The following is a 288,358-nucleotide window of genomic DNA, read 5'->3' as shown; positions in this document are numbered from 1 at the left end:
TTATTATATATTATTATCATTCTCAAATAAGATCACACTTTTTCATTGACATGTTTATTTACATACTGCCATGACAACGTCAAATTATTTGAACATAGGTAAAGAGTCTTGAAAAGGAGTCCGCAACATAAATGTCAAATAACATTGAGTTTTTCTTTATTGATTTAAATGCCATTTAAATTATGGGCCACCTTACGGGGCTTACGGTCACGTGATCGCCTTACGCTGTCTCGAGTTTTATCATTTTTTCCCAACCTCAAAAAGTGCCCAGCGCTGCTAAAGAAGTTTTCACTTCAAAAAGATGAAATATACCTACAGTTTAGCTCCTTTATGCTATTTGTTTGCCCCTTATTACCATCTGGGTCATTTCAATCAAAGCGATCCCTACAAATTCTATTCAACTTTACAAATAAAATTTACATCCTTGTACAAAATTAAATTTCAAAGTCATAACCTGTCACGACAACACGTCGCCCCTGACAAATAAATTAGAATGTAAAAATAAACGTTTTAAGACCTTAACGGTTCAACATAAGCGTCAATTTTGTTTACCAATAAAACCAAAAATCGAAATATTAGACCCCCTTCCTTAGACATTTAATTAAATGTAAATCAGGCGAAATTGAGAGTCTGTCTACAATGCTGTTTCTTGCCGGCAGCACAGCAATGATTCCCAAACTTTTATGCCTTATTTTTTTTATTAACTTCCTACATTTTAATAGATATGCTAATGCGTTTGCAATTTTGAAAAATAAATAAATAATATAATTAGGGGGCATATTACACAGATCAACCTAGCCCCAAACTAAGCAAAGCTTGTATTATGGGTGCTAGGCGACGATATCCTCTAGCCGCCCAGGGACCTATAAAAAGGTCTCCTATAATCCTGTTCCATTCTAATTTGAACTTTGTGTTGACAAAATAAAATTTCGTTTTGCTTGGCAAGGTTTGACGTATGGGCGGCTAGAGGTTAAAGGTACATACTTATAAAGATAAATACATACTTATATACATAGAAAACACCTATGACTCAGGAACAAATATCTGTGCTCATCACACAAATAAATGCCCTTATTCAAACCCAGGACCATCGGCTTCATATCACAGATATTTGTTTGAAAATGTTGGTGCAGGTACACGCCTAAAAAGGTGATATTTGGATGATGACTGCCGCAGTAGTATTGTTGCAGCGTTGCTGGTGCAGCAGCGGGAAATGTGCGATGTCACCTTCAATTTCCTAGATAAATTCAGCGACTGTTGAATGTTCTAACAGCCACAGCAATGACAGCAACTAAAGCAGCAACAACATCAACTTCAACGCAGCAGTACCTTTGCAATAAAATAATGTTAGTAGTGGTGTATGTAGTGGTGGTAATTGTTATAACTGTTCCAAATTTTAGCTATCTACGTCAAACGGTCTGTGAGAAAAACAAATTTAACCGATTTGCAAGACCGAAGTGATCCCATAAGTGTTTCGTGAAAAAAGTTTTGTACGGAACACTAAAAAGGGCTCTAAGATCAATTTGGATAAGACCGACGTATAAAGCTGATTGGTGGGAAGACCGTCATTGGGCAAGGACTTTGATAATTGTATACGTACGTATGTCACTCAGACACGTGAGAAAGGAAGAGCATCACTCCTTCTGTTCTATAGACCTTCTGTAAGTGGTGGATGTGTACAAACGAAAGAGTTAAAAGCGATGAAAACGCTTGTAGAAGGTTTTCCCAAAGACGGTCTTCGCCACATTGACCTTAATAAAAAAAGAATAACACTCAAAATATGGACAGACAACTCTGTAAAATAAATACAGTCGCTCATTCGAAGCTTTAATTAAATTTAAATGACGTTTAGCAATGCACCCTCTGAGTAAACAGCGTATGCAGTCGCCCTCGAACAATGGGTAATCAATGGCTAAATTAAACAACTGCCTGCGTTCACCTTTACACGGATTTTGGATAGTACTGGAAGAGACTAAACTACGCTAGTCTCGGTGTAGTCAATAGTATTAAAGTGTGTTATTATAAGCTTTTATTTATCTTGCAATGTTTGAATATTATCTTCTGGTCAAATCTTGCAAGCTAAATTAGACTCGCTTGCACTCCACTTCCCATCACTACCTTAGTGCGACGTGGGATGACGATACGTGGCGTAGGTGACATCATTACGATGTAATGGCTAGTATGGAATTGGGCAGCACATGTTGCCAGGTAGAGTAAAAAAAAAATCTACGGAATTGTGTCCAAGTCTTAATCTTAATCTATGCGTCCAAAATTAAATCGGCCGTTTTTGTTTTGAGTTTATACTTAGATCGACGTAATTTAATACAATATTCAGTACGTTGCGGCCCCCTTTTTTAAATATCTTTCGTTAAATTTAAATATTCACGATTATTTAGCAGTGGCGCTAGTGTGCACGTTGATGGGCTTTTAAGGCCGTATCTTGCAGTTATAAGCACAGCACCCCTGTTTGCGTAGCGTGAAGACGCCGCGAGTGATCGGCTTATTTGGCTGTGGATAATTAACGCAAAGTGCAAGCGCATGCGCATGCGCACATGTGCAAAGTGATAGTCTGTGTCTAACGTGCCTAATGGATAGTATAAGCCAGTGTGACAGATATGAAAGGAAATGGAACTCATCAAAATGAAGACTAATAATAATATAATTTAAATTTCTGAGAATAAAAAGATAAGATGTAATACTAACACTTCGGCAGTTTCTAATGGGTCTGCTGGACCCAGTGGCCTTCATAATGAATTCTAACTTGCTCGTTAGGTATTTCTTCTTCTCTCGTGTCGAGGTTCCCTAAAACTCCTAAACTATGGATGCCCAGAAAGCAGCGGTGCTGACAGCCCTGACCGTCGCGTCCCTCAGGTCAGATTCCGAGCAGGAGTACGGGCACGCGGTATTGCACGACGATGCTGTTCTTCCTACCTTCACGTGAAACGAGCTCTCAGAGAAACTCAGCTTCCCATAGTCCGACAAAATCGAATCTCATCGAGGAATTGTCATTTGCGGCCTCTATAATTAGGTAATGTCATCTTCTCAGTCGGATACTCTTGTGCATCGCATTGAGGGTCTTGTGCCATCCACTCTGCCCTGAACAACAAGTCTCTCCATGGCGTCGTCTTCCCTGTGCGTAACGTGACCGAACAAACGAACGGATACAAATTAGGTAATGTGCTGTTATGAATACCTGTAGTGCCTTTGTATCAAATATTATTTAACTTTATCAGAAATATTTCAAAAGAGCCTGACGCACCCAACACATTCGGTGAAATATTCCATTGCTTATACTTGTACTAATTTGAAATCATTATTTATAATATGAGATGAAATGATGTTATGTGTTTCGTTTGTCAAATGCTCAAAACGTAGCTATGTTAATAAGCATAATATCATTCACCCACTCCTCCCGAATTTCGTAATTCGACCCGTGAAAACAAAATGTTCCACGTGATTTTACCCGGAACCCGGACGGAATTAAGGACTGAAATAGATTAATTAACGGAAACAGCACCTTTGTAGCACACGTCATGGGCCTCTGTTCTCAAAACCCGAGCGCTTGCCTCATCACAACCAATACAAGTGTGATCTTTCCCTTCGAATACTATTTAGGAATCTGATACCACTTATGCTGGTTTACATAACACGTTACGATGGTAAGTGACGAGAATTGTGGTCATGATGACGGGATTCCGTCGAATTCTTTCCCCACAAATAAACACCCTAACGGCCGAATACCTGGTACAGGGTCGTAGTACCCAAAATGCATGGTGGTGTAAGTTGTGAGCGAATGATAATCTTCAAGCTTCATCATTAGACCAGCGCTGTGCGAGGATACCATACGTTGTAATTAATTAATTATCCTAGAAACAAACTGGCTCTGTAGGTATATCATATAATCCTGAGTTAAATAGATTTTCTGTTTTATTTATTTAAACACCTAAAACCGTTTATTTAGCAAAATCATTAAATAATGATTTTTTTCAGTCGAGGAAGGTTTACCAACGCACACATTACTTTGACTTGCGTAAGAAGCTCTTGCATAAAATTGCTTGTCTGTACACAGAGGTTGAAGCATCTTTTTAATTTAAAGTTCCCCTTCCTCCTTTAGTCTATGATATAAAGGCGTAAGTGATAATACTTGTATAGTTAGATACGTCGTTTAGTTTCAAAGTAGTATTTTCTAAGAGCAATCAGCCTAAGCTCCCCGCTGGCTCCTAGTCCTTCGGACCACGCCATAAGAGGGATATTAGAATGGCGGCAACAGAATAATTTCACGGTCCGTTGAGATGCCGCCGGCTCAATATAATGAGTGCAATGTTTACACGGAGATGTTATTGCTTTGCTTGGGATGTTTAAAAAACGAATGCAGAAATCCGGGTTTTCGGGTTGGAATTTTGGTCACGGGTAAACACGGAATCCGGAAGTAATTAGACCAACATTCCGGGGGCAGTGTTTTTGATTAATTTGGAAATGGACTGTTTGGTTACCATCGGAAATACAGCCCGCTGACGGACAGATGGACAAACAGCAAACGAAGAAGGATGATGATGATGGTTCGTACGAGTATTACCGCAATCCAGTTTGAATGTAATTTTAATACATTCCCAACTAAACAAACAAATTATAACCAGCATTTCAACTCAAAAAGTTCCTTTGAACTTAAACCTCCAGTGCATTTGCCGGGCAGTTACATTTTACAGTAACTGCATTACGAGTGCTGCTGTGGCTGTATTATATTGTGCTGTACGAGTATAAGCCGCGGCCGACACACATTCTCGCAACCCTTTGCTCTCAGAAAGATCGAGATAAGCCACTACGTGAAAGAGATTGAGGGACGGCATAAAAGACATTCTAGAGATCGAAAAAACGTCAAAGCTTTTCAGTGGTGCTTAGTTTTTTACAGTAAGTATTCTTAGGCATCTATGTTATTTTATTGAAAGTGAAATACATGATGTAACGGTTTTTTCCCGTTATGGTCTATATATTCGTATTTCCCTTCAATGGCCACTGAAAAAACATCCTGTATGTCATACATAAAAGCGGCCGTATATCGTACAGCTTTACTTACCTACCTTTTGCCGTGGAACGTCACATATCGTTACTATTTCATATCTAGTGAATGTCTAATTCATTTCCCGAATCGCGCCGCAAGTCCATCGGTCAGTTTACCTTAGTGTATTTCAGTTAATAATTTATATAATAAATAAATATTTCATAAAACAATTTGATTTGTTCTTTAGTTGAATGTAACTTTAGTACAAAATAAATTATATGTTTGCAACCATGGTACAGAAGCATATAAAGGAGTGATCTGTTCTGTACCCACTCGGGAACCCGTACAAACAGCAACTCTTAACTGTCCTACAATAGACCTTATGCCTTTGTAATAAGGTTTACGAACTGTCGGTTAACAGTGTGGGCGATGGTACAGTGAAATAAAATGCGTATGGGATTGCCCTGAATAAGTTATAAACAATGATTTATAAGCTATCAGGGCAAAAGTATATTGAATATAAGATAAGATAACATATACAGGCTGCTTCCTGTAACAGGAGCAAAAAATTAAACTGTAGGCTGTACTCCTCAAACTGACCAACATTTGTTCAGCAACTTTTGAAAATAGCTCATGGTTTGTTTTTTATTACACTTTAAAGTTTATTCTAAGACGCAATGTATTGCAAATTTTGTTATATTTAAAGCGTGACATTCAAACACACTGATGTCAGCGTACATTGAAGGCAATATTTATTTTGTATGAAAAAGAGGAAGTCTAAAGGATTCATATAAGTACTTAATAAATACTTAAGTGGGTAAGTCATCTTCCTCGCGTTGTCCCGGCATTTTGCCACGGTTCATGGGAGCCTGGGATCCGCTTGTCAACTAATCCCAGTAATTGGCGTGGGCACTAGTTTTTACGAAAGCGACTGCCATCTGACCTTCCAACCCCGAGGGTAAACTAGGCCCGTATTGGGATTAGTCCGGTTTCCTCACGATGTTTTCCTTCACCGAAAAGCGACTGGTAAATATCAAATGATATTTCGTAAGTACATAAGTTCCGAAAAAAATATTGGTACGAGCCAGGGTTCGAACCTGCGACCTCCGGATTGCAAGTCGCACGCGCTTACCGCTAGGCCACCAGCGCTTCTACTTAAGTGGATAAGTATTTACAGTATATTATTAAAACTACAGACAAACCCTCTTGTAGAATAAAGTAGTGATTATTATATTATTACCTTAGTAGTGTTTCAGAGCTAGTGAAAAGACCTTCTTATTCCAGCGGCGGTAGCACGGTCGCATTTTTATCGCTTGTCACCATGCCTGACACGTTCTATCAAGTTTTTAAGTGCGAAAGTGACGGGCATAGTGACAGGCGATAAAAATGGAACTATGCTGCGCCCGCGGTACTACAAATAAACTATTAGTATTTTTATCTACACACAATCTATCATAAACCTTCTATGATGCGTTCAAAAACCGCAAATTACGGCCAGCATGTATATAAACTTTTATGTTATAACAAATGTATCGTCATATACGTGAAAATGTTATTATTGCGTAATAATAACGTCGATATTGGTTTAATAATTACATTCATATTTTGAACATCTCTGGAAAACAAAGGAATTTGATTTTATCTCATTTCTAGTATTTATTTATTTTAATGGGTGTATTTAATGTGTGATCAAACGCCGCAATGGCGGTCGTTACATGCGGTCCCTGAACACATCACAGAGAACATAATAATATGTGCGTAGGTAAAGGAGTGTATGTAACTGTGCATAATTAGGCATTAAAACCCTCGTGCGTGTTTAAACACACGCTCGTATTTTAATGCTTATCATTATGTAGGTAGCAGTAATTGAAGTGTAAGGCCTTAGTGGACGCTAGAGTTGGGCGTGCAGCGGGGCGGGGCGTGCGGGGTGCATGTTAAACAAACGCAAGCGTATATATAGGAGCGGCCTTAGTGCACGCTGCTCAAATTACTTGTGAGCCCGACGCCACGCTGCACGCCCCGCCGAAAGCTCCGCTGCGAACGTCCACTCAGGCCTTACACTTAAGGTCAATTCTATAAGCCAATATAACGAGAGTAAACGACACAATATTGGCATCAGATTACTTTGCCACACATGTGGATAAAATGCAAATTTCTCATCCGTTTTTGAAGTATAAACAGAGCCGTAATGTAGTTAGAAAATATTTTGTGTTGATAAATATTTTATTACTACTTACACAAAAGTTAGTGATAAATTATCACATGAAGCAGGTAACTAAGTAAATATTTTGTTAGCCACGCCATCTACCAACAGCTCAAAAATATCAACACTGATCACCTTCGATCAACACGGGCTTCCGACACGGAAGGGATAGGCCCAAGCGATATCTTGACATTCAAATCATTCTGCTATTTTTCGCGGGGGGGAACGTGCACACAGTCGCACTTCTCACACACTTACATACAAAATCTAATCTGTAATGACGACACAAATACATAGAAAATGACACCCTACACAGACAAATCTTGCACACCTCGATCTGTTTTTGTGTACGGACGAGTCACAAGTGTCACAACACGCACACTAACACATTTTCGTCAAAGAATTTTATCGTTTTCTGAGAGATGAGAAGTCGGATTTGTCGCTCGACCGATCCGCAATTTGTACTGGGCGAGAAAAATCGATAAATCCAGCAATTACATGAGACTAAAATATAATAATTGTGTTTAAATGTAATTAAACGTATGACATGTAAAAAAAATATTACATGTGAAATGTAACCCCTTCTTTTTGTAAGTTTGATGTCCCCGACCTCTTTTTACAACAAAAAACCAGGCATTTAAAATTAGGCATTTTTTCTGCTGCTGTGTTCACTCGCGCGTCTGGACTCGGTCTAGTTTAATTTAAAATCCGAGCGCAACTAGTTTTATTACCCGCGCTAGATCAGTTGATCTTGTACCTAGGCAGAGGGGAAATAGTGCGAATGCCGCATCCCTTCCGTGTTGATCGAAGCTGATCACCCATCTCAAGCTTTAAACAATTCACCATCAATCAAAAAACCGGTGTCATTATAATGCATTTAATAGCTCGAATGCACACTACGTCAACGGCGACACAAATGACTAATGACAGCTATCGTTTATCTTCCTAACTGTCAACTGAGCGAATCACCGTTCTGAAAAAACAAACACTCCAAAATAACAAAAAACACTCTTAAAACCTATGTGATAAAGACTAGACGAACAGCAAGTTAAAATCGGTCCTTTAAAACCTAACGGCCATTTTCAAATGAACTGTAAAAGTTGGTTAATGCTTAAGACAAGCGTACTGAAGACGGGGGTCGGGTAATAATGGCTGGTTAGTTGAAAAGGTCCGTTGCTATGGCAACCAATCTTTGAGGTCAACCTATCGCTAATCATGCAATCAATCAAGCATTCCAAATAGGAATCGGGCGTTTTATACTGAATGAAATATTTTTATTGCGTTTTTTAAGTGGTCACACTATTCTGTGTAGCTTTATTTGACGTTCATAAGCGCATTGTAATATGCCTACTTAAATAAACTATCATTTATCTTTATCTTATCTTCGGCCTTCGACACTGTTTCTATGCCAGATGATATATTCTAATAATTGATTATAAATATTATAATATTTCAGTTTATAATAATTATATTCTTGCATGCAAGGTGCATTGCAAGTAAGATTAAATAAAGTCTTATAAATTTCCAATTTAAAAGCAGATATTTTAAGTTCAAATCCAACTTTCTCCCAGACAGTTCTTTTTACACAAATCGTTGTAGTGTTTTTTTTCTCGTAGCATTTTCCCGCGATTACAGACACAGAGTAATCAGCAGAGTGGATAGCATTCACGAGATATTAAACAGCGCAAGTCGCGCTTAAGATTTTTAACGTCTTTCTTGAACGTGTTAAAGGGAAGGGGATTCAATAGTGTATTTTGAATTCAAATACAATCAAATACCATAAAAATGGTATATTTTCTAATTGCTTAGCGCACCCTGTTTTGACACCATCGTGGTTAAAAAAAAATTGGGACAGAACTCTGTTATTCCCAAAGTACCAATTTTTTTGCACAGCATGGCCTAATGCAACTACGATATTTTTCACATAGCTTGGGTAACAGCTACAGCATACAATGTATAACTTTTTAACGCATAATTGTATTGATATAACAGCTGTCACAGTATTCAAGCTGTGAACATAACTACTATACATATAATATAACCACTTAATATATCTGACACATTGTAACCCAACGAAATGTCAAATATTACGGGTTGAACTCTCTGAAGTTTTTTAACGTCCTTCATAAAGGCATTAACAGACGATCTCATTGCAATGGGTGATAAAATGGAATTCTCGAATATGTTTCAGTCGCGTATTTCTCGCTATAAAGTCTGCAGAACAGCATCTTTGGGACTGCTACATGGTTCACGGAAGAAATTTCTGTGCAAATTTTGATGTGGTAAGCAAAAGTTAGCAATAAAAACTTTATTTTCCAAAAAAAATATTGGTTACAGCAGATAATAGAATTTTACACATGCGAACTTATCCCTATGAGGGTATTTTCCACATAAATGGGTCAATCAACTATTTCTTGATGTTATCTGTCCATCAGCGAGGAGACAATATTATAGCATAGATTGTTAGAAGAACTGCTGTACCATGTTCTACTAACATGCTCAGTAGATGTCAATGTTATTTGTCATTTATGTTGCGGACTCCTTTTCAAGACTCTTTACCTATGTTAAAATAATTTGACGATGTCATGGCAGTATGTAAATAAACATGTCAATGAAAAAGTGTGCTCTTATTTGAGAATGATAATAATATATAATAAATAAATAGAATACCTCCGCTAAACGTATGTATCGTGTTACCGGGCGTCGGTAACATAGTGAGGTGAGTTATCACTTCTATCGGCACTCCCGGAGTGCAATCGTTGTTGCTTGTTTTTATACCATATCCACAGTTTCCTAGATCTCTCATCGATGTCTGTCTGTTGCTCAGAGACCATTATTCCCGTATTAAATGGCCCATCCGCCCGACTCTGCGACACCGTTAAACAAAATTTTATTTCCACAATAATAAAAGTTTTACAAGCCTCGCCGAATTACTTACAAATGGCTTTACGTAATTGTAATTTACGGGGTGACATAGAATTTGGATTTTCATATTACATACTTTCTATTAAAGATATGAATCTTCGATTTGGACCAGCCATCGCTTTAAAAAATAAAGGCCTACACTTAATATTGAATCGTCAATACCTAAGAAATCCTTTAAGAAGCAACTAGATGCACTTTAATAGCGTTACCTATTCATAAACGCTTGTCAAGTCTTACAAGCCCTTGATAATCGTTTGTCCTTATTCGCCACTGTAACCTTCGTGTTTGATAGAAAGGGAGGTTTTAAGTAAGTAAATATTCTTTATTACACCAATAATAGGGATGATGACACATGTTGAATTTTATAACAAAATCTAGTAAAATAGATAGCAAACGAGCAATTTATCACAATAATGTGGATATTAAAATAAAATATTGAAAAATTACAAAATTACAGGACCTGAAAGTTTCAAAATTTAAGTTTTTTTAACTTCCAAAAACGATAAAATTCCTTACATTTCATCCAAAAAATATTGTATAGCAACTATATACATAAACGCAATATTTCACAGACAAAAACGCAATTTTCTTGTTTTGTCCATACTACAAGATGGGCGATCACGTCACGGCCTCTGGCCGTTTTGTATAGGGCGTTTCGCGAGTGAAGTGCGACTGTCGGACTTTGACTACAATTTCTGACTTTTGTGTTACTTTAATGCAATGGGTCCCATATAGACATTTGATCCTAAAAACAAACCCGATCGATTGATACCATAAAAAAAAATTAGTCATGTAGCCTATTATACATTTTACATACCTACATGTAAACCTACAAAGAAATTTTTACGGAAAATAGAACCAGGTAACAACAGGCGGTCTTATCGCTAAAAAGCGATCTCCTCCAGACAACCTTTAGGTAGCAGGAAATGTAGAACTCATACAAAAGTCAACAGGTAGTGCATGGAGCCAAATATAGAGACTATTAAACACAAACACACATATTACTTACGTACTACTACTAACTTATAAGACATGGCTTAAATTATTTATAAATTTGATACTATATTAAACTGTTGCAATATTTGGAGATTTAAAGTGTAAAAGGTCTCAGTGGCCTCACGTACGGCAGAGCACAGAGCGCACATCGCGACTGAATACCAAACGATACGAGTCGCATCTCGAGTTCCGTCTACTACTTTGTAGAAGATCGATCGGTCGGCGTCCCGACTGGTGACGTGTCTGGAAATGGGAATATTTGTCGCATATCACTATGATTGAAGAAGTAAAAAGTGAGTACAAAAATATGAAGCTTTAAATTCAAAACTTTAGTTCCTTGTTCCATTTATATAAACTACAGCCAACCACAAACACACACGTGTCGAGTATTGCTCTTTTGGTGGTGGTTTGTTATATTTATTTGCGTATTTATTTTTGCGGTGGGAGGGTGGGAACATTAATTGCGTGTAAAAAATACGCAAGTAAGTATAACGAATTAGCACTGATTTACTAACACGTTATCATTTCGCGGATTAGCAAAGTAGCATATTTTGGTTTTAATTCACAGCTAACCACTAACATTAGAATAATGTTATTGAACGAATCTGTGCAAAAAATGTTTCACTAAGCGAAGTAGACCGGAAATCGAATCCACTCAGGATTTCCTACGAGTATAAATCGAATGGAATTGAATGTGTCAAAAAAGTCATTACTGAAAAGATTGAACGATGCAATATGACCTTGTGATTTTGGCAGTTCCTTTTGTACCTGTTTGAATAGCTTTTAGAATTCCACATACGAATGATGCAAAAGAACCGAGACGAGACCACTTACGTTATAACTTTACTTTTTTTAGGGTTCCGTACCCAAAGGGTAAAAACGGGACCCTATTACTAAGACTCCGCTGTCCGTCCGTCCGTCCGTCCGTCTGTCACCAGGCTGTATCTCACGAACCGTGATAGCTAGACAGTTGAAATTTTCACAGATGATGTATTTCTGTTGCCGCTATAACAACAAATACTAAAAACAGAATAAAATAAAGATTTAAGTGGGGCTCCCATACAACAAACGTGATTTTTGACCGAAGTTAAGCAACGTCGGGCGGGGTCAGTACTTGGATGGGCGACCGTTTTTTTGCTTGTTTTGCTCTATTTTTTGTTGATGGTGCGGAACCCTCCGTGCGCGTGTCCGACTCGCACTTGGCCGGTTTTTTATTTCATCGTATGGCATTCATAATACAGATACAGAAAAATCATAAATCTAACTCCAGAGAATTAATCCACTTGATAACTTTACTTTTAAAGGCACGTACTTAGGTTATATTTTGATATTGCATGAAATTTAATTATTGTAAATATACAATGACATAACTACCATTAGGTAATCGCACTTTATGGACATGTTTAAATTTTTAGTTTAGTATTTACTTTATTTTCGAAATGGCAATGTATTCTTATTGAGTATGTTTCTTGACATTTCCTTCTATTTTATTGACTCCTGTTAATTAATTTCTTGTGCATGTTTGAGATAAAACGTAGATATTGACGATGCAAAAGCAATCCAACAGATCCTACTCGAATAAATTGATTTGCATCTTTTTCTTTAGGTAATTAAAACTTTATTATTTATTAAATTGAGTCATAACTGCTCTTTAGACTAAATAAAAAAACAAAAAGGTTTACTCACAAATCTTGTTTACAACTAATTACATATAGTCTTCTGCCAAACCACAGAGACCACAGAGTGGTGGTGGTGGTGCGCAAATGAAACATGAATCTAGTATTTTAACTGGATAAGGCATGATGGGTGGGTGAAATGAGCGAACGGGATAGTCTTATGTACATATCTTTCAGTAGGAGTAGCAGCGAAAGCGCTATTATTGTTTGTCCTTGTCACAGTCTCACATTTTTTTATTTCTCACCATAAATTGTATGGGTTATGGTGGGCAACAAATAAATTCGACCAATCATAGTGTCGCATTGCCTATGTTTTGTCCCTCACGGAGGCACGTGTATACCACTTCTATAGGATCCTACCTTCTATGAAATGAAATACTTAATACATTTTATCTATACCTATTGAATCCTTAACGAAGTAAAGTACCGCTAGTAAGTTTACTGTTATAATTTCACCTCGTTTTGATAACTTCGTTTATTCAGCAGTTTATTTTCGAGATAAGTAACCATGATTTTATCAAGTAAACTTCAAAACTAACACCACTGACAAATTTATCTTCAAATCCTTAACCGATAATTTTACTTCAACTTAAGATTACAATATATGCAAATACCATTTTAAGTTTAAGGGGGACCACACATTTGTTGTGCCTCGGACCTTGGTGACCAGACTGTATTATTTAAGACAGGACTGTCCCTCGAGCGTGGTTTGCCCGAACGCATTGCGACATACGGAGCTGTCCACACTAAAGGTGTTAAAATACTTATTATGGGTACAATTTGGGCTAATACCTACGGTAAAATAGGAAAGAAAATTACCTAATTGTAAATCTTTTTCCTTTATTCAGACCGAGAATACTCGAGAAATGAAAGTTTCTAAGAAAAACCATAATATTTTGATCAACTTTTCTTCTACGAGCCCTTGTAATTTTTGCGTTTAGGTACTTAGGTATACCTAAAGGCTGTTCCAAGAACAAATTTAGCTTCGTGTTATAAATTATATTTTATCCACTCCCCCTTTGGATAAAACATCGTTTAAAAACTTGGCCAATTTATTTAATTATTTTTTCTTATGCTTTTGTAAAAGATAGGCTATGAAAAGTTTTTGGTGTTATATTGCCAATTCGGATTCTCGGCTTCTATAAAATAAACTGAAGGCCAATTCGAACAAACTTTTAGATATAAAAATGATTGAAAGTACATGATGTCATTTAGTTATCATTCGGGCGTGCATTTCACTCGTACTTGTTCGATACCTGTATTGGCGCGAGCGAGACGAATAAGAATAAAATAACGTTATTTGGATATACCTAATTTTGATGTCAAAATGTAAGTTTGAAGTGGCTTCCGGGGAAAACGTTGGGATGAAGATTATTATAGCTGGTCAAGCAGATCTTGTCAGTAAGGCGGCAAATTTGAAAAATGTAGGTGCGGAGGGATATCACCCATAGAAAATTTGAATTTCGCGCCTTTTTTACTGACAAGATCTGCTCAAGCAGCAGCTCCAGCTATAGTTAGCTCAGCTAGTAAATTATATACAGCTATATTTTTTATTACCATTATACTTAGGAACAACTATAGCTTTTATTATCTTTAGGTAACAACGTTGCAACATAAACATAATTTAATTTGACTATAAAAAAGCAAAAATATTATTAACCCAATATTTAAATTATATTATCAGTTAAATGTCAAAATGTCACGAGAAATTAAAATGTTATAAAAACAGCAAAAAATTGGGGCACAAAACACTGAAACAGCGACCTATCGGACGGGATTGTGAACTCTGTAATATATCTTCTAATGTGTGACAGCTTCGATTAAACTTTTTATCACCGTATATCACGCTTGACTTTATAAAAAGATTTTAAATGTATGGGACCATGAGGCCAATTCAACCATATATTGTGGAATCAAAATGATATTTAAATTACGTTAGTTGCCCGTGCGTCTCGCTTGCACCAACACATGTACGGACAAGTACGAGCACAGAACATATTAAAGAGGTTAGAATGGCTATCGCGCGCAGTTAGTATCGGAACCGGTGTCGCCGCTCGTTCCCTCCACATTTTTTTTTTTTTTTTTATGTTAAACTGATCGGCGATTGGCTCTAGACACACCTGATGGAAAGTGAAGACAGAGCCTAAGATGGAGCTCACCGGTTCAGTAATAGCCTATTCACTCTAGCTTTAAAGAGACCGAGGTCATATTTCTCAGGGAATACGGATGACGGGAGCGCATTCCATTCCTTAGCCGTCCTTACCAAAAAAGACGAGGCAAATCGTTTTGTGCGGACAAATGGGATGTTAACCACGAACGGGTGCATTCGCTCCCCGCGCCTGGACGTCCGATGATGAAAAGGGGAAGGTGGAATCAGGTCATGCAGCTCTTGTGCGCATTCTCCAGAATGTATCCGATAGAACACCGATAGACATGCGACTCGTCGGCGATGATCGAGGCTCTGTAACCTTGATTTGACAGCTGGGTCATCGCCTAAAAGTCTATGAGCCCGGCGCTCTATTGAGTCCAGGGCCGCCAGCTGATACTTGGCGGAACCGTCCCAAAGGTGGCAGCAGTATTCCATGCACGAGCGGACCTGTGCTTGGTATAGGGAGAGAAGCTGATTCGGCGTGAAGTACCGCCTCACCTTAAATAGGACACCAAGTTTCTTGGCAGCAGTTTTAGCCCTGGACTCAATAGTCGACCCGAAGTTTAGGTTGGGTTTTAGACTTAGACCAAGAAGCTCAAGATGGTTGGTCACGGGAAGGGACACATTCTGGAAAGTGGGAGCCAAGGTGAACTGGCTCCGTTTTGCGGTGAATAGGCACGCCTGTGTTTTTGTGGCGTTGAATCTAACCAAGTTGGCCGCGCCCCATTCGGACACGGTATCTAAGGACAAATTCATCCGTTCCACCATGGTTACTAACACTCGCGCAACGGTAGTAAAAACTTGTGTGCCTGGTGAATGGATACGCCTCCTTTAGACAGATTTGGTGTCTGGCTTCTTAATCTGAAGGTTATTGTGGCGCATAAAGGCATGTTTACTTCGTTTTCGGTCAGCGCGGGCGAGTAGCATGCGAGCGTTTGCTCAAAATCGGCGGAGACACGTACCCTGCTCGCATCGCCATTCTAACTTGTTCTGTGAGTACGAGCCTAATGCACGCACGACTGACATCATTTAGATATCAATTTGATTTCACAAGCGTAGTTAGCATTTATTTTTAATGTCTTTACCTCATGTTGGCTGATAGAATTACCTTTTCACTGATGATTTTGAATGATAAACATTTTGACTTATCACATTAAGTTGATAGGAGAGCAAAACATTTTTTCGTGATTTAAACAAATCACACACACTACAAGTGTTGGAAAATATCCCATTTTGTTATTTTTTTCTTTACTTATGAAAGCATTAAATATGTAAAAAGACTGATATAAACTCTGACACGTTTATTATTGCGGTAAAACAAAACGAAGGTAATTATATGCAATAATTACATGTTACAGCGCCCTTAAGGGCAATAAAGGGGTAAGTTCACCAACACGGTACCGGTCAAAAGGGCAGGTGGCTGGTTCCATCGTAAAGTTGTAAGTGTGCTATAAATTTTAAGCTTAAATAACGTAGACGTATATGATAACGTTAATAGAGGTAAATTCAGTCTTACACGAATAAAACATATGATTTAATACAGTGTTAGTTATAACTTTAATTTGAAGTTTTTGAATAGTTTCAAAATATATGGAGAATATTGTCTGAAATAAATGCATTCTATTTTTACTTATTCATTTTAAGGAGATTCAGTTTATTCTTTAGCAATGAAAGTAAACTTGAAAAATAGTTCATTTAATTTTTAATTTTGATTTAGTCTAGGCAACCTTTTTCCTCATTCAAAACGGTGTTTCCGTTAGCATTACAAGACCAATAATACTGGTGCATAACCTTAAGGTTTGTTCACTTTAAGTGCAAAACAAGCTTAAAAACCGCTTCCTCAAAACAAAGTGTCAAAACTCACAAGTTAAGTCCCCAATTTGCGTCACTTCCGATATTCTGGACGGCGCCTTGCCTTCGTTTAGGCGTCCTGAATATTTCAATACATTACACTCGCCGCCTAAAGTGGTCGCGTCAATTATTCAAAAATTAAACCAGCCTGTTTACACACGTATTTGGTCAACTGGGGACCGATAGTGGAGTTTTTTTATAAGTTCAAAGTGAAATTTGATGCGGATAGAATTTTAAGATATGACACGCTTAAATGAGAGTAGGCCGCTAGACTTAAATGGGACTGGGCTGGACACATTCTGCCGTAAAGTGTCACTCTATGGAACTTGCTAACTATGTAAACAAACCGCCATAAGTTAGCAAGTTCTATAGAATGACACTTAACCTAATTACTTATGCCAAACGGCTTGTGGGCCAAGAAAACTATCGATAGGAGAATACCGTGAAGGTTTTTAAAAGTTCCAACTTTTTATTCGATTTTCTTCGATATTGAAGTAAACTCAAAGCACATAGCTCGATGAATCGTTTATTTGCGTTGAGCTTTCTTAAGATACTCATTCTGAGCGACCGTTTCTTTGTAAAGATTCTAACAGAAGTGATAATTTACATGAAATCATAATTGCCATTCTTATATGGAATAATAGAAATATCTCCTAAAATTAACGCTCCTCTGCCTCTGCTTGTTTAAAATTAAGCTTGTTTAAAAACTCCTAAAATATACATTTCTTGAAACTTTTTGTACATGGGCACAAACATTTATATATTCGAATATTTAGAATTCTCGAGTTTTGCGAGGATGTTTTTGTTTCTTCACTATCACTACATACTTAGTATAAAACAAAGTCGCTTCCCGCTGTCTGTCTGTTTGTCCCTATGTATGCTTAGATCTTGAAAACTACGCAACAGATTTTGATGCGGATTTTTTAAATAGATAGAGTGATTCAAGAGGAAGGCTTATGTATAATTTGTTAACCCCGTGCGAAGCCGGGGCGGGTCGCTAGTAATTAATAAATTAAGAGACATGAGTAATTGATTTATTTTGATTGAAGTCAAAATGAATAAATTGCTGGTGTAAGTCAAAGTGTCATTAAATATGTAGGTACCTATTGTTACCTTAGGTAATGAATTAACGCATTCTCTGCTAGCGCGAGCTACGCGCTACGAGCGTAGCCGATAACATGAAAAAAACCGTATGTAGCGAAAGGTGCCTGCGAACAGAGAACCCTCCTGGTGTTTGTGTAAATTGGGCATTCTATAAAAATGAAATTCATATGAAAAACAAAAGAATTTAATTTGACCTCATTTCTAGTTATCAGACAAAGTTTTGTTGAGTGTGTGACAAGTGTGTAATCAAATTCCGCATTGGCGGTTCCTGTACACATCTCAGACAGCTTATAATATGTGTGTAGATAAAGCAGTGTGTTGATAGGAAACAGGGGGGTCAGTACCTGCGCCATAAAGACGTCCTCAAGCGTCACCTAACCACTTGCGGTATACCAAGTGATTCCTGGGAGGAAGTTGCGATGCGTAGAACGGAATGGCGTGCAGCTGTTCATAAATGCGACGAAGACGGTTTTAAAAAGGTGGAGAAGAGAAGGAAACCAGCTCGTCAGAATCAGTGCGGTACCGCACAGACCGGACCCAACCATTTGCTGCGTCCTGCAACACCCGCGACGCTGCTGTATGTGTCCCGTCTACACTACCTTACGAAGGTCGATCATATCGTAAAGTATGTGAAAGAAAAAACCGGATTCATCCTGAAGGTCGCGAAGTTGGAATCTCGGCACAATGCGAATTTTAATTCGTTTGTGGTGACCGTTCCGACTGAACATCTAGCGACCTTCACCAAGGAGGAGTTTTGGCCGAAGGGTGTCAAGTTTCGGCGGTTCCGCGGCCGGTTCCCTGACACTGCGGGGATGCGTAATGCATCGCAATCATAATGTGTTTTTTAGTGTTTAGTTATATTTTTATAATATGTATGCTAGTTTTAAGGTATTTATGTATGGGCCACTAGTTGCCTGAAATAAACGATTTCATTCATTCATTCATTCATTCATAAAAGAGTAGACCAATACGAGCAGCGGCGTTTAGAAGACCTGATGGATGCTAAGCGCCATCTCCGTAAGACGCGACCGAAGCCCTCGTATACCTACACCTACAACTGAGCCGGCCAGCTCCATTGCGCACCGTGTAATCGGATTTTCAAAACCAAGTTTGGCTTCGCAAGTCATGTCAGAAGCATTCCATGCTCCTGATTATCATTGGAGGAGTCGCCGTCGTCGGACACGGCGAGGAGGAATATACAGGGTGCTTCCTATAACAGGAGCAATAAATTAAACTGTAGGCTGTACTCCTCAAACTGACCAACATTTGTTCAGCAACTTTTAAAAATTATGAATCCTTTAGACTTCCTCTTTTTCATACAAAATAAATATTGCCTTCAATGTACGCTGACATCAGTGTGTTTGACGTTGCTTGTCACGCTTTAAACATAACAAAATTTGCAATACATTGCGTCTTAGAATAAACTTTAAAGTGTAATAAAAATCAAAACCTGAGTTATTTTCAAAAGTTGCTGAACAAATGTTGGTCAGTTTGAGGAGTACAGCCTACAGTTTAATTTATTGCTCCTGTTACAGGAAGCACTCTGTATATGATACTCATTTTCAGCTGCCCCGTATCATACAGGGTGATTGTAATACGTGCTCAACCCAACGTCAACACGTAACAACCTTCTTTTTTATGTCACATAAAACTACTAACGCGATTACATTATCGGCGGAAAAACAAAGGGCGTCTCATGCATTTTATTTCGCAGCCTACGTGGTTATTAAGGTATTTTTTTCGGGGAACAGAAACAATAAGCTTGTTACAAGGAAGGCACGTCCGTCGGCGTACGTGTGTCTCGCGAACGTAATGCTTTCAACGTTTCTTACCTAACACCAGAGACGAGTAATAATCAAGACTTGCGTATACCTTTTTTTTTTGACGGAGTGGGAATGCATTTACGCACAGTGAGTGGGATTCGCCCCTCCTTTCCCCACTCCTGGCGAGATGGGAGGGGGGGGGGGGGCGATTTGGCCGTACCCACTACATTCTATACATTTTTTTAAAAGCGCCTCACTCCTATTATAATAACTATTGAAATAAAATCAAACATAGGGAGAAAGTAGTAAAGGGTACTAAATATACAATAAAATGTGTGTTTTTATTTTCATAACGTCAATAGCCAGGGAGGAAAATGGGGACTACGTTTGTATAGAGAAGCGACCGTCCACTATCCCCTTAGCCAAAACAGCAAAATACATATTTAGATTAAGATGGTGAATTTGTTGGAGATTGACAGTCTCATAATTTACTTATCTCTGCCACGACAAAAATATCTGCGCGTTGAAATATTTACCCAAACTACGTTGTCGTTAGATGAAAAGTAGCCTTTTTGAAATGGCGCACTGCTTCTTAAGTTTTTCTTGCAGTTCCATTTGAAAATTTACAATGAAATAAATTTCTTTCATAAAAAAAAAATCATTTCGGCAACTTGTCATGAATAGCAACGTTGAACCCCTGATTTTAAACTATAAATAAATAAAATATAAATATTATAGGACATTCTTACACAGATTGACTAACTCCCACAGTAAACTCAAGAATGCTTGTGTTGTGGGTATAGGTACTCAGACACGCTATATATAATATACAAATACATAAATACATAGAAAACAACCAAAACTCAGGAACAAATATCTGTGCTCATCACACAAATAAATGCCCTAACTGGGATTCGAACCCAGGACCGCGGCTTCACAGGCAGGGTCACTAGGCCACTACCCACTTGACTAGGCCAGACCAGTATGGTCAAACCAAATTTGTCAGTAAATAAGAAGAAAAAAAACTATACTCAGCCTTTTCTTTTAGGTGCTAGTACTACTAGTGTAAGACAAAGATAGTATGATTCTCTCTATCTATGTTTGAAATGAGACAGTCATTAGACAAACTATAATGACATTGTTGCCGGAAATGTCATTGTCGATGTTGCTGTCCGGACTTTTGACATTTGCGGTAGCAATGTCGCGATGCAATACTATGGGCCCGATTCGGATTTTGTAATAGACATCTATTAGATATCTTTTAGACATCGCCAAGATACTATAACGATATGTTTAAGATCTAACCTGTCAAATTTGACATTTCCGCGATTCTGGAGATACTCTTGAACGATTTCCACAAGATATTACTTAGAGATCGAATTCACATCTAATAAATATCTAACACGATCTATCGTAAAAGTGACATTGGTTGCCCGAATTGCGCTGCAAAAGAGAACTAGTTGAAATCTAAACTATAACGTATCTAGAATGGATCTAGTACGTGTCGTCTCTTGTGAATATCTTGAAGTTCGAATACGGCAGTATATTGCCATAATTATGTATTGTAAAACATTGTACGTTACACGTGTGAACGGTAATTCGCAGCTCGTGTAGATTTAAAACACTCCCTTCAGTTGTGATTAAATTTTGAAAATTGTTTATGGTTGTCATGTATAGAAATTTCCCGCGGACGCATTTGCCCACATTCAACTTTGCGTAATTATTACAATTAAGGACTTATTTATAAGAAAACCTAATAACACTTGAATGAAAAACTTATAAATAAAAAAATTGGCCTAAGGCGTAGTCGCTCGGTAGGGTGTCCAGAAGGCTGGCGGAAGCGTATATAAAGGGGCCCACTGATTAACAGTCCGCCGAACGATATCGGCCTGTCAGTTAGAACAAAAAGTTGACAGCTCCGAACAACTGACAGGCCAATATCGTCCGGCGGACTGGTAATCAGTGGGTCCCTTAAAGCGCTTTGACAGCTCCTCATAGATGCTACGCACCCTAGGTCCCCACTTAATGTATATTCTTCTTTTTAAACTCAATGTAAATTCAATTTAAAGTTAAAACGCCCCCATTTACGACAAACTGGTTGCAAACAGAAGAGCAGATAAGTGATTTATAATGTGACTTGTTATACTTACTCGACTTCTGAAACTTTGTGCACGCCAGTGTATTTGTTGTGGCCAATTCGAACGTGCATCTGACAGCAAACCGATATTTGAATAATATTGGAGTAATATCAGTTATATTTGTGAGAGCGAGACGCCCGCGCGAATGATAGCTAACTGATATAGTTCCAATATGATTCAAATATCGGTTTGATGTCAGATGAACGTTAGAATTGGCCTGTGTATTTCTTGTGGTCTCGAGTGGCATTCGAACTTCAAAAATCAGGAGCCCGTTTCAGATTTATAACAAGTAGTTACTGGTTTGAGTGGGTTTTGATACGAACTTGACGATTAGCGGGCATCTCACGCCTCATTTCGATTTTCACTTCATTTCGCATGCACCAATCGTGAGCGATCTCCAATTTATTTATTTGTTTGTTATTATTTAATTTGCAAGTGCGAGCGGGCTCATTATATAAATTAATAATATGGCAAATCGACATCAAATTTCTAAATTCAAATCGGTTTTAGCATTTTCTAATGATGATGGGGTTGAAAATGAGTTGGTAAAAAAATGTTAAATGCCGATTACTTCGTATGAGTTAGATGAGTGCCATATTGAAAAGCATGTAGGAGGGTTGAAAAAAAAGTTCAGCTGGAAAATCATGCTGATCATAAACACTGCATTCGATAAATATTTCTGAGGTAGGTACTTAATCAGTGTAGACGTTATATCGACACAATTTAATTTCTTTCTTCATAAAGAATAGCGTTATTGAAAATGTGCCAGTTGCACCTTTACTGCACGATGCAATTAATCATCTCCTAATAGACAGCGGTGTCAAGTTGTTGGAATGAAGTTCAACTTTGGGAAACAAATATAGATGGCAGACATAGTTTTGGAGAATGCGTTAGCCCTGATTTAAACTTTCACGATTTTTACACATTTTTAAATTGTACAACGCGTATTACATACACTTAGGCCCACTTGCAGCATTCCACTAACCCGGGATTATGCGGTTAAACTGTTAACCCAGTGTCAAATTATACTGGTAACAATGATAACTCAAGGTTTACCCGGTTAACCCCGAGTTAGTGGAGTAAACGCGCGTACGCGATTAAGTCCCGTTGTCAATTTTATACGTTAGCCCTCTCTTAAAAATATTGCCTTATATTGAAACATATAACTTAGCTTAAGAACACAACTTACCTAACCTCATTAATTCATAACATGTGATAAGGCGAAGTTTGACCTACTTCATCGTAACTATAATGCAACATTCACTTTGCACTCTAGCGCGGAAAATCCCAGTTTCCTAGTTGGAAGTTTATGTGACACTTATGCTAAAAAGGTACCACGTGTGAGTTTTGCATAAAACGCAGATTCTAAGAGAATTCAAGATTGCATCTCACGTTTTCTAGAATATTCGCGTATTTATAGAGGTTATAAGTTAGCTAGTTTATGGGTTGCTAGCGCCTTCCCGTGACATCGTCTGCGTGGACTTTAGAATTAAACTTTTTGGTCGGAATTAAATTAGGTATCCGACGTGTTTTACTCAGGTTATAACAAGATAATATAAAGTTATATGGTGTCCTAAATTTACTTGAGTACCCACTATTTTTAATTTTTAACGCTTTTTTTTATTAAATTTTACGGAGATTGGTATTATCTTATTTGCCGCATGCTATCCAGTCTCAACGTCCACCATGTGTAAAGAAAAACACGGCTTTGAGGTGTTTTCACATTTCAAAACTATACATATCAGGTAGTACCTACTTAGGTACCAATTTCGTACCAAACTAGAATTCGAAAATAGACCCACAAATATTTTTATTCGTCAAGACAAACAAATGAGACAATTTACATTATTATAAGAAAAACGTAGGTACAAAGAAGAACATGCTACGAAATGGCCTCATCAAAGTAGATGACTTACTTATACCAAGGGAAAAAATTGCTAATACCTGAGGTGGCCTAGGCATAACTAAAACAAGCGTATTACAATTTTGCCTCTGAGTTTGTAGCCATTAATCCAAATAAACGACCAAGGAGATAAGTCTTCTTTAGATTAGGTACATATACTTCTCCTCTCCTGGTAGGTAACAGTACATACCTCAGTTTCGAGACATTCATTATTGAATTTGCGACGAAACCTGTAATCAGCACGGCTAGCACATGATTACCCGCGGGATAGCTCGCGCCGCGAGAGACGGCAGTCGCCCGTCACAAATTTCTATCTCTATCTGTCAATTCCTCGATTTTGGCAGCATGAGTTCGCACATCGAGAAAAGAGTTCCACGAGAGAGAGCCATCCCGCGCGCGACTTAGCCAATGTGGCCATTTATACATGGAACAAACTTTTCATTCGTGGCAACACTGAATCGGTAAAATAATAATCGGATAAGTAATGAATAGTCAGCCTTAGAAACGGAGCGTCCCTAGTCACGATTACTTTGTCTCTTTCTCGCAGTATGAAGAATAAGAAATAGCAAATATTATTTTTAAGTCGAAAATGTCAGTGTCAATACTGTCAATCAAAATTTGATTCGCTTTGTCGTTACAAGTTGGAATATATTATTATAATTATCTAAAGATTACCTACCTAATCATTAAAATACAACTCCTTACGAATAATTGGCGTTTTTTGTTAAAAGTTTTGGCTAACAAAATACCATCTTTACGAAGAAGTCAAGTTGTAAGTACTTACGTACACAATTCAATCTTCATAAAGCTCTTTTCCGTTGTCTTTTGCAAAAAAATTACATTCCTTTTAAATCTTATTTACAGACTAAATATCTTATGCTAATCCCCGACATATCTCCCTTATGGCTGGCTAGCCGCTGCATTGCTGGCTTCGAAGATAGATTGAATGACAATCATGCAAAAGCCTATCATCAAACACGGAGGTATTCTCTACACCTAAGCATGCTGCTGCTAACCGCAGCCCTCCTGCCATCACGGAGGACATAGAAGGGCTCAAGTTGGGAACCTACTCCGTGCAAGGACAGTCGAGTGTTGATAACACTTCTTAAATAAATACTACCAAAAACTTTAAATGATTTTATTTACTTTGACCTTTTTGAGATAGGTACTCAGATTTAAGTACGATTCGTCGGAGTCGGAGCGCATTTCACATTTGTATGCCCAAAGCCGGTCGGCTGCTTGCGGATCGGATGGCTCCGAACGGATTCTATCACTTCTGCCACACATTATGTAAATAGGTACACTGAAAAAGCATTCCGGCGCGGCCCAACTCCAGCCGGTCGGTGGGAATCGTAACTTAAGGATTAGGCTAGTACCAACTCGTACACTACAAAGTAAGTATTACGGCTGTGGTCTTCTGTGAGGTGGAGTTTGAGTTGAGCTGCCAGATTCATTATTTGCATTCTTTGTGGAATGTTGTTTCACAAAATTTCGTCTAAATCGGTTCGGCGGATTAAGCGTCAAGAGGTAACATATAGTCAGCAGCAATAGTTGCTAAGCGGGCGAGGTGTTCAAAATTACCTTGACGCGCTCTTATTCTCTTAACAATAAAGTCGCGTCAAGATCATTTTGAACACCTCGCCCGCTTAGCAACTATTGCTGCTGACTATACATAGGTACAGATTTACTTTTGCATTTACTTATTATAAGTGAGGTTGATCGCAATATTCAGGTCGGGATTGTGTTGTTTATATCCCACAATGAATGGAAACACCTAAGGAGCGACATAATATAGGTTGTCAACAATAATTGCATGTAAAAATACGCGTGTAAATATAACGGGTTAGCACTGATTGATAGCACGTAATTGTTTCCCGGATTAGCAATGTAATATTTTTGTATCAATTATTTATGTTTCTATTAATTATCCCCCAGTCAATTCGCCACCAAAGGTTTGCTTTGTTGATGTGGTCGTGATCGTACAATCTTAGGCTTAGATTTTTTTCTGTCGGATTTTCGTTTAACTTAAGAGAACAAACAAGTCATTGTGAAAAAATATAACAATTTTGATATTAATGGCATGATCATGAAACTCAAGATTCAAATTATACTTAAACAAAAAAGTGTTGTAGTATGAAATAAATATAAAATATGGAAAATTATCTTTCTTTTAGAACAAAAGTCAACAAAACTTCGACCAAATGCGCTTGTCGCCAAACTCAGTACCGGGAGCAAACCCTAGTCGCGACCCTCTAGCCTCGAAGACAATTTCTCTCATTTTGACGTTCAAACGCGGGACATTTTGTCTCCCATAGTACACTCGTGCTACGATTTTCGAGAGTATCCCGCGTGGAACTGTCAAACGACAAAATTATGTCGCTTTGACATTTGTCCGCGAGACAGCGGGTTGTCGCGCGGCTCTTATGCTACCGATTCGCGAGAGAGCTCTATGTCGCGGCATTTTCTCGCCTGTCGACTGTCGCGCCCATCATGTGCTAGCCGTGCAGATAAGATTCAAAGCACGCTTAAATTAGTTCAACCTTTGGTAGATATAATTATTATAACCTGCACGGCTAGCACATGATGGGCGCGACAGTCGACAGGCGAGAAAATGCCGCGACATAGAGCTCTCTCGCGAATCGGTAGCATAAGAGCCGCGCGACAACCCGCTGTCTCGCGGACAAATGTCAAAGCGACATAATTTTGTCGTTTGACAGTTCCACGCGGGATACTCTCGAAAATCGTAGCACGAGTGTACTATGGGAGACAAAATGTCCCGCGTTTGAACGTCAAAATGAGAGAAATTGTCTTCGAGGCTAGAGGGTCGCGACTAGGGTTTGCTCCCGGTACTGAGTTTGGCGACAAGCGCATTTGGTCGAAGTTTTGTTGACTTTTGTTCTAAAAGAAAGATAATTTTCCATATTTTATATTTATTTCATACTACAACACTTTTTTGTTTAAGTATAATTTGAATCTTGAGTTTCATGATCATGCCATTAATATCAAAATTATTATATTTTTTCACAATGACTTGTTTGTTCTCTTAAGTTAAACGAAAATCCGACAGAAAAAAATCTAAGCCTAAGATTGTACGATCACGACCACATCAACAAAGCAAACCTTTGGTGGCGAATTGACTGGGGGATAATTAATAGAAACATAAATAATTGATACAAAAATATTACATTGCTAATCCGGGAAACAATTACGTGCTATCAATCAGTGCTAACCCGTTATATTTACACGCGTATTTTTACATGCAATTATTGTTGACAACCTATATTATGTCGCTCCTTAGGTGTTTCCATTCATTGTGGGATATAAACAACACAATCCCGACCTGAATATTGCGATCAACCTCACTTATAATAAGTAAATGCAAAAGTAAATCTGTACCTATGTACAGTCAGCAGCAATAGTTGCTAAGCGGGCGAGGTGTTCAAAATGATCTTGACGCGACTTTATTGTTAAGAGAATAAGAGCGCGTCAAGGTAATTTTGAACACCACGCCCGCTTAGCAACTATTGCTGCTGACTATATGTTACCTCTTGACGCTTAATCCGCCGAACCGATTTAGACGAAATTTTGTGAAACAACATTCCACAAAGAATGCAAATAATGAATCTGGCAGCTCAACTCAAACTCCACCTCACAGAAGACCACAGCCGTAATACTTACTTTGTAGTGTACGAGTTGGTACTAGCCTAATCCTTAAGTTACGATTCCCACCGACCGGCTGGAGTTGGGCCGCGCCGGAATGCTTTTTCAGTGTACCTATTTACATAATGTGTGGCAGAAGCGATAGAATCCGTCCGGAGCCATCCGATCCGCAAGCAGCCGACCGGCTTTGGGCATACAAATATGAAATGCGCTCCGACTCCGACGAATCGTACTTAAATCTGAGTACCTATCTCAAAAAGGTCAAAGTAAATAAAATCATTTAAAGTTTTTGGTAGTATTTATTTAAAAGTCACATTATTTGAGAAGTGTTATCAACACTCGACTGTCCTTGCACGGAGTAGGTTCCCAACTTGAGCCCTTCTATGTCCTCCGTGATGGCAGGAGGGCTGCGGTTAGCAGCAGCATGCTTAGGTGTAGAGAATACCTCCGTGTTTGATGATAGGCTTGTGCATGATTGTCATTCAATGTATCTTCGAAGCCAGCAATGCAGCGGCTAGCCAGCCATAAGGGAGATATGTCGGGGATTAGCATAAGATATTTAGTCTGTAAATAAGATTTAAAAGGAATGTAATTTTTTTGCAAAAGACAACGGAAAAGAGCTTTATGAAGATTGAATTGTGTACGTAAGTAATTACAACTTGACTTCTTCGTAAAGATGGTATTTTGTTAGCCAAAACTTTTAACAAAACGCCAATTATTCGTAAGGAGTTGTATTTTAATGATTAGGTAGGTAATCTTTAGATAATTATAATAATATATTCCAACTTGTAACGACAAAGCGAATCAAATTTTGATTGACAGTATTGACACTGACATTTTCGACTTAAAAATAATATTTGCTATTTCTTATTCTTCATACTGCGAGAAAGAGACAAAGTTATCGTGACTAGGGACGCTCCGTTTCTAAGGCTGACTATTCATTACTTATCCGATTATTATTTTACCGATTCAGTGTTGCCACGAATGAAAAGTTTGTTCCATGTATAAATGGCCACATTGGCTAAGTCGCGCGCGGGATGGCTCTCTCTCGTGGAACTCTTTTCTCGATGTGCGAACTCATGCTGCCAAAATCGAGGAATTGACAGATAGAGATAGAAATTTGTGACGGGCGACTGCCGTCTCTCGCGGCGCGAGCTATCCCGCGGGTAATCATGTGCTAGCCGTGCTGAGAGTAATCACAGTAAATCCCTATTAACGAACCAGCTTGTTATATTAATTCGAATATAAATGATCACCCGAAGGACTCATGCAATTTGCCGGCTTTTGTTCGAAGCTGCGGTGTAACGCGAGATCCGCAGATATTCACCAGTTTCAGCCTGACTGGTAAGTTATAACGTATGACTTGACCCATATACGTATCGTTTTATATTTTGACACGTAAATCAGCTTTGTTTTTAACATTAATTTTAATTCTAATTTTGATCTAGATTTTAATTTTTGATCACAATTTTAATTTTAAACGTAATTCAACTTTTATTTCGACATAAGAATAAGTTTTTGTTTTGCCAACTGTTCATTTGCCAGTTTCAGTTCTCCCGGGTTATAGACTCATATTCTGTAATTAACCAACAACACAGGTAGGCTGCGTGGTGTGAAAATGCTGTAAAAATATAATTTTCCAAATGAGAAACAACGAAAATCCCACAAAGGCGTATAAAAAAACAGACAATGCCACTAATCCAGCGGAATTCTATTCCTTTGTCATTGTGAAAATTCTTTGTACCCTCAAAAAGTTCGCAATTTAGAAAAACAGGTTAGGAGGTATCCATTTGTACGTAGCTTCAAGTAACATAGGAATACAAAAACTTACTTAATTTTTACGCATAAATGTGGCGAATAAATTTATGGGATTTATGTGATTTTTTTAATTTCTTATAAGTAGTCAAGTTTGTTATTTATAACAAAATATATATTTTGATTAGAATTTTTATACAACTGTTGATTATTATTAATATAAATTGGTTCGGTTATAATATATTTAGTTTCAATCATAATAGTATTTCGCTTGAAACGAAGTCTACTTAGCCTGTTACACCTACAACTTACCCGTAAAATTAACATTCAGATAACGAGTTCGTTACCCCACTGCTGCGATAGCATAATTATGTTATTATTATCAAGGAATTGATACAGTTATGTATACCATTAAGATCCACGAGTATATATTTATCATAAACAGGTATAAAATTAGTCCTGCCGAGCTTTTTGCGCCAGTATCGTCTCAGGGCTGGTGGTGTACCTGGTGTTAGAACCAGTGGAAGTTTTAAGGGTTCCGTAGGTAAGGGTCAAAACAGGACCCTATTACTAAGACTTCGCTGTCCGTCTGTCCGTCCGTCCGTCTGTCTATCTGTCTGTCACCACGCTGTATCTCATGAACCATCATTTGACTGACTGTTGCCGCTGTAACAAAAAATACTGAACACAGGATAAAACAAATATTTAACTGGGGTTCTTATACAACAAATGTGATTTTTTTGCCGTTATTTGCGTACGGAAACCTTTGTGCGCGAGTTCGCCTCGCACTTGGCCGGTTTTTTAATATTCATAAGTACATAATAATATACCAAAATTAACGAATAAAGACTTTCAAACTCTTTTTCACAGTTAATCTTATGTAACTAATTGAAGATTAATCTAAATAATTAAATACAATATATATTTGAATAAGTGCAAACTTTTTACTTCAAGTATTTAACTCCCAGAATGCACCCCCGGTTCTCTACATTGTGCTCTAATTTTAATTTCAACCCCAAAATGCACGAGCCATCTCGGGCTAATTGCTCTTTCTAATTTCGCAGCTTTAAAAGGGTCCAAGTAATTTATTTGACAATATACGCGGTGTCGAGAGCATGATTGTTTTACAAATGTGCCAATTGTGAGGGTTACTTTCGGGAATCTAAATTTGAATAATTATGTTTTTATGGAGGATTACCCGTTTAAGCTCTGAATTTTATTGTTATATAATTTTGTGTGTAAAGTGTCATAATACAATTGAAATTACAGTTTGATGTGTCCAAATATACTTTTTTTGCGTCATAAGTGGCCGTATCTTTTTTACGTTAACTTAGAACTTCGATTTTTACATAGCGTCAAGATAAAGATAAAGATAAAGATAAAGATATTTTATTTGCAAGAATACTTAATTCTAAAATACATAGATGTTGTTTTGTTAAGTGGTGTACAGTATTCAGTCGCACAAAACGACATGCAAATTTTACATAAAACGCTATCTACTGTAAGGGTAAAAACACCAGAGCACCATTTTAAACAATATTTATTAGGGAATCACAATAATAATCAGAGTTTTGGACTTAGGTAATACGCGACGCTGATCACGCGCAAAAACCGATCTCTAGATGACAGATGAGTTCACGGTTCTCGTAGTGATGTCAAGACCGCTGTTTGACGATGCCGCCTTTTAGCTCGGCCATCGCCTGACCCGACCAGCGCCCCGCAGGTCACTGTCATCAGTGCAGCCACTGAAGTCTGCCACAGCCAACGCAGTCGCAGCAAGCTGGGTCTTCACCAGGTGGATGTAGCCTCCACCAGTTCAATATTCTGCGAATTGAACAAGCACCTTTTACGCTCAGCCGATATACAAGCCTTGGTCCTTTTGAGTAATTCGACTCGAGTTCCGTTGAAACGGTCTATTTCGTTATTGTCAACTTACACCAAGATATTTAGTTCTATTTTAGTCGAATTGGAGTAAGGGCTTAAGCTGACTGAACCAAATGTAAGATTGCATGACCAGGCCAGGTACCAAATAATCCGTGGTACGGGAGGTGTTAGGATATGCAAGACTGCTCAGCACTTGCTTGAAATACACAAAAGGCTTAATTCACGTCCATATGACACCAAGAGGATATAAATACCAATTAATTAATTATGCAAGTAATAAAATATTGCGATGAGCGTGAAATCTAGCGGCAGGTAGATAAACCACCCCCCTTTTTTTTTGTAACACCATCTGACATAAATTATTTTCTTGTGAATAACATCATATAACTTGGAAGGATTTATTAGATATTTATAAATCTCTAGCATGTATACCCATGCAGCTAACCCAAACCTTCCATGAGCGGTGCATTTCATACTGACCGCTTAACGTAACAATGACTATTTGTGTCGTTTTAAAAGCAAAGACTTGGAACAAACTCACAATTGGCTTCTCCGTTGTAGGATGTAAGACTATCGCATGCACGCACAAAAATGCGTACAACTCGTGAGACTCATGCATGTGCGTAGCTGCCTAGGCTAGGACACCACTGCCCTTGTAGACGCAACGTCCGTAGAAGTCAGCCCTTCACGATAAGGTTGTCACGGAGCCCGCTGCACGCACTCGCTTCAACTGGGTATTTCGAACAGGCACTCCCTCCAACTCAACTGGATCCGGTACTTCGCCAGCGATCCCTAGAAGGTATAAGTGCAAGCAACCCTTTCAAGGTAACCTTGAAATCATCAGTCTTAAGGTCATTAAAATATCCTTTTGTAAACAAGGTCTCAAGCCAACCTCTCAAGGTCAACAACAAATAGTACGATACGATATAGATAAAACATTTATCGGTAGTAGAAATAATGGTCCCTTTTAAGGATAATCTCATATCACATGCAATGGTCCGCCTCTTAAGGCCTACACTGCAAATACCAGTAACAACCATCCTCTTAAAGATAGTCTTATATGACATGCAATGGTCCGCCTCTTAAAGCCTACACTGCAAATACCAGTAAACAACCACCCTCTCAAGGATAGTCTTATATCACATGCAATGGTCCGCCTCTTAAGGCCTACACTGCAAACACCAGTAACAACCACCCTCTCAAGGATAGTCTTATATCACATGCAATGGTCCGCCTCTTAAGGCCTACACTGCAAATACCAGTAACAACCATCTTCTTAAGGATAGTCTTATATCACATGCAATGGTCCGCCTTTTAAGGCCTGCACTGCAGATACCAATAACAACCATCCTCTTAATGATAGTCTTATATCACATGCAATGGTCCACCTCTTAAGGCCTACACTGCAGATACCAGTAACAACCATCCTCCCAAGGATAGTCTTATATCACATGCAATGGTCCGCTTCTTAAAGCCTACACTGCAAATACAAGTAACAACCATCCTCTTAAGGATAGTCTTATATCACATGCAATGGTCCACCTCTTAAGGCCTACACTGCAAATACAAGTAACAACCATCCTCTTAAGGATAGTCTTATATCACATGCAATGGTCCGCCTCTTAAGGCCTACACTGCAAATACCAGTAACAACCATCCTCTGAAGGATAGTCTTATATCACATGCAATGGTCCGCCTCTTAAGGCCTACAATGCAAATACCAGTAACAACCATCCTCTGAAGGATAGTCTTATATCACATGCAATGGTCCGCCTCTTAAGGCCTACAATGCAAATACCAGTAACAACCATCCTCTGAAGGATAGTCTTATATCACATGCAATGGTCCGCCTCTTAAGGCCTACACTGCAAATACCAGTAACAACCATCCTCTGAAGGATAGTCTTATATCACATGCAATGGTCCGCCTCTTAAGGCCTACACTGCAAATATCAGCAACAACCACCCTTTCAAGGATAGTGACAAGCAACAGGCCGCTCCTTAAAGCCTCTGTTGCGATTACCGGCGCCAGGAAGTAGCCTATTAAGGACAGCATCCCTTGCCAAGACTAAAGTAACAGCCCTTCTTAAAGAGCACATAATAATTAAAGCTCTATAGCAGACATTGAAGAGAGAAAGTAATATAAATATAAATAAAATAATCACTCAGTTCTCAATCCGAGTGTCTAATAAAATTAATCAAGCACAATGTGTTTATTTTAGTCGGCAAACCCGTTAACAAAACACAAGTATGACAACAGTAACCCAGTTCTAAATCTGGGATGAAACAAAATCACAACTCGATTCCAAACTCGAGAGTAAGTAATATAAATAAAATAACACTCAGTTCTCAATCCGAGTGTCTAATAAAATTAATCAAGCACAATGTGTTTATTTTAGTCGGCAAACCTGTTAACAAAACACATAAGTATGACAACAGTAACCCAGTTCTAAATCTGGGATAAAACAAAATCACAACTCGATTCCGAACTCGATAGTAAGTAATATAAATAAAATAATCACTCAGTTCTCAATCCGAGTGTCTCATAAAATTATATCTCAGTTCCTAATCTGAGAATATACTCGTAGTCAGTTCTTAATCTGAAAACGGTACCTGAAATAACAGCATTTGCCCTTAACATGGGAAATATAAAATAATAAGCAGTTGCTACTATGCAACCAATTGTAAATGATCATGTGCAACTTGGCTTGCCTCTTCCGTGCCCCTAAATAAAGGCAACACTCTTACTATTGGTATGTTGGTACATTGAACTACAGTAGAGCCTGAACAGAAGTTCATGTTATCGAGGTTCCTCTCTTACCCAGGTTCGCCTTATCGAGGTTTCACAAATTGTATTTTTCAACCATCATGAAGTGTATATTGATAATGACCAATCAGTCAAATCATGGCACATATGCTTAAACCATAAAGCTTCCAATCCCAAGACACACATGGTTGATTTTCTCCAGCTGTGCATGTGCATTTTATGTGTAGATAACTCAACACATCATCATCCAGGTTAACTTATACCTGCACAAAACTAAATAATTTTGTTAAATGCCATGCAAGCACACATTGTAAGATAAATGAGTTCATAACATAATAAACCACAATTTATGCATTTTTCAAAACAATGAAATACATACTTAGTGAACCCACAAAATTTGTGAAACATATTATTATTTATAACTTCTGATTTATGAAACCCAGAAGTAATAAAAGTGTACTGTTTATTAATGCAAACGGTACCATAACACACTACAAGTTCAGACGAAAACCGTCAATAACTTCAAACAGTAGCTCATGACATGATATTCTTCGGTCAATGTTCATTAGCAGTGAATGGGTTAAAATAGTTATTTGGAAAGCTTTAACCAAGCTATTTACCTTCGTTTAATATTCATCCATTTAACACTTAACTGACCGGTACGTTTAGAGTCCAGTAGCACTTGTATGTAAAGACATGTATATCATATAGACCGTCAATATTCATATTGACTCCTGAAAGTATTCACCTCGCTTACCATTAGCAACAACCTGCTTTACCAGTGTCATACTCAGCTCAGTAAGTATCTAGTTCAATATGTCCATCTCTTTGACAAGATTAAACCTTGGAAACACCTATAATCATACTTCATCGGTGCAAGTATTATAAAATTATGGTCAAAACTTCACCAGCAATAAAGTTTTGTTATAAGGAAATGCATCTGAAACATACTGTTAGAACACAAATGATTATCATTGTCAATAACTCAAACACTTGACAATGTCATGCCAATAACTTTCATTAGTTTGGTAAGTCTGTTTAAATATATGTCTTTGGTTCATTTTATAACATGACATTTTGTGAAAAATATTTGCAATGCAAACTTAAACCAACATCCCAATGAACAAAACAACAACCACAACATACTATAAGCTGTATGCAATTAATTTGTATAAACATTCATAAGATTTTTCATACATAGAACCAATCAATAATATATACAGACAGAAATTTTCTCAGCATCTCAAATGATTTACTGCCTTATTTATCAGTATGTCTGCAGCTTAATGTTAATTGCAAAGATGCAGGAGGTTAAATGTGATATGAACTGTCTTTTAAAATATTCAGTCCGAGGAGGCTCCGGAAACATGGAGTGACTACATTTGTCACAGACACTACTAACCAGCTTGAAATAAATGTCACCTTTCGCTTATTCACAAAGCGCATTTTACTAACCACACACAGTCAATGTAACACATACTGACCGTTAGTATACATGTACAACATGAACAAACATTTTATTTCTAAATAAATACCTCATTTTCCATGACATCGGAGAATAGCCACTTATCAACATATTTTCTCCATATATGAATTATGAGCACTAGGACATAATATACCTGGCATCCATAACCAATTAACTTTGAAATATTACCCATGTCCATTTGGGTTCATTATAGAGGCCTGACCCGAAAGCCACTCTAGTGTCTTCAACGACAGTATGGTCGTTCAATTCAAGAATCATTGCTGTCAAATTTCTGGAAATTACACAAACCAAAAACACACCAACAAAGCATTATTTCAGTTGCAATAAGCATGTGTAATATCACACACACACACATATGAAACAACAAGTAATTTCTCCTTATTGTTGTTGTAACCAATATTCCAGTGTTTTTGAAAACTTGTAATCTATTTTAATTTGACTGAAAGGATAAAGTATTAAAAGCACTCATTGTTAGTCATGAAAGCATAATACCACCATACATATAGCATCAATCAAGGCTAAATTTACATTACCAAACTTGTTTTATAATATGCTTTTTACTTGAATGTAAATTTCACCACAACACAAACTTTAGAAAATGTTCATATCATTTTGTTAATATGTCATGTAGACATACTTAATCACATTATGTTATGTATCTGAAAGCACATGAATTACCAAAATAACACAACATATAAGTGAGGCAGTGAATATTTAACACTATGGCCCCGGAGCATTGTTAGGTGTTGGATCAACACAGACTTCTTACCTGAGTTAACTTTTACCTGAGTTACTCTGTAATCCCAAGGATTTATTTCATTCATACCAATATCAAAATTCAAGAGTACCTAATGGTATCTGTCAGCTTATGTCTTGTGATCTTCTGCTGTGAATATTGTAATACATACATGCCAGCAGCTTTATTACACAGTCAATATGTATTATTTTTGACAGTCATGATCACGGAGGTACATAAACTGAAATAGGTATCTGAAATCAAACACAAAACAAGGGCAAAGGCACGATAGGTACGCCAGCAGCCAATAGCCGGCACAGGTTAGTTTTTAGGTTATTCTTGTAGGTATGATTTTGACACCAATCTTAGACTTTGTATATTTAAGTCCCTAACTGATGAGTGGTGTTGGTGCATTTACTCATTACAATCAGATTAACGATCAGAACAATGAAACAAGGAAGGACTTCGTGCGGTAAATTTCGTAATGTCAATTTCGACAAATTATATCGTAGTAGGCGGGAATCCACTATCGCACTTCTGAAGCTGTAAGGGTAAAAACACCAGAGCACCATTTTAAACAATATTTATTAGGGAATCACAATAATAATCAGAGTTTTGGACTTAGGTAATACGCGACGCTGATCACGCGCAAAAACCGATCTCTAGATGACAGACGTCATAGTGTTGCTCTATCCCCGGTTCTCGTAGTGATGTCAAGACCGCTGTTTGACGATGCCGCCTTTTACTACTAATTATTGTAATAAATTAAAATTGAAACATTAAAATTCATAATAAGTAATTAATTAATCAATAATAAAAATAGTTTAAATTAAATACATGTTAATACACACTAAAAATTATACTCCAGATATTCCTTCACGCTATAGAAACAGTGTTCTAACAGAAAACTGGTTACTTTTTTCTTGTATTCCATAGCATTTAATAGTTTTATACTGTTGGGCAAGTTGTTGTATAGAACTATGCACATATTGTACGCATTCTTCTTATATATATCTGAGTTGCACCGAGGTTGGTGTAGAAGATTTTGGTACTGAGTTCTCTGACTTGAGTAGAATTCAGATCTCATTTTAAACAAATCGGGACGGTTTTTTACCAGTAAACATGCTTTTTTAATATACATGCATGGCAGCGGTAATATATTTAATTTCTGAAATAGTGGTTTGCAGCTATCAGTCACCCAGGCTCTCATTATTGCACGGACACATTTTTTCTGTAATAGAAATGCTCTTTCGACGTCTACCGAATTTCCCCATAGTAATAGCCCATAGTTTAGCACAGACGATACCACGCCGTGATAGGCTGTGACAGCTGCCTCAAAGTTAACAGTATATCTTAATTTTCTTAATGCAAACACGAACCTATCTAATCTACTACACACTGCATTTACATGTTCCTTCCAATTTAGATGCTGGTCAATGAATAATCCTAAAAATTTAATATTTTCACATTTTGATATAGATAAATTATTGTAATTGATATTTAAATTAATTGGAATGCTATTATATGAGTGAAATTGAATAAAAAATGTCTTTGCCATATTGATATTTAAATTATTTTTACATGTCCAATTGTTAATGTCGACCAATGCATTATTTACGATAGTCTCGTATGTATCAATTTTCTCACCCCTTATTAATAAAGTTGTGTCATCCGCAAATAGTATACACTTATGCGAGATAGCCCGAGGTAGATCGTTGATGTATACCAAAAATAATAGGGGACCTAAGTTGCTCCCTTGAGGGACACCTAGTTGTACCTCACGAAAATCTGAACGATATTTGGCTTTAACAAAACTCTTACCTACTTTTTCTATTTTCACTACTTCGGTACATTGTTTCCTTTGTGACAAGTAGCTTTTTATCCAATCAAGTGCAACTCCTCTAATCCCATAGCATTCAAGCTTTGCAAGTAGTTTGTCATGTTCAACACAGTCAAACGCCTTACTTAAGTCTAAAAATATTGATAATACTGGTATTTTGCTATTCAGGCTTTCAGATACATATTTAATTAAATCAAAGCAAGCCAATTCAGTTGAATGTCCTCTTCGAAAACCATACTGCTCTGCCTGGAATAGACCGTTTTTCTCTAAAAATCCCGTTAACCTTTCACACATTGCTTTCTCAATTATTTTGGAAATAACTGGAACAATTGTTATGGGCCTATAGTTATTGGGATCTTTACGGTCTCCTTTTTTAAATAAGGGCTTTACCACGGACAGCTTCAACTGCTCGGGAAACACCGCTTGATCAAATGAAAGGTTTATAATATGAGCAATAGGGTGACATATCCATGGGGCAATCAACTTAAGAATATATGTCGTAATATCATCATACCCAGAGCTCCTACTATTTTTAAGTGACATTATGATTTTAAAAACTTCTTTGGCATCAGCAGGTCTTAAGAATATTGAAGATAAATAATTATTTATAGTATTTGTTACATTTTTTACATTGCTATTTACATTAGATTTCGAAAGGGTGATATCAATAAAATAATCATTCATTACATTACAAATATCTTTTGCATTATTAAATGTCGTATTATTAAAATTCAAAGAATCAATCTTATTATAACTATTTGCACTTGATAAATTAGCAGATATTATGTCCCATGTCGCCTTACATTTATTTTTATTACTTGATATATAATTGATGTTATTGATTTTTTGTGATTTAATAATACATTTTTTTAGTAAATTGTTATAATGTTTGAATTTAGTCCTATTGTATGATTTGTTTGTTTTTAATAATCTATATCTTAAGTACAAATTTCGCTTTGTGTAACAGGACTTACGTATTCCTTTTGTTAACCATTTTGATTTTTTATATCGATTATTCATCTTGACCTTTATGACCGGGAAGCATAAGTCATGAAATAAGCACACTAATTCATAAAACAATGTAAATGCTTCCGTAAGATCGCTTGAGAACAGTACCTCAGAGAACGATAGCGCTGAGATGCACTGTATGAATTTGGCAATATTACCTTTATTAAAATCTCTTTTGTTATCAAACCAAGTCAGACATTTATTTTTCCGTTTGACACTAAAAGTAATTGTCTGAGCCATGTCATGATCAGATAAGCATAGCTGATGTGTATATGCTTTAACTTTGTCTACGTTACTGGCTATCTGATCAATGCATGTATTTATCCTGGTGGGGGTACTTATGTGCATTGTAATATTATAATTTTGCAGTGTACTTTTTAAATCTTTTGCAAACTGACTATCTTTTATAACATCAATGTTCCAATCTCCGCAGATGACAATTTTCTTTTTCTTATATTTAGATGTTAATCGGAATAGCAATATATCGAGCTTGTGGATAAAGATCCCGACATGAGATTTCGTTTGTACTGGAATTCTATAGATAACAATTATTACCACATCCAATCCAATAATTTCGATTCCACAACACTCAAAATAATAATCTGTGGCTAATTTCGACTCAAGCTCTATTTGTTTGATCTGTAAATTTTTATTTACAAGAATAGCTGTGCCACCCCTACCGGCGTTTCTACTATAAAATGCTCCATGTTTGAAATTTTCAATTTTGACATTTTGTTCTGAACCTTTTTTTAGGAAAGTTTCACTGAGACAGATTATATCGATCTCCTGGCTTTTTGAGTGGAAATCGTGTAATGCAATTTGTATATGGTCGAGCTTGTTTATTAGTCCTCCTATATTTTGGTGCATTATTGTCAGCTCATTGTAACTATATGCGTCATTACATGTTTTAGTAGTAGTCACGAAAAAACTCTGAGTCTTGTGTGCTGCTGCGATATGATTGCTCAATTAAAATATTATTGTGAATGTCTATCTGAACTGATTCAATTAATATCTTTAAATCTCTAAAAATTACATTTAATCCATATTTATTAATACGACCAGAGTTCACGTGAAACATCTCATGATCATATGCCAGGTTTCTATTACTGTCCAATAAATAAACATATTCATATTTTGAATTATCTACGTGCAATAGGTGATTAAAGAATTCAACCCTCCAGTTAAACATATTATTAAAGTAGCCAATATTATAGGTTGGAGAACACACAATAATATTTGTATGTGATAATGTGGATGTCATATGTCTTATGTATAATACTAAATTGTCATAACATTGTGATTTTTTGAAGTCCTCTTCGCCTATAAAAATAATACAAAAGTCATCTTTAGTGTAATTCAACAATTTGCTTTCTAAGTTGCCAAAAAGAGTTCGAACCCCAACTCCTGGATAGAGATAGTGACAGATATTGTAAGATTCACCCAAATTATAATTTGCAATTTTTAAAATTTTATTAAACTGCTCAGAGCTTATCATACATATTTTATTGGCCTTTTTTCTACTTCTAACGTCCTCTTTACGCACGCCATCTGTTGCCAATTTTTCAACCTGCAACCTTTTCAACCTTTTCAGTGTCCTTTTTTTCTAATTCTTCTGTAGCTGCATCTGATGGTACGACGCCAGTATTTTGTGTTTGTACAGCGAGGTCTGATTGTACAGTAACACCAGATGTTTGCACACCAATACCTTGATTTTGAGTTAATGGCGCTTTTACCCCGTGTTCTAAATCCTGTACTATTTCTGTAACTGTTCGGGATTTTTCATCAGTGATCAGGTCTTTAAAACTGTCATTATGTTTAGTAGCGTTGGCATTCGGTGTGAAAACGGTGGACTTGTTAGGGCTCTTATTACGTTTCTTCGTGCTAGATTTGCAGATTTGTTCCAAATTAGTGACCTTCGATTTTAACTTTTCTATTGTACTTTTCAATGTCTTATTTTCGGCGAGGAGATTTTCAATTTCATTATCTGCGCTGGAAAGCTTATCCTGTAATTCGTCAACTTTTGTTTGTAGTGCTTCTATTTTGTCCCTAAGTCCTTCACCTATCTCTGGACAGCTTCTATTTATCTTGCTGCACTCTTCATCGGAAATAGATGATGATGATGAATTTAGGTCATCTTCATCAGGCAAAGAATCGAAAGAATTTTTTGTAGATACTTTGACGTCATATTTTATGTCTTTATTTTCGCTTCTACTTTCAGGGACTGGGGACGGGGACTGTATTGTACGTGCTATACTTTTTTTAGTGATTTCTAGATTTTCCTTAAGTTTGTGACAATGAATACACATCCAGTTATCTTTGATTTGCTTAGGCATATTTCGAAATTGTGTTTCATTAACATTAGTACAGGTAACATCGTAAGTGTTTTTACATGAGGAGCATTTTAAAAACTGCCTCGTCTTTATGGTGTTTCTGCAGTGTGCGCAATTCATAATAATTTTTTTTGGTGGCATTTTACTTGTATGTTCCAAGTTTTAATTATTTGGGATTGTTTGAGGTATGTTTGAAATCGCTCAGTTGACTGTGCGGTGTAGCAACACTGAGTTGCCAATTGTTAGGTTGGCACCACGAAACATATGTCAGCTGTCAGTGCTGCACCCAATGGTGTTGAGTGTTCATCTACAGTACCGTTATCTTTCTTGAAAATAAACAGTTATTTTCCCGTTTCGTATTCAAAATATATGTTTATGTGAAGTTCAACGATAAAATAACTTCTCACCTTGGTGATTATGGCTCTGTGTGTTCATCAAAATTTGTTTCTGGGATGTTGTAACTGCATGTAAGTTTCTTGGTTATGTTTCCTAGTACACTTTCACTAAATTAAGTCGTGTTTTCTAATATTTCGCGATTAAAAAGAAACGGTGGTCTCTCAGTACGTGTTTACATGGCTAGGGTTGCCATATCCTATAGGCTGTAAGAGGCTGTAAACCTGAGTAATTGAATGAATATGAATGAATATTTATTTATTTCGTGTAACACATGGGCACATTTTTATTAGTAGAGCTTACAAGCTAGGGGGTTAGTAGGTATAAAACAAAACAAAAAAAAAAAAACAAAAAAAATAGTATATGGTTTTAAGTTTTAATAAGAACATAGGTTCGTAGATAAAGAACATACTTTATTTAAAATAATTGTATTATTTTTGTTCGTAGCTAGTCCACTCCAGTTCGTAGCTAGGCTAGTAGTTCGTAGCTACAGCTACGTGTTTATAAGTGCTACGCGCTACGATTCATTCCAAGCCAGCGCACATTCTAGAGCTCTAGACCGGGAGCACAATTCAGATTTTACAACTTGTGACGGTTTTGATCTTATTGTGATACAACGTTGAAGATCACTCACGCTGATATTCAATTTGATGTTTATAGATGAAATATATGTGCCTGTCTTTAAATTATTCGATGATTTGCTTTCTAAACGGCCCGTCGGTGTGCTTTCGTTTTCTATCGTGAACAACTCACTAGCCCACATGTCGGTTGTTCCAAATATCTATGTCAGTCAGCCAGACGGTCTATGCTGACATAGACGTGGTGACCTGAGTCACCACGTAAGTTAGAAGCCCCGACTCTTACCTATCTATAGCAATCTATAATAGGTACCTTTCGTTATAACCTAGTCTATTCATGCAGTTTACCAATCTGGCCAGCATCGAAGCTTATGTACTACATATTATATAATATCAGTAACAATCGCCGGCATCAAAGATCATAGATAAAACTAGATGTATCACTCAATATTGTGTCAACCTGTCTATGGGGATTGAACACCAGCGTAATATTAACAACCGTATTCTAAATTCCGTATCTATATTATGCTAACCTTGAGGGGCCCACTGATTAAGAGGCAAACATACTCGACTGTTTCCTCCGTGGGTTTTGAAGCTAGAGTAATGATTTTTTCAACACAGATTAATATTGTCAATATCTGTGTCGGACCGTTTTGCTTTTTTGATATTTTTGTTTTTTAAGGCGCTAGAGCCCTTCAAAAATGGCCAAAATGGCCTAATTGACCATGCCGCAATGAGAGGCGTAGTATTCAAAACATTTATCAATTAGCCAAAAATCAAAACGGTCCGACACAGATAATTTCATAATAAATTAGGGTTCCAAATTTGGTTACGATTGGTTAAGTTTTGGATGAGGAAACAGTCGAGTACGAAGCCTCGATTTTGGAGATTTTTACGCAAGATTTTTCGCCTTGTCCTTATCGCACTAGTTTAAGGAGCCGCTTCCGTTAGCGAGACGGGTATATTTACCTAAAATATTTAAATCTCAGCTCCTGTATCGTCGTCTTAACAATCCGCCGGACGATATCGGCCTGTCAGTTAGAACAAAAAGTGGACCGTTCCGAACAACATTTCCATAGTATAAGAAGAAAGTCAACACACAACAAAAACATCACAACAACACACTGTCAAGTCAACAACAACAACAACAACAAACAACACAACAACAACGCAAGTCATTCTAATAGGTCAGAATCGACCTTCTGATATGTTCCATTCCGTTCCAATGTTCCATTTGCTGTCTAGTATAAATATGGTCTGTGGCCGTCACCAATAAGCCATTGGTTCATTACAGCGTATACAGTTCGTTTACTAGAATAGAACATACCATTTGGATGACATGAACGCTACGTGTATAATAATTATGTATAATGGTAATTGTTCGAAAGACATCTATGTAACGTGCGATATCTTGGAACTGGGTAATTGTGTAGTTACACAGTTAACTAGTTAGTTAATACACAATTGTAAACCTTTTATAAATTGAAATAGATGTCATATCGTAAATAAAAACAACTAAGCACTCCAGTGGTGGGGGCCGGATTCGAACCGGCACCTTCAGCTATCGCGGCTAACGCCCTGGACCTCTACTGTAGACCTAGGCTACCCATCACAGGTCCAAGCCATAGATACGGGGTTTTTTACACAAACAAATAGTGCCCCGTAAACATTGAGTATTTATAAATGAATAAATCCAATAATGACACTACGCCTACGTCTATTAATAAAAAATCGGCCAAGTGCGAGCCGGACTCTCGCATGGAGGGTTCCGCACCATCAACAAAAAATAGAGCAAAACAAGAAAAAAAAACAAGCAAAAAAACGGTCACCCATCCAAGTACTGACCCCGCCCAACGTTGCTTAACTTCGGTCAAAAATCACGTTTGTTGTATGGGAGCCCCACTTAAATCTTTATTTTATTCTGTTTTTAGTATTTGTTGTTATAGCGGCAACAGAAATACATCATCTGTGCAAATTTCAACTGTCTAGCTATCACGGTTCATGAGATACAGCCTGGTGACAGACGGACGGACGGACGGACGGACGGACGGACGGACGGACGGACGGACGGATGGACGGACAGCGGAGTCTTAGTAATAGGGTCCCGTTTTTACCCTTTGGGTACGGAACCCTAAAAATCACACCATCGCAATCCCTATGTCATTCTCTACCATCATCACAATTTTAAGAGCCTGGCTCTTGTCGGTGCATTCTGTTCTTCTGTCTGCCACTGACTGTTTTGAGCTCCTGATACGTCACTACGTTGATTTTCTCTTTAGCTTGGTCCAAAAACGCACGTCATTCTCTAATCTTCACGAAAACCATAAACATGAACCCAACATAAACGCAATCATCTTTAAACCCACACAAAAATCACATTAACTTAACATGCCATCATATCAATCAATCACCTAGTTACATAATGGTATTGTAACCCAAAAGCCTAATAAAAGTCCTTACGAGATTAAATTATGCCGCTTTCCTACTTGTAGGGAAAAACTTGTCCGAAGGGCGTGGAGGTGACCGGGAAATTAATTGGGTACCCGAGTACCCGGGTACCCGTGTACCCGGACCCTTGTACTTGCAATCCTTTCCCTAAATGTTCGGGTAATTTTGCTGAATTGATGTCGATAATTTCTTGAGATTCTGCAAAAAATGGTCCGCGCCGCGGGATATTTCAATAGTATTTTTTAGTTATTTATTTGTGCAAAAAATGTATAAAAGCACAAATGCCCACTTAAAGTTATTAAATTTTGTTGTGGACTTTTTACTGTATATTTTATACACAATGAAATATAGATGATTTCAAGAAAGCTGACACAAATGAATCGAATGAGTGATGAATGATAATAATTTATCTGTGTGTGCATGGAAAAAAGGTTCCATTGAATTGTTACAAAGGCCCACTTGCACCATTCCACTAAACTGGGGTTAGCCGGTTAAACATGGAATTACCATGGTTACCAGTCTAATTCGACACTAGGTTAACGGTTTATCTGCTTAACCCCGGGTTAGTGGCATGATGCAAGTGGGCCTTATTGTATCAACCTTATTCAACCAATCCACCAAAACCACAAGACAAGACAACCCACCTCAAAAAAGCAATTTACACTTAGAGGATGAGGATGGGTTAGCAACATGTGGCATCCGTAAGGATTCAAATGGCCCAGGCAGTGTACTTCTTGATCGCGTACGTGTTTTTTTTGTATTTGTAGTAACATTATAAATAGCAATTTCGTCTAAGTATGAAGTGCCTAATCTTAGCAATTTTGCAAAATTACTTGAAGGCAAGCTCGCTTTAAAATTGCGGGCTCTCGCTGTTTGCCGCAAGCTTAAGGCTCTGAGGCATATTGTCTTCAACATTGTTGACTGTAATCACCCAGTAAACATAATAAATTCATGAAGAATAATATAATTCGTTGGTATACAATACCTTAGTAAAAAAAAATGATGGTATACTAACCCACTTAGAACCAAGGCCATAGACACCGAGATTACTTCTTATTTGAGAGTGGAAAAATAATATAATTATATTCATATTTATTTAATAATAATATAGTCTCTATAAATACTTACTAGGGCTTTGTCACTTTTTCTTTAGTATAGTAGTGTGACTACTTATAACAAAACAAATAAAAAATATTTAGTAAAATAATTTAATTTGATCCCAAAAAGTCATTAGGTCAATCATGTGCCCATAGTTCTGTGCTCTATCTTCCATCTCCACCAGCATAATTGTATGCTTTAAGTCCGGCCGTGTTTGGCCGCTCGTCTGCCAGATTGATATATGATGGAGGCTCTAGGGCTGCTTCAAACGAGTTGGCTTGGCTCATAATTTTAATACTACGTTGGTAAAACACGGCCCGTTAACAGGGGGCCAGCCAGGAAATTAGACAGGGACAAAATACATGACGCACCGCATTAAACCTGCGACGGAAGAAATGGCCATTAGTTTTCATCTTTTATCCCGATTAATCAGAAAATAATTATACTCCTGTAAAAAATTTGCTTGTCAGATCCCTCGCAATATTTTTCTATTGAGCCTACTTTAACCTTTTCAGGTTATGGTTAAATTATGCCCTCTCAAATGTAGATAAATAGTCTAAAATATTCTAGTTTCCTAGTTAATTTTTTCATGGCATGTGCCCTTGATTAAAACGTGTAAAAATTTAATATGAAAATGATAATTTTGCGTCAGCCCCTCTTAATACTATGCGGATGTATTTACCAACATGAATGCTGAAATTTTTTTTTTGTTAAAAATAAAAGATTTTGAGGATTGAAAATTTAGTAACACTAGACCCGTCTATAAATGTGAGTTAATATGTGTTTAAAATGCGAAAGTTTTAATAATTAGGTACCTATATTGTATAAAATTGTTCAAGACAGGAAGACGTGGATGGATCTTGTGGAGGCCCTATGAACCTCCGGGGTGTCCTAGGACAGACAACAACAACAATAGCAACATAATTATTACAAAAAGCTACTCTGTTGCCAACCCTAATCAAGTGCCTTCCTCCCTGCATCGATGACGGACGGTCCCTGGGCAATTTCATAAATCAATCGCAACACTGTCTTCGGTGAATGCCTTTCATCGCCGGCCTGCGCTAATGTATAGAAGATGTGGTCATAGTAGTGATGGGACATGTTAAGTAAATAATAATATTGATAAATATTTATTTAGTAAAATCGCAACAATGTCTTCGGTGAATGCGCTTTCATAGCCGGCCTGCGCTAATGTATAGAAGATGTGGTCATAGTAGTGATGGGACATGTTAAGTAAATAATAATATCGATAAATATTTATTTGGTAAAATCGCAACAATGTCTTCGGTGAATGCCTTTCATCGCCGGCCTGCGCTAATGTATAGAAGATGTGGTCATAGTAGTGATGGGACATGTTAAGTAAATAATAATATCGATAAATATTTATTTAGGAAAATCGCAACAATGTCTTCGGTGAATGCGCTTTTATAGCCGGCCTGCGCTAATGTATAGAAGATGTGGTCATAGTAGTGATGGGACATGTTGAGTAAATAATAATATCGATAAGTATTTATTTTGGGTGTGTAATGCTTAATATAATTATAAAAAAACTATCATACATTTGTTATAACGCCATTTGATATATTATTATACGTTATAATGTAATTTTTATTATACGTTTCCTTTGTTATATTGTGATTTCATCTAAACTGTCATTGATATAATGCCTATTGTAATATAATTTTTAATTAGTGTAAATACATGTTTTATAATGACATTTGTTATAATATATTTTTGTATTTATAACGTAATTCTTCATACAATTTTATCAAATATAAATACATATATTGTATAATTTTTTTTGTCATATTTCATTTAATGATAACGTAAAGTTTTACAAACTTTTTAAGTTTTTATTCTAGGGAGGTCGCAGTTCTAACCTAACCTAACCAATTTTTTCACGGTTTTTAGTTCTGCGAGGGCCGCAGTTCAAATTTAACCTAAACCAGCGGTTCTCAATGTTTTTTTTTGACGGAACCCTTTTGGAAAGCGAAATACTTGATGGAACCCTACAATAAAACAATAGTTTTTAGAAGTGTATTTTTTTATTAATAAGCATAATAATTATATTTTTTTTATTATTCTAAATTCTTGCGGAACCCCTGCAGGGGTGTCGCGGAACCCTAGGGTTCCGCGGAACACACTTTGAGAATGGCTGACCTAAACCATTTTTTGCTAGGTATTTTATTCTACGGAGGGTCAAAGTTCTAACCTAACCTAACCCTCCTTTGCTAGTTAGTTATTCGTTTGTGCGGAGTCGCAGTTCTAACCTAACCTAACCCATTTATGTCATGCAACTATTATGCCACACAAATAATTATGTGATATCACTTGTTATAACAAATAATATACTTTAGAGTATGTAATAATTATGGCAATGTATATTAGACAAAGTGTAAATATGCCTTATGACCATTATACCAATAATAACATTATGTGTACCGTTAATTAGGTATTACGGTAGTATGCCATTTATTACGTTATTCAAAATAACGATATATCAAACTATAATACATGAAAAGTAATTATAAAAAATGTAATGCACCCATTTATTTTGTAAAATCACAACAATGTCTTCGGTGAATGCGCTTGCATAGCCGGCCTGCGCTCATGTATAGAAAATGTGATCATAGTAGTGATGGGAAATGTTGAGTAAATAATAATATCGATAAGTATTTTTTTTGGAAATTTATTGCAACAATGTCTTCGGTGAATGCGCTTTCATAATGTATAGAATATGGGGTCATAGTAGTGATGGGGCATGTTGAGAAAATGATAGATAATATTGATGTATTTGCTGTGTTAATCAATCGCAACATTGTCTTCTCTGAATGTCCTTTTATCGCCGGCTTGCGCTAATGAAAAAAAAATTTGACAATTATAGTGATCACTATAATTGTTCAAATTTTTTTTTTCATTAGCGCAAGCCACGTTGTGAATATCATTGAAAATCATTGTCCATGTCCTTGTTAAACGATATTTCTTTCTGGAAATGTTGTAAATGGAAATAGCCTTTACCTACGTATTGCCTTTATGTCTTCCTGTCATGTGAAGTACAGGGAAAATAGCCAATGCTTCAACTACCAACCTACCAACAAAAAACCGATATTTTATTCCGTAAAATGTGCCTACTTTTCTCCGAAACCCGAAATATAAATTAAATTTTGAAATAATTATATTGTAATAGGTACCTAATATATAAAACCTGTTGAAGTACAATTACCTCACAATAAAGTAAAGTACATTTACAGTACATAAATGGTGCTACTTTCACGAACTAGTGCGTGCTAGTGCCATATGTACTGTAAAACGTTGTACGATACACGTGCGAATAGGTAATTAAAACACCCTTCCTTCCCCCTTCTCCATCCCGTGTGTTTTAATTTATCGCCACTCGTTTCGAATTTCCTATTTTCCACACTTGTATAGTAAATAACTATTTGCGGTACTATAATGTATCGATAAGAGACTGCCCAGCCCTATTGTAGGCGGCCGACCGTCAGAGCCTTGATGCACAAACACTGCACAAAGCACTAACAATTGCAACTATGTTCTAAATACTAATTAAATGCACTAACGTTCACAATTGCCGTTTCCTTGCTTCATTGTTAAAGGCATTGCGGGTTTCTCATTAGGTACAGTCATTACATACAAAGGAATATATAAATGATTCTAATAAATTATATAGGGGTCTTATCTCGTCGCAAAATAATTGAGTGTCCTAATCTAATGTTACGCATACAACTTTTTTCGCATATATTTTCTCCAGCTGAACAGAAAGTATTATCAAAATATTTTGCATAGGTTGTGTAGAACAGGGTAGGTTAGGTTAGGTTTCTGTTATAATTTTTCAGAAATGTTATAGTTTCAGCACAATAACAATTATGCGAAATGAGTTTTATTTGTAACATTACATTAGGACAATCAAATATTATGCGACCCAATATGGACCCAATTATATAATATTAAATACAAAGCATTTTTACGTTATAAGGAAATATCAAAATTTAGTACATACCTATAGTCTTTAGCCACTCAAAGGCCTATAAAAAGGCCGTTGATTCCATTGTTCTTCTAAGAACAAAATTGCATTTTTTGGCATAAGTATTTAAATTCGTGGGCGCGGGGTGGCCAGATGACTGAAAAATATGGAAAAAAAATATAACCATTTTGTTTTTTGTAATTTGTTTGTCATTGTATTAAACCTTTAAAAGGCACAATCTATATAATAAAATACCAAAATTCATTGTATGTAATGATCATCATTCGATATATTTTTTCTTATGCTGAATTTTAATGACACTGAATTGGCAATTAGGCTTGAATTGTAACTTGTGTTTATTTAAACTCCATTCATAGGTTTGTCAAGATTTTGAAATACACTAAGTAATTTTTTTACAATTGTACCTAAGCAGCAAATAGTACCTACTATTCGTGATTTATTATGTATTAAGTTTATAATTACCTCAATCAGGAGGAAATGAAATAATTCCTAAAGTGTCATTCTATGGAACTTGCTAACTATCTAAACAAAAGCTACTAGTAAATTGACATTCAGAGACAATTTTAATATGGTGGTTTATTTACATAGTTAGCAAGTTCCATAGAATGACACTTTATGTAATGACAGTTAGGTAAAACCACAGACCTACCTAATATATTATGTAGTAACCGAGCTATTCTAGATTATCTAAAGAGATATAATATATCTCACGCTCGCTGGCTTCAGAAATCGTTAGCGAAATTATACAAGTAAGTATATACTAGTATATATAGTATATAGGTACAGTGTGAAACCACTAAAATGTGGGTATAAATTAACGCTCCGCACCGTTTCGAATATCGCGAAACCGTACAAGCCTGTACCGTCGAAGTTGCCAACTTGTCCAAAAACCTTTCGCTAGTTAATTTTATCCGACAACCTCCTACAATTATCCTCTGAGGGCCTACCGCGAACCACGTTCGACGTGTTGCCTCCCTGTCGCACTTGTAAATTCGTGCGTAAGTGTGACAGGGAGGCAACACGTCGAACGTGGTTCGCGGTAGGCCCTCTGATTTCGCGCCTCAAGCAAAGACACATCTAACCTTCGCACACTCTTATTCCCCCAACTAAAACATTCAAAAAGAGACTTTAACACATTCCTGTAAAACTCCAAATCGAGTAACGACAGATCTTTTTTGCGAGTTTGAGACGCCGAGCAGTTGGAAGGTGTTTTATTCCGCACCCGAAACTTCAACCGACCGAAATTATTCGATGAACTGGTAAAATGAACAAAAAGAAACATTCCCGATATCGATAGGAAAGAGCAAATGGCCTTTATTCTTGGTACCTTTTAAATTAATGAGTGGAATTCTGTACATAATCTAATAATCTGGCATAGGTACTTATTGCGAGACTGTATGTTGTAGTAGCAAAGAATAATAAAAGACGCATGGGAGAATGATAAAATAGACATCATTTAGATATCATTTTGATGTCAAAATGTAAGTTACGATTGGCCTCCTATTAAGCAGATACCTACCTCAAATTCTACATGTTTCAACACCGAAAAGCAAAACTTTAGGTAAGTATTCCTCTAATAAAATGTAAACAGCTAGACCTATGTAGTATTCAGAGATATCTGGCAAACCAGTTTTCTTTTATCCGTAGCAAAATACCTGGAAATTTTTAGGCACTAAAAACGACCGCTTGTCATTTTCCTTACACCCTAGGCATTATTTCTGTGTTTTTGTCCTTAATGTTACTAAACAAATTTACCTCGCATTATGAATATGTATACCTCATTTAAATAAAATAACGAGTAGGTATATCTTTAAGCTTTAGCTGAACAAATAACTTCTACAGCATTTTGAATGCGATCTAATTATGTTTATAAAAAACATTAAACAGTAGATAAAAATGGTCGCATAACAGTAATAAGTACAGTTTTTACATGTACACATACAAAAAATTAAAACTTGCATTCTATGTCTTAAGCTCCGCTTTCTGAACCTACGGCACCTTAACTGAGGGCCCGATTCCGATTTTGAACTAGATTCTAATAGATATAGATAATAGACATCACACAGATATGTCAGTGTCAAACAAGTGTCAAAAGTGACGTTTTTGTTTGAAGAAAACGAAGCGAGAGATTAAATATATTATACAGCACAAGTATACATATATATAATCTCTCGCTGATCAAAAAACATCTAAGGCATTTTAAATGTGCTATAAAAGTATTATTAAATAGTATTTCACGACGCGACGTGACGCGCTTTAGTCCCGTTGTTAAATTTAATAACGTGTAAAAATCGTGAAAGTTTAATAAGAATAAAGGATGACTCACGTTAGACCGGGCCGTGTCCGGGCCGGACCTTCATTTTCTATGGAAAGCATCACGTGATCACCGGTCATCTGTCATAGAAAAGTAAGCGCCGGAAGCTCCGGCCCGGACACGGCCCCGTCACAGCCTTTAGGCAGTATTTTAGAATAATAATAATATACATTTATCAAAGCTCGTTCTTACATAATTACCACCAAGTAGCTACCAATGGTAATTAGTTATTTATTCCTAGTTGCTACCACGAGCTTGGTAGCAGGTGGGAATATTCTCAGGGTTCAAATAGGTGGCTATTATTGCGCAAATTGACTGGAAAGTATCTAATTGCAAGATTGATTTGAATGAGGTAAAATTATGCTGAAATTGGTGCTAGAACAGATGTAGTGCATAATTATTTTTCATCGTATATTCACCGGAAACTTACGAACGTGTCTTGCTATTTCAGTCAGTCTCGGTACAAAAAGTACTGAGGTTTCAATCAACCAAATAGCATGACAAATACGAACTCTTTCGAGAAAATATGGTGGAAAACAATTAGTCAGTAGGAAAAAAAAAATTAGTCACTACATCTGCACGTAAATATTTTTTACATCTACGGCATAAAAAGTTTAACGATTTTCTGAGTGTTAGCGCTAAAAAACCTAATAACATTTTTCTGCAAATTATAAATTTGTCAATATCATCTCCTCATCGATTGCGAGCATTTTATCACAAGAAAACTAGTCACCATGAGTTTTACGCGGCCTTACCTTACGCCATGCATCTCGCTTGCACTAATGTCAGCTTGACGCATGCATTGTGAGTATTTCCATAGAGAAAAAAATACATAGATTGCTCACTCCATACATCAGTTTTAGTACCAAAAAGACTATTAGCATCTAGCATCGAGTAGCGGAACTATCAGTACTGCTACTTGACAATGGATGTAGCACCGACCGGAAAGTCTTATGCTGTTGAGATAAGACTTTCCGGTCGGTGCTACATCTATTGTCAAGTAGCAGTACTGATAGTTCCGCTACTCGATGCTAGATGTAGACACTGAAATTAATAGTCTAACTGATGTATGGAGTGAGCACTCTTGTCTTACTATATTTCTCTATGGTATTTGTGAGTTGATTTAAGCAGTCGCTAGCGAATATGTCAGTGTCAAACTCGTGGCAAGTGTTTTCAAAACACGACTTAGCAATTTTACACCAAATTAAATTTCTACAAAAACAATGTTTCAAAATGACAAACAGACCAAAATGTTAAGATGTACCTATTGAAAACAGTAAAGTATTTCGCCTTCAGGTATATTTATCAATGTTGAAAAATGAATAGGGTTAAATTCTCTGCTCATTTTCATTCGTTCAACGGAAACATATTTAATCTCCGTCGGTTTCTAGGGTTCCACCAGGAAAATGGATTAGTTTTTATTTTAATATATATAAAATAATGCCTTTCCGACTTGGGAACCAGTGAAATTATTTATGAAATATTTTTTGATGTGTGTGTTTTTTGTGTTTATTACTATTATTTATTTATTTGTTAGCCTACTGTATCCCACTGCTGGGCAAAGGCCTCCCTCTATTTCTACCACCTCTAAGGTGGACTTGGTCAGTTTTTCTTAAGTGTATTATTTTTTTTTTATTAAAATACCTTTAACGTATAGTAAGTACTGTCTTACCCTTTGACTACTTTATTTTTATCAAAATGTACATCAGAATATGAAAAAATGTGGCAAGTACCTACTTTAGAATAAAAATGGGTACGGAACTCCATTTCCACCGTTCCGCTCTGTCTTAACCCGCCTTTCGTTAAAGGACACTAATTCGACTTTAGAAAAGAAATTCCTTAATTATTGAATAAGGGAAACGTTTTTCATTAAGGGCCGTTTACACTCCGCCTGTTTCGGAGGAAATACGCATTTAGAATTTAAATTGGCAAAAATATTAAGTACGCAAGTTAATGTTGCTTAGGGAATTTGTAGTTAACGAAAAACACGTTTACACGTTTTCTAAAATGAGAATAACAGAATACAATCAAATTAATTTAATGTATATTCCTCACTTCAATAGTAGACCTATAGATCTACAGTGTATAAATCCAATACGGGCGATAAATAAAACCCGACATAGAATTTACCCGTCTACTCATTAATTATGACCCCATAATTATTATGTTTTTACATGTACCGAGCAGTAATGTACTGCAAACATCAAGAAACATTAAGATGACATGACATTAAGAGATACGAGATTTTTATTGTAACTGCCAAAAAGCGTTGATAGTTACTTTAAAAAGCTCGCATCCCGTAACTTGTGTGGTGTATTACATTGCGGGCCGAATTATTTTGTATGGTTATTTATTTATTTATTTATTAATATTTAGGACAACAACAGCCGTAAATAAAAGTTTTACATATGAATGCTTACATAACAGATGGCCAATAACAGTTATCCATAGATTACATTTTACTTAAAATAACGTAAGTAGTATCTAAGTATTGCTTAACATATTAAACATTTAAAAACTAAAAAAGACAGTGTGCTAGTCATACAAAATGCTCATCATTAATTTAATTATGAGTGGTTAAAGTTTTCATTACATTTCTAAGCAATTTCTATCTCAATATACTTCTTAGGTCCTATGCTAACCACCGTTTAAATATTCGCCCGTATTGAATGTACACACTGTATAGATATATGTTAAGTACTGGATATACGCACGGGAGGAGACGCGCGGGCGGCGGGCAGCACGCGACGTCATCGCGGCAAGCCGCGAGCGACGCGCGGCACACTCACTTGCCTTTACCTACTTCACCGGCAACGGACGAATACCGAATTTAATTTTATAATTGTTTGGCCGGGATTTCTTCTTGTAATTAAGGCGGAATAAACCAGCCTATTTTGATACAGTCCGCGATTTATTTCTACGTCCCAGTAGGACCCTAACATTGGTCCTTCGAGCCGGATCTAAATTAATCGAGAACAAATCAAGGTTAACTAATCTACAAAACATAACAGCGTATTTACTAAGATTTATTCATAATTGTAAAAATCAGAACAACAAATTAACTGGTCATCTTTCAGTCCAAGAACTTCAAGATTCGTTAAATTTAATAACTCAAAAGGCACAGTTGGAAATGTTCCCTGAGGAATATGCTGTTTTGAAAGCCGGTAAGGCACTACCTAACAAAAACCGTTTAATTTCATTAACGCCTTTCTTAGATACAAATGATATCATGCGAGTCGGTGGTAGGCTTGATAATTCTCCTTATTGCTACAACACTAAGCACCCAATTCTTCTATGTAGCAAACATCATTTAACGAAAATCCTATTTAGACATTTTCATATCAAACATTTACATGCGCCACCTCGACTCCTTCTAGGAACTATCAAACAAACTTATTGGCCATTAGGTGGCACAAATCTTGCAAAAAACACCGTAAACAAATGTGTACGTTGTTTACGCTTCAAACATGACACAGTTCAACCCATCATGGGCCAGTTACCTGCATCACGAACTGATTTAGAGTTCCCTTTTCTACATTGTTGTGTCGACTACGCGGGGCCAGTGTTGATAGCAGATCGAAAAGGTAGAGGATGCAAGCTTATAAAATCCTTCTTGGCAATCTTTATCTGCAACTCGACCAAAGCCTGTCACATCGAGCTCGTCACGGCTCTCTCTAGTGAGGCGTACATTGCCGCTTTAAAGCGTTTTGTCTCTCGTCGTGGGTTACCATTGACCATTACAAGTGACAATGGGACTAATTTCGTTGGCGCTTGTAATGAATTGGCACAGCTCCTTATGGAGTCAGATCTTGAAGGTCAGGTAGCGCAGGAGAGCATCGAATTTAAATTTGTACCGGCATATACTCCTCACTTCAACGGTCTGGCGGAAGCGGCCGTTCGCTCCACAAAGCATCATCTTAAGCGACTGCTACAAACTACTCACTTCACTTATGAGGAAATGGCGACTTGCCTCACTGAAATAGAAGCAGCGTTAAACAGTCGTCCCCTCACACCATTCTCCACTGATCCCTCCGATTTTTCAGCTCTAACTCCTTCTCACTTTTTAATTGGCCGCTCACTTATGTCTATACCTCAGCCACAAGTGTCTGATGTGAACATCAATCGTCTGGAACGATTCAAACGAATCCAGCACATCCGGCAGCACTTCTGGACCCGATTCTCGGTTGAGTACGTCGGCCTGCTGCAACAGAAGCTGAAGTGGCAATCCTCAAACAAAGAACTCAAGCTCGGATCGCTGGTCTTAATAAAAGATCGAGCACTTCCACCCTTAGTGTGGTCCTTAGGGCGCGTAATCCAGTTGTACCCAGGCAACGACGGAATCAGTAGGGTTGCGGAAATAAGGACGAGGAGAGGCACCATTAGGAGAGCGTTTAATAACATCTGTCCCCTTCCAGATTTTTGAAGTCTTCCTCCACATACTTCAACCCGGGCAGCATGTTAAGTACTGGATATACGCACGGGAGGAGACGCGCGGGCGGCGGGCAGCACGCGACGTCATCGCGGCAAGCCGCGAGCGACGCGCGGCACACTCACTTGCCTTTACCTACTTCACCGGCAACGGACGAATACCGAATTTAATTTTATAATTGTTTGGCCGGGATTTCTTCTTGTAATTAAGGCGGAATAAACCAGCCTATTTTGATACAGTCCGCGATTTATTTCTACGTCCCAGTAGGACCCTAACAATATATGTCATGATCCCTAATTACTCAAACAAGGCTTGTGGTCTTGAGTTTACGATGATTAGTATGGGCCGTATAGGGTAATCTCTAGTTGTAAAGGCTAGGTTCCTTTCATACGAGACCTCAAGCCTCGGGTCTGGTCCTTTTAAGCCATCCTTATCAATAACTTAGCTTAGGCCATTCCAATGTGCAAACTTCCGATAAGTAATTAACGTATATACCCCGCTATTTTGTACACAGAGTGTGCCTGTAAATTCAATTTATTTATTTTCTCTTTTCTATTTGTTGCTTACATGTAATCAATTAATTGGTCATATTATTATTCGAGGCACTCGAGTTAAACCTGTTGTGTTTTGTAAGATTAACATCAATACACATACATATTTATATAATAAGTTTTTGTCAAAAATTTCATTTCTAACACAAGCTTTTAGCCATATTTCTTCGAACAACGTTTCTTCAAACCAATACGTCACTTTTAACACTTGTTTGACACTGACATATACGATCCATATCGTTTCCTTTCCATATTTATTATTTGACGTATCTTAAAGTTCGAATATGGCTGTTAAACTGTAATTTTCTTTCAACATGCAACTTATACTCATCGAAATAATTCTAAAAAATCCAAACTCAATTAGGGTGATTCTTAAATTGTGTCCAAAAAATGTTTTTTTCATAAACGTTTTTATTTTTCATATATTATTACATATACTTGGTCAACCAGATCTTGACAGTAGAAAAAGGCGGCAAATTTGAAAAATGTAGGCGCGAAGGGATATCGTCCCATAGAATATTTGAATTTCGCGCCTTTTTTACTGACAAGATTTGGTTGACCAGCTATATATCAAAAGTACATACAAAAAGCAATTTTTTGATTCATATGGTCAAGCTTAATACCCTCAGGAAAGGTAAATAAAATGAGTACATAAACACGGTTGTGACAAAGTGTCCCTCAGTCGTGACATTTCGGCATTTTGGTGGCCAACTCGGCTATTTTGATTTATATAGTTATTTTAACATAGCCTAAGTCACTCTTATGACTACGACAAACCTAATGATAGCTCAGACGTTGAAATCTATCAAACTATAAAGGCTGTAGAGCGTGACAAATAATTCTATACAAATCATAGATACATACAAGCGATAAACATTTTTTTTGCTTTGGCAGTCGGGCAATAATAGTAAATGATCTGTAGCTAATAAAAATGCATTTCTGAAATGTGCACATGCCTCTAAATTAATCAAACGAATTAAGAATGACACGACCACGTGTCTATATGTCACGAACGTGGACTCAAAAGTCCGTGGCGGTGACAGATTTTTGAGGCCACGGCACGGTGGTTCGGCTTGTATGGAGAAAGTGTCAAAAATCGATATCTCCGAAAGTATCAAAGGTACCTTCAAAATAAAAATACCATCGTGTTTACTGTTTTAAGATCTAACAAAAAATAGTAATTAGAAGTTTTAATTTGTATATTATGTCATAAAAAAAAATCAAACTGAAAACAAAAAAAATATGCGGAATACACACAATTTTAAAGCCATATAAAAATACAATTTAAAAATATATTACAACGTATTCTTCAACAATATAATAATACCAATATTAATTATAATGTAAAAAATCTATATTTACAATTAGAACTTACATATTTACAGAGATACAAATATCGTACCAATTATGCAACACAAAATCTATCACTTCATGTCTCAGTCATCTTAAAAAACTAATTTAGACTAACTAATACTTAAAATTAACCTATAATAATATTTTAACCATCTAATTACCTAAGTACACATTGTGATAACGATTGTTTTTTCTTCTTAGGTACTTTCCTAAGGCCCATAATCATAGGGTCCGAATTTACTAGGAGACGGTTTAAGAGATCCGTATTCGTCTTGGTGCGTGACATCTTCCGAGTATTATTAAGCCTGAACTGCTTAATAATTTTATTTGTGGACTCGGCTTCTTCTGAAAGCTCTCCTATTGGTAACATCACGTGGTCAATCACTGTAGCTCCATGAATGAGGACTTTATGCACAGAAGCTGGCATATAGTACCATCCATATTCTTCTATAAGTTGGCGGGCCGTTTCTAACGCATAGTCATTATATTTCTCGGAATTTATTTTGTATCCGGAATTAATACACTTCAAAATTGTGCCACCTCTATCAACAAGCTCTTTTTAATGTCAGTTATCTCAGCTGAAACAGCAGAATTTTCAAAAAAACCTGCGTGCGTGCCGTATTTCCATCATTGGATGTTCCAATCGCCCTCCGCTGATCGTTTTTCGCTAGCAATATTTTAGCATATGATGGTAACACTGAATTATGTTTGCTATTAATAATCTTTTGTATCAATTCATATTGATGCTTTGTTAATTTTGCCTCCATTAATAAGATAAAATCTCATCTACATTCACCTCACTACGAATACTGTCGGTTGAAATATCAACTAAAGAGTTTACGGCAGATTTAACCATTTGTGAAAGTTCAGCTAATCTTCTACGTTTGGTTCGGTTACTGTACGAGTCATAATCTTTTTTTGGTCGCCCTAATTTCGAAGAATTATCACACTTATTATCTAACACTAAAACACTTGCTGTTGACGAGGTCGTACTTATAAGTCTACGGCTTCTACATTATTTAACCACTCATGATATTTAGCAATAACTTTAGAAGTTTATTAACATTTTGGAAGAAAGAGACTAGAAATAAGGATACTTAATTATTAAGGCGATTATGTAGACTGCTAACATTAATGTTTTCAGCCTCTTCAGGTACTGCTGCACAAGTACCTATTTGGAGAATATTGTGTGCCCTGTCCATATATTAACCATCGGTAGCGCACCACAATTCAAATACGTGCATCCTCAAAAACGTGCAATGAAAAAAAGTACCTGAAAAGAAACAAAAATCGTTAGAAAATATAGTTCAAGATTGGTAAAAACACGACTAAATTTCGTAGCGGGTGCTACGAAATTCGTAGAGGGCTTATAGCCTTCAAGGTCGCAGGGTTGCGCAAACAAAATACAATGATCCCATAACTACGCTTTATGGGCAATACGATGCATATAGTGTCATTGGTGACATGTGGCGGCACAATTTTGAAAGCTACCGTGAATACTCTTAGTATGAAATAACTTGGTAACATTAAGAGGTCACGTAGACCCCAAGCTAATCGATCGTATTAAATAAATACAACACCTTTGTTTACAACATCCATAATGATGCAATTGAAAAAAATAAAGAATTTCGAAATATGTGCCGTAAACAAACTTTAACTTGACCATGTCACTGGTAACGCTAATTACGCGTGGTCGATGTGCTCACTTTGAGGGTCCGAAAATTAATGATCTACTTAAATAATTTAGAAACTATATATAGTCTCAGATAGTATGGCTATTAGTTAATAATTTGCCATAGACAAACTTTATCCAAGTCACTATGGGTTTCCTAGACTTATGGCCTACTACGGAGCCACTGTGCACGGTCGTGATAATTTGGAACATGTTCGATATTACATAAATATTTCCTTTGATTTTGCAAATGTTAAATAATTAGCTTACTTAATCTGCAATGTATGAGGTTTATCTTATATACAAACAATAACGTGAAACTGCAACTTACTTATAAAACTCTAACACGGCGGTGACGCGTTAAGGTTGACCGTTTTTTTCAAATGAACACAAATAAATAATTTTCGACAAAACTTCTCTCTTCAGCCATTTGTAAACCTGACAACAACACAGTGTTGCTGTTCTAAAAAAACTTTAATAAGGCTGCCAGTAGTAAAGATAATTTTCTACCGAGTACTGCATGTTTATATTACCACGCGCGGTGGTGACGCGAAAACTAATCACAAAATGTATGTTGTTTAAAATTATATAAAATCGTTATAAATCCATACAATTTTTAAACAGTGTTGTAGAACAAGGATTAATGTTTTATATTTGATAAAAATTATTGCAAAATCACTTCATATTTAAAAAAAAATCAAATATCACAAAATCCGGGGAAGTTACACTACACGGTCCGTGACATTTCGCACTTGTAATATTTTTTTATATATTTCTAAACCTCTTAGGACAATACATTTAGGTTGACCTAAAACTAGAGGTAAATTGCTAAGTATATTGATATAGAGTTTAATTATTTTCACAAAAATACATGCTATTCTTACGTGTTACACAAAAAATGCATAAGAATAAGAATCACCCATTAGGTTGCGTTATTTTATAAAAGAGTTCGTTTGGCCACCTCCTGTGGCCATCATCCGATCACCTCGATGGTACCATAATATTATGTCATCCAACTTACATTTATGTAGGTAAGTATGTGAAGTGGGTCTAAATAAAATAATGGGAAGTGGGTCTATAGTTGTGCACAAATTTAAGTGGGTCTAATTTACCATTTAGGATTTGACCCGAACATACATGCAAATATTGCAAGTTAAATAAAAGCTAAAATACAGACGCAGCCATCACTACCTCATCCTGTAGCCTGCAGTCTCATGAAATATCCTGCGAATTATGTGACGGAGCGCACGCCCGCCTACCAATATTCTTTGGCCCGCCCATTTCAATTTCCGGTTCCAGCGTATTGGATACAGGAACGGTTAAAAACCGGTTTTCATTTGATCAAGATTGTTTTGACGTTCGATTGACATTTTGTTTGGCCGTTTGAACAAGTTAGGCTTCGGTCGGAAGTTTTGCCAATTGTTATTTTGGTGCGCTTGGATCTATGGAAAGTAACTTACGTAGAGTCTGTGCGGAAAGAGAAGAATCGTAAAATGTATGGGGCCCAATCCCATCCCGGATAAATATATATTTCAGTTTGACACTGCTAAACGGCAAAACACAAGCATTTCATTGACTTTGTAACCTCAACGCATATAAAAAAAAAAAATTGTAATTTTCGATACAAGTGCGAAAAAGAGGAAATTCGAAACGAGTGGCGATAAATTAAAACACGACCGAAGGGAGTGTTTTAAATCGACACGAGTTGCGAATTACCTATTCGCACGTGTATCGAACAACGTTTTACAGTACATATGGCACTTTAAAGTTTCGACATACCTACGCACAAAAAGTGCTATTTTACGCACTAGTGCGTTTTAGTTTTAACTTTTCTTTTTACTTTTTTTTTTGGTAATTTGTATTTTTACACTGTACTTAATTATTTGAAATGGATGTTTACCTGTAAATAAAGAACTATATTATTATTATTATTTGTCTGTCTTTCCATATCCCGGGACCATGGGGTCCAGGAACTTATTATTAAAATGACGCGTGGAATAAGAACCTAATTTTAAAGTCGGTTAATAGTCCTTTATCAACCTGTACCCACAATCTTGATCAACCGCGTAAACTTTGCATTTTATTCAGCATGTTGAAAATTAAATTCAACGCTTATTAAACTTTGAAGTTGGGTATTACAGTTCGCGTGCTGGCCGTGTACATTACTCTAGATTTTGTGAGTCGAACGGTCCGTGACCAAATTTAAACCGCGAAAACCGTAAATTCGCAAATTACGGGGATCCTTCGCTTTTACCCCAATGAAGGCGTAATAAGAGTCATAGAGAAAGATGCCTGCAATTTGAGAACTTCCATTTTCGCGGTTATAGTTATATTTAAAAGTTCACGTATTACACAAAAACACAAAAATATGTTGGACTCGACATGTTGTCGACTTGCAAAATCCAATAAAACGGTATCTATTGCGGGGCCAGGTATCTATAATAAACTACCCGACAACATTAAAAATATTGAAAATGACCTGACATTCTACTCTCAGTTAAAAAAATGGCTCACTAGAAATGCCTTTTATGACATGTCAGAATATAATAATATTAATAATAATGATTTAATTGTAATTTAATTTTTTAATTTATTTTATTTATTTGAATTATGTTGATTATTATAATAGTGTTTTATTTTACTGTAACTCATGAATATTATATTAATGAATTGAAATTGACTAATTATAAGTATACATTTTTGACATATAAAGTTTGTAATTTTATGAATAAAGAAATATGAAAATATGAAAAAATATAGCCCCAGGGCCAGTTGCCATCAGATATACCAGAGCAGCTGAGGTGTTTAAAAAATATCTCAACACGCACTCTGGCGCTCTGACAATAGAGGAGTGTTTAAACATTTGTGAGCGCCTCGGCCGCTCCGATATATCTGATGGCAACTGTACATAGGCTTCACTTCGAGTACCTAGGGACGTAAGCTGATAAAATACTTAGAATATAATAGAAATATTTTTATTCATAAACGCAAACAAGAAAATTTACATATAAGACTCAACTTAAATTACGACGCCTTATAGGTACGTCTTTTAGTTTTCTTTCTAAAAATGTTACCTATGCTGTACAGACCAAGTCCTTAAAGCTGTAACAGACGGGCGTACCAGACCGCGACCTTGGTTCGGTCCGAGGCTAATCGGATGGAATGGAAGGTCAGCCGTACGTCCGTTAAGAATGCAGCAGCTATAATTCAGAGTAAGAAAGAGATGCGGACCGGACCAAGGTCGCGGTCCGGTACGCCCGTCTGTTAGAGCTTTAATACTGGTTGAATTGATCGTTGGACTCGTCTTGGCCCGGAACGTGATTAAAGTTTAAACCTTCGAAGGTTCCGTGGCTGGTCTGAACCGCCCATTACGGGTAATGTGACACTTTAGACCCAGCCCCTTCATTTTGTAAGCACTTTCTAAGGCGTCGCGCTACTTACGTAATGTAAGACTTGCGAAGGATGTCGTGACGGTACAATACATTTGTAGGTGCCCTTTCGTCGTATTGTAGTAGAATTCGAATGGAAGAACGCAAATAGTAACCATATTTTGATCTATATACCTATCTAAGGAAGAAAACAGAGTTGTGTTCACATTCACATTCGTCCGCCATATTGTCACGTTTTGACAGGTTAGGCACTGAAGGCACAGACCTATCCCGCATTCAGCCACAGCAGGTTTTTATTGTTACGCGAATAAGGTCCGGGAGAAAATGCTTTTAGCCATCCGTCGCTTCGTTTACCGGTTGTACAAATGTACGGTTAAGTACATAAACATCTTTATAAGCCAACGTTCTACAAATATATTGACACGACCTTATTGTCAGAGTCTTAGAGGTGTGTTTATATATTTTTGGAATGTTGGCTTGTAGGTAAAAATAAATATGTTTGCGAACTCGACTCTACATATCAGTTACTTTGATTTTGTGGCCACGAATTATTAGAAATTATTGTCGCCGTAAAGTCTCTTTAAAAACGTTATTAAATTATTTTGCTAATAATATTTTGTTAAATAAAACTATAAAATATAGTAACTTTACTTATAACAATGTGTTCATACTATGTTCTAACATGGTAAAACATTATGAACAGTTCCATTTCAGATAGAAAACTATCCGACCAACTTTATAGCAACGTGTGCTGACGCAGATTACCTCCCGAAGACTACGCATTATACAAACACTCTCTCTTAGAACAACATTGAAGACTCGTAGCAGACATAAACGCTCTAAGAATCGCAGTTACGCCACGAACACTAATCAATTGCATGCCAAAACAACACAAATGGTTGCGTTTTTTTTTTTTCTGGAACGACACGAGTCTCTACAGACGACTTAATTCTGCAATGTGTTGAACAGAACTCAGGCCTCGATTTAATTACTGGAGGCTAAAAAAATGTTAAGTCATAAAGGTCAGGCCTCCAGTCTCATTTGCCAACACTACGTTTGTTGTCTTATTGAAATTGTGGTAACTTTTTGGCAACACTCTACTAGTCTAGACGGAAAATAAATTAATAACCTTAGGAGCAGAAGGATAACGCTTCATCTGCTCTGTGGGTAAGCAATCTGTGGTGCTGTGAAAAGTGGATCAAACTCCCCTGCATTTATAATATTAGTTTAGATAACATTGGAGTATTTTTATATAAACTTCGTTGTACAGCGATTTTTGCAGTGACCCAGTTAGGGAATATTTTGTACTAGATTTTACAAGCTTTTATTTAACAAAGAAATTTTTGCAAGCTTAATTAGACCCACTGCCCCTTATTCAATTGATCTGAAACATCACATACATACATGTACACACATATATAAATTTGTCACCCAACTTACATAAATTAAGTTGAACGTATAACGTGGCGAACGAAACTGTCGCACTAATATGGAAGAGTAACAGAGAGACAGAGCGATTCGATGGCGAAGCGCAAGCGATCGTCATCTTGGCTACGCCTGAACATCACACTTACGTACGAATTCACAAGTGCGACAGAGAGACAACACATTTGCTTCCTATTACGTCGAACGTGGTTTGCGGTAGGCCCTCTGATACCTAATTTTAGGTATAGACGCTTAGTTGAATGAATTTTAAGCGTGGCATTGGAGGACTGAAAGAGTACTTATTAAGATAAGATGAGATAAGATAAGATAGTTAATTATTGTACAACCGTGTTATGTAGGTATTACATGTGAGTGTATTTATTGTAGTGTGTAAAGGTCTTAAAATGTAATCAACGCAATGCGAGTTAGAATGTTAAATGGCTAAAACGGCTAACCACGTCGAGATTAGACAGCGACTCTAAACCTAAATATGATTCAAAGTTGGGACAGAACTGTAACCTCGTGTTGGTGAAGTATGTTGATTAAACTGTTGTCCGAAGTTTGCTGAATTCACGAACTGGAATAAGTTGTAGTTGTTGAGGAGCGGTGGATAAATTAGCAAAGAGTAGAGTGTTAAGAATGACATATAACATAAATAAGGCATATTTAAGCTTCTTAGCGCCACTTGCACCATCCCACTAACCCAGGGTCACACGGTTAAACCTGGAGTTGCCATGTTTACAATTTGACACTGGATTAACGGTTTAACCGGTTAACCCCGGGCTAGTGGGATGGTGCAAGTGGCGCTTAGGCATTAAATGTGATTCAAATTAATCTGGTACATTTAAGAAAGAGCGGAAATCTACTAATGTTTTCGAAAGGCATAATTGTGATACTTTTGTGGGGGCTGTAAATATCTTAGGCAGTATATCAAATTAGTCTCAATAATTTCAGGCCAAACATGAATAAATGTCTAGATTCTAGTTAGGACAAAATAATATGTGGCTTTCTAAAGGAAAAGGGTATTAATTATTCTTCTCAGAAAAAGGTCCTTATGAATATGGAGCAAAAAAACTCTGTCCTGATAGAATAAATAAATAAATAAATATTAATGGACATTTTTTACACAGATTGACTAGAATGCCACATACCTATATTTTAGACACATGCCATTGACCCCATCATAGAATGGTCATAGACAAGACAGACGGTAGGTCGAAGTATTTTACAGATGGCGCCGGCATAAGTTTTCCTTACAATCCCTGTGTCAAATTCTTCTTTTTTTTGGTGGAATTTTATGGCCTGGCCCTTTAAGCCAAATTTCGTAGAACAAAACTAGAGACAGAGAAAACCTATTCTAGACCATCTATGCAAACCTTTGACAGCCAACCGCATTTTTCTCAGTCATGAATTGTTTTACCTTTTCATCTTTTTATTTAAATTTTACTCAATTTTAAGCCATTTCTGTTTACATATTTTCTCGAACAGATGAAAACCGTAATGAGGCTGTATATTCAATTTCCCCGGCAACCAACACCGCGTTCTATTTATAAATAACGAAAAAAGTTCGGCACAATACCTAACCATAAATTGTAAACGCTGTATGAGTTTTAGGGTTTTTAATCGTGTTTGGGCAAATGAATTTACGACTTTGCGATACGCATCGATTCAACAAGTCAATTCACAACGCGTACTGTTCGCAGTGTTTCAGACAGACCAGTTAATGTCAGAACTCTCACCCTTCAGTTGTTAGAATGTTGGAGATCAAGTTAAACGAAAAGAGGTCTTAGCCGAATGCAAAACTTTTTGTGAACAGCGTGAATATCAATGTTTTGAGAGGTGGTAAAATACATTTTGTTTTTAATAAAAAGAGTATAGTAAACATTGAGGAACGTGTAAATAGACGTCTCCGAGGGTTTAGTGAGTGTGAATAAGTGAACCAGTTTTCTCTTGACTAATTAGTACAATAGGATGGTTCTCGGTTTGGATGGGCAAAATTCAGTCTCTAGCAAAAATAGTTATTTTCGATACAAGTGCGAAAAAGAGGAAATTCGAAACGAATGGCGATAAATTAAAACACGACCGAAGGGAGTGTTTTAAATCGACACGAGTTGCGAATTACCTATTCGCACGTGTATCGAACAACGTTTTACAGTAGGTACATATGGCACTTTAAAGTTTCGACATACAAGATACAAGTGCGAATAGGTAATTCGCAACTCGTGTCGATTTAAAACACTCACTTCGGTCGTGTTTTAATTTATCGCCACTCGTTTCGAATTTCCTCTTTTTCGCACTTGTATCGAAAATAACTATTATGATATTTACTAAGTTTGACAACAAGTACTTAGTTTGGTGCGTATTTTGGTTCCAACCTTCTTTAAGCTTAATAGTGTGAAGTATGAAACTAACACTAAACATTATTTTTTAACAGGGGGTTCTTTACGGCCACTTTACGGCGTAGATTTAAAAGTGCTTTATGACAGATGCAATGTAATCCTTTCAATTATGGGCACAAATATAACAATTCAATAAATAAATCTCTCTTCCCTCACACTTCATATATGTATGTATGTAGTACCTACCCCCAAAGACCTCATGTAATACACGATCGCTCGTACTAATTGTTGCATACAAAATGCTGTCAAGCTCATATCGTAACAACAACAAAATTGTAAATTCTGAATACCTGAGTTTGAACTTAGTTTGGTTTACTTTTGGTAAAACTTTATCAAATTAATTATTCAAGGAACTCATTTAGGTACACAATGTTTGTGACGGTTCTTATCAACTTTCTGCAGTCCTGCCAGCCTATTATGGATAGCTTTATCCATCTTTATCCACGTGATAAAATAACTGTCACTGTTTAACACCGTGGGAAAGAAAGTGACGGACACCGTTTTATCACGCTGTCACGTAGACAAGAACGACCATCATATCCGTACTGACCAGCTATCATGGTCGCATTTTTATCACCTGTCATGCTATGCGTCACTTTCGCACTTACATATTTGTTAGAACGTGACAGCCATGGTGACAAATGATAAAGTGCCGGCCATCTTAGGTAGCCGGGAAGCCAATTCGAACGTGCAAAATTATATCTAAATGATGTCATTTTGTCCTCAGTCCTCAGTCCAACTCGCTCTCGCTAGTATATTACGGACAAGTACGACCGAAATGCTTGGCTAAATGACAACTAAATGACATAATTTAGATAACATTTTGATGTCAAGGTTTTATGTTCGATGTTGGTCTCCTGGGAAAGCTGTCTTTTAAACGAGTTCTTGATTAATTTTATTTCGATAATGTTATTCTTATGAGCATACTGTACCTAATTTAATTACAATAGACTATAGAATCATTGAGTATACTTACGTCATATTTTATTCGGTTTACATTATTTAAGTCATAAAAGACCATCATTAAAATACGTATAATATGTTAAAATACATATGTAATTGCTGTATGTAGTACATAATAAGTAAAACGAAGCTTAAATTTTAAGCTTGATTAAAAAACAAAACCGGTGCGAGGCGGAATCGCGTTCCAAGGGTTCCGTACATTAAGTCCGACTCACGCTTGACTGCACATTTCTAATAGGTTTTCCTGTCATATATAGGTAAATAACTACTTTGTGTATTTAAAAAAAAATTCAGACCCAGTACTTTCGGAGATAAACGGGAGGGGGGATGGTCGGACAGACAGAAAGATGCACGAGTGATCCTATAAGGGTCCCGTTTTTTCCTTTTGAGGTACGGAACCCTAAAAAGTATGCAACAATAATTAATATTGATCCTTTTGCAATTAGATCCCCTAAAGGCCTAAACCCGGTAATACCTCGATAGTGTTAATGTGTCCAGCATCTGTCGCCCCCTCGCTTCTAGGGGCGTTACTTTCATCAATAAATAACGTCTATAAACCAGTATATTAAGATCCCCGGTCAAGTGTGATTGTTGAGGAACTCGGGGTCAAAGTTAGATTGGTTTTAAGTTGAAGTTGTTGGAATACAGGGAAAGCACATCGTGGAGATAATCACCGAGACTAATAAGTGCGCCATTCTTTGCTTTAAATTGTGTACTGTAAAGGGGAAGTTTAAAGTAGTCAATTCTGAGCTGAAATGACAGAAAACCACGATCCAGATGGTCGGACGACTTTAAAAAGATGGCGGAGCCAACCTGGCATATAGAACCCCCGCATTCAGAACAACATGTAAATCCATGAAAATTTTAGAGGCATATATATGTTCAGCAGTGGGCGGCATATGCTGAAAAGAAGAAGAATTCTGAGGCCAAATTTGACTTATATATTCATATGTCGAATATAAGAGTGGAAGTTTTGTTGTTTACTATTATGCTGGATCTAAGGAAATTATGTCGAATTACTTTCAGCTACTTTTAGAGACACAATACAAACATATATTTATCGACTACTTTCGATTTTTTTCTTAGAAACTATGCTTCTAAGTGAATCTTTGGATACTGCCACTTACTTAAATTAGATAAGCGTTATCGTTAACTTCCACGACCAATTTGAATCAACAAATGCGAAGTCTTATCTAATTTAATTTTTCTCAAGTAATATAACGTGGAAAAAAGTATTGAAAACATACAAACATACACTCCAGGATCCTCGTCTTTCTAAACTAACAGTCGAGTAAAATAAATCAAAATGTTATTTCGGAACTAAAAACAGAAGCATAAAAGCTTCCCCTTAATATTTACTGCGACAATATTCGTCGCACGTCGCCCAACAGCTTGAGAAATAGTGTCTTATAATGTTTCATAATGCTCGCTCCCTGCAACTATTTGTCACTGCGCTGGGGGAGAAATTAGTTCGACGCTAATTTTATAATATTGTTACCTTTGCGACGTCTAGAAAATACATTAGAAGACAACAGTATTACCTACTAGCTTTTGCCCGCTACTTCGTCTGCGTGGAGTTATCCAATCTACTTTTTATCGTTTTCCCGTAAAAACTTCCAACCCCCATTTTCACCCCCTTAAAGGATGCCTTCTGGGATAAAAACTACCGTATGTTCTTCCCCGGGACTCAAACTATCTTTAATACCAAATTTCAACTAAATCGGTTAAGCTGTTTAAGCGTGAAGAGGTAACAGACAGAGAGACAGACACACTTTCGCATTTATAATATTAGTATGGATTAGTTTATCGTTTTGGAAATAAATATTAATAACCTTGAAATTGAGAAACTTGGGATTTGAGGAATAACATCGAAAGTAATTTGAGATCATAGTGAAAAATTTAGTTAACAGCATTGTAGTTAGTTATAAACTACTTTCAGTCCCAACTCAATCGTACTATCAATGACATAATTGCATAGATCCAAAATAATGCATAGGTATAGTTGGTCAAACCAATTTGTCAGTCAGTAAGAACCAGGAAAACTATACTCATCCTTTTCTTTTGGGTGCTAGTACTAGTGTAAGACAAAGAAATGAGACAGTCCTTTGACAAACTATAGAAAGTAAGTTACGTTGTTTTACACTAGCGTTTATGTCAGGGCCAAACTGGTGGTATCTGTATTGGAAGATATGAACACACAGTAGATTTTAAGAAGGAAACAATTTGAAATTTAGTAATTTTGAAATTTAGGACATATAAAGACAATGGCATTACCTATGATAATAATATTTAGGTGCGATGAAACCAAAGCACTTTTTCTTTAGCTTACATCATCTCAGTGTATATATGACACTGACATTTCATAACGAAAATATCATTGAAACGTCTTCATACTCTTGCAGAAAAGATAGTTTTTTCTTCTTCAAGGCCTTTGCAATAGACAGCGAACATAATCAGTAGGTCGAATGCTGACCGGAGATTGCAAGGATACTGACAATTAGAATTCCAACGAATGGCCGAGAAGAAATACCTTTTCTTGGGAACTGCTTTGGAAAAGAAAGGCATTATTATCTGTAGTTACTAGACATGGAATTTATTCGTTAATTTTTTTGTAGAAAATAATGATGAAGAATATTTTCTTTTGAACACTGCGATCGCGAAATTACATTTAAATTCTAACAAGACTGCTGAAGATAGCTAGATACAGCTAAATAAGTGATAAATATTATTGTCAGAGAGCAAATGAGCGAATAAAAGAAAGGGAGCCCAGAAATCAGATCCATAACAGTTTCAGTACATGAAATTGAAGTCAGAATCGGCCTTCAGTAACCTAGCATAGTCGTGAATGTCGTGGTACCCAATTTCATTTAATTGTGTGATTTACCATACAATATATATATATATATATATATATATTTTGCTATAATAAAATTCAACTTTTCAAGTCCTCTATGATATTCTTCATTTTAAAATACTGGTTTAAAATAACTTGGGAAAAATGTCTAAATACCTATTAGTAACTTTTTGGTGATTGGTGCTCATCTCACGCACGACTTTCACTTCGTTTCGCATGCACCAATCATCGTGAGCGATCGTCAAGGTCGTATCAAAACGTTCAAATCCATGACAAATTGTTAAATCTAAATCCCACCAAAAACATTTTCATGTAAAATGTTGCCAAGACGAAACCATAAGGCTCGCACTGACAAAAAGTTATCAGATCTCTTGTAGAGCCAAGCTTCTAACTTCACAAACTTTCCACCTTAGTCAAAATATGTGGCTTGACCGCTGCCTTCTATCACATGGACGTAAGGTGAAAAATGTATTCACTACCTATTCATTATTTTTTATAATACAATACGATAGTAGTTCTTGGAGTAACGAAACGGCCAAGCTAATTTAAAGTGTTGCGCGTGTGATTTAAGTACCTACTATTAAAAATCCTGAAATACGTACCTGGGGGCATCTTTTATACAGTCTGCTTTTTACTGATTCCCCATACAAACTTCAACCCTCTTTTTCCCCTAACGCCCTTTTCCACCCCCTTTTCACCCTTACTGGTGATTTTGGGGTTGAAAACTATTCTATGCCATTCCCCATTACAAAAACTATCTACATACCAAATTTCAACTAAATCGGTTCAGCGGTTATTGATTTCCCATACAAAATTCCACCCCCCTTTTCCCACCCTTATGAGCAAACAATTTCAAGTTTTTGTATTTTTTTGTTGTTTGTGTACTAATACTATCTTACGTACCAAATTTCAGCTTCCTAGGACTTCAGGAAGTACCCTAGAGGTTTTGATGATCAACAGTGAGTGAGTGAGTCGGTGACGAAATCGGGGTTTTTTAGATAATTATGAATAAAATCTAAAGTATAAGAACTATGCAATTGAAATTTTTTATGTTTAATAAGTTCACTATTGACATCATATCCCGAGAATTTTGTTTAATCTGGTATAATCCAAACCCAAGTTATGAGGGTTAAAAAAAACGACGAAGCGCTTCGAGAAAAGGTAGGTAGTGCCCTTGCGCTTCGCTTTGCTCGTCTTGGCGGGGGCACTACCGTGCCCCCAGATAGGGTAGCGCCACAACTAATGATTGATATAAGCGAACAGAATACATTAGATTACAGAAACGTGATAACTAAACTCACGTTATGCCTACAGATTTATGTCCGTATTAGAATAGATTACTTTGAACAATAAACATTGGAAACCGCAAAAGCGAGGCTATAATATACGTATTAGATTTACACGTGTTACGGCTGAAGTTTCAACTCAATTATTACTTAGTAGGTATTAATGAGCACGTTTACCAGGATATGGGGTATATGCTAACAGAGCGTTTTGGTTTCATTGCACATTAATATCGTTTTACCCATTTACATAAATTCCTTTAACTCAAAACTGAATACCTACTACTTAGTATGTCAACATTACATTTTTTCCCAAAATACCACATTCCCAAAACGCCTAAACTTTAAATCTACGTGGTATCATAATACCTAAATCTCAAATTAGATACCTAGGGCCCGATTCGGATTTTGTAATAGATATCTATTAGATATCTTTTAGACATCGCCAAGATACGATAACGATTATGTTTAAGATCTAACCTGTCAAATTTGACATTTCCGCGATTCTGGAGATACTCTTGAACGATTTCCACAAGATATTACTTAGAGATCTAATTCTAATAGATATCTAACACTATCTATCGTAAAAGTGACAATTGGTTGCCCGAATTGCGCTGCAAAAGAGAACTAGTTGAAATCTAAACTATAACGTATCTAGAATGGATCTAGTACGTGTCGTTTCTTGTGAATATCTTGAAGTTCGAATACGGCAGCTACTTAATACATACTGTATTAACTCATAATTATCGTCTTTAGTTTCAGCAGACTGTTAGAAAATTATTATTATATTATTACGAAACAGGTTGTGAAATTTCAATTAAAACGTAGTTAAAGTTTTAATGCCTTTCATTCTAAAACAGTCACATAAACTAGGTACGAGTATATTGTGCGTTATATTAAAGGTAAATACTGTTTATTAAATGTATTGTCCGGTATAACCAATTGCACACCAGGAAATTAAGTAACATTGTTTTAATAATTTTTGCAAAAAACCATAACAGCAAAAAAGCGCTTAATTCTGAATGTAGTGGCAGTTTCTATTCCCACTATACAAAGTATACTCGCAATAGAAAATCCTAAGGGAAATTAAATTTTTTTTCTACGCTGCTTGGTGGTAAACGCAGCACAAATATAGAGTTTGAAGCAACGATAGTTCATGTTCTAATTAGTTATAAAATTAGTCCTGGGTTCGAATCCCAGTAAGGGCATTTATTTGTGTGATGAGCACAGATATTTGTTCCCGAGTCATGGTTGTTTTCTATGTATTTAAGTATTTGTATATTATATATATCGTTGTCTGAGTACCCGCAACACAAGCTTTCTTGAGCTTACCGTGGGGCTTAGTCAATTTGTGTAATAATGTCCTATAATATTTATTTATTTATTTATTTATTAGTTTGAATAGGATGGCTGGGATTTATCGAATATTATCTTTTCATTCATCACCCATGCACTTTGTTACTTGTAAGTAAACTGCATGAGTAGGCTGCAGCCAGTAAGGTTTTTAATTGGATATGTTGGCATGACATGAGTTTTAACGTCATGCTCTCTGGCAACCCCACATAGCCATTTGGCATTTTCGTATTTCCTGAGGAATTGGGGATATAATAATAAAAAAAGGATATAATAATACACAATTGATACTTAATATGTACTTACTTGAAAAACTAGTGTAAAACCTCTATAGTTTGTGAGTACAAGTCAAAAAGCCTGATCCTTTGGTCGCCCCTTCAATGCAAGGGACTAAAATACTAGTCTTGATTCATCATCCTTTATGAAGAATATTATACATTACCGATTGATACTTCACAATTATAATACCCACATTCTTAATAAAAAAATTATTTGCTTTGCTTAGTCCTAGAATATATTTTATGCTATTCGTGCACTCTGTAAATAATGTATATAATGTTTGTTTGTATTTCTCTATGTAAGTGAATGTAATATTCTTTTGGAGAAATAAATTCTTAAACCATAAACCATACATTATGCTCGACTTTTAATTAAGGCAAACGTACGCGGTACCAGTACATGTCATCTTGAAACTTAAGTCATTGTCAATAGAGGTGACAACAGGGTGTCATCTATTGGGCATTAGCATGTCGAGCACTACGCTTACCTTATATTCGAAAAGGACGCCATTAGTACCTATACTACCTCTAATATTTCCCTTAAATCATTATGCCTTTATTTTTTCTTCAAAGGTTTTGTACAAAGAAAGTAATTACTTATGTTTTCCTGTTCATATCAACTGATTTTAATTGCCCACGTCAAGTTTCCACCCAAGCAGTTACAAGCCATGTGCAAAACAATCGCGTTGACCAACCCAATGCACAGGCAGAAACAATTACAAATTGCAAGTCGCGTGACCCCATGCAGGCAGGGAATTTATATTTCTTGCTCTATTGTGGCCGAGTCGACTTCATAAGCAAACCAGGTTAATATAACCTCAATTTTTTTTAAAGTAGCCTCCGCCCGCAACTTCGTACACGTAGAATAAATATAACTAACCCCATCCACTCCCTCTGACTCCCCTTTAGTATCCACTTATATAATTTATATACTGAATTCAATGAAATTACTTTGTCTTTCAGGAATGTTGAAACCCCTAATATTAGTCCTAAGGTGATGGATACCATGATAAAAAGTAACTTGGGATTCCAAACATCCATAATGTATTCAAAATATAAAGTCATTATCTTCCTCGCGTTGTCCCGGCATTTTGCCACGGATCACGGGAGCCTGGGGTCCGCTTGGCAACTAATTCCTAAAATTGGCGTGGGTACTAGTTTTTACAAAAGCGACTGCCATCTGATCTTCCAATCCAGAAGGTAAACTAGGCCCGTATTGGGATTAGTCCGGTTTCCTCACAAAGTTCAATAAAAATATTAATTATCACATTTATTATAAAGTGAAATTGATATTATCAATATACTGAAGAAAAAGTGAGCATCCTCCAGTGGCCAAAGCTGGAACCAGCTTACCTGGCTAATGCCCTGTAACGGAGTACCTCTAGGCCACTCGGCCACGGCGGAACCTGTCTCAAATTCTCGAATCTTTGACAGGTTAGGCGTCTTTGACCAACTTTAAAGGGCGAGAAGTAGAAGTCGTGTAAGGTTTACGATTTGTCAGTTAACTGTGCAGACGGTTATTTTAGCTAGTAATTCATATACGGTGGGAATAACAGCTCTGCATGGGCCCAAATTCCTCGCATGTGCGGCCACACAGAAATATGTGAACTGCTATGTTAATTCTGTAGTACAAAAAGTACTGCAAGCCACTGTTATACATGGACAGTAAAACAAAATTCAACTGCCAGGACTAGTTTTTTAGTGAGCGCGGTTGTCGGGTTGCTCGGGTTTGAGCTTAGTTTGCTACATTATTCAAGTGGTATACGTACGTAAAATAGAACTATGGATTGATAGATGGATTCTTCTGCCGAGCTAGCACATGATTGGCGCGACAGTATCTCGCGGCGAGATAGACTACCCGTCCCTCTTTTATTAACATAGTTATAAAAAGACGGGTAGTCTATCTCGCCGGGAGATACTGTCGCGCCAATCATGTGCTAGGGGTGCTGTGCTCTACCATCGTCAAACGGTCAACTGATCAGTTTGACACTGACATGTGTGTGCCAGCGTGCGCGTGTGCGTAACTTACTTACTACTTTACTCGTACTCGCATATTAGTGCGATGGACGATACATGCTATATCGATGCGTCGAGTGACCTCAAGCTATGTATTGTTTCAAAATTCAGTCTCATTGGTTAGGATAATTATATACCTACTCGTAAGTCATTCAATTTTAGAGTCGGACCTAGCGATTTCTGCATATTTGCAATCACACAGTGACCATGTCATCATAAACGTGAAATTTATATCAAAATATGACGTTTATAATGACACTTTGATCTATTTATTAACGTGTATACGATATTTAAATTATCGTGTTTAACGAAGAAAATAATTATTACCTACCAAGGAAAATAAAAGAAGCAATTGCGACCCGTGACTGGGGTTGATTGTACTTCACATTTTTCTACATGATTTATTTCGGGCCGTGTAATTACTTAATCGATAGCAAATGGAAATAGCCACTGGTTCCAAGAAGGGAAACAAAAAAATATGATTGCATGTATATTACTACACATTCTACAGTTATATGAAAACGGCTCCACGAAGCTTAATGTTAAATGGACTTTGTAAATTTCCCTTTATTTTTATTTTATATTTTTGTCCTTTTTTGACTTTAATCATTGGTTAAGAAAACCGTATCAACCATCTTCAGAATTTAGGTACCTACATAACCCTAACTATTTTGTCGGAGGTCAAATTTAACCTTATTTAACCGCTGAACAGAGCAAGCGGCGCAAATATGCTGTCCTCGGCGAGGGCTACATATTTGCGCCGTTTGGCGTAGAGACTCTGGGACCGTGGGGGCCTAGCGCAAAAAGCTTTTTTAATGAAATGTCCCAGCGTCTCATTGACACCTCAGGTGATCGGAGGGCTGGCAGCTACCTCGGACAGAGGATAAGCCTGGCCATCCAAAAAGGTAACGCTGCCAGCCTTCTGGGCACCATATCGCATGATGAAGGTGACCTGGGGAGCATTTTTTACTTATAAGTTTTGTTTAAGATTTGTTTTATTTTAGTTTTAATTTTAACGTTTAGTTTTTTTTCTCCATTGTGTTTGTAATTAATATGTACCATAAATACAATTTAATAACTACATAACTATACTGACATGTAACACTATTATAATCTATGCATGCAAACTACACCTTATTTAATATGAAATATCCAACCGTCAAGCACTACATAATGTGCTTATAGACTATCTCCATCAGACTCCACATTTTGAAGTATTTTATACAAGGAGGTCACACACCTCGTGTGTGTATGTATGTATCGTGGCATCACCGAATGGGCCCTACGGGCATCGAGATGTCTCTCACTGATTTTCAACTTTCACAATTTTTACATATTATTAAATTGTACAACGGGACTTGATCGCGTATTTAACTTTTGAGAGTTTTAGATACGCGATTAAGTCCCGTTGTACAATTTAATAATACATGTCTCTGTTTGACCCAACGGTTGATTGGTAGATGCCTTTTAAGATAAGATAAAGATAATTTATTTCTATTAAACATTACCTGGTACGAGGTGATAATACTTATAGTGGTAGGTTTACATGTTTACCCTTATGGTATGCAAAAGAAAAGGGTAACTAAAAACTAAAGACTATGAAATACATTAAGTTCGCCACTTGTACATTTCTTTGTCTGTGCAATACATAAGATAAGATAAGATAAGAATAGAAAAGAAAAGAAAAAATTATTTAAGATATAATTTATTATATAACTGTGTATTAGGAACCAACAGTCTATCCATCACGGACGTACAAATTTTAATTAGATAAATACATAAAAAGGACTACCGTAATATTTGTTTCATCTGCTCCGTCTGAATAATGGTCTATGGTAGCGCTCCATACGTCCCACACAAATTCCCTCTCAATTTACCTGTAATATTGTCAAGTGATTGGATTTTGCCCTCCCGACATTGTTGCGGCATTGTGTCGTAGTACTCGTGGGTAACTAGATAATGTTCACACATCCCAGGGCTAACGATGCAAAGATATCTAAGTAAATAGACTTCCAATAGAGCTGGGTTCGTTAGCAACGAAGAGAGGGATATTATTAGGGTTCCGTACCTCAAAAAAACGGAACCCTTATAGGATCACTCGGGCGTCTGCCACCCCGGTCCTCTTTATCTCCGAAACTACTGGGGACACAAAATAGTTATTTTCCTACAGATGACAGGAAAACCTATTAGAAATGTGCAGTCAAGCGTGAGTCGGACTTAATTACTTAGTTTGTGATCCGACTCCAACGGGTTTTTAAAGACATTTCTTTCACGTTCCAAATAAAAAATACATTATTAAAAAATACATTATTAAATATTGGATAATGTACGGAACCCTTGAAATAGTATGAATTTTTGTGTCTATGAATGTAGTCATTTTCAAGTAGTCACAATAAAAGGTCTTGAACCGAGGAGTTATGTTTTGTTTGAAGATATTTTTGGATTTCGACGTGGAAAATAGGACGTTAATTAAACCATACCCTGCGAAGTGAATAATAAGGTCATACTAAATTACTTTTACTATCAAATGGGACTATACAGGGTGCTTCCTGTAACAGGAGCAATAAATTAAACTAAAGGCTGTACTCCTCAAACTGACCAACATTTGTTCAGCAACTTTTGAAAATAACTCATATTTTGATTTTTATTACACTTTTAAGTTTATTCTAAGACGCAATGTATTGCAAATTTTGTTATGTTTAAACTTTAAACCGTGACAAGCAACGTCAAACACACTGATGTCAGCGTACATTGAAGGCAATGTTTCTTTTGTATGAAAAAGAGGAAGTCTAAAGGATTCATAATTTTTAAAAGTTGCTGAACAAAGGTTGGTTAGTTTGAGGAGTACAGCCTTTAGTTTAATTTATTGCTCCTGTTACAGGAAGCACCCTGTATAACACCAAAAATGCTATACATTTCTGCTTTTCAATCAAATGTTCACTAGAACACAGTCATATAATTTGTCATAAAATCTTGTCTGCTGATTATTACCTCATTAATGCTCCACTTATGTCATGCATCACTCTTGTATTTAACCCTTTTATGACTATTATTACAGAACTTTAAACCGTGCACATTACTACCCCAAGAATTAACTTGCTCTCTTATCACTACTCCGCTTTGTATACAAATTTGAACTGTAACCCAAAGCCATAAAGTTGTATTTTAAAGTGATTCGTTAAGTTAGATACGAGTTTATGGAAAGTTTTTTTTAAATGGCAATTTAAACCCATGTCCATTAGCATAAGCCAGCCATGTCGGGCGATACCATAAAACGGCGATAAATCAAGATATATTTTATGACCGCTCAAGTTTTAAGTGTTAATGAATAAAACATTTAATTTTTGTGGTGATTGAGCCATGAACCAATTCATTATTGTTAACGGGATTTTCAGTTGCAATGAACTTGTTCCAGTAATTTTATAGTTACCGCAACCCAGAGGCCAGTTCACTGACATCAGAATGGTACATAACATGTTATTAAGTCGCTCGTACTTGTCTGTACATGTATTGACGTGGGTGATATGCACGATAGTATAAATAGCTTAATTCAGATATAATTCCAACGTAGACGCACGTTCGAATTGGCCTCATTTAGATTTAACAACTTGATTCAGTTTGAACTGGTTTTGATACATATATGACCTTAACGATCGTCTTTGTGATTTGCGCGCGACTTTCACTTCGTTTCGCATGCACCAAATAGCGTGAGCGATCTTCAAGGTCGTGTCAAAACAAGATCAAAACTTTACTTGTTACGGAACAAGTTAAATCTGAATCCGATAACGCGTTTTCCCGCTTTGTAGCGAAAAGTGCCCGCGACAACCTAGCCTAACGGGTCTGGCATTGAATGTGATAACTGATCGCTTCCTATTCTTGGAAATAGACGTGAATCTGGCAGCGGAAAACATATACATACTAGCGTATGACATGTATTGTGTAAACAAAAGTCACTAGTAAATTCATAATTCAGAGACAATTCCAGTATGGCGGTGTGTTTACATAGTTAGCAAGTTCCATAGAATGTCACTTTAGTACCAGGCGAGCTAGATTCTGAACATAAAATATTCCATCCAAAGCCTTAAATCATATAAAACATAAAAGCTATTTTAAACTTTACGCACTTCATGTTAGAGTAGGAAATCTAATGTAGATGTAAATGATGACTTAATGCATTTTAGCTGTAAGGGTGTATACGGTATGTATGAAAGCATCACGCACGCGGATACCAATGCGTATCAAGTGTGAAATACCCTTTAGGACGCATTTACACTGAAGTGAAAATAACCTTATGATTTTTTTTTTCGTAGCGTACGATAAAAGAAGGCCTGCCAGGGATCTACACAGGCACCTATTACATATTAGGAAGATGGAAAATCGTGCAGAATGGAGAAACGGTGCACACAAAAAAAGAGAAAAAAGGTTTTGAGAAACTCATAAATACTTACGTACCGCATACGGAGATCTTGATCAAATTATACCTATATATCCAGTAGTATATTATATTATCTTATACCTTTAAATGAGCAATTCTTGTATATTTATTTATTTATTTATTTATATGTATATTTAGGGGAACTCGGAAACGGCTGTAACGATTTCGATGACATTTGCTAAATGGGGGTTTTCGGGGGCGAAAAATCGATCTAGCTAGGTTTTATCTCTGAGAAAACGCGCATTTCTGAGTTTTTATATTTTGTTTTCCGAGCAAAGCTCGGTCTCCCAGATATTAGATCCATAATAAGCGGAATTTCACCGTATGTCCTATTAGGTACATACATTTTTGTTGGGATTTCGTATTCATTTCACCCAGAATAAGAAAGCTCTTTAAAAGTTTAAACCAGCCAAGTATCCAAATTTAACGAAAAAAAAAATTACAACAAAATAAAAATCTTATGTGTCAATAAAAATTATAAGCCGCCAGTGTGAAAATGCCCTAAGCTCGCAGCGGTGTGAAAGACGGCCCGCCAAAATCAGTAGCGCACCTACCTTCACGCACGTACGCGGAGAAAAATGCCCTAACCTTTTTCAAACATCGCCCGAATTCGGAACGAATACGGAAGCGAAAAAATATTTGTTGTGAATGTGAACTACTGCTTTAAGGATGATCATGCTAGACCGGGCCGGGGCCGGGCCGGAGCTTCCGGCACTTCGTTTTCTATGGAAAGCACCACGTGATCACCGATCAACCGTCATAGAAAATGACATGTTGGATGCCTCGGCCCGGGCACGGCCCGGTCTAGCGTGAGACATCCTTTACGTCTTTGTGTGACGATTGAAAAACCCGCGTGCGACCTGCGTGTAAACCAGCTGTATGTATTGACTTCGTTTCAAAATATCTTGTTTTATTATTCTGATATACAATTTCCTGACATAAAAATCGCGGGTCGTTAAAACGGTTTTCACCATACCAGCTCGGAAAGGCTTACTTTGCACTCAAAAACGGATAGCAAAGTGCAACTTTGCTATCAGTAATTTACATGTAATCAAATGCAAATATTGAGTTGTTTTCTTATGTTTGCTGGTAGAATTGACTTTTAAATGATGATTTTGGATGATAAATATTTAATAACATTCATTTGAATTTGATTTTGTTTGATATTTTACATTTAATATTTGCTTCGGGTTGGTGTGGTGAAAAATTTTGTGTTTCACTCGGGGGCAAATTTTGTTTAACCCTCGTGCTTTGAAACCCTCGCAACGCTCAAGATTCCAATTTTCGAACCACTCCCTACGCTCGTGGTTCAATTTTGGAGTCTATCGCTTGCTCGGGTATCAATATTAGCACGAGCGGTTAAACAATAACTTTGCCCCCTTGTAAAACAAATAACTATTTTAGAGCTTATATTGTAGAAGTTTACTCGATAGAACATTTACGATAGTACAATCAACAAAAAGAAAATTAGGGCACTTGGGTCGCTCACCGTACACTCGCCTGATATGTAGTAAGGATGATGTAGACTCTTGAGACTTGTAACTCCTCTGGTGTAGCCATTATTTAATAACCTATTAAATATCAGTACTTAATATTTGAATGAATTAATTTTATCTTTTTTTATAGGCATTTCAATCAAACTACAGAACTGAAACGGAACAAACTTAATGCCTTAGGTTGATGGTTCGAGAATATAATCAACACAGTTGCACAACAAACTACCAATAATAAACTAACTTCATTTTATTTTCTCACGACAATACTATTATACTTGGTCAACCAGATCTTGAAAGTAGAAAAAGGCGGCAAATTTGAAAAATGTAGGCGCGATGGGATCGCGTCCCATAGAAAATTTGAATTTCGCTCTTTTTTTTACTGACAAGATTTGGTTGACCAGCTATAATTACTAAGAAAATAAGACCACAGATAGCGTAAATAATCACTCTGACTTTAGCAAGTCTGGATTTGAAAATACTTTTTTTAAATCGGATATCATACTGGCAGGTAAAGTGTAATCCATATTTGCGATGCAGCACGGAAGTGGAACGCAAATAAATACAGGTTTCAATTTGCGAGAGATATCGATTTTTAAGTCATATTTCTGAAACTGGACATTGATACAAATATGAACCCGTTTTCTCTCCCCTACGAAGTTTACAGTTCAGTGGAAGGGATGATTGTAAAGTGAAATGTAAACTATTATTTTTGATTTCGTAGGACATGTGACAGAAAAGACGAACGATACGATACGAGAAGAGTATATCAGCTCTCTAGCATTATCCTAGCCGAAACTACGAGAGTTCGAAAATACGACGAAACGTGCCGAGAAAAGATATGCACTGCCTTTTGGCCTTTGTCTCATCTTGGCGGGGGCACGGCCGTGCCCCCAGATGTTTCATATAAATGCTATGAAAGTCAAGTAAAATTATTGATTATTTTATGCAACGGCAGATTGAAGAAAAAATAATAAATGGTATTTTTATACCAATCAACTTGTTCAAAAATAAAAAAGTACCTACTTATGTTATTTGGCAGAAAATTTGAAATTTTTTAGTGTGTCTATAAATATTTTTGAGATTCAAAAAAAATCCCAGGCCATCGCGGACGCCCAATAACGAAACAATAATTTATCGGTAACATAAACTTTGATCTTTTGTAAATAAACAGCCTTTCGGTTCATTGAAGGGTTATTTTGGTTTTACGTAGAATTAGGATAATAGTTACATTAGAGGCTACGGTAACAAAAATAGATGTAACGCGGTCAAAATAAACAACAACAAATTAACAATAAGCAGCAAATGTATTCTAGTTAATTTTAGGCGTAACGTAGCTGTTGGTAGCCCAAAGGTAAACTAATAAATAAATAATTCCGTACCTGAGAGGCATAACACTGTAAGTCCATTTTTTGTGATTTTCGGTTTTTTACAGTATCGTACATAATTTCTGATGCTCCATCGATCCATAAAACTATATTTATCGATAAATACTACCAATTCGAAGTTTTTCAAATGCATTTTACTGTAAGTGTATAACCCTCTGGGAAACATTATGATGCAAGTGAAATACAGTAAAATGATACTAGGTTCATTTTAAGGTATGTCCAGAGAGTTTACGGTTCTGAGTGCACATACACTATAATGTTAGGCATATTGTAAGGCATTTTACGTATGTCCTGACTAAAATTAAAATTTCCATATTATAATCAGTTTAAGTTGATTACAATGAACATTTGCATTTAAACGGACTTGTTATTGAAAATGATATTACAGTATTTTCAATCACGTTCAGGATCTTTAATATTACTGTAACTCCTCGAATTTGAAATAAGCTTAGAAGCATAATACTGTATATGGGGCAGTTTTTTAGTTTTATTGAAGAATATATCTTATAAGTACAAAATGATAACTCGAAAGCAACACATAATAATGTCAAATATATTTACTGTTGATTAATTTAAAAAACTGTGACACAAACCTCTTGTGTGTCATCTTATGTTGTTCGAAAATCCTTGTAACACAAATTTTGACACAAAATCGCTTCTCCTGTAAAATTACTAAAATGGCACTTACAGTGTTATGCCTCTCAGGTACGGAATTCAAGACTGTAATAAATAAATAATTCTGACTTTTTTAACTGTCGTACAGTCACCTGCAATATTATGTTACACAAGGAAGGCCGCAAAAACATCTGACACGATCTTATTTGTAGAGCCATTTGAGCGTGTCACATATTTTTGCGGCCTTCGAAAACTAAGATATTAATGCAGGTGACTGTACGTGTACATACACAGACCTTTTTTTTAATCGTCAATATCGATGTCCTCCTGTTTGTAATTTCTCACTGCTGGCCAAAGGCCTCCCCTCTTTTCCTCCACTCAACCCTATCGTCTGAACTTTCCCGTCAATCCGGATAAAATGCGTCAAGGTTGTCCCGCCATCTCCTTTTCGGTCTGCCTGAACCCCGGCCTGTACAATCGATGGTGGTGGTAATTTGTGATATCACCACATAGTATAAAACAAAGTCGCTTCCCGCTGTCTGTCTGTCCCTATGTATGCTTAGATCTTTGAAACTACGCTACGGATTTTAATGCGGTTTTTTTTTAATAGATAGAGTGATTCAAGAGAAAGGTTTATGTATAATTTGTTAACCCGTGCAAAGCCGGGGCGGGTCGCTAATAGTTATCTTATTAAAGATCAAGTTAAAATCATGACCCGGTCTACGCATGCGCAGACGGGTAAAAACGGGAAGACTCAGTAATTGAATTAGGAAACTCAGCAAGCTGAGCTGCCAGTAAATCGGTTCGTTTAAGCACGCTTAAAACTATAGTTTCGAATCACTCAAAGTTTTGATGCCTCGCTTAGGGATTGAGATTAACTGCGTTGAAGCGCTGGTCTATTAACTGCCTGAATATAGATTTCTTTTAGTTAATTCAATAAGGATTTTTCTATTGGATCAGCTGCATGCCTTTGATACATCCGCCTAAGTAACACGACTATAGTTGGACAACTTTGTCATATGGAAACTCCAACGACATAATATTGAAATAATAAACTTGAATTTTAAGAATTATGGATACTCTTTTATCTAAGAAATTTACGAGTATGACTAGAGATCATTAAAAATATAAATTTACGAAAACTAAAATTTAATTTTTAAAATACCTTATTTAAAGCAGGGATGTTGCGGATGCCGAGTTTTTGACATCCGCAGATGCGGATGCGGATTTTTAAAGGCTCACATCCGCGGATGAGGATGCGGATGTGGATGTCAAGATAGGTACATAAAAAACGTCAAATATTACATTTTAGTAATTTTTATTTCAAAAAACCGGCCAAGTGCGAGTCGGACTCGCGTTCCAAGGGTTCCGTACATTAAGTCCCACTCACGCTTGACTGCTAATTTCTGATAGGTTTTTTTTGGCTAATGACTAAATTACCTAGCAGTCTAGCACTTACGCCGATGCTAAGACCTCGTGTACCGACCTGTTCCACATTCGCATCCGCATTAAATCCGCATCGATTTTATGCGGATGCGGATGCAGATGCGGATGTTGAAAATAATGCGGAAGTTCCGCGGTTGCGGATGCGGATGCAGATATTCGCAACATCCCTGATTTAAAGTACCTACCTGAAGAGTTGTAGTTGTAGGAACGCCGATTCTTGAAGATATCTTCAAGAGAGTTGAAGGATAGAAGTTGAAATAGTGTTTTTCCTCTTTTTTAAGGCTACAAACTTGCACTATAAATTGGATCTTTTAACTACTTTATTACGATTTGACTCGAGTTTTTATAGAACCGTCTCTCTGCTATGAAAAGATTTCTTGAGCACCTTTATTCAAAATGAAGTTTCATTAGCGGAAAAATATGAAAGAGAATAATATTCATTTTGTTTTTTTTTGTTGTTGTTTCTCATTATTTCGTAAAAGAGTTGCTGAAGTTATTTAAAATTGCCTTAGCATTTCTTATTCTTGTGTCTTGTTCAAATAGCTTATAACATATTCTAAATATATTTACGTATTTGAAATAATATAATGTTAAAAAAAATCTTACTTATCTAGAAATGGTTTTAACCGAATAATACAAGACACAAACTCTTATTAGTTAGTATTTACATAGGGGATTATAGTTTTTTAGAAGCACATACTTAAATATCTTAAATTATTTAGATGGACGCCAATCAATACAATGGTTTATGTCAGATATTTATTATCCTACAATTTTCCACTTCAAACCCCAATCTAGACACAGAAAAGAAATTCAAATTAAACTTATCGTAAATGGATAATTTGAAGAAAAAAACCGGCCAAGTGCGAGTCGGACTCGCGCACGGAGGGTTGCGCAACATCAACAAAAAATAGAGCAAAAAAATCGTGTTTGTTGTATGGGGCCCCCCCTTAAATATTTGTTTTATTTTATTTTTAGTATTTGTTGTTATAGCGGCAACAGAGATGCATCATTTGTGAAAATTTCAACTGTCTAGGTATCGCGGTTCATGAGATACAGCCTGGTGACAGACGGACGGACGGACGGACGGACAGCGAAGTTTAGTAATAGGGTCCCGTTTTTTACCCTCTGGGTACGGAACCCTAAAAATTGGTCTTGTACCTATTAGGGGTAACTTGTAGGCTAATTTAATGATGATTGAAGTTTACGTTATTCATAAGCGTTTGTTAAATGTAACAAACCGTTGATATCGTTTGTCCTTCTCCGTCATTTTCATATTTTTGTTTCTTACACAGATAAATATTTAACAGAGATTTGTAGGCTCCTGCTAAGTTTCGAAAACAAGGGCGATAGAGTTTCCGATACATGTTTAATGTCGATAGTTAGGCATACCTTTCATCATCAAACCGCGACTAAATTCTCAATCCTAATTTCACAAAACGCCGCCACCGAAAATTGCCTCAAAATTCTAGTCGTGTCACTTCAAAAGCGTCTAGCCGGCGATTTTGTTTAATTATTTCCACAAAGATTTATGCGAGCGTCAACGTCAATACGGGCGGCGGCCCGGAAAATAACTTGCAATTTATTCCTTGCGACTATCTATTTTTGGGGACGTTCAAACTACGAGTGACGGGACGTTTTAAATGGGTATCCGGGACAGTGCGGGGTGTTTTGTGACTGGACGTTTTTTGCCATATCGGCGAAAGTATATCACTAGATTGTGAATGTACTGGAGTCGGAATATGGAAATGTGGGCTGCACAGTGCACAGTGTTGTTACAAAATACCGAGTTTGTAGAATTTACATTTTAGACAAAGATCAATTTGATCAATTTTTCTTCGGGAATACCGTTACAGGGCAAAGAACACTCGTATTTGTATACGTAATTTATTCGGACACGCTCAAAAAGCGGCCAAGTGCGAGTCGGACTCGCCCATGAAGGGTTCCGTATTTAGGCGATTTATGACGTATATAAAAAAACTACTTACTAGATCTCGTTCAAACCAATTTTCGGTGGAAGTTTACATGGTAATGTACATCATATATTTTTTTTAGTTTTATCATTCTCTTATTTTAGAAGTTACAGGGGGGGGGGACACATTTTACCACTTTGGAAGTGTCTCTCGCGCAAACTATTCAGTTTAGAAAAAAAATATATTAGAAACCTCAATATCATTTTTGAAGACCTATCCATAGACACCCCACACGTATGGGCCTGATGAAAAAAAAAATTTTTGAGTTTCAGTTCGAAGTATGGGGAACCCCAAAAATTTATTGTTTTTTTTCTATTTTTGTGTGCAAATCTTAATGCGGTTCACAGAATACATCTACTTACCAAGTTTCAACAGTATAGTTCTTATAGTTTCGGAGAAAAGTGGCTGTGACATACGGACGGACAGACAGACGGACAGACGGACAGACGGACAGACAGACAGACAGACATGACGAATCTATAAGGGTTCCGTTTTTTGCCATTTGGCTACGGAACCCTAAAAAGGTTAAGCTTCGCTTCTTCTATTCTACTGATCTTCTGTAAGTGGAGTATGTGTAGGAACAAGCGCAACAATAAGAAGTGGCGAAAGAGCTTATACCAGCCAGCCTATTATGGATAGCTTTATCCATCTTTATCCACGTGATAAAATAACTGTCACTGTTTAACACCGTGGGAAAGAAAGTGACGGACACCGTTTTATCACGCTGTCACGTAGACAAGAACGACCATCATATCCGTACTGGACGGTTTTCTCCAAATTAACCATACAGCAGGCAGATTAAGAACAGCTACTCCCATAGCTCCATCTTTGGAATTTGGCTATGAATCTGAATTTAAATATAGTTAACATAGGTACCGTTTATCAATTCATATAACCTTACTGTTGCCTGTTGCCAGAGACAAGCTGTTGCGTAACCTCACTGCTGCCTCAATTGATTAAGTTTTTAAAAATTTTATATCACTTTCACAGAGCCATTGATTAGGAATTTCGGCAGCAAGTAATTGTCAATACACAACTTCTGATGTACGCTACTATTAAATTGTAAAACGGGACATAATCGCGTATGTAAGTTTTAAGATTTACTTCCGACGTTTCTAGGACGGCGTCGTCCCATGTGGTCTCGGAGAAGACTGGCTAAAGTTGACATCAACATCATCCAGCCGCGCGAGTTTTTCGAACTACCCGCACTGGGTCTTGTTTATCAGCTTGACTCGTTTATGAGAAACTAATGTTTGTTTAAATAACGTGTAAAATCGTGAGAGTTTAAAGCAGTGTCATGTACTATTCGTAAACCTTATCGCTACGACATAAGGTCCTATGGACAGTGTGGCTAATATGTAGTATTGTAGGTGCAACTTGTATTCACAGCAGGAAGAGTAATGGCGCGGCGTCGGCAGTAATCCAGGTGCAAACAAATCGACGCAGTAAATAGTCGGATAAAAAACCATTTTTCATGCCTTCGACGTTCATTTAAATGGGTGTTAACAGAGATATGGAAACAGCAGGCGTACCTGGAACAGAATCGAAATGTCCCTCTGTGAGTGATATTTCAATATTCAAGACCTACCATTTAAGATTATATCCGGCCCGATTCGAACAATGCTTATAAGTGGTCGCAGCGGTAAAATACCGATCTGAAAGTGTTAAAAGTGACAATTCTTCAACCAATAAACCTCACTTTTGACACTGATAGATCGGTATCTAACCGATGTGTCTTCTTATAAGCATTGTTTGAAATGGACCGTGTGTGTATGTTCGTCCCGGAACTTTTTATTTTTAGCGAGAGACATCCTTTAATATCGAATTCGTTCTTGTTGGCCTTCTGTGCCTGAGTGTATTATGGTTGTTAACCGTTTTGACGTTTAACGTTTCCGATACGTACGTGCTCGCTTTGTTGCGGCAAGGTTCCATGTGTTAACAATGGAGCATTTAATTAATCATGCTGTTAGTACTTTGTCATTCTCACTTTTGGCTATTAGTCGCGGTTTAATTTAATTTCGGAATTATTGAGCGCTTTTGATTGTGGGTTGCTGATTGGGTTTTATATTGTTTACACGAGTTGAGCATAGGTACTATTCAAATGTGTATGACCCATTAGCTGACCCATGTGTATGACCCATGCTTCTGTTTACGATTCTCGAAACATGTTGAGCGATAATCGACTTAAATAACATATGTAGGTCTACTACATTTCTGTGCTACTTCCTTCTACGTACTTAATATATTCTGTAGATTCCATTATTTGAAATGTTTACCACCATACGAAAGCTAATATCATAATAATAATTACTAAGTTCCTCGTAAATGTTTATCCACGACCACGTAAGCGGAATTTAGATATAATCAACACACTGCGATCATCGCATTACGGCGTTTAATTAAATTTGGTAAATCATTATTTTGGTATCCGTATGATTAGGTGCTGGAGGCCGATTTTGTATCAACGATTTGGTAAGATTTCTGTTTTGATACGACCTCGAGTCCACGGACTGAACGCAAGCGGCGCCCGGGGCGGCGAATGGCAATAGGGAGTATTACTGCAATGTTTTGCCGCCAAAGTGCAACACTAGCGACGTAAGTATACCCTAGAGGGCCTAGAGTAACTTATACATACTGTACCTTAAACTGTTTTTTGACAAGTTTTTACAGACAGTCAAAATATGACATTGTTTGTATACAAAGGGGTCTACCGGGTAACGCGAAATCGAAACTTAGCTATCCGCGTCTTTATCGCTCGAATATGCAAGAGTGATAGAGAGGTTAGATAACAAAATTTCGACTCTCTCGTTTGCAGTGGAGTGGAGTTTGCACAATCTAAGGGTTGTGACACTTGTGACTTATTGAGGGAGTGGCGCCCCTTACGCAGACTTTCGCGTAATATTCCCGGATATTCAAGGCCATTCATGCATTGTAATATTTAAAACTTTCGCATTTTGAACACATATTAACTCATATTTATAGATGGGTTTATCGCGGTCTATCCCAATAGACCCGTCTATAAATGTGAGTTAATTAAGTATGCACTCATGCATTGCACTCTGCATTTTGGTACGGCTTCGATTTAACGCGAGTCAGTTCGTCCGATTAACAATCACATTTAGGCGAATCAGGTGATATTCGCTATCGCTTCGCCATCGAATCGCTTTGTGTCTCTCTATCACTCTTCCATATTAGTGCGACAGTGACAGTTACGTTTCGATCGCTACGGAGCGTAAGCTATAGATATGTTGGCTACGCGGCCAGAAGTGCGCAGCGCGAGCGAGGTGCCCAATGAGACGACTCTAGATATCATTTTGATGTCAGAATATAAGTTTGAATTGGCCTCTATGCTCGAAACGCAAGCCGAAACGCACTTGAATACGATGTCTAATCTAGTTTGGTGGATGGGAATTAACGCTACGCGATATGTTAGGTTATTAACAGTAATTATTGGAGTTATTAATAACTTGTGAGCTGCATTAATTAGAAAGGAGGAGAGGGGTTATTTTTAACGATGGTAGACTTCACTCTCACCTTAATATGCACCTACTACTTATTACCTATTCCATCTAAAAAAAATTGAACGAATAGTTTAAGTTCCAAATTTTTAGGGTTCCGTACCCAAAGGATAAAAACGGGACCCTATTACTAAGACTCCGCTGTCCGTCCGTCCGTCCGTCCGTCTGTCACCAGGCTGTATCTCACGAACCGTGATAGCTAGATAGTTGAAATTTTCACAGATGATGTATTTCTGTTGCCGCTATAACAACAAATACTAAAAACAGAATAAAATAAAGATTTAAGTGGGGCTCCCATACAATAAACGTGATTTTTGACCGAAGTTAAGCAACGTCGGGCGGGGTCAGTACTTGGATGAGTGACCGTTCTTTTGCTTGTTTTGCTCTATTTTTTGTTGATAGTGCGGAACCCTCCGTGCGCGAGTCCGACTCGCACTTGGCCGGTTTTTTTTTCGTTTCTCGTAAATGGTGATTGCGTTATTTATAAACGCTTGTCAAGCAGACCCTTGATAAATGTTTTTGTCCTTATCCTTCATCTTATGGGACAAAATTAAAAAAGTTTGGGAAGTTTTATGACTTGGGGGGTTAGTGTTTAGCTAGGCCCATTCTGTTTACCATTAACATGTATTACACCGGTATTAAATAACTACAATTACTTAGGTAATACTTTGTGGGAACGTGTGATGATTATTATAATTTCATGGCACTTCTCAAAGGCGAGTGGCCATTACTGAATGTCGCCGTACAATTCACGCGGCAGCCTAATAGTTTTCGTGTGCCTGGCGTGTCATTGTGACTGCTTACCGAGTACAGTAATACCTTCACCCTGATAACATTTTACTGAACATATATATTCAGTGCCAACAGGGTCTCTATTAACTCACATTTATAGACGGGTCTATCGCGAAATTTATATTTTTTAATTTATTTTACATGTGTTCAAAACCCGAATGTTTTAAATATTATAGGGTCGCTATTGTTACCCAAAAAGTATCAAGTCATAATTTATTTTGTTCAGAAACGCTCCACTTTTCAGGATTGCCAGGCTACGAAATCGCGGAGTGAGCCACTCCTGAGGGGTTACCGCGAAAACCGTTTTTCGCAAATTACGGGGATCTTTCTCTTTAACTCCAATGAACACATAATTAGAGTGACAGAGAAAAATGCCCGCAATTTCGATTTTCGCGGTTGTAGCCCTTGCTTTGGGTTATATTTCTAGAGATCAAGCTACTCTGGTTAGTAGTACGAGTACCTAACTCGCCCGCGCCAACTCAGTCAGTGTGACCACGGTCTTATCGTGTGCTTGCAAGTAATTTTCCTGCCGTTGCAAGCTAGGACCATTTAAATTATTACTAGAATGATGCGGTTTTGCACTGCAGCTGGCACGAAGGCGCAGATTGAAAAAGTATTTTAATTTTTGTCGTGTGTTTTGTTCTTTTGAGCTCTTTTTAGGCTGTAAAGGGGCCCACTGATTAACAGTCCGCCAGACGGTATTGGCCTGTCAGTTAGAACAAAAAGTTGACAGTTCCGAACAACTGACAGGCCGTTACCGTCCGGCGGACTGTTAATCAGTATGGGCCCCTTTAAAGGAGGAAAATCTTGATTTGTACAATTTTGAACAATTTGAATTTGTCGTTTAAGGTTATTAGGTAATTTAAAAAAAATGCTTATTAAGGATTACCAAAAATAATACAAAATATTTTTTGATGTATAGTCAAAATTATGCTAGACTTGAAAAAATTTTAGTTTATGTGACTGCTACATAATGAGAGGCATTAAAATACGAGTGTGGGTTTAAGAAACGAACGTTAGTGAGTTTCTTAATAGGATCACAGGATTGTTTTAATGTCTAATTATGTACAGTTACATACATTACTTTATCTAAACACATACTTAAAACGAATTAAAAGATAAACTATACGTCAAATGACGGTGAATGAAAACTTTTTTCACGCATGTCACGCATCCATCGTTTTTTTTTTAATTCCTAGACAAAAGAATGAAGTCCCTATTGTCATGTCACTCGAGATCAAATATCGTGCGGTTTATATTAAAAAACATACTAAATTGACGTTTCGTATCGATAACGTTCATTTAAATGTAAATTTAAAAAACACATTTTAACCTTACAAAAAATATAGTTATGGGTATACTCCTGTGCCATATATCCCTACTAGAACGAACGCCTGCTAAATAATTTATTTCACCTTGTAAGCCAGATAAACCACATTAATGACTGTTTAGGTACCGTAGTTTGTTATTTTAGTTTTTAATTGAATAATAATTATAGCCTTATTAAATTTACTTGCAACTTTTGCACTTATATAAAATTTGTACCTTAGCGTGTAGTTGCGTTCTCTCGGAAGGGTTTCCACGGAAGACCAGCGTCGAGATCCTTAGATGGTATCTTGACATTACGCTGAGTGGAGACCTTTTCAGTGACGCTTAATAATAAATTAGTTCTGTTGTCTCATGTAATTCCTAAATTTAAGCGTTTTCTGAATAAATTTCTTCTATTCTATTCTATTCTTCTATTCTATAACTGTTTTAATATCTGTGGATACTAGAATAGAGACCCAGTTGAGTTTTGACTGCTGTTCCAATTTTAAACTCATAACGATACAAAAATGGTCTAGCAGGCTAAGCTAACAAGATTGGCCCCCGCAAGGGATTTGGTTGTAATTTGAGGTGCAGTAGTGGCAGGTCCTAAGAACACTGTATGCAACTATGCATAATATCAGATATATGAAAAAATAAGTTTGAAAAAAAGAACATACGTTCGTAATTGTTGTTTTTTGTCATGACGCACCACGATTTTTCAAAATGTTTTAAAATGTATACGTAGTTGACAATTGCGACTTATCAAGTAATTTTTTTGATAGTTGTGTCTCCGCGAGAAGTGGCACAAAAGTGAAGCGAAAAAAAAAAAAACATTTTTTTCATCCAATTTCAAGGAAATGAATGTCTGTAAAAATATGCATTATAAACCCCATTTTATGCTCCTTCATTCTGAATTTATTTGGTTACTCTCGCTTGCTTGGTTTAGATGAAATAACCGTTTAAAAATTACCTTGATATTTTGACATTTTCATGGATAAGTCTGGAACAAAAGAAGATCGAAGGCTGATATTATGCATACAATGTTCTTAGGACCTGCCACTACTGCACCTCAAATTATAACCAAATCCCTTGCGGGGGCCAATCTTGTTAGCTTAGACTGCTAGACCCTTTATAAACGTTATAACTATACAGTACAGATTTTCCTACTACCACAGATAAGAAAGTTCTCATAGTAAAATTGGTTGTAATAAAGCAGGTCATTTCCTACGGTTTCTGAACGCATTATAGAGCACTAATGACGTGTGTAGATAAAGTAATTTTACCCATCATAAGTAATCGGTTCGCATCATATTTTTTTTTCAACCCACGCAAAAATAGCTGCGAAAAATCTTTTACTTTCGTCGAAATAAACTTTTTTAAGCTTGAAATTTGGCGCGTCATGAATTTTAATACTTATCCTTTCCATTATCTTTAACTATATATTATTAGTTATTAGCAATATCGTCGAAAGGCGCGCGGACAGGAGTTTTGAAGTTGATTAAAAATAGGTGTGCACGATGGTCATAAAATTATTAATTCATAGTTTGATTAGTTTGAAATAGTTGCAAACTCAAATAGGTGGTAGCCAAAATTATGCAAATATTGAAAAACTAACTAAAGTGTGAAGTTCTCCAATTAATTTACTACTATAGTTAAAGTAAGTAAATATTCTTTATTGCACCAATAACACACATTTACATACATGTAAAACTACAAAGAAATTTTAACGGAAAATAGAACCAGGTAACAACAGGCGATCTTATCGCTGAAAAGCGATCTCTTCCAGACAACCTTTAGGTAGCAGGAAATATAGTACTCATACAAAAGTCAACAGGTAGTGCAAGTAGCTAAATATAGAGACTATTAAACACAAACACACATATAATCGAAATCTTCAATTTTTTTACATTTTAACTAGAGTCACACTCAACACATCTGTTTCGCTATCTAGACATAATATATGGCACTCTAGTTAATAATGTAAAACATGGAAGGTATTTAGATTAGTGTAAATTACCCCGCAGTCTAAATGGCCCCCCTGCACCTTTTATTCAAAGTTGACAAAAAATATTCTAGTTTATACTAGAAATTCGGAGAGGCAAGAATTTAAATATCATTTCTACACCCTAGGGTATTATTAGTTGTATAACTCCGTCGGAACGGGCTCGGAGCAAAGTATACTTAGCGGAGTTTTTAGTTAGACATAGACAGGCATCGGTAGGCGACGGGGCAGAAAATGGCTTCTCGCAACATTGCACAGCGTATTTATGTTGCAGCATGGCCACTTGTACCAACTTCTGATTGGCTAGGACGATTTTTATTTTATTGTCGATTTTCGTCAGAATTCGATATACATAATTTAGAGAGTTTCTTATTCTGTACAACAGTTAGTGTTTTTTAATCTTTTTCATGACGTGACTTAGTATGTGTTACAAAATGTTTGGCTTATGTATTGCCGTATAACAATTTCACCGACTGTCTTCTTAAAAATCTTCCTCGAAGTTACGAAAAGATATTATGGTATTTACGTAACTCAACGTAATATTAAGTAACGTGAAGGGGGGCAATTTCAACTGCGGGATAATGTCAACTAGTCGAAATATCTTCCTTGCTTTACATACATACTGTCCCGCCAATAGGTTATAGGTGTAATAATAACTTATAGGTTTTGAGTCCTCTCGACTAAATGCCTAAAAATAACGACGTTTAAAACCCAAGTGAACTAGCTGCTCTTTCCACATCGCCAACACTGTATTATTAAAAAGGTGGGAGATTTTTGACATCCAATGAATAATGCGGTTATTCCGGGCGTTTACGGGCTGCCGACAGTTTTCAGTAATTGGGTTTGGTATGCTCATACAATTTTAAGCTGTTCCGTGCAAAATATGCTGTTACTTGTGAAAAACACTAGATGGAAAGTAATCGGTACATTGGCAATTAAGGTACCTATCGTTTGAAAAGACTACACTAGAATTACTGCAGCAGTATTGCAGTGCGACATTACTGCCGAGAGCATTAGAATCAGAATCAGAATCAGAATCAGCATCTGCCATATGCATATGCAGTCGGCAGTAATAGTGCAATACTGCTGCAGTAATGCTAGTCTGAATCTGAACTATACCTTTAAGGTTAGATTTGCACATTGATTAGTGTTAAGTGCGAGTTCGTATAATATTTGATATTTACGTTACTTAAGTAATTAATGTGTAAATCGGGCCTCACATTACTCCTTCGCAATCTAATTATTATAGAAATAGAGGTATATATAATAAGCATATTATGTCACTAACTCATACGAATCAAGTAGGTATAAATGTTTACAGCCATGTTCAAACTTTAAGATACGTCAAATATAAGATATTGAAATGATATGGAGTGTGTACCTAATGTGCTAAATAAACGTATCGAGTTTTTAAGGAAAATAAAACTAGAAAACGCAAAAAAAAATATTTTGTACATTTTATTTCAGACAGTGGAATATTTTATTACGAACTTTACTGTATTGGAATGATCTGTCTTCTAATAATTGACTTCTAGTTTGAAACGAAAACAATAGTATGTGATTTTTCATTCTGACTTGATCGCCACGTACCCAATGCAAGGGTTTTACTGCCCAAGTGCCCAGGTCATAGTTATTAATGAAACGTGCATGAATGGCGCAGTAAAATCAAAACAGCACAACAATGTAGCAGTCAAGATTAGCTTGAGTAAGGTGACCATTCGGCTGTACACAATTACAACATGTTTATTTTTATTTCCCAAATACACAGTTCTCACTTTCAACACATAACAATAAAATTCAAGTAAAATTTAAACTTATACTTACTAAAACAAAAAAAAAACCTAATAAAAAAAAATAAACACGTATTCGGCTGTATGTTGATGTAAACATTTTTAGTTCGTGAAACAGTCCCTACCAGGCGTAAAAAGCTGTTTACAACAAAAAATTATAATTTAATATTATTAATACACAAGAAATTAAAAACTTACACTAAAGAGATTCTTCTAAAGGAACACAAGATTGCAGTACACTACAGCTGACCAAAGTACAAATTTGCATATTACTAGTAGTTCGCTCTGAACAGACACCTCGCGATGCCGATGCCATACATGTATTTTTATCTTTCTAATTATTTTAACTCCAGACTGCTTCTTCTCATTATTGAAGTTAGAGAAACTGGGAGAAAATGGGGTCAGTACTACTGACTCACTGACTCAGAAGGAGCAAAACTGACATTCAAACCTCGATAATATTTTATTTTTACATATGCAAACTGAATGGACGTTTGTATTTTAGTTTTTATTTTATTTTGGGTAGTTCCATTTCATAACTTAGATTATAAACAGGAAATCCCACCTCACCCCGTAGTCCCTCGTAATTGGGGTGAGATGGAATTTCATACAAAGGTGATTTTGGAAGAATGTTGGATAGATTTTTTTTTATTATGAGTATTAAGTACTCTCCATTTTAAATTGGAATACATTATTTTTGTAGCAGTAGCCTTAAAATTCCATCTCACCCCCCTCTCATCCCTTCTCTCCCCATTTATAACCCAACTCTCACCGCGAACCCTACTCACCCCATTTTACGGTACATAAAATAAAAGTCAATGTATCTTATCTTGAAAAGTTCAACCCTACTTGACCTAGGATCAAGTACCTCTCTTAAACAGACAAAATGAATAACTTCTAAGGTATGAACCTTTTTTACTTATAGGTAGCCTAAAAATTTCATTGCACACAAAAACATATCACAAAATTTCAAAATCATGGCCACCCCAGCTCCAAGTTAAATGTAACGTCCAACAACACGGAGCGTGTTAAATTTGACTAATCCCATCAAATAGGCCAACTTAAAGGGCTTGGAACCCTTTACGACCTTTACGGACCCGCTAGGGTTAACATTTTAGGGTTCCATAAATTAGATCTCTGTATATTTCCTGTATAGGTCCTACAGTAGAAGTCAACATTTTAGAGCTTTTTTGCTTTAAATATTAATTTTACTAAGCTTTTTATTGGCTTCATCGTAACAAAATATGATTTTATTAGCATTTAACCTAAAAAAATATCTGGCAATACGTGCCTCATGCTTGTACAAACGTCAGTAAGTATTTTAAAGTAACAGCCATATTCGCACCTTATAATACGTCAAATATAAGATATTGAAACGATTGTATCGCATATGTCAGTGTTAAACAAGTGTCAAAAGTGACGTTTTTGTTCGAAGAAACGTTCTTTTGAACGCTGCTTTTGTAATATTTTAATTTACAGACAGAAATCGTATGTTATTATAAAATCAGAAAATCACATATATATTCGCACTATTTCCCGGTCATAGACTAGGAATCCTCTAGACGGAGTTTAGAGCAATTATTTCATGAAACCGATGCTGCCAAACATACGGGGCTGCGCTGCGGGGGGAGCGAATCCCGTGCTGTGATTGGTCCGGTAAAAGACATGGACCAATCACGGCACGGGATTGTGAGGGCCTACCGCGAACCACCTTCGACGTATTGCCTCTCTGTCGCACTTGTAAATTCATACGTAAGTGTGACATAGAGGCAACACGTCGAACGTGGTTCGCGGTAGGCCCTCTGACACTTTGACTCGAAGATGGAGTAAAACTACCGTATATAGTGGCAGAGGGGGTAGCGTTACTATGCTCAGTCTAGAGGATGTCTTGTCTGTGGTCCCGGTAGTCCCCAAAGGCCCGATCCGTGTACATACATCGTTTGTTTAGGCTGATCCTGTTTGCCGCGCGTATATCGCCATGCAAATTGATATCTGTCTCAGGTAAACAGGGGACTTTATAATTGAGTGGAGGTTTTTATAGGCCGCTACCTATAGGTAATGTGATTTTTTTAAATCATGTCAGTGATATATAAATTGAGAATTAAATATTACTTACAGGTAAGACAATTATACTCCACATAACGTCGCTGTGCGTGCAAAAGTCGCCATGTGTTTTTAACCTACTTTTCAGGAGACACAAAAAATATATTTTAAATCATGTCAGCTATATAGAAATTGAGAAATAAATATTATAGCTAAGAAAATTTTACTCTGATCGATCTAGTCCCACAGTAAGCTCAATAAGGTTTGTGTACTAGATGACGATATACCTATAGGTATATATAATATTATACATATTTATAGTTATATATATAGAAAAAATCTATAGCTCAGGCACAAATATTTATGACAAATATAGTAAATTAAGCTTAGAAACAAATTAAAAGTTGAAAATGTTACTGTCTTGGGTGGGACTTGAACCAACGACCGCCGAATCGCTAGCCCAGTGCTCTTCCATCTGAACTACCAAGACCTTACCCAATACAGTGAATATTTCCACCTTATATGAGCCTTGGGCCCAATATACACTTATTTTTTTACTTACGTAAGTAGGGACACAGCTATACTACAGAACGAGATTATGAATATCGTTATCTCATTCTAACAAATATCTTTGTCCCTACTTACGTAAGTAAAACTTACAAGTGTATCTCGGGCCTTAGGGCTATGTAAAATGTGCAGAACAGCCTGACTGGGGAAGTAACTAAGACTTTACAGAAGACGACATAACACTGCTACTTACTTTGTAAACTAGCAGGATAATGTACAGTTGCCATCAGATATATTGGAGCGGTCGAGGTGCTCACAAATATCTAACGCCTCCACAATAAAGGCGTGTTCAGATATTTGTGAGCACCTTGGCCACTGTAGGTACAGTGGGCCAAGAAAGTGGTCTATACTACCCTACGGTTGAGGTTCGTTTGAACGCCATGAGACAACAAAAGCCCGTACCATGAGTCACTGACAGTGTCAAAACTGACATTATTATACGCTATCGAGAACGTAATTTACTTTCTATACATCTCGTTTGCACTTATATGCGAGTAGGAGAGAGATGTATAGAAAGTAAATTACGTTCTCGATGGCATTTATGTCAGTGCCAAACTGATGGTAGCCGTAAAGGTCGATTTACTTTAAACTCCGTTAGAAAAGTCAACCTTAGCGATCGTTAGATCTCGTAGAAACTTTTGTCTAAACTGGTAGACCACTTTCTTGGCCCACTGTAATGTACTGTTAGGTATTCTAAATCTATGGTTAGGTAGTGAATCTTTGTATGCTTATAAAAAGTTGAAAATTATCTTGTGACCGCACACGCACACATTCATAAACTGCGACATGACGACTGCTAGCCATCAGACTGTGTACACATTTTCCACCGCCGTGGTTTAAAAAAGAAAAAATAGAGAAACCAGTATAGGTGAAATAGGAGCTGAAATAAGGCACGAAATGAAGTTCCACCTGAACACAAATAAATCAGGTGGCGTGCGCGGAATCACGTCCGATCTAACGCAGCTTGTTAACGCGGGTAAACTCGTTCGTCCAAACGGTAGTTACAGCCCGTTCGACTGGTAAGGGTGCGTCACAGCATCACTGATTAAGCTTAATAAATAAGTTGAGAATAGGTACTCGTCCGATCTAACGCAGCTTGTTAACGCGGGTAAACTCGTTCGTCCGAACGGTAGTTACAGCCTGTTCGATTCGTTAGGGTGCGTCACAGCATCACAAAGCTATAACCGCGAAAATCGTACTTCGTAAATATAGTTACCTAGATAATTTCTTTATTCATACCCACAACATACATGGCATTGACAAAATACATGTCACTAAAAAGTACAAGATAAGAAAATGCAAAAACAACTTAATTACTAAAAACTATTTACTACATATTACTTTATGAAGCCATGTGTCGTGGCACAGAAAAGGCGCTGGCTCAGCATTGTGATGCGGCAAGCCACATCGCTGGTATTCAGCCAGTAATAGTATAAATATCGAGCAACTAACTTTGTCATTCTAATTAAGTTTTAATTGGAGTAAAAGAGACAGATGCCCGAAATTTGCGAACTTTCGGATATTAAGCCAAATAAGTTGAGAATACATGAACGATCTAACGCAGTTACACGGAACTTGTTTGTCCGAGCGGTTGTTACAGTCCGTTCAAGTCGTTGGGATGCGTCACAGCATCACATCTTAAGCAGAATAAATAAGTTGAAAATAGACGTACGAGCTGACGCAGCTTGTTACGCGGAACTTGTTCGACCGAGCGATAGTTACAGCCCGTTCGACTCGTTAGGGTGCGTCACAGCATCACATGTTAAGCAGAATAAATAAGTTGAAAATATACGCACGATCTAACGTAGCTTGTTAACGCGGGTAAACTCGGGCGTAGTTTACAGCTGTTCGACTGGTTCATTTCGCTCAGATCTGTGCATTAGTGCGAGCGAGACGCCCACATGAATGATAGTTTACTGATATGATTCAATATCGGTTTGATGTCAGGTGCACGTTCAAATTGGCTTGTGTCTATGAAAAAGTTGTGGGAATTATTTCACGCACCCAAGTTTAGCGCACGCGTTATTTCCCGGGCCGTTATAATCGGAAGACGCTATTTATTCAGTGATTGCGTATTAAGATTAATAAATGTTTGAATTATCCATAAACGCTTATAATTTAGGTTTTAGGTTATTAAATGGAATACTTGAGCAAAATCGACCATTTTATTTAACATCAATAAGACTTTGAAATCCGGAAGTTGTAATGGGAAGTACATACTTATGAATAAATTTGACTGCTACCTACTATAGTCAAAAATAAACTGTACCTATTATGACTGTATGGTTGAACTTTGGAGTGCAATAAAATTAAAAAAAAAGAATACAATACGTATTATTGGTACAAGGAAGAATCACGGGCGACTGACATCATTCAGATATCATTTTAATGTCACAATGTAAGTCTGAATTGGCCTCCCATTAATTTTGTTAAGTAGTAGCCATGACGTAAAATTTTATTACATTGGCTAGTTGGCAACAACGCGGTTAAAATGTAAATTATCCACTTGTAATGTCACAATGCAGGGACAAAGGCACGATTTGTAAAGGAATAAAAAATCACGTTAACATAATTGCCCAAGAGCGAACTATTTATAATAATTAAGTTACGCTGGTAAGTTTTAGAACTGAAAAAGAAGTTCCAATTTATTATTTAGCGTAGACGTAGGTACTTGCAATTGAACCACAGGCCAATTCGAATATACACTAACATCAGAATGAAATTTGAATGATATCATTGAGTTATCGTGCATATTTCCACCTTGGGCGTTAACTTTTGAAGCCCTCACTGCGCCCGGGAGTTTATTTTCGAAACCTTCGCTTCGTTCAGGATTCAATGTGCGCCCTCGCCGTAAATATGTCATTTTGTTCCTTTGTTGATCTAATTTACTATTTAAATATTCATATATTATTTTATATGTTCGCGTGTTTTTTCAACTCAGTCAAACAACTGATTTTCAAATTCCCCGTAAAATATGAAGGCGTGTCGCTCCAAGTAATTAGACATTTTGATAAAGCACTCGACACAAAACATTAGAGCAAGTTTAAATGGTTTTTAGCACGATAGTGCTCACGTGTGGTCACGCCATGCGCAAGTGAGGCATCACCTTTATTTTTATTACGATCGTTTGTTAGCTAAATAACTTTTAAAACAAGTGAAGTTTAACGAGAATAAATATACGACCGCGCATATGGATTAAACTAAATATCTAACTAAGTTGAATAGCTTTTTATGCAATTCTAAAGAAATAATGTAGGACAAAAACCGAACACACTTGACAGATGTGACAGATATAGTGAAAAATTAACCTTATCGCTTTTGATGTAACACTTTGTAAATAGTGTCATCGCCAGCTAACTAATCAACCTCCTCATTTTCCTCTCTGGATATTGACATAACGGAAAATATTTTTGCATAATTTGATGTATATTAAGCAATGCTCCTACGTTTCACTATTTTTGATTTTTTGATTATTGTAAAAATTAGGAGCGAAAAACAGATTTCATAGAAATGTTTAAATGCTCTTAACTCTTATAATAATAATAAAAAAACAAATAAGGGCAATACTGCAATAGTAACGCTGGTGCAATCTGTACGTCGAAATCGAATGTATTTTCACACTTTTTACTCTTTGTAACAAGGCTAAAAATATGACATATCTTTGACGGAGACTGTAACAAACGGTAACGTTAATCAGGCTTGGAGTCACTAAGCACATGACCATTCTATTTTGATTATCTCTGCGATATCCGCGTTACTCACCGCCATGTTACGAATAATAATGCTGTATCCTGTTTAACCTAGTTAGTATAAGGCTCCTCCGCAATCCGGTTTTGATGAATTATTGCTAAAGTTAATTAAATCATTTCCTCAATTATTTAACAAAGATTTACTGACTGCGGTGATTTAAGCACACTATCGGCCTGATTCAAACTTTAAGATACGTCAAAAATTTGCTAAAGATACGACATGGAAGTATGTCAGTGTCAAAAGTGACGTTTCTTCAAGGAGACATTTTACTAAGAGTTCTTTGGTATTAAAGCAGGAATATCATTCCTTTAAACGAGCAAGTATTAAATGTGTACCTAATGTATTTATATATTTCGGGGATCTCAGAAAACGGCTCTAACGATTTCGATGAAATTTGCTATATGAGGGATTTCGGGGGCGAAAAATCGATCAAGGCCTGTCTTCCGAGCAAAGCTCGGTCTCCCAGGTATTTCATATTAAATCAGCCCTTGATCAACAAAATTGAGCTTTCCCTACTATCAGTAAGCCATTGTTTAACCAATGTTAGCAAAACAGCGGTTATAATACTCTATAAAGTTCACAATATCATGTAACATAAACTAGTTGGCACACAATCTGCTAAGGCATATTGTATTATATGTTTAACGGTTTGCGGTTACTGCTGGCGGTGATATACTGACGTTCACGTTAAATGCCGTATGTCGATACAAATGTTACACATAGTATACAACTAAGATATGTACAATGAAATAGAATAAGTTTTTGAATGTTAAAAACTTTTGTCTTATTTTTACCCGTGTCTTATAACCCCATCTGATCTGATCTGATTCATAAGGCACCTAGGGGCCTTATTTATTTTGACATAATATTCGTTTTGTTGTCGAATTTTGTTTTCGTCAGATTTGGTGGATAAAGATCGCGTTGTGCATATATCTTATAGGTACCTCTAACCGAGCAATTCTTGTACATAAATATTTAGGTATGTATTTCGGAGATCTCGGAAACGAAATTTCGATAAAATTTGCTATACGAGGAAAACGTGCATTTTTGAGTTTGTACATCATGTTTTCCGAGCAAATTTTGGTTTCCCAGATATATTATTATTCTATGAAGCAATATAAATATATTATTATTCTATGAACCGATAAAATTAACTGGATCTTATATTTCAGAGAAGCTTGCGTAGGTAGTGCATGAGCATTGATTTGATAAAGAATATTACACGACTATAAGTGGAAAAGCTAAGACATGTCAGTCTTTGGAACGTTAATTAAGATTGTATTTTGCCAATATTTTCTATTCCTTTTTAGGAATCTTCCCTGTTTCTTACTTTATTCTATTAAAGGTATGTCTTGGAAATATGGTGCAACTTTAGGAATTCAGCTAGATACTATACAGCGTCTGCCCCGAGTCAAGGCCGCATCAGTAATGCAGCAGTTGCCATCCGAATGTCACCTTTACGACACTGCTGCTGTTTTCAAAGCAGCAATGAAACTGATTCGAACGTACAAAAAATATAATTTAAAAATTTCGTACCGTTGTATGTGACAACTAGGAGTCCATTTTTCCAATATCCTGATCCTTCCGGCCGATTTTGGCCATGGCGACCACTTCGACTCCTAGTTTGCTCGGCGCTCGTGCGCCCGAAGATGAATAATGGTGCAAAACTAATGGCTTATCCTATAGCCCAGTATGTATTCCATCGCTTTCACTCAATAACCTAGTTCATTTTAGATTATCTGAACTCTCAATAGTCCTTTTACACGCTGGCGGGTGCTGCCTCTGCGTGCATCCCATGACACGGGTAAGGGCAGCATCCGCTCGTTGTTGCTCTGCTTGTTGGCTTCGGCTCCGCGTTCGCTTCCCGAATGTCCAGAACACCATTGTTCCGTTATGGGTAAAGACATACTTATATACGTTGGTCTAAATACCGCTCTCAGTATTAAAACATTCTGGTATGATTTTCTAAAAATTTAAATCAAGGTTACCGATTTATAACCGTACTAACTGTTATGCTTTTGGGAAATAAGACAAGTAAAAAAGCGTATTATTATACAAAACATCTTTTAATCTATTAGTCTCCAAACAAACATGCATATTGCTGAACTTCTTTTCTTAAAATTATATTGATATACGCTCATTAAAATAATCAATCTCCCTAGAAACTTGAGTCATATTTTTTATATTCACTGATCAATCTCGAAACCTTGTATTTTATGCTCCGTAAAATCTTTTATAAAGCAGTCTTCACAAGAATTTGTCAAAGTTCAGGAACAATGACAGTAACCTATCTACAAAATATTACCTTACCTTTTAAGAGGAAGCATACCTGCCTCCCAATCATACTGATCTTACTATACATATAGCGGATATATAGTGTATTGGCTATACTTATACCATTTTTTATTTACTTAAGTATAATAGTCCAAAAATTTATAGCGCATTGGCTAGCGCGTGTCGGCTCTAGAAATGACCAAAGATAGGTAATTTAATATAGAGGCGTAGCGCCATCTTTTCGAGCATTTTTTCTTGATTTTCGGAGGAGCGTTTTTTTCTTTGACTTTATTTATCTTATACCGGGGGATATAATATCTTTGGAATTAGCAAAGCGAGGCGAATAGAGGCTTCGGGTGACGAGAGGGCTTCCCAATATTTCGCTCAGCGGCCAGCCTTCTGGGGGGCTGCTAAAGTGTCATTCAATAGAACTTGCTAACTATGTAAACAAACCGCCATACTAAAATTGACACCGAATGTCAAATTACTAGTAACTTTTGTTTACATAGTTATCAAGTTCTATTGAATGACACTTTACGGTATCAGGCGATTATTGCCATTGATTTATAACATTTTACTTTAAGTGTTTTATAATACTGCTTAGATATCTAAGTAGTATCTAATAATATTATTTGAGCCCAGGTTTTGCATATGTAGGTACCTACTTCCATAAATCCTATAATTACGATTTATATTATTTATTACCTATAATTAATTTTGCAATGTATTCTCAAATCATGTTATGAAAATATTAGTATTATTTGTAAATAGTCACAATTAGTATTAAGATTATTGCCATGCCCTAACATGGTAAGTACCATGTACCGACTTTATAATGATTTAATACCATCCTGTGTAAAAAATATAATGGGAAAAATAAAGATAAGTATGTATAATTATGGATATGATTACTTTTGTTTCAAAGTAGACGACTCTGTTTAAACTTACTCTGAAATTTTCCATCGAAGATCACTTAGTATTCTACCCGGAGATTTGCTTACAAAACTTTGGAACTTCTTTTAATGACTCATAATTCAGAGTTGAGCACTTGCGGTGCTCTAGAAAGTAGAAAATCTAGCAATTAAGGTGTTTTAGAGGCAGAAGGTATTCAGATTCCAGTCAAATTAAAATATGATAATTTTTGTTTATACGGACAAATACTGCTTTTAGGTCTTTTTTTATTGTATCTTTATGTAAATGGATATACAATATTTACCTAACAAAAATGTAGCACAATTTTCTTAATCATTCTTTAGTTAAGAAAAAGCGGTGGCTCCAGACGCAGGCTGTGTATTGTATATTAAAGCTTAAAAGGAGGTGCTAATAATCACTTAGTTTCAGATAGTAGTAGTAGTTAATATCAAAATAGCGACTGTAGTGTATGCTACGCCTCACCCACACATCTGAAGTGTGTGAGTACCTACTACTATATACCTATATAAGGTCATACATGTATCATTTAACATTCATTATACCAATATCGTAGCAAACAGTTGTTTGTCTTAATCCCCACATCACATGGCGATCCTGCCAGTGTGGCCTTGTGATGCGGTATAGTACCGAAGATGGAGGCAGCATTTCCTTGCTGGATTGTTGGCCTGAATAATTTAAACATTACTTATTTAAAAATTGGGGTCAATGGTTGCTCAGTCACTCGAGCAGCCATAATCGGTTCAACGAGCAACGTGTCCTACAGACAATTGAGAATAAAAGATTGTACGCTTGGCATTTTTTTCGAAACAACCTTTTATATACCTACTTAAGTAAATTATTTAAGAGTCTTAAAACTTACTTCAACATCTTTTTCATAAAGTCGCATAAAGACCAGCGCTGTATTGTATTTTACAGTATGAAAACATAACAATAGAGTAACTCTATTGTTATGTTCCAGTAAACTGTTTACTGTGCCTCTGAAAATACCTTCTTGTATGTACCTACTTATCCAAAGTTCTTTCAAACTGATATTAAATATTCTGTTCAAGATTCAAGTCATGTAATACCTACCTATATTCAAGAGACTAATAAATTTGGTCACACTTCGTATTTTAATACAATCTTATTATCCTTGGCTCATACGTCCTTTTTATGACTTAATATTTATTATTTCTCTAATGTTACAGTCACGCTTAGGGTTTGCAATCCGGATCCGGAATGTATGAAATTATCCGGATCTGGATCCGGATCCGCGGATCTTCCCATACATTCCCATGATTACTAGTCAAATCAGTTTCTTTTTTCGAATTGTCAAAACGATTTTGCTACTATGGAATTTATATGAAACACTAGCATGTGACGTCACAATCAAATAACCTACTCTTTATAGTTTTATACGGGTTTTAAATAAAATAGAATATCTTATCTTTATCTTATCTTTATAAAAATATTTATAATAGTTATCGTTCGCGCTCGTTCTTAAGTTATTGTGCCAAGAACGGGTGAGCGCATGCAATCGATAGTGCTCCAATAATGTTGATACTTTAAATAGATTTAAGTACGAAAGTACCAAGCTCAACAACTCAACTATGCTATAATGCAGTCTGAATAAACTTTCAATCTACATAAAGCGACCACTTTTTAGTGGCGTCTGAATTTTCACAGGAACGCTGGATTTCGTACAGTCGGGCGAAACCACAATGAAGTGGCCGACCACTGCGCTGGTTCATTATGAACTTTACATTTTAACTTAAGTATCTGTGGTTAGTTTCGGCAAGATTTTTATTTGAAGAGATACTTTATTTTTTAAAATCAAATTTAGGTTGCTGGGCGGTAAAGATGACAGTCCATTTCCAACCGCAGCTGCACTACTGTTCATTTTACTATGGAAATTGACAGTAACAGCGACGCGTTCAGTACCAGTAGTGCAGCTGCGGTGAGAAATGGAATGGTACCCTAAGGCGTGAAAAAGAACTCTGGTAGATGATCGGTAAGGAATCCTATTTGTAAACCGCAGTAGTGTTTTCAAACCCAGGATTGTACCAAAATATTTCTTGAAACTTATTGACTTAAAAACAATATACTTAATAATTTTTCTTGGTGGCTCTTCGGTGAAAGATAAATACATCGTAAGGACACCAGATTAATCTAAACAAGGCCTATATTCCCCTCCAAGTTGAAAGGAAAAGCGTACTCGCTTAAAAAAAAACCACAATAGTGCTAGTATCTGTGTCACCCTGAATAACTTTTTCAAATAGAGATTGATCTGTATATAGATTAAATCTCTACAGATCGCATTCAAGTCCCAATCGCAAAGTAGGTATAATTATTATTATGTTACAGTACAATTGTTCTAAGTAGAGAGACATACTGCCGTATTCGAACTTCAAGATATTCACAAGAGACGACACGTACTAGATCCATTCTAAATACGTTATAGTTTAGATTTCAACTAGTTCTCTTTTGCAGCGCAATTCAGGCAACCAATGTCACTTTTAAGCTAGATCGTGTTAGATATCTATTAGATGTGAATTAGGTCTCTAAGTAATATCTTGTGGAAATCGTTCAAGAGTATCTCCAGGATCGCGGAAATGTCAAATTTGACAGGTTCGATCTTAAACATATCGTTATCTTATCTTGGCGATGTCTAAAAGATATCTAATAGATGTCTATTACAAAATCCGAATCGGGCCCATATACCTATGTATCTTTTTAATAAGCTGTTTGAGAATGGTATATACTAGTCTGTGCTTCAGCTGTCAAACTATCCTCCGAAATATGTATCCAATTTCAACAAAATTCTACTTAACACTGTGTAAACGAGGTCAATTTTCGCAACATCGTCGTCCAATATTCAAAATCCAATCTTCACACAATCACAAACTAACCGTTCGCATCGTTCTAATCGTTTCGATACTGGCTCGTTACAAAATTCATCAAACCAGCAACTTACAAACTCCACACGCTACATTATTCCACGTTCATAAACTACCTCAAGATCCTAAGTACGCTTACACAACGAAAATTTCTCGTAAATTTTATATACAACCAACATTTGAAAGTAGACTCTAAATTTTTTAAGTTAAAGTTGATATTTCTTTGTAGGTTTGGAACTGATCGATGCAGCATAGCATTGGTCTGAAGCACATCAATTTGGTTGATTTTCTTCAGGCCGGTCGGTCTTGGTTACTAAAACTTGGTTATTCGTGCTTATTAAATAGACGGAATTTCACGTTTGCGAATGGTCTTTCAACAAGGTGAATTTTATTGCAGTAGGTATAAAAGCCAGTTTTGATTGCACCTATTTATATTTGGAATTTACTGCATTTAAAGGATTCTGGGATATTAACTCAGGTTACGACTGCATAATTTTGATTGCTTTATATTTCTACAAAGATCTGGAATTAAGGGTTTGCTGGCTGAGAGTATCTAATACATAATATATAAGTCGCTTAATGACGTAAAGCTATTAGTGCAATTTAAATAAGTTATTGGCAAAAATTTCATTTTTGGTACGAGCTTTTATCGCTGACTGTACTTTTCTTACTAGAGACAACTAATACTCATCGAGACTTTTCTAAAAAGCCCTAACACAATTAGGTTGCGTTGTTTCATCACAGAGTTCATATGGCCACCTCCTGTCTCCATCATCAGATCAGCTCGATGGTACCATAATATTGCATTGTCACCCGACTTACATGTGTATGCAAATTTTCAGCTTCACTGGAAGTCGGGAAGTAAGTCAAATTTAACTTGCAAGATTTGATTACAGACCGACAGACAGACAACGGGACAGGTGAAACTAAAAGCTTGTAAAATATATGTATATGACACAGCCCGTGCTCAAAAGCCCACTGTGTAAAGAATGACTAGTCTCCGGGTTGTCAGGAGGCTCCAGGACGTGACCGGCCCGGGCCCGCACCGTGCCACTCCGGGCCCCGGTAATGACGTAATGCTTTCCATAGAAAACGGCACGGCCTGGTCTAGCGTGAGTCATCCTTAATCCTTAAGTCTCGCTAAGCCCGCTGTCACTATTTATTTAGTACATATCCTGAACTTAAGCTCCTACTATCTAGGCATAGGCATAGCCATCCCAGGAACAAAGCCCTATTATCTAGGCCACTTCGCATCCATCACACAGATTATCTCCTATTTAATTACCCAACCAGTAATCAGTTAGCGATACAGCGGCGGCCATAATAGAGACGTGAGACGAGGTTTATGTATGATTTGTGTGGCACAATAAGAGCTAAATACATATTTACCAACGTTACAATACATATAACCATACGTGTGGTGTTCTCAGTGAGATAAATATGCTCAGGTCAATATGCCCTTCGGCCGCGTACGGTACGCAACCGGGGCTTCGTAACCAGTTGCGATCAAAAACTTTTTCGGTATTGTACGAAACCGGTTGCGATAAAACCAGCAAGGACTTTTTTTATTATAATGTACTCGTTATACGGTACTGGTACACAGGTTACTGGTAACTATACGTATTCCTGGTAGAAGGTGAATGAGGAGCTAAAATGCAACAAACTTGACCCCCCTATGTCTGGCCAAAAACCGGTACGGTACGGTAACGTAAATGAAAGAAGTATATACACTTCTTTCATGGTAAAATATAGTAAAAACTATTTTAGATTTTCGATCTCGTTTTAATAACAAAGAGCGTATTAATTATAAGGAATTATAATAACAATGCGTGTCAATTTAAATGCAAGCGGGGCGCCACGCCGGCTTAGAAATAATATGGCGCGGTTCATTTCATAGTCAGTTTTACCTATTAGGGGCGGCGTACCGTGAATTTTCGGGTTATTTTTTTTTTTTTTTATATTTTTTTTTTTTAGAAACAAACAGTCTTATAAACATGTAGGTAAATAAGCTAAACAGCTAGAATTTTTTATAATGTAGACCTATAGTTTCCTATATGCAAAACATATTTTACAGTACAAATGGGGCTACCTTTCCGCACTAGTGCGTAAAATAGCACTTTTCGTGCGTATGTCGAAACTTTAAAGTGTAGGGTTTTTGGTATTTAGCATACCTATTTAATTCGTTTTTAAAGTTACGGGTAGTTTGAAATAAGACCTAGCATACCTACTTAATAAGTTTTTAAAGTTAAGGGTAGTTTGAAATTGAAGACTGTTATTGGTTGGGTATAAAAAGAAAGACACTTGGCGGACAGCTCTCTTTGGTTGTTGAGTCGTGCTAGCAGGCGGTTGTCAAGAGAAGAGATTATTGTGAATTGGAAGAAGACAAGAAAATAAATGGATAAATATCTTCAAGGTGTTGTTATTTTTACACTTCAGAAGTGTGCAGAACGTAAGTACACGCCTACTGCTATTACTTATTGATTTAGTGAGATAACTGATAACATGACCCTTATTCTGAGCTTGGAGATAATTAATTAACTATACGAAATTCTAATGGATTACGTAAGAAATATGGTACTGGTAACATTTTTATTTAATTTAAATGAGTACCTGCATCATTTATTAATGATATTATGATGATTATGATTATAGGCTATCTAATTGCATATCAGTTAAACTTAGGTTAGTTTGACCCATAAATGTAATTAAATGGACATAATATCAATGTGTAATCATAAGAATATATGCGTCAGTTGGTCGAGAATTCAAAGTATTTAACCACCATGCCACCGACAGCTAGGCATAATAATGTTCAGTTAACAAAATCAAGTACACGTGTTCTTCTTAATAAATAGATACGTGACTGTAGTTATTAACTTCTTTGTTACTTACTTACTACATGTGGGAATTAGGCAGAATATGTCAACACGTGGGTCTTGATATGTGTTGGTTGGAGTATTCAAGGGTGCCTTAATTTTCATTATTTCTTCACTACGGCGCATAGTTTCAGAGATAAATTGATATTTATGATTTATAACCAAGTCTCGCAATTTAATTGAAGATTTTGAGTTTTGATTTTGATCCTTAATGTTAAAATTTGTGGAATATAAGTAGATGGCTTACTATGCAAACGGGGCATTGAATTTTCAGTCATTTTTTTTGCTACGACGCATAGTTTTTGAGATAAATGAATGTTTATAATGTGAACTACCATTAAACATTATTTTGTCATATAATTCCTTTATAGTTTATAAGGTATTATGATATAGTATATAGGTATATGTAACACCGGATACTTTTACGTTTCATGCCGAGTTGTTGGAGAATATGGCTGACGATGACTCATGATGATCAACGGCGCTTGCGAACACCAGAAGCCTCGGTCTTCGCGAAAGGGAATGTAGCTGGAATAACAGCGGCAGTGAAAAAGGAATCCAGACCGAAGCAGAGTCCTGTTGTGAAAGTCAGGAGTAACCCCGCTTCGACAGCCTTAGCGAGAGGCACGCGCCACTGGACATCAGGTCATGTACACCTACTTTTACTATTATATTATGAATGATTTGATATGGTAATGTGTGTTAGATACCGTGAATTGCTTGACTTCATCTCGTTCATCGACATCTAGTACATATAACATAAGTATAAGATGAATATATTGCCAGAGGATAAGTTGAGAAAAATAAATTTGATGAACCGATAGAAACTATTACTTGTGTACCAATTATGAGAAATTTTTGCCTAAATATGTCAATGCGATATAATAACGCGTATATATCTTATCTTACGAAATAATAGATACGATCTATGAGTGGTTCTCAGCCGGTCAGGCCTTTGACCAACTTTTGTGATTTCTATTTGAACTGCAAGGAAGCTCCACATTTATAATGCCATCTGATTATAAACAAAATTGGACAATAATTAGCTCATTAACGGCACATTTTCTGTGAATTGATTGATTTGTTGCTTTGTTTATTTATTGGTCGAGTATCGAGTATCGAGTATCGAGTATCGAGTATCGAGTATCGAGTATCGAGTATCGAGTATCGAGTATCGAGTATCGAGTATCGAGTATCGAGTATCGAGTATCGAGTATCGAGTATCGAGTATCGTGTATCGAGTATCGAGTATCGAGTATCGAGTATCGAGTATCGAGTATCGAGTATCGAGTATCGAGTATCTAGTATCTAGTATTGATAGTCATTTGGTTTATTGAATTATGGAGTCATTTGGTTTATTGGATTATAGAGTCATTTGGTTTATTGGATTATAGTCATTTGGTTTATTGAATTATAGAGTCATTTGGTTTATTGAATTATAGAGTCATTTGGTTTATTGAATTATAGAGTCATTTGGTTTATTGAATTATAGTCATTTGGTTTATTGAATTATAGAGTCATTTGGTTTATTGAATTATAGAGTCATTTGGTTTATTGAATTATAGTCATTTGGTTTATTGAATTATAGAGTCATTTGGTTTATTGAATTATATAGTCATTTGGTTTATTGCATTATAGTCATTTGGTTTATTGCATTATAGTCATTTGGTTTATTACATTATAGAGTCATTTGGTTTATTGAATTATAGAGTCATTTGGTTTATTGAATTATAGAGTCATTTGGTTTATTGAATTATAGAGTCGTTTGGTTTATTGAATTATAGAGTCGTTTGGTTTATTGAATTATAGTCGTTTGGTTTATTGAATTATAGAGTCGTTTGGTTTATTGAATTATAGAGTCGTTTGGTTTATTGAATTATAGAGTCGTTTGGTTTATTGAATTATAGAGTCGTTTGGTTGATTGAATTGTAGAATCGTTGGTTGATTGAATTGTAGAATCGTTGGTTGATTGAATTGTAGAATCGTTGGTTGATTGAATTGTAGAATCGTTGGTTGATTGAATTGTAGAATCGTTGGTTGATTGAATTGTAGAATCGTTGGTTGATTGAATTGTAGAATCGTTGGTTGATTGAATTGTAGAATCGTTGGTTGATTCAATTGTAGAATCGTTGGTTGATTCAATTGTAGAATCGTTGGTTGATTCAATTGTAGAATCGTTGGTTGATTCAATTGTAGAATCGTTGAATTATTGAATTGTAGAATCGTTGAATTATTGAATTGTAGAATCGTTGAATTATTGAATTGTAGAATCGTTGAATTATTGAATTGTAGAATCGTTGAATTATTGAATTGTAGAATCGTTGAATTATTGAATTGTAGAATCGTTGAATTATTGAATTGTAGAATCGTTGAATTATTGAATTGTAGAATCGTTGAATTATTGAATTGTAGAATCGTTGAATTATTGAATTGTAGAATCGTTGAATTATTGAATTGTAGAATCGTTGAATTATTGAATTGTAGAATCGTTGAATTATTGAATTGTAGAATCGTTGAATTATTGAATTGTAGAATCGTTGAATTATTGAATTGTAGAATCGTTGAATTATTGAATTGTAGAATCGTTGAATTATTGAATTGTAGAATCGTTGAATTATTGAATTGTTGAATTATTGAATTATTGAATTGTTGAATTATTGAATTATTGAATCGTTGAATTATTGAATTATTGAATCATTGAATTATTGAATCATATTTTTAATTCATAGGTTACTGCAGTTAATGTTGCAGCATTACATTGAAATGATTTAAATATGATGATTTTAATATAAGCGATAATGAAGAGTGCATGGTTGAACCTGTAGAACTCACCACAATTAAACCGAGATCGATTAGGATTGATGGCCTCTTATTGGTTATATTATTATGTTTAAATATTATGTTTAAATTAAGACTTGATAAAAATAGATGTACAATAATAAACATTATCTCATTACTAGATAAGCTGATATATTAAATAATGCATGAACTATAAAAAACTCGTCAAATAATAGTAGATTACCATTGAGGCAGTTTTTAAAAGAGATAATTTAATAATAAGAGATATTAATTTCAACTGGGAGGTTATTAAAGACGCGTATTGCGGTAAAGAATTCACTTTTATACTTTTACTTATTGCCGAACTTGAAATTTGATAATTATATTTATACTAGTGCGCAAATCGTAATTAAAAGATTTATTCTTAATATTTTATGTTTACAAAAAGGCGAAGCTACAGTATGTAGATCTCAATTAACGCAAGTATTTCCTTGAAGAAATCTCTGAGTGGATATTGGTGATACATGTTGCGTGGGCAGTTTTCTTACAACCTAAACATAATTACAACGTCGTCGTAATCACCCCAGTAGTTAAATGATACCATATTTCAGTTACAAAATATGCGATTCCATGGTATACATTTTTGATTGTATTCTAGAACAAGTCGGAAGGTACGGATAGGTAAAACATCAGGGTTTTGCAGTTCTATCGTTTATGTCTGCCATGTAACATTTGAAACGTATAATTTATTTAATTCAACGTGTAGAGAAAATATTACTCGTCCTTTTTCTGCGGAAACACGTCTATTTAGGTGCTATGTTTATTCCCGAACTGCGGGATTTGGTATGCTGTAAAAACGTTTAGTGAATTAATATACTGTTCAAGTCTTTCATAAAACAATATGCATATTATAAAAGAAATCTAATAGTCTGAAAATCCCAACGCGTCTTGCAATTGATGGACTAAGTACTTTGTCAGCTTGGATAAATCCTAACAAGCTAGAATATACGACCTTCTCTGAAAACATTGGGAGGGGAGCTATTAGGTATAGGTTTTTAGTACCAGATGATTAATGCATTGATAATGGGAACATAATAGGTAAAGTTGTACACAATAATTACTTAATTATCGCTGTTATTCATCATAAGTAATATTTTATAAATTATAGTCAGGGTTAAAGTTACTGAAAGGTTCTCGGGAAATATTCCTGTTTCAAGAGTGAGGTTTATAATTGAAGATTTCTTGACATGATAATGGAAAATGATGTTGAAGCCACGAGAATTTGATTTGATTCGTGTGCTGACACAGCTGAGTACTACCATTTTAGAAAAGATTTGAACTGGTTCATATTATATATGGCAGGAAGATTGATAGTGCTTCAATCACGAGAATTGAATTGGTTCGTGTACTCTGTTGTTTCAGTCACGAGAATTGAATTGGTTCGTGTACTATCTACCTGCAGATAGAGATGATCATTACTCATGAAAATCGAATAATAAATGGCAATTAATGATCTGTTACCCTGAATTACTAGTCAAGGTGTACACTGTTGTGATTATTAACCCAATGTTGGATATTTTTAGCAAGTTGAGCGCCGCACCTCTACCGGCGTCCCCCGCCTCGCGCCGCCTGAGTCCGATGCGAGCCGTCTCCAGCAGGAGCCCGCCTCGCGCCGCCAGAGTCCGGTGCGAGCCGTCTCCAGCAGGAGCCCGCCTCGCGCCGCCAGAGTCCGGTGCGAGTCCGGTGCGAGCCGTCTCCAGCAGGAGCCCGCCTCGCGCCGCCAGAGTCCGGTGCGAGCCGTCTCCAGCAGGATGTCTCCGGCAGAAGAGTAACAATTTTAACCCTTCGTATGCTTTAGTCAAAATTTACCATTGAATTAATAACCTTGAAACTGTAAATTCTAGTCCAAATTGTGTGGCAGGCATACGAAAGGTTATTTAGATGATGTTTTTGAGATTTTGACTTGCTGATGCCTGATTGAAACTGTTTCGTATCCTATGCGATTAGTGTATCCACTGTTAAGTAGTATACGTAGTCTGTCGGCCAAGTGTAGGGTTTCCACCTGGCACGTGTATGAGGACATACACGGAGTCAGGATGGACGAGTGTAGGGTTTTTGGTATTTAGCATACCTATTTAATTCGTTTTTAAAGTTACGGGTAGTTTGAAATAAGACCTAGCATACCTACTTAATAAGTTTTTAAAGTTAAGGGTAGTTTGAAATTGAAGACTGTTATTGGTTGGGTATAAAAAGAAAGACACTTGGCGGACAGCTCTCTTTGGTTGTTGAGTCGTGCTAGCAGGCGGTTGTCAAGAGAAGAGATTATTGTGAATTGGAAGAAGACAAGAAAATAAATGGATAAATATCTTCAAGGTGTTGTTATTTTTACAAAAGTGCCATATGTACTGTAAAACGTTGTTCGATACACGTGCGAATAGGTAATTCGCAACTCGTGTCGATTTAAAACACTCCCTTCGGTCGTGTTTTAATTTATCGCCACTCGTTTCGAATTTCCTCTTTTTCGCACTTGTATCGAAAATAACTATTGTAACAAACTTAATACTATGAAATGCTATCTGAGTAGGTATAACAACTGTAAAAAGTAACAAATAATGAGATAGCTTAACCTAACTTTCACACGAATTTAATAAAGAATAGACCTTCTTTTTAAATAACCCTAACGAACTGCCAAATATATCCGCGTTCATACACTTTTCATTATACAACCTGCAAGCGCGTTTAATGTACGATTGCTGTGCATATTTAGTTCGACATATTCCAACACTGAACAGCATTTTGCTCCGACAACCACGTTCTGTTCTGCGAGGCACTCGAAAACCTATATTATGTAGAAGTTCAGGAGCATCCACAAGATTATTAATTATTTTAAATAAGAATACTAAATCATTACAGGAGCGCCTTAATGACAGAGGTTGAAGGTTGTGTCTAGATATTGAGGAGGCGTAATTTTCATAGTTACCCCTTATTCGGAATTCAAGAGCTTTAATAAATATTTTTTGTACCCTTTCTATTCTCTTTTTATGTACATCATAGCAAGGATTCCACACTACCGAAGCGAATTCCAGGCGGCTTCTGACGTAGCTATTATAAAGTATCTTGTAAGTTAACGGTCGACGAAAAGGTTTAGCAATGCGGAGAATAAACCCTAATTGTTTATAAGCCTTATTTAAAATGTTGTCGATATGAGGAATGAATGTTAGTTTAGTGTCAATTAATACACCCAAATCACGAATACTGTTCTGACGCGTTAGAGTACTGCCACATAATTTATAATTGTATAATATAGGATTTTTTTTACGTGCAAATGTAATTACGGTGCATTTACTATTATTTAAAAACAAACTACTTCCAGTGCAGTAATCCTCAAATCTATGTAAATCCTCTTGCAGCATAGAACAGTCAGCAGGGGTCTGAATGACTCGGAATATTTTGGTGTCATCGGCATAGAGAAGGGCTTTCGAGTTAGATAAACACTCTGTGATGTCATTAATGTATAATATAAATAACAGAGGGCCCAGATGGGATCCCTGTGGGACGCCTGACGTGGCTTGTTTAAAAGCTGATGTAAATCCTCCCAATACTACAGCTTGTGTTCTATTTTCTACGTAAGACTTAATCCACCGAAAAAGATCACCGTGTATACCTAAGTTCCATATTTTTAACAAAAGCGTATTATGAGAAATTTTATCGAATGCTTTTGCAAAGTCTGTATATACAGCATCAACTTGACATTTATTATCCATGGCATGACGTATTACCTCGGTAAAGGATAAGAGATTGCTTTCAACGCTGCGACCCTTGTAGAACCCATGCTGGTTTGGGTTGATATGACGGCGTACGGCATGGGAGAGCTGGTCGGTAACAATTTTTTCCAATATTTTGCCAAACTGGCACAATTTGGAAATAGGTCTGTATTTTTCTATATGTTGACTTATGTTACCTTTGGGGATAGGTGTGATCCACGCCCTTTTCCAGATTTGTGGAAAGCACCCCTCATTAATTGATTGCACGAAAATTCTTGTAAGGGGAATTACTAATGTATTAGCGCATTTGCGTATTAATAATGGGTGTATTTTATCGGGTCCAGCTCCCTTGTTTACATCGACTGATTTTAAATATTTTAAAACTAAGTCGTTTGATAAATTAATAGAATTGATGTTAAAGACTGGGTTTAGAGAAGGTTCCATGCAGTCCACGTCCAGAGGTGGTATATTAGGGATTTCGAATACTGATTGAAAATGATCATTAAACATGTTACAGATGCTTGGACCGTCAGAGACCGAGGCACCACTGCAATACATTGTTTGCGGTATACCTTTATTTGATGTAGTAGATTTAATAAAATTCCAGAAATACTTTGAGCGAGACCTAATTTGATCTTCGGAGAATTGTATGTAATTCTTGTAGCAGACTTTCTCAACCATATCAGCTCTTTTTCTTAACTTCTTGAAAGTTTCATAATCCAGTGGATTTCCATAACGTTTCCATAGTCTATGATACTTTCTTTTTTCCTTTAAGATTTTTTTCAAAGATCTGCTATGCCATAGTGGAGCTGTGCTCGAATTCTTAGAAGGAAAACGAGGTACGTATTTATCTAATAAGTTATGTAGTAGGATATAAAATTTATTTACACAGTCTTCGACATTTAATCCTCTAAAAAATGAGTCCCAATCTGTATTTGATATTTCACTATTAATATTATTAAAATTAGCCAAATGGAACTTATAAACAAGGGATTGCGCGGACTTAAGTGGGGCTGTGTAGTTTAGTTTTAGGTTTACATATAATGCTTTGTGGTGTACATCCTCTAAAATTAAGGGAGAATCACATTTACTAACGTTACAAAAGGTATTACTAAATATTAAGTCAAGAATGCGGTTGTTAACGTTAGCGATGTTATTAAATTGATTCAAGTTATTAAGCGACATAAAGTCGCACATAGACGTTACTAAAAAATTACTAGATGGATTTAATGATAATTCGCACGAGCCCAGATCCATCCATTCAGCCTGAGAGATATTAAAATCCCCGGTGATAAGAAATAAATCGTTTGGGTGATCGTATATAAGTTGGGAAGTTAAATCAAAAAATGAGACGACAGTGTCTTTATGGTTCGTGCCGGGCGGGATATATGTGCATCCTATATTTAAATATTTTTGCTGTGAGTACATATTATCATTACGAATGGGCAAAGATATCCAGAGACACTCGGAGTGCGCGGGGGAGGGGCAGGGCCAGGCCCGCTGCAGCGGCCCTAGCTCGCGCCTCACTGCTACGGCGACTCCCCCACCGCGCGCAGCCCCGCTGTCCTCCTCCGACCGGTCGCACCTATATACTATATATCGGTCATCAAAATATTCCCTGTCGTAAAAGTTTGAGGTTAACCAGCTTTCAGTTACACATATAAAATCGAAATCTGCAAGCGCCACTTGTGAGAGAAAAGTATGTGATTTTGTTCTAAGACCCCTGACATTTTGATAATAGCCTTTAAAGCACTTACTATTCATTGTCAAAAAACGTATTTATTTGTAATAACACATGCATATGTTTAATATTTTGAGGCAGTGTTGCGTTGTAGTTACATTTGTGGTTAATCGGAAAGTGAAGTAATGAAATAATCAAATATAAACAGATTTTATTCGTAAGCATTGTGTTTGTGATGCATAATAAGCTAGTGTTTTTATATAATGCACGGGTAGCAAAATAGCATTGATAACATTTAGACGCGCATGCACGCCGGCAAATGATGGTTATAAGCAGGTAGGTTTCAGTAAAATTGGCTAGGTGTGTATAAACAAAGGTTACGCAATTTATATGGGCAGTCGTCAGGGAAAGCAAAAAATAATACAGGCAATTTAAGTGTTGTAAGAAACTAACAGAGAATAAAAAACATAGTCACTTCAATTTCGATAAATCCGATTCATTATTTATCCCTATGATTTTGGATGTGTCGTTCTTGCGCATGAGGATCTTGCAATCGCGGGTCCATTTTATTAAGTAATTACTTGAAACACATTTTTAACATATGGGTTGATATATATTACAAACTTTTAACCTTAGGGAAAAGGGGCATAAAGAGTTGTAAACAATGTGTTCCATCCCCTCACGTTGTGCTTATACTAAAAAGTTTTTTTTAACTATCGGCTACCAACTTATGTTATAAATTGTTTGTCATTTTTTTTACCATTCCATCGGTTCCCAATACGATATCATACAGACGGACATGCTAACGATTAGTTTAAAAAAGAAAATACAAGGTTTCATACTGCATTCGAGCTTTAAGACTCTGTTATTGATAAGATCGCAGCTCATTTTTTTCACACAGATATAAATAAGTATACAAACAACTTTCATAAGAAAAATCGACATCAATTTGTACATAAAAATCGGCCTCTCGCCTTTACTATTTTAGGCATGAAGACCTAAAGAGCTATTTCTAGCTACAAAACTTTTCTTAATATTTTGTCGCAATCCCAAATGCCTTTCAGTATACGCCGCTTGTAACCCGACGACATATTTCAGAGTAATGAATTGCTTCCGTTGCTGAAAGGTGCCACCAAAAAAAATGCGTAGTCACTATACAGAATTATTCACAAAACTTTCAGCATAGTTTTCTAGTAGACCAGTGGGCTGGCCTAGATTACTGTATAACAGTTTTTAAAGATTCGCGGTTAGTTTCACTAGACTTATACCGACCGGAATATGAACCGTGATTCCCGTGAAGGTATTGTTTTCGAGCTCCCGATATTTCGACGCAGTTACATGCATCTTGTTCATGGGTAAAAGGTAATCACGGTCTAGACTAGATTATTACAGGTCAAAATGCGGTTACTAGGATTCCGCAGGACGCATCTGAAGGCACCATTTATCCCATTCGTTAAAGGTTCTTTATTATCTGTTAAGTTTTCACTTCGCTAAAATCTTTTTACTATGTATTAAGTAATATTTTATATAGGATTTATAGATATAAATCCACCAGATGGTCACTCTGTTCACTGCGGTGGATTGCGCTTTAAGTGTACCTAAGGATAGCCTGGACCTCTATACACTGAAAAAATAAACTTATTGAGTAATACACAGATACTCATATTGCACGTCTGTGCATATTGAGTGATCAGCACATTTAATGTAGTTCTTGCGCCTCCACTCGATAAGGGATTTCCTCTTCAAGACACGTAGTTTAATAATATATATAGTTGATCATTAGAATTACTGGGGAGATTGGTGGTGACTTGTATAGTGACAGGATATAAACTATAATACATCAACCCGAGTTTAGTGTCTACTCCCCTCCCGGTACTCTGCCTATTTCATGGCGACCGTGGACATGGATTCTGCGTGAGGATACTGCGAGTGTAAAATCATCATGGACGACGACAGTGAAGAGGACTTTGAGGACGAGTCGGCAGCGTCGAGCTTACCCAGTGATTTTTCTTATTAAGTGGTAATCAGCAGTACGAAAATGGGAGGACAGAAAGTGCAGAAACCGAAGAATGAGGTCGTAATAGTGACCGCGGCCAGTATCAACATCGCTTCATTGGCTTCGGCGGGTTTGGATTTGTCGGAGGTCCGAGATGGCGTCGTCTACGCGTCTGGGTACGCATTGCTGCCGGGTGCTGGGAGCGGAGCGTCGCGTCGCGTCGAGCGAGGTGGAAATTATTAAGGGTATTTTGAGTGTTTTTATTTTTATTTTTTATGTGTGTGAATAATGTTTCTACTTAGTTAACTTTAAGGATTTATTGTGTGTTTAAAAGTAGAAATAAGTTATTGGCAGGAGATAAGTTCATTTTATTAGTTAAAGATAATTGTAAAGAAGTTGCAGCTGTGGATTTTAAAAGTCGCGTTTAAAACGGTAGAAATATTTGAGTATTTACTCTTGGAGATTCAGGGTAATAGTATGGTCGGATAATTACCGATTTTTATTTAGAGACGCTTCTTTCTTTGCATTCTAAAAATGGTTGTAACGAATTTATTTCTGCACACTCAAACCATAATCGCATTGCGATTAGTGCGAGTCAGCAAGGTCGAGGACGGGTGTTTTCGCGAGTAGGCAGAAATCATGTAGTTTCTGTAGGTCAGACCGGATAGTGTAATGTCAATGTTATTCAGCACGTGATTTAGGTAGATGACATACGTATGTAATGAATTTGTTTTTTTTCGTGTCTAACGAAGATTAGGTAATTATTTGATCTTATAATACTAGTTATCACGTACATAGATATAACTTGTTTAGAAAGGAAGTTATCAAGTTTAGTTTTCTGTACGGATTGTAAATAAATAAATAATATATGTTAAAGGATTTAGGATTACTGGCTGAGGATTCTGACGGATTATACTTAAACAAATAAACTGGACATGACACTCTGATACTACGTCTTTGGAGCTTGACCAGCCTAGAGTAGTAGATATCATGAAAAGGAAACAGGAATATACGGGATTAATAGTTTGCTGAAGTAAATAATTTAGGACACTGACGAGATTGATGGGAGATCCGAAGCGAACCGGTAAAAATGATACTGATGATATTGATTATGTGAACTCTGCAATTTGCATGAACCAAGATTCTCTATTAACGAAGGCACGCTTAAGACGTATCGTTACGAGACTTGGGTATACTGTGCAGAAGTTTAAAAAAAAATGATACTGATAATGTTGTTGTGTGAACTCTACAATTTATATGAATCAAGATTCTCCATGAACGAAGGCACGCTTAGACGTATCGTTACGAGACTTGATTATGGTATGGGAAGGTCCCAAAGTAGACATTAGGATTACTTATGGCTCTTTGTGGAAAAGTTTAAATATAGTAGAGTTGTTATATATTGAAATGAGCTCAAGTAAAAAGTATGTTACAATGTTAACTAATTAATGTCTTTCGCGCGGGACATGATGAATTACCTAGGTTATGTAGGAACTATTTAGTTTTTACTTATAAACGGACTTACCGATCGGGAAATGATTTAAAGGATTATGACTGTTACTAATTAGTGGATATGCTGGTAGAACTAGAATGATTAACGGTATCCAGAAGAGGTACGAGTATTGTTGGGAAAACTGGATTATGTAAAACGATGTAAAGATTGTCAGGAGCAGAAGTTTAGCAGTAGTGATTATGGTTAATAATAACATAATTATGGTTATAATTTACGACTACTTATCACAGCTACAGCATCTTTTGAGGAGGAATTTTTAGATTAGTTGGACTTGGATAAAACACGATATAAAGTATGTTATAACTTTGAAATGTGAAATATTACTTGTGAAATGCAATGGTGTGTTAAAAATAATTTAATTATAAAAAGAAATTGTAAATAAAGCATTGTTAATCTTAAGATAGGAGATTTAGTGTTAATTAAGGACGAATGTACCTACACGAAAATAAAAAAAAAATTGTATAGAGTCATTTTCAGAGGGAGGGAACCCCTTACCTTTTCAGGGGAGGTGTGATAGGCAGATGCGCGTATCTACACGTAGGTCTCGTAGTATACATATGTACACGTAAACCACGTAGTGGATACTTAGCGAATTAATAAACAGATAAAACACCTCTCCATCCGATAAGGGATTTCCTCTTCAAGACACGTAGTTTAATAATATATATAGTTGATCATTAGAATTACTGGGGAGATTGGTGGTGACTTGTATAGTGACAGGATATAAACTATAATACATCAACCCGAGTTTAGTGTCTACTCCCCTCCCGGTACTCTGCCTATTTCAAAAAAAAAAACTTAATTTAATCGTCAGGTGACAAGCAATACTCACTTATTACTAAAAATATTTTAACAAAAATCAACCTTCTTTTAGTACTAATATGGTTCTCTATGGCTATGAACTTGTGGTGGTAATTAGTGAGTTTTGCTTGTCACCTGACGATATAATATTATGCTACAACCGATTTTGTAACAGATAACACAAAGTTCGCAAGTCCCATTTTATTGTAAGTACCTACCTAGTAACCAAAAGTTTTGTTACTGATTGGTATCAGTAGCGCATATAGTTATGCGAACATTTATTTAATAGAAAAATAGAAATAGAATTTGTATATTCGTGGAAAAAAACATATAAAAAAGGAACAAACAAAAACTTACACATAACATTACATAAAATAATAACATAACACATAAATTAGCCACGCAAAAATGGTCCTGACTCAGCATGGTGTATTTTAGTGTAGAATTGTAAATGGCCGGTATGTATAGTGTTAATTTGTCAAAGTCCAAGGCATACGCAGAAAGGGAATAAAAGGTTTAAAAGGTTTGACAGGTCAAGTTATACTAGAATCGCATATTTACGACGAATACTCGTTGTGAATTAAGAGTGCGGACAAGTTTCATACGGTGTCACGAGGCCAATCAACTGTACTGGTTTCACTCGGTAATATTATTTAAATTAAAATCATCCCTTTTAATATATCGTGTGGAACAGAACGAAGGACTGCTATGGTACGGGATACATTCGCAATATACCTAATATAAAATAAGTTAAGTTAATGTACAGTATATATGTTTTTAGTTTAAGGACAATCATATTGTGTGCCCTTACAGGGTGTCATGTACCTACCGCTTTATACTTGTAACACCTTACTGTATTATGAACATGACTACAATGAAATTAAAGAATAAAGACTTTTATGCAAACGGCGAATTGTTTAGGCTACGTACTGTATTTTTACACGACTGCCCCAAAAAAAGAGTGTATTGTTTTCAGGGTTCATGTTTGTATGTGGGTATGTAAGTTTCTTTATTACACCGTAACAGCTAAGTGCCTGAACCGATTTAGGTGTTTGAGATGTCATTGGAATCCTTACGTCATCCCGAGTAACATAGGCTATGTGACGTCATCACAAAACCAATATGGCGGATTATGCACTGCAAATTGTGCAACCGAAACAAAAATAAAACTTATAAACCTATCGAGTTGGGTATTAAAATAAAGGATTTTGAAAGACGATTCTAAAACTGTACACAAAATATGGTTTAAACTATTCATTTGGTAGGACAATATTTTACAAAATGTAAGTATAACGCAAAGATAAATGAATTGTCTAAATCTATTGAATGGGATATTAGAAGAAAGGATTTTTTAAGGCGATCATACGAATATATATAAGTTATATGTTTAATTGTATCGTTGGAGAGAAAATACTAAATGTTCTACATCGCGCTAATGACATTTCTTTTTACAGCTATATACGACAACGTCATACGTGGCGCTTACGTTATTTTCAATTGCGAAAGTGTCAAATACGAAAGCAACGGTTTGAACGATTGACTAGGTGAGCATTTCTCAGAAAAATTGTACAATTCGATCACATCTTAGATTTCTATAAAAATTGGTATGCTGGTATGGTAAAGTACATGAAGCTGAACAATTTCCACCATATTTCCCAAAATGTCCAAGAAAGTTTGTATGAAACATCCTTTTTTGTTACCAGATTTCCTTACACATTTGGTAACAAAAAGGAATGTTTCATACAAACTTTCTTGGACATTTTGGGAAATATGGTGGAAATTGTTCAGCTTCATGTACTTTACCAGCATACCAATTTTTATAGAATTAGAAGAATTAATCTAAGATGTGATCGAAATGTACAAATTATTTGAGAAAGGTGCACGCTTTCTGCAGCTTTTCCAAGTTTCTTAATTGCGAAGGCCGAAGGCCGACCTTCACGTAGGGCCGAAGGCCCAGAGCGTAAGAAAGGTGCACGCTTTCTGTAGCTTCCCCAAGAATCTCAATTGCGAAGGCCGAAGGCCGAGCTTCGCGTAGGGCCGAAGGCCCGGAGCTTAAGAAAGGTGCACGCTTTCTGCAGCTCGAAGTATCTTAATTGCGAAGGCCGAAGGCCGAGCTTCGCGCAGAGCCGAAGGCCCGGAGCGTAAGGAAGGTGCACGCTTTCTGCAGCTTTTCCAAGTTTCTTAATTGCGAAGGCCGAAGGCCGACCTTCGCGTAGGGCCGAAGGCGCAGAGCGTAAGAAAGGTGCGCGCTTTCTGTAGCTTCCCCAATATTCTTAATTGCAAAGGCCGAAGGCCGAGCTTCGCGTAGGGCCGAAGGCCCGGAACGTAAGATAGGTGCATGCTGCTTTCTGCAGCTTCCCTAAGTATCTTAATTGCGAAGGCCGAAAGCCAACTAATGGGAAATAATTATGTAGTTGCAGAGATATTAAGCCATAGCACTTTTCAATACGTCTGGTTTTTGAGTCTGGCCTATTTAGGTTTTTAAGCACGTTTTATGCTAACATATCAAATATCAACATGATGAAAGCTCCTTGAAGCAACTTAAGTGCCTTAAATCATATAAAAAATGTGATTGGTTTGTATGGTCACTAAAATGTATAAAATAAAATAAATTAATTAAAAATTAAAAAACACGACTGCAGTTTAAAAGCGAACTGAAAAGCTAAAAATAATTTTTAGTTATGTTAGTTACTCAACTTAATGAATGTAAAATATAATATATAAGTGTTCTGTCAGGGTCGTAAACAGCAAACGAAAAAGCTGAGGCTCATTTAGGATTGTGACTCTACCTGTATATTTTATTTCGATGCAGTCGGGGACCTGTGAATGGGAAAAATTCAATATATCAAGGTCCCCGACTGCATCGAAATAAAATATACAGGTACAGTCACGATCCTAAATGAGCCTAAGCTTTTCCGTTTGCTGTTTACGACCCTGACAGAACACTTATATATTATATTTTACATTCATTAAGTTGAGTAACTAACATAACTAAAAATTATTTTTAGCTTTTCAGTTCGCTTTTAAACTGCAGTCGTGTTTTTTAATTTTTAATTAATTTATTTTATTCACTTATTAATCAACCCATTACATTAATAATTTTAGAACTAGTGGTATGGGCACTACAACTACATGGTAGGTACTCATTTTGCCCTGCACCAAAAGCTGTAAAAAAACATTGCATCAACAATGTTCGCCTAGTTATTTTTTAAGCTGTAAAACACTTCTATTAGTTCCTTTCCCTACCTCGTATCTCACATCTACAAACACAGAAAAATGAATCTTAAAGTACAAAGTCAAGGTTGTTTTTGCTATAAAACGATTTTAAATAAGCAGGTGTTCATAAAGGTATCGGGTGAGCTGAACCTATTGAGCGCGCAACATCGTTTAAATGCGAACGTAAAATTAGGCCTCATTAAATACGTTTCCAGAGTTTTATGGGCATATTATTTTGCATCGTTCTGGGTCCTTACAATGTTGGTGGAAAGAAGGAAAAGAGAAAAGGGGGCTTAATGTACAGGCGGTGCTTCGATATTATAAAAACTCAGCTTGTGGCGCTATTTAATATCAGTGTGGCTACCACCAGTTTGGCAGTAACATAAACGCCATCGAGAACGCAATTTACTTTATATGCATCTCGGTCATACTCGCATATTAGTGCGAGCGAGATGTATAGATAGTAAAATACGTTCTCGATAGCGTATAATTATATATTATGTCAGTTTTGACACTGACAGTGTCTCATGGTACGGGCTCATGCCCCGTAGACAATGTGCCAATTGCTAACGCTACGTAGCGAATGAAATGCAACTGTCACTGTCACACTAATATTGAAGAGTGATAGAGAGACACAAAGCGATTCGATGGCGAAGCGCAAGCGATCGTCACCTTGGCTAGACCACCTGTAGGTCTAAATTAATTTTGTACTAAGCAAAAACGTCTGCAAACGATACCAAAAAGCTAAGAAATAAATGAAAAGTAGAAAATTTCACTATCTCGGGCGAAACTCGAACTCGCGACTCTGGATCACTAGCCCTTCTGCCAACCAAGCTACCGTGACTTCACTCGATTACAGCGAATATTTCCACTATATCACTCATATGCGTCTTAGGGCTATAAAGGGGTCTATTTGTGCCTTAGGGAGATGTGATTCGAGACTTCCACATTCCGTTTATAAGGCCACATAAATAACTGCTAACTTGCTAAGTTACCGATGCCCGTATTTGTTTGATTAGGTAGGTCAATTATGTCTTATTTATTAAAGAAATGTAGGATCAAAATAAATTACGTAAACCCTAGTCAATAAACGTACCGGCTAATGGGAGTTGCTTTCGTTGGTCGCTAATTAGCCCTCGTCCTGACTTCTTTACGTCGAAATAAAAAAATGCAAGGAAGATGCGTAATACTACCGCCTTAATTAATGCATGGCTTAATTCTAGTGTCCGACCGAAACATGTTTTTTTTGCCGAAACCGAAACCGAATGTTCGGCTTTGGCTCTAGTTTCGGCCGAAACCGAAACCGAAACTTTGGAAGACTTGTTAAAATAGTTGAAAAAATGTCATAAAACCGCTTTTAAACTCATATTAAGAGGCTGTCAACACCCAATGTCCTTGAAATTGATGTTACTTAAGGGGCTCCGCCACGCCAATGACCTTCGATCTGAATCCTTTAGTTTTCTTATGTTTTTTGTAGCTTATCATATTAACAGCAACGGGTTTAAGCAATATAGTATTCCATATTCATTGTTTTCAATATTTATTTTAGAAAACGCCCACCCCACCAATGAGTTTTTCGGAACTTATGTACGAAATATCATTTGATATTTACCATTGAGGAAGCCGGACTAGCCCGATAAAGCCTAGTTTACCCTCTGGATTGGAAGGTCAGTCTGATGGCAGTCGCTTTCGTAAAAACTAGTGCCGACGCCAATTCTTGGGATTAGTTGTCAAGTGGACCCCATGCTCCCATGAGCCGTGGCGAAAATGCTGGGATAACGCGAGGAAGATGATGAGTTTTCTTATTATTCCCTTGCCCAGGCCCAGTAACATGCGACAGTGCTATCTCATTTACTACGATACAATTAGACAGTGTGCGCGTTTTAGGTATCGACAGCCTCTTAAGACTGTTTGAATTGTGTTTAATAGTAAACCGATTAATTTCTGTATACCTACATAAATCAGTATATGTACCTATATTGTTGTCCTACTTGTTCCACAACTTTTGGTCTTTGTCACATAGTTTAGTTTCATAGAACGAAGTACCATTGCGTATGTTTCGGCCCGGCCGAAAGGTTCGGCCGTTTTTTGGCCGAAACCGAAACCACGGCCGAAACATGATTTTTTGGTCGAAACTGGCCGAAACCGAAACCAAAACCGAACCTTCGGTCGGATACTACTTAATTCATATTGCTGAGAATATGTATGTCCATTTTTAGGGTTAACTACCAAGAGCATGTCGGGGCCAAGCTCAGTGTAGGGTTCCGTAGTTTCCATTCCGTCACAATATGGTAAACTGGAGCTATAAGTATAGAAGATTGTTAACAAAGGGACGAAATGATGCTTTGTGCCTTTTACCCAAGTTATAAAATCTACTTTTCATATCGAATACGAGGAAACCAAAAAGACAAGGCAAATTTGCAGAACCAGTAATTAAAATCAGGGAATCATCAATTTCATCAATTTTAAAAATCCTTTTTACCCTGATTTTGCTCAGCATCTGTCAAAGTAATGCATGTGATTAATAACTAGTGACCACTACAATCAGTACAAAATCAAAACCCGAATTAATTCCCACATATTGGACTCTTAAATTCCAATTATGAATAAATGAGCCGGTCGGTGTGGTGAAATTTTATTGTCTACCGCAAGTGACGTTCCGATCGGGTGGAAACTCATTAAATTACGTGGCATTATGGAAAATCGCGGTTAATTACTTCATTAATAATAGCTTGCGATACTTATGAAAAATGGATTGATGTGAATTTAAAATCAAAATCTAGTATCGGTCTTGATTCAACGTAGGTACTTATTGTTTTTTTTAACCGACTTCAAAATTTTAAAAAGAGGTCGGTTTTAGTTTCTATTCCGTTGTTTTTTAGAGTTAGTAAGAACTGTGATAGATGTAAGCAAAATTAATTTTCTCAGTAAATTTATTATACAGATTTGGGACCGCGCTACAAATATTTGGGTGTTTAAACTAGATAACTAAAATCTATTTTTTAATTCGGTAGACTGAAATGACAGTTTATAGTATGAACATAAAATGTCATTTCATACTAATAAATGTCATTTTAGTCTACCGAATTAAAAAATAGACTTTAGGAGCCACTTGCAACATCCCACTATCTCGAGTTAACCGGTTAAACCTGGAGTTACGAGTAGGTACTATGGTTACCAGCGGGCTCAGCACGGTTCCATTTTTATCGACTATCACTAAGCCCGTCACTTTCGCACTTACATACTTGTTAGAACGTGACAGCCACAGGCATGGTGATAAATGATAAAAATGCGACCGTGCTACTAGGGCAGTACAATTTGACACTGGGTTAACGGTTTAACCGCGTGGCCCCTTTGATTCCTACTCTTAATCATATGGAATTTATCTTCTACTAAAAGGTTTGTTTACTTCCCCGTACTACTAAAAAGGTATCAAAATAATTATTAATTGTAATCACTATATAGTATAAAACAAAGTCGCTTCCCGCTGTCTGTCTGTCCCTATGTATGCTTAGATCTTTAAAACTACGCAATGGTTTTTGCTGTGGTTTTTTTTAATACATAGAGTGATTCAAGAGGAAGTTTATGTACAATTTGTTAAACAGTGCGAAGCCGGGGCGGGCCGCTAGTAATACTTTAAATCTAAAACTTAATATTATCTTATTCACGGCTTTAAGGATAACTACAATAATAAACAAAATCTCAGGATAAACCACACAGTCATAAACTATTCTTACGCGTCACAACAAAGCATTTTATTGTTTCCTTCCTTAGATACTTAGCACTATGAATGCCTCGACAACAAAGGTACAACTAAAACAATAAATGGGGTACATTTGCGCTCGTCAGTTATTATCCGTTGATTTTAATGTCTCGAGAACAATGGCAGCCTTTCAAAGCCCTTTCTTGAGTGACAAATGGAAGCAAGTATGCTTCCTTAATCCAATTGGAGTTTAGAGTGGGAGTTACTGAAATTGAGAGTGACAAGCAAATGTCTGCCGGGCTAGCACATGACTGGCGCGACAGTGTCTCTGACTACCCGTCCCTCTTTTATTAAAATAGAAAATAAACTTAAATAACTCAGTCAACTATATGAATTACAAGTATCTCTGTTTAGTTACTTGAATTTAGCGTAGAAATGGGACATATACTTGAATTTAGCGTAGAATACAGAGTCAAAAAAAGATACTTGGATTTAAAAAACATTAATATTTTGAAAACTACACATTATTTTACAATTATTTTTTTGGTGAAAGATGCGCCTGAAATTGTAGATTCCGAAAATCCAAAAATCCCGTTTTTGATTATTTTCTAGTTATCTGTTTTCTGCTTAGGGCAGCCGAGATGGGTAGGAGCATTTTCACTTAACTGTGCACCTTAAAGCGCAACTTAAGTCGTGTTTCAGTCGTTACTGAAACACGACTTAAGTCGCGCTTTAAGGTGCGGTAAGGCGCGGTAAGGTAAGGTAGACGTTTCTAACCGTTACATTCCGACAAAATTTATGGGGTCTGACGTTGACCGTCGTCAGTTTTGTAACGATTGCTAACCGGCCGTTATAGGTGCACAGTTAAGTGAAAATGCCCGTAGTCTATCTCGCCGCGAGATACTGTCGCGCCAATCATGTGCTAGGGGTGGTGGAATGAAGAAAGTCACTCTTCACTTCTTTTAAAATTAAATGGCTTCAGTCCAGGGGGACTATTTCGCCAGTGTCAAGGTATCTATTAAGAGCTTTAAATACGACTAAAATGGGAAAAAATATTGTAGAAATTTAAATATAAATACAAACTAAATATTAATTAAAAAATAACTACATACTAAAACCCTAAAGACTAAAATTGTACGGTTAATACAAGACAGTGTACGGTGATTTCATTAGCTCTTGTAAAGCGATAGCTGGATTTTACAAGTAGCACGTGGACTACCGGCCGTTGACTCCAAAATGGTGGTTAAACGCGTTTCAAGATTAATTCTCCATTCCCTGCACACTCCCACATTAGTTTACTGTATAATAAGCTATCGATGTTACATTTTAAACAATATGAATGAGCAAAAAACAAAGGAATTAATCACGAGGCGTGACTATCAAGATGGCGCTCGAACCGGAAGTCCGTGAGATTAGTCTATCATGTTAATGTACTAGAGTTGGACCAGGCTAAGTATGCATAGCATTTGCAATGATAAAATGTGACAATGTCATTCATAATTTCAAATTTCTATAAAAATATGACGTGTATCAATATGATGTGTGTTTTTACACTCCCTCACTTTGTTTATTTCTAAATTCGTCGACCCATTTAAGTGACCATTCGTTATAGGCTAATAAAATTAGATTTTTTCGAAGAATTAATTCCCAACAAGCTGGAAATCGTTTTAATACCTTCATTTGGTCCTAAATACGTGTAATCCGAGTTTGCTCCATCTCACGAGGTGTGCATAGATTTTGGCTCTTTTTCAGGTTTTTGCTCGTAGATCAAAAACGGTACGTCCGAGGATAAATTTGCTCTAATCATCATGGTAGCTTAATAAGTAGGTACTTAATTTTTCTTCGAACGTACCTACCGTTTTTGATCTGCGAGCAAAAAACTGAAAAAGATCAAAAATTTATGCTCACCTCCTGGGATGGAGCAAACTTTGGTGCAAATAAGGTACTTACATTAATAGGTACCTTATTTTACCTTCAACAATGCCTACATCGAATCTAATTAAAATGTTACATAAACACTAAATTAACTAATTAGCTATTTCGTAGAAAGTTTGCCGAAGCATGTTACCGTGTGGCACAGATGTAAGTTTCGCTGAATACATAAGTCCTGTATGAGCCTAAAAGGTTCTTGCGACCGCAAACTAACGCCTAGTGGTAAAATGGAGTATCTTATACGATAAATTGTGCTGTACAGTTGTTGTTTCATTAATTTGATTATGTTTAAATAGTGGTACAGTCGAAAGTTTTAATTTACCTTGTGACCCATTTCGTAATACCTTGTCACAGTGACAATTAGTATATAAAATATAAGGTCTCTCAGTGACTTTCATATTGATTATCAATGTGACAAGGTACGAAATGAGTCATAAATTAATACTTTCCACCGTACCATTAGGTACTTACATAAAATATACCGACACACGTATATTAGGTATTTCTAGTTCTTGTCCGATATCGGCCAATTCTGATTTACCGATTTATTATAGTTTTGATATTGTTATGATACGACTTTGGCATGACTCACAGTGAATCTCACGCGCACTAATAAGAAAGTGCTAGCAAGATGTCCAACTAAATAATTATAACGATAACTTTTTTGTGGATTAATTGGTGGCGTACCCCAAGGGCCAAATGACTCGATGGCACAAATTAGCAAATGACACATTTACCTACCTTTTTATCACCTGTCATGCTGTGCACCACTTTCGCACTTACATATTTGTTAGAATGTGACAGCCATGGTGACAAGTGATAAAGAGCCGGCCATCTTAGCCCTACAGGTACATTTTTAAAACTCTACAGGAAAAAAAACATACATTTTAAATAAGTACTTACTCATTTAACGCAAAAGCTGTATGATACATACATGAAACATGTTTATTTAAGCACAACATCGGTTTAATTATTCTCCGTATTCGCTGAGATTTACTTTCCCGGGCCTCCAACAAAGCCTCGTGATGTGCGGCAATAAAAGTAAAATAAAAGTTTTCAGACTCAAAAGAGGAGAGAATAAACAACTTTACTTCCTATTTGGTGAACAAATGGCGTCATTTTGCTATTTCACACTGAGATACCGCTACTTCTTCAAGCAATTCTGAACCCTATTATTCTGGATATACATTTGAGATTTGAGTAACGGTTGTGAGCACGTTTTATGTCGGATTCCGTTCGGTTTGGAGTTGTTATAATGCTAGTAGCAGTAGAGGGCAGCGTTTTGGTTTCTGTTTACATCTATGCTCTGTTTGTAAATGCTTTGAAAAATGTATGAGTGTTCCGTAACGTGTGCGGCGTGTGAAGGTAAAAGGACACCGAAGTTTATGAACACTTTCTATTCGTGAAGAAAGACGAAGAAATTATTTTTTAAATATTAGTTTTGTTTTAAATAGGTACTGTAAAATATGCCCACTTTGCTTCCCACTGGATAATTGAGATCGAATAGTTTTTATATACTTATAAGTACTTATATGCATAAGTACAGGGGTCTCGGCCCCGAGTATATTTTTATGCCATTTGGGGTTGAGACCCTTGGCCCGTGGGGTCCTAGTGCCCTACAACTTTTTAAAGAGCTGGCAAAAAGGTTGATCGACCTCACTGGTGACCGAAGAGCTGGCAGCTTTCTCGCGCAGCGTATTACAGCGGGGAAATGCTGCCAGCGTCTTCGGCACCATGCCAAAGGGGTCCAACTTTTTAGATTTATTTTAATTTTATTTAGTATTAGTTTTTAATTTTAATTTAGTTTTATTTAGTTAAGTTAGTTTATTTCTTTATTAATGTACAACGCTCAATTATATATTACTCTTCCTAGAAAATAAATAAATATACTTATAAGTACATATTAAAACTATATCACAACCTCGTATATGTTACAAGTTACAACATGATATAGTTGTGACGGTCTACCGACATTAAATCGTATCTTCTTAATTAAATTAAATCTTAGATTTTGAATTTTGGAGCAAAGTTTACGTTCTGTTTTAGGTAAATGATTGTAGTTTTAATTTTTAGGGTTCCGTAGCCAAATGGCAGAAAACGGTACCCTTATGGATTCGTCATGTCTGTCTGTCTGTCTGTCTGTCCGTCCGTATGTCACAGCCACTTTTTTCCGAAACTATAAGAACTACACTGTTGAAACTTGGTAAGTAGATGTATTTATGTGAACCGCATTAAGATTTTCACACAAAAATAGAAAAAAAAATTTGGAGGTTCCCCATACTTAGAACTGAAACTCAAAAAATTTTTTTCCATCAAACCCATACGTGTGGAGTATCTATGGATAGGTCTTTAAAAATGATAATTATTGAGGTTTCTAATATCATTTTTTTCTAAACTGAATAGTTTGCGCGAGAGATACTTCCAAAGTGGTAAAATGTGTGCCCCCCCCCTGTAACTTCTAAAATAAGAGAATTATAAAACTAAAAAAAATATGTGATGTACATTACCATACAAACTTCCACCGAAAATTGGTTTGAACGAGATCTAGTAAGTAGTTTTTTTTATACGTCATAAATCCCCTAAATACGGAACCCTTTATGGGCGAGTCCGACTCGCACTTGGCCGCTTTTTAATTTATATGAGACGTAAGAAAGAAATATTATTGTAAAAAAAATGTCTCCGTATTTTTTGGCCACATTGTAGAATTTAATTGAATTTACTTCAGTAAACAAAATATTTTACATGATTTTTGCGTAATCTGAAATGCACTTCACTCTATCGGGGATACTATCAATTGAATTTTGGGCGGCGGCCAAAAAGTAATATCACATACCCAGACCCGGCTGAAATGAAAATTCGGGAACGTTTTAAAGTTTAATTTCAAAATATTACATTCAGTTTCTTTTGATATTGGTAAATACGGGATAAATACAAAAACTGTCGATGAAATTTTGTTTATGTGGATATAGTTTTAAAATAATAATATTATGTGGCTCGTTTTTGGCGGGTTGTTGAAATATTGCCCTATGTTTTGCGTTCTTACAGTTCGTTTTTTTAGCATTAGAGAGAAATTAAGTACTATTTTGAAATGTCTTTTTATTAAAAAATATTAAAAACGCTTTAAAAATAGTTTATATTACTTATGGAAGTAGAAGAATGGAAAGGATAGTATATGATTTCTAATTCAAAAATATTTGTTGTGACTTATTTCTTAATGGTGATTTTTAATGAAAAGGCATGTCAAAATCGCTTAATTTATATTCTCTCTAATGCTAAAAAAACGAGCTATAAATATGACAACAATAAGTTCGCCGCAATAATACTAATAGCTTCACTAGCAGCGTGCATAGCCAAGATGTCAATAGTTCCCTTCGTGATAAACGATACGGTAGTCTAGTCTGTCTCTATCACTCTTCCATATTAGCGCGACAGTGACAGTTGCATTTCGTTCGCTACTCAAGCAAGTAAGCATGTCTTATGTCATACTTACTCATCCGATTTCAGAACGGGTAATTTGAAAACGCTCTAAGGTCCCCGTTTTATCCCACTTTCTCCTACTAGAAATAGTAAACTGTATTATATTGTACTAGCTGTGCCCGCGGCTCCGCCCGCGTGGAATTCGGTCTGTGTCAGTAAGCTAATTCATCCCTAATTTCTCTTTCTCTCCCCTGGAGGCGGAACTTGAAGTAAAGTTGACAGATGGATACGATTAGCGGACTGAAGTCCAGATAAAATATTTTACAATTAGGTAGGTACTTACCACTAAACAAAACTACACTCCAAAACCAATAGTTTTTTTCGCCCTTATTCCAATATTAGACGTGATTTAAACGACACAGAGTTATAGTAGGTGTATAACGGACCCCTGCGTGGGCGGGCGCGATGTGTAGCCAACGCGCCCAATGAGGTGAAGGGGTGATTTCCCCAAGAGTCGGGTCCGAGTCCGGACGGCCGCTGGCGAGGTTGCGGAAGAGTACTTCGGCGTTCCTGGGACCTCGCCTTATAGCAGCGAGGCGGCAACAGAGGGGTTTTAGTGGGTAAACCTGGGGTCTCATTAGCTCACAACAGGGAGTCCCACATAACCATCCCGGCCCGTCCCCGCGCCGGGTGGTATGCTTAAAGCATTTCCCCTCTTAAAAAAAAAAAAAAGGTGTATAACGGACAATACAGTACTACTTTTGTATTTTTACGTTCTTGAGTGTACCTATCCAAAACATGTCCATAGCAAATATCATCCAATTCTGTCCTCCAGTCAAATCATTCTGAGCATGAAAAATTAAGATTTATACACATAGAAATCCATACTTCCTAACAAACTTTCGAATTTAGGTCTAATATTATATTAGTTAGAAGTAAGATTACAGGAAAGGAGAATATTATAAATATCAAAAACTTGAGGCCGAGTATTTACACTTTATTTACAGTTATGTTTATGTATGCACAACTAAATATCTACATATATGTATGTACCGGGGATTACTTTTAACAGTGTAAAAAAATGTTTAATTATAAATTGGCCTAAGTCGTAGTCGCTTGGTAGGGTGCCCAGAATGCCATCTTTATTAAAGTAGGGCTTAACCCTTAAAATCGTATTAAAAACGCGAGCGCAGCGAGCGCGAATTTTTTTTGATAGAAAAAAAATTGAGAGATGGGAGTAATGTTGTCAGGGACACAGCCGCAATGGTTTACGTGAAACGTTGGTGTGGATATCTAATGCGAAAGCCGAAGGCCGAGCTCCATGTAGGGCCGAAGGCCCGAAGCGTCCAGGCTGTCAGTACTTAAGCACAGAACAATAGTATCAGTGTCTAAATGCGAAGGCCGAAGGCCGAGCTCCGCGTAGGGCCAAAGGCCCGAAGCGTCCAGGATGTAAGTGTTTAAGTCGTAGTAGTAGTCGCTCGATAGGGTGCCCAGAATGCCACCTTTATCAAATTAGGCTTAACCTTTAAAATCGTATTAAAAACGCGAGCGTAGCGAGCGCGAATTTTTTTTGATAGAAAAAAAATTAGAGAGGCTATGTCAGGGACATAGCCGCAGTGGTTTACGTGAAATTTTGGTGTGGATATCTAATGCGAAAGCCGAAGGCCGAGCTCCGCGTAGGGCCAAAGGCCCGAAGCGTCCAGGATGTCAGTGCTTAAGTCGTAGTAGTAGTCGCTCGGTAAGGTGCCCAGAATGCCATCTTTATCAGATTAGGCTTAACCTTTAAAATTGTATTAAAAACGCGAGCGTAGCGAGCGCGAATTTTTTTTGATAGAAAAAAAATTAGAGAGGCTATGTCAGGGACATAGTCGCAGTGGTTTACGTGAAATTTTGGTGTGGATATCTAATGCGAAAGCCGAAGGCCGAGCTCCATGTAGGGCCGAAGGCCCGAAGCGTCCAGGATGTCAGTGCTTAATCACAGAACAATGGTATCAGTGTCTAAATGCGAAAGCCGAAGGCCGAGCTCCGCTTAGAGCCGAAGGCCCGAAGTGTCCGTCGTAGTAGTAGTCGCTCGGTAGGGTGCCCAGAATGCCACCTTTATCAAAGTAGGCTTAACCTTAAAAGTTAAAAACGCGAGCGTAGCGAGCGCGAATTTTTTGAGAGAGGCTATGTCAGGGACACCGCCGCAATGGTTGAATTTTGGTGTGGATATCTAATGCGAAAGCCGAAGGCCAAGCTCCGCGTAGGGCCGAAGGCCCGAAGCGTCCTGGATGTCAGTGCTTAATCACAGAACAATAGTATAACTGTCTAAGTGCGAAGGCCGAAGGCCGAGCTCCGCGTAGGGAGGAAGGCCCGAAGCGTCCCGGCTGTCAGTGCTTAAACACAGAACAATAGTATTAATGTAGGTTAATGTTTGTGCTGGGCTCTCCAGTACCCGCTGATGCACCGCAGTACTTACCGTCGAGCGCGTCTGTCGTGCGAATCCGCTGAGCGGTCAACCGTTCTTCGCACTGCGTGAACGTCTCCGATTCTTCCTCAGATTCCTGAGACCGTGCTACCTTGTAACCTCAATACGTTGCGAGAATTTCGCGAAAAATTCGTTTTTTTCGGATAGGTATGGTGACGCGTTTAAAATGCAAGTCCCAAATTGTTCGACATTTACAATTACTTAATACCTATTTAAAAACTTTCGCGTTTCGAACACATATTAACTCACATTTATAGACGGGCCTATCTCGAAATTTATTTTATTACCTTTATTTACCGACGTTTCGACACAGGTTTCACTGGTCATGGTCGCGGCTAACTGATGTCCCAACAAAATGTCAAAACAGAGATTTGTGCAACTACCCGACGAAAAGTGTATGAAAAAGTTTGGGGTAGACATCATATTTTCAAACCACCCACTTCACATAATGTTAATTATTGTCAATAAACCCGCGATAGACCCGTCTATAAATGTGATTTAATATGTATTTGCAAAGACGTTTGACATTGACTAAGAAAAATGTTGTTTTTTTTACAAAGTACATTCACAAAAAAAAAGTGTGCACCACTTTCTTAAGTTAGCGCCATAAGATTCAGGTGCAAACATAACTTAATTGAGTGTAGTGGCCACCCCCCCTTTTAGGGGTTGAATTTTTCTAGCCTAAAATAGGGCCAGAGAGTTTCTTGACAGATTAGTAAAGTTTGCATCAAAATCCGTTCAGCCGTTTTCACGTGATGCGCGGTCAAATAAACAGACAAACAGATAAACAGATAAACAGATAAACAGATAAACAGACAAACAGACAAAAATTCTAAAAACTGTTGGAACGTGTTCTGTTATCGATTCTAAGTATCCCCAACCAACTTTTTTTCGAATATCTTCCATGTACAGACTTTCCACCCTCTTCAGCTTTATTATATGTATAGATAAATCTATAATTAGTAATAAATCATCGGAATCCAGTTAATACTAAATCAAAACAGACCCGATCGGCTTAGGTTTAAACAGATAATTAATTATGCAGTATTTCATCCAAATGGCTAAATTGATTATAGTTCCTGTACTAAACGGCAACATTGAATATTGTGTAAGCAAATATTTAATATGTTAGTCAAATTTCTATAAACTAATATAGAACTTTGGTATGCTGTCAAGCTTTGTGAAAAGCTCCATGATAAGATAAGAAAACCTAATTTTTGTTTGTTTTTTGTCTTTGCGATATCATAATTATTTCAAAATTTCATAATAAAAATGCCTTTAGCGATTTGGAAAGGTTACCGTAGCCTATGGACACCTGCAACTACAAAGGTGTTCATTGCCCATTAAAAACCTGTACACTCCTTTTTTGAAAAACCATTAAGGACCAAATAGAGTTTTCGCATTTGTAGTATTAATATGGACTGATAATATAACATAAGACTGAGGTGCTAAAAAGACAAAAACTTAATTGAAAAGAAATGAGTTTAAGTTTCTTTTCGACTTAACAAACTGCAAAATTTAAATTAAAAGAATTTAATCCTAAATTCCCTCAGCTTTTTTAATTAAAATAATCTCTCTGCTGCAACTACTATTTTAGCAGACGGCTTTAAAGTAACTAGGCGGTAGGAGTGGCTTTGCTTGGGCTAAAATCACTACATAGTATAAAACAAAGTCGCTTCCCTGTCTGTCTGTCTGTCTGTCTGTCTGTCTGTATGCTTAGATCTTTAAAACGCAACGGATTTTGATGCGGTTTTTTAAATACATAGAGTGATTCAAGAGGAAGGTTTATGTATAATTTGTTAACCCGTGCGAAGCCGGGGCGGGTCGCTAGTTCATAAAAAGGATAAATATTTAAATAATGTTTTCATTTAATATTTGTACCGTGCCTCAAGTTGCCTGTGTTCCGTACCTTAAAAGAAAACAACGGAACCCTTCCAAAGTAGCATTTCAAGCTGTATAAAAGCTGTATATAAGTTTATTTGTATACTATAAGCTGTACAAAGTCTGTATAAGCGCTTATACAGCCCTTATAAGTTAAAAAAGGGCCCAAATTATACAGCTTTTCGCGTATTGGAGCTGTAGAGTAGCTATATAAGCTGTATAAATTGTATAATAGCTGTATTATAGCTGTAATTTGGTGTAAAAGAAACCTTAACACTACAGATAATATCTTATAAGTATGATTTAAGAATATAAGTTGTAAATAAGTTTTTAAAAAGAAATACAAGAGAATAAAAATAATTTAAGAAACTAAAATGACTTCTTGATGTTCATTCGTAATATTTGTAATGGCGACTAATGTTATAAGTGGATGATAAGTAAGGGACTTTAAATATTAATAAAGGACCTTGGGATCGGATATTATATAGGTACCTAAGTGCCGATTAATATTTATTGTGAACCTGTGTATATTTACCGGCAAAATATTCACGCGCCTGCAAAATAATCAAGAGAAACACAAGAAAAATAAAAAAAAATGCTAAGTTAGTGTTTGTTTTTAAGGTTAGAATGTTTTTTTTTATTAAATATAATTTATTTCGCTATAGTCATTATAGTCAATTTATTTTAAGCTGGTAACCTTAAAACGGCTTTAGTTTTTGCTAAATATTTGCAAGTATTTCTTTAATTACATTTTTAAATACGTTTTTATTCATTGTAAAATGGCGACAATTTTTAAACAGCCTTCAAGATAGTTGGAGAGCATTATAATCTTAGTAGCTTTACTATGTAATTAGTGGAGTAACTTTTATAGCTTTTGGATTCAAATCAGCTTTAAAATAGAATATTTTTAATCGTTTGGCTGTATTTTGGTTCTCCTTACATAAGGTATAATCCTTCAGTTTTATAATACACTCAGTGAGAACTCGTAAAGCTATACTATACTTATACGAGTGTCAAATTACGCCACAAAGTTGCTTTAATCGGCTCTGTCAGTAATACAGAAAAAAGCTGTACTATAGCTATCATTTATTCTTTTAGTTTTATAATACCCTTATAGGCAGAAGTTATACAACTACTATACTTATAGGAGAGTAAAATTACGCCATAAGAAATAGTTTTAAAACGGAGTTGACGGATACTTTTGTACAGCTACAAGTGCCAAGTGATACTACAATACATCCAATATACAGCATTTACGCTAAAATTAGCTTGTAGTGTCTCACAACTCTTAAAGTTTTAAAACGGAGTTGACAGATACTTTTGTACAGCTACAAGTGCCAAGTGATACTACAATACAGCCTGTATACAGCTTTAAGGATAGAATTAGCTTGTAGTGTCACACAACACCTAAAGTTTTATAGTAGATTTTTTATATTCTGATAAAGCACCTCATGCTTACGCAGTATCCTTTATAATGCTTTTATACAGCTTGAGCTGTATAATAACTGTAAAATACCTTTTATACAGCTTAAATCTTCTCTTACACCCTTATACGTGCCTTAAATTACTCTAAGTTCTAAATTGGCTGGTATATTGATTTTGCCGACACTTACATGCTACTTGGGTTATAGGATCACTCGTGCGTCTGTCTGTCCGACTATTCCCCCCCCCCCATTTATCTCCGAAACTACTGGGTATAAAATTTTGAAAAAAAATACACAAAATACTTCTTTACCTATAGATGACAGGAAAACCTATTAGAAATGTGCAGTCAAGCGCGAGTCGGACTTAATTACGTACCTAGTTTTTGATCCGACTCCTACGCGATTTTTAAAGACATTTCATTCACGATCCACATAAAAAAATACATTGTTAAAAATTGGGTAATGTACGGAACCCTTGGAACGCGAGTCTGACTCGCACTTGATCGGTTTTTAACACATTATCCTATTGGTCTAATATTCATATCGCACCCCGTTTCATAAACATTATTAATATTTTTTTTAATTAAGCCTCACCAAAAAGAACTAAAAGAAATATTATAGGGACCATCATTCGATGCGAGATGTACCGATAATGCCTAAAACGCATGATTTGCCTTCAATTTAATATTTTATTTGTTGCCGGTCCCATATTGGGATACCCTCCTCCAATTGAGGGAGGATTTAAATTTTCTCGAGGCAAAGATGTAGAGTTGGAGCCGGTGTAGCTTTATTTGACGTTTGACGTATAAGCGCATTGTAATATGCCTACTTGAATAAACAATATTTTAGCTTATCTTTATCTTGAATATAATTAGCATGTAGGTGTATGTCGTATGTAACCTAAACTAAACTTGTCCAAGTATCTCACATGGATCAAAGGAATCCCTGAAAAAATACCAACATTTTCAGTGCACGTGCTATTTCAGTGAAGAAATAAAACCCGAATTCTTTTTTCCCAGAATTCCTATGCTACAAACATTCACATTTACGTTATGGGGCGTTTCTCTTCTTAAAATATTTAGTACTAGGGAAAGCTTATCATATTTTTAGAAGACTGCATGCCTACTTTGTTTCCCGGTTCTGCCTGTAACATTTTGTTACGAAAACTTGAAACCTTGCAAGAAAAAATACTAATTCAATTCAATATCAATTATTTATTTCAAATGATAACAGTGATGATTATTTATTAGTGTTACATAATTATAACGCTTAAAAACTAATAGTTTAAATTTGTGTTAACCATATACAATACAGTAGTGTACAGTACAATATAATAGCAGTTTATTTATAGGTACTAAAGTGTCTAGAAATTGAGTTAATGATAATATGTAGGTAGCCTAATAAAACTTGGTGTTGTTGATAAGTCTGCTACCTACATGGAATACTAAAAATTTCAGCTTTATCCAAGCCGAAACTACGAGGGCTCGAAAATACGACGAAACGTGCCGAGAACTGCCTTTTGCCCTTTCTCTCGTCTTGGCGGGGCACGGCCGTGCCCCCAGATTTCTTAAAATAGTTTGTATACAGTCATGGTTTGTCGTGGGCGGCCATCAGAGCCTCAAGCAAGCAAACAAACCAAGTATTTAATCGGTCAAAAATCAACAACAACGTCCGAATGATGGTCCAATTAGTACACTCTGCGAGGAAGATAGAAAACTTTTACGTTTTCTGGGTAAGAAGGGCGTAAAGCTTCGATTTAAAATCATTTTCTTCTTTTATAAGAATTCAGTTTGATAAATTTTAGCCCTTTCTAAGGACAAAAAATATCAAGGGCATGTTAGAGTTGACAAGCGTTTATGATTAACGTTAATATTTTCTAAAAAGTTAGAAATATTATATTTATAACCATACATTTCTCAACGCACGTGAATAAACATACAACATTGTCCATTATTCACAAAGTGCATTGAATAAAAGACTTCGAACCTAAAGTAAATAAATAAGAAAGAAAAACTTCCAATTTGATACTTTCTCGACTTTTCATTAAGTTCAAAATAAAAATAAACGTATTACATAATACTAAGGGGCTGTAAAACACCCGTGGTTTGTGGTCCGAAGCCCCCTAAGACAAATATTCGTCTTATTTATCTTAAGGGCTCATGTAAACGGTGCGAGAACTCGCATGCGAGTTTCATTACATTACGTCAATTGATCGGTCGGCTGAATGATATAACCTCAATGGTCCGCAATGTAACTAAAATCGTATACGAGTTCGCGCGCCGTGTAAATGAGCCTTAGTCTACTTGTGTGCGTGTTGTTTACGATGGAAGGTCTTAAGTTTTAGAATCCAAGTTTGTGAAGACAATATTGGAACTGAAGAAAGATTAAGAAGGAAAAAGTGGTATTAAACTCAGGATTTTGTTAAGTAGGTACAGTTTATTTTACCATTAGTACAAAGATTAAATCCACCTAGCATAAAATCCCAGAAACAATAGAACGAACAAATGAAATTAGGTATATATTTTTTTACATTTACATATGTACTTATTTAATTCTTGCATACAAACTTTATATATGACACCGTAAGATTGTGAACCCGTTAGTTTACAATCTAACGTAGGTTAGGTTAGGTTAGAGTATAATCTCCCTACCGTCAGTTTATAATGTAACTAGCGAGATTATAATATGACGAGTGTTTACAATTTTACGGTGACATATATATACCTATAAATAAAACATAATTTAATAACTAACCTATAAAACTTAAAAACAAAATCGAACGAATTATTTCATCAAATAATTATATTATTATATATTATGTTCTAGTTATGTACTTACTTACTTGGCTGGCGCGATGACTCAAAATGAATCTTGGCCTCCAACACAAGAGCACGCCCCTTTGCTCGGTCCAGAGCGGTATCACGCCAGCTTTCGCCGACGACGCCGAGCCCACGGAGATCTGCCTCCACTCTGTCCGCCCAACGATATTTAGGATAACCAACAGGACGGCGTCCCGTTGGTCGACCCAAGTAGACCCTTGGTCTTGTTATGTACTACTTTGTTTAAATTATGAACTGAAATAAATATCAAATCTATATTTAGAAGGGATTCCCTCCAGGACCTGAAACCGAATTTGAGCCGGAGTTTTCAGCTTACTCTCGGCCACAAACGTGCTAATTTATCGAATACATATATGCAAACTTTTAAAAGCAACGTGCCTTTTTCTATGATATATGCTTTCACAATTAATTATACGTGAGAATATCGTGTAGATTTTCGATAATTTTTGACCCAATACCAACCACTATACTCAAAAACATGCTCTTTGTAAAAATGTATTTTTAAATTTATGACTCATAATTGCAGCAGACGATACTAAACTATGTTAGAAAAACAAATGTTTCATTATTTATGACAGTGGACACATGCAAACGCTTTATTTGTTGTTGGGGTTCCGCAAAACCGATATTGGAAAAAACTGACGCGGATAAACGACAACGCACGATGTTGCACGATTGCTCCTTATGTTATCTCAAGCAGTCTCCGTAGCCTATGGACGCCTGCAACTCTAGAGTTGCTACATGCGCATTGTCGACCCTAACATTCCGCAAGTCCGCAAACTCGTTGAGCTCTGGCAACCTTACTCACCGGCAGGAACACAACACTATGTGTAGGGTCTAGTATTATTTGGCTGCGGTTATCTGTGAGGATGTTGGGTTTGGGAGATATTTTTTTATTTTCATTTTTTTTATTATTTATTAATATACTTACAGTACAAGGCTTAAATCTATACACATCCCTACAAAACTGTATTTAAAGTTTTCCTGCAGGTAAGAGTCTCTACGTACACATATTAAATTTATCTGGAATGACATCTGCTGTGAGCTGTACCCTACCACACACAAAGCGAGGTGACATTCACAGTGCCCACACCCAATGCCAATTAAAGTTGGATTAATATAATTATTGGTTTTGTTTTTTCCTCGGAAGTGTGTTGAAAAACGTCATATGGAACACCTGTGCATTGGTCATTAAACACGTCGGCTTTCTTTATCGCCTCGCTTTCAGCTCGCGCGCAAAACATTCGCCTCGGATGTAATGGCCAACGTAACACACTCGTATGATAATGTACTATCAAAAACATATGTAACTCCGTATAAGATGAATAAAGTCTATAAGGAAAAAACGTGCCTCGGAAATCAAGAAAGTCATTCTTGGATAGATGGCGCACACACCTTTGCTAGATGGCGTTGACGACACCGTTTCATATTTTCCAATTTTAACACATAGGTATCAATGAAAGAACATGAGTCGAAATGATATAAAAATAATAAAATAATTTATCTATATACACCGCGGGCGTTAATATCCCGAAAGATTTAAACCACGTATTTTTGACGACAGTACGAGTAAATAATGATATATCAACATGGGTCCAATTATCTGTTTTAATTAAACTACTATTTCAGTACAAATTAAATCATATTAATTGACCGCTTCTTTGTGAACAAACCTTTACTTCAGAGAGTGAGCGAGTTTAATTAATCTCAAGTAGAGAAACAGAGAGCGAGCATGACATTTTTTGATAGTTTTAATCGGGTGTCGAAAGATGGCAGTAAATTTACCGTGACTACAAAACTTTATATGACAGGACCCCTCAAGATCTACTCTTTGGTACTGTTATTTATTTGTCTATTCGCCTCTCCTTATATTGAGAGAACGATACAATTCACGAGAACCCTGTTAAGTGAACAAGTTTCATCCGCCGCATATTTACCGGTTATTGCCGGTCGTAAATTTATATTTACGACTACTAATACCGGTGCAGTCAGTGGACTGTAGATACCATCTCTCAATTCTGTATACAGTAATGTATGCAGTCATTGTACTAAGTGTATTGTTTAAGTACCCTAGTACTTATCCTTTATTGAATTATTAATTACTAGCGACCCGCCCAGGCTTTGCACGGGTTAACAAATTATACATAAACCTTCCTCTTGAATCACTCTATCTATTTAAAAGAAACCGGATCAAAATCCGTTGCGTAGTTTTAAAGATCTAAGCATACATATGGACAGACAGCGGGAAGCGACTTGGTTTCATACTATGTAGTGAAGAAGAAATTAGACCGAAACACAAATTGACGCACCGCGTGAAATATGCGACGCAAGATATGGCCGTCGCGGTAGTTTTTTACATTTTAGTTTATGACGATGTACGACTGTCACCTTGGCAGGCACCCAAGTATAATTACCACTCACTACTTTATTTGTGTCAACAAGGATTAAACTTTTGCACTTGAAGTTTCATAAGCGAAGTCCTAAGTTACTTGGAATTTTAATTGTTATAACGTCTGACTACATTGATTTCTGAGAGAACATTTTTAGCCCAAGATTACGACAAAAAAAAACCGGCCAAGTGCGAGTCGGACTCGCGCACGGAGGGTTCCGCACCATCAACAAAAAATAGAGAAAAACAAGCAAAAAAACGGTCACCCATCCAAGTACTGACCCCGCCCGACGTTGCTTAACTTCGGTCAAAAATCACGTTTGTTGTATGGGAGCCCCACTTAAATCTTTATTTAATTCTGTTTTTAGTATTTGTTGTTATAGCGACAACAGAAATACATCATCTGTGAAAATTTCAACTGTCTAGCTATCACGGTTCGTGAGGTACAGCCTGGTGACAGACGGACGGACGGACGGATGGACGGACAGCGGAGTCTTAGTAATAGGGTCCCGTTTTTACCCTTTGGGTACGGAACCCTAAAAAAGATAAAATACCTTATAGGTACACCGCATTTTAACTACAATGGCTTTTAAAGAAGTTACTTCAAATAATTAATCATACATATCAAACTGTGCACTGATGTCATGAACATTAAACAATGTGCAATTAATTGGTTCTCGCAATGAGCCGGTGAAAATATTAATTAAAATAATAAATTAAATGTTCTTTAAAATGTTGTGAAGAACAGTCGAAAACATTATTACGTTCGGCGAAGCGTATTTAACATACCTACACAATATTTATTATTTTCATATTTCTGAACATGACAGAATAAATAATAGAAATGTATAGGTTTGTTTTTGTACTTGATTGAAATCATTTGCAGAAACGTTCGTTTTTCCATTACCTATACAAAATATAAACGAAACGTAAATACATTTGATAGTAGTGTGTAGTAGTGCTATTCAAATACCAAAAACCTAAAAATGTTATTAATTTGTATCGGATTTTAAAATAAATATGACATGCATTTTATTAAATTCCCGCAGGCGCAGGCACAAGATAGTCGACATGGACACGAAGTGCACTAAAACAAATTCCGTGAAACGAAGCGTGCGAATTTTTATTGGAGTTCTAAAAAAGTGCACGTTTTGTTAGTTAGACCTGTGTTCGACGTTTACTTCCGATGTTCCGTTTTTGGGACATAAGTGGACCTTTGAGAACACACAAATAACTTGCTACCCGTTTATATCTTTATTTAAGTTTTTTTTTAGTTTAAACAACTGTGCGTTTCTCCAGAATATTCCTGTCTCGCACAGCTGAAATGTGGAATTCCCTGTGGCTGAATTACGGACCGTTAAGAGCGCTCCAACAAGAAAAGTCAAAATAATGCAAAATTGATGATATTCCTCGATGACATTCAGTACTTTAGGGTCATTATTAGAAACAATGAGTACTTGTTACGGTAAAAGCGTCTTCTTATCTTTAGGAATTACTTTTTAAATATTGGAAAAAGGGCTTATTAAATTAGTAATGATTTTTTTTCTGATGGTTGTTTCCGAAAAACCACGTGAAGCACTAAATTGTGAGCTCGTATTTGTAAATGTCGAGAAGTTTACTCTGGTAAAGCTGGCTATTTTGTATTACTAATACCCTGTACATTAGGAATTACTTTTGACATTTTTCCTAAATACCTTTGAGAAAGAGAAAATCGAAGAAAAACAAACTCAATTTTCTCTTCGAAACAAGTGTCAATTCCTACGAAATTCTACTTAATATCGAAGTCATTTTCATACTCAAGCAATCTACAGCGTTTGCTTATACTGATGGTATACATTAGTGTTTATGAAATTCTACTATAATTTTTTGGCAATTTTTTGAAAACGACTCTAATATTACCGATGACGCGCGGTCGTGAGCTCAGTGCCGCGGCAGAGCTTGTAGAGGTAGGACGTGTGTCGGTCGGCTCCGCACGTTTTCAACGGCGACGACGAGGTTTTTTATCATTGTGTGCGGCAGGCGCCGTGTAAAATGCTATACTGTGTGCGTGACAGTGCGTGTATACGGCGACTGAGAAACTTTGATCCTAGTACTGTGTATTTGGTTTTATAGTATAGTATGTAACTACCGGACAGCATTAAAGATATTTGAAATGATCTGATATTTTATAGGTACTAAATTAAAAAATGGCTGAATACAAATGCTTTTGACGACATGTCAGAATCAGAATATATAGGTCTGATGATGGAGCTGGGAGGTGGTCACCGGTACCAATCAACCATGCAACTAAACCACTTCGTGTTTCGGCTCGTTTGATTCGTCTCAACAAGATCTTTGACACAAGATAGGACTCAGGGTCTGATGATGGAGCTGGAAGGTGGTCACCGGTACCAGTCAACCACGCAACTAAACCACTTCGTGTTTGGGCTCGTTTGATTCGTCTCAACAAGATCTTTGACACAAGATAGGACTCAGGGTCTGATGATGGAGCTGGAAGGTGGTCACCGGTACCAGTCAACCACGCAACTAAACCACTTCGTGTTTGGGCTCGTTTGATTCCTCTCAACGAGATCTTTGACACAAGATAGAACTCAGGGTCTGATGATGAAGCTGGAAGGTGGTCAACGGTACCAGTCAACCATGCAACTAAACCACTTCGTGTTTCGGCTCGTTTGATTCGTCTCAACAAGATCTTTGACACAAGATATTACTGAGGGTCTGATGATGGAGCTGGAAGGTTGGCACCGGTACCAGTCAACCACGCAACTAAACCACTTCGTGTTTGGGCTCGTTTTATTCCTCTCAACGAGATCTTTGACACAAGATAGAACTCATGGTCTGACGATGAAGCTGGAACGTGGTCAACGGTACCAGTCAACCATGCACCTAAACCACTTCGTGTTTGGGCTCGTTTGATTCGTCTTAACAAGATATTTGACACAAGATAGTACTGAGGGTCTGATGATGGAGCTGGAAGGTGGTCACCAGTACCAGTCAACCATGCAACTAAACCACTTCGTGTTTGGGCTCGTTTGATTCCTCTCAACGAGATCTTTGACACAAGATAGAACTCAGGGTCTGATGATGAAGCTGGAAGGTGGTCAACGGTACCAGTCAACCATGCAACTAAACCACTTCGTGTTTCGGCTCGTTTGATTCGTCTCAACAAGATCTTTGACACAAGATATTACTGAGGGTCTGATGATGGAGCTGGAAGGTTGGCACCGGTACCAGTCAACCACGCAACTAAACCACTTCGTGTTTGGGCTCGTTTTATTCCTCTCAACGAGATCTTTGACACAAGATAGAACTCATGGTCTGACGATGAAGCTGGAACGTGGTCAACGGTACCAGTCAACCATGCACCTAAACCACTTCGTGTTTGGGCTCGTTTGATTCGTCTTAACAAGATATTTGACACAAGATAGTACTGAGGGTCTGATGATGGAGCTGGAAGGTGGTCACCAGTACCAGTCAACCATGCAACTAAACCACTTCGTGTTTGGGCTCGTTTGATTCCTCTCAACGAGATCTTTGACACAAGATAGAACTCAGGGTCTGATGATGAAGCTGGAAGGTGGTCACCAGTACCAGTCAACCATGCAACTAATCCACTTCGTGTTTGGGCTCGTTTGATTCCTCTCAACGAGATCTTTGACACAAGATAGAACTCAGGGTCTGATGATGAAGCTGGAAGGTGGTCAACGGTACCAGTCAACCATGCCACTAAACCACTTCGTGTTTCGGCTCGTTTGATTCGTCTCAACAAGATCTTTGACACAAGATAGTACTGAGGGTCTGATGATGGAGCTGGAAGGTGGTCAACGGTACCAGTCAACCATGCAACTAAACCACTTCGTGTTTCGGCTCGTTTGATTCCTCTCAACGAGATCTTTGACACAAGATAGTACTGAGGGTCTGATGATGGAGCTGGAAGGTGGTCAACGGTACCAGTCAACCATGCAACTAAACCACTTCGTGTTTCGGCTCGTTTGATTCGTCTCAACAAGATCTTTGACACAAGATAGGACTCAGGGTCTGATGATGGAGCTGGAAGGTGGTCACCGGTACCAGTCAACCACGCAACTAAACCACTTCGTGTTTGGGCTCGTTTGATTCCTCTCAACGAGATCTTTGACACAAGATAGAACTCAGTGTCTGATGATGGAGCTGGAAGGTGGTCAACGGTACCAGTCAACCATGCAACTAAACCACTTCGTGTTTCGGCTCGTTTGATTCGTCTCAACAAGATCTTTGACACAAGATAGGACTCAGGGTCTGATGATGGAGCTGGAAGGTGGTCACCGGTACCAGTCAACCACGCAACTAAACCACTTCGTGTTTGGGCTCGTTTGATTCCTCTCAACGAGATCTTTGACACAAGATAGAACTCAGGGTCTGATGATGAAGCTGGAAGGTGGTCAACGGTACCAGTCAACCATGCACCTAAACCACTTCGTGTTTGGGCTCGTTTGATTCGTCTTAACAAGATATTTGACACAAGATAGTACTGAGGGTCTGATGATGGAGCTGGAAGGTGGTCACCAGTACCAGTCAACCATGCAACTAAACCACTTCGTGTTTGGGCTCGTTTGATTCCTCTCAACGAGATCTTTGACACAAGATAGAACTCAGGGTCTGATGATGAAGCTGGAAGGTGGTCACCAGTACCAGTCAACCATGCAACTAATCCACTTCGTGTTTGGGCTCGTTTGATTCCTCTCAACGAGATCTTTGACACAAGATAGAACTCAGGGTCTGATGATGAAGCTGGAAGGTGGTCAACGGTACCAGTCAACCATGCCACTAAACCACTTCGTGTTTCGGCTCGTTTGATTCGTCTCAACAAGATCTTTGACACAAGATAGTACTGAGGGTCTGATGATGGAGCTGGAAGGTGGTCAACGGTACCAGTCAACCATGCAACTAAACCACTTCGTGTTTCGGCTCGTTTGATTCCTCTCAACGAGATCTTTGACACAAGATAGTACTGAGGGTCTGATGATGGAGCTGGAAGGTGGTCAACGGTACCAGTCAACCATGCAACTAAACCACTTCGTGTTTCGGCTCGTTTGATTCGTCTCAACAAGATCTTTGACACAAGATAGGACTCAGGGTCTGATGATGGAGCTGGAAGGTGGTCACCGGTACCAGTCAACCACGCAACTAAACCACTTCGTGTTTGGGCTCGTTTGATTCCTCTCAACGAGATCTTTGACACAAGATAGAACTCAGTGTCTGATGATGGAGCTGGAAGGTGGTCAACGGTACCAGTCAACCATGCAACTAAACCACTTCGTGTTTCGGCTCGTTTGATTCGTCTCAACAAGATCTTTGACACAAGATAGGACTCAGGGTCTGATGATGGAGCTGGAAGGTGGTCACCGGTACCAGTCAACCACGCAACTAAACCACTTCGTGTTTGGGCTCGTTTGATTCCTCTCAACGAGATCTTTGACACAAGATAGAACTCAGGGTCTGATGATGAAGCTGGAAGGTGGTCAACGGTACCAGTCAACCATGCAACTAAACCACTTCGTGTTTCGGCTCGTTTGATTCGTCTCAACAAGATCTTTGTCACAAGATAAAACTCAGGGTCTGATGATGGAGTTGGAAGGTGGTCAATGGTACCAGTCAACCATGCAACTAAACCACTTCGTGTTTCGGCTCGTTTGATTCGTCTCAACAAGATCTTTGACACAAGATAGTACTGAGGGTCTGATGATGGAGCTGGAAGGTTGGCACCGGTACCAGTCAACCACGCAACTAAACCACTTCGTGTTTGGGCTCGTTTTATTCCTCTCAACGAGATCTTTGACACAAGATAGAACTCAGGGTCTGATGATGGAGCTGGAAGGTTGGCACCGGTACCAGTCAACCACGCAACTAAACCACTTCGTGTTTGGGCTCGTTTTATTCCTCTCAACGAGATCTTTGACACAAGATAGAACTCAGGGTCTGACGATGAAGCTGGAACGTGGTCACCAGTACCAGTCAACCATGCAACTAAACCACTTCGTGTTTGAGCTCGTTTGATTCGTTTCAACAAGATCTTGGACACTAGGTGATATTCAGGGTCTGATGATGGAGCTGGAAGGTGGTCACCGGTACCAGTAAACTATGAAACTAAACCACTTCGTGTTTGGGCTCGTTTTATTCATTTCAACAAGATCTTTGACACAAGATAGGACTCAGGGTCTGATGATGAAGCTGGAAGGTGGTCACCGGTACCAGTCAACCATGCAACTAAACCACTTCGTGTTTGAGCTCGCTTGATTCCTCTCAACGAGATCTTTGACACAAGATAATACTGAGGGTCTGATGATGGAGCTGGAAGGTGGTCACTGGTACCAGTCAATCAAAAAAATATGTAAATATGTATGTATGTATGTGTATATGTATGTAATATGTATGTTAGGGTTTATTTCATCTGAATAAACGATTTATTTATTTTTATTTATTTATTTTTTTTATCATGCAACTAAACCACTTCGTGTTTGGGCTCGTTTGATTTGTTTCAACAAGATCTTTGACACAACATTGTACTCTCAGGGTCTGATGTGCAGCTGGAAGGTTGTCATCTCAGACACGAAGTGGTTTAGTTGCATGGTTGACTGGTACCGGTGACCACCATTCAGCTCCATCATCAGACCCTGAGTATCACCTAGTGTCCAAGATCTTGTTGAGACGAATCAAACGAGCATAAACACGAAGTGGTTTAGTTGCATGGTTGACTGGTACCGGTGACCACCTTCCAGCTCCATCATCAGACCCTGAGTATCACCTAGTGTCAAAGATCTTGTTGAGACGAATCAAACGAGCTCAAACACGAAGTGGTTTAGTTGCATGGTTGACTGGTACCGGTGACCACCTTCCAGCTTCATCATCAGACCCTGAGTCCTATCTTGTGTCAAAGATCTTGTTGAAATGAATAAAACGAGCCCAAACACGAAGTGGTTTAGTTTCATAGTTTACTGGTACCGGTGACCACCTTCCAGCTCCATCATCAGACCCTGAATATCACCTAGTGTCCAAGATCTTGTTGAAACGAATCAAACGAGCTCAAACACGAAGTGGTTTAGTTGCATGGTTGACTGGTACCGGTGACCACCTTCCAGCTCCATCATCAGACCCTGAGTCATATCTTGTGTCAAAAATCTTGTTGAAATGAATCAAACGAGCCCAAACACGAAGTGGTTTAGTTGCATGGTTGAATGGTACCGGTGACCACCTTCCAGCTCCATCATCAGACCCTGAGTATCACCTAGTGCCAAAGATCTTGTTGAGACGAATCAAACGAGCTCAAACACGAAGTGGTTTAATTGCATAGTTGACTGGTACCAGTGGCCATCTTCCAGCTCCATTATCAGACCCTGAGTGTCACCTAGTGCCAAAGATCTTATTGAGACGAATCAAACGAGCCTAATCATGTTACTACATGGTTGATTGGTATCCGTGACCACCTTCATCATCATCATCAGGCTTCATCATCAGATGCTTAGTATCAGCTCGTTTCTAAACTTAAGATACAAATTAAAGGTTTTATTATATAGCTAAAATAGTTTCACTATACAACCTATACCATATGCAATGACGAAAAATGAAAATAAGCGAGTACCTAAGTAAGTACGTATAATTTCTTTCTAGTAATAATGACCTACATAAGTATGTATATTTGCACTGGATTTAGTATTTTCGTACCAAATAACATTTTTAGGACTTTGATATTAAAGTACAGTTAGTGTTGTTATGATTGATTTCAATGTGCTTCACGTTCGGATCAAGAATGTTTAATCCATCATTGTAGTGCGACCGAGGGAAAATGCGGTGGAAGGGTTCGGCGACCTGAGATCGCGGGGCCTGCCGCAGCGCGTAAAATACCTAAACTCGCTCATCCCCGAAATGTAATAGCACTCTTAACACCTTAAAACTCCCATCTTAAAGGTCGACAACGCACATACAACCTCTCTGGTGTTGCAGATGTCCAAGGGCTACTGTAGTATGTTATCGTCGGGCGATTCGTCTGCTTGTTTGCCTCCTACCTATATCATAAAAAAACAGTGAACCTGGGGCAAAATGGCTACCGCAGGCTATGTGAAAAGGCACCTATTATCCAGTTTTTGTTGAAAAGTGAGTATGAAGGCTACGGAGATAGGGTACATACCCTGCGCTTGCGCTGACATCAGCGCTTGTTCGCTTCCCATATGGCTTAAAAAAATTGATAGGTAATTATGTCGTATGTACAAATACTAGTAAGTACCTAAAATTTATATTTGTTGATTCTAGTTTTAACATACGGGCCAATTCGAACGTAGATGATATGTGAATGATGTCAGTTAGTTATCGGGGGTCTCGCTCGTGCCAATACATGTACGGACAAGTACGAGTGAAATGCACGATAACTGATTGACATGATTCAGATGTCATTTTGATATCAGTGTACGTTCGAATTGGCCTGCAAAGCATGTTGCAAATAAAATTTACATTTTCTATAGAGTACTATTGTAAACACGCCAGGTAAAGACATAATTTCGTACCTGCCTAAAATTTACTATAATACCCGCTGTGTAACTAAATAACAGAGCTGCGAATCGGAACAATGTATTTATTGACCAAGTTTTAGTGCACCGACCGAGAGTATGGAAGCCTCAGTCACACCGTGTCGATATTTTAAACATATACACCGTGTGAAACTACTGATTTAAACTTTCACGATTTTTACACATTAAATTGCGACAAGACCAGGACAAGACCAAGAACACGACCAAGTGCGGGTAGTTCGAAAAACTCGCGCGGCTAGAAGATGTTGATGTCAACTTTAGCCAGTTTTCTCCGAGACCACGGGGACAACGCCGTCCTCGAAACGTCGGAGGTAAATCTTAAAACTTAAATACGCGATTAAGTCCCGTTGTACAATGTAATAATTATACACCGTGTTTTTTTAAACACCTTTAATTTCAAGGTGGCTTAATTAAGTTACTTTCTCAAAGACTTTTTAGTGAAGGCACCAGGGGTGAAACGTCCAGCAATAGGGGTGGCGCCAGTATCCCTTTTGGAGATAATCACTGACTTACCGCGGTATTCGGAAAACAAGATACGCTCTAGAAAAGAGAACGATACGATATGTACTAGATACCAGCTGGCACTTTAGATTTCAAGTAGGTAGATATCTTTTGCAGCTCAATTCGTGCAATCAATGTCACTTTTACGTTAAATTATCGTATTAAGATCGTTTCAAAAACGTTTTAAGATCTAAGAATACATAATGAGATGTTTTAGACATTGTGGAAATCGTTCAAGAGTATCTCCAGAATCGCGGAAATGTCAAATTTGACAGGCTAGATCTAAAAAATATCGTTGTCGTATCTTGGTGATGGTCTTATAGATATCTAATAGATAGTTCAAAATCCGAATCGGGCCCTTACTGCTGTGGCGCAACGACCCGAAGTCATTGACTTATAATATCTAAGGACGGGCTAATGGGGCACTAAATATCGTACTAGTTCAGCGGTGCTACCCATGAATTCCAGCCAATCGTGCGGTCTAACGCGACTAGTAGCGACCAATAGCGCGTCAAATAACAGGATCTTACTTGTTGTATATATGGTTTCGAGCGGGTGATGGGAGTAGAAGTTAAACACCTTATGTGTGATAGTATAAGAACATTCTGAACGTTTATTCTCTAAATGCCTATTGTTTTATACACGTTAGGTTGCGCTGACACAAGCAATATGCGTTTATGTCGCAGTAAACCAAAGCGTTACTGCTAAACACGGAAAGTGGACATTTGCCACATTACACCTCCCCCGAAAGTTCCTCTCATCGCCGGGGTGGCAGAAGAAAAAATTTAAACGCATGTTACTTGTTTACAATTTTTTCTGAAATTTAATAAAAAAAATATGTTAATAAATTGTATAGGTAGGTATAATAAAACAGTCTTTATTCAGCTTGGTCATTATGTGTCGTATTAATGTCGTAGTCCTTGTAAAAAAATATCGTTATCTTTTAATAAGAAAATATTATCTTCACTTAAAATCTCTCAAACGTTAAATATATTAATTTACTTCCTTTTCTCATAAAATATGAATCTCCTTCTTTAAAAACATTTACCTACTCTTCATCTTTAAAACATTTACTATTCAACTTTAAAACATTTAAAAACATTTGGTATTCAACTTTAAAATATTCACTCTCGCTGTTTATAGTTACGGTATCTCCCATAATTCTGATAATAAAATAAACTAATGCCGTATTAAATGTTAAGCCTTTCACGGACACCTATAAGGTCGACTATGATCAAGGACATAACTGGGTTGCGCCTCTGTGCGCACCCTTCACCTATCAATGCTATCCATAGCAAATCTTCAATAAACACCTAGGGCATGGTCACCCTTTATCAACTCTATAAGATGGCATATCAGGCCAGGCTGTACGGCTCTGCCTGTACCTAGAGACACAAATACATTAAGACAATAAGTCTCCTACAACTTTCACGGAGGATACTGTATATCACACTATGATCAAGTACGAAGGACTAGTGCTCTAGCTATAAGGTCACATTTTATAAATAAATGTGCCTAAACTCCTTAAAACTTTTCAAAATCGTACCGTACTGTAAGCTTTCTGTAAAATAAACATTATTATTTAACTTCCAAAATTAAAAAAAAAACGATGTAATAAATCAAACTTTCGCTGTATATCAGGTGATCAGTCCGACACGTAGCTAAAGTATCAATCATTACTAAGAAACAATAAAATAATTTTATTGAATTGAGTTGTTAATTATTTAATCGTTATGCGATGTATCAAATTTCATTCATCGCTTATTATAATATTCTAACTCGCGGCAAAGTCTCGCGGCCTAGTTAAATTTTCTGTCGACGTGCGCACAACGCGTGGCACGCGCTGCAAATTGCAACATACATGATTGAGGACACTATTCGACACTTTTATATTTAATATTATATTATGACTTCTTATGAAAAAATTTTATGCTCGAAACGAAATTGAGTTTAGCGACAACCTTTAATAATTATGAATGATTTAAATATGACTGCTACTGAATTGGAAAAATAAATGCTGGCTTTTAGAGAAAAGTAATTAAAATGATAAATTACATGTAGGATTTACATCCTATTGCTGCGTGGCTGGCCGTCCTCGGCTTCGTCTTCGTCCGGTCCGGTGCGAGTTCGCGTACGGCATTCTTGCTGCTGCTGGCGTGGCCTGGCGAGCTGGCACCTCCATGTGGCGCTCGCTTGACGCTTCGTATGGCTGGCTCTGCTTACGACGATGTTAGTGGGCCGGGATAACCCTGGACTCCTCTTGAAATGGGCCGGGATAACCCTGGACACCTCTTGATTTGCGAGCCGGGATACCCTGGACAGCGCTCTTCGCTCTTCTTAATTTCTTTTCTTAACGTGGTTTCCGCTTTTTGATGTTGGTTGGTTCTTCTCTTTTTGTTTCTTGGTTCTTGATAAGCTGGTTGGTTCTGACTGCGTGGATTGGTGTTGAAAAAGTGGTTCTTCTTTTTTTTCTTTTCTTGCTTGATTTTTCCTTCTTTCTTGAGTGTTAGTTCCTTGTTGGTTCACTGGTCTGGATCGCCATCAGATATTATAAGTTTCTTCTATGGTAAGTATATTGACGAGCAGAGTCGGGTGAGGAGTTAGTGGAAGTCAAACACCTTATGTGTGATAGTATAAGAACATTCTGAACGTTTATTCTCTAAATGCCTATTGTTTTATACACGTTAGGTTGCGCTGACACAAGCAATATGCGTTTATGTCGCAGTAAACCAAAGCGTTACTGCTAAACACGGAAAGTGGACATTTGCCACATTACACGCGCGTAATGCGAACTCGTCAACCAATCGCGCGCGTGATGCGAACTCACCAACCAATCGCGTTGTAGCGATTTCACACCGCTGTACTGGCCCCTGTCATGCCTCATTATTATTGCCCGTAAAGCCAGTCCCTAGATATCTATGTCAATGTCCGAAGTGGATCTTGGCCTCCTACACCAAAGACCGCCATGCTACTCTGTCCAAAGCCGTTTCTGTCCAGTCGACGGCGCCGAGTTCGCTAAAGTCATTATGCACTTCTCTCCAGCGGTACCTAGGGCGTCCAGACGGTCTTCAGCCAATTGGTACTCCAGAGTACGCCCTCCAGACTGCGCGATCTTCACCCATTTGGATTAAGTGCCCGAGCCATCGGAGTCAATAATTTATTTTTATCTGACAAGGCCCCTACGAGCGTGTACTCTTTGCCTTAGGGCCTGTTTACGATGCACATGTATTGGAAACCAAATAGGGATTGCATACCGATTTTACTGGCCATCTACTCTGCAGCCCTTATCGATAAATATTCAGTCTTATGAAGGTAACTCAAAGATACCCATTTGAAGGGTTCCCCATAAGATGAGATCATAACGACAATCGATTTGAGAATCTGGTTAAAATATTTCAATGAAGAGAAATGAATACAAATGGAAGGGGAAAATTTTAGACTGTGCTCGAAATACGTGAATTACTCGTAAATGTTTTTAAGGCTAAGGCACAGGACGGGTCCGCCGTGTGTGTTTATGTGCGCACGACATGTCTGTATACGCATCAATGTCAAACTTCAAACTTCAAACATTTTATTGCCACAAAAAAAAACTTACTAGCTAATACATATGTACTTAATAATTAATCTATCGTTACAAATATTGTGAGGCAATAGGTCTCAGTCTCAGCATGTGCTGTGCCGGAGGCTCAGCGCTGGTTTTCAGACCGAGCCTTTGAGTTGTGTCGGTCACAAACAAACAAACCTCAGATTTTGGTGGTGCTTGTAGGTACATCTAGGTGTCACTCTATATATCGAAAAATGAAAAGAGAAAGAACATATTGAACATTACAATTTCTTACAATATCTTACAATCTAGATTAAAATACCAATAATCTGGATTATTTTTATTTTAATCCAGAATATCTGTACATATAAAAAAAAAAAAATAAGAAGAATATTAGTGCCACAATAATCAGTAAAAAAAAAAAACCGTAACTTAAAAGAGACGACAAAAGAGAAGACAAAATGCCAGCAGGTATGTATGTATAGATATATATATGTATGTATGCATGTACATATCTATCCGTGTGTGTGCGTGTGACTGTGTGTGTGTGTGTGTATGTGTGTGTGTGTGTGTGTGTGTGCGTGTGTGTGTGTTTGTGTGTGTGTGAGTAGTAAGAAGAAAGAGAGAAAGAGGGGTGACGTCTGGGAAACCTAAAATTTGCTCTGCATGTCTAGCAAGTGTCTTCGGACTAAACGCTTGAACTTTACAAAGGCCATGGGTTCCCGCAGGGGTGGGGGTAGATCGTTCCAGACCTTTGCAGCTGCAAATTTGAAGCTCCCTCTGAAGAAGGCAGTCTTGTGTTGAGGTGTCGCTAGCTTGGTGCATCCTCTTAGCGACCTGAACCGTGTGTCGTTAACCCATTTCAACTTGTCAAATAGGTAACGGGGCTTCTCATATTCTAATATTTTTCGTACTGCACAGGCCAAATGCATTGTCCTCCTGTTTGTCATATTCATTTTGGCCTTGTCGTTCAGATAAGGAGTAATATGCGCTCGTCTGGGAATTTCATAGCAAAAACGAGTACACGCATTTTGAATGCGTTGTATGTATTTTTTTGTATCTGCTAATAGCCTGGGTCCATATACTATGTCTGCGTAGTTAAAGGGTGCCAGTATTAATGCTTCTACGAGAATTTCCCTAACTTTTTCTGAGAGATATTTGCGAATTCTGTATAGTATTTTTAATCGGTAAAAGGCATTTCTGACTTTAGTATTTACATGTTCAATATATCTCAATTGTCCATCCATGACTAACCCGAGGTTTTTGGCTGTGTCTACTTGCGTGACCGGCGCCGTCCCTATCGATACTCTGGGGTTTTGTTCCTTTATTTTTAAGCACTGCCACTTGTTTCCTAGTATTATGTACTGGGATTTAGCTGGATTTAGGATGAGGTTATTTTTACCTGACCATTTCGCTACGGCTTCTAAATCTGCGTTGATTTTTTTAAGAGCAATATCCAAATCGTTTGGCGCAAAAGAGTAGTATAGCTGAGTATCATCCGCGTATAAGTGAGCATTACAATGTTCAATGTTCATGACTAAATCCGCTGTGTAAAGAATAAACAGCAACGGGCTCAAAATAGAGCCCTGTGGTGTACCGCGTGTAATTTCTAGTGTTTGTGACTTCAGTACTTCGCCCTGATCTGTTTCCATTTCAACATACTGCTTTCGATTGGTAAGAAAAGAGTGAAACCATTTGCATGAGGACGGGGATACTCCATAATGTGCCATTTTGGAAAGTAGCAATGTTGGATTGAGGCAGTCAAAGGCACGCGAGAAATCCAAGAGTACCAGAATGGCTCCCATTCCCCTGTCTGATGCTGCAATAATATCATCTGTGACTTTCGCTATTGCTGTCGCCGTTCCATGTTTGCTGCGGAAGCCTGACTGTGTACATGGGAGCAGGCTATTATCCTCTAGATACTTAGATAACTGCTCACAGATTATTTTTTCCAGAACTTTTGATAGTACCGGCAGGATACTAATCGGTCTCAGATCTTTATATTCTTCGGTCTTGTTACATTTCGGTATCGCATTTACCTTAGCTATTTTCCAGGCTTCTGGGTAAGCGTTTGTTACGATTGACGTGTTGATGATGTGCGTTATAACCGGTAGAGTAACGTCTAGTGTCAGGCGTATCAGGCGCATCATGTGTATGTAATTTCCTTGGCACGCCTCAGAGGGACAATATTTGAGAGGTAACAATGGGGTAGGGGGAGATGACCTAACACGATGGTCTCATGGCACTTTCAGTAGGAGTAGCAGAGAAAGCGCCGTTATTGTTTGTCTTTGTCTTAGTTTTTTTCTTCCATTTTAATTAACATGTTGCCATAGAACTACGACATACAAATAATGATCACCTCTGACTGCTATAGTTATTGGCCACTAAATAGTTAATTAGCCCTTTCCTAACAAATCAGAAAAAAAAAACTAACGAAAAGAAGTCTTATTGGAGTGGCCAATAGTGGCCATGTACTGTAAGTATGTAGTGGCTAATAACTACAGCAGTCACCCTACTCGAGTTAATTTTACACGACATTTGGGAGCTCTTGCACTATCCTCGTGCCGCCCAATGTACATTAGGATGTACAGTTTCGATGGAATGTCAACCTTAATTAATAACAAAGAAGGTAGCATTTCATTTGTCTCGTACAATTTTCTAAAAAATGAAATTCAACCCAATTGAAAATAGAACAAGGTTCAAACTTCCTTGGCTATAATTTTGTATGGTGGGCGTCACGAGGCTATTATATAGTTGGGTGGTTTTACCGTACCTATACCTATCCATATCCTGTGTTGTGTGAAATAACACTTGCACACTCTGTGCTATCAGCGCAGAGTTATTAGCCTGATTCTAGTCGGTTTCATGTATTGCAGTCTTCGATACGGTGTGACTGTTGCCCCGAAGTCTTAGGGAAGTTACAGGTGCACCAACTAATGGCATATTTATGTGTTTATTTATTACATGACACTGCAACACTCGCTCTTATTTGCGGTACCTAGTGGTGGCGTTTTATAGCCTTTCTAGTATACATAGTGGAACGGTGCATGTACTGTGGAGTATCAGAATATTTGTTACTTTCCATTAGAGAAGGGTGTGGAGTATGTTGGAATTTCAGATATTCTTATTGCACTTTAAGCATAAGGACCCTTCTGTGAGCAAGGCCACATTTTACGTGAGGGATACACAATATACATACACTTTGTTCAGAGGAAAGAGTCAATATCCAAAAAATAACAATTGTCATTGTGCCTAATGCTTGACTTTTAAATGCAGATATTCGAGACGAAAAAGACGTACGTCTACATATTGTTATGTGTTTAAAAAAATATTTTAGGATAAAAAAAATTACGCTGATATAATTTTAAGAGACTGCAGTTGGTCCAAAACTTTCTATCTTCTACAACTTTTTAACAATTTTTGGTCATAATAACTATGGGAACATCACCTGTTTCTCTTTGGGGCCCAGTTTCTCAAAAGCTTATTGTAACTTGTAATACAAGTGGAAGTCACTTTATGACAGCTTTTGTTACAAAGGGACTTCCACTTGTATTACAAGTTACAAGCTTTTGAGAAACGGGCCCATAACGTAATTATTTTCTATGTTTTTTATTTAATAAAACCATAAACATAATTAATAAAAAACTTACAATAATAAGTATCCTAAAATTAAAACTACCTACAAAACTAAAACTAACACCTAAAATAAAAAATAAAAAAATGTGGGTGACCTAGCCCAGTATGTATATATTAGGCTAGATCACCCAGGTCCGATCCCTGTGGGAGGGTTCCTATAAGGCTGGCTGCGTTCCTCCTTTGGATGGCTTTTTCTATTGAACCAATTGTGATTGAATTCCGAACAGTGAAATTTTACAATTCATGGAAAATTTTACTTCATATTGGTTGCTTTAGTTAGTGACATAGCAAATGTCGCGAACCATACAAGTCGAATACCTGCAGTCATAGACTAGGAATCCTCTAGACTGAGTTTAGAGCAATTATTTCATGAAACCGATCCTGCCAAAAATACGGGGTTGCGGGGGGACGACGTGAGCGAATCCCGTGCCGTGATTGGTCCGTTCAAAGACACGGACCAATCACGGCACGGGATTGACTCGAAGATGGAGTAAAACTACCGTATAAGTGGCAGAGGGGGTAGCGTTACTATGCTCAGTCTAGAGGATGTCTTGTCTGTGCCTGCAGTTCACAATTCCCTCTTAACGGGCCACTAACATGCAAATAAAGAATTCCACGTCGCCGTGTTATTTCGAAGACCTTAGTGTGAAAAGGTTACATTTATTTTGGGGAACAGTGGAACATAAACCCTTTTCGTGACAAGTGTATTTTTACAAGCTCTATTAGTTCCGTGTTTTTTGATATAAAACTAGGTACTTAAATAAATAAGAGTGGATTAACTTTGTATAAAACTATTTAAAGAATATTATATGATATTTTTAGCCAAAAAACACTGTTTTTACAGTAGGGTATTTGACTACTAATCAAGTCAGTTTCTTTTTTCGAACTGTCAAAACGATTTTTCTACTATGGAATTTGTATGAAACAGGAGCATGTGACGTCACAATCAAATTACCTACCATTTATGGTTTTATACGCCATCTACGTTTCTCTATTAATCTTCTGGTGCTTTATTTCATGCATGAAGCAACAGAAAGTTAATAAGAAATATCATTTTGTAAATTAATTTTCGTCGATAAAAAAAGAAGATGAAGTGCATTTTCCTAAGGAGCTCACACGCATATTCAGGTGTTGGTATGCTGGCCAACGAAATTGTGTTCGCTGGGGTAATGTGTTGTCGGACGAGTACGGTCTGGTGTGCGGGGTGCGGCAGGGGGGACTGACCTCACCTAAACTTTTCAATTTGTATATCGATGCCTTGATCGGCGAGCTCAGCAGTACACGTGTGGGCTGTCATATAGATAGGGTATGCTTCAATAACATAAGCTATGCCGATGACATGGTACTGTTGAGCCCGTCGGTCGGTGGTCTGAGATTGCTTATTGAGAGGTGTGAGTCATATGCCCTAGCGCATAACCTTAAATATAATGTAAGCAAGAGCGAGTATATGGTCTTCAAAGCGGGAAGCAAGTGCCCATCACACATCCCACACATTTGTTTGAATGGCATGCAACTGAAAAGGGTTACCTCTTTTAAATACCTTGGGCACTTGGTAACCGACGATTTCTGCGATGACGCTGATATCGAGAGGGAGCGGAGGGCCTTGGCCGTGAGGGCCAATATGATAGCTCGCAGGTTCAGCCGGTGTACAGCGCAAGTAAAAATAACATTATTTCGAGCGTTCTGTACATCGCTGTACACCTGCAGCCTGTGGACTCGATACACGCAAAGGGCTTTTAACGCGATGCGCGTACAATATAATGACGCGTTCAGGGTACTGTTGCGGCTGCCTCGGTACTGCAGTGCGTCCGGCATGTTCGCTGATGCTCATGTGGACGGTTTCCACGCGACACTGCGCAAGCGCTGCGCCGCGACGCTCCGCAGGGTGCGCGACAGCCGCCACAGTCTCCTGGCCGTCGTGGCTGGCAGGTGGGACAGTGGCCTGATAAGGCACTGGTCCTCTCTGCATTTATCTTTAGTACCTAAGATAGTTATTTAAGTTTATTTTAAGTTAACCTTAGCTATAAGTATTAAATTTAGATTAAGATGTACTAACAAAATATGGACCATGTTTGTCTGAATTAAATGCATTTTATTTTATTTTATTTTTATTTTATTTTATTTTATTTATTTTTTTTTAAAAAGAATTTGTCAATGTGCAATGTTATGAGCACGTCTACGCTTAGTCTACTGATTAAGCTAAGAAGTCAATATTTGGCATGTTAACATTGATGAAGTTTGATAACTTAACTTGAAATTCAACGCGGTATATAAACATATTTATGTAGGTTATAGACCTTTAGAGGTAGAGGTGGCTGCCGACAAAGTAGACCTTGTGGAATGCCTTTTTAGCCAGTGACAGTGAAGTGACAGTCCATTTCCAACCGCAGCTGCACTACTGTTCATTTTACTATGGAAATTGACAGTAACAGCGACGCGTTCAGTACCAGTAGGGCAGCTGTTGTCAGAAATGGAATGTTACCCTTAGATAACCGGGGCGGCGTCTAGACGACTTTTGATCCTAAAATTTCAATTCCATCTCCGAACCGCATATTAAAAAGCCTTAATTTCATTCGCTGTCAGTCGGGCTGTCGCGGATATTGCGATATCGCAACCTTTGCATTCTATATCGTTGGGATGAAATTACCTTACGATTTAAAAAGTGTCACGCCGAGTTTGAGCACGGCTTTCGTTCAGTATTTCGGGGTTTAGGTACCGTTCTGATTTAGACGGGTCTCTATTGTTTCCCATAAAATTTTAAGTCGTAATGTATTGTTTGTCCGCATTTTCGTAAGTCATAATTTGGTTTTTCTCAGAAACGTGTAACTTTTCAGGATTGCCATAAAACAAACCTAACCTATCTATAGGACAACCTTACGAAAATCCTGTAAACGGTTTCAGCCGGGCTAGCACATGATTGGCGCCACAGTATCTCGCGGCGAGATTGACTACCCGTCCCTCTTTTATTTAAATAGTTAGAAAAAGATGGGTAGTCTATCTCGCCGCGAGATACTGTCGATGTCGCGCCAATCATGTGCTAGGGGTAGGTACTGAATTATGACTAATGCTAATCTGACAATCATTCCATTATAACTTTTAATAATTATGTCACACAAAGGGATCCGGATTTAGACACATTGATTTTTTTGTCATTTCGTTTTTTTTTTGAAAAGGTTTGAAGTAGTGGAATATGGTACAAAGGATTTAAGGATGACTCACGCTAGACCGGGCGGGAGCATCCGGCGCTTCGTTTTCTATGGAAAGCGCCACGTGATCACCGATCAGCCGTCATAGAAAATAACATGTCGGGCGCCTTGGCCCGGGCCCGGCCCGGTCTAGCATGAGTCATCCTTTACCCATTACAACAAATAACGCTTGAAACCATTGTAAGTGTGCACAGCTGTTTTTTTTTTACATTATAAGCATGTTGCGAGATCTGCAACCCTGCAGCAGAGCTCACAGAGCCACTAGTTATTGTTTTACACCAAGTTTAAGTTTTGGACGTGCACGACAAAACCAAAGCGTTTCCTAAATTTACGACACTCGAACGACCTACTTAGCTAAACTAACACAAACCTTGGCCAAAACACGTAGATGTTTAAACAAGAATTTTATGTATTTATTACGAGGATTTTTTCCCCTTTCGGAACGACCTTGTAAACCTGGTAACATGTTGGTACGTGGTTTTATGGCTTAAAGCACGCACTATAGCCACGTTTAATATAAACAAATAAAAAACGTCTAACTCTCATCTAACTTTGTAGTATATACGACGTTTCTTAATCAGCTTGCGACGCTTAAGAAGAAAGTGGACGAAAGATCCGAAACCGCCTGCCCGTATACAAACGTAGTCCCCATTTTCCTCTCTGGATATTAACATTATTGAAAATAGATTGACTCAAATTGATGTATATCAACCACAGCTACGCCCCTTCGTTTGATTTTTTTTCGAATTTATAATTATTATAAGAGTTAGGAGTATTTAATTGCATGGAATTTGTTTTTCGCCTCGCGAGATAGACTACCCATCTTTTTCTATGTTAATTAAAGAGGGACGGGTAGTCTGCTCGCCGCGCGATACTGTCGCGCCAATCATGTGCTAGCCCGGCTGCTGTATTGCTGTACCTTCCCTATGATTATCAATTACAAAATAAGCCAATATTCCACTAAAATTTGAATCAAATATGTCTTCATGATTTTTACTGAATTAGAAATATAAGAGTTTTTTAATAGCGTCGTAAGTCCCACGAGTTAAAATCGACGATTTATTTAATTACGAGTTCTCGTAATTAAATGCTACTACCTAATTTTAACTAATAATTATTATTATATTATAAACACACCTCTAAGTCACCCATTATAGCTCAGTACATTATTAATACGCTCTAATGCCCTAAACACCACACTGTTCCGACTTTGTCACTCAGCAATACATCAAGAGCAATTATTGATGGTGACAAGCCTTATCTTTTTAACTAATGATTCTTGACACGCGATGGATATTTTCACTTTTGCTTTCGGTAGCTTGCATTAGTATGCTAATGTATGTGGGTTTTCATTACGCTAATATAATTTGAATAATGGTATAATTTGTAAATGCCGAGGTTTTCTCAAGAGAATACGTCTGAAAAGAGTGTACCGGGTATTCATAAAACTTAGCAAATCTTTGTTAAATTTTATTTTTTTCACAAACACAAATGTCAAAATGTAGAAGGGCATTTTTGGCATGAAATGGATTTTTTTACATATAGCGTTGGGGTTTTCTTAGTTTTAGTTAAGTGTAAGACAAAAAAAAAACCATTAAAACCTCATGTGCCAGACAAAATACTCAACAAACATGCTTATCTGATCAGAAAATAAACCAAACTTTATTCATTAGAGCTATTCGAGTCAGCCACTAAATTATAGTGGGGAACGAAAACAAATGGTAAATTAAGTTTTGTACGTTTCTGTACTCGATCAAATATTCATCGAGATAAGTGAGGATTGTTTTTGTTTTCCTTACACCTGGAAGAATATTCATAAACAACAATTAAATAAGTATGTCGAGAATCGTAGGCGTATCATACTAGAAGCTGCTGCAGCGAGTTGCAGTCGTCATCCGAATATCACTTTATAAATAGAAAACTCTTTTAGCAATTTTTGATACCTTTTTCACCACAAATATACGGATACGTACACACGTCAATCTAGTAATATATTTCAGAAGTCTAACAATATTTTATCACAATCGACGTTTTAACTCAACATTTACTGAGTTACACAGGCCAATTCGAACGTGCACCTAGGGCTAAGATGGCCGACTCTTTATCATTTATCACCATGGCTGTCACGTTCTAACAAATATGTAAGTGCGAAAGTGACGCATGGCATGACAGGTGATAAAAATACGACCATAATAGCTGGTCTGACATTAAACCGATTCTTGAATCATATTGGAATCAAATCAGTTAGCTGTCATTCGGCCGTTCATTTCGCTCTGACAGCTAACTGATATGATACCAATTTGTTGTCAGGTGCACATTCGAATTGGCCTGTTAGTCTAGTTAAAACTCAATTCATTTAACAAACGTTAATATCAAAAACCAATTAATCACTACATTAATTTCCTCATTTTATTCTATACAATTTATTTGCATAGAAACGGGTTCTATAGAATCATTGTAATGTTATGACAGATTAAATCTATCGCCTGAGCCCATCAATCATTAAAAAGGTTCTCGTTTAATATCCTGTCATTATGGACTTTGGAATAGAGCCTTATACGCGTCGGTTAATAGATTGTAAGTAAGCGAAATGGGGCGGAATTCATTAAAGTGAGTAGAGACTTCAATGTACTAGCACTTTTTAATAAAATAAGCTTTTTGCAAAAACATTTTTGGTACAAGCTTTTATCGCTGACTGATACTTTTCGTTCCACAGGTACAACTAATACTAGACAACCCTAAATATATTTTAACAGCCCAAATATAGTAACACAGAGTTTCCATCTGTATCCATCATCAGAGCCATGTCATCATAATTATTGCATTGTCATCTGATTTAAATGTGCATGCAAAATTTCAGATCAATCGAGAATCGGGAAGTGGGTCAAATTTAGTAAATATTAGAGATTTTATTTATTACTTCGTTGTCGAAATTACCCCAAAGCACCTTACTAGCCTCAGCCCGTGTTTTTATCCGCGTAGAGTAGTAGTGTAATGTATCCCTCATTTCACCCTTTAAAGAAATTATTCCCGATATGAATAAAATAATTTATATGTAATTAAGGTTCTCATTTCTCGTTTGGCTTATAGAAACGCTCTTGGCCAATAGGATGAGACCTGATGTGCCCTGTATTGGGCCGTTTATACAACAAAGGTTGATACATTCCTATTAAACCAACCGTTAACAAAAACTTGGTGTAGTAGATAGCTAGACTAGTAAATAATCTTTTAATTAATTAGTCTTGTCTGTAGGCCATCAACCTTTCAAATTGACAGCATCATTTATAACACCTGAAATTTCTAACTAGAAACGCCCAGGGCTACCAACCAATGGAAAAGAGGTATATGGGTGTATGAAATCCATGAACTCTTGATGTTTTACGGTTTCGGGAAGCAACATTGATTGCCAGGCGTGAACTTGTGGTGGAAACCGTCCAACTTGCACGTTTAGATAGGGTCACCACATACATATTGAATACTTTGACGTCAACGATTCACGGTTCTTTTATTTTAAACTTTGATTATAGATTCAAAATAAGATATTTTAAATTGTCGCTCACAAAATTATTGTCGCTCAAGAAATAATGATTTCCACATCAAAACGGTGTTTTTCTGTGCAATTAGTTTCTAGGTTAAATTAGTATTTTTTTGCTGATCGTTTAAATAGCAATTGAAAATGTCGAAGTTTTTTAACAGTGTGAAATTGTGTAATTGGGTAATATAAAAAAATAAATCAGACAAGAAAGTGGAGAAAATCAGTAGGTAAATTACACAGTGTGGTACTAAGAAGGCATAAAAAAAGACAAGACAACTATTTAAATTTGCAAATTTTAAAAACGACCAAAATTCGAAAATTTCTCACTTATGGTAACCCTACCTTTAGAGCTCTAGGCAGAAGTTTAAAGGTACTTCAACACGCTAAGAACGAAATTAACAAAAATAGTTTGTATTTAGTACAACCGTAGTGATAGCGTGAGCTTTCGCCATTATTTTGAGACACACTTAGCTCATAGTTCATTGAAATACTTGTTTGGAATATACCTCAAGTCCTAAACAAATATTAAGTATGATTTTCAACCATTAGGAAAATATGAACTTTTTAGGTATGTTAGTTATGTTCTCCGGCTGTGGAATGAGCTTCCAGCCGAGGTTTTCTCGGGGGGCTACAGTATGTATACAGGGTTCTTCAAAAAAGGAGTGTACAGGACTTATATTGACCGTGATTACCCTTTATATTTATATATTCAACAGCGATTTAGATATTTCGACGCAGTTACATGCATCTTGTTCATGGGTAACAGAGTTCAGGGTTACCCGTGAACAAGACGCATGTAAATGCGCCGAAATATCGGGAGCTCGAAAACAATACAAAAGGTAATCACAGTTCATATCCCGGTCGATATAAGTCTAGTGAAACTAACCGTCAATCATACAAAACTGTTAGAAGTGTAGTACAGGTTTTTAAATTGTCGGCAACGCGCATATAAGCCCCTGAATTTGCAGGCTTCCATAGGCTTCGGTGAGTGCTTACCATAAGACTGGCCGAATGCTTGTTTGCCACCCAAATAGTATAAAGAAAGTTAGGATCTTCAGACTCTTGACCAATCAGTGTGAGGTACCTATGTAACTAATTATAAAACTGACAATGTAGGTATATTAATACAAATAAAATGAATAATATATGAATATGAGCGGCTGACTAAAGCAGCTGCGCATATTGACTCAAGGTAGTATTTAAATAAGATGAACCCATCATCAGTACCTACGGCAACCACCAGTTTTGACATTGTGATATTCGCTCACGTCTACGTCAATTGTTTTCTGTACATCTCGCTTGCACTAATATGCGAGTACGAGCGAGATACATAGAAAGTAAGATACTTAGTGTAAGGCCTGAGTGGACGCTCGAGTTGGGCGTGCAGCGGGGCGGGACGTGCGGGGTGCATGTTAAACAAATGCAAAGGAGCGGTCTTAGTGCACGCTGCTCAAATCACTTGTGAGCCCGACGCCACGCTGCACGCCCCGCCGAACGCTCCGCTTCGAGCGTCCACTCAGGCCTTACTCTGACGTGAGCGAATATGTCAATGTCAAAACTGGTGGTAGCGGTAAAGATGTTTAAAGCACAATAGGCCTCACGCCTAATAGTGTTTGCAATCCGGATCCGAAATGTATGAAATTATCCGGACCTGGATCCGGATCCGCGGATATTCCCATACATTTCGGATCCGTCGTGCAAACCCTACTCACGCCATCTTCGTACAATTGGTTCTGACCGGCAGTCAAATTTCATTCAAAGGAGGAAACCGTCGCCGTGAGTGACATCTACAATTAGCGTTTCCCATTCCTAAGAAGATTAAAGAGCTATGCAAATTGACGTTGATACGGCTCTGTTTGATTAAACAAGAAGATTTTCTTGTGCCATTTCTCGGCCAGACGTCAAACTATCAATGGAAGGCGTGTCCTTACGCATATTTCAACGGCCTTTATTTATTTTAATTTTTTTCACTTAGCAACTATCTGTACTGGTTAACCCTAATACAATAGTGCCGTACGACATACAATAGTAGACTTTAATAAAATGGAAGTGGAACTAAAAAAAATCCAAACTAAATTGTTGCCATGTTTAATAACTTTACGTCAAAAATGTGACAATTACGTAGGAAGTGCACTGGCGCCCTCAATAATTTTCTACAATATCTTGTCGGACTATAACTATGTATTTTATATTAACTTATATTAATTATAATAACAATTACAAATTGGGACAAATTACTTAAAAACAAGTCAGTTTGATCAGCCACTAAATTTAGTGTACGGACGGGATGGTGCGACTGAGAGGCGCCTTACGAAGCAGGCCCCGTAGCCAACATGCCAATCGCTAACGCTCAGTAGCGAACGAAATGCAACTGTCACTGTCACACTAATATGGAAGAGTGATAGAGAGACATAAAGCGATTCGATAGCGATCGTCACCTTGGCTAGGCCGCCTGGTTGGTTCTGCCGATCGGCTCCACCAGCAGACGCGGTTGCCGCTTTCAATCCACGTACCCGTCGGGCACACAGACTGCCGTATTAGAACTTCAAGATATTCACAAGAGACGACACGTACTAGATCCATTCTAGATACGTTACAGTTTAGATTTCGACTAGTTCTCTTTTGCAGCCCAATTCCGGCAACCAATGTCACTTTTACGATAGATCGTGTTAGATATCTATTAGATGTGAATTAGATCTCTAAGTAGTATCTTGTGGAAATCGTTCAAGAGTATCTCCAGAATCGCGGAAATGTCAAATTTTACTGGTTAGATTTTAAACATATCGTTATCGTATCTTGGCGATGTCTAAAATATATCTAATAGATGTCTATTACAAAATCCGAATTGGGCCCATAGATATATAGGATCCCCGGTTTTATAGTATAGGGGAAACTTGCCTAATTCGTACCCCTTAAGAGAAAATGCAAATTTCTTGGAAATACAATTAATAAAAAAAATACAAATTGTGTGTAAAGAATCTTTATTTAATAACGAATCAACAAAAGTAGCAAGTTAAACTTAAACCTCAACAACTTCTGAGAAAAAAAAGTTTCTAAAAAAAGTGGAAAAGGTACGATTTAGGCCTAATTGTCCCTAAAACGTACCCGTATATTCCTATATCGTACCCGTATGTATCCATGTCAAACTGTGAGATCTTATAATTTGTATCAGTCTCATAATCACCGCAATTCACATACATAAGTAATATTAATTATAATTGAGTCACTAATCTAAATAATTTGTCCACTTCTGTCGCCAATCATCTCAAATATAGAACGAACATTTTAATTATCTATCGCAGATCTAGCTGTATTTTCTAACTCATTGCAGTCATCAGAAATAAAATTATGAGTATTTTTATCAACTCCAGCACATAGTTCGTGCATCCAGGTTTTACGATATGTGCATTGTATATGTCTTCTAAAGTACGAATTAAAACAAAGTGTTCAGTACGAATAAGGCACATGACAACTAATGATTTTAAATTTGCCGCGTAAAAAAAAGGCTGCCGGGCTGACGTCTGTCGTCCATTATTTCAAACCGTTAAAGAGTATATAATTAAGCATAAAAAAAATAATTTCCATATCTCGACATGTACGGAATTGAACATCTTACGTATCAACGAAAAATAATACTCGAAAATAGCAAAATTACTTATTTTTTGAATATTTTCATACGGAGGGGCAGCGTGGAATTGTTATACGGGTGATGAGAGATAGCGAACTAGTAGTTTCATTTTATAGCACAGGCGTCGCCACTGCAGTTTCACAGCTCGAGATCTTGATAGGGTACGTTTTAGGCGCAGGTACGATTAAGGAAAGTTTCCCCTACAGAGTAACTGCGTTTTAACCTTGAGTAGCAGTGCGAGATACGACGTAGATATGTGTGTATGAGATAGATATATAACGGATTATTTCGTCCGTCATAACCTCCCCATAATTATAACGTTACCCAATTTTTATGTCAGCGACATTTTTCCACGCCAAAGGGTTGCGTGCAGCATTTAGGTTTTTAAAACACTCATTAATCATAGGCACAAAGCGAAAGGACCATTGTCCATTACGAGCGCAATACATTTATCATAAGCGATTTTGTTGAAAAACAAACAATGGCACCGGAAACGATTTGTTTCTGCACATGTCATTTGATCAAGAATGTATGAAGGTAAATATTTTTTGCATTGGTTTAGATAGTCTTTAAATTAAATAAAAAAAGTCAAGTGGGTAAGTACAAGAAGTTCTGAACCAGGCATAATATACAAAATTCATATAGAAAATTTAGTTACAAGTTTTTCTGTATATTATAAGGTTCATAATTATTTTTTAACTATATACTAGGTATCTTTATTAACTCGTAAATTATATTAAAAACCGGCCAAGGGCGAGTCGGACTCGCGCACGGAGGGTTCCGCACCATTAACAAAAAATAGAGCAAAACAAGCAAAAAAACAAGCAAAAAAACGGTCACCCATCCAAGTACTGACCCCGCCCGACGTTGCTTAACTTCGGTCAAAATCACGTTTGTTGTATGGGAGCCCCACTTAAATCTTTATTTTATTCTGTTTTTAGTATTTGTAGTTACAGCGGCAACAGAAATACATCATCTGTGAAAATTTCAACTGTCTAGCTATCACGGTTCGTGAGATACAGCCTGGTGACAGACAGACGGACGGACGGAAAGCGGAGTCTTAGTAATAGGGTCCCCTTTGGGTACGGAACCCTAATAAAACAAATACATCAGACGTTAAAGAAAAAAATACAATCTAAAATTTAAAACTAACGTTAAAAATAAACTACTTATAATAAAATTAAAAACTAAACTAATATAAATTAAAATACATCTAAATAAGGCCCCCGTAGCATTACATGTGCCAAAGATGCTGGCAGCATTCCCTTGTTGAATGGCAATAATACTTATGCGCTGCGAGAGAATGGTTCATATTTAATTCGAAAACAAAATAATTTCTTTCTGAACTCCTGAGAATAATATTTTTTGTAACTTTATCTACACATATAGATCGTAAACCCTCTATGATACGTTCAATAATTCACCACGTTCGTTTCATAAACCCACACTCGTATTTTAATGCCTTTTATTATGTAGTAGTCACGTAAACTGCTATTCAATACTCATTAAAAATCTGAAAATAAGTAGGTACCTCAAATTATAATTATTTGTTACACAAATAATTACATTTCGATTTTCTGTTAATAGTTACCGTACCGGCAAACTAATTAGCATTTATACTTAGGTATTGCATGCCGTTACATGCATACAAACCTAATCAAATTCTAATTAACTTGGCCTAGCACGTGCATAATAAACAGAATCGTATGTGTTAAATTGAACAGGGGGGGCTACCGCGGAAACCAATTTCGCAAATTGCGGGCATTTTTCTCTGTCACTCTAATTACGCCTGCATTGGAGTAAAAGAGAAAGTTCCCCGCAATTTACGAAATTCGGTTTTCGCGGTGGCCCTTCAGAGTATGTTATACCTACTCTGTTCAATTTAGCACTACGATTCTGTTTCAGTATGGGATACTTATGCTCAGAACTCCTAGTGTAAATTTCATTCGATAGCGTGACGAGCGTTCGCGATTGCGTTATGTCTATTTTTGTATGGGATTTTGAATAGCGCCCCAAGCAGGACGTTGTGGAAACTCAAAATCTCATACAAATACGACTTTACGACAAATGACACTTAACGCAAACGCGTAGGTCACGTCACGCTATCGAATGATATTTACATTAGATTAATGACAGCTGAGAATATGTCGGCCGCTGTATCCATCTTTTAGTTTTGTACAATTCGTCGATATCAGCAGGTATGCAATAATTAGCTTACCGATCTTATGGCTCCTCTACACGATGGGCCAGCGCCGGCCACTCCAAGGGACGCATTTATGCGTTATAGGGAGCAAGTGATATTGCTGTCTCATTCTGCCGTATGGCTGCGTCCCTTGGAGTGGCCGGCGCTGGCCCATCGTGTAGAGGAACCATTACGTTTGATAATCAACAACTGCATACTCCGACTCCACTAAGGGTAACATTCCATTTCTGACCGCAGCTGCACTACTGGTACTGAACGCGTCGCTGTTACTGTCAATTTCCATAGTAAAATGAACAGTAGTGCAGCTGCGGTTGGAAATGGACTGTCACCTTTGCCATGCATGCTGTCTGTGTTTTTCTTGAGATATATACTTTAATTCAATTAAAGATATTACTCAAAATTAGCCGAGAAACACAGTCGAGTATGTACATTATGTGGCTAATGAAATCTTTGTTTAAGTTATGTTAAACTTTAAAAAACTTGTTTGGCCTCGACCCAGTTTTAACCCCGAAATTAACCCGAAATTAACCCCTTAACAATCTGTACTCTAGCGATAATTAGTTCCCCGCTTTAATTACCAAAATAATTATACTCGAATTTTTTAGTATTTAATAAAAGTCCAGAGAAAAACTGTAAATAACAAAGTTGTTCCGGTATTAAATTAAGCCGAAGAGAATGAAAAAATGCTGCGTTACCCCACTTTATCGCACCTATAATTTGTAGGCTTTGCATAATTTTGATGCCGCAATTACAGATTGTTCAAAAACTTTCCAGAACTTTGCGGGAAATGCTTTTGGACCAAGTATTGTTCTTCTATATGCTTGCCGACCGCACGCAAGTGTTCACTTTAAGTTCAGGAGGCATAATTTGACCTTTAACCTTTTAAAGCAAATTAACTTTTTGACCTACAGTTTTGAGTGTCTCTTGCGTTACTAAAGTATATTTGGAGTTAACAAGAAATAGAGCTTCTAATATACGGGTGAATCAACTTGCTTGTCACTCGTTGCCATGGTTACGTTCTCTTGGGTCACTCTTTAAAACCTGAATTTAAGACATTTAAATTCAACAAACACGCTTTTTTGTGGCACTTATAAACCCTTTCCATTGGGAAGGTGGTGTACAATGTCTTCTAACAAACTATGCTACTATTGTTTCCTAGCTGACCGGACAAATTAACAACAAGAAATAGTTGCTCCACCCTACCTCTACCTACATAGTTTTTGTTTATTAGGTTAAACAGACATTGAATTCAGACATTTTGGTGGAGGCATTGAATGTTTTAACATACACCATAAACTGAAACATAAAAAAACGAATATTTAAATGAAGTTTTAAAGTTGTGGAGAGTTTTGTGTTGGTCAAAAAGTTGATTCACCTAAAAATCTTTTCTTAACCTTTTAAATTGTATTCTTTAGCACTGAGCAGTGCATTTTTAAGATTAATCTAGAGCATCATACGATTAGGAACATTATCTTTATTTTACGTGTCTTAACGGATTAACATCATCTGTCAAGCACAAGCTAACAGTTGCTCCAACCACAATTTGACGATTTTAACTATGAAAATTAAAAATAGGTATGTGTTTGTGTGTGTGCGTGTGTGTGTGTGTGTGTGTGTGTGTGTGTAAATATACATAATTTGCTATTGCGGCAACACAACCAAAATCCCTTTTCAGCACAAAAGTTGCTTTTATTTTTACATTTCACATTTCCCGCATGCATTATTCTTTCGAACGCAAAGCCGACGTTTTTACTCGTCAAAACTGCAGTGAACTATTTTAACATCGCTAAAATATTTTTGTCTACTTCTAGTTGGATTTATAGGCAGCATCGAGCTTTAATTCTACGTCACTAGTGTTCCAAAACAACCGCGTTTTCGTTGATTTTATGTTAGTTTTCGCTATTGTATGCAATCATAACTATTGTTATAAAATGGTCAGTTTTTGGTGAACTTTTTAGGGTTCACGCTAATATGATTTTTAGGGTTCCGTACCCAAAGGGTAAAAAACGGGACCCTATTACTAAGACTTCGCTGTCCGTCCTTCCGTCCGTCTGTCACCAGGCTGTATCTCACGAACCGCGATAGCTAGACAGTTGAAATTTTCACAAATGATGTATCTCTGTTGCCGCTATAACAACAAATACTAAAAATAAAATAAAATAAATATTTAAGGGGAGCTCCCATACAACAAACACGTTTTTTTTGCTCTATTGTTTGTTGATGGTGCGGAACCCTCCGTGCGCGAGTGCGACTCGCACTTGGTCGGTTTTTTCAATATTTACGCTATTAAATGTCAAATGTAATGGATTCCCTATCTGGCTCAAAAACTAGTTCATTGTTTGTAGCTTTCATTAAGAATTGGGTAGGTCCTAATGTACTTACCTGGCTTTCACTAGAGCGAGTATTAGGTATATTCGTAGTGCGGAGATTCATATCCGGCGAGTTTTACATAATTGCTTTCGATCCTGGCGAATAAGAGTAGAAGTAAAAATAATGGCGAATAAGAGCCTAGGAGTAAAACCAATGTCTGCCAATTTTTGGATGACTGCCACATTAAAGGATGATTCACGTTAGAAAGGCCCGGGTCCAGGGCGAGTCATCCAGCACTTCATTTTCTATAGAAAGCATCACGTGATCATCGTGATCTGTCATAGAAAATGAAGTGTCGGTTGCCTCGGCCCGAACCCAGCCCGTTCTAGCGTGAGTCATCCTTCGCTACGTTGAAGTTTTAATTTTGGAATCATTTGCTCCCTTGTATAACAAATAACAATTAAAGTTACCAGAGTTAAAATGCTTCGTTGAGTTTCTACATAAATATTACAACTGGAATAATACGTACTTAATTGTTCATTGATTTTCATAACGTTACCTATTGACTTGTCAAGGACGTATCATATTGTTGTAAGCTTGTGAAATTTGAATTTAATTTACATACCTCTAACCACCAGACTAGACCAGATTAAAAGTTAAATTACACGATTCAAGCCTCGGCGCGTCTTTAATGTCCCAATAAAGGATGACTCACGCTAGACCGGGCCGCGCCCGGGTCGGAGCTTCTGGAGCTTCGTTTTCTATGGAAAGCACCACGTGATCACCGATCAGCCGTCATAGAAAATTATATGTCGGACGCCTCAGCCCGGGCCCGGCCCGGTCTACCGTAAGTCATCCTTTCTTATCCTTCTTCAACCTAGCGTTTCCCCGGCCTAGCGCCAGGGTCCGCTTTTCTGCTCAGTCTTAGTTCTCCACTTTGTCCGGTCTTCATGTCAGTCATCCTTTATTCGGCATAAAATAGTTATTTTCGATACAAGTGCGAAAAAGAGGAAATTCGAAACGAGTGGCGATAAATTAAAACACGACCGAAGGGAGTGTTTTAAATCGACACGAGTTGCGAATTACCTATTCGCACGTGTATCGAACAACGTTTTACAGTACATATGGCCCTTCATCGCACGAAAAGTGCTATTTTACGCACTAGTGCGGAAAAATAGCCCCATATGTACTGTAAAATATTATTTTATGATGTTTGACGACCGTCCTGACCAAGTTGGTAGTGACCTTGCCTATGAAGCCGATGCTCCCGGGTATGAATCCCGGGAATGGCATTTATTCGTGTGATGGGCGCATGTATTTGTTTCTGTCGTTGGTGTTTTCTATGTATTTAGGTATTTATATTTAATAATATTGTTGTCTGAGTACCCACGACACAAGCCTTCTTGAGCTTACTGTGGGTTTTAGTCAATTTGTATAAGAATGGCCTATAATATTTATTTATTTTATTTATTTATACTGAGGGTGGTAATTGTTACCGTTTAATGTTAATAAAGGGTTCAATAAAGGGTTACCTAACCGTATGTAAGTCTTACTCCCACTAGTTAGTAACTAATAGTAGTGGTAGTATTAGTAACTAATTAGTTATTAATTAAGTACGGAGTAATAGTAACATCAGATCAATAGTAAATCAAGTCAAGATTTAATGTTCGAATCCCGCTTCATAATACTTTCTCGTACAGTTGTAGAAAAAGAAAGGCTATTTTGCGTTTGTACGGTACAATTTGTGTTCACTACTCGTGAAATGCACAGCTGCCCGACAGATTTATTTACACAATTTCGCGTATTTCAGGAAAATTCTGGGACTGAAACAAACTCCGAATGGAAAAGTATCAATTTATTGTTGCCACACCTTAAATAGAGTAATAACAGCGAATTTTTAGTGACAAATATTTACAAAGTGCGCTCACATGAAAACATCGAACCGGAATGCTAAAATACTTGATAAGTAATACTAAACAGTAATAATTATTATAATTTTATAAAATAATCTTTGGTAGACACATCAATGTTTTGCTAACACCCGTATTCGAACAATAAGATACGTCAAATATTACATATAGAAACGATATGGATCGGATATGTCAGTGTCAAACAAGAACTACAATCTTATTGTTCGAATACGGCTGTAAGTCACTTTATACTGTAAAAGTAAACTGATCATAAAACATACATATGTTTAAATTGTAATTAAAGCGATCTTGATTAACGATACATAATATATTAGGGACCAGTAGGCATATTTGTACTTCACAAATCTCATTTTGACATCACCCGCATCGCATTTCACTTGAACAAATTTTAATAACACTTTCAGTGCCAAGCGCATTCCAATACAAAACAAACACAACTAGCGTCTTCTTGAATGGGTTAAAAGCGAGATGCACTGTAGGTGATCTTAAAAGTATATCCATTTGTAAAGTTTGAATAACCCACCATTAAATAAATTGTAGTCCAGATGAAAAATAAAATAGCTATTTCATAAAATTTATAACACAAAAAATTATAATGATTGTAACGGTTGTATGTTTAATAAGTAGGGGAGACCGGGTATGGTCGTCTCAGAGGTTGTTTCTTATAGCAGCTATAACAAATAGCTAGGAAAACGAACGAATAAGTATATCTACCGGTGTTGAAAGATCGTAAGAGTTCTCCTTCTTTACTGCGCGGCCACACACTCGACGAGTGGTATTGGCAAGGTGCGCAGTCGGTGGAGAGGGAAGTGGCGCTGATCGTCACAAACACAGGTAATCTTATGGAATGTCCGACATTAGTACTAGCGGCAGCCGCTTGAACTAATTTTACTCCATAAGATTTAACGTATAAAGTCCGCCAAAATGAGGGCAGCACCAGTCGTGCACCTAGCGAATAGGTATTAGCGAGGGAAGTAGGCACGTAGTGTGGCCTCGTTACTCGTCATCGGCCACCATACTGCCCTGCATACTAACTTATACTTCCCATACCACTCGTCGAGTGTGTGGCCGAGGTATTACGTAATGAATGAATGAATCGATGAACTTTTGTGTTCGTTTCTTAGTAGTTTTTATATATTATGCCTGCTGTGACAACCATACCCGGCCTCCCCTAAACATAAATACTAAAATAGGTAAGCGTATTAAGTAAATTCCAGGCGCTTAAGGAGATTTTTCTTTGAGTGATAGAATATACAATCAGTTTTTGTGATAAACTTCCCTTTAAATAGAACTTTTATCTGAAAATTAGTGCTCAATATTCTAGCTATGAAAATACTTGGAATGAATCGTTCAAGCAATAACACTACCCACTTATTTACAGCATTCTAGGTAACAAAAATAGATTCTAATTTTATTCATGAATTCAGATAATGGTATACTTTAGAGAACAGTGGAATCAGAGGCGAATTAATTAAATAAATTGCTCCTAACTCGGTGGTCTAACTCTCTCAGATTTTGAAATAATAAGTAGTCATAATAATACTACCTACTATGTTATTCAGGATATACCTATTGCGAATTTGTTTGAATTTGGTTGCGGTTAGCTGGAACTCTGGAAATTTGAAATAAGTAGAAGCATTATTAGGAACAACATTCAAGTTTTCAAAACCTCAACTTCATTTGTTATTAATATGTTATACGAACTTGACATCACTCATGGACAACTATATAAGGTCAATAAGGTAAGTGTGGCTGGCCTTCACATTGGGCCCTGTTTGCACAATGATTTGTGATTTTTCAGTTTACCTTTAAATATTCTAGAGTAATTTGTAAACTATAAGTTACTATTATAAATTCAAACAGACTTATCTAAGCTTAGTATCTTATACCTATTTAGTAAATCAGTAATTAGCGGCTGGGTGGTCTTATTTACTATTTTGTAACAAAAAATGATCAAAATAGCATAATGACGAAATCTAGAAATATAACTAAAGAACTAAAGCAAAATAAAATTAAAAAAAAAACAGTCTTATATTAGTACTTTAAAAACCTGAAATGCATTTGACATCGTCAAAAAACATCACCCAACCGCTGTATGTCTAATATACATATTTATAATAAATCACATTCATTATTTACAAATTATCTACCTGTATTTACAATACTATACTAACAAAGATTGATATATGTACCGTCATTGCTACAACATTACTCGACGCCGAATAGTAATATTTCACTTCGTCCTGCGTCGGAGGCGAATAAGACGCTTCATAACTTAATTTATTATGGCAAGGCAGCACATCTCTTGATATTTCTAGTAACCGTTTTCTGTATTCAACTTTATTACCTACAGTGTCATCTTGCATGTTATCATCGTATTTATCATCGTCAAATTCATCATTGTCGTAGTCATGTGTTGACGTTGGGTTTTTCGGTATGTCGTTTTTCTTTTTGCCGAGGTCCATTTTGAGTTTGAGGTCCATGATGCAGGTGAGGCGTTCGAGGGAGGCTTTCACGCGTTTGCTCCGCGTTTCGTTCTTGAGTTTGTGAAGCCAGAGGAGACGGCAGTCGCAGGTGAGCTTGTTGCCTGTGAAAAAAAATGCTTTTAATTATGATGTTTTAAAAAATACAGTGGAAGAAAAGATAGCACTGATGTCAAGTGAAACGCTAAAGTTCCTGCTAACGAGTTTTCGTCTTCTATAGGTTAATTTTGTTAGGTATAATATATAACATTGAAATTGTTTACGGTTTATAAAATTGTATACCTACATATTAAATTACCATATTATACTATACCAGCTTCTCAATGTTAAAGGATTTAAATGTTCGCTAAATCCCGCAAAGCTATTACCAACGGCGTACATAAAATCCTAATAGTAAATTAAATAGCTGAGCATTTGTTGCATTCTCGTTGGTTTAATTTGTTTAATTTCAAATTAGCTAGTTGGTAATCCTCTTACGTACAATCCGAAGCGCATACAAACCCCGGAGAATTAGCTTGAATATATAATGCCGCTTTGTCATGGTGCAATGTTATTTTCAGAAGCAATAACGTATGTTATATACTTGCTGCACCCACGACTTACCCTGCATTATCAGGTCAATTTGAATGTACATTTTTATGTCAAAATAATGTAATTTTGTTATCATTCGTGCGTAGTTACGTCTCGCTCGCGCCAATATGAGTACGAATTAATTAAAAATTAAAAAGCACGACTGCAGTTTAAGAGCGAACTGAAAAGCTAAAAATAATTTATAGTTGTGTTAGGTACTCAACTTAATGAATGTAAAATATAATATATAGGTAAGTGTTCAGTGTTGCAGTCGGGGACCTTGATATATTGAATTTTTCCCATTCACAGGTCCCCGACTGCATCGAAATAAAATATACAGGTACAGTCACGACCCTAAATGAGCCTAAACTTCTCCGTTTGCTGTTTACGACCCTGAAAGAACACTTACCTATATATTATATTTTACATTCATTAAGTTGAGTACCTAACACAACTATAAATTATTTTTAGCTTTTCAGTTCGCTCTTAAACTGCAGTCGTGCTTTTTAATTTTTAATTAATTTATTTTATTTTATACATTTTAGTGACCATACAAACCAACCACATTTTTTATATGATTTAAGGCACTTAAGTTGCTTCAAGGAGCTTTCATCATGATGATATTTGATATGTTAGCATAAAACGTGCTTAAAAACCTAAATAGGTCGGACCCAAAAACCAGACGTATTGAAAAGTGATATGGCTTAATATCTCTGCAACTACATAATTATTTCCCATTAGTTGGCTTTCGGGCTTCGCAATTAAGATACTTAGGGAAGCTGCAGAAAACATGCACCTTTCTTACGTTCCGGGCCTTCGGTCCTACGCGAAGCTCGGCCTTCGGCCTTTGCAATTAAGAATCTTGGGGAAGCTACAGAAAACGTGCATCTTTCTTACGCTCTGGGCCTTCTGCCCTACGCGAAGGTCGGCCTTCGGCCTTCGCAATTAAGAAACTTGGAAAAGCTGCAGAAAGCGTGCACCTTTCTTACGCTCCGGGCCTTCGGCCCTACGCGAAGCTCGGCCTTCGGTCTTCACAATTAAGATACTTCGAGCTGCAGAAAGCGTGCACCTTTCTTACGCTCTGTGCCTTCGGCCCTACGCGAAGGTCGGCCTTCGGCCTTCGCACTTAAGAAACTTGGAAAAGCTGCAGAAAGCGTGCACCTTTCTTACGCTCCGGGCCTTCGGCCCTACGCGAAGCTCGGCCTTCGGCCTTCGCAATTAAGATACTTGGGGAAGCTGCAGAAAGCGTGCACCTTTCTTACGCTCCGAGCCTTCGGCCCTATGCGAAGCTCGGCATTCGGCCTTCGCAATTAAGATTCTTGGGGAAGCTGCAAAAAACGTGCACCTTTCTTGCGCTCCGGGCCTTCGGCCCTACGCGAACCTTCGGCCTTCGCAATTAAGATACTTGGGGAAGCTGCAGAAGGCATGCACCTCTCTTACGCTCCGAGACTCCGGCCCTACGCGAAGCTCGGCCTTCGGTATTTACAATTAAGAAACTTGGGGAAACTGTAAAAAGCGTGCACCTTTCTTACGCTTCGGGCCTTCGGCCCTACGCGGAGCTCGGCCTTCGGCTTTCGTTATTAAAATACTCGTGGAAGTCACAGGAAGAGCCCATCTGTCTAAGCTCCCAGTCTTTGCTTCTCGTAAAATATTGTTTCACAACAGTAGCACGTGTGCTCCGGGATTTGCAAAATTTGTCGTGCGAAATTAAAATCATCATCAAAGACCTGCCTTCTACAGTCATGATAATAGTGTCTTCTATTCAAAGTCTCAAGTTAAATCTTATAATAAACAGCACAATATTATGTTTATTCAGAGTACCTGAGCATTTCTCAAATAATTTGTACATTTCGATCACATCTTAGATTTCTATAAAAATTGGTATGCTGGTAAAGTACCTACATGAAGCTGAACAATTTCCACCATATTTCCCAAAATGTCCAAGAAAGTTTGTATGAAACATTCCTTTTTTGTTACCAAATGTGTAAGGAAATCTGGTTACCAGAAAAAATGTTCATGTAGGTACTTTACGAGCATACCAATTTTTATAGAAATCTAAGATGTGATCGAAATGTACAAATTATTTGAGAAATGCTCACCTAGTCAATCGTTCAAACCGTTCCTTTCGTATTTGACACTTTCGCAATTGAAAATAACGTAAGCGCCACGTATGACGTTGTCGTATATAGCTGCAAAGAGAAATGTCATTAGCGCGATGTAGAACATTTCGTATTTTCTCTCCAACGATACAATTAAACATATAACTTATATATATTCATATGATCGCCTTAAAAAATCCTTTCTTTTAATATCCCATTCAATAGATTTAGACAATTCATTTATCTTTGCGTTATACTTATATTTTGTAAAATCTTGTCCTACCAAATGAATAGTTTAAACCATATTTTGTGTACAGTTTTAGAATCGTCTTTCAAAATCCTTTATTTTAATACCCAACTCGATAGGTTTATAAGTTTTATTTTTGTTTCGGTTGCACAATTTGCAATGCATAATCCGCCATATTGGTTTTGTGATGACGTCACATAGCCTATGTTACTCGGGATGACGTAAGGATTCCAATGATATCTCAAACACCTAAATCGGTTCAGGCACTTAGCTGTTACGGTGTAACAAAGAAACTTACATATCCACATACAAACATGAACCCTGAAAACAATACACTCTTTTTTTGGGGCAGTCGTGTAAAAAGTACGAGCAAAATGCACGCCCGAATGATATCAAAACGTTAAGTTCTAATTGAAACTACACCAGAAAAAAAGAAGGCAAAAAAAGTTTTTCATGTATTGATTTTGGACAAAATAAGATTTATTACATTATTTTTATTCCAATATATAAGTTCTGTTACTTGACTGATATTGTCATTGATTTACATACGAAAAAATATTGTTATAGATTCTTTTTCCTATTTTAGCGGAAAAGGAAGTTAATTTTTTTCATATTTTATAACGTTACTAAATCATTCGTAGTACCACTTTGGCGCAAAATACGAGGATGATATTATTATACACGCTAGGTAGCGCCACCCTGGGTTCCCACTGATCTGCGGACGGGGTAGATGAGTTTTAGTGTAGATGCGGCAAATAATGCTTTTGTGTTACTCTGTCTCGTTGTCAGTTGGATACTATTTATTTCAGATGGTTTGTATGATACTTTTGTTCAAAAAATTACTAGTAGGTACCTAAATCGTATCTTAGCGAAAAGCGATAGTGTTACTACATTAATGGAACTTGGTTCAATTTTAATATTATAAGTTCGGTGAAGTCTGGTCCTCGTGATTTCAGTTGAGTATTTCGTTAAAATAATAAGCTAAGTTTTGCAAAATGTATAGTGAAAAGATTGGGTAGTATTTAAATTTTAACAGGTACTATTATATAGTAGCTAACTAGTTAAGGAGCAGGATATATAACATAATATGATATTGATGATGATAAGGAATTAGAATAAATTTTTGGTCTGTCTTGATAATTTTTTTGTTTAAACATATGAAGTTTCTATTAAAAAACCAAACTACCAAGATTGAGAAATGAAAGATGTACATGACTTATACAGGTTTTTTATTCGTATGAATAATGCGACCCTATCTAACTTTAAGATCTTAGTGTTATTAAGACGCTTCCATTTCTTTGCTCAACGGGTGTCGTGTGTTAAATCCACAATATGCATTCTACTTTAAATATAATACGCAAAATATTTCAGCCATACCGTTGCATGGAATCGAGCTATAAACCACGTTGACTCCAAAATTCCTGGAAGTTTTATTCATTGCCTTACAAAAATATCGGTAGGTACCTACGTTTATAGTTTAAGTTTATTTAGATTGTTCATTAAAAAAACAATCAATACGATTAAATTGACCAATTTTATTTTAAAGTAAGCAATACATTTGGTTGAAAACTAAATGAGATTTTACTATTACTATCTTTTCAAATTAAGAAAACTTAATTTGATACGGCAAACTAACGATAAATTTACTATTTTACGATAAATTGAAACGATTTCCACTTAATTTACTGTCATCTTTTAAGCCCCAGGATAATAAACTTACGTTTCAATTAATATAATGAAACTAATTTAATCAGCGGATTATCATTAATAACTTACCGTCAAGAGAGATTAAGGCATAATTCGACTTCATGTTTTCCAGGACACTTTGCATAGTCTCCTGTTTTAGAGTTTCCAAGTTGTTATTTCTCAAATCCAACACAGTCAACTTCTGAAAATCGTCCAACACGCCGGCGTCTAATGTTCCTAACTTATTATCAGCCAAATAAAGTTTTCTCAGTTGCGCCAATCCACCAAAACCCCTCTCCGATATAAATTCTATTTCGTTCCCGTCCAGGTAAAGTTCCTGAAGGGCCCAAAGTTCGGAAAACGCCAAGTCGCCTATCATCGTCAATTTGTTGTTCCTCATGTCGAGATTAATCAAGTTGGACAAACCCTGGAAGTTCTCCCTGATTACTACAGTCAGCAAATTACTGTCCAGCTCCAATTTCACTAAATTGTTGAGATGCTTGAAGCATCCTTCATGAAGAACGCTTATAGTGTTCTTTGATAAGTAGAGCCGCTGCAAGTTCGGTAGCATGTAGAATACGTCCCGTTCCAACTCTGAAATCTGATTCTCCATCAAACTTACATTCGCCAACAGTATCAAATGTGCGAAAGACATTCTCTCGAGCTTCGTTATTTTGTTTTTCGGCAACGATATCTCTCTTAATGTCGACGAGTTAGTAAACGCGAAGGGTGGTACGGATGATATGTTCGCATAATGGATGTTGAAATACTGCAGCTTTTCTAGTCGAATTATGACTTTTGCAGGTATGTAGGTGAGCCCGCCGTCAGCTCTCACATTAAACGTGAGTCTTTCTATTTTAGGTTGGGAATAAAAGTTCGACCAAAATGGGTCATCTTCAGCGATTCCGCCATTAAAAACCCAGCAATCCGCCTTCGTAGCCGTCTTAAACTTCGTGCTCTCACAATAGCAATGTACCTTGGAGCCGCGGTCCTGAATGTCGCAAATATTGACGTATTGTGAATAAACACTTTTATCCGATTTCCATCGCCGCTTGTCGTTTTGCCGGCTCTCTGTTACGTTGATTTCAATTGTCGCGAAGGCAATCATTAGGATTAGATATTTAAGGTCCATCTTTTTTCACATCGGGCGATCTTTATCTGAAACAAAGAGAAGGCGTTTAGTGAGAGTTTCCTTTGTTCTTTTCTTATCTTTCGCTTTGTGTCGCGCATTAGCGAAGTTGCTGATAAGGTTGTATTGGAGTCGGACGTTAAGGTGCCATTAGTGCGACACTATTGACACTTTTGCTAAATGGGCGCGGAGTTGAATTTTGTTCGCGGAACAAAGAAATAGTACAGGGAGTCCCGTTACGTGGTAGTTAGTTAAGTTAGGAGTCTGTATTCGGACGGAGAATTTAAAAATGACGCCTCCAAGTTTGTACCTTGCAACGACTTAAAGCCGACTGAAGTGTAAACTCCGACAGTGCTTTTCTGCGAAACTTTTGAATCACCGATTGAGGACTTGTGCGATAAGTATTTTAACTCTTGTTCAGCTAACAATGGTAGTTGTTGTTTGGTATCGCAGTGAAGGAAAGATAAGTTCATTTCTAAATACATAATATAATTTAATTTAGTAGGAAAAGGTAAGATTTTTTAATGTAAGTTTATGGATTTATGTGTAACAAGTACATCAGTATTGCTTAAAGTTATTTACTGCTTTTCATTCATTCATTAAGATTTAAGAATAGTTTTAAGTAGGTACATGTATACATAAAATTAGCGTAGTAGTTCAATACCTACTACATACAATTCAAACGTTAATGTTGTGTCAGTCTTTTCCATATCAAATATTTACTTTTTTTATTTCAGTGTATTATTAAAAATAAATTATTATAATAAATGTTTTATAAGATTCATAATACAAATATAAGTATACAAAGTATCGTAAGTTTATTATTTATGTCAGATAATTAATTATCTCACCATTAAGTCATCCAAATGTTACTCCCGTAGAGAGCGTTATGTCCAAGTACCTATTAATTTTGGCATTTCCACGGACAAGACTTCTTATCCTTCATGTGCATAAGGACCTTACCATCAGAGTAAGTTCCTTATTTACATGTAATAGCATTAGGACCCTTTTTCTCATGGAAAAGTCCTTAATATTCACATGAAGCATAAGGACCCTTATCTGTGGAAAGCCACAATTTAATTTTAATTCGCTCCGTCATTTAAAAACCTTCACCAAAGCTCATAAAGTTGTTAACCCGAGACTGACAATAAAGCTTAAAAGTGCATTAATTAACGCTTTTGTCACGCCGGCATCCTGTCGCTTGTCCAATTAAGCTCAATAAGCGCTTCATTAAGCTCCAACTAGACAACTGTCATTTCACAATTGGTATGTGGCTATTTTTAATATTTTTGAAGTGAAAACTTCTTTAGCGGCGCTGGACACTTTTTGACCTCAAAAAATGATAAACTTGACCTCAAACTCAAGACAGCGTAATAAGGCGATCCCGTGACCGTAAGGGGCGTAAGGACTCATAATTTAGATGGCATTTAAATCAATAAAGAAAAACTCAATGTTAGTTGACATTTATGTTGCGGACTCCTTTTCAAGATTTTTCACCTATGTTCAAATAATTTGACGTTGTCATGGCAGTATGTAAATAAACATGTCAATGAAAAAGTGTAATCTTATTTGAGAATGATAATAATATACCTATAATAAATAAATAGAATACCTCCGCTAAACATAAATGTATCGTGTTACCGGGCGTCGGTGACATAGTGAGGTGAGTTTTCACTTCTATCGGCACTCCCGGAGTGCAACCGTTGTCGCTTGTTTTTTCTGGTAGAAACAAGCTTTAGCGACTAAAATTATTTGAAACTAGGGCGCGATTATCGAAGTGACAAAAATGCAAAAAGAGGGTTGAAAATATGTTGCTCCTGACCTAACATGCAAATTTTTAGCGTATTTATATTTTGTTAGTTTCATCAGATTTCTTATGTAGGTATATGTATGTATTATGTATTCTAATATGTTATTTACTTATATATGTATTATGTATGTATTATACCTATTTATTATTTATATTACTTGTATTTGTTTAGTTGTATGAGTTGTGTAAAAGTAGGTACCTACTTTGTTTTGTAATTACAACATGATGTTGCACCGCCTACAAATTATCTGCTTTGCCCGAAGGTTGGCTGGTAGAGAATGCATTGTAGCATTAAGTCCGCCTTTTGTACGTTTGTATTTTCTTTTGTGCAATAAAGATTAAATAAATAAATAACTTGTTCAATTTCTTGTTCAAAATTGTAGGCAAAGATCCAATTCAAAAGTTTCACATAGTCAATTTTGCCGTGTACACTGCACTGGCAAAAACTGCATATTTTTTTCTGGAACTCCAGACGAATCTAAAAATCAATACAGTTTGATAGGAATGCTCTTTTTGTCTGGAACGACCAAACGCTTTGAATTTTCCATTTGGACTGTATTCACGTTTTTCCGTTCAGTAAAAGTACAGAGAAATTTCTAGATCGTGAATAGAAATACTTATAATAAGGTATTAAAATCCTCACGCCCATGGTCTAATAAAACATGGTCTTCTCTTCCCAGAGTGTCACTTGCCTACGTCCATGGTCTAATAAAACATGGTCTTCTCTTCCCAGAGTGTCACTTGCCTACGTCACAATAACATTGCCACTTTATTTCAACATAACATGTTACATGGGTACATTATATCTATGGTTAATAAGTTAATTTATTTCTTTATAATGTAATAATTTTCATTTATATGTATTTTATCTTAAATTTTACAATAACATGTCATTTTTAATTATTCATTAGCAATATCTTCCGATTCACGAAAGAAATTTCAGACGTTCGGGTAATTCTGTTTACACTACTGGCAACACAGGATAGCGCTTTCACATTTGACAATCCGCCATTTTGTCCCTGACCGACCGTCCTTGTCGAACGCGTGTTAATTGTTATTCCCTTCTCGCTCAGTGTCAGCAGTCGCAGTGTTTTCCAAACTTTTCACGTCGTAAGCTTCGTAATTAATGTTTTGTTACGAAAATGGTTGGCTGCTCTATTCGGAACTGTAAGAGTAGGAGTGAAAAGTGCAGTATAGATTTGTTTTATTTTACTATGTTTCTACATGAATAACTTAAAATTAATGCCGTTAAAATAATTTTCACTGTTGGTTAAAATTCTCCCACATTTTAAAGTTTGAGAACCTGTAAACAGCATGATGACGTAGGCAAGTGCCAGTTAGGTCATTCGCGAATCTCGGAATAGAGTACCAGGCGGAGTATATTATTATACCATGCCTACGTCACAATAACATTGCCACTTTATTTCAACATAACATGTTACATGGGTACATTATATCTATGGTTAATAAGTTAAAATATTTCTTTATAATTTTATAATTTTCATTTATATGTATTTTATCTTAAATTTTACAATAACACGTCATTTTTAATTATTCGTTAGCAATATCTTCCGATTCACGAAAGAAATTTCAGACGTTCGGGTAATTCTGTTTACACTACTGGCAACACAGGATAGCGCTGTCACATTTGACAATCCGCCATGTTGTCCCTGACCGTCATCCTTGTCGAACGCGTGTTAATTGTTATTTCCTTCTCGCTCAGTGTCAGCAGTCGCAGTGTTTTCCAAACTTTTCACGTCGTAAGCTTGGTAATTAATGTTTTGTTACGAAAATGGTTGGCTGTTCTATTCGGAACTGTAAGAGTAGGAGTGAAAAGGGCAGTATAGATTTGTTTTATTTTACTATGTTTCTACATGAATAACTTAAAATTAATGCCGTTAAAATAATTTTCACCGTTGGTTAAAATTCTCCCACATTTTAAAGTTTGAGAACCTGTAAACAGCATGATGACGTAGGCAAGTGACAGTTAGGTCATTCGCGAATCTCGGAAGAGAGTACCAGGCGGAGTATATTATTATACCATGCTCACGCCTGTCTTTACACAACTCGACTTCGTCACTTAACTTCGGCCGTTCAATCTTAACACCCCTTATTATTATTATCTTTATTTACTTGAACTCTTAGGTTAGGTGATTTATAATATGAATATAAAAGTAAAATATAAAAACACTTACAAAACAATAAAAAATACATATAAACACATTATAAAAAACCTAACCTAGAGTGCCATTATTATTATTATATACCTACTGCACCAAATACTATTGTATCATATTTCATATTTCCGGATAAGCACACCATGTTCGAGTGTGTAGCTAGGACTCAATTCAGAATTTCAATAATGAATGCTAAATAATAAGAACTCATATTGGTGTATTTACAGTTAAAAACAATCAGAGGGTATTGTTACAATGAACATAATAATTATTGCCATAACATTGCCACAAAACACCAAATTTGCTCAAAAACCTTCAAACAAAGGAAATTACTCGCGCTTTACCATTTGCATACATAATAATAAAACTTAGGTGAATGACCCTTATTTATAACGTACAAACATTTCAAAATGACCTAAGTAACAATAAATCGCTCTAAAGATACTTCCTTCTGCATAACACTGTAAATCCACACAAATTTGAAACAGCGTAAGTAGCGTCAATTTGTATTCTATATAAGTCCTTGTGTGTGTTCACACGGGTTTATGAGTAACGGGACACACGGAGGGCGGAATTTATGGGCGCTTTGATAATTAACACGGAATAAAAGTAACGACACTTTCTCACTGGATACGCTACGGAAATAAAATGTGCAGGTAAATATGTTCGCTCTGGACTGTGAAATCTTTTGAATGCACACGCTATCTCGAAAATAAGAGCAAAAATGTTTTTGACGCTAATGAAGATAGAAAAATAAAAATGTTCTTTGACGCTAAATAAGTTTTCGTTTTACAGAATGAGTACAAACAGTGTTTTTACTTTAATATAAATACTTCACGTTTATGCTGGTTTAATACCCAGCTAAATTGGTGCCCAGGATTTTTTTACATTTTCAATTTCATTAACGATACAAATCGAACACGGTTGATCATCAATCGAGATTTTTTTTGGAAATGTCCTATTTTCAAATACTATGAGCAAACTTACATGTCACATCAAAATAATATCTCAATAATGTCAGTCGCCAGTGCGTCTCGCTCGCGCCAATGCATGTACGCAGAAGTACGAACGAAATACACGCGCATATTACATAATTTAGATATCACAATATAATTTTAAATTGGCGTCTCAGTAACGGTTCATCACAAATCTTATGGGCACTAATGTGAACACCAATAATAATGGCTAGCACGAATGAACCACTAAAAAGTGTTTGAAAATAAATAAATAAATATTAAAGGGACATTCATTACACGAATTAACTACGGTTAGCTATAGTTTGTCAACGATATAACATAGTTTGTCAAAGGACTATCTCATTTCAAACATAGACAGAGAGAATCATACTATCTTTGTCTTTCACTAGTAATAGCACCCAAAAGAAAAGGATGGAGGAGGAGAAAAGGATTGGTTTGACCAATTATATGTAATATACAAATTTAAATACATAGAAAATATCCTCGGGAACAAACATCTGTGTTTATCACACAAATAAATGCCCTTACCGGGATTTGAACACAGGACCATCGGATTTACAGGCAGGGTCACTACCCACTAGGCCAGACCGGTCGTCAAAATTTGAAAAACAAACTGTCACATCTAGTGCTCCTAACTTGGCTCAGATAATTAACCCACTGTATTGTGCATCCTTTAACTAGCACGCGGACGCAAATGATGCAATTACTCTGTGACAGTTTATTCCAACCAACCAGTTGAGATAAGCTACCTGTACATATAGCTAACTAAGAGAGTAAAACTCTTAGCGCCACTTGCACCCACCCACTAACCCGGGGTTAACCGGTTAAACCTGGAGTTACCATAGTTACCAGTACAATTAGACACTGGGTTAATAGTTTAACCACTTAACCCCGGGTTAGTGGGATGGTGCAAGTGGCCGTTAGACATGAGTTTGTCATTTTATCACTGAAAACTGATTATTTTCGGACAAGAAAGACAATTCACATCGATTTAAAATTTCACGGATTTTACTCATTATTATTCACAACGACGGAAATCAATCGCGTAAAATTAAGTTTAAAATTTACCTCCGACGTTTCGAGGACGGCGTTGTCAATTGAATTGAAGAAAGACAATTGTGTTTGCCAGAATACATACTACATAATACAAAGAAAACTTTTAATTTTATTTAGGCGATATAGCAACATCTATTACGACCCTTATTGACTTAGCAATAAAGTACAAAAACTGCCATATAAACTACCACTGCTGCAGTGCGCCGTGCGCGGGCCTGAGTACTAATTTCTATAGTCTTGAATAAATATGGTTTTAACCTTAAATATTTGATATTTCTGTATATTATCCTTGCAATCGTAGTGAAGCAGAGTATATAGTAGTAGTAGTAGTAGTAATCACTTTATTGCACACAACACAGGTTTACATAATATTTACAGAAATAAAGGTACGAAGGCGAACTTATCCCTGTAAGGGATCTCTTCCAGCTAACCTTCGAGTAGATGAGGGGAGAATTCAAATTAGATAGACAAACTTACGGAATGCACAGTAACTCGTATCATAGAGAAATATAATAAGACAAGAGTGCTCACTCCATACATTAGTTAGACTATTAATTTCAGTGTCTACATCTAGCATCGAGTAGCGGAACTATCAGTACTGCTACATCTATTGACAAGTAGCCGTACTGATTGTTCCGCTACTCGATGCTAGATGCTAATAGTCTTTTTGGTACTAAAACTGATGTATGGAGTGAGCAATCTATGTATTTTTTTCCTATGCTCGTATATAACTCGGGCATAAATGCCAATTTTATCCTTGACCTATATCGGCCCGAGCGTACGGATAAAATGGGTTACTTTATGCCCTTGTTGTATAATACACTATTAAATTCACCGCAAAAGTAAGCGTTTAAGGTTTTCTGATAACGTTATATAGCAACCAGGTTGAATAGCTGCGAAGTTGGTCTGCCTATGTAACTGGGGCGCCGTATTTTGTATTCGTTCTAGTTCTACTCTAGCTCGAGATCCGGAGGTAATTTTAATTTTTGTATGGGTACTTGGATACTACTGATCAAGGTAAGTTTTGGCATAATCTTGTTTTTTAAATAATTTCAGTGCGTCTCGTTCTAAAAATCTTATATTGGCGCAAGTGAGTTGCGACATACTTAAAATCAAATCAAATCCTTTAAAAATCGTTTTATTTTTTTGTTGGAATTTTGAATAGGCTTGCTCTAATTACCAACACAAAGATGCACTAAATCACTCTGAAATGGGACTTAATATATAGGATAATGTTTAGAGATACAAAGAAATATTACAATAATAAGGGTTTATCATTATTAAATTACTTTAATTTCATCCTATTATAAAATGAGACCTTTCATTGTTAGAAATTCAGAGGGAACTTTAAATAATCAAAAGATTTTCTTTATTTTTTATTTTGGACATAGATGTTATTTTTAGAATTCAACCTAAAATTCATAAAATGTTTGATTCTCCAGGAATAGGTACTTAAAATTAATTCTAAATACAAAATAGGTAGGCAGTACACATTTCAATCATGAATCTGATAATATGTAATTATAATCAGCCTTAATTATAGAGCATGACGTCATCAATTATTCATTGTGCACTCCATAATAGGCTACTATAATTGATGTAATTACCTAAATGGTTTCAATGTATTATGTAGATCACAATACCCAAAATAACATCATTTATAGGAGAGCAATAAAAATGAGACAAGGGCAAATTAAAACTATATAAAGAAGTTTCCATCTTCATTCAATGACTCACTAGAGAAGATTTTTATAGCATCCCAGATTTTTACAAATTTAGTACGCAAATATTATATCGACCATTTTGTAAATTAAACCTCTATTATAATTTATAACCCCTAGATTTATATTTTTTTATGATTAGTTACCTAAATTTCACATTTTAACAGGTGTGACGGGTTTTTACTGTCAGCAAAATTTAAGAGTTTTTAATAATTTTTAAAGGTTTTTTATTATTTACCTCCAAAATCGAAATATTCGTTCTTTGAAACAAAATGTTCCTTTTAAGTTTCTATGTTAATATAAAGATGCGGTCGTCTCCCGGTCTACTGTACTCGTTCCAGTTCCCCGATTTAAACGACCATTTCCGACGTATGATGCTGTCACAATGGCATCTCTTTACCCGTTGTTTCGTATTTCCTAGTCTCTTTTTGTATAGACTCGTTTTTGGTCTTGAACACAATTGGTAGAGTGATTTTACTATAGTGGTGTTTTGGATATATTTTCTTTGTTGGCATTCGCGCTTACTCGCTTGCTACATTCTGATTATTCGCTTTATAAGGTAAATGTACTAGTGCTCGACATGCTAATGCCCAATAGATGACACCCTGCTATCACCTCTATTGACAATGACTTAAGTTTCAAGATGACATGTACTGGGACCGCATCGAGCACCAGTACGTTTACCTTACATGGGCATCTTCAGAAAAAAAGTGAAGTTAAGTAGGTAGGTAGGTAGGTATGGAAAAAAAAATGGAAAAATCATGTTAGGAATTAATGCGTCTGGTGTAAATTAAGAATATGAAAAAATGCGAATAGAAATTATGCTACAGGTAAATTATGATTTTGGGAAAATGATCTAACCAGTCAGGTAGGTATCTACCTACTACATTTATGCTACTTATTTTTTGAAAAACTATCAAATTGTGTTTAATTATGAAGAATCACAAGGACTAATATCCACTTAATTTGGTAAATAAATTTTATATAAATATGTAGGCACCTATCGTCACTAAATTGACTCCTTAATTTTTTATGAATAATTGGAAATACATTATTTCCCTATCTTTTAAATAATAGTTTTCATGATTCTGAGGCGAAACAACTCAAAAGGTGTAAGTTTTTCGAAAAAAAAGGAAATGCTACATTTTCCATTTAATTTCATAGAGCGGTGTTGCAAAACACGGGCATATTTTTGCTTACAGGGTAGCTCCATCCCTTGAATCATATTTGACATTTATTTTTTGCATTTTGTATTTGTGTTTCCTGAAAACTCCTACAAACATAGGGATGTTTGAAAAACACTGTCAATTTTTCGTGATAAAAAAGTGAAGTGTTATTTTTGACAGTGACTGCAAAAACTTACAAACCTTAACTATAAATACCTGACTTTAAGCTGCAATTTACCTTTTTCAGGTAGAACGGGTTGATGATCTAATTCTAGAACGCGTGTTTTGCTCCAGGCTACTTTTAGACGGAATATTTTTAGACTAAAACAGGCGGTAGGTAAGTACTGTAATTTTGCTTGCCTAATTTTTAGCACAAAATGCTTTTCAGTTTTACATATTAAATTCATGAAAATCTTTAGTGTAATGTGACTACATTTTAGTCTTCTGAAAATGAATAATAAACTGTTTCGACTGAATTTTTCGTATACAAAATCATGAAAGATTTCATAAAACAATTTGATTTCTTTCCTATTAGTTATTTAGTAACCTCCGTAAGGCCCAATCCTACGTTAATTCAATTCAATTCAATTCAATTCAATATATTTTATTTCGGACCATGTCCATAGTGTTAGTGTACATTCCCTTAATCTTATGTTAGTGAGACTTATACTAAATTACCTATAATAAATTATAAACTACGCCTCTGGACCCCATATGTACATCGTCCCAGTGTTTCCAGAAGGCGCAAGCAGGCGATTCTAGCACTAGGCGCACGAGGCTGTTGGAACTGTCACGCACGCGACGCATCAGGGAGGCCGTTCTATTGCGTATGATCGCACCGAAACAGTCAGTGCGCGCCTCCGCGAACATACCTGACGCGCTGCAAAAACGAGGCAGTCCCAACAGCATCCTGAACCCATTGTTGTACTGGACGCGCAGGGCATTAAAGGCTCTTTTAGTATAATTTGTCCACAGGCTGCACGCGTAAAAGGTCTGGCAAAATGCTTTAAATAGCGTTATTTTGACATTCCCATTACACCGCGCAAACCTGCGGGACAACATATTACTGTACACTCCTTTCAATTATAGGTAATTAGAACCTTTCATTAACCAAATATCTTTTGGTTTTATTGCTTTCTCATATAAACAAAATTCATCTCAATTTACTATACAACAAGGTTCAAATTAAAAAAAGAAATTTTTGTATAGTTTTGTATTACGAGGCTAACACCTTGATATCAAAGTACCTATTAGTAATAGAATCCAGTTAAATACAACCTCTGCTAATTAATTTACCTGATCGATTTAATTATATGGTAGTACGTAGTAGGGGACACCAGGGCAAAATGAGGTTCGAGGCAGAACGGAAATTTGCTGGTGTGCATGAGTTATGCACGACATTGGGCTATGGCAGCGCCGTTAGTACGAACTTCAGTCACTTCTACTTGTTTTGGCTGCTCTGCGTGAAAATACTTAATATTTTGAATATTGTTACAAAATTATACGTCAAATATCGTTTTTACTATATTTTTATGCTAAAAACCCGGAAGAAAGATAAAATTTTAATATAAGGCACTGTTTATAACCTTACCTTAAAGCTTTATGTTAGGTATTATTAGTATTAATATTACATAAAAAAATCCTTATATTATTATGTAGCTATATATTTTTTCCTTAGATATCCCGTTTTGTCCTGGTCTCCCCTACACGTGTAATGTTATCTAAATGATAGTATATACAAATATCTGAACACGCCTCTATTGTCAAGGCGTTAGAGTGCGTGTTCAGCAGCATATTTTTGAGCAGCTTGGCTGCTCCGATATATCTGATGGCGACTGTACAGCAAATAGGTAGGTTCATGATTTCTTTGCTCATCTAGGGTAGTAATTTTGTTACGTTATCGTAGTGTGTTTCAATTACCAAATTAAACAAAGTGACTTGGCATTATTTCAACTAAATTGTACTCTCGTGTACAATTGATATAGCTTAATGTTTAAATGTGGAGGTTTTGTTAGTCATTGCTGCTTTGTTTCGACAAAAAACGTGAAACTAAGTCAGAATTAAATTAGAATTCGCAATGAGCGAAAATTTTATCGGCGGAGATCAGAAAGTCGGCATTTGATATATACTCCATAATTGTCATATAATATATCAGTATTAATTACCTTTAAAATGTTTAGCGTAAGTTATAATATGTACGATGTGGATGTACTTTAATAAATAAATAAAAATAAAATAAAACATACTATTCGACGAATGTATTAGTCATTATGACATTTTGGCCATTTTAAGAAGGAAACAATTTCATATTTAGGCATTTTGACACTAAGTTGTTTTTAAATTAAGTTGTTTTGACATATAAAGACAATGGCATTATGATATTTAGATGCAATGAAACCGAAGTTTTTTTTGTAGGTAAGTATATTTTATAGTTTTTGTTTATTTTTTTTTTATTTCTAAATGTAATTCAAGTTTATTATGGTTTTTAATTATATGAAACCAAAGCGGCACTTTAAGCCCTTGCTACACGGTCGCCGACAAGCCCCTCAGACCGCGTGGCCTTGGGGTGGTATACTGTTGAAACTTGGTAAGTAGATGTATTCTGTGAACCGCATTAAGATTTTCACACAAAAATAGAAAAAAAAAACGATAAATTTTTGGGGTTCCCCATACTTCGAACTGAAACTCAAAAAATTTTTTTTCATCAAACCCATACGTGTGGGGTATCTATGGATAGGTCTTCAAAAATGATATTGAGGTTTCTAATATCATTTTTTTCTAAACTGAATAGTTTGCGCGAGAGACACTTCCAAAGTGGTAAAATGTGTGTCCTCCCCCCCCCTGTAACTTCTAAAATAAGAGAATGATAAAACTAAAAAAAATATATGATGTACATTACCATGTAAACTTCCACCGAAAATTGGTTTGAACGAGATCTAGTAAGTAGTTTTTTTTTATACGTCATAAATCGCCTAAATACGGAACCCTTCATGGGCGAGTCCGACTCGCACTTGGCCGCTTTTTTATTATGTTTTATATGTATTTTGTATTGTTTTGTGTTTTTATATTTTACGTTTATATTCATAATATAAATAACCTATCTCAAGATGTTAAATTAATAAAGGACATTATAATGTAATAATTGTCAGAATAGAAGCTCACAATTAAATTATTCCCGTAACAAGAAACCCACCAAATACTCAGAACATTCCCGTACGAACCAGAATTAATAACCGTGGCGAAACCTTAAAATCTACACTCGTGTTCCTCTGGCAATTTAAGTGGTATAGTTTCGTACATTATGTTTCGAAATGTTCGGTACAAATTAAATACAAGTTAGGTACTAGGTAATATGAAACTTCATGTATAGTAATTAATTAATTAATTAAATATATTTTTTCATGACAACATAATGGTCCATAAATTGTTAGCACAAAATAAATAATAGTACTAAGTACAGAAGACTCACTCTCTAACAAAACGCGTCTGTTACGATCAGGACAGATATGGCCGCTAGATGGCGACAGCGCCACGCGCGGCTTATGGCTTTCCCCAAAATTGGGGCCGAACGGATGTACTTTTAGTTACCTGTAGCAAAGCGACGAAATCGCGGAGTGAGACACGCCTGGTTATAGCTTATCATCTATGTTAGTAAGTAAGTATGTAGTATGTTATCTAAGGTTGTCTGGAAGAGATCGCTTTTTAGCGATAAGACCGCCTGTTGTTACCTGGTTCTATTTTTTTTTTGTTAATATTTCTTTGTAGTTTTACATGTATGTAAAACGTATAATTATTGGTGCAATATAGTAGTTTATGTGACTGCTACATTAAAATACGAGTGTGGGTTTAAGAAACGAACGTTAGTGAGTTACCAATGAGGATAACTGAGAAAAAAAGATAATCACAACGGTATATAAATTGTATCCAACCAATCATTGTATCATTAAACTATTTGCTTCTAAGCTATACCGTGATACAACTAAATAATTATAATACCCAATCTAAATTCAGTTCAATGTAATATCCGAACGAGAACAATGTCATAACTTTGCAGTATCGAAACGCCAATTGCAACATTGAGCAGCATTCTGCATAATTTAACCTAATTCTAATATAATACATAAGACAAAGATAAAATATATAGTGTGTGTCAAAGGTCTGTTTAATTTCAAACATAAACAGAGACAATCATATATACTATCTTTTTAATACAGTTGCTCAAAAAGTGCTACTTTACGTAGCTGTTTAGCGTGCGGAAAGTTGGTTATCTCGCACTAGTGCTTTTCACTTTTCCATTTTTTTAAATTTATACTTGTTCCAATTCACGACTACTTATTGATGAATGTTAATATTAGTTTCCTTTAAACGTCGTAATCAACATAAAAACCTACTGTTAATGTAAGAATACCAAAAATATACATATTTCATATTTTATTACTTACCTCTTCATCATTATAATACGTTTATTTTTTAATATTGAATATTGAAAAACCGTTCTTAATAAGTTGTCTGAATAGAACGGAATAGCTGCCGAAACGCCAAACGTCTGTCAAAGTATTGTCAAAGAAGAGGCGTTTTTTTCTTACTGCAAGTATGTTTTAAGTTTCCAAAGGCAACATTCGATATTGTTTTAAATAATCGTAAACAACGATACTTAGGTAATAATAGTACAATGTTTTATATTTACAACTGTTTATGACTTATAGAACATGCATTTGAAAAAAAAACTTTCATTGAAGTGGTTCAAGAATAAAAACAAAATCCATTCTAGTCGAATAAAAGCTAAAAAAAAACACCTCTTCATAATGTCAAAAATTTTCACTGTGGAAGTTCGAACTTACAACGACTTGATTTAGTTTGTTTTCCAATCTTAAGATTCCAAAAGTATCTTATAAAAATGAGTGAATCAGACTCTGAATTTGATTTCACACCGCCAGATATCGGTGAGAAGGCGGCCATTGCTAATGAAAGTGCTTTGCCACAAAAATCTAAATATTATATATTTATTATATATATTGCTGTTTATGAACAGTTTGTGAACTGGAAATCGGAACATAAGGCAAAGTCGTTCTCAGAAAACGTTATTATAGCCTATTTTCTAGAACTGTCGAAAAAATATCAGCCCTCTACCTTGTGGTCTAAGTACTCGATGCTAAAAACTATGATAAAGACAAAGAATGATATTGATATCAAAAGTTACAATAAATTGACTGCATTTTTAAAGAGACAATCTACAGGTTATCAAAGTAAAAAATCAAAAGTATTAACGGCAGAAAACGTGGAAAAGTTTATTAATGATGCTCCAGATAATGTATATCTGGCTACAAAGGTACGAATTCACTCAAATTTATGATTTTAGTTCATCATAAGTTAAGTAATTCATTTAATTTTATAAGTAAAGTGTGATTTTGTTCATAGGTTGCACTCATATTTGGGGTTTGTGGAGCTTGCAGGCGCGAGGAACTGGCGAACATTACGCTTAAAGATGTTGAAACTCATGGAAATATACTATTAATACAAATACCTAACACCAAAAACAAAATACCAAGATCTTTTACTGTTGATGGCCCATTTATCGAAATTGTCAAAAAGTATCAACGTCAACGATCATCAAAGGGCAAAAGTGACAGATTTTTCCAAAATTACCAAAAAGGTAAATGCACAGCACAGATCATAGGCCTAAATAAGTTTGGTAATATGCCCAAGGAAATAGCCAAATTTTTGAATTTGCCCGATGCTGATCAGTATACAGGACATACATTTAGAAGGACGTCGGCCACCTTACTCGCTGACTCTGGTGGTGATATTACAACTCTGAAGAGACATGGGGGCTGGCGTTCAAATAATGTTGCAGAGGGATATATTGAAAATTCGGTACAAAATAAACTAAAAATTGGACAAAAAATAGCATCATCAATTAACATAAAGCCGGGCCCAGCAGAGTTTCCAACAAAGCAAGTATCCACATTTCAACTGGACAACCCTGACAGTTTTGAACCCCAACCAGGCCCCTCTAAACAGTATGTGTTTGAACCTCGACTCTCCTCTGAACCGGGGGTAAATTTTGACTTTCAACCTGATCCCTGTCAATTGAATTCCAATTTTGAACCCAAGCCAGGCACCTCTAAACAGTCAAAACCATATGTAAATTTGGAACCACAACAGGGCCCATCTAATACTGACTCATGTGCAAACCGGACTGGACCAAGTGCCTTAAAATCTGGCAAACAACATTTATTGCAGCTCAATAAGGACCATAAGGACCCAGTGACAGAATCTTCACAGACATGTGAAATTAATAACTCACTCAGCCAAACACTTAATTTACCAGCGAAAACTTTCAATATCACACTCAATAATTGTACAAATTGTGCCATTAATTATTATGTCAATAAAAAATAAATAAGATAAACTTGGTCAAGCAACACTTGTCAGTAGAAAAAGGCGGCAAATTTAAAAATTGTAGGCGCGCAGGGTTATCGTCCCATAGAAAATTTGAATTTCGCGCCTTTTTCTACTGACAAGATTTGCTTGACCAAGTATAGAACTGTTTTTAAAAAAATAATTTTTTTAACTGTATTACAATGGTGTTACAGAATTAAATCTCTTTTAATCTCGGTACTCGTGAAGTAATGACATACTTTCCGCACTAGCATCGAAATGTACTATTGTCTTACACTTGTACTAGCACCCAAAAGAAAAGGATGAGTATAGTTTTTTTGTTCCTATTTACTGACAAGATTTGGTTGACCCAGTATATTAAAGCTTAACTTTAGATACGACAAGGTAATTACAACTAGACGGTAAAGTGTGGATGCAAAACCCTCAGGGCTACGTCATTTTGAAATATTTCCAATATTCATTTTGGCCAAGTTGAAATGGAGATGTCGCGCTCGCTCGGTCAAAGACCGAACGGAATGGTCTTATGAAACATGCAATAAGTGTGACAGAGAAAGCATTATTATTGCCTTGACACATTTTCGCTTTCCAATGTTGCCTAAATGTCTACTATTAAGATTCTAAGTGTGTCACCAAAGTATTTTTTTACACACTTTTATTTAGCTTTACTGTGTTAATATATTAGGTATTATTAATTGTACCTATGTATATGTTTGCTTCAATTATTTTTACTTAAATTAGACCCAATTCACGATGTCTGATTCCATTGAAATTTGGAGTACAGTAATATTCTAAAATGGAGGTGATCTGATGACCTGCGGGACTTCTCGATGGAAAACACAAACGCGTCGAGGTTGCAACATGCAAAATTAAATGATAAGAAGTACATACCTATCAGCAGGGGTCGGACAAAAAGTGCGGATGACGTAAAAATGACGTAATCTTGCACACAGGATGATGTTTGAGTTTGTATTTAAACTTCCGTGTGACATGTAGTAACAAAGTAGTATTAATGAAGTAACAAAATAATCGTAAATAAATCCATGGAATTAATAATACAGGTGGTAGGGTGATGTAGGTAGTGAATAAAATAAATTTAACGAAACTTGTTACCATAAGGTATAATTATTTGAAATTAGTTCGAACACTTAGAACAAGTCTGTGGGATCCTCAGATAAATAGGTTTAATAGTCAAAAGTGAGAACAGTAGGTAAGATTAGTAAAAATAAAAAAAGATAATTTGATGTTATTATACTTTTATAGCTAAATTTTAGCTAAATATAATCGTGAAGATACAATAGCTAAACAATAACGAAGTCAATTTATTGTTCATCTGATTGACAATGTGTCAGTCAAAAACGTACTTACTCATTTCAAGTGGCGATATCGTTTAATAAAGAGGTTGATAAATGATAAGTGATAATTGTTTATGAAAATCAAAAATACTATTTGGAATCATCCTATAAGTGGTTTGACGTCATCCGCACTTTTTGTCCGACCCCTGCCTATCAGTCAGTAGTAATAATAAGAGTGCCACAAACAAAATTACAGAAAGCTTGTTAGTTTTTAAGTCATGTATGTTAGGCCTAAGATTTTTGATAGTTAATATTTAATATGCGAATTCTTTTCGTATGATATTTTACCAGATTTATTTTATTATTTATTTGAATTTAAATTCGTCTCCAAAAACTGTTTATCTCAACTTCTTGAGCAATTTGAAGGCGCCTCACGTTCCACCTTACATGAGACTGATGGAATTACAGATAATAACATTTACAAAACAAGGTTACTCGTTAATACGTTCATACATACATCGCGTTTTGATACATTGAAATTAAGCTAAGTAGCTAAGGAAAGCAGAACATTTTTCTGCATAAATTAGGTACTTAATTAGAGTAATCTGACTTTATATCTCAGAGAGTTGCCACACAGGCTACATATTATTCAGATGCCTTATTTTTAGGGTTCCGTACCTCAAAAGGAAAAAAGCGGCCAAGTGCGAGTCGGACTCGCCCATGAAGGGTTCCGTATTTAGGCGATTTATGACGTATTAAAAAAAAACTACTTACTAGATCTCGTTCAAACCAATTTTCGGTGGAAGTTTACACGGTAATGTACACCATATTTTTTTTTTAGTTTTATCATTCTGTTATTTTAGAAGTTACAGGGGGGGGGGACACATTTTACCACTTTGGAAGTGTCTCTCGCGCAAACTATTCAGTTTAGAAAAAAATGATATTAAAAACCTCAATATCATTTTTGAAGACCTATCCATAGATACCCCACACGTATAGGTTTGATGAAAAAAAAAATTTTGAGTTTCAGTTCTAAGTATAGGGAACCCCAAAAATTTATTGTTTTTTTTCTATTTTTGTGTGAAAATCTTAATGCGGTTCACAGAATACATCTACTTACCAAGTTTCAACAGTATAGTTCTTATAGTTTCGGAGAAAAGTGACTGTGACATACACGGACAGACGGACAGACAGACAGACAGACATGACGAATCTATAAGGGTTCCATTTTTTGCCATTTGGCTACGGAACCCTAAAAACGGATCCATTTATAGGATCAGTCGTGCGTCTGTCTGTCTGTCCGATCATTCCCCTCCCCCCTTTATCTCCGAAACGACTAGGTCTAAAACTTTGAAAAAAATACACAAAATAATTATTTACCTATATGACAGGAAAACCTACTAGAAATGTGCAGTGAGGCGTGAGTCGGACTTAATGTACGGACCTTTGGAACGCGAGTCTGACTCGCACTTGGCCGGTTTTTTCTTGTTTAATATGAACTTGAAGTTTTGTTTATGGTACTAGCGAACATGGACGAAAAATTCGAACTCACCCACACTTATAAAGTATGAAATTTTAAGAGTAGCCAAGCATAAGAACCGTTTTTTGACGCAGGTACCTTACTCGTAGAACCGATAGCCCGGGGTACAGAGGTTTTTGACTTCATATATACCTAGAGATATTTGATGATTCAATATTATGTTTACAGTTTTCATTTACTTTGAAAATGCATATATTATAACAGATTACTGGAAATGTACTTTATTCACTGGGAAGGCACGCATTTAGCTTAGAAAATCAAATGACTATTCAATTCCCCTTTAATTCTAGCGTTGCCAGAATAGCGTCCTCAGCTCCAAGTTTGTCTTCCATTACAATATCAAACATGACATACTCATTTGTTTACCACATTGCATACGACCGGGAAACTGTTTCTATAGCTTTCACAACGTCATAAGTTCCATACAACCAGTATGAAAGATACGACAATTTTAACAGGAGCAATACTCTTGCATTTGCATTTTACGCAGACCGCATAGCGATACGGTTTAGGGCATAAATATATGGCTTCTATTTGTATGCGGGACGAATTTGGATGGACATATTGACGTTTTAGCGGAATGATTCGAATGATATGCAAGTTAGATATGCGTGGCGTGTGGTAACGTTTGTTTAGATTGAATATTTTGGATTACGCATATTGAAAGGATTTCGCTGTTTACATTTACCCGATATATGAAAGTATGCAAAAGGTGTACACAGACTATACATACAACGCAATATGAAGCAAAATAAAAACCGGCCAAGTGCGAGTCGGACTCGCGCACGGAGGGTTCCGCACCATCAACAAAAAATAGAGCAAAACAAGCAAAAAAAACACAAGCAAAAAAACGGTCACCCATCCAAGTACTGACCCCGCCCGGCGTTGCTTAACTTCGGTCAAAAATCACGTTTGTTGTATGGGAGCCCCACTTAAATCTTTATTTTATTCTGTTTTTAGTATTTGTTGTTATAGCGGCAACAGAAATACATCATCTGTGAAAATTTCAACTGTCTAGCTATCACGGTTCGTGAGATACAGCCTGGTGACGGACGGACGGACAGCGGAGTCTTAGTAATAGGGTCCCGTATTTACCCTTTGGGTACGGAACCCTAAAAAGCACTGTCACCGTGCAATTTTAGTTGTAAATGCTACGATTTGGGCAGCACTACTATAAGTTACAGTTTTTAATGATTCACGGTTAGTTACACTAGAGTTCACTAGACTTATATACAATACAAAAGGTAATCACGGTTCATACCCAGCCCTAGTAGCACGGTCGCATTTTTATCGTTTATCACCATGCCTGTCACGTTCTAACAAGTATGTAAGTGCGAAAGTGACGGGCATAGTGATAGTCGATAAAAATGGAACCGTGCTGAGCCCGCTGATATGATACCGATCTGTCAGTGTCAAATGTGACATTTCTTCGACCAAAAACGTTACTTTTGACACTGACAGATCAACATCATATCGGAAACAGATCGAATAACTAAAATTCAAATACGCCTCTGTGTTTAACAAATATTATTAATTTACAAGAACACTGGTCGTAGGTTATTGTGGTCGTAGGTTATTGTGGTCGCAGCTCGCAACTAAAATAAGCGGTCGGGCTCCCATAAGTACTAAATTTGTATTTGAGCGCTTATTATATGTGGTGACATAAAAATTCTTATGTGCTCCGTCTATTAGTTGAAGTGGTATTATTTATGTGGTATTGTTTGTCATGTCAAATTACCTTTGCACCGACTTGAACAAAACAATGTGGGGTAGTGTAAATATAAAAGTCATAGTTTGACATTAAGGATGGCGTCGATCTCGCTCGCACTGATATTGTATTGATCGATAGAAACGATGCGATAGAGTTAAAGCAGTCGCTAACGTAAATGTCAAATTTGATCTCGTGGTTCACGGCTACATATATCGCTTATGTGGTATAATAGTTATTTGTTTTACAAGGGGGCATAGTTATTGTTTAACAGCTCGTGCTAATATTGATACCCGAGCAAGCGAAGAAGAGAAGCGAAACTGAACCACGAGGCAAGTGGTTCTATAAATGGAATCTTGAGCGTTGCGAGGGTTTCAAAGCACGAAGGTTAAACAAAATTTGCCAACGAGTGAAACACAAAAATTTTCACCACACCAGCCCGAAGAAAATAATAACTGTAAGATATCAAACAAAATTAATCCAAATGAATTCCAAATTAATGTTATTAAATATGTATCATTCAAAATCATTATTTAAGTCAATTTTACCAGCAAACATAAAACAACTAAAAATTTGCATTTGATTACTTTGCCGCACATGTGAATAAAATGCAACTTTTCTATCAGTTTTTGAACAATCAAGAAAGCCTTTTACCAGTTGGTGTGGTGAAAAAAAAAAGTAAGAGACGTTATTTTTACAGTTAGAACCTCATTTTGGACTTTTATCTTATCTTGGCATAAAAGAAACAGCCTCCAGCAATGGAACGCCACATTGGTCCCAAGGGACAGGTTAAGGCTTTTTGTGGCCTTACTTGCGAAGAAATAATCCTACTTTCATATTTTACAGTCACCTACAATAATATCTTGAAAAGCGAAGCAATATAATGACACGCACTTATGGCTTTGCGAATAAGATCGTGTTAGATGTTTTTGCGCGTGATATTGTACATTTTTTTGTTTTATTATAAGGGGGCAAAGTTGTTTAACTCCTCACCGTGCTAATATAAACTTGTAATAAAAAAATATTTATTTATTAAGATACACTAAAATACTTGTCAAAACTTAAAATCTAAAACAAAACGTATGCCCACAAAAAACATAAAAAAACAAACAAAGACACTAAAACTAACTTTAAAAAGCGGCCAAGTGCGAGTCGGACTCGCCCATGAAGGGTTCCGTATTTAGGCGATTTATGACGTATAAAAAAAAACTACTTACTAGATCTCGTTCAAACCAATTTACGGTGGAAGTTTACATGGTAATGTACATCATATATTTTTTTTAGTTTTATCATTCTCTTATTTTAGAAGTTACAGGGGGGGGGGGGGGACATTTTACCACTTTGGAAGTGTCTCTCGCGCAAACTATTCAGTTTAGAAAAAAATGATATTAGAAACCTCAATATCATTTTTGAAGACCTATCCATAGATACCCCACACGTATGGGTTGGATGAAAAAAAAATTTTGAGTTTCAGTTCAAAGTATGGGGAACCCCAAAAATTTATTGTTTTTTTTCTATTTTTGTGTGAAAATCTTAATGCGGTTCACAGAATACATCTACTTACCAAGTTTCAACAGTATAGTTCTTATAGTTTCGGAGAAAAGTGGCTGTGACATACGGACGGACAGACAGACGGACAGACAGACAGACAGACAGACAGACAGACATGACGAATCTATAAGGGTTCCGTTTTTTGCTATTTGGCTACGGAACCCTAAAAACCGTGCTAATATTGATACCCGAGCAAGAGATAGATTCCAAAATTTAATCACGGGCGTAGCGAGTGGTTCGAAAATTGGATTCTTGAGCATTGGAAGGGATCCCAGGGGAAAGTACGACCGAAATACACGATAACTGAATAACATCATTTAGATATTATTTTGATGTGTTAGAAGCTCATTACTGTAATTCCTTTTTTTTATTAATTAAAGGTTTCATATTTAGTTCACATTTAATTAAATTAAAGAATAATTGTTGGTGTAGAAGCAAAACGAAGCAAAAACTAATAAACATATTTAATTTATGTTTAATTAAGAACCTTTATCTGTAAAATATAATTATTTTTCACTTAATAATATTTACTTACTTAGGTACTTATTTTGAATGATGTTCTGGTTTTAATTACTACCTAAATAAATTCTTTAATATAAACGCTAACTTTTTTTTTTGCTACGTAAAGTTTTCTGAAAACAAACGGTACCTATAAAAATTCGTATTTATGAAATATGTCTAGGTTATAATTAATTTAATTATTGAATAGAAAATCCGCCTTCAATTTTCATTTCGTAATCCAAATTATATAAAAAAAAACCGCTTGTAGTAAAACGTGCACAGGAATGTCTACGGTACATCTCACTGTTCCCCCAATACCTGCCACTCCTTTTTGCCCCACTCTCCCCTAAATAAGTATTTTTACTAGCAGCTACATTTGCCTCACGCGTTTGACCCCCTAATTAGTTAAAACACCCTTTGTTGGGGTAAAAAAGGTTGATTAATATACTTACGGAGCTTGCATGGTTTGACAATGAGGTAAAAGTAACATTCTTCATATACGAAATAAACAAAAATATTTAAAAACAGCAGTCGGTTACGTCGTTCGGGTTTGCGATAAAAAAAACAGTAGAAAAGCGTATGCTTTTTCTATAATTAATTCATAGCATGCGTGAACACATGAGCGGTTGAGGGTTGGTTTAATCTTTTATTAATACGGTGTTTACAGGTAGAATGGTTTCAGCAGACTTTTCAACTTTTTAAAAAGGTGGTGTTTGTTTGTGACCAGTTCAGCGACTAATAAATAAAAAGTTTAAGCTTAGAATAAATTTAACAGTGGAAATATTACTGCCTAGACATAGACCCAGAGGCCGTGAGTTCAAGTCTCAAACAAGGCAGTATTTTTTCCACTTTTAAATTCATTCTAAGTATAGCATCGTTCGCAGACGTTTCTGCTTTGTATAGACTGAGCTTAGTACCTTTGTGTATTACGATGATATTACTCGTTAATCCTAAACAACATCGTGAATTTAAAACATTTGAATAATAAAAAATGTTATGATAAATGTACGAAATGTTTACGTGTAACTTTATCTACCCACGACTGTTTTCCCAAGTGGGTAGGTAGAGCCGGGACGCGGCCTTATGGGACCCTTCCTGTCACACTTAGGTATATAATATTTGGGTGACCGAGCTTCGCTCGGAAAACATATAAAAACACAAAAATGCGCGTTTTCCCAGAGATAAGACCTAGCTAGATCGATTTTTTGCCCCCGAAAACCCCCATATAGCAAATTTCATCGATATTGTTAGAGGCGTTTCCGAGATCCCCGAAATAAATATATAAATAAATAAATATATAAATAAATAAATATATAAATAAATATATAAATAAATAAACAAGAATTGCTCGTTTAAAGGTATTAGATTGTTAACTACTGAAATGACGATTCATAAACAACGCTAGTTTTCGAAGCATGTCCCATCAAACGTAGTGATTTAATACTCTTTGGTCCCATCATTAGCACTTGGCATGCACCATCTTGGATTTACGCAGTTGGATCGATAACGTCGCTGAGATTTGATTATGCATTTTATAAAGACGCGACCCGCCCCGGTTTCGCAAGGATTAAACAATTATACACAAATCCTCTTGAATCACTATATCTATTAAAAAACCGCATCAAAATCCGTTGCGTAGTTTTAAAGATCTAAGCATACATAGGGACAGACAGACAGCGGGAAGCGACTTTGTTTTATACTATGTAGTGATAGTGATTCCCTCGGAGCTCAATGTTCTATTAATATGAAAAATGTATTAGTATAAAAATACGAGTAGTTCAATACGTTCGGTCTTAGCAACATAGACGGGCGTAAATTAGCAAAAAGGATCCATCATTAAAACTCTATCACTCAAAAGAAAGACTTTTCTTTTTGACAGAAATTTCAAATTATAGTGACAAATTTTTGTGGGCTGCATCCTTTTCTCTAAATTACGTCTAAAAATAGAAAAGTGTGATAAATCACATTATATATATATATCTGATTATATATGAGAACTTTCATACATGATAACTAATACGGATTAAAACCCATGAAACATTTTTTTTTACATACGAGTATACAATCAGTACAATCGCATAAGTAACTTTGTTAAATGATCACTAAATGTCTGTAAGTCATTTAATAATTTTATACAGTCACTTAAATAAAATAACAGCGTTGCGACTAAAGTCGGGGTTGGCTGCAATTAACTGGAAATATTATAATAATCCCAATACAAATGGTCGGTGGTCACGCTTGCCTGTCGTCCTAACTGAGCGACTAGCTGCATTTGGAGATGGACCTTGATGCCTAGCCAAGATGCCAATCGTCACAATGACAACGGAAGACCGCCCCACGAGGATGGGGCGCGACCCGAACCAGGTTCCACAGCAGGGATGCGGGAGACCCTCGGACCCTCTCAAAAGGGTGTCGAACGAAGACACAGCATGCCAATCGCTTGCGCCGTAGCGAGCGATACGCTTATGTGCTAATGTATCCCTGTTGCACTTTTATGGAAGAGTGATAGAGAGAGATTACCGTTTAGTTCGCTACGGAGCAAACGATTGGTATCTTGGCTGGGCACCGGGAACTAACGGCGCCTTAACGAGATTGACAGTAGCCTCGCCTGTTTCTCACTGCGGGCAGGATTCACAATCTCCCTGGAGCAATTGTCACATTTAGGTAGAAAAGTACAGTCTGCACCAATAGTACCTAGCGTATGAAACAACGCAACATAAGTATCTGCCACACCCACACTCGAGCGTTTCCAACAAATAGTGATATATCTCGATCTCGCGTTCACAAGTTTGTACAAAAGTAAATATAGAAACATAATATATCTCTATTTGTTAGCTTTTAGAGAATGCGATAGGTACTTTGGACGTGTAATCTGATACGCTGCTTTTGATGCTGACTGTACAAATACAAGCGAGATACTATTAGATGCAAAAATTCAGAGACATGCAGAATTACGCGTGCAGTGTGGTTTAGCTATATAAACAGCACTGCACAGTACTTGATACTAATTTTAACATTGCAATTATCTCAGCTGCGGTTATGGAGAACAGGAAATTGTGAAATTGACAATATGGATATATATTTTATTCCCGTAATATTATTAGTAAATTGCTATTTAACTTATATCGACCGTTTATACACTAATAAAATAATGTTTTCTTGGTCACCCAGGTGGGACAAGTAAGTACCTACACGTAAACGTTCCACCGAATGCAACTAAATGGAGTTATTTTACTGGACATTCGATACTGAAATTGAATTGTCGGTTGTGTTATTGGTTACTGAAAATCTGAGGGCAGAATAAAAATATTTTAACCGATACATGTTCCGAGCTGAATAAACCCTATATTTATTGATAAAGGCATCTTTTTTGATTCGCAAGTTGATTCTCTTGTCACTTTCATTTAACAACTTCGGCAAGAAATCTTGCGGCTTCTATTTTTAAAGTTTTATAATATTTTTATTTTTAATAACCAATGGGTGCTATAAAAATTTAATGTATTGCTGTCCAAATTATGTTAGTAGGCATGTACCTCAATAGTCAATTTTTACAACTTCCAACCATTCTTTTTCGACCCCTCCTTGACTGGTCCTGGTCTCAAATCATTGCAAATGTGAATAATAACTCCTTTTAACAAATAGCTCGAATCTTCCAGGCAGAAGTCTTCGCCATTAACAAATGGGCGGAGATTAACCTGGACAGAAGCCTAAGACACCAACATATATCTACATCAACTCAGACAGCCAAGCTGCTCTGTTGGCACTAGAATCCCTTGAGTCAAACTCTAAACTAATCCAGAACTGTAAAACAAACCTAAATGCACTGGCTAACTCCAACAAAGTCATACTTAGATGGGTACCAGGGCACTCGGATATTAACGGAAACGAAGAACTTGCAAGAAAGGGCGCAGTCACACCCCTGGTCGGCCCAGAATCGTTCTGTGGAATCACAAAACGGGATGCATATTCTCTGCTCAGCAATTTAGAAAAAACGAGAGCAATCGATTGGTGGAAGTTCGCTAAAGGACAAGAACACTCGAAAGCTCTAATCAAAGGGTTCAACAGCAAAATTGCTAAAGAGTTTCTAGGGCTCAAAAGGCACCAAACCTGCGCGGTGACTAGGATACTGACTGGACACTGTAAGTTGAACAAACACACTGTAAGTTGAACAAACACATGTTTAAAATTGGTAAGAAACAAGATGCGACATGCAGGTTCTGCCAGGAGTCAGAGGAGACTGCAATGCACAATTGCACATTCTCTGTTCCTGTGGACCACTAATTTCAAAAAGAAGTACCTACTTAGGGCGGCACGTACTCGTATTGCAACCCTGTAAGGTACAGAACATTATGGTCCAAAGAATCTGTAATTTTCTGGATGCAACGGGCATTAGTAACTTTAAAGGGCCGTCACAATAGATAAATATTTGGTCGATGCGACACTCAAAGGCCCAGTGCCACCCCAATAAATAGCTCGAATTACCAATCACCCTGTATGATAGTAATTATAGCGTCCAGACTTTGTTCTTTCATGTTATTTGTGTAAACATTCATCAGTCGAACAAATAAACCAATTATGACCGGCCGAGTTAATAAACCGATATATACAGGGTAACCCTAACAGCCCAGAAAAAGAAAAAAATAAAACTATGAGACAAAAAAAATACCGATTTATTAAATTACAATACATGGATCCCAAATTATTTTGTAGTAAAGGTTTATAGGTACTACATATAGGACGTAATATTTAATACTCGTACCTATGTATAAACTGAAAATTACTATGCAAAGTCAGTTTTTTTTTTTGAAAATAGGTTTTTTGATTACCTTAGGGGTAAAAAATATAAAAGATATCCTTTGCGAAATATCAGATTTATTCATCTGTTATTCTCATAAGTGTTTGTTAGGATCTTAGTAAAACATTAAATAAATACATACTTATGAATTTTACTATCCAAATCAGATTGGTCATCCTGTATTTTTGTTCTAATAGGTATAGGTCAAAGTGTTTGTTTAACAAAGATGTTTGCTAAACTGGTAGGAATGATATTGTTTCTAACGTTGGTTCCGATAAAATACTTATTTTATCAAGCGAATAAATGTATTAGGTACTTACGTTAAGTAAAAATGTTTCTTATAATTATATATTTTATGTTGTGTGTTTACATTTGATTATGTACAAAAAAGCACCATTGTTGGGTAGAAAGCTTGAGCCAGCACACAAAAAACAAAAAAAAAACAAAGTACTTAACTAGTTGATAAAAAAAAATACAGTACCTAGTACAAATTAAGACTGCTTTATAAGTGGCTATGCGAAAGAATAAACGCTTTCACATCCAAAATGGTTGAAACAAAACCGGTATTTAAACATACGCTACCAATTATACGGTTTTTTCTTCTTTCCTACAATTTCCATTATTTTAAATACGGACCAAAGGTGCAGACATTGCAGTACAGTTTCATTGTCCCATTAGCTGCCAATGACTCCATTTTGTTTTTTTTTATCTTAACTCCTTTAGTCTCCATTTTAAAACTCGATTCTGTTCATTCCTAATTAAGAGTAGACCGTACCTACAATTTATTACTTTTTCCACTCCAACACTATTTTTTAATTCCGTTGGCAAACAAGCAAGGACGGCCCGCCTGATGGTAAGCAGTCATCGTAGCCTATGAACTCGCTCTTACTCGCATATTAGTGCAAGCGAGACGTATAGAAAATAAATTACGTAGACGTTAACGTAAGTATATGTCAGTTTTGACTCTGTCAGTGACTCAGTTACGGTTATAGTTCTTAAAATTCTTAGGCCTGTCTTTACAAAACTCGACTTCCAGCCATATTCGAACTTTAAGATACGTCAAATATCAGATATAGAAACGATATGAATCGGATATGTCAGTGTCAAAAGTGACGTTATTGTTTGAAGAAAAGTCACATTTGACACTTGTTTGACACTGACATATCCGATCCATATCGTTTCTATATCTAATATCTATCTTATCTTATAACTAGTATGTATTGTTATATATTTTATATTATGTACCTATTGTTTGTGCTTACGAATAAATTATATTCTATTCTGTTCTATTCTAATATCTGACGTATCTTAAAGTTCGAATATGCTGTAGGTCTCATTTTGGCCCTTGAATTTTAAGAACCCTTATTATACACACCTCGTGCACAAAACACTATTGTATGATATTCTGTCCTTTATTGTAGATGCGTCGTAAATTGTAGAACTTTCCGTATCAAAATGTTAACTCGAATCCTCTTTCACATCCGTACAGTATGAACCACCACACATCGTAATGAAACGAAATGAGTAGGTAACATAATTTCGGCGTCGACCATTGAGGTATATACAAGAGACGACATCTCGAACAAAATGTTTCCGCACCTCAGAGAAGTGCATGCACTTCTTTGCTTTTAGTACGTCACCGACCACTGACGAGATGCCACACGTGTACAGAAAATTAAAAAAAAATAAGAATTAAAAAATGCCTTCGTGCGTGTTAAAAAGTTGCAACAATAGCACAAGAAAATATAATAAAAGGGATGGAATAACATTTCACCGGTAAGCAATGGAATAACTGTTGGTTTACTATTATTTAGTTTTCAAAGTAAATGTTTGGTCGTAGAAAAAGTATTGTATGCAACGTTGTTTAACTGAGTCAAAAAATACTTGTGGCGTCTTTATTAACAATTTTCGGCTTCGCATGCATGCATGCACTTCTCTGATGTGCGGAAACATTTTGTTCGAGATGTCGTCTCTTGTATATACCTCAATGGCGTCGACACAGTTTATTCCGATATACTCGTAAGTCCTTTTGTTTTTAACACTGCGAACGTACAAATGAATTGGTGTTAACTCGTTCAACGCGAATTGATTTGTGTTTACGTTGCAGTGATGCGGATTGAGAGCGAATTGCGTTGACAAAGCGTTTGTTGCCTACAATGTAAAACCTAGTATTTTCTCTACATGCAGCCCTGAGCGAGAGGTAGCTATTTGGTAGAGTGAGAAGGGAATATTTACCCATCACGAACCCACCCCTAAAAAGCCGCTACGAGGCAATAGAAGTGACGCTCTCATTTTAAAACGATAACATATAAAACTTGTCATGAACAGCAACATACGAGGTATAACAAAAATATTGGTACTGTACATTATTTTATATTAAAGGAAAAAATGGAAAAAGTTAACGCTTCCGGCAGGACTTGAACGAGAGGATTAATTAAATAAGATTAATTAATTAAAACACGACCGAAGAGACGACTTTCTACTTCTCACACTTGTATCGTAATGTATTATTGCTAAAAATAGTAACACAAATAAGTCGTGTTGAAATTTTGCACGTAAAACTTCAATTTGCTCTAATTTCTGGGTTTACACTGTTTACAGTATCGATTTCGAACCTCATTTCTTTCTTTAAATTAATTAATGTAAGCATCCCGTATGACTGAACACGTTAATTATACTTAATTACAGATGATTATTCTATCTATAATTACAGTCAAATTCACATACAGCCAATGACTAATAATTACATATATGCGAATAGTAATTACTATAGGCAGACTATTCAATGTAGACTGGTGTAGACCAGGAAATGGCTGGAAGTTTTGGGTGAAAATTTTACCTACATATCTGTCATAAAATAAATATAATACTAATGTTTATCTGATTACAAAAATAGAGTAGCAAATAGCTTTTGAAACAAATCTACCTATGTATTATCAAAGAGGGTTTGAGTCAAAATTATTATACCTACACGATGTCAGTTGCGTGTCCATTTCGCTCGCATTTCTCCGTTACGTCCCAAATCGTCTCTTAACGGAGACAAATAAATTAATGTAACAATAATTTTGAAAATAAACATACAAATTCTTATGAGTAATATTGTTAATTAATGTTTAATTTTATTTATGTATGGTTGTGAGGCCTGGACACTAACACAAAAGGAGGAAAGTCAGCTCCTGGTAGCGGAAAGGAAAATCTTTCGTAAGATCCTGGGACCTTTCAAGAGAGACAACGGCACGTGGAGGATAAGGAGGAATGGCGAAATCGAGGAGTTGGTGGCCGGACACAATATCATCGGCGAAACGAAATCCCACAGACTTCGCTGGTTCGGTCACCTATTGAGAATGGGAGAGGACCGAGCTGCCAAGAGGGCGTACCTGGGAAGACCGACTGGTGGCCGCCCGGTAGGTCGGCCCAGATACCGCTGGGGAGACAGTGTGGAAGCGGATCTGCGTCAGCTTCAAGCCGATAATTGGCAGGAAACGGCGCAGGATCAGGAAAAGTGGTGTGGTCGTTTCGGAGGCCAAGATCCTCTTTGAGTCGCTGAGCCGTAATAGTTAGTTAATGTTTAATATTAATGTTCTCATTCTTTATCTGAACGGACGATTTCAACAATAAGTATATTTTTTAAATGTTATTATACGTGACGCTCGGATGGCAACTGGAGTTGCAGGCGTCCACAGGCTACGGTGATTGCTTACCACCGTGCAAGCAGTATGCATGTTTGCCACAGACGTGGTATTGAAAAAAATTACTGCTGCGTGTATAAATAGCCTTGACGCGATCGATATCAAATATCAAATATCAACATTTATTCAGCAAATAGGCCACAAGGGCACTTTTACACGTCAATATGGAATTTACAATACAGCATATTATAAATATTATAGTAAATAAATATTATAGGACATTCTTACACAGATTGACTAAGTCCCACAGTAAGCTCGAGAAGGCTTGTGTTGTGGGTACTCAGACAACGATATAATATATAATATACAAATACATAAATACATAGAAAACACCCAAGACTCAGGAACAAATATCTGTGCCCATCACACAAATAAATGGCCCTTACCAGGATTCGAACCCAGGACCGCGGCTTAACAGGTAGGGTCACTACCCACTAGGCCAGACCAGTCGTCATTGTCGTCATATTGTTTATATTTTTAACATTGCTCTTTCCTTTAGCCTAAAAAGGATTACTTATAGCCCTCAGGGCTGGGGTCACATCAATTTGATTTTCCTTGTCAATATCTTTACATTGTACAAGAAAATAATACTTTGTGTACTTTTCCTGATTCTTAGATTCATTTGACGAGAAAACTAAGAAAAGAGATTTTATTGTCAACAAGTATATTGTGATATTTTACCTGACTGCCACGTAAAAGAATAAACATATTAGATTGTAAATTCCTTAATAATATTTTCGTTGGACTGTTTTTGTTATTGGACATAGCTTCTCATAATGTTTTTGGTCATAGCTTTAAGAAAACATTAGTCCTCGATGTTTATTTACAGATATTTCGTTTAAGTTTTGTTAACCAAATGTCGATCTTTAAATTGACGGGTTGGTTTGCTTTAGCGTTAACGTTATCCACAAATATTTTGACTTGTGGATGTGGATTGGCCTGATTCGAACTTTAATATACGTCCAAAATTTGCTAAAGATACGACATGGATCTGATATGTCAGAGACAAAAGTGAGGATTTTATCACTTTTGTCACTGATATACCTATCCGATTTGTTTCAGTCCTAAACTATGCCGAAGAAAGAAAAAAAATAATCCAAAAAATTACAATGTTCTAAATTGTACAATAAAAAAGGTTTCTGTATAAAACACGGCCAACAACACTCAATTTCAGGTAGGTAGGTAAGTATCATTTATTGTCGGTCGCTGTCTATAATTTTCCTTTTTAGGGTTCCGTAGCCAAATGGCAAAAAACGGAACCCTTATAGATTCGTCATGTCTGTCTGTCTGTCTGTCCGTCTGTCCGTCTGTCTGTCCGTCCGTATGTCACAGCCACTTTTCTCCGAAACTATAAGAACTATACTGTTGAAACTTGGTCAGTAGATGTATTCTGTAAACCGCATTAAGATTTTCACAGAAAAATAGAAAAAAAACAATAAATTTTTGGGGTTCCCCATACTTCGAACTGAAACTCAAAAATTTTTTTTTCATCAAACCCATACGTGTGGGATATCTATGGATAGGTCTTCAAAAATGATATTGAGGTTTCTAATATCATTTTTATCTAAACTGAATAGTTTGCGCGAGAGACACTTCCAAAGTGGTAAAATGTGTGTCCCCCCCCCTGTAACTTCTAAAATAAGAGAATGATAAAACTAAAAAAAATATATGATGTACATTACCATGTAAACTTCCACCGAAAATTGGTTTGAACGAGATCTAGTAAGTAGTTTTTTTTATACGTCATAAATCGCCTAAATACGGAACCCTTCATGGGCGAGTCCGACTCGCACTTGGCCGCTTTTTATTCTTTCATGTTGTCTCTAAATCGAAGGTGTTTGCTGTACAGTCGCCATCAGATATATCGGAGCGGCCAAGGTGCTCACAAATATCTGAATACGCCTCTATTATCAAGATGCTAGAGTGCGTGATCAGATATTTATGAGCACTTCGGGCGCTCCGATATCTGATGCTAACTGTACAACTTCACAAAAAGTTTTGAATATCTGATTCTGTGATATTCTTGAGTAGTACACTCAACATTAGAATGTTACATGGAATATTATAATAGTAGGTAGTGGCATAGAGAAAAAAATACATAGAGTGCTCACCCATACATGAGTTTTAGTACCAAAAAGACTATTAGCATCTAGCATCGAGTAGCGGAACTATCAGTACTGCTACTTGACAATAGATGTAGCACCGACCGGAAAGTCTTATGCTGTTGAGATAAGACTTTCCGGTCGGTGCTACATCTATTGTCAAGTAGCAGTACTGATAGTTCCGCTACTCGATGCTAGATGTAGACACTGAAATTAATAGTCTGAACTGATGTATGGAGTGAGCACTCTTGTCTTACTATATTTCTATTATTTCTCTATGGTAGTGGTTAGACAGCCAGATTAGAACTTGAAGGTAGGTACTTACGTCAAATATTACGTCTACATACGATATGGATTATATAATGCCAGTGTCAAAAACTTCACTTTTGACACTGATATATCTAATCCATATCGTATCTAGACGTAACATTTGATGTATCTTAAAGTTCGAATTGGGCCGACTGTACCTTAAACAAGTAACACAAGTATATTATCAAGTTAAGTTATTGTCTGAGCACGTAACGAAAAGTCTTGTCAAAATAATTAATTCAACGCCAGGTGACAGTTGGCCACAATTTTCTAGTGTCTGAATAATTTAAAGCACAAATGAGTTCGTTGTCACATTTCACTCGTGAATGAATTTTTAATACGTTAACTATTTCAAGGCATGAAATCCGATACATAATAATATAGTACGTAGATATTATAACGATTTGATATTTACCAGTCGCTTTTCGGTGAAGGAAAACATCGTGAGGAAACCGGACTAATCCAAATAAGGCCTAGATTACCCTCTGGGTTGGAACTTGGAAGGTCAGATGGCAGTCGCTTTCGTAAAAACTAGTGCCCACGCCAATTCTTGGGATTAGTTGCGGACCCCAGGCTCCCATGAGCCGTGGCAAAATGCCGGGCCAACGCGAGGAAGTTTTTAGGTAGGTATTATAATTTTAGCCACTTTGGCTGAGAATCATTTACCTACAGTTTTTTAAATTAGATTATTTCTTTTTGCTAGTCGTTCAATTTAAATATAATATATAAAACAGTTTCTTTATTTTTATTGTTTGTAGATCCACAGTGCCTTGGTAGTACTTAATACTATGTAATTAATTAGAATAATTTAAAAACGTGTCATTTGAAAACACGTTCAATATTTACCGTGTTTTTTGCGCAATAAACTCAATGTAAAACTGATTTTCCGATGTCAAACACAGGCTGTTATGCGCGATGGAAAAAAGATTAATATTCGTTTACGTGCATGAAAGTATTTCAATAAACAAAAAAACCGGCCAAGTGCGAGTCGGACTTGCGCACGAAGGGTTCCGTACCATTATCAAAAAATCACGTTTGTCGTATGGGAGCGCCACCAATTAAATATTTATTTTGTTATGTTTTTTAGTATTTGTTGTTATAACGGCAATTGCAAAATTGCAACTGTTTAGCTATCACGGTTCATGAGATACAGCCTGGTGACAGACAAACAGACGGACAGTGGAGTCTTAGTAAATTTAATAGGGTCTTATACCCCTTGGGTACGGAACCCTAAAAAAATGTATTGGAACTTCATCGATGCAGGTCGGTTTGTCGATTATACTGCCTCTTCCAATATTTGAGGTACTAAACTAGTTAAAAGTTAAAACGAACCTGTCAAACACGTGAAACTAAATAAAAGCTTAGAAAAAGATATCCGCACTTTCCTGGTGCCACGTATATACACGGCACGGCCACGGAGGCCACGGGACATAGCAAACAAGGCGAATTGCCATGAAGAGTTAGTTAGCTTGGCCCGAATCTAGATCTCAGACATTAAATTTTACTTAATGTGAGCAGAAACTGATGTCGAGGATGTTCCAATGAGAACTCAAAAAAGTAGAACCTGATGTCAGTTTCCACCGTTTCGTTATTTAAAGTGAGAAAAACAAGTTAACAAAATTTAGGTCAGTAATTAGCAGATTTCTACCAGATTCAAATTTTTACGAGCGAACGTGCTGGTCCGTTTTTCCCCCACCTCCTCTTTAGTACGCAAGGCACGTTTCTGTCTCCTTCACAAGTTTCCGAGACAAACTAAACCTCTTTAAGCATGTAATTTGCTTTTGAAATTTTGGAAAATATCGTGTCTTTGAAGAATACGCCGAAAACGTTTTTTGTTTTGTTGTTGTAGTTAACGAAAACTTTTTATGACTAAATTTAATGTAACTTTAATGTCAAAAATCTAACACAAAAAATTCAAACTAGGCAGGTAACTACCTATATAAAAACTTACATAGGATTATAAACTTTATCAATATAACCTGAGACGTTACATACCCAGGCAGCCGCTTTAAAAGTATTATTTAAAAGTAAGTTTTTTTTTATTAATTTTTTGTGTATGACAAAATCTCCGTCAACCTTCTTTCAACGTCGCACATCGCACACATATTAAGAAAACCTTAGATAGCACAAGAACACAAAAAAGAACCTACCGTAACTCAGATTCACAATCACGTGGATACACGAGTGCGGGAACGAGAGACGTGCACACGACCGTGCGCCGTGGCGGCCGCGGACCAACTGAGCGTCGCGGCAGTTCTTATGAAGACTTCGTGAAACTCAGGTTGCGCTAATGTTAAACGTTTCACAACATGAGCCCGATTCGGATTTAACAACTTGTTATGGTTTTGGTCTCATCATCATCATCATCATTCATATCAGCCTTTTATCGCCCACTGCTGAGCATATAACTCTCTGCGAGTACGCCACTTTGTCCCGGCCGTGAGCAAATCTCATCTAAATGTGACCCGCAATTTTCCGAATCAGTTTCCGATTTGGGCGTTTTCTAAAATAAATAGGTATCGAAAACCTGATTCTCACAGATCCTGGTGTTTTTGGGTTCTTTCAACTCAGAATCACTAGCATATTCAATTCTGATGATAAAATAAAAAGTCCCAAAAAATTGTATGAAAATTGTACACATACAAGTGATTTTTTTTTATCATACTAAAACGTGACGTAATGGAATGGACATTTTGGGACATCATTTTGGCGGGATGGAGAATGCTGTCGATTCTGAGTAGAATGAGCCCAAGAACGTCCAGATTTGAAAGAATCAGGTTTTCAATATTTATTTTAGAAAACGTCCATTTGGGTTATGATCTAAGGTGAACTAAGGGGCCAATTCAAACTTACGCCTGACATCAAAACGATGTCTCTCTCTCTCTCTCTCTCTCTCTCTCTCTCTCTCTCTCTCTCTCTCTCTCTCTCTCTCTCTCTAAATATAGTTACCTTAATTTTATGAGTCCGAGCGCAATTAACGCGACAATGTTAACTACCTGACACCATTTATAAGTAGATATCGATTTGATGTCAGGTGGACGTCCGTTTTGACCTAAATATAAATGTATTTTTAATTTTCTTAATTGACCCGCGTGATCGATCTGCACAGAAGTTATCCACAGATATTTTGATACGACCTTAAAGAGCTCTAAAGCTGGAATCAGCGTAGGTACCCACATGCAACAATGTGCATGCGAAATAATAAATAGATAATAAAAATACACGACTAATAAAACTATTTTTAAATAAAGTGACATTCGTACGTAAGATGCGCGCTAATCACCAAGACGATCGTTTAGGTATATCAAAACCGTAGCAACTTTCGATTCGCCCCTGAACTCCAGTTCGATTCGCATTTTTCCTATAAGTAAATATTGAAAGATTGCCTAATACATTGGCAGCCTTTGCCGATTATACCGTGTAAAGTATTAGTAATGAAGACCTCTAAAGTTTAGAGTTGCATTGCATTGGTAGAGAATGCCACAAGGCATTAAGTCCGAATTTTGTACTTTTTCTGATGTGCAATAAAGTTTAAATAAATAAATACATTTTCAAGTATTGAACTATTATTTCATGACGTTCCGATTTGTCAATGGCTATGAAAATAGGAGTATATTATATAATATTGTCAAAATCATTGTTGTCGCCCGGATTTTTGACGGCAACAATGTCACGCTGCAATACTGCAGCTGTAACGCTTTGCAGCCTGAATACGGATGATACCTTTAAGGTTATATTGGAATGGCGACTGCAACCAGCGTTACCATGAGAGATAGGTCAAAAACTTTTTTAGTATGAGTTAAGCTTATGGGTTTTCTCCACAGAACAAGTAGAATGGCGATGCGAGCAGGGTACGTGTCGCCGCGGGGTTTTGAGCAAACGCTCGCATGCTACTCGCCCGCGCTGACCGAAAATGAAATAAACATGCCTTTTTGCGCCACAATCACAATAACCTTCAGATTAAGAAGCCAGACATCAAATCTGTCTAAAGGAGGCGTATCCATTCACCACGCACACAAGTTTTTACTACCGTTGCGTGAGTGTTAGTAAATGTGTAGAGGAACGAGCGGCGACACCGGTTCCGATACTAACTGCGCGCGATAGCCATTCTAACCTCTTTAATATGTTCTGTGGTTTTCTCTATTGACATAAAATGAAAGGAATTTAAAGCTTAACTTTCTTATCGGACCCTTATCGGCATGTTTAGGTTCAGACCTTCTATTTCTTAAGAGCTGAGTGATTAAAGCCCCAGTAAAATGTGCCATAAATGTTTATTTATGGCACATTTTACTGGGGCTGGCAGTTTTGCCATAGGAACCATTATTGAACGCGAAAGGTTTAGTTCACAACTTTGACTAGTAGTGTAGATCTGTTTGCTCAAGACAAAACACAATCGACGTTGACGTGTCTTTTGTTACGGTGGCTGTCGCCTGTCACTAACACTTATCAGTCCCTTGTCACTTTAAAGGGGCCCACAGACTACCAGTTTACCGGACTATATCAGCCTGTCAGTTAAACGCAAAAGATGATAGTTCTGAACCACTGACAGGCTCGTCCGGCAAGCTGGTAATCTGTGGTCCCCTTAAACCAGAAGCAATATATACCTACATACTTAAGATGTTCCGGTGTTCCCGTGTCAATTGTCAAATTCCCGTTTTGTACACAGCGCCACTTGCACCATTCCACTAACCCGGGGTTAAACCGTTAACCCAGTGTCATATTGTACTAGTAACCATGGTAACTCCAGGTTTAACTGGTTAATCCCGGGTTAGTAAATGGTACAAGTAGCCCTTAGTGGTTTAAATGGATATTTTATTTTATTTATTTTATTTTATTTTCTTTATTGGGGAAAAACACAGATACAGGCCAATAATATTTACAGGTAGAATTACAAAATGGTAGATATAGCCTACATCCTAAGACAATTCCCACTAGGAGGTGTGACAATAGTTTTAGGATAGCATTGTGATCGGAACTAAATATATACTAGATATATACGCGATATAAACTTAATTTCAAAACAAACTCCACACATATCCTAAAATGGATACTAGGTATACTTCAGAAACTTTCTTTGCTAAACCAAGTTGGTACCCATCCACAACGTCGTGAAAACTTCCACTGACATAAAACTAAAGTTTTAAAATAAAATCGGCTGAAACTACGGCTAGTGCCAAGTTGTTCCTACATACTGTTGAAACAAATATTCAAAATGACATAATAATAATTGTTATTATTGATAAAAGGCTTATTTCTCCATATAGGCATTGAATGTAATAAGTATCAATTCAATGTGGCTGCACTACGATGGTATTATCAATCAATAATCATTTATTTAAAATAACAAGGATTCATAATTCATGGTTATTTGCGCACTAATATTAAAGAGTGATAGAGAGAGATAACTATGCTACGCCACGGAGCGTTAACGATTGGCACATTGGCTAATAAGCACCCTGTTCTATCGTAAAGAACCGTGATTATGACGAATGTGTTACATTGTTTATTTTTTAAATATCAACCCCGTGTCCTTGTTAGTGGTGCAAGAACAAACATTTTGCCCGTTTACAACCTTAAGAATACACTGTTTTTAACGCTGGATGATGGCGATATTATATCGTTTTCAGATCATAGAATTTGATACTTTCATACGATGACATTTTAAAATTGATCAGTTTGATCACTTCATGATATGGTCTGATTTGACTTTTTCATGAGGCCAACCGATCATTTTTAACGAAATGATCAATTCTAAGATCTGGCCATGACACATAAGTTGTCTGCAAAAAGGTGTAATCCCGCAAAGGAAAAAAACCTATTTACTGGCTCATTCGAATAGCAATTTACTGGCTACCTTACGGCAACAAAAAAATAAAATATCACCAAATATTTCATTTCACAATACGAAATCCTATTTATTTTCAACAAGGTTCCGTTCCGGCCAAAATCACTCCACGTTGGGGCCTAGGCACGTGAGCCAATATGCGTGTTGTGTCGCCGTTGCGAACATTACTCGTACGTGCCTTATTACGCTTATTGGGTATCCTTGAACGGGACGCGTTAACAACTATATCTGGATATTGATTTGGTTGTATTGTAGGCAATGATTTATAACTCAAGATAGGTTATAGGCGTTCCAAAATTGAAGCGCTTACCTTGTGACAAATTGGACAAGTTGCCTTTAGACGCGGCTGGACAAGCGAGAAATGTGCACGTGCTAACGAGCTCCCGCACACCGAAAGAGAAAGAGACGACCTTATGTTTAACAACGAGTGTGACAAAGATGGATGGAATGAGAAAATTAATAAAAAATAACAGATTTCTTCGTAGGCACAGAAATAAATATGGAAGTATTTTTTGTGCTCCTCAAGTATGAGTATAACCTATCTATGGTTATATAATATCATTGATTGTAAGTAATATTAGGAAACGCAATTAAGAAAGTAAAGCCACGAAATTTTAAGGGGACTAACGATACGGCGCGCCTCGCGAATTTTGCAGAATAAATGGCCATTGCGCGAGTTTGTACATCTCAATTACTCTGAAAATATACTCCTATATAAAATTTTCCTTTTTTTGGCTAATTTTAATTACCCTATTATCAAACCGTTTTATGTTTTTTTTTTCTTTTTTTACTGGCAAATTTTGTGTGCAATTTTATTTAATTTATCTTAAGCTGCTTTGTCAACAAAACAACAAATATCATTTTTAAAAACCCATTTTTAGGGTTCCGTAGCCAAATGGCAAAAAACGGAACCCTTATAGATTCGTCATGTCTGTCTGTCTGTCTGTCCGTCTGTCCGTCTGTCTGTCCGTCCGTATGTCACAGCCACTTTTCTCCGAAACTATAAGAACTATACTGTTGAAACTTGGTCAGTAGATGTATTCTGTAAACCGCATTAAGATTTTCACAGAAAAATAGAAAAAAAACAATAAATTTTTGGGGTTCCCCATACTTCGAACTGAAACTCAAAAATTTTTTTTTCATCAAACCCATACGTGTGGGATATCTATGGATAGGTCTTCAAAAATGATATTGAGGTTTCTAATATCATTTTTTTCTAAACTGAATAGTTTGCGCGAGAGACACTTCCAAAGTGGTAAAATGTGTGTCCCCCCCCCTGTAACTTCTAAAATAAGAGAATGATAAAACTAAAAAAAATATATGATGTACATTACCATGTAAACTTCCACCGAAAATTGGTTTGAACGAGATCTAGTAAGTAGTTTTTTTTATACGTCATAAATCGCCTAAATACGGAACCCTTCATGGGCGAGTCCGACTCGCACTTGGCCGCTTTTTTAATTAAGTATAAATACCTATTCAAAGTCACTCATATTTACGCCTGTTGCCATAAAACTCATTTTCTCACACAAAATAACTTCATCAACTTGTTTAGGTACAACAGCTCGTTCCCGTTATTTCCTACGGCTTGCAACCAACGTGATTACATGCTTACCTTCCAAATCCGAAACACATTAAACTTTCCAATCAAACTAGGGGATATCCAATACTTTTCGAAAGGGTTCGTTAGCGCCGACCGTGCCCAGGTTTTTAAGATAAGCGGTTTTACGCCGGGAGGTATTCCTATTCCTCGCAAAACGCGGGTAGATCGAGATCTTGCGTAGCCAGTGATTCTTGACCTCGCGAGATCCCTTTTAATACTACTGCTACACTTGCATGGGAAGTAGCGAGGCAAGTAGGCAGAGACGTAGTGTGGGAAGATTACTCGTCATGGTGCACGTCATGCTCCTCGCCATGCCTACCGCTCCTTATTTTATCGGATTTTAACACGAGTCATAGGATCGGAAATACCTGGTGCGGAGCGTTGCAACTAAATGCGCGACTGACTAGTGTGTGGCCAGAGAGGGCAACATCTCGGCAGTGCGAGGAACATAGTGTGGCGGGGGGTTGTCGGGTTTTTGGCCCAAGTCAAAGGACCGGTAATACATAGTGCGTGCGTAGCGTCGCGAACAAATGCTCGAGTAGAGCAGTCTGTGGAGAGGGCAACAATGCGGCAGTGCGAGGAGCGTCGTGAGGAGCATAGTGTGGCGAGGGCTGTCGGTTTTTACACGACTGCCCCAAAAAAAGAGTGTATTGTTTTCAGGGTTCATGTTTGTATGTGGGTATGTAAGTTTCTTTATTACACCGTAACAGCTAAGTGCCTGAACCGATTTAGGTGTTTGAGATGTCATTGGAATCCTTACGTCATCCCGAGTAACATAGGCTATGTGACGTCATCACAAAACCAATATGGCGGATTATGCACTGCAAATTGTGCAACCGAAACAAAAATAAAACTTAAAAACCTATCGAGTTGGGTATTAAAATAAAGGATTTTGAAAGACGATTCTAAAACTGTACACAAAATATGGTTTAAACTATTCATTTGGTAGGACAATATTTTACAAAATGTAAGTATAACGCAAAGATAAATGAATTGTCTAAATCTATTGAATGGGATATTAGAAGAAAGGTTTTTTTAAGGCGATCATACGAATATATATAAGTTATATGTTTAATTGTATCGTTGGAGAGAAAATACGAAATGTTCTACATCGCGCTAATGACATTTCTCTTTGCAGCTATATACGACAACGTCATACGTGGCGCTTACGTTATTTTCAATTGCGAAAGTGTCAAATACGAAAGCAACGGTTTGAACGATTGACTAGGTGAGCATTTCTCAAAAAAATTGTACATTTCGATCACATCTTAGATTTCTATAAAAATTGGTATGCTGGTATGGTAAAGTACATGAAGCTGAACAATTTCCACCATATTTCCCAAAATGTCCAAGAAAGTTTGTATGAAACATCCTTTTTTGTTACCAGATTTCCTTACACATTTGGTAACAAAAAAGGTGCACGCTTTCTGCAGCTCGAAGTATCTTAATTGCGAAGGCCGAAGGCCGAGCTTCGCGCAGAGCCGAAGGCCCGGAGCGTAAGGAAGGTGCACGCTTTCTGCAGCTTTTCCAAGTTTCTTAATTGCGAAGGCCGAAGGCCGACCTTCGCGTAGGGCCGAAGGCCCAGAGCGTAAGAAAGGTGCGCGCTTTCTGTAGCTTCCCCAAGATTCTTAATTGCAAAGGCCGAAGGCCGAGCTTCGCGTAGGGCCGAAGGCCCGGAACGTAAGATAGGTGCATGCTTTCTGCAGCTTCCCTAAGTATCTTAATTGCGAAGGCCGAAAGCCAACTAATGGGAAATAATTATGTAGTTGCAGAGATATTAAGCCATAGCACTTTTCAATACGTCTGGTTTTTGGGTCCGGCCTATTTAGGTTTTTAAGCACGTTTTATGCTAACATATCAAATATCAACATGATGAAAGCTCCTTGAAGCAACTTAAGTGCCTTAAATCATATAAAAAATGTGATTGGTTTGTATGGTCACTAAAATGTATAAAATAAAATAAATTAATTAAAAATTAAAAAACACGACTGCAGTTTAAAAGCGAACTGAAAAGCTAAAAATAATTTTTAGTTATGTTAGTTACTCAACTTAATGAATGTAAAATATAATATATAAGTGTTCTGTCAGGGTCGTAAACAGCAAACGAAAAAGCTGAGGCTCATTTAGGATCGTGACTGTACCTGTATATTTTATTTCGATGCAGTCGGGGACCTGTGAATGGGAAAAATTCAATATATCAAGGTCCCCGACTGCATCGAAATAAAATATACAGGTACAGTCACGATCCTAAATGAGCCTAAGCTTTTCCGTTTGCTGTTTACGACCCTGACAGAACACTTATATATTATATTTTACATTCATTAAGTTGAGTAACTAACATAACTAAAAATTATTTTTAGCTTTTCAGTTCGCTTTTAAACTGCAGTCGTGTTTTTTAATTTTTAATTAATTTATTAACAAGCTTTTATTAGGTCGACCTGTATGTAACTATGTAATGGAAGCTAAGGTAACTAATTTAACCATCTTCCAAGGATCGTAGCGTCATGAAAATTGGCAGCTGTATGTAGTTCTGATGACAATACAATAATATGGTACTGTCGAACTGATCTGATGATGGAGACAGGAGGTGGCCATAGGAACTCTGTGATGAAACAACACAACCTAATTGTGTTAGGGGTTTTTAGAATTGTCTCGATGAGTATTAGTTTTCTGTCGTAAGAAAAGTACAGTCAGTGATAAAAGCTTGTACCAAAAATGTAATTTTTGCCAAAAACTTATTTAAGTTAAAGGATAGGGAAATAAGTACCTAGTGCGGAGCATTGCGATTAAATGCGCGAGTAGAGTAGTGTCTGGCCACAGCCAGAGAGAGCAATATTGCGGCAGCGCGAGTAGCAGAGCGAGAAGCATCGTGAGGATGAGGAGCATAGTGTGGCGGGGGTAGTCGGTTTTTGTCACGAGTCCAGGGACTGACAATACCTACCTAGTGCGGATCGTAACGATTAAATGCGAGATTAAAACAGTGTGTCCAGAGAGGGCAACATCGCAAGGATCAGAGTGAGGATCGGTGTGAGGAGGATAGTGTGGTGGGGGTATAACTATGCGTATGAGGAGAGAGCACTTATACTGGTAGATAATTATGAGGTGTCAATTTACCAGTGCTTGGTAAGCGATTGTAATGATTGCTCTGAACTGATTCAAACCCGATGGAATACGGCCTCTGTTTATGGAATTTTATTTTGGCTTCGATTAAAAAACGGAATATGAGTTTTGCAAATTGATGAGGCCGTACGCTTCATATTTCATAGTTGCCTATGTTTTTTATACTTTCTATTTGGTCTCATTGGACCTTATGAAAATAGAGTTGATATTGGAGTTAAAGTATCGATCTGATTAGGTACCTATCAGTGGCGGCGCGTCCATAAAAGCCGATTCCCACCGGCTTGCCTGTTTTTGGACGTTTGAGCAGAGTTCTAAAGGAAATATGTAAGCCAAATTAGCCCCGGCTTTCCTATGGATATGTTTGACGCGCCGCCACTGGTACCTATTAGGCAATTCGACAGGTACCTAAAAATATTACGTAATAAATGGTAAATTCATATCGTACACCACTATAATTTGAAATAGGTAATATTAAATCACACAGAATCCTATAATAAACGTCTTTAAAAAGATTATAGGCGATGTCACGTACGTAATTGTCAATATCAAAGAACGTGTTTATACTTGAATGAACAAGTCTTCTAAAAAGCTAAAGCCATATATAAATGAAGATCGTGCTTGAAGATTTCCAATAACTTAAGTAGTAAGTTAGCAAAAATAAGTATTAGAATTCTAATACTGCAAAGCGAATGAGCCGGAGATTTATCACGTGTAATGGAAGTTCATTACAATCCGTCTTATTGTCGCGCCGTTGCTTAGGCGAGCAGAATCGTGGACACACGGCCGGCTTAATTTAGAAAACTTGAAAGTTATTGTATAACGGTTTAAAGATTCTTTTTAGGATGCCGTACCCAAAGGGTAAAAACGGGACCCTATTACTAAGACTCCGCTGTCCGCAGCCTGGTGACAGACGGCTGTCACCAGGCTGTATCTCACGAACCGTGATAGCTAGACAGTTGAAAGTTTCACAGATGATGTATTTCTGTTGCCGCTATAACAACAAATACTAAAAACAGAATAAAATAAAGCTTTAAGTGGGGCTCCCATACAACAAACGTGATTTTTGACGGAAGTTAAGCAACGTCGGGCGGGGTCAGTACTTGGATGGGTGACCGTTTTTTTGCTTGTTTTTTTTTTTTGCTTGTTTTGCTCTATTTTTTGTTGATGGTGCGGAACCCTCCGTGCGCGAGTCCGACTCGCACTTGGCCGGGTTTTTTTTTGCTGAGCACTCATTTTTAAGCTGTTTCTGAACTGGACACCAGTTACCGGAAACATCACTTATGACACAGACAGATCATATCCATAACAAATCCAGGTCAATTTCATAACAGAATATGTCTTCATGTCTAAAATTTGAGAATAGTGTAGTTTACTAAAAGGGAATTTAGGGGTGAATTTTACTTTTTAAATACACGTTTTAGGGTTCCGTAGCCAAATGGCAAAAAACGGAACCCTTATAGATTCGTCATGTCTGTCTGTCTGTCCGTCTGTCTGTCCGTCTGTCTGTCCGTCTGTCTGTCCGTCTGTCTGTCCGTCTGTCTGTCCGTCTGTCTGTCCGTCCGTATGTCACAGCCACTTTTCTCCGAAACTATAAGAACTATACTGTTCAAACTTGGTAAGTAGATGTATTCTGTGAACCGCATTAAGATTTTCACACAAAAATAGAAAAAAAATAATTAATTTTTGGGGTTCCCCATACTTCGAACTGAAACTCAAAATTTTTTTTTTCATCAAACCCATACGTGTGGGGTATCTATGGATAGGTCTTCAAAAATGATATTGAGGTTCCTAATATCATTTTTTTCTAAACTGAATAGATTGCGCGAGAGACACTTCCAAAGTGGTAAAATGTGTGTCCCCCCCCCCCTAACTTCTAAAATAAGAGAATGATAAAACTAAAAAAAATATATGATGTACATTACCATGTAAACTTCCACCGATAATTGGTTTTAACGAGATCTAGCAAGTAGTTTTTTTTTAATACGTCATAAATCGCCTAAATACGGAACCCTTCATGGGCGAGTCCGACTCGCACTTGGCCGCTTTTTTATGTAAAGAAACAAACTCACGGTGTCATGATATGAGTCTACATTTGATCAACGTGTTAATAAATGATGATGAAAACATCGGGAATGAAGTAACTCGCGGTTGAAACTTTGTAAGATCCGCCCACATAAAACAATATTCTCATAAACCAAAGGTTAACTGGAAGAAATCCCTTAAACGGATAAGTTCGCCTTTGTACTGCCTATCCTGTTTGTGTTTTGTGTTTTGTACAATAAAGAGTTTATACATACATACATATTCTGCCATTTTCCTGTCCGTGTGTCAGGACAATGATTCTTTGATAGGCTGTCGCTAGTCCGGGAAAATACTGCGTACGTGCCACCGCTGCGGGGCCCGATTAACGCAATGTACAGAATACTCAGCCAATCCTACACCAAAAACGCATTAAAGTCCCCCAAAATCTACATCACTTACGTCGTTTTTAATCACTGCTTGATTTTAAAAAGGTATTATGGGTCCTAGATGCTAATGTCGTTTAAGGGCTTCTTGAAAGACGATTTACTTGTGTCGGATTAAAGACGTAATTTAGGGTCTTGTCTATTTATAACTTCGTTTAGATTTTGTCGTTTGTTGAAGATACAATGCTAATTTATTACATACGACGCCTTAAGACAGGCAGGTTTTGATAACCTAATTTTAACATGGCGTATTGTTGAAGATGTTTCTAACGAGTTTTCATTATTAGTTTTATTTTACCTGCTTAAAGCGATTTCCATGTTAAAAAAACAACGGGTTGCATTCCGGGAATGCCGGCAGAAGAGAAAACTCAATGACACAGTACAGTTTTTCGATCAGGTCACGTGTCCGTCTTACGGTCACGTGAACTGTCGCGAGTTTAACATTTTTTCTCCACCTCAAAAAGTGCACAGCGCCGCTAAAGAAGTTTTCACTTCCAAAAATATAAATAGCTCAATAAGGATTGTGTTGCTAAATTCATAGAAAACATGAAAATGCTCAGGAGGGCAGGCCACTGTCTTGGGTGAGACTTGAACTCACGGCCTCTAGATCGATACTCCAGCGCTCTGCCATCTGAGCCACCAAGACCTCATCCATAGCCAGCAAATCTTTCCACCATATGGACGCAGACGTTTCTACTTGTTAACAATTAATTAGATGTGTTGTTCTTTATCGACTTGAGACCAAATAACAATACCTGCCCGATATATGTGCTTGAATAATATATACATGCTTGGAGATCTACTTATACTAGCTTTGCAAAAGACGATGCACTCAATAAGTAGGGTAAATAAGATCTTTCGCTTGCGCTCTGACCGAGGAGAATTATTTCTGACTGCCATTGATGGTACGATTTTAACCAAACTTTTCTCAATTTCATTAATGAAACCAGTAGGCCCAATGAAAGTTACAAGTTACATCTAAATTGATAAATATTTAAATGACATAGGTACCTATTACCGAATACTCATCCGTACATGTATTGGCGCGAGCGAGACGCACGAGTGAATTACAAAAATACGTTGATGGGGAATTTTTTTTCTCGGAATAGAAAGAGCTCGTGTTTCTTAGGAGAAAAATATAAAAAGTATCTAAATTCTAACACAAAAGGATGAGTATGAATTTAAGTGCCCGAATATCATTATCAAATTACTGAATTCGTCTCTATTCAATTTACTTAAATTCATGAGATGTCGTAAATAATTTAGTCTAAATTATTTGGAAAATATTAGACACACAGGCTTATTCTAATTTTAATAACAAGATATGAATTAGATCTGGAATAGGGATCTGATCTATTAGTGTCAATAGTGACGTTTTTTGTGAAGAAATGTCATTATTGACATGACACTCAAATGGGTGTGAAAATATGAAAAATATTTCAAACAGGTGACTCAAAACGACATATACGCTGATTGCAGTTCTTGTATATGAGTCAAGCCAAGTTAATGACCTTTTAATGTATCGCGTGTTCCTTATTTGAGTCTCAAGTAGGTACTAAAAAAATGCATCCCGTCTGTAAGGGTGCAGCGTAAAAAATTGCCATTGATTATCTTAACTTTGCGATGCGAATAATTAGTATGTTATACAATCGTGATATAATGGAGAGCTTTTCAGTCGAGTACCGTGTTTAGGCAACGAAGCTTGCTGAGTTGCCTAAGTAAGGTACGAGATTGTAAAGCTTGATTATATCACTATTGTATACAATACTTTTTCTACGAGTCAACAAAAAAAATACTTAAAACTAGTAGAAGAATCATACATATATGTAGGTAAAAAAACCAAAAGTATACAGCTAAGATGCGCGAGCAGCCGCGATACATTCATACTCTTACGCGACCCGGCCGGCCCCGCGCCCCGCGCCCCCGGCCGGTTGGTCCAACGACACCTTCTCGTAACTCATGAGGCCCTGGTACTTGCTCCGCGCTTTCGATTGGTCAATTTCATTATAGTTGACTAAACTGTATCGAAATGAATATTATAGTTGACTAAACTGTATCGAAATGAATATTATAGTTGACTAAACTGTATCGAAATGGATATTATAGTTGAGTTGGGGTCCCATAGTGAAAAAAGTATGCAATTTCACTTTGGTATACGAAGTCTTAATTCAAGCATTGCAGTTGACGAGTACAAAAAATGTGTAACATGAACCGTCTAGCTCTTATTGCCGATTCTCGAAACATGTCGAGAGATAATCAACTTATATAACCAGTAGGTACGTGAGTTACCAGTTTCAAAAGGATAAAGAGACTGACTGACTAATATGAGGTTGTCCACAAAGCCAATAATTATGTCAAAATTTTGGACACATTATTTTCTACCTTTTGTGTATAGATAGCTTTATCCATTTTAGTTCCTCTTGCAAATAATGAAGGCGCATCCAGACAAACTGTTTCATAAATGAACGGACAGATATTGTTGTGGAAACTTGGTTTTTCTTACAAACCCGGTTGGTTTGATCTTTTTCTTTTTTTAATATTTTTCTTCGCTATTCCTTTGAATTTATTCTAAACCTCTAACAGAAAATGAGGCTTTGTTATTTGTTATGTCTGTTAAGTTTATTTTGTAAATACCACAGAGAATTTGAACTAGATGCGTATTGTCTAAAGTAAATTTACTGCCATCTTTCGACACAGTCATGATTAAAACTTTTAGGACGCCATTTGATTTTGATCCTTATTCTTTCACCGATATGTGTTAAATTTGTTAAATATCAGAAAGTGGCGCCATCTACACGAGTATAGGCCGCGCCATCGCTCGAAATGATTGTATGGTAAATACGAAAAAATAGTAAGGGTATTTAGGTGACTTGAAATACGGTGAATCTGATTAAATGTAAATATCTGGGAGACCAAGCTTGGCTCGGAAAACATATAAAATCTCAAAAAATTGCGTTTTTCTAGAGATAAGACCTAGCTAGATCGATTTATCGCCCCCGAAAACCCCCATATACCAAATTTCATCGAAATCGTTAGAGCCATTTCCGAGATCCCCGAAATAACGGGTTGGCTTAAAGTAATGAGAATTTTTAGTTAATAGTCACATGGTAGTCACATTAGTAGGTAATTTGGCTATATTCAGTATGTATTTATATCTGACACATAAAATTGTTGCACATGTATAACAACGTTGCAAGTACGTAAAATGGGATGTTGAATGTGTTTCCAAGAATTGATTTAATTTACTAAAACTCTTGAGGTACCTAATAAAAAAATTTATCAGAACAAAACATCCTGTTAGGTACTTGGATAACATAAGTTTTGTCAAAGTACCTACAGCAGTGTTTCAAGCGTATAAAAACACTAATTATTCATTATTATCACTTAAAATAAAAAAGTTAGTTGTGTTTCAAATATCCAAGCTTAGTTTCAAAAGAAAATAGCTGTCGTTTCACTGACAATTCTTTACCTTTGTAAAACACTCTTTGTTTGGCAAATTAATTTTAAATACCTACCTATCTTTTTCAAAAATAAATTCTAAAATGTATTTATAAAAACGTGAAGTCCACATACGTTTAAATTTTAAAAGATATATCCCGAGTGAACAAGGAATGATAATAATATATTACCTAATTATCTCGAATAAGGATATTATTTATTAAGGATCAAGAAAGTTAAAAAACGTTTCAAAAACAATTTAACTTGTAACATATATATGAATGCTGGAGTAGATCAATTCTTACATGGTTCTTATGTAATATGCAGCGTTCATTTTCATAATTTTCCTCTATTACAATGTATACTGGCTTATATTTGTTAGTCTCGTTCAGATAAATACGAGAGGATGCTGAAATATTCGCGGACTAAGCTAGAATTAATAGTAAAAAAAAGTTATTTAAAAACAAGCTTTTATTTAAATGCGCTAAAAAGAATAAAATAATTTTTTCCTTTAAATTTTTTTACTATCAAGTTTTAACGTCATTACACAATTTATATGATAAAAAAGCTTGTCGCGAGATTTAAGTAGGTACGCATATTTGTATAGTAAGGAAATTTTAAAAATTGTAATCCATCAGATCAAGTTATTTATTTTACTTGTTTATCTACAAAGGTTAATCTCGCGACAAGCTTTTATATCATATAAATTGTGTAATGACGTTAAAACTTGATAGTAAAAAAAATTTAAAGGAAAAAATTATTTTATTCTTTTTAGCGCATTTAAATAAAAGCTTGTTTTTAAATAACTTTTTTTACTATTTATTTATTTTTTACTTTTTAGTTCTCGCTGGACAGGTCTAAGTCTGTTCTGAAATCTGTAGGGACATATATAGAGGGTTGATCAAAGACTTGATTTCGTCGAACAGGAGGCAACTGCATTACGATTAAGTCTTTGTATTCTTAGGCTCGAAGCTCTTCGCTGCTCGTCAAGCATAAGTGACCTTAAGTGGAGTAAATATTTGTGTATTTGGTGATTAAATGCGAAGGCCGAAAGCCCGAAACGTCCAGGATGTCAGTGCTTATGCTTAATCACAAAACAATAGTATAAGTGTCTAAATGCGAAGGCCGAAGGCCGAGCTCCGCGTAGGGCCGAAGGCCCGAAGCGTTCAGAATGTCAGTGCTTAAAAACAGAATAGTAATATAAGAGTCTAAAAGCGAAGGCCGAAGGCCGAACTCCGCGTAGGGCCGAAGGCCCGAAGCGTCCAGGCTGTCAGTGCTTAAACACAGAACAATAGTATGTGTCTTAATGCGAAGGCCGAAGGCCGAGCTCCGCGTAGGGCCAAAGGCCCGAAGCGTCCAGGATGTCAGTGCTTAAACACAGAAAAATAGTATAAGTGTCTAAATGCGAAGGCCGAAAGCTCGAAGCGTCCAGGATGTCAGTGCTTAATCACAGAACAATAGTATAAGTGTCTAAATGCGAAGGCCGAAGCCCGAGCTCCACGTACGGCCGAAGGCTCGAAGCGTTCAGGATGTCAGTGCCAAATCACAGAACAAAAGTTTAAGTGTCTAAGTGCGCGAACGCGAGCGTAGCGAGCGCGGAATTTTTTTGATAGAAAAAAAAATTGAGTGGCTATGTCAGCAGCAATGGTTTACGTAAAACGTTGGTGTGGATATCTAATGCGAAAGCCGAGACCGAGCTCCACGTAGGACCGCAGGCCCGAAGCGTCCAGAATGTCAGTGCTTAAACACAGAACAATAGTATAAGTGTCTAAATGCGAATGTGTTATTATATCACCGAGTTCCTATGGCCACCTCCTGTCTCCATCATCAGATCAGCTCGATGGTACCATAATTTTGCATTGTCATCCGACATATGTATGTCGGATGACAATGCAAAATACATATGTAGAAAATTTGCATACCTACATATGTATGTAGGTATGCAAATTTTCAGCTTTTGTAAAAATTTAATTATTATTATACTAGTTTTTATCGTTGACTGTACTTTTTTTTCCACAGTCAACTAATACTCAACGAGACAATTCTAACAACCCTAAACACAATTACGTTGCTTTATTTTATCACCAAGTTCCTATGGCCACCTCCTGTATCCATCATCAGATCAGCTCGATGGTACCATAATATTGCATTGTCATACGACTTAAATATATGTATGCAAGTTTTCAGCTTTCGTAAAAATGTAATTATTATGATAATTATTAGTTTTTATCGTTGACTGTACTTTTTTCCACAGTCAACTAATGCTCAACGAGAAAATTCTAACAACCCTAAACACAATTACGTTGCTTTATTTCATCACCGAGTTCCTATGGCCACCTCCTGTCTCCATCATCAGATCAGCTCGATGGTACCATAATATTGCATTGTCATCCGACTTACATATTGATGCAAAATTTTAGCTTCATTGGAAGTTGGGAAGTGGGTCAAATTTAGCTTGCAAGATTTGGCCCGTACAAACATAGTTACATATTGACCTATTTATTTACTTACATACATAGGTACATTGCAAGTTAAATAAAAGCTTGTAAAAAAGACAAATAAAAAAAAAACTATGGTACTTTTTGTAGTATTCGGGATTAAGGAATCTAAGTAAAACCAGGAAGATAGCTAGACAATGACTGATTTATTTTTATTCTCCACCTACCGCACATTCCTCAGCTACCCACATCTATAATTATGATGATATACCTATGTATATATACAACATCTTCCCCCTTATGAATAAACATGCATATTTTCATATTAGGTATATCAATCAAGCTTAAAACACAGTTAACCTAGCCAAGCAAAATCAAACTAGAACCTTATCTTATTAAATACATAACAAGACCATATATATATTTATATATATTTTTTAATATCTAAGATTATATATTTATTTAACTATCACTATAGCAACACTACTTTTATCTTATAATATTACTTCTACACCTTTTTCTTATTAAGGTTACAAAAAGAAACATTAACATGCAGCGATACTTGCACTAGGCCATTGTAAACCCTATTACATTGCATTAAGGTTCATCACAAGCTTATTTACTGTAATTAGTATATGAATAAAATGCAGTTGAGATCGTTTACTTTTGCTTTGTACATTATTTATTTACGAGTAACCTATAACAATATCTTATTACTATTTATGATATCCTTATATACTAGTTGACATTTTAAACTTGATAAGTAAGTAAGTTAGGTATAGACAATATTTTTAGATATGTATTAGGTAATACCTAAGTGTTTTTTTTTATATATATACCTATACTTATACCATACCTATCTACTTCAGTTTTATAACTAAAACCTATCCGGCGTGCGTATTCGCCGGCCTGAACGAGTGTAGCGGAAAGCGGAATCTTGATCAGCTGTGGCCTGCGGCCCACGGGGACTCTGTGGTCCCGGTGTTTGACCTCCGCCACACTCCTCCAAGTCATCGTAATAGTATTTTGGAATATTTGCCTCTGAACTGCCACTATTGCCAGGAGTGTCAGTAGGCGGCGCCGGCGCCGCCGGTATGATCTGCTGCCTGTTGCGGCGGTATCGGCGGCCGTCCGGCGTGCGCACCCAGTAGGAGCGCGGCTCGGCGGCGGCGCGCTCCACCTGCGCGCGCACCCAGCGCCCTCTGCCGTTTATCTCGGTCGGGTCTCGAATACGCACCTGCTCATTATCTTTTAATGGTTTTAATGACCTAGTTCCTCTATTGTAATATTGCTTCGCTTTGTCATTCTTAATATCGCGTCTGATTGATATTTCTTTTCTCACCGGAGTCTTAGGGTTCAATAGGCTACTTTTTACCGGTAACTTTGTATTTAATCTCCTACCAAACAATAACTGAGCAGGTGAGTATTTTTCACCCGATATTGGTGTGTTGCGAAAATTCAATAGTGCCACGTAAAAATCAGTTTTAGTTTCTTGTGATTTTATGATCATATTCTTGACCGTTTGCACATTACGCTCCGCAAGACCGTTCGAGCGAGGATAATGCGGTGAACTAGTAACCTGTTCGAAATCCCAATCCCTAGCGAACTCTCTAAACTCCTGCGACACAAATTGACAACCGTTATCTGATACCAATCTTTGCGGTATCCCGTGACGTGCAAACATAGGCTTCAAAATACCTATCACTGTCGCGCTTCTCAAATCCACTATAGTGGCCACCTCCACGTACTTGGAGTAATAGTCGACCACGAGTAAATAATGTTTGTCCTTTACCTGAAAAATATCAGCTGCGAGCACCTGCCAAGGCCTATCGGGGTCGGCGTGCGGCGCGAGCGGCTCGCGCGGCGGCGAGGCGCGCCGCTGCGCGCACGTCTCGCACTCGCGCACCGCGCGCTCCACGGCGGCCGCCATGCCCGGCCACCACATCACGTCGCGCGCTCGTCTCTTGCACTTTTCGATGCCGAGATGACCTTCATGTACCTTCTTGATCATTTCGGCCCGTAAACCACTAGGGATAATCACCAAGTCGTTCCGAAACACTACGTCCTCCACGACATGGATCTCATCTCTGACCTCCCAGTAAGACTTAGCTTTTTCAGTTACAATACTTTTGGTATGCGGCCATCCCTTTCTGTAATACCCCATTACTTCGCATAAACTCTGGTCTATTCTCGTTGCCTCTCATATTGCCTGCATTTTAGTGCTACTAAATGGTAGGTTACTCACCAGAGTATTTACGTGTAAATTTACCTCCTCTTGTACTCGGTGATCGCTCCTACCGCCTAAATCCGTGGTCGCCCTTGACAACGTGTCAGCCACGTACATCAGTCGCCCTGGTACATAACAAATGCTTAAACAATATATTTGCAGTTTTAATAACATACGTTGTAGTCTTATCGGTGTCTCGTTCAGCGGCTTTTTGAAAATAGCCTCCAATGGCTTATGATCCGTTTCTACCGTTACCTGAGAGTGCCCATAGATAAATTGGTGAAACTTACTGCAGCCAAACAGGATAGCGAGGAGCTCCTTCTCTATTTGAGCCCATCTCGACTCGGTGGGAGTGAGCGTGCGCGCGGCGTAGGCCACGGGCCGCCCGCCCTGCAGCAGCACGGCGCCCAGCCCGCGCGAGCTCGAGTCCACCGACACCGTCACCGGCTCGTTGGGCGAGTAGTACCTAAGTGTCGGCGTCTGTGCTAATTGACGCTTAAGATCATTGAATGCTTTCGTGTGCCCCGCATGCCAGTCGAAACTTACATCTTTTTTTAATAGCTCCCTTAACGGCTCCACCTTATCTGCATAATTATGAATAAAACGAGACACATAATTTGTCATGCCTATAAAGCGTTCTAACCCTTTTTTGTCTTCCGGAATAGACATATTCTCGATACACTTCACCCTATCTGGATCAATCCGAATTCCATCTCTATCAAGTATGTGGCCCAAAAATTTTACAGTATCCTGACCAAACACACACTTGTTCTTATTGAACTTAACCCCATACTCAGCCGCTACACGCATTACCTCCCCCAACCTCTGATCGTGTTCATCTCGCGTCTTTCCGTAAACTAATATATCGTCAATAAATACCTCCACACCCTGCCTTGCAAATAATTTATACATTATACTGTGAAAAACTTCTGACGCACAACTGACCCCGAACGGTAACCTGAGGAAGCGGAAGCGCCCAAAAGGAGTCGCGAATGTGCAAAGTTTTGAGCTAGGTTCATCTAGAACACACATATAAAACCCTTTACTCGCATCTAACACCGAAATAAATTAATTAAAAATTAAAAAACACGACTGCAGTTTAAAAGCGAACTGAAAAGCTAAAAATAATTTTTAGTTATGTTAGTTACTCAACTTAATGAATGTAAAATATAATATATAAGTGTTCTGTCAGGGTCGTAAACAGCAAACGAAAAAGCTTAGGCTCATTTAGGATCGTGACTGTACCTGTATATTTTATTTCGATGCAGTCGGGGACCTTGATATATTGAATTTTTCCCATTCACAGGTCCCCGACTGCATCGAAATAAAATATACAGGTACAGTCACGATCCTAAATGAGCCTCAGCTTTTTCGTTTGCTGTTTACGACCCTGACAGAACACTTATATATTATATTTTACATTCATTAAGTTGAGTAACTAACATAACTAAAAATTATTTTTAGCTTTTCAGTTCGCTTTTAAACTGCAGTCGTGTTTTTTAATTTTTAATTAATTTATTTTATTTTATACATTTTAGTGACCATACAAACCAATCACATTTTTTATATGATTTAAGGCACTTAAGTTGCTTCAAGGAGCTTTCATCATGTTGATATTTGATATGTTAGCATAAAACGTGCTTAAAAACCTAAATAGGCCGGACCCAAAAACAGACGTATTGAAAAGTGCTATGGCTTAATATCTCTGCAACTACATAATTATTTCACATTAGTTGGCTTTCGGCCTTCGCAATTAAGATACTTAGGGAAGCTGCAGAAAGCATGCACCTATCTTACGTTCTGGGCCTTCGGCCTACGCGAAGCTCGGCCTTCGGCCTTTGCAATTAAGAATCTTGGGGAAGCTACAGAAAGCGCGCACCTTTCTTACGCTCTGGGCCTTCGGCCCTACGCGAAGGTCGGCCTTCGGCCTTCGCAATTAAGAAACTTGGAAAAGCTGCAGAAAGCGTGCACCTTCCTTACGCTCCGGGCCTTCGGCTCTGCGCGAAGCTCGGCCTTCGGCCTTCGCAATTAAGATACTTCGAGCTGCAGAAAGCGTGCACCTTTCTTAAGCTCCGGGCCTTCGGCCCTACGCGAAGCTCGGCCTTCGGCCTTCGCAATTGAGATTCTTGGGGAAGCTACAGAAAGCGTGCACCTTTCTTACGCTCTGGGCCTTCGGCCCTACGCGAAGGTCGGCCTTCGGCCTTCGCAATTAAGAAACTTGGAAAAGCTGCAGAAAGCGTGCACCTTTCTCAAATAATTTGTACATTTCGATCACATCTTAGATTAATTCTTCTAATTCTATAAAAATTGGTATGCTGGTAAAGTACATGAAGCTGAACAATTTCCACCATATTTCCCAAAATGTCCAAGAAAGTTTGTATGAAACATTCCTTTTTGTTACCAAATGTGTAAGGAAATCTGGTAACAAAAAAGGATGTTTCATACAAACTTTCTTGGACATTTTGGGAAATATGGTGGAAATTGTTCAGCTTCATGTACTTTACCATACCAGCATACCAATTTTTATAGAAATCTAAGATGTGATCGAAATGTAAAATTTTTTTGAGAAATGCTCACCTAGTCAATCGTTCAAACCGTTGCTTTCGTATTTGACACTTTCGCAATTGAAAATAACGTAAGCGCCACGTATGACGTTGTCGTATATAGCTGCAAAGAGAAATGTCATTAGCGCGATGTAGAACATTTCGTATTTTCTCTCCAACGATACAATTAAACATATAACTTATATATATTCGTATGATCGCCTTAAAAAATCCTTTCTTCTAATATCCCATTCAATAGATTTAGACAATTCATTTATCTTTGCGTTATACTTACATTTTGTAAAATCTTGTCCTACCAAATGAATAGTTTAAACCATATTTTGTGTACAGTTTTAGAATCGTCTTTCAAAATCCTTTATTTTAATACCCAACTCGATAGGTTTATAAGTTTTATTTTTGTTTCGGTTGCACAATTTGCAGTGCATAATCCGCCATATTGGTTTTGTGATGACGTCACATAGCCTATGTTACTCGGGATGACGTAAGGATTCCAATGACATCTCAAACACCTAAATCGGTTCAGGCACTTAGCTGTTACGGTGTAATAAAGAAACTTACATACCCACATACAAACATGAACCCTGAAAACAATACACTCTTTTTTTGGGGCAGTCGTGTAAAAATACATGGCACCCGAGATATTAGCCGTTATTTCATCAAGAGTGGGGAGTTGGAAATGGCTTCGCTTTATCGCTTTATTTAAATGCTGAGGATCCAGACACAGTCGAATATTTCCATCCGCTTTTTCTACTATCACAATATTGGAGACCCAGTCAGTCGGTTCACTAACCGGCACTATTATATTTAACTGCTGAAGCCTTTGCAACTCCTCCTCTAATTTTGGCCGTAATTTAATTGGTATTTTTCGAGACCCTCTAACAACAGGCGGGACAGTTTCATCAATTGTTAACTTATGTAACCCCGGTAACTGCCCAATTCCCTCAAAAATGTGCTTATGCGACGCTATCATCTTACTAATGCAAGAGTCTTTAATTTCATAAATACGCTTTATCAACCTTAATTGTACGCAAGCATCTCGCGATAACAAATTGTCACAGTCGGCGTCTAGCACATATATTTTTTGTCTAATTATAGCATCATTAAAACTCAAGTCCGCTTCAAAACAACCTACAACTGGTAAAATATGTTTACTAACCTCTTTCAATATTGAACTCGTCTTACATAATGATTGCTTATCAAACCCGGCAGCCACATAATTGTTTATCGAGATAACTGTCACGTCCGCACCGCTGTCCAATTTAAACTGCACCCGTGCTCCGTTTACCACTATCCACTCGTACCAGTCCTTTCTGTCAACGCTTCCGATTTCAATTCCCCTTATCATAAACTCCTCCTCTTCGCTCATTTCCTCCGTCGATTGACACGATAACTCACGCATCGTATGACTCACAAATCCGAACGACCGACAACATCTCGCGAAATGCCCTCTCCTATTACACCTAAAGCATGTCACTTGCTTAGCTGGGCATCTGTTGTCGTCGTGCGTGTAGCTACAATTCCAACATCGGCGCTCCCTCCGGCCGGCACCGGCACCGGCAGCGGTCGCGGCGCGGGGCCGGGCGGGCGGCGGCGGGCCCGGACGGCCGGCGGCCCGCGGGCGCGCCACGACGGGCTCGATGGCGGCGCTCGGCGCGGGCGCAGGCGGCTCCGCGGCGCGCACGGCCCCGGCCTGCTCGCTCGCCACCTCGGCCGCCCTGCACCATGCTGCGGCGTCTTTTAACTCCAAGTCCGACTTTCTGAGCATCCTTTCCCTCAGCTGGCCATCTTTTATCCCCCTTATCATTTGAGTCAAAATCAAGCTATCCCTTAGATCCCCAAATTTACACGATTTACTTTTCACTTTCAATGTGGCATAATATTTCTCAAACTTGTCACTTCCCTGCGAACACTCAAAAAACAGATGTCTCTCAAAGTTAATGTTTTTGGTTGGGTCACATCTCGATTCAAACTTTTCGCACAACACATCAAAATCGTCCTTTTCGGCCTCTTCAAAGTCCAATTCTTCATATATTTCGCGCCCGATTTTACCAATGATATGTAAGAATAACGCACACTTTTCCTTCCCCGATGCCCCATCACGCCCCGAAGCTACTAAGTACCAATCGAATGTCTTTTTCCAATCACGCCAATTGTCCGCCATATTACCGTTGCTGCCGTCGCATAACGGCGGCGGCTGTTGTAAACTTGCATAGCCACTATTCTGAGCGGCCGACCCCGCAACTTCATTTCCCGTCATCACTAAACAACCGAGACGTTCGATTTACGATTAATAACTGAGTTATTTACACCTGACACCATGTAGTATTCGGGATTAAGGAATCTAAGTAAAACCAGGAAGATAGCTAGACAATGACTGATTTATTTTTATTCTCCACCTACCGCACATTCCTCAGCTACCCACATCTATAATTATGATGATATACCTATGTATATATACAACACTTTTTCCCCGCCTCTTTGGCAGTTTAAATATTGCCGTCATTACTTTCGATTATTAACGATTAATAATTAACATTTACTTTAATACTCTCTTTAATTATTTTCTAAGGCCGCTAACTTTTCAGCCGCCCCTCGTATGTTTGGAATTGTCACCACTACAAACATAATTATGCCATTACATCGCGTCTCTTCCATGAATTCAGATAAAATTACTCATGACGCATTCGAGCTGTACTAGCCAATTGGTATTTTATAAAAATAACTGGTTCATTTTATGTTTGTGTAGCATAATTGACTTTGCTGTTCGTACCTACTGAGATTTTGTTTCAGTGAGTAAATTTAAAGAATGTAACGATTTCTGTAGACCTTTACGGATATGATGGTCGTTCTTGTCTACGTGACAGCGTGATAAAACGGTGTCCGTCACTTTCTTTCCCACGGTGTTAAACAGTGACAGTTATTTTATCACGTGGATAAAGATGGATAAAGCTATCCATAATAGGCTGGCTGATCTACGATCTTAATATTTTTTAAAGAAACGACGTAAGATACTTTTATTTAAGTTTTAATAAGACTGGATATATTTTTATGTCATCACCTTAATAATATTGCAGTTGTTTTTTTTATCAGTACATAAACTTTCCTAGTGACTAACAAAATGTTTATAAGATTTTTTTTAATACTCGTCCGCAGTATGAATTCCATACCTACTTATTAAACTCAACATTAAATTGTTATAAAATACTGCACCATCCATTTGCCATTACATAATATCATTGAACCCCGCCTGGTTTCATATCTTTTAGTTACACATAATATAAGACGAGATAGGGCGGTCAACGGACAAGTTTCAAAGATTAATAATGTAAGTAGGTTTTGCATCAACTTGGAAGAAAAACCGTTTTCCAATATTCAAAGTTGAGACCTAGGACTTCATTCAGATTGTCGTAGTTTAATCATTTATTTCGAATTCAATGTTATTATCAATGAGTTTCATCACAAATATGGCTTGGCGTTAGTGAAAGAGAGTGCGAACTATTAAGTAGGTATGACTTCAATACGAATAACAGTACAGTAGGGCCTCGATAATCCGAATTTCAAAAAATACCCCCTGTACGGACTGGCGAAGCGTTCGGATTATAGTAAGTAATAAAGAAAATAATGGTATATTGTAAAAAAATCTATTTTTTGAGACTCCAAAGTAACAAAAACAAAGAAATTAATCAAGAATACCTTAACACAAAATAATCGCGAATAAATCATTTTAAGAACTCATCTAATGTAGTCTGCCGGGTTCTATTTATTGACAGAGCAAAGGCTTTGTCCCTCAAGTTACGTAGCATCGTTCATCAGCCCAGTCCAAACAAGTTGTCAGTGCCGATATAGCTTGCGAGTAGGGAATTTCTTTGACATTAAGAGCCTAAAAGACTCGTCACATACAGATTCGTCAGTCTCTTGCGAAAGTTGGGCTATGATCTCATCGTCAGTTCAGAGAAAGGGGTCACTCGGCAGTTCGGATTAAAGCGACGTTCGGATTAGCCTATGTACGGATTATCAAGGCCCTACTGTATAATACCCATACGTCAAATCCCAATTTGTGAACTAGCTCCGCAATACAGCCATATTCGAACTTTAAGATACGTCAAATATTAGATATCCAAACGATATGGATTGGATATGTCAGTGTCAAACAAGTGTCAATAATGACGTTTCTTCAAACAAAAACTCACTTTTGAGTTTTTGACACGTGTTTGACACTGACATATCTTGGTGATGTCTAATAGATATCTAGTTCAAAAAGGGGCCCATAAAATCAAAGCTTTATTCTATTTACTTATAAAGGTAAGAAAATGAAATGAACTTCTTGAAAGATACTTCAAAGAGTTTTAACGAGGTTTAAACTTTGGCTAAGTGTTTTTAATATAATGTTCTTACTGCCAAACTTATGTAACTTATCTTAGGTACAGTGCTACTAAAAATAAGCTACGGTGATTGAGTAAGAGGCTTTTCAAAAATTCAGTGACGTGATAGCTATATAGAATTCATGCAAGTGAACATTAAAAATAATTATTATGTAAAATACAATACCTATTTATTTTATTATGATTTTAGGATTAACGCTACACTTACATTTTTTGCGGTAGGTAATCAAAGTATTTCGTTCAGGTTATAGGTACCTACCTACTTACTCGTAGCTATACCTCTAGTAAATACAGTAAAAAGGTATGTGTGCAGAAAGTACAATTAATAATTTAAAGAAAAGTTATATTTCTATGTCAACCGGTGAATAAAATGGTACAAAAGAGAAATTCATAAAGTTAGCAACTTATTGCATTAACTCCTAAACATTTACATGAAATCAAACTTTATAGCACTCATAAAAGGAACATTGCATATTCAACGACGACCCAAATAAAACCTTACTGCCCCGCCGTAAATATCAAATCGGATTACCAAGGAAGCCACTCACAATGAAAATTATGAGATGACATACAACTACTTTGTTCACGGGCATGGCGACTTAGATCGATACCTTTTATTTAGTATCCAATATAACTCGACCCCTCTTCTCCGTGCATCCAAAATCTATAAAACAAAATAACATCAAGTACCAGCCGCATTTATTTCAAGATTAAACTTTACGCCGTCACACTAAGGTTGAAAGTTGGTTATCCAAAGTATTTTCGTTAGGCGCCGAAGTTTCAAGCAACTTATATGTGAGGGGAAGCAACTAGTAATGACAGAGTTCAAGTTATACGGGTTATGTGGGAGCCAGATTTTCTTTTCAAGGGGCCAGTAGATTGGGTACGAAATGTCGGGAACCAGATTTGACACTCAACTGATATCACACCCTTACTTTTAAAGCCCGGTTGGGACGAAAATGGCTTTCGGTTTTTTACATAATTTGCATAAACCGCAGTTGAATATTTAAATTTAATAGACGAATTATTCTCGGTGAGGGCATATATTTGCGTGATGCGAACCCATGCCTGTTTTTTACCCATTCAAGTATCTTTTTGTTTTATTTTCAACTTTGAAAATAAATTTAAACTTATAAATCGCCACTTAAATTTAATAATCGTCTTTTAAAAATATCAATATGAGTCATCAGTTTTTCTAAAAGCTTGAATACTCCTGAATCTTGCTTCCTCATTAGGAACAACGAGCATTCCACACAAGGCCAATATCAATAATTCGGAAATACGAGTAGGTATCAACATTACATTTATTGACAAATTGAGAGGCAGATTGAGATTTAACAATTTTTTACGGCTTAAACTTGTTTTGATACGAACTTGAATATCACTCAAGCCGCTTGGTGCATGCGAAATGAAATGTAAGTCATGCATGAGACTGTCAATGTAGTATCAAAATCATAAAAAAATGTTAAATAAATCAATTTTGGTCTAGGGCATCACATTATTTTTTCACATCGTGACGCAACGCAACTCGTCACATCATTTGCGATTTCAAAAAACAAAATCGACTACCACGCCTGCGTACAGCGTATTGTGTCAATTTTTAAGCATTTCATCCGCTGAACCTAATTGAGCTTGATGGACAGACAGACGGGCAGACAGCAGTACTGATTGTACATTTCAGTAGATTATTGAACTTAATTATGTATGAGCTCTGCTTTTGCGATTCTCTGTAGGACTGTGTATTATTGTCAAAGATTTAATCGTGAAAATATTTTGCTAATATTTGTAAGAGCGTTGTTTCAACGCTACGTTATTTTGGTTTACAATAGCTATATATGAATATTCTGATGGGATATGCAATGATAAATACTAACACTTGATTCAAAAGAGTCAAGAAGATCATAGTGTGGCTTCTTAGCCCCAAATAATGTAATCCTCCAAATAAGTTACTTATTTAAGTGATTACCTTCGAGTTTTCAATGATTCATAAAATTACAACGTTTCATTATTGAAAATAATTCCAGGCATTAGAAAGAAATAGCCTTTCAAAATACTAAAGCAATATCGAGTTGATGCTCAATTGGCTCGTTAAAAAGAGATCAGATCATTTGAGACATAGTAAAAGCGTTATTAGTCTGGAAATGGCAAGGGTGCGATTAGATCTTAGGATCTTCTGTCTTAATGAGAAAACGAAGTCATACTACGTTGCTAATTGAGTTTTTCGTAAAAAGACAATAGAAGATTTGAATTGGAAGTATGAAAACGAAAATTGCGAACGAAATCTTGTTGTTTGATATCGAAACCGCGCAATTCTTCACAATAATGATGATGTTAAAGATAAAATTACACATTTTGAGATTTAATGATAATGTTGCCAGACAAGCAGTGAAAATGCAAATACAAGATTATTTAGCTGACATGAAAAGTTTGCAAAAGGTAGCTGGATGAGAATTAAGCTTAAACCGAGTCTTAGGCTAAGGTATGTCCAGCAGTGATCATATTTGAAGCTGACAGTAACCAGGCTTTACTTTTTTAAATTAATAAAAAAAACCGTAAAGTGTGGCAATTTAACTAAATAGCTTAATATCACTGATAAAGTTTAATCCATTCTGAACAATCCAAAGAATTCACAAAACTAAACGCCGGAGACAACCACGCAAGATAACCCACAAAACGTCCAATGAATGTACCATGAATGACCTATTACAATGAAACTCCATCGCAAACAGGTACTACCGCAACAGTTTTCCAAACGGTTAAAAACAGTTCGCAGAAAAAAAAAGAAGCCACCTCCGCACTAACGAGACACGGTTCCCGTTGAAAAACCGACAGGTGCACGTGATAGCCCATCGCCATTGGCTTTATTTATTAGTACCTTCCACGGCAAAAACGACAGCGCCGATATGGGAGCCAATTACCTTTTTAAGCGATCACGCTTCCAAATTCGAATGGAAACCGTTTCGAATTTAGGAGTATTTTGATGGAGGGTGTTTTATGCTTTGGAATTTGAGATATTGGTATTGGGGAACTAAAGATACTATATCAATTGGTAGATTAAAGTTAACTTAAGGTTCTAATTTTGTTTTGAATTTAGTAGCCAAACCTTAAGAGGCCCACTGATTACCAGTCCGCCGGACAATATCGGCCTGTCAGTTAGAACAAAAAGTTGACAGCTCCGAACAACTGACAGGCCGATAGGTACCGTCCGGCGGACTGGTAATCAATGGGCCCCTTAAGAGGGTGTGTCGGAAGCTGTACTACACCTTAATCTTCTTAAATATAATGTAATAATTATTTTGCTAAAGGTGCAACACAAAAGTGATCTTAATTTGAATTGAATATAAACACTATTCAAAAATTGCTCAGTTCCCTTAGAAATAGACCATTTTTGGGCCAGATTCAGCACGTCTATCTCAAAAGTCGTGCGGCATCATACATCAATCTTAACGCATGCCGTGCCATTTTCATCAAGTACAATATTAGTTATTTGTTTTACAATGGGGCAACGTTGTCGCTTAACCACTTACTTGTTAATTTTGCTACCCGAGTAAGCGAAAAATTCCACAACTGAACCACAAGCGTAGCGACTGTTACAAAATGTGGAATCAATTTTTGTAAGATACGAGGATTAAACAAACATAGGCGAGATTCTCTTATGCTGTCTAAATGGAAGTATAGAATCAAATGACGAATCCTTTTAGCAACGACCTATCTGTATAAAGTAATAAAAACAACAATAGTAAACTTAATTAACGGCGCAAGGTTTTTACTCGTAGGTGGTTCCGGACTTAAACTAAATAGGTGTGACTCAAAGATTTGAAATCCTGAAATGTCTTTGTCTGCCTATCTACCTATTGCATGAATATGCCAGAGCGATTTTAAAAAGGCAGATAACGAAATTTCGATGTTTGATGTTCGCGGTGAACCCTTTGATTCACTCGTCGCGAGACATTCACGCTAGTGGATTATTCTGGCGTAAATCAGGAAGAATGTAAAGAGGTTACGAAAAACAACTAATTGTCATATCGCTTTTCCTCTAGCCACCTACAGGCCTTTAAAAAATTCTCCCGTTTCATTGTAAGTTTAATATTTATTTTCACAAATCAAAATTACCAAATTGCCATTGACTTTTGATGTTTGGGCAAATACAGGATATACTTGGTGGATGTTCAATATTTTGATTTGAATATAGAATTGTACATAAATTGTATTTCAATAAAAGTAGGTACTTACGACGTAAATTCTTATTTTGGACAATATTATATATACTTACGTAATTATACTGATTTTACGTTAAACAGAATCAACCAGCTACCCCCTAATATTAACAATCACACCTAATCCCTCTCACACCAATATAGTAAATGCAAGCGAGAGTAGTAAAATTGCTAAAAGAACCGTAGGTACTATATTATGCACTTTAGTATGCACCTGCAACATCCTGTTAATATAAAAAAAACCGGCCAAGTGCGAGTCGGACTCGCGCAGGGAGGGTTCCGCACCATCAACAAAAAATAGAGCAAAAAAATCGTGTTTATTGTATGGGAGCCCCCCTTAAATATTTATTTTATTTTATTTTTAGTATTTGTTGTTATAGCGGCAACAGAGATACATCGCTGCGCTTTCTTTTAATTTTATATCCTTGGTTGCAACAGCAAAATCTAGCACACCCCTTTGACGGGATCATAGTTTTTCTTGTGTCATTGTATGTTTCCATTTGTCCGTTCCGCTATTTTGTCACTTGATCCATTCACAGTACCTACTACAATTATTGAATAATGTTAGTATGCGTTTACTTTCTTGGTATTTTTACACGGAATTTTGAAACATAAGTTGTAGTTGTAGTGGTATTTTTACACGGAATTTTGAAACATAAGTTGTAGTTTTCAGAACCAACATTATTCACTAAAGATTCCACCTTTTACTTTTCTACTATTACACCTTTTACTATTACTTACTTAGCACCAGTAAATTTTGAAAACATTATTATATATTTTCTCCGCGAAAACTATTTTTACAAATAACACAATATACCCATTTGCGGGTAAATACTCTTGCAAGTTCTCTTCCACTTTCATCCTTAATATTTACAAACACTTTTGTGTCTATTAGTATTTCTGGAGCAACTCACAACATTGATTTATCGGACAATATTTCAAGTAGGGCTCGCGAAATCTCAATTGTAAAGGGCATTGGGCTTGACCTAAAAGGTCACACTTAAAGCACTAGCCGTATGTTTACATTGTTTACCGAACCATTTTTAAGAATGCAGAGGAAGAATAATTTTCGTTAAACTCTATGTTCAAAAGTGTAAAATCTATGTAAAATCATGGACTCATATTTATGTTCTCTTACATAGGCATAAGTGAGAAATATTGCAGTATCGATTCTAACATATTTATTATTATTAATGCTGTATTGATCTTCGCTTAACTGATAAACGATTGTAACAGATGTTGTATGATAAGTAACTGAAGTAGGTAAGACTATATCAACCATTAAGGGGGAAGGTAACGTTTTTTTGGTCATTCACCAAACCAATGTTGAAAAATATCTAATGATTATAAAAAGGACACCATTTTTATTTATTTCTAATTCAATAAAAACTTAATATTCAGCAAGAATTCCCAAAAACTTGCAATAATAGAAAACTAAGTAAGATAAAACTTTACGTGCTAGTTAATACAGAACATAAATAAAGTCCCGCTACATAATGGATCTCAGCGTGGGACAGAAATATTGTCGGCCTAAACTAGAAGATTCGAGGCCTCAATTCAAACGCACATCTACATAATATACTATATACATATTGTTTCGCATCTGCATTTAGTTGCCTGAAAATAAATGATATTTGTTTTAATTTGATTTAAGCTAATTTCAATAACAGTTTCCCTTACAATTAAATAATTTAATGTTTGTACATAAAGGCGTGTAACCAAACGCAGACGTTGATATTAATTAGATAAAATAATGACTTCGATTAATAAACACGGCTTTCTTAGGATTATAGTTTAAGCTTGGTTTACAAACTTAAGATACAAGATTTGTCTCACTCAAAACCCATCAGGTTTTACAATCGGATTATCCAAGTTTACATAAATGTGAGGATCGTTTATTACTGTTGAAATATTGCTTGCGTAATTTTACTTGAATACAATTAATAACATTTAAATGAGATTTTACTTAGATTTGGCGCCTAACTTATTAAGTAATAAATACTCTAAAGAGTCTGCTACAATGTGATTTTAGTAATCTAATTTAATAATTTTTAGAAACTACTAGGCCAATTCGAACTACAGGAGGAATATACTAACTGCAAAATATTACAAATCAAATCTGAATGAATGCCTTGCATGACTTTTTAAGTCATCATTCAAAATTATCACTAAGAGTCAATTCCACTTAGCTAACTTTAGGAAACAACTCAAAATTTCCATCTTGTTACTTTGCCACTGTTGTGGATAAAATGCAACTTTGTCATCAGTTTTCGACGAATAAAGAGAGTCTTTAAAAGCAAGAATGGTGAAACATAAATTGTATTTTATAGTAATAATCACAAACAACATAGTTCAAAAACATGAGTTGAAATTGATGCTTTAAAAACCCAATGTCGAAGACACCCTACAAATCTAAAAGTAGGTCAGGTTTTGTCACCTCACAAGCATGCCAAACAATGATCCCCCTAAAATTGTTGTTGCATGTCCTACACCCATCCCAAATTTAATTTGACATTGGATATGGGATCCAGCGGCGGTAACACGGTCGCATTTTTATCACTTGTCAACATACCTGTCACGTTCTAACAAGTATGTAAGTGCGAAACTGACGGGCATAGTGACAGGCGATAAAAATGGAACCATGCTGCGCCCGCAGATTTCAACACTCATTCTGAAAACACGTTCCGTTCTGAGTGGTCACATGAAACGTAAAATTAAACTCGTGAATGCTTTGAAATAAACTCTTATCTTGTTCTGACAATCAAAAGAAAAATGTGTTAACTATTGTATGAGATGCATATAGAGTTACTGCGTTTTAACTTTGAGTGTATCAATGCGAGAGATAAAAGATTTTTTCAATGTAGTGACGAACTGCGGAAACAAATCTTAAACGACAATTTTTTTGCTAATTTTTTTGTTTTAATAGCCAGAATCATTACAAGTATTACAACTTTAGAACTCACGCTATATTTTTTTCTACAGTTCGTGTCGAATTAAGGGTCAAAGCCAAGTGAATTTATTTGACGTAATCGCTGACTTAATATAAAAGAAATAGACATACAAAACAGAACAAAAACGTCAACAAATGTGGATCCGAATGACGTTTTCGCACCATTTGTATTGATGGTAAAAACGCTTACGTAAATTTTGAATAAATGTTTCGTACAGAAAAGAGCTTAATGTCGTAAGCATTAAGTGTCAAATTTTCAAATATAAGTACCAACACTATTAAAAAATTTAGTCCGATGGCACTAAACGTAACGTATTTACGTCAAACAAAGTCAAACGAGAATAATGAACGAATGGAGTCACTTTGGTACACTTTAATAGGTATTACTGTACAGAAAAACCAATTGAAGTAATAAATAAAACAAATTTAATTTAATCGGGAGCTCAAATAAAATTAATTCGTGGTTCAAATTCAAACAAATTTAATTTTTAATAAGTAGGTATATACGTCTTTAAATACTAATTTCCTTGAAATAAATTTAACTTATTAAATAAAATAACTGTGTATTTTAGATATCTACATTTACTCATCGCACGTGTGTGATTGGATTTTTTTTTATAAAGTCCATACTTTCTAAAAAAAAGCGGCCAAGTGCGAGTCGGACTTGCCCATGAAGGGTTCCGTAATTTATGACGTATTAAAAAAAACTACATACTAGATCTCGTTCAAACCAATTTTTGGTGGAAGTTTGCATGGTAATGTACATCATATATTTTATTTAGTTTTATTATTCTCTTATTTTAGAAGCTAGAGGGGGGACACACATTTTACCACTTTGGAAGTGGCTCTCGCGCAAACTATTCAGTTTAGAAAAAAATAATATTAGAAACCTCAATATCATTTTTGAAGACCTATCCATAGATATCCCACACGTATGGGTTTGATGAAAAAATTTTTTTGAGTTTCAGTTCTAAGTATGGGGAACCCCCAAAATTTATTGTTTTTTTTTTCTATTTTTGTGTAAAAATCTTAATGCGGTTCACAGAATACATCTACTTACCAAGTTTCAACAGTATAGTTCTTATAGTTTCGGAAAAAAGTTGCTGTGACATACGGACGGACAGACAGACAGACATGACGAATCCATAAGGATTCCGTTTTTTGCCATTTGGCTACGGAATCATAAAAGTCCTGTGGTTGTCACTGTGTTCAGACAGGTTTAGCATTTGCAGTTAGTCGATATAAGCCCTTATTGATGGTGTATATGTCGGAAACAGCCAAACAGGGAAATGGGCTGAACACACAAGTGCCGTTTTGCCTTGTTTGAAACTGCATCACCCCTATCTCTTGCTATAATTAAATAAAAGTCCACTTTGCATGTCGCATAGGTTTTCTTGAATTTAAACATAATATTATTCCTTACGAATTCCATATAAAAAATATTGACCTCACATCGACTCATTAGATTTTTGTTCATTGACATCCCTTCTTTGGTACTAACAAATAAAATTCAAAACCATAAAATTACCACCAGATTACATAAAGCATGTAATGCTATCCAAAGAACTAACCGAAAAAAATACATTCCATTCTTTTTCCTTGTTTTATCATTGTTATTTTTACATATTTTAACGGCACATTTCGTAATTGTTGACAACTTCACATTTGAGCGTTTCAAACAAGACTAAACGAAAAAGTAACGCGTGATCTGTTTTAACGTTACTTTTGTGGGGCCATTTCTTGCGGCTGATTGGGTATCTCGTTCTTTATTCAATATCAATGGACGTAATAAAACACATTATAAATTAATTAAACCGTTTTCTTAGCGAAATCTTTAATGCTCGTTTAATAAACGGTTTAAGAATCTATTCTATAAATCCCAAGATAAAGATTCAGCAATCTAACCTGTCAGGGACCAAAGAAAACGTTATTTAATTGAGATTTATAATGCACTATTCGAATAGTTTAAGTTTCGAAATATGTAGCTCTCATAAGATACGTTAATCTGGAGGCAAATACTTTACTTGAATTTATATTTTACAACACAACAATGTTAAAATCTGTTCCTCAGGGTGTTTTACGTATTTATAAATGTTGCTATTTTTTAATCTCTCTAGATATCACGGGCCTATAATCCCGGTTTTTTGATAGGCTTGCGTAGGGACACAGATCCAACAAGTAGAGGCCCCTTGGAGAGCTTTTATGTCATGTAGAACGCCTGCTGGAACCCGTTCCCAGGTGCAACAATAGACCCATGAACCGGTCTCAGCAGCAGGCATTGGGACTATTGTAGAAATGAGAACAGTATACTGGCCTATGGATTGAAGTTTGGGTGGACTATGTAATCTAATCTCTCTTATTATTATTTTTATCCTAATAACCTTATTTGACAGCAAGTTTGCTTAGAGTTGTACCGGTCTAAAGTTGAACCAAAAATTTAAAACAAATAAATTGATAACCGTTTCTTGTTTCGAAATTTGATCAATAACCGCAATAGTTATTTGTTTTACCCTCGTGCTAATATTGATACCCTAACAAGCGAAATGCTCCAAAATTGAACAACGAGCATAGCGAGTGGTTTGAAAAGTGGTATTGAGCATTGCGAGGGTTTCAAGGTTTGCTCCCGAGTAAAACTCAAAATTTTTTACCACACCAACGCAAGGAAAATATTAACGAGAGGAAAATTACAAGTGCAATTCAAATGAACTAAATATTTATCATAAAAAATAATCACTTAAAAGTCAATTCTACCAGCCAAAGTTAGGAAACAACTCAAAATTTACATTACTTTTCCACACATGTGGATCAAATGCAACTTTCTCATCAGCTTTCGAAGTACAAAGAGAGCCTTTACGAGCTGGTGTGGTGAAAATAAATATTTTTGTGCTTTTCAGATGTCGAGGCATTTCTCGTATAGGTATAATAATAATATGTATTTTGTATAACATTTCCTTAACAACCGCGTGATATTGGTAGCGATAGAAGGAGTATAGGCAGGTAGCCTTTGTAACATTAGCGGGGTTGTTTAACCCCAACGAGGGGTTCGGAAACTCAAACGGTTACATCTCAAGAACATATACAGACGACATTGAAGTACTATTATTGGATGCGCCAATAAAAATAAAGTTAAAGTACTGGTAACTACAATTTTAAAATGTTGTAATTTTTTGTAAAATCAAAATGACAAAATTTTAACGTAGACAGAACATTTGAGTTTGGATACCCCTCTACTACTTAATTAATCAATTGGATTCTAACGAGTTTAAAATCATTTTGCTGCAGCAAATGTTTAAAATCCGAACAAGCAATGTTTTGCTTTTGACATTTACGTCAGCAATGTCGCGCCGCAATGCTGTAGCATTAACGCCCGGCGTGTAGTCAAAATCAGAAAGGTGCCTTTACGGTTTATTTATTCAAACTTGATTGCACACTTAAAACAAGTACAAATGGCGGACTTAAAGCCGTAAGGCATTCTCTACCAGTCAACTATGGTCAGGACAGAAATCCTTATTACGGTAGTAAAGTAGAACAGAATTTTTGGGTCCATCACTTTTGGTTGCTCGATTTAGCATTTCGTTCATTCACAAACGCTTTCAAGACCACCTCCGATTGTAAACATTTCGTAACTCCAGTTCCCATACTTCGCAACATCCTATAACCGCCTCAGGCAAAACACAATATCTTTGCAAAAACATAACCCACTGATGGATGCTTTCCTTCAGGTGAAACGTATACTTGATGTTGTCAATTTTGTATCACCGCCATCAGATATATCGGAGCGGCCAAGGTGATCAGAAATATCTGAACACGCACTATAGCGTCATGATAATTGAGGCTTTGTTAGCCGATCGCCGATATGGCGACTTAAACTTTTTTCCTAGCCGATTTGAGTGTCCCACTACTGGGCCTTAGGCGCCTCCCATTGATTTTCATGACTCCCGATTTCGAGTTTCCTCCGGCCAGTTGTTAAAGCTATCCGAGTCATCCCGTCATCTCCGTCTGGGCCTGCCCTGCCCGCGCCCCTCTACCGGCATGCACTTGGTGGCTAAGCTAGCCCACCTATCCGGACATGCATGCGGTAGATGTACGCCCCTATTTGAAAACCGCTAGCGGTTTTTTCGCCTACTACGAGTACCTACTTTAACTACCGTTAGATTTCTGTTTTATGTATTGAGAGAAAATAAGCTCGTGAATGGCAGTTTTTGTTTTTTTAAACGATCATCATCGTACTTTTATACCAGGATATCGGTAGCAAACAAGTTTTGCAACGTTCCTCCTGGTAAGTGGTAAACATTACGAACTCTTTTGAAGAACTCCATACTTATCCTCGTAGATTTCACCCCTGACTCCGAGCATTCATTCGCTGAAGAAAATTCCTTAGAAATCTCGCAGTTACCGACCACTTTGGTAATTGTGACGTTCCACGCTAAAGGTACCATATATCGGTTGACGCTTACGCCATTATTAACGACGACGCTCCTAACTAATGCGATGCTATGTGACGTAAGTGCCGACCGCCACAAGGTACCTTTACCACTGGAACGTCACTTATTACTATAACCCCTAGTCCCTAGTTACTACTAGGGATATAAGAATACGTACGTTTACATATTATATCTGTGGTATTGCTTATTTAATAACTGCTAAAGCCACTACAATAGCAAGAGAACGTAAGACTTAATTTATCAGCCTATGACCTCTAGCTAGTATTAAATTTAATCCAAAATGCCAAAAGTACACTCATATATTTCTATTGATTGTATACGCTCGACCTACTGCCGTATTCGAACTTCAAGATATTCACAAAAGACGACACGTACTAGATCCATTCTAGATACGTTTTAGTTTAGATTTCAACTAGTTCTCTTTTGCAGCGCAATTCGGGCAACCAACGTCACTTTTACGATAGATCGTGTTAGATATCTATTACATGTGAATTAGATCTCTATGTAATATCTTGTGTAAATCGTTCAAGAGTATCTCCAGAATCGCGGAAATGTCAAATTTGACAGGTTAGATCTTAAACATATCGTTATCGTATCTTGGCGATGTCTAAAAGATATCTAATAGATGTCTATTACAAAATCCGAATCGGGCCCTTAATCTTTCTACGAAAGAAATTTGCTTTCCATGCAATTTCGCATTAAAATATTGCTTCTTTTGTATAGAGATGATAAAGTCATACAAAATAAATGTAGTTGCGCTGAAATATTTGAACAGTCCATTTTTAGGGTTGCCTTTTATTACGGACTCAGGCACTTACACATATTAGTTTGCCCGAAATTGTTAAAAAATTGTTAATTCTTATATGCCTTTGTTTTTAGGGTTCCGTACCCAAAGTTTAAAAACGGGACCCTATTACTAAGACTCCGCTGTCCGTCCGTCCGTCCGTCCGTCTGTCACCAGGCCAGGCACGAAGCGTGATAGCTAGACAGTTGAAATTTTCACAGATGATGTTTTTCTATTGCCGCTATAATAACAAATACTAAAAACAGAATAAAATAAAGATTTAAGTGGGACTCCCATACAACAAACGTGATTTTTGACTGAAGTTAAGCAACGTCGGGCGGGGTCAGTACTTAGATGGGTGACCGTTTTTTTGCTTGTTTTGCTCTATTTTTTGCTGATAGTGCGGAACCCTCCGTGCGCGAGTCTGACTCGCACTTGGCCGGTTTTTTTTCGTATAAAAGCTTTTTAGAAATCGATCTTTTAATTTAGTGTAAGTCATGTATTTTTTAATTTTAATTTTATTTTTAATTTGTATTGTATATTTTGACATGTGTTTTTGACATTAAAGATATTGAATTGAATTGAATTGAATTGAATCGGAAAGATCGAGCGAGATGCCTAATGACACGACTCCCGACTCCCGAGGCATTTTGCGGGCCTGCGATCATTAGAATCAAAACCTTAATAAATTACTAAATCAGAATATGCCTCCTGCTATGTCTTATTATAAGCCTAATAAAATCATAGGTTTTAATGAAACATTGTATTCTAGATGGTTTAAAACACAATATTGCCTTTGGCATAATCAACTCGTTCTACTACGTAATCTTCGTTAAGGTTACAAAGTAAACGCGTTAAACGTAAACTTCCCTAATATACCTCCCCCTTTTCCCACCAACTTTTAAGATAATAATCTAACGTCTATAAAAGATAATGGCGCTTATTAAGGCCTGCTATTAAGAAAATACGCGATAACAGTATGAAAAAGCAATTTTATGTTGCGTGAAACGGTTTTGCGGGCACCATTTTGATTTATTCGACGCATTTGTCAGTGGATGTAGCTTTACAAAGTTATGCGTGCAACTGGACAAAATAAGCAATAACACGCGTCAATACAAAATGCGTATGAATAATGTTAGCAACGTCGACATCAACTGCTTCGATAACTTTGTTGGCGATATAGGGATGTATGCAAGCTAGTTTCAGCATTCATTTCGGTTGGCAAGAAAAATGGCAAGTTTTTACGTGCGTGGAGGTCAAACACGAATGGGTTCATGACTTTAGGTGCTTTGAATAAATGGGCGGAATGAAAAATCAACCGATTTAGACGCGCTCCAATGTATGAGAGCTTAAGAATGTTGTATATTATTATATTTCGTGTAAATATATTTCATCTTCTTATTCTAGTAACAAATGAAACGTGACGTTCCACCTTAGAGCGGTTGGTGCTAAAGCCATTTATTATACTAATACGGTGCTACGCGACATAATCGCTGACCGCCATAAGGTACCTTCATCTGTGGACTGTCACATATAAGGGAAGATTGCTGGTTTGAAGGGGTCGAAAATTATTATTTAAAAAGCCAGTGTGGTTTACATACGATGAAAATTTTACTAAAATTTCATAATATGGAAACATTATACAAAAAACTTTAGCGGGACTTAAAGCTTGTTACCGTTTAAGCGATGTCGACGTGGGAGTTATGGATACAATTAAGGTGATTCTAAAAGTGTTCTGCAGCGGAATCATGGTCGCGTTTTTATCACCTGTCAGGTCATGCGGTACTGTCGCACTTACATACTAGTTAGAACGTGACAGGCATGGTGACAAATGATAAAGAGTTGGCCATCTTAGCCCCTCTGTACCATTCAAATGTTTAAGACATTTTCATGACTGAAATTCCATAACGTCGGATATAAAGATCCGACCAAAATGACATTTTATCACATGTCACATTTTATCATTTTATCGCGGTGATAATGATAACGAAGAGAAAAAGACAATATGACTTCTTCATAATAAAACACAGACGCCTAATTAACCCTTATCACGCAATAAGCACAAATAAATATTAAATACGCTTGCAGGTTAGTCATAAAACATGTTCAGATAAGGCCAATTTCACAAGCGGGGTGGAACACTTAAGATTTTTGTTTCATGAGTCAGAGTCGTGTCCGACAGGCATTAAAGCCTGTTGCCGTTTACACGAAGTCGATAACTGACGTGGGAGTTTTTTTTTTTTCAATTTGTTTGGGACAAAAAACAGTAACACACAGGGTTTAGACACATTTATAAATAGAGTAGAAAGGATAATAAAGTGTGAGACCAACAACATCGTCCACAGATTACTAGATTACCTACTGATAAATCTAAAACATATAGCGCTAGGTTAGTTACCTATAATGGATATAAAGCTAAAAGTAACAAAGCTACGATTACAAAATAGGTTTGTGGATACAGTATCAAAGTGAGTTGTGGATACAAGGAGATTCTAGAAGTGTTCTGTACCATTTAAATATATATATCATTATTGTTTGCTAAAGACTCATGCTTGGCAGTATTTAAAAAAACATAGATGAATACAATAATTCTAACCTTAGAAACTGAAAATCATTTTGCCGACACGACTGTTTTTTGCTGCGTCACTTCTTCTGGGGTAGGTATTTTGGTCGTCGTATTAATTTCAACCGTCTACTACAGACCGCCCACGTCACTGAAAGATCGTATAAAATCAGCTTTTATATCACCCAAGTCATTTTTAACTCATTATTTTTTGAATCATTGTTACAGGAACACCGAGAAAATATCAACTGTTCAGGCTCATATTACGGATAAGTATTGAAACAAGATGGACAGGTATACAGATATAGGGTTTCGTTTGTAACATTTCGGGTACGGTACCCTAAAAATCATAGCCGCTTCTAGTGAATCATAATGTCCATAATTTATACCTTCATAAAAATGGACATAGTAATTCTCAGAAAAACTGCTTTCGTCATTACAAGGGATTGGGGCACTTCCCCCATTAATTTTCACAATTCTATAGAACAAATGAGATCCGCAGGATTGAGGGTTGAAAAAACCTCTGTCACTAAATGTGTCATTTTTAGGTAAAAAGTACCACTTTGCAGTCGTCGATAAGGGCGATGTCTAAATACTTCTCTACACCAGTAACGCCCTAATTGACAACCGGCAAAGTAGTTCATTTTAGCTGAGATCTTCACAAAATGTACCTTTGTGTCGATAATTGGCTGCCACATAATTACACATTTATGCTAAATAGCTATGTTATTCAAAAGGAAATTAAAGGGTCCCTTTTCTTTTGACTTATCTTTGCTGTGCAATATGAACTTTAGTACTCTTAGACTAAGGTTCAGCAATATACAATGATCACCGCTTTAAAAAGTCACTCGAATGACTTTGCTTCTTTGGCTGTCATTATACTTATAATGAGTGTTCTAGGCTTATTATACCTAATTCAATGTTTAGGTCATTTACCTTGCTATTATTTTATACATTTAGATCGTTTTCTTTTTGTCCGTTAACCAATGACGAATTTGACAAAAATAGGATAAATGACAAAGAATTAGAAAAGAAATGCCTCCATAAACAAGCAGTATTAAATAAATCGAGAGCCTAAACTACACTGTTGTATACTCTATTCGTAGAATGTGTAGAATCTACAAAAGGAAAACATTTGTATTATTTCCCGAAGGAGTTCGTGAGCGCTAATATTAGCCGATACCGGTCAGAATAATGAACTAAAGAAAAACTCGATTAAACGTATGGATATTTGGAATGTATACACGTGCTATGCACATAAATAATCTCCCTACATACAACTGTGAAACTGGCTGGTCTGCACCGTGCATTCCACATGACTCATGACTGCACAAAATGGACGATGGATGGATGGATGGATGGACGAAAGGATGGATGGATAGATGGATGGATGAATGGATGGATGGATGGATGGATGGATGCAGGGATGGATGGAAGGATGGATTGATGGATGGATGGATGGATGGATGGATGGATGGATGGATGGATGGATGGATGGATGGATGGAAGCAGGGATGGATGGAAGGATGGATTGATGGATGGATGGATGGATGGATGGATGGATGGATGGATGGATGGATTGATGGATGGATGGATGGATGGATGGATGGGCTACATGTGGTCGTGATCCTCAGCAATGAGGGAACGAGAAAAAAGAAGAAAAAACTGTCAACGCTATTTTAGAATCAGATTACTTATTTCCATAGGTATTATATGTACTTAATTTACATGTATTTGTATGTAATACGAGATACAGAATGGTTTTTTGAACCACTCTACTCGATACTTATTTTAACCAATTGAATTGTAAAATACCTACAAAACAACCTTGTTATATCTTCATCTTAGATTAATCGTTATAAATACAAGGCAAATGCGGTCAATTTTTCATCCCAGATTTACAACTCAATCCTCATTTCACATTTTGTAGTCATAAAACTTGTAGAAAGCTTGGCTGAAAGCATTTTCTTATTCAGACCACCGAGTTTTAAACCGGCTTTAACCTATTTTACAGTAAAATTTTATCCCATCAAATAAAACAGAAATCAGTATCCGCTCCCCCGTTATTTATTCCATAGATATGTAAATTCACCCCAAAGGCATGTATTTATTAAATCATTTTAGATAATTGCGTAATTTACGTCCAAAAGGGAATTTTCGAGTCGGTACAAAATGATTTTAATGATAAAAGCAATTTAGTATTGATTTCGAAACACGTTTGAAGATTAATGACTTTGAACATTGAACTATCAATATTAGATTTTACTGATATTAAAGAGTTTATTGATGTGTGGGGGTCAAACATTTTGTATAGAATATACATACCTACAAACCACTCTGTGGTTTGGCAGAAGAATATATGTAATTAGTTGTAAGCAAGATTTGCGAATAAACGTTTTTTTTTTTTTTTTTTACAATATCTTTGGTATAACCTTCGTTAAGTGTATTGAAGATTTTAAAGTAGGTAGGTACTCCGGGTACCTAAAGTATTATATCATCTATAAAGAAACTCGCCAGGAGTCCTATTTGACACATCTAAGTAACATGGTGTGACCTATCGGAATTACATAGCTTGTTTTCAATGAAATAAATTTTATATTTATCTTATAATCTTATTTTCTTTTTACATGTCGGATTGGAGAAACAAAATCCGCCTGAATCTGATGGCTTGGGCACGTAGACCGGATGGGTGACGATCGTGCAGTCTGGAGGGCGTACTCTGGAGTACCAAATGGCTGAAGACCGTTTGCACGTTCTAGGTACCGCTGGAGAGAGGAAGTGCAAAGAGACCTTAGCGAGCTCGGCGCCGTCGACTTACAGCACTACGACTTACAGTTGTTGCGCTACAGCAGTAAGACGCCTCGTATCGAGGGTATCGTATGATAAATGAGTAAAATAACAGTATAAAGGCGTCCGCTAGCTGGCGCGGTTGCAAGGGGCGGGTGAGCGGATTACGAAAAATATGAGCCGCTAAGCAGGACGTTTTTTTTGTTGTCCCCTACACTTTTTTTTCAAATTTGGGATTTTTTATGTTATTTCTACTCAGAATCACGAGCTCTTTCTTTCCTAATAGGAGAAAAAAGTGTCCCAAAATTTCCATACATTTTTCGATCTTTCCATTCCGCGACCGCCATACAAAGTCTATAAAAATGGTGACGTAATGGAAATAAAAACAGGACACTTTTTTTCTCCTATTAGGATAGAAAGAGCTCGTGATTCTGAGTAGAAATAACATAAAAAATCCCAAATTTGAAAAAAAAGTGTAGGGGACAACAAAAAAAAAACCCACCAGCGCGGACGCGTGCAATGGATTTTACCTACGATGGCACACGCGTGCGCCCGCTCCGTACACCCGCGCCAGCTAGCGGACGCCCTAAGTCGCTTTGAAATTACATGACGCTCTTATTCTCTTAACAATAAAGTCGCGTCATGATCAATTTGGACACCTGGCCCGCTTAGCAACTTCTGCTGCTGGCTGTACACACGCAGACGTTGAATGCGGTCCCTTTACATACACAAGCCGGGCTAATTGCTCGCGATAATCGTTTTATTTATGCATGGCCGGCAGGTTATCTCGCCGGAGATTCGGATAATCTGCGATGTTTCATTTTGGCTCGGACCTTTTTTATAATTAAGTGTTTAGGGATTATCATCCCTATCGGAATGTACTGTGAAGAGGCGACCTAATTGGGAAGAGAGAAGAGTGGTTACACGCAAAATAAAAATCTTACCACTCCACCCTGTATATAATATTTTTTTAATGGTCAACAGAAACACATTGAGCTAAAATTTGCTTAGGTATATCCGATATCTTTCCGCAAATCATATTATTTTGGTGGCATCAAACCATTTTAATAACAAAACTTCCATGACACACACACCGGGTCACTCACGTACCTAATATATAAAGTCATCATGCATCAAACCATTACGGTGACTCCGTAATATGGTAATTATTAATATCCCAAAAATATCTATATTAAAAAGTGTAAGAAATTATAGGCAGTTACTAAAAACACGTACATGTACTAGTACCTACAGCAGTATTTAAAATATAGCGCAATAGCACTGAAATTCGCCCCTGATCAAGAAAGTTGTGACCTCTAGTAGCCTTCCTTCGCCTTTCTAATCTATCCCAAGCAAGCTACGCACAATTCCTTGACCGCAGCACCACCTAACACAACGTAATTACAAAAATAATTCTTTCACACGGAAATGTACGGTACTTATAATGAAGAATTTCGCGCCCTCACCGCCGCCGATTTATAACACCACGCCCCCTGTCCGACGAAACATTTTCATTTAGTGCCCGAGGTAATGAACCAAGTTATTTGGTGTTAACCCTAATGCTGGAATGACACGATAGTGAAACGAAGTAGTGAGTTTTATTTACGGGCACGACGGGTTCACTGACTTGAGTTGACTTGACTAAACAACAGTCTGAACGTGGAAATAACTAAATAAGACCTCCCGCGGTATTCGGAAAACAAGATCCGTTCTAGAGAAGAGAACGATACGATATGTACAGTCAGCAGCAGAACGGCAACCAATGTCACTTTTATGTTAAATTATCGTATTAAGATCGTTTCATTTTGAGATCTAAAAATACATAACGAGACTTACGAGACCTTTTTGACATTGTGGAGATCGTTCAAGAGTATCTCCAGAATCGCGGAAATGTCAAATTTGACAGGCTAGATCTTAAAAATATCGTTGCCGTATCTTGGTTATGTCTAATAGATATCTAATAGATGTCTAGTCCTAAATCCGAATCGGGCCCCTCGTAGGTTGTCATAACGTTTGTTTTGTTCCACCGTAAAGTTTACACATTGAGTGCCAGCTAGGTACCCACTCGGTGGGTTCTCTGTTCGTAGTGGCTTTCCTCTACAAAGCGGGAAAGCGCTCGGATCAGCTACGACTGCTACGAGCGTAGCACTACGAAAACGTTGGCAGTGAATTATGTCAATAACGTTTTGTTTTTATGGGCCCGATTCGGATTTTGAAATAGACGTCTATTTGATATCTTTTAGACATCACCAAGATACGATAACGATATGTTTAAGATCTAACCTGTCAAATTTGACATTTCGGCGATTCTGGAGATACTCTTGAACGATTTCCACAAGATATGACTTAGAGATCCAATTCACATCCAATAGATATCTAACACTATCTAACGTAAAAGTGACATTGGTTGCCCGAATTGCGTTGCAAAAGAGAACTAGTTGAAATCTAAACTATAACTTATCTAGAATGGATCTAGTACGTGTCGTCTCTTGTGAATATCTTGAAGTTCGAATACGGCAGTATGAGTCCTACATCCCACACACTTTGCAAAATTAACTTAGTGGATATTGTGGGTAGGCTTAGATTCGCCCACTTTCGACTGATATTTCAAATTGAACTTAGTTTACAGACGTGATGAAAATAGACGGTGATATTAGTATACTTAGTGTTAAGTTTTGGGGCGGTTCAATAAAGTCAATGAATCAAATCTGAAAAAGAAAATGAAAATTACTGTAATTTTTATTGGGAAATTACACATACAGGTTGCTCCAAAGTAAAAAATCGTAATTTGTTAATTTCTTCGTAACCGCTACACTGATTGTTATGATACTTTGTATACTGGTTTTAAATACCCTAATGCATATGTATATTTCGGCTTTGTCCAATGGCTAGGGACACCTTGTATATACGTAGAAGTTACATTAACGTTATATGTATATTTCCAACAATTTGATTTCTAAACAACTGAATTGTCACGAAATGTTAAAATTAGTCCAAATACAGTCTCATTAAAGTTAGCAATAACTTACAATTCATATATTCTTAGAATATAAATTTCTCCGTTTAAATAAATCAAAGACCAAGATTATCACAGAGATCGTGCGTAAAACTTAAGCATTTAGTGAACCTTTAGATTAATAAAATAGTAGACTGGGAAAAAAGAAATGTCATACATTATTTTGTCCGTCCGGCTATCCGTCTGTATAAAACATAGGTTGTTTTGTGAGCCGCTACTTAGTTCAGGGGTATACATATTCATAAATATTTAAAAAGGCTTTTCGTACTTTTATAACTAACACGGGACTTAACGGGAATAGTTATTTGTTTAACAAGGGGGCAAAGTTGTTGTTTAACCGCTCGTGCTAATATTGATACCCGAGCAACCGTAAGATTTTAAAATTGAACCACGAGCATAGTGAGTTGTTTTAATAATGGAATCTTGAGCGTTGCGAGGATTTCAAAGCACGAGGGTTTGACAAAATTTGCCCCCGAGTGAAACACAAAAATTTTCACAACACCAACCCGAAGACAATATTAACTGTAAGATATCAAACAAAATAAAACCAAATCAAATCCAAATAAATCTTATTCAATATTTATCATTCAAAATCATTATTTAAAAGTCAATTCTACCAGCAAACAAAAGAAAACAACTCCAAATTTGCAATTGCATACTTTGCCTCACATAATGTGAATAAAATGCAACTTTGCTATCAGTTTTTGAACAATCAAGAGAGCCTTTTTACCAGTTGGTGTGGTGAAAAATAATAAACGTATCTACGCATTTCACTCATCTTCCAAAGTTTCCCAATCGTCTTGTGTAGCCGCGCTCGAGTATTCACATGAGCAGTAATGAGATGTTGCTCGTTAACTTTATTATCCACGTAGCCTGGCCCCCTGGCCCCTCGGCCCCACGGCCTCGAGCCTGGGGCCTAACAATAAAACTTCCCCCGTTTGTGGAATGGGGCGTGTTAACAAACGTTTTAGAGCGGTTCGTTATCTCGTCTTCGATGGTATCAAGATACGAAAATTACGTTGATATGGAGATGTATCCATGTTGGAGAGGTTATTTTAGATAATTATAATAGAATACGCTTGGAAATTGAACAGATACACAGGCCAATTCGAACCCACATTGATATCAGAATTGCACAATAACGGAATGACATATGACATCTAACAGATTGATGTCATTCCGTTATTGTGCAATTCGGTCGTACATGTCCGAACATATATTGGCGCGGGCGAGACACACGATAACTAAATAACATCTGATATCAGAAAATATTCATTCATTCAAATAACCATAAAGGTTCGGGTGGCGACTACATGTAAAAAATTTGGGCAGCATGATGGATTTTGACATTTTTGACAGAAATACAGTCAGCAGCAATATCGCGCCGCAATACCGCAGTAAAGCTGGTATAGTCTGAATTCAAACAAAACCTTTAATAGTGTTTTCTGTGGCCGCGGCGCGCTTAACTAAATATGTAACTAAAAGCGAGACGTATTAAAAATAGCGTAGGTAGTAGGTACATCACGTTCTTATTCTCTAGACAATGATGCCGTGTTCAGTTTATGTATGTATATCCTCTATTATACATAGAATAAGAAACACGGTAAACATAGTACGAGGGGCGGCTGAAAAGTTTGCAACCTTAGAAAAAAAAAGTATTAAAGTAAATGTTAATTATTAATCGTTAATAATCGTTAGTAATGGCGGCAATATTTAAACTGCCAAAGAGGCCGGGAAAAAGTAGCATAGTTTTTTTTCTTTCTTTTCTAGCTTAGGCCGCGGACATTTCAGCCTCCCCTTAAGTTGAAAATCACAACTGTTTAACAATGTTTGCTGCTGACTACGAGTATACCAACCGAACTGCACGCAAATGAATCAACTAAATCTGGACGATAGCGTTTCACCTTTAAAGCCTGTACTTCACGTACCTACCAATAAATTTAACGCCATTTAACTTGCCATGCAACCGTGTAAGCTGAGTGCCAAAAAAGTTTATCTCATAGTGACTTAGTACTCCATGCATTTGTCGCCAGGAATCGTAAGCTGACGCGTTCCTATTGGTGGCAATAGCAGGCAAACAGTGTTGGGCAAACCAGTGTTATTTGATCTTGAGAAATAGTTATTAGTTTTACAAGGGGGCAAAGTTGTTTTATTTAAACCTAATAAAGTATGATTTCTAAAGAAAGCTCAACATTCTTGCAGCAAATTTAAAAACACGTTCCTGTCATAAAATCACGGATTACGTTTTAAGTGTTTAAAGCTACAGTTGTATTTAGTTATCTTTAATGAAGCAAATTTAATGAAGTAATCCTTTTTAGTTAAACTACAAAAACACTCGAAATTGGAATTACGATTTTTGTTAAACAATACTTGCGTTCTTACCGATTCTATTCTTCAATCCGATAAAAGTATGTTGAGGAAACGACTCGGTAAGCAACAGTAATGAACGATACACCCGGCTAAATGTAGGGGCTAAGATTAGCCGCATAAATCGGGATTAAAATGTACGGATCGGGTGCAACAAGGCTACCAACGGAACTTCTACGGGTGTTACAATAATTGAACTAATAAAAATGTCACCAATCTATAAGTAATGCTTGTTTGTTAACAAATTCAAATAAATAAAGGCTTAACTAAAGCGTATTAGTGAAACAGAGAACCAAAGTGACAATTTTGATAAAACGCAATTATAATGTATGGAAATGATCACACGACTTCCTTCGCATCTCTCATCCTGATTTATTTTTACTTTTTGGTTGGCGTTTGTTGATAAATAATTGTAATATTGGCTACGGTTTCAGGAAAGTTTAGATAAAGTCCCGCTTCGGGCCTTATATAATACATATGTTCACATTTTTTTCATCTGTCATCCTCACCGGCGCTTTCTTTCTTACATAATTATATTTATTTAAGTTCGAAAGTGACACGATATACGTTAAAAGTGTATCTACCATGTCTATACTACATTCGTTTGTGAAGATTTTTTTATCATATTGATGTCTTAAGACTAAAATATTTTAGGTAAATACTTACCTGGCAATAAATCAAAGACCACGCCTCATATCTAGAATTTCCATTTTTTTCGGAATCCATTAAAAACGTAATCAAATTCTTATTGAGCCGTCACACTTAGCACCAACTCCGGAACTTTACACACCGGTATAAAAAGATTTATCGACGAAAAAACTTCGAAGAGAAATCAGTAAAGTCAGAAAACTGTCCGTCAGGGCCTGAGAACGATGAAAAACGAAATACGTGAAGATTTCTTCACAACTAAGGATAATAACCGGAAAATTAAAGCTGTGGATTTTTGTTCGTTTTATTGGGAGCTAGCCTTTTGACTTAAGGATGTGTTCTGAAGTGGAAATTTGAAATCAATTTAATGCAAATTCAGATGTTATGTATAAAATTAAAAAGTTAGTTTTCAACCGTGTCGCATGAAATGACATATTTTAAGTAACGAAACCTAAGTAGGTACCTAAGATGTCCTTCTGTTCTGCAGGAAAACAAGAAGATTTGAGGAGAATAGTATGGGAACGCCGCCGGGATAGTAACTTGCAGCTCCAACTCCAGGGAACAGAGGGCCTACCGCGAACCACGTCCGACGTGTTGCCTCTCTGTTGCACTTGTAAATTCGTACGTAAGTGTGACAGGGAGGTAACACGTCGAACGTGTTTCGCGGTAGGCCCCCAGGGCTGAATGAACATGAACGCGACACGCGATCGACAGCCCGCCTGCTTCCGGCCCTACACTACATCTATTCTACATCTACAAGTAGGTACTTCTTACAATTTCCCTCAATACAAGTTTTTTTTTTTTTTTTCTCATTTATTTTTCAAAGGTACATATACATAATAATTTTTATAGTTCCTCGCCAAACTGCTTAACATGCAGTTTGTTGGCGAGACAGCGCTCATTTTTACAGTTTTATGCACCTACTTTTTAGTTGCTATCATGCTATGCTTATTGCTTACCCTAAAATTAACATTAAAGTTATTCTCAGAAAATAGATACACTTTCCTTTTACAAAACATAATTTTACAAAAAGATATAGGTACTGTGTGCAAAAACAACAAATCTGATATTAATAACAATAATAGGTTAGGTTTTTTATAATGTGTTTATATGTATTTTTTTATTGTTTTATATTTTACTTTTATACTCATATTATAAAAACCCTAACTTAAGACTGCAGTTCAGACTGCTTTACCTAAAATTAAATAGCATAGTACCTGCTACCTGCATGATGCAGTTAAATAAGAATTAATTAAGAAATTGCACGCAAAAAATACGCAAATACTTAAGTATAACGAGTTTTGGTAGAATAGCACGTTATTATTTCGCGGATTAGCAAAGTAATACCTATTTAATAAATGATTTACGAATCTAGAGGGACATTCGAATTTTCAAATTTATATTGAAAATATCGAGAGATACGAGTATTTCTAAATTACTTAATCGCCTTTGGTATTAGCAAGCGAAGTTTCCTTTGGTAGTTAAGTTATTTTCTTAGTCGAGACAAATCATTTAACATTTTTTTTTTTTTTATATTATTTTGAGACATCAAATGATCACTTCAGAATAAGGCCCTTCTGTAGAACTTATTACTGGGCATTACTTTTCAGTCTGTAGTTATGAATGGACTTGGCAACGGGGGCAGTATTTTCTTTGCAATTGTTTCTTCTTAATTAAAGTGCAAAAAGTACCAAAAGCTTGCATTGTATCTCTTTAAACACGTTTAACTGAAGTCACTGATGAGTCAATGATGGCGCTTGAAATACCTTCCATACTCCATAATATCGTACAAAATGTATCGAATTGTGTATTTTTCTAGTCAAACAAAATTTACATATTTTTTCTACTCCCGTACTTTTATTTGTCATTTAAAGGGTCGTGCACACATCTTTAAAACCCTATCTTAAAGTTGTCAAGACAAGTCTTTAGTATATTCCCTAAAAAAGCATTTGTGTATACACGCAGTATCTTTTTGGCTCTTTTACGATACTTCGTGTAATGGCCACTTAAAAAATACATTGTTGCCAACCTTATAGTCGTAACACACTGTCGCACCGCAACGCGACCTTGGTTCGTCGTACCCATAAGTGAGAGCGAGAAAGAAATATATCTTTCTCGCTCTCGCTTATGGGTGTAAATGTCATATAGCTGGTCAAGCAAATCTTGTCAGTAAAAAAAGGCGCGAAATTCAAATTTTCTATGGGACGATATCCCTTCGCGCCTACATTTTTTAAATTTGCCGCCTTTTACTACTGACAAGATCTGCTTAACCAGCTATATCTGACAAATAAATGAACCATAGACATCATCATCTTCCTCGCGTTGTCCCGGCATTTTTGCCACGGCTCATGGGAGCCTGGGGTCCGCTTGGCAGCTAATCCCAGTAATTGGCGTGGGCACTAGTTTTTACGAAAGCGACTGCCATCTGACCTTCCAACCCAGAGGGTAAACTAGGCACTTGTTGGGATTAGTCCGGTTTCCTCACGATGTTTTCCTTCACCGAAAAGCGACTGGTAAATATCAAATTATATTTCGTACATAAAATACAAGTGCTTCGATATACACGCATCAGCTCTAAGAGCTGCTAGTGTATCAAATAAAATAATAAATAATAATAATAATAATAATAAGTTCCGAAAAACTCATTGGTACGAGCCAGGGTTTGAACCCGCGACCTCCGGATTGCAAGTCGCATGCTCTTACCGCTAGGCCACCAGCGCTTCCCAAATGAACCATAGACATGCTTTTTTAATTTCATTCATTCTTTTCCCGCTCGTACCGTCCATTCTTTGCTACTTCTTGAGTATTGTGAATCTTGAATATGAATACTATTGTGCCTGTCGAATGAAAACTTAACTTTTGTGTTAAAAAACAGTGTGTCTTTCAAGTTAAAATGGATGAAGACAAAAACTTAGTGTCTACGCCTGAATAAATATCAGTAATAGCACAAGAATCACTAAAAACAGGTAGATACCGTAGGTAGAAGTCCACTAGATGACATGAAAAATATTTGTTAAATTTTCAATTTTATTTCAAAGTAAGTGTTTGGTCGTAGAAAAAGTATTGTATGCAACGTTGTTTAACTGAGTCAAAAAATACTCGTGGCGTCTTTATTAACAATTTTCGGCTTCGGCCCCTCTTAAACAACGGTTGCATAAAATACTATATTACGTCTAGGAACTATAAAGGATGACTCACGCCAGACCGGGCTGAGTCCGGGCCGAAGCGTCCGACATGATGTCATTTTCTGTGACGGGTGATCGGTGATCACGTGGTGTTTTCCATAAAAAACTAAGCCCAGAAGCTCCGGCCCGGCCACGACCCGGTCTAGCGTGAGTCATCCTTAATGCGGGCTTCATGGCTACCCTTAATTATTAAATAATAATTTGTACGGAAGTTAGATGCCTCATAGTTTTACCAATTCATATTACTTATTTGAAGGTCACTAAAATCTTATTATTAAATGGGGTTTTGTCTATGTAAGGACTGATGTAAGGTATGACCACTCTTAGCATAATGAGTTATCTATGCCAAAACTCATTAAAAAAACCTACCCATGTAAAAAAACTTACTGGTTAATTTATCGATAAGTACCATTTTCAATCGCCAACACACAAAAAGCTGACTAAATAATATACCGTAAAATGGGGTGAGTAGGGTCAAAACTGAAATTAAAACCTCGATAACATTTTATTTTTACATATGAAAACTGAATGGTGTATATAATAAGTGTACCGGACGTTTGTATTTTAGTTTTTATTTTATTTTGGGTAGTTCCATTTCATAACTTTGACGATAAAGAGGAAAACCCACCTCACCCCGTAGTGCCTCGTATTTGGGGTGAGAGGGGTTTTCATACAAAGGTGATTTTGGAAGATTGTTGGATCGATTTTTTTTATTATGCGTATTACTATAGCTCCATTTTAAATTGGAATACATTATTTTTGTAGCAGTAGCCTTAAAATCCCTTCTCACCTCCCTCTCAAACCATCTCTCCCCATTCATAACCCACCTCTCCCCGCGAAACCTACTCACCCCGTTTTACGGTACACAAATATTTAAACTATAAAGCTCAACTAGTATGAACCATAAGATAGATAAAAGTGTAAAAATAAACCAGTATCTTCCACAAAACACGTTACAATATTTATGAACCCTCTCCGTGAATTGGCAAACTTTTTCTTATAAATCTTAAAGTGGGTAGCCGTTCGCAGATTTCGCCGGTTTAATTCAAAAAACTTTTTGTCTGTTGTGGGCTTGTCACTGGTTTAACTAGACCTGGATATCCGTAGTAACGATAGGTAATGGGAGATCTCACTTATACTAGTCCTTTAAGGTGTTGAATCACCCGGCTTAAATTTACTTTTTGTATAGTTAGTTCTACTATCACACTGTTCTCTACATTAGGGACATCCCTTTTTAGCTAGTCGTACAGTTGCCATCAAATATATCGCTGGAGAAAGCATGGTAGGTACTCACAAATATCTGAACATGCTTTTGTTGTAAAACACATAACTTACCTCAGTGTAATGTTGGTGAGTTACTTAAACTAGAAAAGGGTAGGCCCTATTTATTTTTATTAATCTTATGGCATATATACGTATACGTCACATGGCACTGGATTACATACAAAAGAAAAACTCAAATTTAGAATTTTTCCCTTCCCAGGTACGCGACTGCTTCTTCTGACATGATCTTAAAATCATCTGCATGGCCTATGTATCTAGTGAGAGGGCATTCTAGAATTATGTGGTTGATGGTCTGGTCCGGGTGCCTAAGTTACACACAGGTGAGAGGTACTCCAACCCCATTTGTACCTGTGGTGGCCGCAGTTTCCAACTATTGTGTATATATTATTTACTCAACTTGTTTGCATAATAAATATTAAAAACCTTTCAATATTTCTCATGAACAAGGTGAATCTACAAGGTTCCTCCTTAATTACAGAACTCTAAAAACAAGTAATACGAATGAAACGCTGCAAAGAAGTTATAACAGCGATGTAATTAATTTAATTTTGCTAGCTCACAGAAGAAATTCTCCACTTAGCAGTGAAAGTCAGCAAAACTGACGTAGTTAGAAAGACAAACAATTTGGGAACATACCTATATTAATTGGGATCACCACTTTTCAAGCGATTAAATCCAGGCATGTTATTCAATTTATTTGCCGAGTGTGGCTATCACTAACCAGTAAAAACGGTCTTCGACTACGAATTGTTGTTATAAATCTGTATAGGTGACATTATACTGGTTATGCTAGGACTTAATTCGACAGCGCTGGGAAAGCCAATGAAAACATACGGCCAGCTTTCTCACGCACACCCGTCCACAAACCCACAAACGCGTAAGTCACGTTACACTATGGGATAAAATGTACACTAGGGGTACTCGTACAATTGTACAATTTAGTTCAGTTTGAGACCACAGTTGACCTACATGTTGACTGTATTTCACTGTTTGATTTTCATATTCGTCACAACGAGCCCGCACGCTAATGCGCCTGCTGAAAAGCCAAATAAGATCTCATCGGAAAGTTATTTGCAGTGCACGAGATAGCGCTGGATATTGTTATTGTTTTCGGGACATTTGCTGCCATTATATCTTGCAGTAGCTTCTGTTTCTTACGGTACATTAATTTTGGCGACAATTTCAGGGTTCCATGTAGCAAAAAAGTCGCATGAAACTCGTTTTTATTTCTCAAACTCATTCTATTACATAGCTTGTGTCGTTTTAAAGTCCGACTTCCACAAAAAAAACTCCAAGATTCCATGACTACATAGATTAATAGGATAGGTAATTAGGAGGATATTATTGGCAAAGCTCGGTAAAAGATACAGCGACATATTATATTCGTTCTAATTTAAATTTATAATTCAAAAGGAGTTTAAAGGAGGCTAGTTATAAATTACAAATATTTTAAGTAACATTACTGTACTAAAATCACTATTTTACTCGTATGTAACATTACTATACATCAAACATGTCAACACCGTTCAACACTAAGGTCTCACAGTCCTATGTCTTGGTTGTTCCTTAAATGGACGACTGGATCTCAATAGGTAATTCTTTTTAGTTTTGTTTAAAATTATTTTATTTTATTTTATTTAAACTTTATTGCACAAAATATATACAACAATGTACAAATGGCGGACTTAATGCCAAATGGCATTCTCTACCAGTCAACCATAGGGCCAAACAGAGATACCTTCAATTGGTGCAGAGAGAGAAAATATATTGAGTGAGTTAAAAAAAAGCAAACTATACTTATAAATTACATAAATAAATAAAATATATATAAACTACCACATATTTATAAAATACATACTATAAATATAATAATGATGGATATTATTCGAACTCTTGCTTTAGCAAATGCTTACGTAACATCCGCTTGAAAGAAAACTTACTAGTAGCTTGTCTAATATTTAGAGGGAGTGAATTCCAAAGACGGCTAGCCTGGACGGCGAAAGAATGAGTCATGAAACCAGTACGGTGAGAAGGTATGGCCAGTTTGAGAATGCGGGAGGTACGCAGCTCACATCCTGGGCGCGGAGTGTCGAACACGAATTTACTTTTGAGATATCCTGGAGCAGAAGGCTCAAACAGGATCGAAAATAGGACACAAAGGATCCGGAAGGACCTACGACGACGGATGGAAAGCCAGTTGAGCAGCCGGCGGTAAAAGGAGACATGATCGTATTTACGAAGACCAAATATAAATCTAATGCAGTTATTGAGAAGACGGTCTAGTTTATTAAGCGATTCCTGAGTGACATTAGTGGTGCACACATCCCCGTAATCTATTATTGGTAACACTAAGGACTGCACTAACATCTTTTTCGTGCTTACAGGTAGAAAGTTTTTAAATTTATAAAGAGTTCTAAGTGTACCTGTGACCTTCCGACTTGTCTCTGAGAGCTGACCAGACCAGGAAAGGTTGGAATCTAAAACTAATCCGAGATTCTTAACCCGATTACTCACCGGAATTAAAGTATCCTCAAAAAGGATTGGAGCAACAGGTACTGTACTCAACCTGGACATTTGCCGCTGGCTACCTAAAATTATGGCTTGGCATTTAGCTGGATTTACACAAATGCCAAAGCTAGCAGACCACTCAGCAATGTAATCCAAGTCGGCATTTATTGTTGAGATAGCCGTGTTTATATCTTCCACGTCAACTTGCGTGTACAGCTGAAGATCGTCTGTGTACAAATGGTAAGAGCATCGAATCTTAGCGGTAATAAGATTAATGAAGATTGAAAAGAGGAAAGGAGAGAGAATACCGCCTTGAGGTACTCCAGTACTCAGTTCAGACCAATCAGATAACGAGCGGCTGGCACGGACTGCCTGGGATCTATCAGAAAGATATGAGAAGAACCACTTTGTCGCATCAGAAGAAACCCGCAAATGAGTAAGAGTAGCCAAAAGTAGGTCATGGTCTACCGCATTAAAGGCATTGGAGAAATCTATCAGCACCAATACCGTAACTTTGGAAGATTCCATACCGAGTCTTATGTCCTCTGTTACTTTAAGTAGCGCGGTGGTGGTGCTGTGTCCAGACCGGAAACCAGACTGCAGCGGTGACAGGAGACAAAATTAGTGCATACTTATTAGTGTAAGGCCTGAGTGGATGCTCGAGTTGGGCGTGCAGCGGGGCGGGGCGTGCGGCGTGCATGTTAAACAAATGCAAGCGTATAGGAGCGGCCTTATTGCACGCTGCTCAAATTACTTGCGAGCCCGACGCCACGCTGCACGCCCCGCTGAATGCTCCGCTCCGAGCGTCCACTCAGGCCTTACACTTAGGGTTTGCACGACGGATCCGAAATGTATGGGAAGATCCGCGGATCTGGATCCAGATCCGGATAATTGCATACATTTCGGATCCGGATTGCAAACCCTACTTACACTAAATCTGGGGGCACGGCCGTGCCCCCGCCAAGACGTGACAAAGGGCAAAAGGCAGTGCATATCTCTTCTCGGCACGTTTCGTCGTATTTTCGATATTTATATGACAAACAAATCACCTCAACCATTATTTGTCCCAATGCCCAGAGCACAAAGTGCTCGTTTACATTTATTTAACTTAAACTAAGCTCTCAAAACGTCAATACGAACTTTCCTTTCATACTTGCGCCAACTCCTGGTAAGAGTAATTACTATTATATTGATAGGTTTCGGTGCTGGACCAGCAAACAATGCGACAGAAACACACCTTTTGAATGCACCGTATTTCCTGAATGTCGGTTTCTGCTCTTAATAAAGAGCACAGTAAATATTCATAGAAAAACAGTAAGTTATGATGTTAAAATCCTTGTTGTATGAATCTAAATTGACACATATGTACATTAAGGTTTTATAAGGAAAATATGACCATCCTATAGCATCATGTTTTTTTTCTATGACATTTTTTTTTCTATTTGCACGCCTGGGTCCGGATCCGGGTCCTTCTAGATCGGATGAGTCATCCTTTATGGTGCCCGACTCCGTCCGTCATCGTGATCGCTAAATATCTCGAGAACTACTTAAGCCATCGATTTGAAATTGTCTACCAAACAAATGTTCTTTCTATGACTTATTTGAAGATTGAAATTGATTAGTTTACTGTTTTACTTTATACACTGTGTACCCAGGTTAAATTGCATTTCTTGCCTAACAAGCTTCTGCACTTTAGTCGTCGTCTTATTGATCAACTTACAAGCACTTATGTTTGAGAAACTATTTTAAAATGGGACTAGGAAACCTGGACGAAGGAACTAAAAGTAAGTCAAGCAAAATAAAATCTGCTTCAACATCTAGTAAAAATAAACAAAATAGGTCATCTAATTTTTATCAAGATAATACGACATGTTTCGGAGAGCCTAGGTCTCCTTTCTCAAGCACTAACAGTACGAGCATCGTTCACGACGGCCGTGTTATCGCGTACTGCGGCACGCCGCGTCGCGTCGCCGAGAAAACCCGTTGGGGGAGGTCTTCCGCTGTCATTGTAGGCGGGCATAGTGGTGTGTTTGGGCTTTGGTCCCCTAACACTTGTAGCGATACACAGCACGAACTCACTGTGCTTGAGAAAGGAGACCTAGGCTCTCCGAAACATGTCGCGCGAGTGACTTACAACAAGTGAGTCTAAACCGTAAAATTATTCAAGGTTAGTATGTCTCACAACAGTTTAAATTCGAAGAAAATATGACTGCGATGCAATGGAAACATCCCTAGGGCGTGTAAACATAAAGGAAGGACTGTTTAGACGACAACGGTTTCATTCACTTGAATTTTCTAAACAGAATTTTCGTTGTCATCTAAACAGTTTAAAATATGTCTCACGCAAATATAGGATAAAAGAAGGGATGGATAGATTCACACGCTTCTGTATATAGCCTGTCCAATTTCTAAGATGAAGTTCGCCATAGATACTATGGCATACTTGATCTTATTTAGAAAAGCGGACAGATTATATCTGTCATTAGGTATTGAGTTAAGAGGATTTTTTTTTCATTTATTTAAGCAGGTACTGGTCTTAAAATCGGCGCAGCGAGCCGGCACGCTAATGATGCTTACGTTCAACATAACATAGATTTCTGCGACAGCCGGAATAAATTAGCCGTTTCTAATTTATTCGCTTTAATATGAGTTAGAATCAATCACGGTTCGACGTAACCAACTCGCAATTAATTTGATTTATTTGGTTAGTTTCTGAAAGCTACGTTAGGCAGATATTATATTACTATTATGAATAATTACATTAATTGATAATGACGACGTAGTCGTTATTTTATCGATATAATGTAACTTAATGATTTGAGGTCCAGATCCATATCAGATATTTTTAAGTTTTATAATCCTCTTTATTTACTTTTATTTCATTTATGTTAAGCTTATGTGATCAAAACTTACCAAGAGTTATCGAATTAAAGATTAAGATAGTTTATTATTCAACTAGGCACCGGCTCCAACCCTACACCACTGCCTCGAGAAGATTTAAATCCCCCCTCAATTGATTTAAATTCCTTAATTATCTATTAGATGGCTATAATGTTACAATGATTTCCTAATCTGCAGTTTTTACAGAAAACCTTAGATATAGTACACACAGTAATAAAAAGCAACGAAGCATTTAATAAAATTGAATTTTGTAAAATTTTGAGACATACTAGTAAAATCCTACTCAGGATATAAGATGTAATCCTTCAAACTGGATGCTCCGTAAATGCACTTACTCGTAAAGTAGCGTTCCTTCCGGTGGTAACGTACGTTTGTGGTGGACCTAAACTACGTCCAATAGCTTTCTTACAATCCCCGTATACAGCTGATAATAACTATATGGATGTAGGGTAAAGGGGGGCAATTTAAACTAATCGAAATATCTTCCATGTTTTACATTATTAAGTAGAGTCACACAGAAAACATCTTTTTCTCTATCTGTAATTATATGGCACTCTAGTTAATAACGTAAAAGTCCGGTAAAACATTGAAGATATTTCGATTAGTTTAAAATACCCCGCAGTTTAAATTGTCCCCCTGCAGATCTTAGAATTGATCATTTCATGACGTGGCAATCATTTCATGAAAATGATCGGTTGGCCACACATCATGAAAAAGTGAAACCTAGCCTTATCATCATGAAGTGATCAATTCTAAAATGGCATTTCATGAAATATATCAACATATTTGATCTGGAAATGGCAATTCGGTGTCAAACCAAGTGGTTAAGGTGCCTACATGACCTGTTATTAAATTATTTATTTTGTTAATAATGACGTTATTTCTCCTGCTTTTATTATTTTTACCAATCCCTTATTTAGAAGGTACTTACGAATAACCTGTACAAATGTTGAATCTTTGTGATGTGAACCTGTTTTTGCCGTCCATTGCCCCCGTTAATCCGTCAGACATCCCCACTGTCCGGCCCCCACAACCCCACACGTCCGCAACTTACAAATTCGCGATTAAATATTTTTAAGACTACAAAGTTCTTAGATCCCGGCCGGGATTCGTCGCGAAATCTTCTTATTCGAGTAAGAAGCTTACCCGGTAAGTCTTTGACAATCGAATACGAGTAAGATTGGGGACCGCCCTGTTAGAATTTCAACGAATTTAAATTTTCCAAGCTGTCTCTGAGTGAATTAATTTCAACGAACGTTAATCCGGACACCTCTCGATTTAAAATAGTACATCTGTAGAGACGTTTTTAAGTGGGCTGATTTGTATTCAACGGAGATGCCGGGTTTATGGTGTGAAAAACGACCAAAGGATAAAGTTCGTAGTTTAAAACTAGAATTTAGCGGGAAACTTGCGCTGATAACGGTTATCTGTTCTATTGCCTCGTGAAATTTATTGTTCTCGCAACTATTCTGCGAGGATTCAAATGGAAAGGATAGTGAAAAAACCTTTTACACGGACCGTGCAAAATTAAATCTTGTTTCAATGACACAAAGGGTTTCGAAGTAGGTTTTTTCTTATTTTATCTGCATTGAGTTTTGTGGAACCTTTGGTACCGAAACACCGATATCGGCTACCTTGGAGCCTAGCCATTCGACAATCGTTTATAGAAAAAAATGTTAGCACTTTTTGGTTCATTGGTCATCCTAATACATTTATACGTTTTTACGCTTGGCGTTTGTTTATAAATAACAGTTTCAATTCTCTCCGCTAGAGTAGCTATAAGGCATGAAATTAATAAACTTAGCCGTTATTGATGAAGCGAAGTGCGCTGTAAGTGATTTGATTTTTTTAATAAAATATTTAGACTTATTGTGGCGCCAACTATTTAAGGTTTTTGGCGAACATTTTTTCATACACAGTGAGTATTCTACTTACCGCTACCCTCCATACTGATGACATTTCATTTGACACTTGTCACGGGTAAAGCAAAGAGTATCGTGACGGAAGTAAGTATTCTAAATGTAGGGTGACCATGCATGTCGTTAATAATTTAAAACTTTTTTATTTCAACACTACAAAGGAAGGATGTAACAGTACCTAGTATGTATATCATTTATCCTCCTAGTTTCCTGAATCAACCTGTATCTAGTATACACATTTTATCTTTATTCAGATTTGAAAACGTATTTGAATTATTCAGTTTTGTTTATTTAAATACAAAAACAGCACTCACGTTACCATTAGGTAGGCCAGGCTTATGAAATATAACAGTGGAAATAAAAAACATTTTATCAAATTTACATTTAACTTTAGTTTACTTTAGTATCTTCTATATTATTTTGAGCCATCAACATTAATTTGTAAAGAAGATCTTGATACTTACTTTCATCAAAACCATCTTATAGAAATCCTTATTTCTTAAGAATAAACTTAATTAAAGAAAATAACATCCAGAATTTCTATATTATTCTTAATCTAAATGTTTATAAATGACAATCTCACCGCAATGCTTAAATTTAAAAAAAAGATAAAAGATGTTTTAATCGTGACGATCACAAAACATGTACGAACATTTCATTAAGTAGGTACTTTAGTTATATTCATAAGCTAGAGATATTAAGTAAATAATGAAAGATTTTCACGAATCTTTTGATCATCCGAAGAATGGCAAGAAAACACAAGCAGTGAATAAAAGTCAGTATATTTTTAATTAAAAAAATAACGTAGTGCGCTTGTAATCTAGGTGACCCGTTATCATTTAGCTGAGCTCCGAAGGTAACACAACGCGGCTTATATTTTTCTGCAACCAAGTGCCTGTTTCATGGAAACTTGTGACTTGTAATACTAAGCGGAAATATTTTTTTCACTACACCGGGGCCCGTTTCTCAAAAGCTTGTAACTTGTAATACAAGTGGAAGTCCCTTACTAACAAAAGCTGTCAAAAAGTGACATACTATGACTATACTATGACTATGACTATGACATCTGCTTGCATTACAAGTTACAAAATGTAATAGTGTTCGTTGGCTTTTGAGAAACGGGTCCCAGCTTGTAAAGGCTCTTTTTATACTTACTTCAAAAACCGACGAGAAAGTTGGATTTTATCCACAATAGTGGCAATGTTAATATTAGCAAAGAGTACACTTAAGAAAGCACTGATTAACATGAATTAATGTAAGATATAACTAGTATTAACATGTAAGCACTAACTAACTGTAACAAAACAATATGGGTTTACATATAATTAAGGCTAAGCTTAGTTTAAATAATCTCCAAATATAGAGATTGTAACTGAGATTGATTGTACAACTGACCTCTTGATTGAAAATAAACAGATTTTTTTTAATGCAAATTTTTAGTTGATTCCTCGTGTTGGCTGGTTCAATTGGTTTGTTAATGATAAATACGAGTACATAATATTTAATAGCATTCGTTTGGATTTTATTTATAATGTTTTACAGTTAGTATTTTCCTCCCGTTGCCGTTGGTGTGGTGAAAATTTTTGTGTTTCACTCGGTAGCAAAATTTGTTTTTTTTTTTCTTTTAAACCTCGCAACGCTAAAAATTCCCCTTTTAGAACTACTCGACACGCTCGTAGTTCAATTCTAACACAATTTAAATGATATTGATGGAAACAATTGAACTCTCAATCTACAAATATGTACAAACCTTTTAAAACTGTGGTCTGAATCTGAAAATCCGTAAATTAAAGCTGTCAATGTGTCACCTCATATTTGTCACTCAAGTCAGGACAAAGCCTCAGTCACAACGTAATTGTGGGATTATTTGTAAAAAACTTTTTACGAAGGTAACACTGTGGTAGCTCTGGCAACATTTCCCTTGTCTCATAACAATGGCCGACGCGTGCAGAATTCTAAATTCGAGTTCGAACGAAAAACAAATACTGTTTGGTATATTAAAAATTAGCTCGCACAAAAAATGGCGTTCATTATTTTATTTTTGGACTGTTTCTCTGAAATATTTATTATGATTTGGTACTTTTTTGAAGCTCTACAATATTTTAGAAATTTAATAGCTAGGATATTAAATTCAAGTTTTTATTTTACAATTTAAGTACCTATCCTTTCCGAATCTTTCAAAGGGAACTAGACAGTATCTATTTACTTAGTATTCGGTGGTGAAATGTACAACTTGTCATTGGTACAGTCGCCATGAGATATATCGGAGCGGCCAAGGTGTTCACAATATCTGAACAAGCACTCTAACGCCTAGACAATAGAGGCGTGCTCAGATATTTGTGAGCACCTTGGCCGCTCCGATATATCTGATGGCGACTATACCTACGATTGGTTCCTGCGATATACATCCAGTTTATATTTTCAGAAGCGCTGGTGGTCTAGCGCCTCTAGCGGTAAGAGCGTGCGACTTGCAACCCGGAGATCGCGGGTTCAAACCCCGGCTCGTACCAATAAGTTTTTCGAAACTTATGTACGAAATATCATTTGATATTTTGCCAGTCGCTTTTCGGTGAAGGAAAACATCGTGAGGAAACCGGATTATTCCCAATAATGCCTAGTTTACCCTCTGGGTTGGAAGGTCAAATGGCAGTCGCTTTCGTTAAAACCCTGCCTTCCCTGCTCCTGCTCGCCCTGTGTGTCCTCTATAACAATGCTTTTAGAATGGGACTGCCCCGCAGATGCAGCGCCTCAGGTATATTCGTAGGCGCTCGCGTTGATGGTTTTC

General features: G+C 36.9%; 3 protein-coding genes and 1 long non-coding RNA gene across 5 annotated transcripts; 2 read left to right on the top strand and 2 right to left on the bottom strand.

The window, feature by feature from the left end:
* Nucleotides 1–55,493: 55,493 nt before the first annotated feature.
* LOC134653735 (uncharacterized) lies at nt 55,494–56,605 on the top strand. The gene is made up of 2 exons (XM_063509130.1): nt 55,494–56,311; nt 56,422–56,605. The coding sequence occupies exons 1-2, from the start codon at nt 55,494–55,496 to the stop codon at nt 56,603–56,605; spliced, it is 1,002 nt and encodes a 333-aa protein (XP_063365200.1).
* Nucleotides 56,606–87,386: 30,781 nt separating this feature from the next.
* On the top strand, nt 87,387–206,608 carry LOC134653615 (uncharacterized). The gene is made up of 2 exons (XR_010097271.1): nt 87,387–87,586; nt 206,463–206,608. It is a non-coding gene; the product is annotated as an uncharacterized LOC134653615 (long non-coding RNA).
* LOC134653564 (connectin-like) lies at nt 182,987–224,167 on the bottom strand. Of its 2 annotated transcripts, none has more exons than XM_063508948.1 (3): nt 224,068–224,167; nt 188,083–189,150; nt 182,987–183,494 (listed from the first exon to the last, which is right to left on the bottom strand). In XM_063508948.1, the coding sequence occupies exons 2-3, from the start codon at nt 189,122–189,124 to the stop codon at nt 183,064–183,066; spliced, it is 1,473 nt and encodes a 490-aa protein (XP_063365018.1). In that variant the 5' UTR covers nt 189,125–189,150; nt 224,068–224,167; the 3' UTR covers nt 182,987–183,063. The 2 variants fall into 2 exon arrangements, with proteins under 2 accessions (XP_063365018.1, XP_063365017.1); XM_063508947.1 differs by having other exon boundaries at nt 188,083–189,144; nt 224,068–224,144.
* Nucleotides 224,168–241,703: 17,536 nt separating this feature from the next.
* On the bottom strand, nt 241,704–242,990 carry LOC134653734 (uncharacterized protein K02A2.6-like). The gene has a single exon (XM_063509129.1). The coding sequence runs from the start codon at nt 242,988–242,990 to the stop codon at nt 241,704–241,706; it is 1,287 nt and encodes a 428-aa protein (XP_063365199.1).
* Nucleotides 242,991–288,358: the final 45,368 nt, after the last annotated feature.

The sequence above is a fragment of the Cydia amplana genome, chromosome 13 (assembly GCF_948474715.1).
Source record: "Cydia amplana chromosome 13, ilCydAmpl1.1, whole genome shotgun sequence".
Taxonomy (NCBI): Eukaryota; Metazoa; Arthropoda; class Insecta; order Lepidoptera; family Tortricidae; genus Cydia; species Cydia amplana.
The sequence above is the reverse complement of the archived record's forward strand: the minus strand, read 5'-3'. Positions and strand labels throughout refer to the sequence as shown.

Coding starts and splice junctions, on each gene's coding strand:
- LOC134653735 (XM_063509130.1), top strand. CDS start 55,494: ATGGGCCAGTTACCTGCATCACGAACTGATTTAGAGTTCCCTTTTCTA. Junction 56,312..56,421: donor CCCTTAGTGTGGTCCTTAGG/GCGCGTAATCCA, acceptor GTCCCCTTCCAG/ATTTTTGAAGTCTTCCTCCA.
- LOC134653564 (XM_063508948.1), bottom strand. CDS start 189,124: ATGGACCTTAAATATCTAATCCTAATGATTGCCTTCGCGACAATTGAA. Junction 183,495..188,082: donor TGCCTTAATCTCTCTTGACG/GTAAGTTATTAA, acceptor TTTTTTTCACAG/GCAACAAGCTCACCTGCGAC.
- LOC134653734 (XM_063509129.1), bottom strand. CDS start 242,990: ATGGGGTATTACAGAAAGGGATGGCCGCATACCAAAAGTATTGTAACT.